The 241,160-nt window shown below is 48.0% G+C and overlaps 1 protein-coding gene across 9 annotated transcripts; it reads right to left on the bottom strand.

The window, feature by feature from the left end:
* Positions 1-35,255: 35,255 nt before the first annotated feature.
* ENOX2 (ecto-NOX disulfide-thiol exchanger 2) lies at positions 35,256-236,460 on the bottom strand. 9 transcript variants are annotated; one of them, XM_014598592.3, is made up of 16 exons: positions 236,387-236,460; positions 151,585-151,728; positions 143,096-143,230; positions 125,034-125,189; positions 92,561-92,767; positions 92,028-92,066; positions 91,210-91,443; positions 89,315-89,527; positions 86,807-86,913; positions 72,632-72,746; positions 60,657-60,838; positions 59,101-59,208; positions 55,539-55,595; positions 38,377-38,485; positions 37,087-37,172; positions 35,256-36,653 (listed from the first exon to the last, which is right to left on the bottom strand). In XM_014598592.3, exons 3-16 carry the CDS (start codon positions 143,190-143,192, stop codon positions 36,522-36,524), a joined length of 1,842 nt encoding a protein of 613 aa, XP_014454078.1. In that variant the 5' UTR covers positions 143,193-143,230; positions 151,585-151,728; positions 236,387-236,460; the 3' UTR covers positions 35,256-36,521. The 9 variants fall into 9 exon arrangements, with proteins under 9 accessions (XP_014454078.1, XP_019353680.1, XP_014454072.2 ...); XM_019498135.2 differs by lacking the exon at positions 236,387-236,460 and adding an exon at positions 236,101-236,347; XM_014598586.3 differs by lacking the exon at positions 236,387-236,460 and adding an exon at positions 236,101-236,347 and having other exon boundaries at positions 143,096-143,227.
* Positions 236,461-241,160: the final 4,700 nt, after the last annotated feature.

The raw sequence follows: 241,160 nt of genomic DNA, 5'->3' as shown, positions 1-241,160 counted from the left end.
AGGGCTTGACTCTGTGAATACAAACTTGCAGAGAGACGTTACAGCTGATGGGTAGACTGATGGTCAGGTCTGTTATCCTTCATCCCCATATTCTGCCGTCTGTTATCCTTCATCCCCATATACTGCTGTTAACAAGGATATTTTTTCTGGAGACACAAATCCACAGTTTGAGAACTGAAACTAAGCATCACATAGATGTTTAATGGGATCTTCTAGACTGAGCACTGAGCCCCATTGGGAAGAGTGGTTTTCTGTAATCTTTACTAATCTACAGAGGAGCATCTGGGAACCCCATAAGATTGGGCCCCTAAAATAGTCCATGGCCTGTTGTGACCTATTTATAAAACTTTTCTAAAAAGGTTACATGAATATATTGTCTCAAATAGTATATAATTAGAAGTTTTAATATCTATTCCATGATAATATCTTTGAGTTTTAACATATAGGTTTGGGTTAAAACATTTTAACAAAAAAATCAATATGATTAAATCAAAAAATATGATTTAAATAAAAAACCTGTTTTTTATTTTAAAAAATCATTGATTTTTACCCACCCTGTCTCTAACTGGGAATTCTGTCAAGTTCCCAAAAGTGTAGTTCTTACTCAATCTCTTTAGTTCAGAAACATATGGATCTATACTTCCTCCTGTTGGTTGTCAGCACATAAAAAGTCTGTGTTCCAAGTGTCTCATTCTTGACAGACAGTACTCAAATTGGAACAGCATTGCACTTAACTGCGTATTTTGGCCTTCTTCAAAGGCAAAGGTGTTTCAAACAGCCAAAGCTTCTTCCTCTACAATATTCAAGAAGACTGAGGATTGACTTTGTCATTTTTCTCTTCTGCCCCTATGACTGCTAGGTGCCACTCAAACGTTGTTTTAATGCCCTCCAATTTTGTGCTATATTGCCTGACATCAGAAGGGCAGGTGCAGGTTGCAAAACTTCAATGACTAATTGTCCTTTGACTTAGACCATAACTGGGCAGGCAGATCACTTAGAGTAGTGCTTGTCCTTCAACATGGCCATGTTGCTCTGCTTACTCTGTTTCCAACTTCTGTTGGAACTCAAATTCTTACAAGTTCTTTCTCATCTGCTACTTCTGAATGTAGTGATCTGATTTGCTCCTGATCAGCCAGGCAGCAGGGGATGTGAGATTGCTTCCTTGCCCCTGGGAGCTGCCTGCTGCCGAGATAGGCTCTGCCACCCCAGCCTGGATGGGGACAATGTCCCTCTGCCCCAGCAGCAGGGAGCTCCCAGACCTCGCTCAGTGATCATGAAGCAGAGGCTGGGAGCTCCCTGCTGCTGCGGCAACGGGACATTGTCCCTACTGAGGCTGTGGTGGCAGAGCTCATCCTGGCAGCAGGCAGCTCCCAGGGTCAGGGAGCAATCTCCTAGCCCCTGCTCCATGATCACAGATCTGGAGCCAGGAGCTCCCTGCACAGGGAGAGTTCCCTGCCCAGCCTGGAGCTGGCTAGGACCTGCCCCAAATTGGGACAGTTCCTGGCCAGCCCCAGGCTGCATGGGGAAGTCTGCACCTGCAACCCAGAGCTGGCTAAGGATTATCCCATTTCAGGCAGTTCCCAGCCAGCTCTAGGGTTCATGTGACCAGGGCTGGCCAGGAACTGTCCTGATCTGGAACAGGTCCCAGCCCCACAACCTCTTCCCAGCCTTGTGTCCCAATCGGGTGATCGAGGCACAGGGCTTGGAAACATCTGCAGGGGAGGGGCAGGTCCTAGCCTCCTGCCCTGATCCACTGGTGGGGCAGCTAGCCCCTGATTGTCTCCTGGCCACATGCTCCCTGCCAGCTCCTAGGCTAACACCCAGAGGGAGTCTAGATCTCCCTCGGCTGCTGGTGGGGTGGGGTTGGGGGGGGAGAGAGAGGACGTAGCAGCGGGGGGAGCCACTCTCTGAGCTGTTCCCATTGGGAGAAAAACCTTGAGCTAACTGAGTTAGTTCTAAGTGGCAGCAACTACCCAAACATGTACTTATGACTGCATGCTTCTGCCTCATCCATCCCCTGCTGCACTGCAGAGATATGACTGTTTTGCTTCAATCCTCCTATGCAGAGAGTAGGGAAGAAAAAGTCATCTTAGCTCTACCCTTCTGACAACCGTGCTAGCAATGTACCAACCCCAGACGAGCCTGCTCCATAATGAAAAGTGCTGTTGTGGTTGCCAGTTCTTTCTTCTTGTTAGGATCTTTTTTCCTTAAATGAGTTCTGACCTCTATGTATCTGTGCTAGCTTGCTCTCACTAAAATATCTTGCCCATCCACAATTCTTCTTGGCTCCAGCATAAAACATGAAATATTTTATTAAAGTCTCATTGCTTTAAGGAAAGAGGCATTAGGCTGCAATGAATTCAGAGACCTTGTTTAAAAATCACTAGCTAGCTGAATGTTTGGGGCTGCTGGTGGAATTTGCTTGCATGGATCATTTCCTGCAAAAATGTACAAAAAATTACACTCAGAAACAATCTTTAATGAGCACACTTCACAGGATAATCTGCTGTTTTGTCTGCTTTCCTTTTTCCCCATCCCACTTTCCAGCATGGGCAGATCTAAGATTTTGAAGAGGGGGATGTATATGGTGTATATCACATATAACATAACGCATGTTTTTTCTCCAGTTCAAAAGAAACTAAAAGCTTTACTAGTGGCCTAGGGCTATATTGCTCAGTTTTTAAGGTTGAAGCAAAAACAAATATAACATTATTGGAATGTGCATTAATTAGCTGTATTGTATATCAAATATAAAAAGCAAAATGAACTGGGCAAATAACTATCAAAAGGTGATACTTAATTAGCTCGGCAGTCATTAAAATTAAATGTACAGCTCTTATTTATATTTATAAAACAACATCTCACCTTCTCGAGTGTCTTGACAGTGCAGTCATCACTTCACTGCCACTTATTTCCACTCCTGAGTTATTAAACATAACCAGTCCATTGTTAGTTTGCCCTTTATTTTTCTATCTATTCCAGCCCAAACTATGGGACTCCATATTAAAGTGTCATGGAAATGCCAACAGTAAAACAATGCTGACCTTGTAATAACTCTCAGCTTTAAGAACAGTAAATAGCAACACAACTAAGTGAAATCTATAAGGTGTGGGGCTGCAACAAACATTTTCCCATGTGGAGCATAGTGGGCTGCAAAGAGACATGGTTCTGAGACACCTTAAATTTTAGGCTGCTGCCTTTGAAGGCAATCCAGAGCCCTGACTGCAGCTGCTTTTTCTTTGGGGGAGGGGGGACAAAAGGGAAAGGGAGAAAGGGGCCTGGCTGATTGGACACCTGGAAAAACTGTGCAAACAGAGCTTTGTAGATGATATCCAGTCTTCACCCCTCCTTCCCAGGAATATTCATAGCTATATCTATGTGGTAGCAATGGAGTGACACTGTAGCAGTGACAGTCCATGAAATATGAGAGGCAAGGATTTTTGTGGGTGGTATCTTTTATTGGACTAACTGCATGGTTGGGCTAGTTTTAGACAAATTTTTGAATGTGTGGCATTTTTTATCACGTCTGAGGAAGAAGCAGACGTCAGAGTAGCTAACAAACAGGAAAATTGCAGAATAAAGGATAGTTTGATTATAATCTGCTTGATTCCTGCTAATGTCTCTTCTCTCTATAGGCATTAATGACCCATCCCCTTTTTAACTGTCTTGATCTCCCACTAATCAAGCCATCCTTTCTTTGGGTAATGTCTCCAGTTTCAGAGCCCTGCAAGCTGTTTTTGGGATCAGCTGCATGGAGGGTTGGGGGTTAATTCTGATTGTGATAATTTGCCTGCTCTTCCCCCCCACCTGTCTGTTTCTTACCTATAACTAGATTAGCAGGAGAGGGAGTTTGGAGTGGAATAGGGAAAGGGTAGCAAGTGAAACATCACCAGAAATGGAATTAACCCTTTGCTGGGAGGAGAGCTAGGACTGGATTTAAAGGTGAAGAGCAGGAATGGCTCCTCCATTACGGCGGTGACACCAGTGGTATGAAGGGGAAAAGGGGCCCTGACAGCACCCTGGGATATTTTAAAGCACCCAAGGGACTCTTGCATCTCCTTCTCTCCCTGCCTGCTGGCCTGCAGAGGTTAGGGGCATATATACACCCTGAACTCCTGGGCACTATGCCTGGTATACCAATGGAGGGAAATTCCAATTTAAATCTCCCTGCCTGCCCCCACTTCCCAGTACTCCCTGTCACTAGCTCACTCCTTCCCCTCCAGCCTCTGCCTCCCCACATAAACAGGACTCCCAGCCTTGTCCCCAGTGCACTGACCTCCCTTAGTGCTGCCTGAATAGGAAAATTTCTGCCACGGCCTGGCAGCTGGTTTAAAACTTTAAGTGGAGCAGAAATCCCTTCAACTGCTTCACTATACCACCTTGGATCTGCCACAGCTTCCCAGCTGTATCTACAGACATCAGTGGGAGCAGCTTATTATACAAAAATTCTATGTGCAGGCCTTCCATGTACATTCTTTTAATAGTTGTACATTTTCTTCCCTAGCTCATCCTTAGTTACAATGTGTGTGCTCAGATGATGTTTTCTCTTGTTCCAGATTGTTCAGATATGGTTTAGGCATGCAGAGCTGTCTAATGAAATAATCCTAATCTAATGCAAAATCCTTCAGTTTATAAAACAGTAGGGAACTTGCCTATGAAACTAATTTGGCAATTTGAGGCCAACTCACACTGCAGGCTGACTTTCACAGGAATGTCTTGTTGCTTCCAAGGTCCTACAGTGCAGTTCATATAACATGCAGCAGCTATTTTGTGAGTGTAAAGTCTGTGTCCTTTATCCATACTCTCAGCCAGGCAATCCGACAACAGGGATAGTGCACCCTAAATACAAATACAAAGTGCTTTTCTATTTTATTCTTTTCATACATTAGAAGTGCTTACATACAATTTGATTAATGATCTTTATAATTACAACAATCCTACATACCTTTCCTATATAGCAGCGTGGACAATTATTCAGCTGGAGGGACAGTTTATGAGTTTTGGTGAGCTGTCGAGCACTGCATGGGTGGCCGCGTCCCTTGACAGATCCCCTACCCTTGGTCACCATCTCGGGACCAGAAGTCCCACCCCCTAGTCCCTGACCTTTGCCACCAGAACTCCCTCCCCTTGCCCTGGAACTACTCCTATCAGCAAAGGGGTTGCCACCTAGGAACCAGAAAAAAAACAAACTCTATTCTAAAAATCAAACATCTACTACAGGCTACATCAGGGGTGTCCAACCTTTTTGAATGTGGGGCCGAATCATGAACTTTTTATCACCCAGTGGACCGGCGAGCTACATTCAAAGACCTCACAGGAAGCGGTATCACATCAGGAAGTGATGTCACGTGACCTTTGACACCAGTGAAGTTGCAGGAAGTGACAATGAAATGGGTCTAACCAGTTCAAAACTCTCCCTCTATAGCATCCACCTCTGCCACTGTTCGGGACAGGATACTGAGCTAGATGGACCATTGGGCTGACCAAGCATGGCATTTTTTATGCTCTTATGTTCGTTAGCTGAGCTTCCAAACTATGGCTGAGATTTGCAAAAAGGGGTAGATAGGCATGTTACAAAGTTGTCATAAAAGATTTGGAGCCCTCTAAATCCCATTCATTTTAATAAAAGTTGGCCTTTTGACTCAGCTTTGAAAATCTCAGCCCAAATAAGTAAAAATATATTTTGCATTTCTATGCAGTGCATCTATGTGGAGCTCTCCAAGCATTTTACAAACATTAAATGAACCTCATGACATCCCTGCTTTTCAGAAGAAATGTGGTGGTGAGGACATTCTGGGAACATCTCTCACTCTCTGTGTGTGATCTGCTTCTACTGTCCTTGGACCACCCTAGAAGGGCCCTTAATACCTCATTTCCAGTTCAGAGCAGGTAAAGTGTAAGTGGGTAGGAAGGGCCTATTTTTTGGCAGCAGGTTTGAGTGGCTTGAAGCTAGTGAAGATGTACCCACAATTAGTACCTGACCAGAGTGGGAACACAGCGGTCCTCATTAACATGGCTCCAAGGTCCTACACTGTCTCTGCCTACATGTTGTTCTCATGTCCTCTTGCTTTCCTAAATCTCATGAGAGTAGAGGATTCCCATCATGCCTTCTGGACTGCTGTCACCAGATAGTTGTCCTGGTTCTAAGGTTGTGCTTCTGACTCTTTCATGGCCTCTTTTAGGGTGTACATGGCTACAACCTAAACCCCTGCACTTAGAACTCAGGCTTTTCCTTCCCGCCCATTTTGCTGAATTGTGATTATTCCCACGGGGCATGAATTTAGTTCAGTGGCTATGATTCTGCTTTCTCATACAGAGGCAATGACTCTCACAAAGTATGGCATATTTTAGTAGGATAAAAACATTTTGAAGGCCACTCAGAAAGCAATAAGCAGTCTTTACTCACATGAGCTTACCAGGTATCAACCACCTGCTACTTGGGTTCCAGGCAGGTATAGACACAAATTTATTAGCACGTTGTTCCAGAGTCTCTGTGCCATAGCCTACATCAGGTCTTAGATCTAGGGAGCCTGACCCCTCCCCAGCCAAAGGCTTGTCAAGTTATACCAATCTGCTGGCCAGTGCAGACCTGGCTGGGCTCCTCCCATCCCCAGCAGCACGTGGGAAGCCAGCTTCAGCTGCATGCCACTTTTCCTGGCCGGTGCTGACCCAGCTGGGTCCGTCCCATCTGGAGCAGCATGCAGCTGAAGCCAGCTTCCCATGAGCTGCTGGGGATGGGAGGAGGCTGGCCAGGTCAGCACTGGCCAGCAGAAGCAGTGGCAGAGCTGTGTGCCACTTGGGATGGGACAAGCCTGGCTGGAGCAGCAGGGGCTGAGCTGCATTTTCCCCCTGCCTGCCCTGGTGAGTCCTGAGCAGCACACGGCTCCACTGCCGCTTCTGCTGGCTGGTACCAATCTGGCCAGGCTCCTCCCATCCCCAGCAGCACATGAGAAGCCAGCTTCAGCTGCATACCGCTTTTCCTGGCCAGTGCTGACCCAGCTGGGTGTGTCCCATCCAGAGCAGCATGAGGCTGAAGCCGGCTTCCCACGAGCTACTGGGACGGGAGGAGCCCATCCAGGTCTGCACTGGCCAGCAGAAGCGGCGGTGGAGCCGTGTGCCACTCAGGACAGGATGAGCCCGGCCAGAGTGGCAGGGGCTCAGCTGCATTTTGCCCCTGCCTGTGCCAGTGAGTCCCAAGTGGCACATGGCTCTGCCACCACTTCTGCTGGCCAGTGCCGACCTGGCTGGGCTCCTCCCATCCCCAGCAACATGTAGGAATCCGGCTTCAGCTGCATGGTGCTCCAGATGGGACAGACCCGCCTGGGTCGGCACCAGCCAGCAGAAGTGCCTTGTGCCACTCAGGACTGACCTGCGCAGGTAGGGGGAAAGTGCAGCTGAGCCCCTGCTGCTCTGGCCGGGCTCATCCTGTCCCAAGAGGCACATGGCTACTCCTCTTCCCACACGCACCACATCGGCAACGTCAAGCTGACGCGGTGCGTGTGGGAACCTTGTCCCTTCCCCAGCCCTTCAGCAGCCATTAGGAAGCTGTTGAGGGGCTAGGGGAGGCACAAAGGGTGGGAATGAAAGTAAACTGCGTTTACTTTCATTTCCCGTCGCAGCACTGCAGGCCACAGAAAACGGTTTGGCAGGCTGCGTGACAGCCCGTGGGCCATATGTTGGACAAGTCTGGGCTACATCAATTTGATTTCAAAAATTATTTTTGCCCTGATTTACATGTGTTTGTGAAGTGTACATAAAGGTGATCTCATAAAAGCTTAAAATGAAGTCTTAATTTTGTATATTATTTTGTGGGGGGCTGTGTGTGTGTGGGTGTGTGGGTATATGTATATGTGGGATGTGCCAAGACTGCACATGGCCAGACCACTGATAGTGAGAGAGGGGAGCTGGCCTGGGTCCTTACAGCCCCTGCCAGCCTGGGCTCCACGCTCCTGCCACCCTGCCCTGGCCCCCCACTGGCTCTGCATTCCTGCCCACCCACTACTGCTTTTCCCCTACCCCACTGCCTGCTACCATTTTCCCCCTGCATCCACCCACCACTTTTCCCCCATGCCTGCCTGCTGCTTCTACCCCCTGCCACCCACCCACTGCTCCAGCACCACGTAGTTTCTGGCTGCATAGCCAAACCGCAGGATGCAGCAGCAGCTGGCCCAGCCCCCCAGCTGGCTCCTGCTGTAATGTGCGGTCCTGGCCATGCAGCTAAGATGTGCGTGGTGGTGGAACCAGCCCAGCCCAGCCAGCACTGCACAGAGCCAGCCATGAATCATGGAAGTTGAGCCAAACTCTGCTCCTGCTCTGCTACCAGGGAGAAGGGGGAGCTGGCCCATGTCCATAGAACCCCTGCCAGCCCAGGCTCTGCATTCCTGCCATCCCACCCTCGGCCCCCACTGGCCCTGGCCCCAGGGCACTCGTGTGGGCCCCACACTCCCACCACTACCATTTCCTCACCTTCCTTTCCGCTGCCACAGCTTCTCCCCCCTCTCCATCCCCCGTCCATCCTCCTGCTGTTCTGGCAGCACTCAGTTCCCGGCTGCATGGCTGGGATGGCAGAACGCAGCGGTAGCTAACCAGGACTGGGGAGATTGCCTGCAGTCTTCCCCTTCCGCCTGTTCTTATCTGACTTTGCACTCTTGGGAGAAGGGAGGAGGGGAACAGCCCCATGGTCACCAGGCCATAAGCCTCTGCTAGGCAGAAGCTTCCAGTTGGGGGCTGGGGGCAGGGCTGAGGCTGAGGCTGGGGTGGGGCCAGGCAGGCCTCGCTGCTGCTGCCCTGGGTCCTACTGCTGGCTCCTCCTGGGTTCTGCCACCACTGGCACCTTGTCAGCTTAGGCAACCACATACAGGTAAAAAATAATTTTCTAAAATGTTTTGGACCCACTGTGGGTTAGATAGAATAGCCTGGTGGGCCAGATCTGGCCTGCGGGCCTTATTTTGCCTTCCCCTGCTATATAGTGTACCAGTTTTGGCTGTACCATTCTACATGCTTTTGTAATCTATTATACCAGTTCATGCTGATTCTGTCCATCCCAGGATGTTCTTGAACAGATTCTAAATGCTCTGGTGTACTCTGATGTCCTCCACAGACCATCAAAATGTAGGCTTTTAACTCCTATTCCTTCAGAGTAAGAGTTACTACGCCTCTTACCCCTGCCCTGTAGCCCACAGAATGAATGTGGATGCAAATGCTTCTGAACATCATTTCCAATATAGGGGGAAATGTATGCATTTATATTGCAAAAGAGGCTGTTTTCAGTGTGTCATCCACCTTCAATAACTCCATTAGCAGATTCTGTTTTGGAACCCACAATGAAAAGAGGCTTTCTAGCTAATCTTCTGCTGTAAGAACTCCCATTAAATTAATGTGTGATATGAGCTCTACAAGTAATCGTGGTGTCTCTGCCCTGGCTTAAATGGGCCTGAGCTATGCAACATTGGTAAATTCACTTCTCAGCTGCAGTGCAGCAAAGTTGTCCGGGCAGTGAAATGAGGGTAGTGCCCCCAGGGTTACTTGTAGATTTCCTGCTAGTACTGTGAAAAAAGACCACAAAAAAAAAGATTGGTACAAGGCCAGCCAGGATGAAATGTTAAAAAAAAGAGAGTTATGTAAGCATACATGCTAAAAGGTTAGGCCTGCCTAAACTGAGCCATATGATTGGTCCCAAAAGGAGACAGTGAAGCAACATGCACTCATCCAACATGGGGAAACTTAGGTTTGAAAATCTGACCTCTGGGATATGTGAAAAATGCCTGGATAGTCAAGACAGTAGGTAGACTACTAACTTGCTTCGTATTTCAGGATGGCTAATAACTGTACCATCAGCTCAGGAGATATGCTTTTCAAATTCAGTCTGTGGATATTCCCTTTTAAGATGTGGCCCAGGTGAAACAATCTGTAGGAAACTGGTTAGTGAGCAATTAGTTCTGCCCAGGGGCAGAAACAATTATTGTAGCTATATGCTGTGGCACTTTCCAGAAAAAAGTAAGATGGGGTGTCATTGAAAACTATTTTGAGACCCACAATGTCAGGGACATCTTAGCTGAAAAATCTTTTGAATGGATTCCTGTGTATTTGTCAAAAAATTCTAAGCTGTAAATGCATGTGGTTAGTTTCAAGGGAGAAAGTGAGACCCTGGAGTTTCTATTAGACTTGTTCCAGTGTACTGACATGAAATTATATGAGAAGCAGCAGAATGGTCTAAGTTAGCAGTTGACAACCTTTTCACAGCATGGGCCAAAGGTGCCAGTAGCCATCCACTTCTGCTGTCACCCCTTCTTCCCACCATGGTGTGGGGAAAGCTCCTGCTGCAGCATGGTAGTAGCCCTCACTGCTGAATGCCACCAAAGCCCCACATCTGTGGGCCAGATCAAATGGCTCCACAAGCTGGATCCAGCTCACAGGCCATAGGTTGCAGCCCCTGCTCTAAGTGCTTTGTCATTAGGAATCATGAGTTCTCCTGATCCCACAGCAATCTAATATAATAAAGGGCTTAGTCTGCCTGTCTATACAACTGTCTGTGTGTCTGCCTGTCCATAACACTTTTGGGCAACTGCACGTACGCTGCTGAGAGGGCCAGTGGCAATTGGTTACAGCGGCCCCGCCTCCTCAGAGGCAGGAAGGGAGCCACCACCACCTCAGGCTGGGAGGTGGGAGCCCCTCTGCTCCGCGGGAGGAGGCGGAGGCAAAGGTGGAGGCAAGTGGGTGGGGGGGAGGGAGAAGGAGCCACCACCACCTCCTCAGGCGGAGGGAAGCCCCATTGCTCCATGGGAGAAGGCAGAAGCAGAGGTGGGCAGGGGGGAGGGAGGAGCTGCTGCCACCACCACCGCCTCCTCAGGGCTGCCAGAGCTGCTGGATGATGCCAAGGGTGGGGACCATGGCGGGATGGGCTCCTGGTGCCCCAAGGGGCCCTCCCCTGCTAATGCTTCCTCACCACTGCCAGGCCACAGTGGAGGCTCCAGCAGGTCACCCATGTTGGAATACATGGTGCAACTCCAGTCAGGGTCCTGGGTTGAGAGGATGTGGTCCAGCTGCCACATAAAGGCCATGCGCCTGTGGCAGCCCCTGACTGGCAGTTGTGGTCAGCGATGCTGACCCACTGTGCCCTCAGGCCCTTGACCTTTATGTGGCACTGGCACACTACCCAGCAAGTCAGGGCAAGCAATGAGCCACCCCAGAAAAACTCCAAGCCCCATGGCCCTGGGGCCAGCCTGAGGGTGGACCCCTAGTGGTGAGGCTGACCAGAAGCAAATTTGCTCCCGGTTGGCATCTACACATGCACTACTGTGCAGTAACTACAGCAATGCACAGTAGACTAATTGACTGCACAGTAAGTGTTTGCATATGTAGGCAGTGATGCTTTACTGCTCAGAAAATTAGTGTACTCCACAGTAAAGTGTCTCATGCAGATGTGTTCCTCAAGTGTCAGGAGAGTGGGCTGGTTCTATACAACTTCCATTTTCTTTTTGTCACTGCAACTTCCCTCAGGGAGTGTATACCTAAGGCAAAGATCCCCTTTTTTGACTGACTTGTATTTCTTTGGTTTCAGTGGGCAGACTTATGCTTATCACAGACCATTTGTTAATGTTTTAGTTTTTGTTAAAAAATTTTGGTGCATATCAAGTTATCATCCATGTAGAGAAAACAGGCCTAGAGGGGCATGTATTTCTCTGCAAAGCTTCTCTAGCATGGCTAGTATATTGCAGAAGCCAAAAACAATCATGTTAATTTGCCACAAGCAAATTAAGTTAGGTTCCGGCCTAAATCCCACCTGAAGCATAGTCCCAAGGGGGCAGGAGTATCCAGGGAATCAAAGAATCATAGAAAATTAGGGTTGGAAGGGACCCCAGGAGGTCATCTAGTCCAACCCCCTGCTCAAAGCAGGACCATCCCTGACTAGATTACCCCAGCCAAGAATGAAGTCTCCACCACCCCTCTAGGCAACCTGTTCCAGTGCTTTACTACCCTCCACGCAAGAAAGGTTTCCTAATAACCTAAACTTCCCTTGCTGCAACTTGAGATCATTGCACCTTGTTCTGTCACCTGCCACCACTGAGAACAGTCTAGCTGTATCCTCTTTGGAACCACCCTTCATGTAGTTGAAAGATGCTATTAAATCCCCTCTCAGTCTTCTCTCCAGACTAAATAAACCCAGTTCCTTAAGCCTCCCCTTAGAAGTCATGTGCCCCAGGCCCCTCTCCATTTTCGTTTCTCTCCATTGGATTCTCTCCAATTTGTCTACATCCTTTCTGTAGCAGGGGGCCGAAAACTGGACACATTACTCCAGATGTGGCCTCACCAGTGCCGAATGGAGGGGAATAATAATTTCCCTCAATCTAATGGCAACACTCCTACTAATCCAGCCCAGCATGCTGTTAGCCTTCTTGGCAACAAGGATGCAGTGTTGACTCTTATCAACTTATTGTCCTCTATAACCCCCAAATCCTTTTCTGCAGAGCTGCTGCTTAGCTATTTGGTCCCTAGCCTGTACCAGTGCATGGGATTGTTCTGTCCTAAATACAGGACTTTGCACTTCTCTTTATTGAACCTCAGGAGATTTATTTGTCCCAATCCTCCAATTTGTCACAGTCTTTCTGAATCCTAGCCCTACCCTCCAGCATTTCTACTACACCGCCAGCTTGGTGTCACCTGCAAACTTGCTGAGGCAGCACTCCATCCTATCTTCCAGACTGTTGATGAAAATACTGAAAAAAGCTGGGCCCAGGAAAAATCCCTGGTTCACTCCATTTGATACCAGTTGCCAGCTGGACATCAAGCTATTGATTACTACCCTTTGAGCCAAAGGATCCAGCCCAGTTTTCTTTCCCCCTTACAATCCATTCATCCAATCCATACTTCCTTATCTTGTTGGTGAGAATTGTTTGATAAAGTTGTGAGAGACCGTATCAAAAGCCTTGCTAAAGTCAAGGCAGTTCCCTTCTATTCATGGCCATCAAGTAGGAGATGTAGCAGCCAGATGGGACAGGTCAGCTCAGATGCACTTCCCTGTGGAGGACCTACTGACTATCCTGCCAACATTTCACCTGTTTCTCCCACTGTCAGTTGTCCCACCACACAAGGCTCCTTCATCCTACCACACAAGGCTATGGGGAATTTTGGGGTGGATATATCCCCCACCCCCCCCAGCCCTTCCCAGTGCCACCTTGACAATCATTCCACATGCTCCTGCTATCTTCTCCTTTAACCTCCCATTGTTTTTAACTGGGGCCAAGCTTCAGGAAGGAGGAGCACTGTACCTTCCTCAGCAGGGGGTGCTGGTCACGTGCAACCTGTAAAGGATCTAGGCATTTTTTTGGAGCTATGTGGACTGCAGAGGGCTAGCAAAATCTATTGTGGTCTTCTGGGGTGACAGGATTGTGGATTTTCAGGTTGATTGTGGGGTTAGCATCTTTCCCATGCATCCCATTTATGTTCAGTGGGGAGCTGAAAGGCAGTGTGTGCCGTGTTCTTTTGCAGTGAACAATGGGGAACACTCTGGAAATGTGCTCTGGGGGTGGCGGGTGGGAGGGGGACAGTTTAATTAGAGAGGCTCTGAGAGCCACTCTAGTTAAATCACTGCTACATCTTGTGTACCAGTGTCCCCGTGCTTAAAAATGATTTTTTTTTTTTTTTTGGGGGGGGGGGGGGGGGGGCACTTGAACTAAAGCGCAGGGATGCTGGCCACACAAGATGCAGGAGGCTACTGGAGTGTGGTAATTGCCTTGCTCCAGCAGACTCAATTGATCAAGTCTGCTCCGAGGCACATTGGAGCAGCCTCTGCACTCATGAATAGGCGCCCTATAATTTAGGGCTTCTTTATCAGTTGACAGCTCATTTGGTTAATGCAGCAATTAAACGCTCAGTTTTGCCTCTCTGTGCAAGAGTTCATATTGCCCATCCCCCTCCCCATTCCAGGCCCACAAAACAGCCCCTCCACCACTCCCCGTTTACCCTGGCCTCAAATGCTGTCTATCCCACCTTGGACCTCCCCTTTGTCTTCCAGGCACTGCTACTTGCCTCTCTCCACATATCTCTTGCCTACAGTCTATACCTTGCTCACCCACAGTGCTTTCATTTTCTCCTTCACAGCTCCCACTTGCAGGGTAAAAAGCCCATCGCCCCCACCCTCACTTATCTATCATCCCCTCACTGCTTCTCTCTAAGTAATGTCCCATTTCTGCTCCTTCCCCCACCATACCCCCTTGCACTGTAGCCTCCCATTCCCAGCCAGCCCTTCTTGCTCAGCTTGTGAATGCTTCATGTTACCCCACAGTTCTTAATCTGTTATTGAACATTGCACACCCATTTGGAGCTATGAAAGTGTGACAGGATCATCACCCCATCATCATCCCCACCCCCCTGTTCTCACCTGGAAAAACCTTCATGGCAGCACCGGGCACAGGATCATAGATGGAGAGCATTTTTGGCCAGAATTTTTTTCTATTTGCCAGTTTCATAGTAGCTAGGGTCAGGAGGGACCTGAACAGATCATCTAGCCTGACCCCCTGCCACAGGCAGGAATGAAAGCTGGGTTCACAAGACCCCAGACAGGTGATCATCCAACCTCCTCTTGAATTTGCCCAAGGTAGGGGCGAGGACCACTTCCCTGGGAAGTTGGTTACAGATTTTGGTCACCCTAACTGTAAAAATTGCCTTCTGATCTCTAACCTAAACCTATTCTCCATCAGCTTATGACCATTGTTCCTTGTCACCCCAGGTGGTGCTGGGGAGAAAAGGGCTCTGCCTATTTGCTGTTGATCCCCCCGATGAGCTTGTAGGCAGCCACCAGGTCCCCCCTCAGTCTCCTCTTGCTGAGGCTGAACAGGTTCAGGTCCTTCAGTCTCTCCTCGTAGGGCCTGTCCTGCTGCCCTCTCACTAAGCAGGTGGCCCTCCTCTGAACCCTCTCCAGGCTGGCCACATCCCTTTTGAAATGCAGCGCCCAGTACTGGATGCAGTACTCCAACTGCGGCCTGACCAAAGTCGCATAGAGTGAGAGTATCACCTCTGTGGACCAGCTTGAGATGCACATTTGGATGCATGACAAGGTATGGCTGGCCTTGCTGGCTGTGGTGGCTCATGTTCATCTTGGAGTCAATAATGACTCCAAGATCCCTTTCCGCCTCTGTGCTTTCAAGAAGGGAACTCCCCAGCCTGTATGTATGCTGTGGATTCCTTTTCCCAAGGTGCAGCACCCTCCATTTGTCTACGTTGAACCCCATCCTATTCTTGTCTGCCCACTTTTGTAGTCTGTCTAAATCTAGTTGCAGCATCTCTCTCCCTTCAAGTGTGTCCACCTCGCCCCACATCTTAGTGTCATCAGCAAACTTGGACAGCGTGCTTTCCACCCCCTCATCCAAGTCGCTGATGAAGATGTTAAACAGTGCGGGCCTAAGGACCGAGCCCTGGGTTACCCCACTGCTCACATCTCACCAGGTTGAGTACAACCCATCCACCACTACTCTCTGGGTGCGCCCCATCAGCCAATTTTTTACCCATCCAACTGTGCAGGCATCAATGCCGCAGTCGCTTAATTTATTGATGAGGATGGGGTGAGAGACAGTGTCAAAGGCCTTCTTAAAGTCTAGAAAGACTATGTCCACAGTGACACCATCATCCAAGGATTTAGTTACTTGGTCATAAAAGGCAATCAGGTTGGTCAGGCAGGACCTGCCTTTGATGAACCCATGCTGATTGCCCCTGAGCATGATCTCTCCTGCAGGCCCCCCACAGATGTGCTTCTTGATGATTCTCTCCAAGATCTTCCTGAGCACCGAGGTAAGGCTTGCAGGCCTATAATTACTTGGGTCCTCCTTACTCCCCTTCTTAAATATGCAAGACTCACTCAAGTGCAAATATGCAAAAGCAAAATCAACTCTGAACGACAGGCAAGTGTTCAGAAACAGCAGTGCTGACTCAAGAGCTGGTCCGATCAGAAACAGCAGTGCTCGCTCACTTCTGCACTGGTCCGGTCCTGTAGGGAGCAGACCAGGAAAGCCAAGGCTGCAACTGAACTCCAACTAGCTTTGAGCATCAAGGACAATAAAAAGTCCTTTTTCAGATATGTGGGGAACCGGAGGAAAAGCAGGGGCAACGCTGGACCCCTGCTGAACCAGATGGGGCAACTGACAACTGACGCCCAGGAAAAAGCCAACCTATTAATAGGTACTTTGCGTCAGTCATTCATCAGCCCCGTGGGACGCCTATGCCCGCTACAGGGCCAGGAAGTCCGGGTGAGGGTGATCCCCTGCCCTCCATTAATGCTGACCTCGTGAAGGAACATCTTGAGAAGCTGGATACCTTCAAGTCAGCCGGCCCTGACAATCTTCACCCCAGGGTACTCAAGGAGCTGGCGAGCATCATAGCCCAGCCTCTAGCACGGATCTTTGAAAACTCTTGGCACTCTGGTGTAGTGCCCAAAGACTAGAAGAAGGCCAATGTAGTGCCAATCTTCAAGAAAGGGAGGAAAGTGGATCCGGCAAACTATAGGCCCATCAGCCTGACTTCTATCCCGGGGAAGATCTTAGAAAAGTTTATTAAAGAGGCCATTCTTAATGGACTGGCCGATGCCAACATCTTAAGGGATAGCCAGCACGGGTTTGTTGCGGGTAGGTCTTGCTTGACCAATCTCATTTCCTTCTACGACCAGGTGACCTATCACCTGGACAAGGGAGAAGAGATTGATGTCATATATCTTGACTTCAAAAAAGCCTTCAATCTGGTATCCCATGATCGCCTCTTGGAGAAACTGGCCAATTGTTGCCTTGGGTCCTCCACGATCCACTGGCTGGAAAATTGGCTCCGGGGTCGGACCCAGAGGGTAGTAATTGATGGAAGTCACTCATCGTGGTGTCCTGTGACCAGTGGGGTCCCCCAAGGTTCTGTCCTTGGACCCATACTGTTCAACATCTTCATTAATGATGTGGACACTGGAGTCAGAAGCGGACTGGCCAAGTTTGCCGATGACACCAAACTTTGGGGCAAAGCATCCACACCAGAAGACAGGCCACGGTGATCCAGGCTGACCTGGACAGGCTCAGCAAGTGGGCAGACGAGAATCTGATGGTGTTCAACGCCGATAAATGCAAGTTTCTCCACCTGGGGAAAAAAAACCCGCAGCATCTTTATAGGCTCGGCAGTGCTATGTTGGCTAGCACTATGGAAGAAAGAGACTTGGGGGTCATCATTGACCACAAGATGAACATGAGCCTGCAATGCGATGCGGCGGCTAGTAAAGCGACCAAAATGCTGGCTTGCATCCATAGATGCTTCTCAAGCAAATCTCGGGATGTCATTCTCCCCCTGTACTCGGCCTTAGTGAGGCCGCAGCTGGAGTACTGTGTCCAGTTTTGAGCTCCACAATTCAAAAAGGATGTGGAGAAGCTTGAGAGAGTCCAGAGAAGAGCCATGCGCATGATCAGAGGTCAGGGAAGCAGACCCTACGATGACAGGCTGAGAGCCCTGGGGCTCTTTAGCCTGGAAAAGCGCAGGCTCAGGGGTGATCTGATGGCCACCTACAAGTTGATTAGGGGTGACCACCAGTATCTGGGGGAACGTTTGTTCACCAGAGCACCCCAAGGGATGACGACTAGGTTGAATGGTCATAAACTACTACAAGACCGTTTCAGGCTGGACATAAGGAAGAATTTCTTTACTGTCCGAGCCCCCAAGGTCTGGAACAGCCTGCCACCTGAGGTGGTTCAAGCGCCTTCATTGAACACCTTCAAGAGCAAACTGGATGCTTATCTTGCTGGGATCCTATGACCCCAGCTGACTTCTTGCCCTTTGGGCAGGGGGCTGGACTCAATGATCTTCCGAGGTCCCTTCCAGCCCTAATGTCTATGAAATCTATGAAATCTAAGAGTCCATATACAACTTCTTCCACCCCTGGCCTTCCACTTTCCATGAAGCTTCACCCTTTCCAGGATTGCCAACCATGACATAAATCACTAGCAGCCAAAGGAGAAGAACAGCAGAGAATGCACCAAGCCCTCCCAACTCAAAGATGGCTATATCTGTCAGGTGAATTGGTTGTCAATATGACGAAGTGATCAACAACGCTAACTGCACTTTATCATGCATTAGCAGATGCATGACAAATAGGTCCAGGGAGGTGATGCTTCACCTCTATGCGGCATTGGTCAGGTCACAGTTGGAGTACCGCATCCAGTTTTGGGCGCCGCACTTCAAGAGAGATGCAGAGAATCTTGAGAGGGTTCAGAGGAGGGCCACCAGTATTGTCAGAGGCTTGCAGGCAAGGCCCTACGAGGAGAGACTGAGGGAACTGGATCTCTTCAGCCTTCGCAAGAGAAGGCTGAGAGGTGATCTTGTGGCTGCCTATAAATTCATCAGGGAAGGGCAGTAGGGAATAGGAGATGCTCTATTTACTAGGGCACCCCCTGGAGTAACTAGGAACAATGGGCACAAATTAGCAGAGAGCAGATTTAGATTGGACATTAGAAAGAAGTTCTTCATGGTAAGGGTTACCAGAATCTGGAATGAGTTTCCAAGGGTGCTGGTGCTCTCCCCTACCTTGGGGGTCTTCAAGAGAAGACTGGACAAGCACCTGGCTGGGGTCATCTGACCCCAGTGCTCTTTCCTGCCCAGGGCAAGGGGTCAGACTCAATGATCTACTACTGAGATCCCTTCCAACCCTAACATCTATGAATCTTCAAAATGGCGGAACAGCAAGGGACTGGAGCACAGCATGTATTCATAACACAGGGCAGAATCTGATGGTCACCGAGTCCTTTGTTGGTCAGGTGCAACATGGACTGTAGTGCCCTGTCCTTGTCATGACTCTCTATGTCTGTACAATATATCAAGAAGCAGACAGTTAGTATCTGGGCTAAGATCAAGCATGATAGTAGGCAGCTGATGTAGGAAAAGACTCACTGAAGTTTATGAAGTACTGATGTGTCAATACTAGTGTTTGTACTACATCTTTAGGAATGAGGCTGAGCCCCAAGAAGCTATCTCCAAATGTTATTCAGTATTTCCCTGGCTCTCCTTTGTCACCTACATCCACAAGCTCGAGTGTGACTTGACACTTCTCATAAAGCCTGAAAATTCCGAAGTTGAATAGCAGATTACTAAAAGAGAAGCAAACGGGATGGAAGGTTCTGTGAGCAACTTCTTCTGGGATATTTTGATTCTGGAAGACTAGGAACATTGATGAGAAAACTGGGTCAAGACAGGGAGCATGTGTGGAATTAGGAAATAAATTGGTTGGGAAGTGCAAAAGGACCAAGATTTCATGAGTTAAGAATGGTAGTGTTAGAGTGATTTTGTAGCTGTGATGGTCCAAAGAATTCTTTGTTAGCTTTTGCATTCAAAAGCTTTTAAAACTGTATCCCAAACTTCAGTTGGTTCAATAGTTTCATAGTAGGTAGGGTCAGAAGGGACCTGAGCAGATCATCAAGTCCGAACCCCTGCCATGGGCAGGAAAGTATGCTGGGGTCAAACGACCCCAGCTAGGTGATTATCTAGCCTCCTTTTGAAAACCCCCAGGGTAGGAGTGAGCACCACTTCCCTTGGAAGCTGGTTCCAGATCCTAGCCGCCCCGACTGTGAAGTAGTGCCTCCTGATATCTAGCCTGAATCTACTCTCGGTCAACATATGGCTGTTATTCCTTGTTACTCCCGATAGTGCTCGGGGGAACAGGGACTCTCCCAATGCCTGCTGGTCCCCCTTGGCCAGTTTGTAGACGGCCACCAGATCGCCTCTCAGCCTTTTCTTGTGTAGGCTGAACAGGTTCAGGTCCTGTAGCCTCCGCTCATAGGGCCTGCCTTGCTGCCCCCTGATCATATGAGTGGCCCTCCTCTGGACCCTCTTGATGCTGTCCACATCCCTCCTGAAGTACGGTGCCCAGAACTGGACACAGTACACAACTGTGGCCTGACCAGTGTCGCATAGAGGGAGAGGATCACCACCTTGGACCTGCTCATGATGCGTCTGTGGATGTATGACAAGGTGCAGTTAGCTTTCCTGGCCGTGTCCATTGGTGCCCATTGGTGACCTATGTTCATTTTGGAATCAATAATGACACCAAGATCTTTTTCTGCCTCTGTGCTGACGAGAAGGGAGTTCCCCAGCCTGTAGGTATGTTGCTGGTTCTTCCTCCCCAGGTGCAGTACCTTGCACTTGTCAGTATTGAATCCCATCCTGTTCTCATCTGCCCAACCCTGTAACGTGTCTAGATCTAGTTGCAGCCTGTCCCTCTCCTCCAGCATGCCCACTTTTCCCCACATCTTAATGTCATCCGCAAATTTGAACAAGGTGCTTTTCACCCCCTCGTCCAAGTCGCTGATAAAGATGTTGAACTGGGGGACCCCACTGCCCACATCCCTCCAGGTCAAAAAAGACCCATCCACCACCACTCTCTGGGTGCGGCCCTCCAGCCAATTTGCGACCCATCTGTCTGTGTAGGCATCGACGCCAGTCACCTAATTTCTTAATGAGAATGAGGTGAGAGACAGTGTCGAAGGCCTTCCTAAAGTCCAGAAATACTACGTTCATTGCAACACCTGCGTCTAAGGATTTTGTGACCTGGTCATAGAAGGCCACCAGATTGGTCTGACAGGACCTGCCTTGAATGAACCCATGTTAGTTGCCCCCTAAGCATAATCTCCCCTGCTGGTCCCTCGCAGATGTGCTCCTGGATAATTTTCTCAGAGAGCTTCCCCAGGACTGAGGTAAGACTAATGGGCCTGTAGTTTCCTGGGTCCTCCTTCCTCCCTTTTTTGAAAATGGGGACCACATTGGCCCTTTTCCAGTCCTCCAGAACTTTGCCAGAGCACCATGAGTGCTCATAAAGCTGTGCCAGGGGTCCTGCAATAACCTCTGCTAATTCCCTCAGCACTCTGGGGTGGAGGTCGTCAGGACCTGCTGACTTGAACACATCTAGACCCACCAGAAGTTCTCTGACTAGGTCCTCACTGACCCTGGGCCTGGCAGTGCCTCCCCTGGATCCATCAGGTATCCTAGTGTGGGGGATGCCCTGGTCCCTGCTCAAAAAGACGAAGGCAAAGAAATTGTTAAAGAGGTTAGCTTTGTCATCTGGTGTAACCACCAGATTGCCTAGCATATCCTGCAGAGGCCCTACATTACCCGGTACCTTATTTTTACCCGCTGTGTATTTAAAAAAGGACTTCTTGTTGTCCTCGATCCGGGTCACTAGTCCCAGTTCCATCTCCGCCTTAGCCTTCCTAACAGCCCCCTTACAATCTTGGGCAAAGGAGGTATAATCATCCTTGGTGATGGCCCCTCCCTTCCATTGGGTGTACGTCTCCTTTTTAGCTTTGAGACTTTCCTGGATGCTTTTGGTGGGCCATGGGGGCTTTTGAGCACTCCTGCCCCCTTTGATCCACGAGGGGATTGTCACCCTTTGGCTTGGAGGATCATCTCCTTAAGGAACGATCACTCTTCCTGGACTCCCAACTCCCCTCCCCTCTGGGACCTCAGTGCCTCCCTGACTAGTCTCCTTACCTCATTGAAATCCGTCCTCCTGAAATCTAGGGCTGTTGCCTTGCAGCAGGCCTTTGACGCCCTGTGCTGGATGATGAATTCCAGTAGGCGATGATCGCTATCACCCAGGTGGTCGAGACCCCGCAGTCCACTCACCAGGTCGTTGCCCGTGGCCAGGACCAGGCCCAACAAGGCATTTCCCCTAGTGGGACTGTGCACCTCCTGAGTTAGATGGAGGTCCTGTAACTCAGCTAGGAACCTATATGAGCGGTCAGACCTGGCTGACTGCTCTTCCCAGCAGATGTCTGGATAGTTTAGGTCACCCATGATGACCACATCCCTTCACTTAACTGCCTTCTCGAGCTGGCGTGAGAATTCCTGTCCATATTTTGTTACCCCAAAAAATCTTTGATTATCACATAGATTAAAAATAGTGTTTCAGAGGAAATAGGTAGATCAGGGATGCTTGATGTCAGTAGGGAAAGATCTAATGGTCTGGAAGAAAAAGGAGATGAATTAAGGGCTAAGTATAAGTAGATTTATGTTGTGTGTGATTACTGGGATGTTAGAGCCTGAGACCACTGAAATACTGCTTATATCAGGGTTCAAAAGTAACATCAAAATATTTCTGCAGTCACAGCATTGGATCAGAGCAACTAATTGCTCAGTGGATAGTGAAAAACTGAAATAAAATGGATTGTTGTGTTGATAGGGGAGATTTCTTGAGATCAGCAAGGGGTGAGATTAATGAATGTCTTGTTTAAAGCTATGATAATACATAGTTAAGTGTGTGCTATGACTTTGCATATTTTTTATGTAACAACCGCTATAAAATATCTTTTGATATTTTATTAAACATAAGGAAACAATTAAAGTGTTTCAAACAAAGTCCAGCATCAGCCATTTATTTTTAAGGCTGTTTTTCAAGCTTCTTCTTTACTTGCATATTGGCATTTAAGAGGGCAACTGTCATTTGATAGTTGGTTTTACTGGTTTTAACTGTACCTTTGAAAAGTAAATAAAAAGCCTATTACAATGCTCTGAAACTGTTACTGGTGAACTCTGAAGCCCCCTCCATTTAAGGGAAACAAGCTGGACTCACATGAAGGGAACAAGTAAGGGTAAGGGAACATAGCAACAGCTTCTGTGTTTTTCTTGAAATTAGAACTGATCAAAAATTGAAGTTTTATAAAATTATTATGTATTTATTTGAGAGATTTTCCTTGTTCCTTAAATGTATTTCAGTAGAAAGGCAGAAGAAACAGGGGAAAAAAATCCCACTTGCTGGGTGCATCTACATGAGATGCTACCGTGCAATGGTTACTGCACATTTATTTAGTACTTGTATAAACTTGCCTAATACTACTACACAGTAGGATCACATCATGGCTTTTGCCACGCAATGCTACTGCACAGTAGTATCAGGCTACTATGCAGTCAGCGTCTCCTGTAGACGCAGACTCTTTTTACTTTTTCCTTTACCTTTCTTCTTGTCCCAAATATAGGACTCAAAAATGTTGTGGAAAAAGACTTTTTCAACATTCTAGTATTTTTCTTAACCTTTTTGCTTACAAATATCTGGTTTGGGTCATTCACACTTTCCATGCAGTAAAAAAATCACAGTCATTTCTCCTCAAATGTAAATTTATAGAAATTAGTTTTATAGAAATTAATCTTATAGAATTAGATTGGATTTACTCATTAACAGTTTTTTCTACTGTTTCCATCAATGGCGTACCAACCGGGGGGGGGGGGGGGGGGGGGGCCATTGCCCCTGGGCACAGAGCTGTGGGGGGGCACCAGCTGGCTGGGAAACAGAAAGCAGCAGCAACAGCGAGAAGAAGTGCTTCCGGTTTCCGGTTCCGCCTGCCCCCCCTGGGTGTGCGACCAGGCACTGGGGAACCCTCTCTCCCCGGTCTGCGATTGGCCACTGGGGATGGGGTGTGCAAATGTAAGCATTGGCCCCTGGGTGCCAGAGATCCTTGGTACACCACTGGTTTCCATTATATTTACATTTCACCATACTTGGAATCAATTTCATTTGCCACAACTTACAATGGTACTGAATTACCCAGTGACACTGAAATTGCATATGTGTACATGTGGAAATGGAATGTACCCTTACTGAGGACAGCTACTGTTCTCGTTTTACAATGAAACTGAAGCAATACCCTGCCTACAAGAAAGATGGCTATTTCAGGAAGACCTCTCAGTCTTCAACATTGCCAGTGTGTCAGAAAGAATTGAAATGCATGAAAAATATCTGATTATGGGCAGAGTTGTATTTTGTGCCTCAATTTACAGATTATAATGTTTTTTTCACTATAAATCATTTATGGATAGTCTCCCACCCCAGGAACTATTAAATAAACCCTTTCTAAGAAGGGGTTTACTAGTCTGAGTGTAAGATGAGTAGTAAACAGGGAGCAGTTGTTCTGGGATAAGCAGCTCAGGTGTGGGGACTCCCTTGGAGAGGCTTTTTCTCTGTGCTAGTGACTTGGAACAACAAACTGGTCCAACACAATGGAAGCAACAAGAATAGTAAGAGACCAATGTTGCTGCAAAGGAGCTTCTAAAATGCCTCAAATGTAAAAGAAAAGCATACAGGCAATGGAAGAATGGGCTGGTCACCAAGAAAACATCCCAGGAAATAGCAAGAACCTACAGGGACAAAATCAGAAAGGCAAAGATCATTGGTGATGCGTAGGGTGTGCATGCAGCTGCACGTGCATCCCCTGAGATTGGCCATGCCCTCCCTGAGAGAAGAGCCGGTGGCACTTCTGGGTTTGCTGCCAGGCAACCCAGCTGCAGGATGCTGCAGCAGGGGGAAGGGGCACACTGGGTTCGCAGCTGGCCCAGCACAGCACAGCACAGCACAGCACAGCACAGCACAGCACAGCAGACAGGTAGGTAAGGTTTCTTGAGTGGGGGGTACAGAGATTAAGATCCCCACAGTGCAGGAGGGAGTGGGGTGGGACAGAGGTGAATCATTCACCCCCACCTCCACCCTGCTCCCTGCTGCACTGTGGGGATTGTCCACTGGGCCGGGTCATGGGGTAATGGGAGCCCAAAAGCTCCTGCTGCTTCTCACACTGCAGGGGAGTTGTGGGAGAGGTGGAACATTCTCCCAACCCCTTGGCTCCAACGTGCGATGGACCTGGACAAGCTGCTGGGCTCCAATTGCCCCATGACCTGGCCCGGTCAGGACCCTATTCACAGTGAATGGAGCCCCAGCCAGCCTGGGTCATGGGACAAGTGGAGCCCAGTGGCTCCTGCAGTCGTGGTGCCGGGGAGCTGCGGGGGGGGGGGTACATCCCCCCCACCACCGCCATTTTTGCTTGGGGCAAGGGCAGGCTGCAGTTGCGAGGCAAGCTGAGCTCTGCCTGCTCTGTTCCTCACCGCAGTCTTTGAAAGCGGCGTGGCACAGCACCATGTGCCTTGCTGCCCAGCCTGTCGAGCAGCAGGACACACATGGCAATGTAATACTGATGAAGGCTGCAGCAAGGCGCAGAGCAGGTAGAGCCCAGCTCGCCTGACAGCTGCAGCCACCCTTGCCCCGTGCCCTCCCTTGGCTCCCCAGCACCGCAACTCTGCAGGAGCCGCCGGGAACGACTTAGGCGGGACAGGGCGGGGGTCCTGGGGCCTCCATCTCCTCCAGCCCAGTGGCGCAGCTGAGTCTAGCCCTGTTCCAGCTCTGGACCCACCCCCCCAGGCGGTATGGGGCTGGGGCCAAACGGAGCTTGGTGCAGGGAGGCAGCCAAGGCCAGTGCAGGGCTGGGGGGTGGCGGATGCTGGCACCGGGCAATGACCTTTGGCAGAGGGGGAAGAGGCAGCTGTACAGGTGCATCAGACCCTGGCCCCAAGCCCGAGCCCTGCCTGGTCCCAGCCCTAGCCTCACTCCGCCCCCACCCATGACCCTTTCCCCTCCCCCTCCCCTTCCCCCACACACTTTCGCATGGGGAGGGGGCATGCATGCGTGCACACTCAGACCTCCCCCAGTTTTTTGTCTGCCTCCATCCCCGGCCCCACAATTGATCAGCTCCTGGGGGACCCCGTCTCCTCTGGTCACCACTGGGGGACCCTCTCTCCTGTTCGGTGATCACTTGCTGGTGCTCCCCCTCCCCCCCGTATTAGGAGGCACTGGTCGCCCATGGCAAAGATAAAGAATGTGCTGCACTTGGAAATGGAGACTAAGGACAACAAATAGAGGTTCTGTAAGTATGTTGGCCAAAAAAAAGGACCAAGAAAGCTGTGGGTCTTCTGTTAACAAGCCATGGAGAACTAACTGAAGATGCAAAGAAAAGTGGAGCTACTCAACAGCTGCTTTGCCTCAGTCTTCACAAAATATTAAGCTGCAGTCTGACACCTACTAGGGAGAATCTGGATAAGGAAAGAGGTAATCTGAGGGAGGACATAACAAGAGATGGCCAGTGAGCTTCTGTTGGGTCTCATTATTTTCCCAGGATTTCTGTTTGTAAATGACAGGCTATTAATTGTTTTCCCCAAGGGCAAAGTGTGAGGTTTTCCTCAGTAACAGTTCTGTGCTGTCTTGTAATTGTAACCACCAGGAACCTGAACAGTGGAGGTGGAACTTCAGGGGCTTCCAGCTCAGTGAGCCTTCCACTGTGAAACATCGAAAAGAGCATGATGTCCTTTTCTTCTCAAACTTGGAGCCTGATTCTGGTGACATACTGTACCTATGGCAGCACTGTTAGCCACATGAGAGTGAAGCTACCATTAACCAAGTGTGCTTCAAAAATCACTCTAGGCCCAAAGTGCTAAGAGAGCCTTTTCAGTCCAGTATTGCCAATCCCAATGGTTCAAAAATAATGAATTCAGACCCTAAAGTCATAGATTCGTAGATGTTAGGATCGGAAGGGACCTCAACAGATCATCGAGTCCGACCCCCTTCATAGGCAGGAAAGAGTGCTGGGTCTAGATGACCCCAGCTAGATGCTTATCTAACCTCCTCTTGAAGACCCCCAGGGTAGGGGAGAGCACCACTTCCCTTGGGAGCCCATTCCAGACCTTGGCCACTGGAACTGTGAAGAAGTTCCTCCTAATGTCCAATCTAAATCTGCTCTCTGCTAGCTTGTGGCCATTATTTCTTGTAACCCCCGGGGGCGCCTTGGTGAATAAATACTCACCAATTCCCTTCTGTGCCCCCATGATGAACTTATAGGCAGCCACAAGGTCACTTCTCAACCTTCTCTTGCGGAGGCTGAAAAGGTCCAGTTTCTCTAGTCTCTCCTCGTAGGGCTTGGCCTGCAGGCCCTTAACCATACGAGTGGCCCTTCTCTGGACCCTCTCCAGGTTATCCGCATCCCTCTTGAATTGCGGCGCCCAGAATTGCACGCAGTACTCCAACTGCGGTCTGACCAGTGCCGTATAGAGGGGAAGTATCACCTCCTTGGACCTATTCGTCATGCATCTGCTGATGCACGATAAAGTGCCATTGGCTTTTCTGATGGCTTCGTCACACTGCCAGCTCATGTTCATCTTGGAGTCCACTAGGACTCCAAGATCCCTTTCCACTTCCATGCCACCCAGCAGGTCATTCCCTAGGCTGTAGGTGTGCTGGACATTTTTCCTCCCTAGGTGCAGCACTTTGCATTTCTCCTTGTTGAACTGCATCCTGTTGTTTTCTGCCCACTTGTCTAACCTGTCCAGGTCTGCTTGCAGCTGCTCCCTGCCCTCCGGCGTGTCCACTTCTCCCCATAGCTTTGTGTCATCTGCAAACTTGGACAGAGTACATTTCACTCCCTTGTCCAAGTTGCTGATGAAGACATTAAAGAGGACATCCAAGGACCGAGCCCTGTGGGACCCCACTGCCCACACCCTTCCAGGTCGATACCGACCCATCCACCACAACTCTCTGGGTGCGACCCTCCAGCCAATTTGCCACCCACTGGACTGTGTAGTCATCCAAGTCACAGCCTCTTAACTTGTTCATCAGTATGGGGTGTTATACCGTATCGAAGGCCTTCCTGAAGTCTAAGTATACGACACCCACCCCTCCTCCTGTGTCCAGGCGTTTCGTAACCTGGTCATAAAAAGAGACTAGATTGGTCAGGCACAATCTGCCTGCCACGAACCTGTGCTGGTTTTCCCTCAGCATAATTTGTCCTGCCGGGCTCTCGCATATGTGAGCCTTGATAATTTTTTCAAAGACTTTGCCAAGGATGGAGGTGAGACTGACTGGCCTATAGTTGCCCGGGTCCTCCTTCCTCCCCTTCTTGAAAATGGGGACCACATTGGCCCTTTTCCAGTCCTCCAGGACTTGGCCCGTGCGCCACGAGCGTTCGAATATTCCCACCAGTGGCTGTGCAATGACGTCGGACAGTGCCTTCAGTAACCTCGGATGGAGCTCATCCGGGCCTGCCGACTTAAAGGCATCCAGTTCCTCCAAGTGCCTCTGCACCATCTCAGGGTCTACGCATGGAAGTCTGGCGCCTTGCTGCTGCCTCTCTACAATCCCAGTGAGAGACTTGTCGTGCCCCTCACTTAGGAACACTGAGGCAAAGAACTCGTTGAGGAGTTCAGCCTTGTCCCCCCTGTCCATCACCAATTGTTTCTGCCCATTTAGCAGGGGTCCTATTCCTCCCTTTTTTGTTTTTTTTCCAAAAAAGATGTTATTGCTTCTTTTGTCTGTATCCTGGGGCTTGGGGGGTGTTTGTTTGACTCTTCACTTCCATCTCACAGTCCTGGGGCCATCTGTGGCAGACATCTCTTCCCTGTCTTCCACTCTTCACTTCTTCCCCCTTCTCAGTTGGAAGTAAGGGGAGGGAATGGAAGGGGCAGAGGATGCCATCTCTTTGCTAGAGGATGGGTGATAGAAGAAAAAAGAAGAGCTTCCCTGAGCTGCTGGGCTGTTTCTGCTCCCTTCTTCTCCTTCCGCTCCTGTGAGAAGAATGTCAGGCTGCTGAAAAAGGAAAGACGGCTCCACCTGCTTTTGCAGAGCCGATTTCCTGCTCTACCTCAACAGGGAAGGAAGTGAGCTCAGGCAATCAGCAATCTTCCCCCAGGCAGATTAATATGCACAAGCGAGTAGAGCTCCTTATATCCTCATCAGACAGGCTAAAGAAAAAAAAAACTTAAGATAGACCAGAGTGGCTATTGTTAAAATATGATCTCATTATCTTGAAGGCAAAATCTTGATAATTTTTTAACTTGGTATTAAAAAGAAAGAGGAAAGAAAGGCAAAAGCAGGAAATGAAGCTTCTGACTCTAGTCTCACTGGCAACATTACCATTGGAGAAATATGAGCACAGCAAATGGTTTTAGTAGTCACTTTGAGACATGACAAATTTATACTTATCTTAGTCTTCTTAAGGCATTGTTTTAACCTGCCTCCCTGTGCAAGGCTCAGAGATGTTGTAAAAGAAACAGCCTGGGGCAGCTAAGCAAAATTGTATTTATTAAAGAGAAGGCAAAATGAGAGAGAGAGGAAAGAGAGGAAAGAAGTGGGGTAGGAAAAGGCTACATATGAGAAAGATTGACAGCAGAAACCCATATTCCTGGTGGTGTTCATGGCTTATCTAAAGCCAGGCGTTGAAGTTACTGGTTCACCAATGTTCTTGGTTTCCTCTTTTTGAACTTGTTTGACTGTGATGGCTTTCAGAGCCAGCTCAGCAGTGTTATAACGGATCCCAAAGTCTCCAGAGATGCGCAAAGGTCACTCCTTTTGACCCACTTAAGCTGCTGGTATCACAATTACCTTCTCCAAAGTCTAGTTTTAATCCACATCACCTCAAAAGCAATGAGTAAAATAGCCCAGGGCTTATTATTATATCCAACAGACCTTATTTATTATCAATAGGCCCTTTTGTTTGGACTGATTCAGTCTTTTAGTTACTTTATGAACAACTTAACGTGACAGGCTGAGATGAACTTTTTAGCACTTTGGACATTCCAAAGCAGGGGTTTTCAACCTTTTTAGGTCAGTCTTCCCCTGGCAGCCAGCTGAGAAGGAAGGAGTCCCCTGGTGGCCGTTCAACAAGCGGGGTTGGAGAGGGGGTCCCCCAGTGGCTGGTCAGCGAGCGTGCCAGCAGCACAGTGGCAGCAGAACTGCTGGCAGCATGGCAGCAGCAAAAGTGTTGGTGGCAACACCTGCTGACAAGTACCCCGAGGCCTTCCCAAGTACCCCCAGGGGTATGCGTATATCCGGTTGAAAACCCCTGTTCTAGAGTCTAGGCCCCTGCCCAGCACTTGGTCACTTACTTAGCCAAATAAGTGACATTTTTTACACACAGATTTCAGATTCAACTTTCATCTGTGGCAGCAAAGGTTTGCTCAGTTATGCACATAATTGCCAAAAGAAAAATGAAAGAAGAGGAGTCCAATAGACTAGTGGTTAGGGCACTTGCCTAGGGGTCTGGCCCTGTACCTGTACCTAATAGCTTTTCTGAACCTTACATTTAATATTCATTGGATAAGCAGTAGAGAGGTAGATTCTGTACCACTGGAAGAGGACAAGGTCAAAAATCAGGCCTTCCTCCCTTCCAGGGTGGTATGTATTAGCGAGCTATACTGCCTCTGGCTTGTATTTCTCCTGGCCCCACATATCTCCCCATTTGGCTGTCCAATAGAGGTCGAGTGATGCTCTGCACAATTCCTAGCCTGATGGGTAGAGCACTTTATTTGCAAGTGAGAGATTCAGGTTCAATCCTGTTCTAAGGGGGCCTAGAACAAACGTTTTCCGCTTTCTGGATAAATGCCCTAACACTCAGACTATTGGGCTTTCCTCTGCCTCCTTTGTCAACCATTGCTTGTGGTTTTTCTCTGACCATAATTTCCAGGACTTACACACATACCTAGGCAATCCTATTCTACCACAAAGCCTATACAGACAGAGCAGAGCCTTCTAAGCTGCTCAGAAGGCAAGTGCAGTACAAGTAAACTAAGCAAATAGGAACAGAAACTAAAATCTGCATAAGTGCCAGGAATGTGACTGAAGTGTTGACTGTAGCCATGTTGATTTAAGGACATAGGCAGACAAGGTTCTTTGGGTAATTGTGATATCTTTTATTAGACTAAATAGACCAGGCATGTGACTGGGAAGCTTTCCAACTTTACCCCTTAAAAGTTCAATTCCACTACACCTTCTTTTCCCATCCAAAACCTAACAACACTAAATAAACAGCATTGATTTCATAGAATCATAGAAGTAGGGTTGGAAGGGACTTTGTAGATCTTCAAGTCCGACCCCCTGCCTGGGCAGGAGGAAAACTGGGCTCAAATGACCCCAGTTCAAGCCGCTTCTTAAACACCCCCAGGGTAGGAGCCAGCACCACTTCCCTTGGAAGTCGGTTCCAGATCCTAGCCGCCCTAACTGTGAATTAGTTCTTACGGATGTTCAATCTAAACCTACTCTCCACCAACTTTGTGGCCGTTATTCCTTGTTATCCCGGGGGGCGCTAGAGGTAACAAGGTCTCCCCCAAACCCTTCTGGTCCCCCCTAGTGAGTCACAAGGTCCCCCCTCAGCCTTCTCTTGTGAAGGCTGAACAGGTTCAGGTCCCATAGCCTCTCATTGTAGGGTCTGCCCTGCTGTCCCCGGATCATGCGGGTGGTCCTCCTCTGGACCCTCTCAATGTTGTCCAAATCCCTCTTGAAGTGGGGTGCCCAGAACTGGACACAGTACTCCAGCTGCGGCCTGACCAGTGTCGCATAGAGGGGGAGGGTCACCTCCTTGACCCTACTTGAGATGCACCTGTGGATGCATGATAGGGTCCAGTTGGCCCTGCCGACCGTGACCTCGCATTGTTGGCCCATGTTCATCTTGGAGTCAATAATGACTCCAAGATCCCTTTCTGCCTCCATGCTCTCAAGAAGGGAGTTTCCCATCTTATAAGTGTGCTGCTGGTTACTACTGCCCAAGTGCAGCACCCTGCACTTGTCAGTATTGAAACGCATCCTGTTTTTGTTAGCCCACCCCTGCAACCTATCCAGGTCTTTCTGCAGTCTTTCCCTCCATACTAGCGTGCCCACCTCACCCCAAATTTTGGTATCATCAGCAAATTTAAACAGGTTGCTTTCCACCATGTCGTCCAAATCGCTGATAAAGAAATTGAACAATGCGGGTCCAAGGACCGAGCCCTGGGGGACTCCTCTGCCCACTTCCCCCCAGGTCGAATATGACCCATTCACCACCACCCTCTGAGTACGACCCTTCAGCCAATTAGCAATCCATCTGACTGCGTAGGCATCGATGCCACAGTCGCCTAATTTTTTAATGAGGATGGGGTGGTCGACAGTGTCAAAGGCCTTGCTGAAGTCCAGAAAGACTACATCCACGGCGACACCTGCATCCAATGTTTTCGTGACCTGATCGTAAAAGGCAATCAAGTTGATCTGACATGACCTGCCCCTAATGAAACCGTACTGGTTGCCCTTGAGCATCATCCCTGATGCCAGCCTATCACAGATGTGCTCCTTGATGATCTTCTCAAAGAGTTTCCTCAGGATTGAGGTAAGACTGACAGGCCTATAGTTGCCCGGGTCCTCCTTCTTCCCTTTTTTAAAGATGGGGACCACATTGGCCATCTTCCAATCATCTAGAACCTGGCCTGAGTACCACGAGCGCTCGTAAAGCCGTGCCAAGGGCCCAGCAATGGCCCCTGCTAGCTCCCTCAACACCCTGGGATGGAGAGCATCTGTACCTGCTGATTTGAACACGTCCAGCCCCTCCAGAAACACTCTAACCCGGTCTTCCTCAGCCTTAGGTCTTGGGGCGTTCCCCTCGAGTCCATCTTGAATCACGGTGGGGGAGTCCTGGTCCCTGCACAAGAAAATGGAGGTGAAGAATTTGTTTGCCTTCTCCTCTGGCGCAACCACCAGATTGCCCAGTGTATCTTGCAGGGGCCCCACATTTCCCGGCGCCTTCTTCATCCTCCCTGTATATTTGAAAAAGGGCGTTTTATTAGCTTTGATCTTGGACGCTAGTCCTAGCTCTATGTGCGCCTTAGCTTTCCTAACAGCCCCCCTACTGGCCTGAGCAGTGGAGGTATACTCCTCTTTGGAGATAGCCCCCGCTTCCACCGAGTGTTTGCCACTTTTTTGGCAACCAGGCATTCCTGGATGTCCTTGGTGAGCCAGGGAGGCTTTGGGGCACTCTTGCCCCCCTTGCTTCTTGTTGGGATCGTCACCCCTTGGGCCCTGAGTATCATCTCCTTAAGGAATGACCACTCATCTTGGGCACTGAGTTCCCCTGCCCTCGAGAACCCCAGCGTCTCTCCCACCAATCTCAACTCGTTGAAGTTGGCCCTCTTGAAGTCTAAGGCTACCGCCTTGCTGCAGGCCCTTGTCACCCTGCGCTGGATGATGAATTCCAGCAAGCGATGATCGCTATCACCCAGGTAGTCAAGGACCTGGAACCCCCTTACCAGATCATCGCCTGTGGCCAGGACCAGGTCCAACAGGGCATTTCCTCTGATGGGACTGTGCACCTCCTGGGTTAAGTGGAGGTCCTGTATCTCTGCCAGGAACCTCCTGGAACAGTCCGACCTGGCTGACTGCTCCTCCCAGCAGATGTCCGGGTAATTTAGATCACCCATGACAACTACATCCCTTGCCTTAAGTGCCTCTGCAAGCTGGCCTGAAAACTCCCGGTCCAGCTCCTCCCCTTGGTTGGGGGATCTGTAGCAGACCCCCACCGTTAAATCCCTCTCCCCACGACCCCCTTGTATCTTGACCCAGAGCACTTCAGCTTGCCCCTCCTCTGACCCCATTTTGCTGGCAGAGGATGTATATTGCTCTTTGACATAGAGCGCCACACCCGCTCCCTTCCTTCCTTCTCTATCCCGCCTGTAGAGTCTATAGCCCCTAATGCTATCTGCCCAGTTGTGGGATGAATCCCACCACGTTTCTGTATGCCCTACTATGTCTGGGTTTGAACTGGCTATTCTGAGGGCAAGTTCCTCCTGTTTGTTCCCCATACTACGAGCATTGGTATATAGGCATTTAAGGCCTTGCATAGCTGCGCGTACCACCCCCCAATTAGGAAAACCATCTGGACCCCTGTTTCTTACCTGGGCACTCCTTGCATGTGTCACCTGTCTTGCTCAGGTGGTGTCTCCACGTCTTCCTGCAGCCCCCTCCCCCGGCGAGGCTAGTTTAAAGTTCGCCATACGAGATCAGCCAAGACACGCTTGCCTTTAGGAGAGAGGTGAAGCCCATATTTAATGCACAATTCCAAATACTTCTAACTACCTACTAGCAAAAATGACCAAAAGATTTTAGTTTGTCGTTGAGATGCCCTGCACTCTCATGTGAACTCACAGGTCTCTCTGATTTAGCAATACTAATGCTATAAAATTGCGTAAAGGTCCACCAAACGCTGACGGTGAAAGCACACCACTTTCTGTAGCTAACTGCACACAAAAGATTCTCTGCCTAGCAACACATCTGGCTACCTTTGATTCTTGAGCACAAACAACCAAGTATCCAACATATAGCTGGGATAAGAGGGGGCTATTCATGACACAATTCTAAAGCAAAACTCAAACTCAAACCTCTCATACTGTAGCAACCCACTTCTATCACTGCGTCACTATATCTTTACTACTGCTTTAAGATGGTACTGAAACCATCTGTTCTGGCAGTGGGACAGGAGTTCCCCTTGCTCCTGTGACAGCACAGACACAGGCAGCAGGGGAGGGAAGAATGGGAGGGGAGAGGATGAAAAAAGGAGGGGAGGGGATGTGCCTCTGAACATGGAGGGGAAGTGAAGGGAAAAATTCCTACCTTTTTGGGACTTAGTTCCTGGCTGCTGCTTCTGTGGTGCTGGTGGGAGGGAGAGTGGGGAGGAGGCTGGGAACAGGGGGTGCAGCCACCCCTGCAGCACCACGCACTGCAATCACACACCCCTTTGTAAAATCATGGATCTGTTTCTGTCCCTAGCTCGCTGCAATGCACAGGGAGAGTAAGGTGCCTAAAAATGGGATCCACAACTGCCAGCACGTTGGGCAAGGAGTCCCCTACAGCTAGTGAAAAGAAAATGCTAAGAAGCAGCAAGAGGACTGGGTGCCTCCTTCAATATAGAATTAGGAGCACAGGGCTGGACAAGGCCTCCTGAGATGCAGCCCAGTCCCCTGCATTCACAGGAAAGAAATCCCCCAAACCACCACTTCAAACCCCCAGAGATAACGACAAGACACAACACCCCAAAAGGCAAGGACACCATATAACGTGGTAGGTAAAAGAAGGGAAGCAAGGGCACCGCCAATGCCCTGCCACAGCAGGGACAGAGAAGTGGCTGGTTCACAGATGCTCAGAAGAAACAGACCATGCCTCATGCTAAAGGGGAGGTGAGGAGTTCATAGCTGTGAATCCTTTTCTTGGAGCTAATGTCCAAGCTGTCCCTTTCTTTCAAACCACAATTGCCAGTACCCACCCTTTATCCACCAACCCCAATAATTAGAGCCCTCACCTGAAATAGGAAATCCAGCTCAAAAACCCTCTTCTGCCTGAGGGAACTTGACCTCCTGCTCCCAGAAGAATGCCTTATGCACTAAGCTATAGACTACCTGGAACACGGCTCTGAATCCCTTGAAACTAGTCCACATGCAAATAAGGCATAACCTGGAGAGAAGAGGTATGGGTTCTAGCTCTCTGCCAATTAAGATTTTGTTAAACACTGATTGGAGCAAGGATTTCCAGGTACTACAGGAACATCCCAGAAGAGAGTGCTCTGAGATCCCAGACCTCCTGAAAGCAGAAACATGGCCCCACTCCAAGGAAGGACACAAGTGACACAGGGAAAAAAGATTCACAGTAACAAACATTTAGGTATAAAAATGTTTATTTTTAAAAATACAGCTTTTGATGACAGCAGCACAAGCATTTACAAATGCTAACCTGGAAGAGGTTCCACTCACTTCCAGTTTAATCTCCAGAAGTACCAAGATTTGTGACAGCGAGTGACATATTTGCCAAAGCACTACAGGCCAGGACAGCCTAAATTGCAGAGACAATGGTAACAGTTCCACTGGCTGTCTCAGCCGGCATTGGGGAGGATACTGTGTATGCCGCCATTCCAGGGTGTGCCCTCCTAGAGGCACAAGTTCCCTATGGCAGGTGGTGTTGGCATAACTCATGCTGGTTCTTGGTTTGAGGAGCCTGGATGCTGCCATTAATGCACAGATCAACTTTTTGGAAACATTCAGGAGAGAAACATGCTATTTATGACACTTACAGCAACTCAGCCCAAGGGTAGCAAGAGGTAACAGTACACAAATTTGATAGTAAACCTAAAGGAGAGGGTTACTAAAATACAGGGATTAACTTGGCCCCCTCCCCCTGCCCAGATTTATAGAAAATTAAATGCCCTTTCCCTTTAAAAGCATGTTAATTACAAAATGATTCTGCACAAGGTGGGCACATGGCAGTCACTGCATGGCTGCCATTTTACCTTTAATCTAGTTTTACTTTAACTTTGAAAAAGTCAGCTACCTAGTGTAGTAGAGAAAATAACTTTGAAAAGTAAGTAACATTTAGGCTCCTAGTTATTCAGCAAAGTCCCATAAGACTCTTTTTCTGTTTTAAAACACATAACATTTCTAACATATAAATATATAAAATACTGATTTTTTTTCTTTCAATAATGCTAGAAGCCTATTTAATATGCATATCAAATTCTATGGCTGTTCTCAGTAGTAGGAACACATACAGAATGAAAGATTTTTAGAGAAACAAAACACATAAATTATCAAAACTTTGTTTAGTTGGTATCTGTGCTTAAAAATATCAAAGACTCAACCAGTGGCATAGACTTTGTCTGTAGGACATATTAGACTGTCCTTAAGAATCAGCACTTGCTCATTAACAATAGACAACTGAACAAAAAGGTACAGCACTTGAGGTTTAATTCACATTTCTTCCACGTACTTTCTTCTAGGTTTGTCCTAAAATTGGTCATATGATATTCCAGAAAAAGTATCTCAGTTATGCATGATAACCATTGCAACTGGAATTACAGTAACATCCTAGTTCGCCTGATGCACAAATTTTAAGATTATTTTCAATGTTGAATTACAGTCAAGCTGAAAATTCAAGTCATTTTCAGTCCATCAAAGCCACAAAATTTCCATCTTTTTTCCAGGCTAGCCCCAACACCACTCAGCTCTTGCTTGAAAGTATGCTGGAGTCGAGTCATAAGAACTTCCACTTCAGTAGTAGAAATCTGTGGGGGAAACAAGTAAAACTTTCACTGAAAATTAAGTGGCTTCTGCATTGAAAATTACTGTTCACTAATTACATTATTGCACTTTTCTATAGGCAGACCCCAGGCTCAAAAACCAGTGTCTGAAATATCTAAGCTTTCCCTACAGTTAGGTAAAAGTTTTTCCCTCATGAAGAGTCCATAATGCCCATCATATATATATTTTACACTATCCTTTCAAACATCTGATCCTGGTCACTGTCAAACACAGGGTACTAGATGAGATGGACCATTTCTCAAGAAAAGTTGCAACTTGCAATGGTCAATTGCTCCCAAGTATGGAGTAATAAAGACCCCCCACTCTACCATAAGGTGAGACAACCACTTTCACAGGCTAGGCCCAAAAGATGGACCAGAATTCCCTTAACTGCCTGCATCTGCCCAGAATGCCTACCTTAGTGTCCAACCGCTGTAAATAGGAACAGATGTATTCTATGCTCGCTCCAAATGGGTGAACATGAAGAAATGTTGAAATTATACCTAAAGAAATAATATTATAAACATAATTCTTCTGAATCAACAGCCATCTGGGAACAGCAGCATTGTGATGGCCTTCATGCTGCAATATAAAAAGGAGCAAAACATTTCTTTGGGCAGAAAACAGTTACATCTCTAGGTGTCTATACTCATGCTCCAGGGTGGAGGGGGGCACTCTAATCAGAGTGGCTCTGACAGCTGTTCTAATTAAAGCTCCCGCAGCATCGTGTGTATTCAGTGTCCCATGCTTCAAAATGGCAGCAGGGGTGCTTTAAATAAAGCTTGTTCGATAAGCTTTAGTTAAATTGCCTCTGCTGCCATTTTGAAATGCAGGGATGCTGAATACACATGACACACAGGCTGCTGGAGTGAGCTAATTAGCATGCTCCAGCAGACTCAATTAACAGAGTCTGCTCCAATGCATGCTAACTAGTGCTCAGTGGAGCAGAGGTCTGTCACATGTATGGGTTCCCTTTGTGCTTAAAATATCTCTCACTTTACTGAGAAACGAGTCAAAAAAAGAGCCTAGAAAGTTCTTGCAATGTGCTCTACAATATACCATGTAATGGTTGAGCAATGTTGAGAAGTATGGCCTTCTTAGAGGCGAAAAGACATAAAGGCGAATGGGTGAGAAACGGAGATGATGGAGGAAATAGCAAGCATGCAACATTTCAGGATTTGCCCTACTCTTCCAGTTAGGTAACTGTGCTTTGAGAAAAAGAGATAATGTCAGGTTTTCCATATAGAAGCTGAACAAGATGATGGGCAGGCTACTAGTGATCCTAGACCTGTTTATGGTGGTACTTTCCTGCTCCAATCCAACTGATGTGCAGAGAACAGCTGAGCAATGTATTACAAACCTGTGTTGTTGGAATTTGGCTCCAGGCCACAAAACCAGGGTAAGATTTCAGGTAGGAAAAGGGTAAGGAGGGAGCGCTGGGGAAAAATGGTGGCTTTGATCTGTCCTCTACCCCTGGGTGAAACCCTTGAATGGTTTGAAATGACTATGGTCCTGTGACTGTGAAAGTCAGATACTTCTAGCTGTAATGATGGAATTTATCTTCCAAATCTGGCATAAAAAGTCTTCAATGAAGAACTACAAGTTCTCTCAGAATTTGGCAGTAACATTCTGTCATGCATTCAGTAGAAATTTTAAAACCTCTCCAATGTTAAAAACTCTCCAGACATACTCTGTCATGCATCTTACCAACTAATAAAGCTTCTCGTTCAGATTTGACAGGGCTACTGCTCAGGGTACTCTCGAGTGGGCACTCCTTCTCCTGACTAGAAGCACAGATCCTAGAAGTACTGCTTTCCTGCAGAAACAATGAAGTCCATTTCACACATTTACAATTAATGGCTGGGGTGATGCAGGCACTAAGATGCGCAGTTGACCGCCCAGACATTGTAAGTTCGAAGGCCGTAGCAGAAGCACTCACAGTGCAGCCCTGTCAGATTCCAACAAATCTGTGAATTCTGCTAAACACCTTGTCACACGGACACATTCACAACACTATACCAGGCACTCTAATTAACTAAATACCAGCTTAGCTTTTACCTTAAGGGCACTTTACATATTTGTAGGGTTTTTTCTTGTTATGTATGCTACCAAATAAATTGTATTATGTTACAAAATGCTTGCCATAGTACACATTATTCACGTTACTATTAGAAGTTCTGTTTTCAAATGTTTTGACTATATACAAATTTAATTGTACAATATTTACTCAGCATTTTGCTGTTTATTTTAAGCTAATAAATTATTTTGCTTAAAAATAAATGTTAGGTGGCAACCACAAGACTATTGTTAATTCAATATTTTGGTTTATTTCACATTGTATTAAACATCATGAACTCTTTTTTAATCCTTTTTTCTCTCTCGGTTAATGTATCTTAGGATTCACTTTGTACACTACATGTTTTTTTCATAACTTTCTTTTTAAATAGCCATTTATATTTTTAGGAAGTTTTAACACATTTACAAATTACTGACATACAAATATTGAAGCAAAACAGTAATGACTACAACAGAGATGTTATTTGGGGCTTAGAAAAGCTTTATGCAGAAATGAAAATCTCTAACAGTGTTGCCATTCTACAAAGCAAACCTCTTGAATAACATCTAGGACAAGCAGCTTCCAGTGAGGTCATTAAATCAAATAAAATTATTGACTCCATTCAGATTAATTCTAATCAGGTATGACCAGGAAATATTAATATTAAAAAAGAAGAGGGGATAGGTCTGCTGTTTGTAGGCAGGTTAAAGTATTTTGCCCTGCACTAATGTACAGCACTGTAAGAGTGTGTATCCCTGGATAGCAGTTGTGGGAAATCCCACTCTGACGGACTGCACTGGATAATACAGGAAAATCCACAGGGGACCATCTGTTCCTAGAACAAATAAAAACTCTTTTTCCAAACCAGGACTGCAAAAGCTCACTGTAAGCCTTGACAACCAACTGTCCTGAAGGAGGACCTCCAAACTAAAACAGGGACAAAAAAGATTAAGATGTCTGCTATCTTCTCTCTCTCATAAGACATAAGAAATGGAAGTGACAGACAAGGGACAAAAAATAAATAAAAACGATAATGTGATATTAGCTGGTGAGGGAGAGGGAGAGGGAGGAAGGAGGGATCTGGGGAACTATAGACTGGTCAAGCCTGACCTTAGTCCCTAGAAAAATCACGGAGCAGGTCCTCAAGGAAGCATTTCTAAGCACTTCAAAGAAAAGAAGGTGATCAGGAACAGTCAGCATTGATTCACCAAGGGGAAGTCATGCTTGAACAATCCAACTGCCTTCTATATGAGATGATTGGCTCTGTGGATGCAGGAAGAGCAGTAGACATGATATACCTTGAGTTTAGCAAGGCTTTTGATATCATCCTCCACAACATTCTTGCAAGAAAGCTAAGGAAGTATGGGTTGTATGAATGGACTGTTAGGTGGATAGCAAACTGGCTGGCTCATTGGCCTCAAGAGGGTAATAATCAATGGCTCAATGTCTAGTTGGCAGATGGAATCAAGTAGAGTGCCCAGGGCTCGGTCCTGGGGCCAGTTTTGTTCAATATCTTCATCAACAACCTGTAAGATGAGATGGAATGCACCCTCAGCCACTTTGTAGATGACACCAAGCTACAGTGGGGGGTAGCGGGTAGGGGGGTGGGGTGAGGAGGAAGATGTTGTAGATAAGCTGGAGGGTAAGGCTAGGATTCAGAGAGACCTAAACAAACTGCAGGATTGGTCCAAAAGAAATCCCATGAGGTTCAGCAGGGATAAATGCAAAGTCCTGTACTTAGGATGGAAGAATCCCATGCACCACTACAGGATTGGGACTAACTGGATGGAGCTACACTGTTCTCAGTGGTGGCAGATGACAGAACATAAAGCAATGGTCTCAAGTTGCAGCAGGGGAAGTTTAAGTTTAATATTAGGAAAACCTCTCATGAGGAGGGTAGTAAAGCACTGGAACATTACCCAGAAAGGATTTATAGATTTTATAGATTTATAGATATTAAGGGCTGGAAGGGACGTTGCAAGATCATCGGGTCCAGCCCCCTGCCCAAAGAGCAGGAAGTCAGCTGGGGTCAGATCACCCCAGCAAGAAAAGCATCCAAACATTTCTTAAAGGTATCCAGAGTAGGTGCTTGCACCATTTCTGGGAGGGGGGTCTATTCCAGACTCTGGAGACTCAGATGGTGTCGCAGAGCACTTAGGTGCGCTGCTCCTAAGAAGGGAGAAAACTGCTCCCAGGAACTACTTCACAGTTAGGGCGGCTAGGAATGGAACCAACTTCCAAGGGAAGTGGTGCTGGCTCCTACCCTGGGGGTCTTTAAGAAGTGGCTCGATGCCTACCTGGCTGGGGTCACTTGAGCCCAGTTTCCCTCCTGCCCAGCCAGGGGGTTGGACTTGAAGTTCTACAAGGTCCCTTCCGACCTTACTTTTATGATTCTATGATTCTATGCTAGGGGAAGAGTCCTAGCAGTGAGTAACAAGCCCAGCGGCTGGTTGCCAGGGCAACCAGAGGAATTCAGCTGACCAGAAGGGGCAGGGCCTGGCTCCCATATAAAGCCCAGGGGCTGAGCCCAGGATGGGAGTTCCCTGCCAGCAGCCAAGGGGGAATAAGCCCCCTCAGGGAAGCGGGGAAGCCTGACTGAAGGAGCAGCGTCTGACACGGCTGAGGGATGGAGTATTCTCCGGTAGGCTGGAATGTTGTTAGAGCTGGGCGGCTTCAGTTTAAGTTATAGCTGAGGGGCTTGCATTTTGTTTGCTGTTTGTTACCGGTGGTTTGGGTGAGGCTATTAGGGGTTGGAGGAGGCCTCATAGGGGACCTACAGCAGCGTGGGGACTCCAGTGCCAGCGAGGGAGCAGCATTTGGGGTGCACTGACCTCCAGCCCCAGAAAGGGGGGCAGCATTTTGAGAAGCCCCAGGAGAGGGGGCTGGCCCTCTGAGAAGACCCAAGAGAGGGGGGGCGGCCCTCTGACAAGCCCCAAGAGAGGAGGCGGCCCTCTGACAAGCCCCAGGAGAGGAGGCGGCCCTCTGACAAGCCCCAGGAGAGGGGACAGAGCAAGACAGGGCCGTGCAGGGCCCAGAGAGGAAAAGGGGGCCAGATTATAACAAGGCCCAGACCGAACAACATCAATTCCATCAGCGAGGCATGGGCTGCGGTGTAGGAAAGGAAACGGAGCTGCAGATAGCACCCCTTGGCATCGGGGCAGTAAAAGGGCAGCCTCATGCTAATTAGCATCAATTAACCAATTAACAACAAGGCGTGGCAGATGAGAAGGCGTGCGGTTGCCCCAGGAACAGTTGTGCAGGCCACATTTAGATCGGACCAGAGCAGACACCTGTTAGAATGGTGCATTGGCCGGGAAAGTTTCATACAGCAGTGTCGCAGAGCACTTAGGTGCACTGCTCCTAAGAAGGGAGAAAACTGCTAGGGAAAGAGCCCTAGCAGTGAGTAACGAGCCCAGCTGCTGGTTGCCAGGGCAGCCAGAGGAGGTCAGCTGACTAGAAGGGGCAGGGCCTGGCTCCCATATAAAGTCCAGGGGCTGAGGCCAGGCTAGCAGTTCCCTATCAGCAGCCAAATGGGGAAGGAGCTCCCTCAGGGAAGAGAGGGAAAGCCTGACTGAAGGAGCAGCGTCTGATACAGCTGAGGGATGGAGTATTCCCCGGTAGGCTGGAATGTTGTTATAGCTGGGCGGCTTCTGTATAAGATTGTACCCGCCTCCGTTCGATTAGGAGCTCGCGCGCCGCCTTAGCCTGGGCTCGGGATCTTGTGCCCCCGAGCTTCGTTGGTACGCCCCAGGGTTTACCCCGGCTGGTATTAAGGGGGACCCCAGAACTCGCCTGCCACGACTTTGATGACTCTCTCAGTGGGGGGTCTTCCCTTGGGGTATCCCCTGGTGCCGGCACACCTCTTCGCAGGTACTCTCGGGGCTCCGTCCTCCCCTACAACCCGGTCATACGCCACCTCAGGTCTTCCTGTCCTGGCCTCTCACCCGTCCTCGTCTCGTCCTCTCTCTCGGCTCGGGCACCCTAGCCCCTACAGGCTGTCTTCGGGCCGGGTATGCCTCACCCAGTTGGAGGGTGCTGCCCTGATCCCTCCTTCCTTGGGAGGCAGCCGTCCTCTCTGCCTCCCCCAATAGTCTCGGCCGCCGTTACCCACTCCGGCAGCTCCGCAATACCGGCCACAGCTGGCCCCGCTCTCAGGGTAGCTGCTACGCCTCACGCTGCCTCGGGTGTTGGGTTCCCCGCTGGCTGCTGCCCCGCCTCTGGGGGTGACTTCTCCCTCTGTCTCTTCCCTTCTGGGTTCTCCGCTGCGCTGCTCGCAGCCTGCTCCGCAACACCGGCTACAGCTGGCCCCACTCTCGGGGTAGCTGCTACGCCTCCCGCTGCCTCGGGTGGTGAGTTCCCCGCCGGCTGCTGCCCCGCCTCTGGGGCTGACTTCTCCCCCTGTCTCTGCCCCTCTGGGCTCTCCGCTGCACTGCTCACAGCCTGCTCCGCCTCTATCCGGCGGCGTCCCGCACGCCGCGGGTGGCGGCTGATCCCCTGCTCGCTGGAGCTCCGTGCTCCTGCTCTCTCCCTCCAGCCGCCCCGCTGCTTCGGCGGGGCCGCCTTTTGTTCCTCCCGGCCGGCGTGCCCCGCCCCTGCCGCTCAGCTGCAGCTGGATAAACGCCTGGCTGATGGCCCGCGCCGGCAGCGCCGGCGCGTGGAGTTTCTTCGGGTCTTCCGGCCCTGCGGGAGGTAAGCAGACCCCTTGGCCGCCGCGGGGGTCTCCCGGTGCCCCCGCTCCCCTGGGACAAAGATATAGCCAAGGGGCTTGTGTTTTGTTTGCTGTTTGTTACCGGTGGTTTGGGTGAGGCTATTAGGGGTTGGAGGCGGCCTCATAGGGGACCCACAGTAGCGTGGGGCGCAGCATTTGTGGTGCACTGATGCTAGCCCCAGAGAGGGGCAGTAGAGAAACCCCAGAGAGGGGCAGCAGAGAAACCCCAGAGAGGGGCAGCATTGTGAGAAGCCCCAGTGCGGGTGTGGAGAAGCCCCAGAGAAAGGGGCAGCACTTGAGAAGCCCCAGATAAGGGGGCAGCACTTGAGAAGCCCCAGTGCGGGTGTGGTGAACCCCTAGAAAAGGAGGGCAGCGCCTGAGAAGCCCTAGAGAAGGGGGCAGTGCCTGAGAAGCTCAGGAGAGGGGGCAGCATTGTGGAGAATTCCCGGAGAAGGGGGCAGCGCTGTGAGAAGCCCCAGAGAAGGGGGGCACAGAGTGAGACAGGGCCATGGAGAGCCCTAGCACCAGAGAGGGCGCAGATCAAAAGAGGCAGGGCCCGGAGAGGACAAGGGGGCCAGATTATAAACAAGGCCCAGACCGAACAATGTCTATTCCATCTGCAAGGCTTGGGGCGTGGTAAAGGGGTGGTTGGAGCCATGCATAGCCCATAAGGCTAGGGTGCCCCAAAACACCCACTATAGAACGGGGCCTACAAAGGGGTCCAGGAGCCCACGGGGCTTGGAGCACATCTAAACCGTGTCCAAGAAGACATGAAGGCAGCCTCGCTAATATAGTTGAACACCAAAGATGTGGCGGGCGAGAATTTGAGGGTGCCCTTGGGCCAACTTGGCACAGGGAAGGGGGCCTTGAGATCACGGCCCTCCTGCAGGACCCCGCGCCGTGACAGGCAGTATGCATCATAGGATGCTGGCTTGTCCATATGAGGAAAAGAATCCTTGGGTCCAGAGAGAGAGAGAAGTGGGAGCAGATGCTAAGCCTGGGTCCAGAGTCACAACCACAGGTTTTGGTTTGGCTACATCAAACGATACAAAGCCTACGGGAGCAAGTCGCTAGACAACAGGCTCTGTTAGCCAACATGATTGGAAGCATCCACACATGACCGGTGGTCCAGGCGGGGATGTGTGGCTATGGAGCTAAGAGTGACCCTTAGGCGGGAGACCAGCCACCCGCAGTTACAGTCGAAGTGACAATGGAGGGAAAAAAGGTACGAGCTATGCTGGACTCAGGCTCATTGCAGACAATGGTGCGGAGCAATGTGCTACTGACTAAAGAAAGGGAGATAGAGGATCACGTCAAGGTACAATGTTGGTGCGGGGACTCCCTCGGAGTCGACAGAGTAGGGGTCATACTTCAAGTTGGTGATAGGACCCGGCAGATGCTAGTTGGGGTCACTGAGCATTTACCCTACCCAGCAGTAGTGGGTTGTGACTGGCCTGAGCTGTTGGGGGAGATAGCCATGGTGAGGCCAAAGGAGAAGGTTGAGGAATTCGCAGTAGAGACAGAACAAGTGCCCCCTGAAGAAGAGGCTAGACAAAAGGTGGATGTCACCCCTTTGTGGGAAGATGAACATTTTCAGCTGGGGCAGAGTTGGGAGGCAGACTTTCGGTATGCGTTGCAAGAACACCTAGCTCAACAAGATGGCAAGGTCTTACGGCCAGAGCTGATGAAGACAACACCAAGTTTTGAGGTACGGAATGGTCTCCTGTACCGAACTGAGCAAGGGAAGCCTGGAGGGGACGAGGTCATACAGCTGCTAGTACCTCGGCGATATCGACGGGCTGTCTTGAAGGTGGCTCATGAACTCCTTATGGAGGGACATTTTGGCAGAGACAAAACCGAAGCCCACATTAGGGCAAGATTCTTTTGGCCCGAACTGTTCCGAGAAGTGGCAAGGTGTTGCGCCTCCTGTCCTGTATGCCAAAAAGCGAACCCTAGGTGCCCCCCAAAGGCCCCTTTAATTCCGATGCCTTTGATAGAGGTTCCCTTTGAGCGAGTGGCTGTGGACATCGTGGGGCCACTTCCCCGAAGTAGCGCTGGAAACCAGTATATACTAGTCCTACTAGATTATGCAACCAGGTACCCAGAGGCCGTGCCGATGAGAACCATATTCGCTCCAAAGGTGACAAACGAGCTATTGAAGATATTCTCTCGGGTAGGACTCCCTAGGGAACTAATGACAGACCAGGTGATGAATTTTACCTCACGCATCTTCGAGGGAGTGAGTAAAGCCCTAGGGATTAAACACCTGAAGACGGCAGTCTATCACCCTCAAACAGACCAACTCGTGGAACGTTTTAATCAGACCCTAAAACAGATGTTAAAGAAGTTTGTGGCTGACAGCCCTCAGGATCAGGATAAAATGATACCACCTCTGTTGTTTGCTGTAAGAGAGGCACCCCAGGCCTCAACCAGGTTTTCACCCTTTGAACTATTATACGGCCGGCAACCCTGGGGAATACTGGATCTGATTAAAGAAGGTTGAGAGGAACAACAGGGTAAAGACCAGAACTTGATCCAGTATGTGATACAACTGCGGGAACTCCTTGAAGCTGCTCAGAGTGAGGTCGTAGGAAATCTCAGAGGCCCAGCAATGTCAGGTGAGATATTACAACTAGGGGCCCGGGAAAGGAAGTTTGAAGTGGGAGACTGCATGTTGGTTCTATTACCTGACCGAGAGAAGTTGCTTGCCTGGTGGCAGGGACCCTATGAAGTTATACGCCAAGTGGGGCCCTTGGACTATGAGGTGTATTAGACAAACAAAAGAAGAAGCAAGTATACCACGTCAATCTGCTGAAGAAGTGGGAAGACTGAGAGTGTATGTATCTGGCCTCTCATCCTGACGAACTAGAATTAGGACACTCTTTGACAGAGGAAAGCGGACCGGGTAATGTAGAACTGGCCTTGCGACTAATCGGAGGAACAGAGGAGACAGGCTGCCAGACTAATCAGGGAGTTTGGAGACGTGTTCCAGGAAACACCTGGGGAAGCTCAAGGTATGGTACACTGGATAAAAACTCCTCCAGGCCAGGTGATCTGGGAGAGTTGGAGACGGACTCCCCAGCGACTACACAGACAGACTCTAATGGACAGAGTTTTGGCCCCCCATATGGGTTATGCTATGGCATATATAGATTATTTTATTATATATACTGAAGAATGGGCCGAACACCTCAAAGCGCTAAGGGCAGTGGTGCAAGACTTGAAAAGGAAAGGGCTTACAGCCAATCCAAAAAAATGTACCATGGGGAAAGAATGCCTGTACCATGGGGAAAGAAGAAATTCAATACCTGGGGTTCCTAGTAGGAAGTGGAAAAGTGAGACCGTTATTAAGCAAGGTGGAGGCTTTGCAGAGGTACCAAGCTCCCCAATCTAAAAAACAAGTGAGGGCTTTTATGGGGCTAGCCAACTATTATAGAAGGTTTGTACCCCACTTTGCAGATTTGGTTGTACCATTGACAGAGATGACAAAGGCAGGGGCTCCTGCCAAGATGAGATGGACGCTGGAGACGGAAAAGGTATTCCGAGCGATGAAGGAAGCACTGTGCTTGCAACCCCTGCTATATACCCCAGACTTTAATAAACCCTTCCTGGTGCAGACCAATGCATCAAAAGCAGCTGTTGGATCAGTGTTGATCCAGATAGAGGGGGAAGAAGAGCGCCCTATAGCATACATAAGTAGGAAGTTACACCCACCAGAGCGGAATTACGCCACGATAGAAAAAGAGTGTTTGGCGATTAAGTGGGCAGTGGAAACATTCTGCTACTATCTGCTAGGACGGCAGTTCACGCTGATTATGGACCACGCATCCCTACGCTGGTTGCAGAGCATGAAGACAGACAATGCTAGGCTGACGAGGTGGGCCCTTAGTCTGCAACCATATTGTTTTGAGGTAAAACATTGCCCTGGAACCAAAAACATAAGCGCTGATTTCTTCTCAAGGCAATACAAGGAAGAAGAGGGGCTAAGAGAAACAGAAAGACCATGGCCAAGAGAGAAGAGTGGGGGGGGAGGGGGGTGTAGCAGAGAACCCTAACCCTGTTGCTAAGAGGCAGAGCGGCTCCCCTAGGCGCAGAACCTTCCAGTTAGGGCCAGCAGGTCCAAGACAGACTGTCCCAGGGGAGCTGGGGTTGTAGGAGGGCCCCAAGCCAAAGGGAAGCCTCGCTTACCTTCCGCAGAGCCCGAAGAGCAGGAGGAGATGCGCGCGGCAAAACAATCATCACGGCTGGTCAGCCGCGCTTACATTCAGCTGGGGCCGGGCAGCGTGGGCGGGAGACACCGCCCAGAGGAAATAAAAAGCTGCCCCGAGGATACGGCAAGGTGGCAGACGAGCAGAGGCTCATAGAGAGAGCCCTCACCCAGAGGGACTCAGCTGCTGCGTCAGGCAGCGTGGGAAGTCGGGGGCGGAGCCAGGAGAGGCTCCGACAGCGGAGCTGAGAGAGTCAGCAGTGACGCCGACAACAAAGCCGGCAGGAAAGCCGGCAGCAACGCCAGCAGAGAAGCCGGCAGCAAGGCCAACAACAGAGCCAACGGAGTCAGCAGGGACGCCGGCAGCAGAGGCGGCAGCAAAGCTGGGAGCGACGCTGGCGGAGAAGCCAGCGGTGACACCTGCAGCAGGGCTCACAGCAAAGCTGGGAGAGAGACCGGCGGCGACGCCAGCAGAGGCTCCAGCAGCAGCACCCGCAGCAGAACCGGCAGCGGCACCAGCGGAGGAACCGGTCACAGATGCAGAGAAAGCAGCGTCAGGGCAAACCGGCACTGGAATCAAAGAGTGAGCCTGCAGTAAAGCCGTGGAGAGAAGGTAATAGGGGCGTGGCCAACGGGGCCCCATCGGATGTCGCCGGAGGGTGGCCGAAGACGCAAGGAGGGATGAAACAAGTGGCGGACGGAGCCCACTACAGCCCTAGGATAAAAGGCTGGGACTCAATACCCGAGTAGGGCGAGCCACCAGGGCTGTGGAACCGGGCACAGGGGATCCACGGGGCCTATAGGCCAGGGGCACCCTTCGTGGCCTCCTGGCCCAGTAGCCTAGTGCTTCAGCTATCGCGGTGGTGGGATTTGCACATCCAGTCACAGGGTGGTTGGTATAGGGCATTAGGAATTTGGATTGGGGGAGCCAGGTCGGAGGACTTCAAAGTCCGTGCATCAAGGCACGGCTCGAGGACACTGGCACATAGCTGGCAGGCCGCAGGAAGAGGTCAGGTAGAGCCAAGAACACCTAAGGGGCCCGAAGACCGGCAACCCAAGGTGGCGAGTGGCCGGGGTGTAGGGGAGGTCAGAGCCCTGCGAATGCCCACCGGGAGGCGCGATGACCCTAGAGGCTACCCCGAAGGGGAACCCCTCCACTGAGTTAACATTCAAAGTCATGGCAGGCGAGTCAAGGGGATCCCCTGACATCAGCTGGGGTAGTCTTTGGGGTCCACCCGCAAGCCCAGGACAGGCGCAATCAATAGTACGGGCTAAGGCCGCATGAGAGCGCCTAATCGAGCAGAGGCGGGCACAGAGACCTAGACCCAATCCCTACCAACCAGTCAAGTGGCAGGAGGAGGAGGGTCAACCCTTTGTAAATGGTGAGAGAAGAAGGACAGAGGGACGGCCGAGAGGTGGACTCCTAATGCTTACAGTACTGTGCCCACCACCTCAGTCAGAGAAGTACACCAGGCCTGGGGCCATCCTTCACAATTATTTAAAAGCTGTAGGGAAAAGACAGGCCTAAGCGACAACCTACCAAGGTTGGCTAGTGTGGGGGGACTGCCCGCAGCAGGGCAAATCCCATGAAATCCCACATGGTGCGTCTTGGGTAAAAGGCGGGTAGGAGGCACCTAAAAACCTCCGCCTCTGGGTGTCTAGATGGTCGAAGAAAAAGAGCCAGGACCTGAGAGAACGGAGACAGAATGTGCGACGGATAAGAATCAAGAACCGGCTCGGTGAGTCTGAATCTTGAGGGGGGAGGTGTGTCGCAGAGCACTTAGGTGCTCTGGTCCTAAGAAGGGAGAAAACTGCTAGGGGAAGAGCCCTAGCAGTGAGTAATGAGCCCAGCTGCTGATTGCCAGGGCAACCAGAGGAGGTCAGCTGACCAGAAAGGGCAGGGCCTGGCTCCCATATTAAGTCCAAGGGCTTAGGCCAGGCTGGGAGTTCCTTGCCAGCAGCCAAGGGGGAAGGAGCTCCCTCAGGGAAGAGAGGGGAAGCCTGACTGAAGGAGCAGCATCTGACACGGCTGAGGGATGGAGTATTCCCCGGTAGGCTGGAATGTTGTTATAGTCGGGCGGCTTCCGTTTAAGTTATAGCTGAGGGGCTTGCATTTTGTTTGCTGTTCATTACCGGTGGTTTGGGTGAGGCTATTAGGGGTTGAAGGAAGCCTCATAGGGGACCCACAGCAGTGTGGGGACCCCAGTGCCAGTGAGGGCGCAGCATTTGGGCTGCACTGACCCCAGCCCCAGAAAAGGGGGCAGCCTTCTGAGAAGCCCCATGAGAGGGGGCTGGCCCTCTGAGAAGCCCCAGGAGAGGGGACAGAGCAAGACAGGGCCTCACAGGGCCCAGAGAGGAAAAGGGGGCCAGATTATAACAAGGCCCAGACCAAGCAACTTCAATTCCATCGGCAAGGTGGGGCTGCGGTATAGGGGAGGAAACGGAGCCGCAGATAGCGCCCCCTGGCATTGGGGCAGTAAAAGGGCAGTCTCCTGCTAATTAACATCAATTATCCAATTAACAACAAGGCATGGCAGGCGAGAAGGCGGGCGGTTGCCCCAGGAAAAGGTGTGCGGGCCACGTTTAGATCGGCCCAGAGTAGATACCTGTTACAGATGGTAAAGAAGTTTTTCCTTATGTCCAGTCTAAAACAGTCTTCCAGCAGTTTGTGACTGCTAGACCTTGTCTTCCCTTGAGGTGCCCTGGCGAACAGACGTTCTCCCAGTTCCTGATGCACACCTCTTATATACTTAAAACCTGCCATCAAGTCACCCTTGAGCCTTCGCTTCTCCAGGATAAGTCCCATGCCTCTCAACCTCTCCTCATAAGGCCTGCTCTCTTGACCTGTAATCATGCATGTAGCTCTCCTCTGCACTTTCTCAAGCTTCTTCACATCCTTTCTAAAGTATGGAGCCCAGAATTGGATGCAGTACTCCAATTGTAGCCTCTCCACGGCCGAGTAAAGCGGGAGGATGACTTCTTGGATCTTGTTTGAGATGCGTCAATAGATGCAAGTCATAGTTTTATTTGCTTTGTCAGCTGTGGCATCACATTTGTGGCTCATGTTCATCTTGTGGTCAATCATAACTCTCAAGTCTCTTTTGGTCATGATGCTAGCGAGTGTAGCACTGGCAAGCCTATAAGTGTAATGTGAGTTTTTTCTCCCAAGGCGGAACACCTTACATTTCTCTGTTTTGAATATTATCAGGTGTTGATCCGCCCACCTTGCAAGCCTGTCCAGGTCAGCCTGAATTGCCAGCCTATCCCCTAACGTGAACGCACATCCCCATAATTTGGTGTCATCTGCAAACTTAGCCAGTCCACTTCTGAGCCCTGAATCCAGATCATTTATGAATACATTAAAGAGTACTGGTCTGAGTACTAAGCCCTGGGGGATGCCACTGGTCACCACGCACCATGTTGACTTGGTTCCACTGATTATCACTCTCTGGGTCCGACCACAGAACCATTTCCCCAGCCCTTGGATAGTAAGGTTGTTGAGGCCACAGTTCCCCAATTTGACCATGAGAACATCATGGGAGACCAAGTCAAAGACTTTTTTGAAATCCACATATATAACATAAACCTCTTCTTTGTCCAAGTGATGCATCACCTGGTCATAGAAGGAAATGAGGTTGGTCAGGCAAGGCCTACCCACAACAAAGCCATGTTGGCTATCTCTCAGAATGGTGCCTTCCATTAACCTGTTGTTGATGGTTTCTTTGATGATTTTTTCCAAGTTCTTAACGGGGATTGAGGGCAAACTGACTGGCCTGTAGTTCCCTGGATCTTCCTTTCTTGAAGATAGGCACCACATTGGCCCTCTTCCAATCTTCAGGGACCTCTCCCAAGTGCCACGAGTTTTCAAATATCCTCGCCACTGGTCATGCTATGATGTCAGCCAACTCTTTTAGCACTCTAGGGTGTATTCCCCATCTGGGCCAGCTGACTTGTAGATGTCCAGCCTCTCAAGCTGTTTCTTCACAAGATCTTCACCAATTATAGGCATATAATCACCCTTGCCCTGGTAGTCCTGCATCCTGTCAGGCATTGTGATCAATTTGGGCTTGTGGAAAACTGATGCAAAGTAATCACTGAGATTAGCTTTTTCCTGGCTGTCGGTTGTCAGCTGTCCCATTTGGTTCAGCAAGAGCCTGATGTTGCCTGTTTTGTTTTCTGGTTTCCCATGTATCTGATGAAGGACTTTTTATTGTCTTTGATTCCTGTAGCCAGTTTGAGTTCAGTTTCAGCCTTAGCATTTCTGGTCCACTCCCTACAGGTGCAGGCCAGTGCTGCCTAATCCTCCTTAGTGGTAGTTCCCAACTTCCATCCCTTATAAGCTTCCCTTTTCAGATTCAGGAAGCCCATGAGTTCCCTATTGAGCTAAAGGTCTCCCAGCCCTTTTGCTACCTTTCCTATGGGCTGGAATGGACTTCCCTTGTGCTTTTAGGATCACATCCTTAAGGAGTGACCACTCATCGTGGACTCCCCTCCCTGTCAGATCATGGTCTCTTAGGGTCTCAACAACCAACCTCCTGAGCTTGTGAAAGTCAGCTTTCCTAAACTCGAGGGTTTCTGCATTGCTGACTGATTTGCCAGCTTTGTGATGGACAGAGAAAGTGATCAACTCTTGATCACTGTCACCAAGCTTCCTTTCGATTCTCAGGTCACTGACTAGATCATCATCCCCTTTGGCCAGAACCAGATCCAGCATCACCTTACCTCTTATCAGCCCATAGACTTTTTGAGTCAAATAGAGCTTGTCAGTGCAAGTGAGGAAGCTTTGCGATTGATCAGATTTGGCTGAATACTCTTCCCATGAGATATCAGGGTGGTTAAGCTCACCAAAAATTGAAGAGAGGTGGGGACACCAAACATGCTTGCCTGATGTGGTTAGGGTGCAGTAAATGGGAGGTTGGAGCCCCATAAGATTAGGCTACAGCTACTGGAATTACCTTTGCTCCATTTCCTTCAGCTCCCAAGATATTATATGATAACATCAAGTCATGGGAGGAAAGGGGACTCCATCTGAGCTAATTGGAGTTTGGTGCTTCCAGAAAAATTAACAGCAGCATAGGCCTGCCATATCCTGGACAAGCAGGGTTTTAGCCTCTGAAAGGGAGCAAATGGACACCAAGTCGTTAGAGTGGTTTTATCTTTTATTTAATTTTTCTCACTCTATAAATCTAATTATAGAAGCAGAATAAGATCTTCAGAACAAATGGTCACCTGCAGTAAATTCCCCCCGCAACCCCTTGCCTCCGCCTCAAATACTGCTGTGATATCCCCAGGTCCTCTTTTTTAAAAGTGAGACAGAAAAGTCTAAAACAACTGTAGCTTGTGGCATTTAAGGACAAGTTCTTGATACTCCCAAGCTTTGTTTCATAATTAAAGCTTCTGCTGACAAAGATGAAGCATCAAGATCAGATTTACAGGTCTGATATGAGGCTTATATGCAGGGAAAAGTGCTCGTGGGGCTCCTTTCACCTTTTCCAGAAGGCTCAGATTTCACAGTTCTGCCAGTAAAGCTTTTATGAACCAGACTGAGTTTCCTTCTTCAGTGTTTTTGGCAAGCCATTCATTCTAATTTTGTTTCTCCTTGCTGCTTTTTCTATATTATCTAAATTAAGCTCCATCTCTGCCTCCCTCTCAGCTTCACCAGAGTCACAAAGGCAGAAGCAGTTCTAACTCTCTCGCTTGTTTTTCCTAGGCCAGTTTCTAGCACAGTGGTTCATTTCTAGGACCGTGGTTCAAGCTTCCAGGTCAGTAACATATTTCTAACTTTGTTCTTCACTGAAAGCATATGGGTGTCAGAACAGTTCTTAGGGTCTCAAATTAAAAACATCAAATCTCCAATGTCTGCATTGATGATCACTTAACTTTTTTTTCAGCCCCAGCATTCTTGTTTGTTCTGGCTGCTGTGTTGATGCATGAAGTCAGAGAGCCCCTCCACCCACCCTGAAATGCTCTTTTTAATGGTTGTGTTTCAGTTTTGTAAATGATTTTGGTTGTTTTGGAAAACACATCTTCTGCAGTTGTCTTTTTTCTTCAGGAATTTATTTAATGCAGAGATGGAGACAGATTGTTGTGTTTATAGAGGCAGGAAATCAGAGAGCAAAGGAACAACCTTAATAGCTCAAGTTTTAAGCAGCTGTTGTAGTCTAACACCCTACTGGTCTCCCTATACATTCATTTTTATAGTGGTCCATAATCTTTCAAAACCTTACACTTTAGGCTGTAGCTTTCCCTGCTAAGTTTCTCTGTGAAGATGATTTTTTTTAATTAATAAAGCCTTTAGCCATTATTGAGCGTGAAAATCTGAAAACACAAATCTTTCCATTGTTAAAAACTGTTCTATTCATCTTGTGGGAGGAATCACTCCACTGAGTAAGCTCTGACCCATAAGGTATCCAGCCTGGACTAGCTACCTGGCATAGTTTGTGCTTTTCCTATTTGAAAAAAGTTGGCTTTAAAATAGAAAAATGAATAGAGTAAAAATTGCATAAGAGAAGTAGAATTTCTGTCCTTTTTCTGAGACATAATACTGTTGCTAAGAAATTGTAAATTGTGAATCATTAAAATGAACTTGATTTTTTTCATGATTAAGTTTCAGATAGCTACTAAAAATACCAGAATGAGGCTTCCATGATAGCATCAGTAATTTGTGAATCTGATAAGAAGTAGAAGCCTTGGTTGAGAACTAAGAATTCAGTCCTTAAGTATTTCCACTCCAGTCCCCTCCCACTCACAGGGCCAGCTTCCTTTGTGTGATGTTATGGACAAGAAATGCAAAAGGATTATCTTATCCTCTGCATTAGCCAGGCTACAAATTTGCCTTTCAGAACAATCTGCAGAAATCTCCAGCTGTCTGCAATTAAAGAAGTTGGCTTCTCATTGACACAGAAATCTCAATATGTCTAAAGCTCACATATTAGATACTCAATAAAAGGAAACACATCAGTGCCTATGTCGTCTTTCTCTTGAGGAACCAATGGATATCAAGCAACATATGTTTTGGGGGTACTAGCATGAAAAATAATCCTCTGAGTGTGAGGCCTCTGGCAGAGGTTACATTTAAGACATGATTATCCAGTTGCTCATGTCTTATATATACAATCATTCGATTTCTGGTGTGATAAAGCAGGGAATAAACCACAAAGTTATTACACAAAAGAAGTGTAGTAACTTTGTGGCTGGTTTCCATCACACTGTAAATTGAACATGTGGCCAGTCACAAGGGCTTGGATGTACTTCTATGGCTGGAAGCCCAGTCAGCTGATCAGGGGTCCCAGCCATGGTAGGTCACTGGACCCAAGGGCTCCATGCACTCTCACAGCTGGGAGCCTCATTTAGACAACCGGCACTCTCAGCCAAAGGACAGCATGTGAGCTCAGCTTATTAGGCCTTCCAGCAGTGGGAAGGCATGGGAGCTCTTGGCTCCCATGCACTCCCACAACTGGGAGCCCATCAGGTGCTGGGCACCCAGGTTGCTGGTGTAGGGGAAGCTCAGGATCATGATCTCAGGCTTTGCACCAGCAATATGGCACTATAATGAACTGATCCCTGATCCCACAATCATGCCTCCTGACATGCACATGTAGCATGGTAGGAGGCGTAATTATTGAGACTGCAGTTCAGATCCCATTGTGCCAAGGGTCTGAGGGTGCATCATCTCATGCAGGGCAACCAGTTTCTTGCACCGCAAAGCTGAAGACATTTAATTTCCTTCCAACCTGAGGTTTTTCTGATGTTTAATGCAATGACCTTTTGTTTGCTAGCCTAGATGTGTCAGGCTAATATACTCAATAATAAATGAAGCTTCAGACAGTAGAACAGTTGGTTGCAACTTCCCCCAGCACTGTGATCTGAAAATTAGAGAGGGAAATATTTTGACTTACAGTTCCTTGATTATCAGCCGTGTTTCTCTCCTTGTCTTCTTCATTTGCCATCTCTTGCTATATACAGTTAAAGAAAAGGAAAAGGTTACAATACTTGGCACTGTATTCTCTTTGATCTCTGAAAATGAAGTTCTTGAATTCTAACTGGGATTCAAATACTTTTAATAACCAGAAAGGCAACTACTTGGAATGTGACCTTTCCTTTAATTGGCACTGGCCAACATGTGAGGTTAGGGCTGGGGTTGTCATGTGAGCTAGTATGGACTAGGTATGCAGCATCATCTATTAACTGGCAACTGGCTCTCCTGACTTCAGAGAACAGTGTTCTTATGAAACATCTCTAGCAAAGGTACAAAAAACTGGGGGAACAAAGTTATAGGGGACATGGACAGCAGGGTGCATTTTACAAAGCCAACAGACTGTCAAATCTATTTACTAATAAACAATTTCCATGGGGGGTCCAAACAGTCTGGTTGTAACACCCATGAACAGCTAGCATTTCCAAGACCTGTAGTTTTCCTTGGACCCAAAATGGACAAACAGATGTGACTAGGAAGTGCAGTCAATAGATAGAGAACATTCTTAAACCATAGTAGAATTTGTGACAGTATGAACAATCTCAGATACTTCTGCACTTACAGTCCAAGTTGCAGAAATGAGGCTGAAAGCCTCAGGGGTTTGGAGTCCTGTGTAAAGCAAAGTCCCAAAACCCAGACTGAAGTCTTTGAATCTAACTCATTAACTGAGTAGTGGATGCGAAGACATTCATCATGGCACTTACAAAAGCAGTACTGATGCAGATGGAGACTTTCTGGGTACCTTTGAACTCTGCTAGCCACCCCACAGCAGATGGCATTCCAACTCTTTAAGGGACTTAGTGTAGAATGTCGCAGAAAGAAAACCTTTTCACTTAGCAGAGGAGAATGGTCAAAGTCGAAGATGCTCCCAAGTCTACAGGCCCATACGCATGGCTAAGGCATGCCAGTTTCTACTGCTAATGGCACAAAAGGGGGTGATGTACCTAAAATCCCATATAGCCACTTTTGACTTTTCAGGGACCCATTTACAGCTGAGTGTGTGTGGGGAAGGGAGGGAAATCTTTTAGTACAAAGTTGGAACACGATTTGAACTCACATCTTTGGGACTAAAATGAAACATCTTAATTTAAACCAATGCATTACAAAAGCTCATCACTTGTCAAATTGTGGAGCTGTCTATTCTACTTTCATCTAATGGGCTAGCAAGGCATTTTTAATCCAGGGATTTACACGGAAGATAGATAGAACAATACAAAATTATCAGCTCTGAGCCAGATTTTCTGTAGGAATTCAGAGTATAACTCTCCCTGAATTTCAGTGGGATTTGGACATGCAATGCTTTATGCCCTTTTGTACATCCGAGCCTACTATTTTCATATTTCAGCAGAAATTATATGAATTTTCCACTGGTGTCATATTTAGGTAATCACTGAACAGACCCTCCCATATTCACAAGTTGTACATCTCTAAACTAAGAAACTTCTATGCTCCTGGCCTTCCAACCATTTCACAGTTTTACAGATTCCTAAAACAATGATCACAGAATGCAGCATCTTTCCTGTGTCTTTAATTTAGGTGACACGTTGCAGAATTGTTTATTTGACATGTATGTCAAAATAAAGGTAAAATAATATAAGAAACAGTACGTGTTTCTCTAATATCTCCACTTTATCGAGCCTTTGTGGTCACAAAAACCTATGAACAGAAATGCTACATGTATTTAAGCCATCACCAGAAAAACCGGCAAAAAATTTACTAACCAAACTGAATAAAATGTGCCACAGCAAAAGCTGTCATTCTAAAGAAATATGTGTTTCCCTGCACTGCACATGAAATAAGCACAAATATATTGGAACACCATTGTCATAAACATAAAATCTATCACAGTCTTTAGAGGTAACAGATCTGAATATAACTTTAACTACAAATCAAAGTTTTACTATGGATAATGTAGAACCCTTCTTTCCCTCTTTAAAATGTATGCATTATGTATTTCAAATTCTTGCATATAAACCCAACATGTCAGTTAAAATTATATTTCTAAAACATGAGAGCCAGGCTGACAATTTACATAAAAGTCCTGGGAAGCTTGCTTCACTGTTGTTTGGGGGAAACTGCGTTAACTTTGCTGCTAATACAAATCTTCTGGCTGAGCTGGCCCAGCACCCTGCTCCATTAATAACATTTCCTGTTCTTTCTGAGATTCAAGTGACATTGCAATTTGAAAAAGATAGGGAACAAAGAATAAACAGAAGCTTGGAAGAATTTTTTTTCCTGTTAAATCAAGTCTACAACATGTCTCTATATAAGGATATCCAAGAAACACTATATCATTTCCTTTCTAGGGAATCTTCCACCATCTGTGAATTTTAGAAGTTGCTCTCTGAAGTCTACTGTGAAGCCTAAAAGAAGGTTGAACTAATGAGATTCATCCCATATGTTTTGTATGGATTTTTGGACATAGGTATGGGATTTCCCTTCCAGAAGTCACAGTCAGCAGCCAGTTTGGAAGGACACAGTTTCAGGATGCTGTACTAAATACATTACATGGTACCTTCTATCTTGGTCAAGTAGACTGAGCCCTTCTCCTGCACAAGAGTTCTGAATGGCAATACTTTATTACACTTTTCCTTGATACTTAGAACAAAGCATGCCGGTGGTATCTGGTCAACTGACAGAAACCCTGACTTTAATGGCAAGCTTTCAGGCACAAACATCCTTCATCAGGCATTGGAGAAAAGACTGTAAAAGTTCTCCTGAGTAGAAATGAAAGTTCATATTTCACAGGATTTCACGGAGGAGTCAAGAGATGGAACACTCCTCTGGGCAGGCACTTCTTAGCTAGTTGGTCTAATACAAGATATGACCTCTACTATGAGTCCTGATTGCTTTCTCCTCTAGACCAATATGGCTACAACCTGGATACCTGACTTGAATAGGAATTCTGTGGACTAAGCAGGCAAATTTTGTCCCCTTGTTTACATCATGCTGTCCCTGATGGAGAGCCATTAGGAATGGAAAAGGTATTTAGCTTGCTTTCAAAAGTAATAGTATCCATATTTACTGCTCCAAGTTTCAAAAAAGATTTTATAAATGAGTCTGCATTTTGCAGATGATCCTCTAAAATGTGCTCTAAGAGTTTCATTCACTTTTCCTGCAGAAAGCAGAGATACATAACATATAAGAAATTAAATAAACAAACTTCAAAATAAAACACCACAAGAGATTAATGTTTGAACAGAAATTCTCGTGTTTACCATGGTGCGTACCTGGCTCCAAAGTAGTCGCAAAATTCATACTGCTAAGTGGGCTCAACTTTAGGAGCGTATTGGTCTCCAGACAAGGACCACATCTGCCATCACACCAAGCCTGTCCATCTCCTGCACCTGTACCTTGTGCTGCATTTACTGTGAGCTAAGAAGTCCAAGGGATCTAAGCCAAAACAAACCTGTAGGCATGAGAGCCAAAATTCCAATTGTTCTGTAGGTGCCTAGGTGGGATTTTGGCATAATGTACAGACATACCTGTTCCCTGAGGGTTTCTAATAATTTTTCCATTTGTAGTTTGTCTTCTTTCACTTTTTCTAGCTCAGTTTCTTTCTTTTTATATTCATCTTGCACTTTTAGAAGATGCTAGAAAAGAGATGGTACATTTATACCACAGCCTCATTTTTATACATCTTTATTTTAAAAAACATGGCATGAACAAATTCTTAGACTATGTCACATGGGTCATATTCACAACTTTTTAGAAGTTTATGTCTATAAAAGTATTAAATGGTCCCATAAAATCCTCCAGCATGTGACAAAAAGTATTATTATATTATTTATCCATTTTGAGAGCATGTTTTCCTCTAGCCAGCAGAACAGAAATTTGAGCAAGCTTTAATAAGTGTAAGATTTACTATAGTTTTCTACATTGTGGAACAATTACCCTATACTCATAGTAATACTAAGACAGGCAAAGCTTCTCCAAAGAATGGTTTAAAATAAGATTGCTTCATCTTTCTACAGGACATCATCATATTCTGAGAAATTCTGTCCAATGTATCCTAATCCTGGATTGTCCTCAGTTTAACCTACACAAATCACTTGGGAGATTTCAAATGCTGACTAATCCCTTATCCTTGGGTATATGACGTAGGGACTTTCCATTAGATCCTACAGACCAGCAAAAAGACTCCTTCCCAATAAGGATCTCCAGAGCCCTTTGGCTGTTTCTCCCCTAGCTCTCCCGTTTTTCTTGCAGCCAATTTAGAGCTTTACTTCTATAGCAAATGCTACCCTCTGGAGGCTAAGAGCTGAAGTAGAAAAGAGAGCTGAGAATCTGGCTTCCCCCTCCAAACAGGAAGGAGAATGGTTGAGGTAAGAAGGAAAAAAAACAAGTTGTGATTAAAATGTCCAGAATTTCTGAAAGTGCAAGTCAGTTACTGATCCTATTAACTCTCTGTGACTTTTACCATGTAAAATCAAGGTGACTAGCACAGACACTGAAAGGTGGGGGATCTTTGAGATGCTCTGGGTCTAATGCATAGCTGGACAGTTTGCTAAGTTCCTGTTGTGAAGCAGGTTGACTGGTACAGGCCCATGAGCTTTGTGTTAGAACAGTATTACAAAAAGACTTGTTTAAGCTGCTTGGCAATCCTAAGTGTCATAAGTCATGACTCAAGTCCTAAAAATCATGACACTGGCTTCAAAATCATGACAGCAAATTGTGCGAAGAAGTCAAAGGTATGTGGGTTCAAACCTCCTCTGGATAAGGAGGGCCTAGAACTCAGGTTGGTAAAATCCTGAACAAGTGCCCTACCCACTCAGTTATTGGGGTTAAAACATAGGAAGGCCTCCTCCTAGGCTTATGCTCAGGTATATGCATACATGCCCCAACCAGCAGGTAACAACACATGTCCACACGGCAGAGGCAGGGTCAAAATGGTGATACACAGCTAAAAAACTGCTGCTGCTGCTGCAGCAAATATATATATTTTGTTTATGCAACTGCTTCTCTTTTAGAGACACAGAGAGAACCTGAGGACACACTACATTTGAAGCATGAACATATTTCTGGGAAAGGAGAGCTCTACCTGCTGCACACCCTGCAAAGCTTGCTGAAGGAGTTTTAATTGTTGCTCTTTGGTTGTATCTTCTTCTCTGCTCACTTTCCCTTGCTCTTGCTTCAGCAGCTCTACCTCATTTCTATAGGCATCCAGTTGCCAGCGCAGACTGTCATTTTCTTCCTTCAGAGCTTCTACCTGTGAGATCAGTGCTAGAGAATTATGGAGAGAAGGGACAAAAGTTACAAAAATAGCAAGGAAAGCTGGTCTTGTGGTGAGAATACTGGATTCAGCTTGTGACTCTGCCCTAGTATACAATACTGGGCTGGTCATTTAATCTTTCTGAGCCTTCTGGAGATGGTAAGATTTATTTCTCCTACATGTCAGTGGTGTCTAGTTAGACTGCAAATTTCTTAGGGCAGAGGGAACCAACCTTTTTGGTAGGCATGCCATGAATTAGCCCTATGAATTAGCCCCACACCCACCTTGAGTACCATTCTAATCCCTTTCCCTTACCCAATCTGTTGCTCTGCTTTCTGCTCCCTGCCTGATCTGCTGTTCTGCTTTTTACTCCCTGCTTTATCTGCTGCTGTGCTGCCTGTTCCCTCCCCAGTCTGCCATGGGCCACACAAAGAGGTTGCCTATGTCACTTGAGGCCCCCATGCTACAGGCTGGCCATGGATACATGAGGGCAAGGACCATCTCCCATCAGCTACTTAAGAGATAATCAGTATGGGCTCAAACGAGCTATTAGTGAATTTAGGCTGGCAATTAAAGAAAGTTTGTAACCATCAAAACAGTGAGGTTCCAAGCCACCCTACCAAGAAGTGTAGTGGACGCAAAAAAAATAAATGGTTTTAAGGCAGACCTGACATAACTACGGAAGAGATTATGTGACAAGGTTCCCTTCAATAGTAAGGGTCTGAACGCAATTGCTCAGGAGGTTCCTTCAAGACTTCTTTTCCTATATTCCTACTGTCTGTTTGCTCAGTGCTTGTTCTCAATTGCAGTCCCCAAGCATGATAAATAGAGAGGCTAAGCTTGTAGTACCCACTATTATTAAGGTTCAAATGCCCTTTCCCCATTATAAGACCCTGTCTTAGTTGTTTTCAGCTTTATCAATTTTAATTGTGTGAGCTGAGATTTCCTATGCCAAATGTCAACCCTCAGGCTGCACTTTAAAAATGGCAGTCAAAATAGTTCAGCGTTCTCTAAGAATGAAGCTAGGAAAACAATTCTGGCATGCTTTTTTGTTTTTTTGTTCACATGCTGAATAGACGCTTTTAGACTTTAGTAGCTGAATTCACCAAAGTTCTGGCTTCACTGGGGATACTTCAGCCTCGGCCTGAGCTGAATTTCCCTGAAATTACAGTTCTGTGCTTCCACAGAACTACCTTTTCTAAGAAAGGAAGATGGCCTTTCTTCTGCTCATTGACAGTTGTGAAAAAAGCTGCCTGATTCAAATGTAGAGGGAACAAGGAAAGGAAGCCATAGGAAACAAGGAGAGGAGTGTGAAGAGGAAGAAGAAACAGATTGGGACAAAATCCAGAGTACTGCTGGGGACAAGATTTGGAGGCAAGCAAAAGAAAAAAGGAAAACTGGGACTAGACAATAGGGCTGTGCAAAATTTTGGCAGATGTTTCATTTTGGAGGTGTTTCAGACCATTTCAGCAGCCGAAACACTGAATTCAAAGCAAAATGGAAGGCTCCAAAACATCTCTGAAACGAAACAAAACCATGCAAAATGTTTCAGAATGTTTTGGAATGCTTCAGAGGCAGGCTTGAGGGAAACAGAGACTCAGAAGAGGGAGGGGGAAGAGAAGGGAAGAGAGAGGACTGCTATGATGGACATCTGTAGCTGGCCAGTGCCTGTGATCTATCCCTGAGGTCCCTTTCAATCCCAGTGCTCTGGGGAGGGATGGCAGCCTACTGTCATCCCATACGTAGATCTGGGGCCCGCACCCCCAGGGAGGAGTATGGCACAGCCCCAAAGCCCTCCTGGGGGGTGTGGGCCCTGGATCTGCATGCGGGATGACAGCATGCGGCTACTGCCGGCAAGTGATACGAGTTTTGCTTTGAACTGTTTGAGGTGCAGCTTCACAAAAACTCCTGCACCTATCTCCTTGAAATGTGGCAGGTTTCATGCCCTCAGAAGGGGCTACTATTCCTGCAATTTTCATCTGAATCAGGCAAGAAATGACAACATTATAGGCATTTTAGTGATTCCCCATTATAATCTATGGCCGAAACACTATCAAAACTCTAAAACAGATTCAAATCTGCCAAATCAAAATGGGATAGTGATCCGAAAGACTGAAACGAATCACTGTCCCTCTGAAATGCCAAAACCAAAACCAAAATAAAACACAGCTGTTTCACACAGCCCTACTGGACACTGCAATGGAAAGGAGATTGGGACTGGTTGGAAAGGAGCCTGGGGACAAAAAGTCAGAGAAGGTGACCTTAAAATTAGATGATAATCCCAGGGAGGGAGATTAAGATTGGTAGCCAGTGAGGATCAGAAACATAGCTGCATAGCTCCATGACTGAAGCCAAAGAAGAGAGAGAGAGATGGGGAAGAGACAGGAGGGGGACGGGGACAGATTGGATAGGAGAGAGCAGGGTAGGCTAGGCTTGGAGGCAGCAGGCAGAAGAGTCTGCAGTCATGACAGAACACTTCCTTCCAACCCTGGAATTGCACCCAATGTTCCAGTCTCACCATTCCTCTGCTGCCAGCAAACTTCTCTGAAGTCAACTGGCAGTCTCATCCCTCTTTAGTGCTGGTCCACATAGAGGATCATAACCTACTACTGCCATCAATTATTCAGCTAGGTGAAGGGCCAAAGGCCTGTGCACCAGAGATAAATTTTTCACCCTGCCGATTCATTAAATTTAAGGCCAAAAGGAATCACTGACCTACATGGAACAAGCCACTAAATTTAGTCTAGGTGTCCCTTTACTAAGACCAGTAATTTGTTTAATGATGACCTTTGTGGGTATCAGTATGATACTCATTGATGGACTGTCTTTTCTTCAATTTATTTTTTAAAACCTAGGAAATCGTGCACCAAACCAACTATATTGGAAAAGTATAGCTGGGATTGCAAAGTCAAAGACTTAAAAGTTTAGGGGTGATGTTGTAGTTATGATGGTCCAGGAAAAATATGAGGTAAGTATTTTTGTTGGTGATATCTTTTATTGAACCAAATATATAGTTGCAAGGAATATTGTTCTACCTGCTATTTAGGTTCCGCTGTGTCTGCTTTTTTCTCTGACCTCAGGAAGGGTACTTAGTATCAGAAAACTTGTCTAATCCCTCCCAACTATACAGTTGGTCCAATAAAAGATATCACCCGCAAAATCCTTGCCTCTCACATTAAAAGTTCATGAAATTCCAAAAATATTGTTGTCTATAAAACTTGAATTTACCCCTCCTGTACTAAGTATGCATTATGATCATATTCTGTTTGTTCCCACAAGACGCCAGACTGATTCAGAACAAAGGATGGGCCTCCTCTAGAAATAAATCAGGAGTGATGGAAGCTGTTGCCTACAGGATTCCTGCCTCATTTACTGCAGAAGTTGTGAGGAGTGCTGTGACTGAGGCAGGGGATTAAAGGAAAAAAACAGATGGTCTTTGTGATTAAGCAGGTTTCAACAGAATTAACCTACATGATGCTGGCTGGCTAAATCACTTAAACCAGACTTTTCACAGGCCACCATGTGTTCCTTATTTCCTGGGAAACTGACTTGAGGCACTAGTAAGAGCCACAGCTGCTTACTAGCAACATTTCACATGGGAATGTTTTCCCTGCTATGTATTCAAATAAAACCCCCTATTACAGCTGCTTATAAGTAACTTAGCAGAAGGGCAGTGATATGTTGTGGCTACCAGGTGTCACCACGCCTGTAATTCAGAAGGCCATAGGAAAGCCCATGAGAAAATGAATAATTTGGTCTTCAAAAGGGGGCTGGATCATGTGCAGTAAATAAGGCAGTGGACATACACTGAACAAGAAGGAGAGAACAAGATATTAAATGTTCATTAAGACTACATCATAACAAAAAACACACACACACAAGATGAAATAAGGTTCCATAGATAACCTTCATTCTGGAATTTCCTAACTGCAGTACTTGACTTTCCAGCTATACCATTCTTAAGTAGTATTTTCTGTATTTTGGGAAATATTTTATTTAAATTTTCTACATGTGTGCATCAGTCTCCTGTGGCAGGGATTTGGCTGCAAAGATCTGTGCAAAGGTGAAACACAGCAAAGCCAAACATGCTGGAGATTACTGAATAAAATTTGTCAGTCTGGGGAAAAGGATAGTTGTGGATGCTTTTTTTTATATATATATATAAATCCACAACTGGACTTTCAGTTAGAAGGAAATTATAAATGGTGAACACCAGATTTTACTCAAACAGCAACCCCCACTCCCTTTTGAAAGCGTTGCCACTTCATTCACAAGGAGCCCAAATTCTAAGGCTGAACACTGCAATCAAGTGGGAACAAATTGAACACAAAGCAAGGGAAGAAAAAATGCAAAATTCCTTGAATTATGAGTGGAAAGCTTCAAGAAGGAAGACTGTTTGGTAAGCTCCATTAAGTCTACATGAGATAGTTTTACCTCATAAAGTAGTATCCTGATGTATATAACAGTACGGGAAACAGCCAGATGGTCTGTCAGGGTGATTTCAGTCGCAGTTCTGTATGGAAGCCACTATGGCTTGTATTTCACCCCCCTCTCCCCCTCATTGACTTAAAGGGCTGCCCATCATGCAACCCCACCACTCTCCACCAATCAGCAGTGAGGAGCAGGGTCATATAGATTCATAGATGTTAGGGTCGGAAGGGACCTCAATAGATCATCGAGTCCGACCCCCTGCATAAGCAGGAAAAAGTGCTGGGTCTAGATGCCCCCAGCTAGATGCTTATCTAACCTCCTCTTGAAGACCCCCAGGGTAGGGGAGAGCACCACCTCCCTTGGAAGCCCGTTCCAGACCTTGGCCACTCTAACTGTGAAGAAGTTCTTCCTAATGTCCAATCTAAATCTGCTCTCTGCTAGCTTGTGGCCATTGTTTCTTGTAACCCCCGGGGGCGCCTTGGTGAATAAATACTCACCAATTCCCTTCTGTGCCCCCGTGATGAACTTAAAGGCAGCCACAAGGTCACTTCTCAACCTTCTCTTGCGGAGGCTGAAAAGGTCCAGTTTCTCTAGTCTCTTCTCGTAGGGCTTGGCCTGCAAGCCCTTAACCATACGAGTGGCCCTTCTCTGGACCCTCTCCAGGTTATCCTCATCCCTCTTGAAGTGCGGCGCCCAGAATTGCACGCAGTACTCCAACTGCGGTCTGACCAGCGCCCGATAGAGGGGAAGTATCACCTCCTTGGACCTATTCGTCATGCATCTGCTGATGCACGATAAAGTGCCATTGGCTTTTCTGATGGCTTCGTCACACTGCCGACTCATGTTCATCTTGGAGTCCATTAGGACTCCAAGATCCCTTTCCACTTCCGTGCCACCAAGCAGGTCATTTCCTAGGCTGTAGGTGTGCTGGACATTTTTCCTCCCTAGGTGCAGCACTTTGCATTTCTCCTTGTTGAACTGCATTCTGTTGTTTTCTGCCCACTTGTCCAACCCGTCCAGGTCTGCTTGCAGCTGCTCCCTGCCCTCCGGCATGTCCACTTCTCCCCATAGCTGTGTGTCATCTGCAAACTTGGACAGAGTACATTTCACTCCCTCATCCAAGTTGCTGATGAAGACATTAAAGAGTATTGGTCCAAGGACCAAGCCCTGCGGGACCCCACTGCCCACACCCTTCCAGGTCGAAACCGACCCATCCACCACAACTCTCTGGGTGCAACCCTCTAGCTAGTTCGCCACCCACTGGACTGTGTAGTCATCCAAGTCACAGCCTCTTAACTTGTTCACCAGTATGGGGTGGGATACCGTATCGAAGGCCTTCCTGAAGTCTAAGTATATGACATCCACCCCCCTCCTCTTGTGTCCAGGCGTTTCGTGACCTGGTCATAAAAAGAGACTAGATTAGTCAGGCACGATCTGCCTGCTACGAACCCGTGCTGGTTTCCCCTCAGCATAATTTGTCCTGCCGGGCTCTCGCAAATGTGAGCCTTGATAATTTTTTCAAAGATTTTGCCAAGGATGGAGGTGAGACTGACTGGCCTATAGTTGCCCGGGTCCTCTTTTCTCCCCTTCTTGAAGATGGGGACCACATTGGCCCTTTTCCAGTCCTCCGGGACCTGGCCCGTGCATCACAAGCGTTCAAATATTCCCGCCAGTGGCTGCGCAACAACGTCGGCCAGTGCCTTCAGCACCCTTGGATGGAGCTCATCCGGGCCTGCCGACGTAAACACATCCAGTTCTTCCAAGTGACTCTGCACCATCTCAGGGTCTACGCATGGTAGTCTGGCGCCTTGCTGCTGCCTCTCTACAACCCCAGTGAGAGACTTGTCGTGCCTCTCGCTTAGGAACACTGAGGCAAAGAACTCGTTGAGGAGTTCAGCCTTGTCCCCCCTGTCCGTCACCAATTGTTTCTGCCCATTTAGCAGGGGTCCTATTCCTCCCTGGGCCTTCCTTTTACTCCCTGTATATCTAAAAAACAATTTCTTGTTGTCCTTTACTTGGGATGCCATCCTCAGCTCCATGGTAGCTTTGGCCCGTCTAACTGCCTCCCTACAAGCGGGAGCAGAGGAGGTATACTCCTCTTTGGTGATCTCTCCCTGTTTCCACTTTTTATGTGCTCCCCTTTTGGCCCTTAATATGACAGCCCTCTCAGCCAATCAGCAGCAAGGGCCAGGGCCATATGACAGACAGCTCTCTCAGCCAATCAACCGCAAGGGGCAGGGCCACTGGGGACCCTCAGCTAATCAAAGGCATGCAGGGGAGGGCTGCTGCGATAAGCCCACAAAGAAGGCTGCTGTTCCTGCAATTGGCTGCCTGCCTCCTCGATTTCAGCAGGTAGGGACCTACCCATGGGTGCACAAGACCTGGTGAAACATGTGCTACTATAGCTACATTGTTACCAATACCTTAGCTAGCTAGTTTACAAATATCTTAGGTATGTCTCCATGATCTACAGGCACATCTTTATCTGCAATATAAACATACTCTTGCTGATGCTGCAGGTACTTGGCTCATGGAGTCAGAGGTCAAGAAGCAGGGGCTGGAGTGGCATAGGTGCATTGTTGACAGCCCAGCAGTTGCAAGTTTGAAGCCATTCTAATGAATCTACACATTCTGCTAAATACCTTGTCACAAGGAAGGAAAGATGCCAGAAATTGCCTTCAATCCAAACACGATTTGTAAAACATGCCATTTCAGGAAAAAGTTGATTCAACACCTTGAAACTAGAATTCAGCACTCATTTAGTATGTTTATTATATGCTTTAAAACAAACATGAAACTGTTACTTCCTTGCTCCCTAAACAATAAGGGCCAAATCCTATTTCACCTTTATAAACCTAAGTGCTACTTATACACAACTTAGATTCTATTTCTGCATATATGGCTGCAGTTGTACTATTCTTCTCTTCAGATCCCCGGTCAGAAGGCTGCCTGTGGTGGATTTAGGATCATGTGGATAGGCAGGTAGCTGCATGGCAAAGAGGGCCCTCTTATTTTATAGTCCAACAGTTCAGAGGTTAGGCCAGTTACTCAGGAAATGGTAAGACCGAGATGAATGCAGGTCACTCACCTGCATTAATAGGAAGTTTGAATCTGTATCGCCTACCTCCCAGAAAATGGCTCTAACCTCCAGCACTTCTCTTGGAGGTGGCTCACAGGGCACCTAAGAGACAATGTGTGGGCCCAGGAGGACAACAAGCCACAGGGATGGGCTCACTGAAATTAGCAGTGCCATGGAAGGGAAAGGGCCGGTGTTCTGTCCCTTGTTCTAAAGCAGGGGTGGACAACATGAGGCCCGTGGGCCAAATGCAGCCCACCAGGCCATTCTATCTGGCCCACGGAGCCCCTAAAAAATTTAGAAAATAAATATTTATCTGCTCCTGGCTGCCTGCCATGAGGCCCTCGATGGCTTGCCAAAACTCAGTAAGCGGCCCTCCACCCGAAATAATTGCCCGCCCCTGTTCTAAAAGCTTCTCTGCACGTTGCACTTTATATGTGTTGGATAAAATGGATGAACGGCATGATTGTAGTTTCTGCTCCATTGCCCTTCTTCCTAACAATGTAATGCCCATCTCACTGAAGCAGCAGGAAAGCCTCATAGTTTGTGGTCAGGCAAAATAGGTCTGAATGTCATGTGACCATTTCAGCCCCGACATGGTGCAAATTCAACTCACAAGACTCTGGCTTATCAACGGGCTTCCCTGTCTCACCTCTGTGTTTTGACAGCTCCTAAACTATCTTCTGAAGTGGACTGTAATGTTTCACCATCAAAATAACTACAGGCAAGGGAGTCACAGCCTCTTTTAGCAGCTGGTTTCACTATGAAATTGTCTTCTCACATCTTGCTACACTCATTTTCCTATTATTTGAGATTATGTAGTCAGAGGTCTGATCTTACCCCTGCTGCAAAGCCAATCCTTGCTCTCTCAGGTCCCCTCTACATATTACAGGTATCAGTATTCTGCAATAAACTGGTTAATTGTACAATTACCTGGAGACCAGCTACACATGCAAAGTACCTATCATGCCATTAAAAGCTCCAACCAGCTATAAAGTTAGATATAGAGGTGCACCGATACATTGGTCTGATATTGGATTGGTACCAATATAAAGAAAATTGGCTATATCAGAATTCAGCCTGATACAGCCGATAATTTGGCCACAAAATGTTTGTGCATGCACGCAGCCACAGCACAGTACTCAGGCAGTGAGGAGCACAGCCCAGTAGTGTGGAGAGTTGTGTGCAGCAGGTAAGTCTGTTATGGTGGAAAGGGAGTGGGGAGGGAAGGGCCGTGGGGTGGGGGCAGATCACCACCCCCCACAGTAAGGGAGAGGGAGGGGGCAGGCGCTGCCCAGCTGGGACAGAATGGAGCCATGGCTCATCGGAGGGGGGAAGGGAGGGTGCCTCATGCTACTGTGCACACCCTGGGAGGGCACGGGGTGGGGGGGTGCCCCCAGATCTGTGCAGGGCAGGGCAGGTGGGCTGCAGCTGTGGGCTGGAGCCAGGGCTGCACTGGGCTCTTCTCAGAGGGGACTGGGCTCAGGGCAGGGGCTATTGAGAGGCTGCAGCCACCTTGAATTTTGCTGTAGCCCTACTCCCAGCGCTGATGCTCATCCGGCACAGCCCTGGCTCAACACCCCCCACCTCCACCTCCACCCATGCACTGAGAAGAGCCGGGGCTGTGCTGGGCAGGCAGCAGCGCTGGGAGCAGGGCTATGGTGAAATTTGGGGTGGCTGCAGGCCCCTGCGTAGCCCCCGCCCTGAGCCCAAAATCTCTATTGGTGCACCCCTAGTTAGATCTCGAAAATATGTGCTAACTTTATAGCTGGTTGCTATTGAGCTTTAATTTGCACATGTAGCAGGGTCTCCCCTGCAGCTAGGAGCCCCATCAACTCACCCACCCACCTCCCAGTGCCAGGACCCAGTTGGCTCCCAGCAGCTGCAGGGTGCAGCTGTGAACTCCCAGCCTCAGGGGTGCATGAAGCCCCCAGGGCTGATACATCACAGCTCCTGCAATCTCCCAGTCTCGGATGTGCGTGAAACCTCTGGGTCTAGAACTCAGCAACTGCGATATCCCATCTATGGACGTTTCACACATACTCGAGACTAGAAGACTGCAGTTGCTGCGACCTCCCAGCCCCGGGGGCTTCACATGCCCCCAGTGCAGGGAGATCACAGCAGCTGCGACTCCCAGCTACAGGGGTGTGTGGAGCCCCCACACGGCTGGGAGCCCCTCAACTAACGAGTCTCTCAGCTGCAGGAGCTTGCTTCTTGCTGGTTTAGGAGAAGCCCAATATGGTGTAATGGCATCTAATGCATGATCCCACAACCACACCTCCTGCCATATATATATGTGACACGGCAGGAGGTGCAGTTCTGTGGATCATGCATTAGATGCCATTGCACCTATTTGTACGTGTAGAGGGGCCCTCAGACACCCACCTACATTCACAAGGAGTGAATCAAAATCAATTCATTATAACTGTTTCCCAGCTAAGTAGTTCCGGTTCACCAGGGCTGTGAACCATCACCTCATTCGAGGGAGTCCCGAGTGTCCCGGTTTTTAACTTGATCAAAACAGGAGTGATATAGCCCTTCTTTACACACATAGCCATTCCAAGCTGCATTGCTGCTCCTCTGCCAGTAGGTGGCCAGGGACAGCACACAGCCTAACAAGCTAATGAACCACAATGAAGTTAAATGAGCCGCAATTCACTTGCAGATGCACACAATGTCCCAGAAAAAAGTGTTAGCATATTTGATCTGACATACTTAACAGGTACTTAAAACAGGACAATGGACATGAAGGTCTGTAGGATCCCAGGAAAAAATACTTTCCTTAAAGAGAAATGCCACACCTATTTACAGCCTGCGTTTTGTTTGTTTTGCTTTTGTGTTTCAAACTCTTTAGGAGAAACCAAGCAACAACTGTGTACCAGAATGAATGCATACCAAAAATCTATCAAAGACAAAAATACCCAATTACCTGTGGGTGCACACTTCTCACAAAATAACCACTCTCTCTCCAATCTCTCAGTCCTAATCCTCAAAGGGAATTTACAAAAACACCTTTCAGAGATGAGCCTATGAACTTCACTTCATAAATCTACTGGATACAAGAAATCATGGACTAAATATAGACATTGATTTATGGCATATTATAACCTGCCTGCCGTCAGATAACCCCAGGTAACCTCTCTACATTTTACCAGCTACATTCTATCACCAGGTCAACATTCCCACTCTTTCCCTCCCCGCATTGACCTGTCTCCCACCTATCCTCTCCCATCCCCTCTGATCTTCCCTGCCATTCATTTACATTTTCACAGAACTGCATTTTGCATATTGGCCATGAGCACCCCAAGTGCCCACCATCTGGTGCAGCTGCCCATGGTGGGGGCTGTGCACCATGGGGAGGGAGTGTGTGGGGGGTTCCCACACACCCCCCTACTCTCCCTCACACCCCACAAACACCACACACTTACACCCTTCCCCCACAACCCTCCCACATATACACACCCCAACATACCCTACTGCCTCCCCACACACACAGCCACGCTCCCCCACAAACTCCCCCTACACCTCATACCCCACCATGCACACATCACCACCCCCAACCACACCCACACCCCCCACACACAATATACAAAAGTAAGACTTTATTTTTGAGTTATGCAATCACCTCTATACAGTATGCAACACAAATCAGGACAAAAATATCTTTGGAATAAATTAAAATATGTTATAGTAGGTGTTTGACTTTTAGTGTATGATTGAGGGGTTTTTTTCTGGTTCCAAGATGGCAACCCTCCCCTCCCAAAAGGAGTACTTGCGGGGGGGGCGGCAAAAGTTACGGGTTAGGGATGGGACTTCCAGTCCCAAGATGGTGACCAGGGGGTGGGGCACCTATCAAGGGGTGGGGCTACCCTTGTGGCCCTTGACAGCTCACCAAAACTCATTATGCAGGCCTTCAGCCACGCTTGCCTTAGAGCAACATAGCTATAACCAATACCCCTGAAACTAGCCACTCAAGCTTTTGGAAACGGCTGCTACTGGCTCTATATGAGACAGGAGACTGGACTAAGTGACTCATATTGATAATTTCTGTATTTTTGCTCTCCAGGAATTTAAATAAATGTGTGTAACCAAAGATTATCTATAGCTTAAGTCCATATCACACAGGTTTCATGCTTTTAAACCCAGTGCTGGAAAATTGCTTCTTAGCTCAACCTAGCTAGTATTTTCCTAGGTGTGGGCAAAGCCATATGCTACTGAGACTTTCTGGGGAAATGACAGATAAAAGTTCAGACAATAGGCAATGATTTATTCATAATGCATACCAACATGACTGTACCTGACTCTTCTGTTTCTTTTGTCTCTGCTGGATCTTCTATCTCATCATCAGACATTTCCATTTCCTCCTCTCTTCGAATACCCATGAGTTCATCATTATGAATGTTACGGATTTCCTAAAGTGTAAAAATACAGTTTTAAATGTCAGATTTCAAGATTTGTTTGCAAAGAATTGTCCTGAGGACTACATCTGCAAATATCCGTCTCTGCTCCAAGAAAAAGGGATGTGAGAAATCCTTGGCATAGACTTCACAGCCCCAGGAATAATTGAATGGGCAAATCAGATAAGGTAAATACCCCTAACATAAAATATTCCATTGTGCTTATCCAGCATGTGCTCACCAAGTGCTGTCTGACCACATGCTTCACACGTGACTGCCTCTGGCCAGTGCTGCCCTGCTGAACACTTTGCCAAACCTTTTGCCAGCAAGCTTCACATACAGCACACCCCATAATGCTCCTCACCTTTGGCACTTTGCGCACAGCTGCCCTGTCATGCACTTTATTCATCTATACCCTAAGACATCCCATTCAGCACTACTCACACACCCCTTAATTAGCACTGCCCTAGGCATGGCATCTTACTAGTGATACTTTCCAAATACCTAACTTAGAGCTACACACTTGCCTCACCCAGCAATTTTCCCTGGCACATGCTTCACACTCAGCACAGTCCCATACACATCCTACACAGCATTCTGCTGTGCTCCTCTTTGAATGTTGCCCTCTCCAAACAGCCTTTTCCCCGCACTGTCCCATCATCCAGCACTGCTGTGACAGACTCTTCACTCAGAGCTACTTTTCTCCCACTGCTGAGCAGCCATGCACCTTGCCTAGCACTACTTAGTAAATGCAGCTAGCTGAGCACTCTCTATGTTCCTCCTCCAGTTACATCTATGTAGCCTGACTTTGGTTAGGGCCATCTGCTCACACATTTCATCTTTCCCTAGTGCTATCTGGTCATTGCCTCACCCAATTCTGCCTTCACCCAGCCCTGGTCCCCCAAGATCCCACCTCACCACCTTTGTTCCACATTTTCCTGCTATGTATTCTCTCCTCCATCTGCTCAGTTTTCTAAGTGGTTCAAGTAGTTTTCTTGTTGCAGGCTGAGAGCAGGTGAGAAGGAGCAGCTTGCACATGTTCCTGATGTTCTGCAACACACAGTTCATCAGCAAAGAAGGCTAGAAAGAGCTTGGTTTGCTACCCTGTTACAATAGCACAAAGCTGATGCAATGAAACAATGATAAGCCACTACTGGAGGTATCTGGAGCATATAGTGGAGCAATTTCTCCAATTCCTCCCAGTAGTCAAATGGGAAAGCAACATCAGAAGGTGTGACAAGAGGACTGAAAGCTGGCGAGACAACAGGCTGGACAGGGCCTTTACTTCACTGTATGGGATGGCTGCACTAGAAGCAATAAAATCATCTCTACTTTACCTAAGCAAGTGAATATTTAGTCTTAGTGTCAGAAGGCCGGTTAAAGCCCACAGCTGAGTCCCTTGTACGACTGCACTGGTCCTGTTCAGTTTGGCTACATACTAAATTGTACCACAAATGCCTGTAATGACTTTCCCCAATCTGAACGTCAAGTAGCATCCCTCCCCCCCTTTCCTCCTGCAGAGATCATTCCTCCTCACCCTTTTCCACTGTCAAGTCAGTGACCTGCCTGTCAGCCTTCTACATTTAAGTTATGGAACTAAATGAGAAAAAAGAAAAGGGTAGCATAAACAGCCTCCAAACCAGGCTGTGTACCAAAGAGATTCCTGCTTTGCCTTGCCTGATCTTGCCAGTCCTCATATGACATCAAATCCAGCTTAGCTAACCAGCTCTTCAAAGAAGGACCTTTATGACCTACCTATTCTCTGTCATATACTCATTAACACCTAGAAAAAGGATCAGAATCGCAGCGATTCATATCCACTCTGTACAAGCAAAAATGACCACACTACATCCAAGACAGTCAAAAGTCTGGCCCTGCATCTTCACTCTCTCTCAGACATACATAGATGCTACCTATGCAGTATACTACCAGTGCAAAAACTTGTAAGAAATGACTGGTAAATGTAAATGTACTAAGATGTATGGATGCTACAATTACTTACCAGTGGCTGCCACAGGTTGCATAGTGTCCTTGCTAACAACTTACCAGACAGTAATTTGCTAAAAATCCATGTCCTATAGTGACTGCAAAAGTTTCAGGGCATGAACTGACGTAACATTTGAAGTTCTCCAAGTGCCTTTAAAATGTACCAGAAAGTGAAGGTGCAAATGGACTTGGCTGATGAAGTACTTAAAAAATGGCAGTTCTGCTTCAAAAATAGGCTAGCAAAAAACAACAAACTTTGAAGCACTTCAGTATTATGTTTGCCCCCTTCAGCAGACTGTGATAGGGAGCTAGTTGGCCCTCTGGCATCCCACAATGCTTTGCTTTCCTCACCACATACAGACTACTCTAAAGAGCTGTCTCTGGTACTCACGTTGAACTCCACTGCTCCACGGTCACAAGATCTGCCTGGTATGTGACTTCTGAGATTTCCTGACAGGTATGAAGACAAGCCACACCCTAATATCCCTGAACACCCACACCCACCCTGAGGAGTTGACTTCCATTGTAATGTAACAGTGTTCAGGCCCTTACAAAGCCTCTCCCTGGCAGCCTATACCCAGAATGTTTGTGCCAATTGCTTCTGTTACATCTGTAAGGTGGTCTACCACCAAGACCAGAGGTCAGGAACCTATGGCCTTCAGGCTGGGTCTGGACAGTGCAGCAGGGTCTTCAGAAGCTTTCAGTGGCAAGGGGCTTCACTTGTGCTGTGCCATAATGTGTGTGGCTGAGCAGTCAGGAGCTTCCCCATACTATGCCCTAGCTGGGCAGTAGGGACAAGTAGACCATGGCAGCCAGGTCCAAGCACTAGGCCTGTGCGAAGCAACAAGTATTCAATTCGGATTTGGATTCAGCCGACTCAGAAGGACAGCAATTCAATTTGGTGATTTGAGTCACTGTCCCGATTCAATTTGGCTGAATTGGATTCAGAGATTTGGCTGCTGAATCAGCCAATTTGGCCATAGACGATAATGGGGAATCACTAAAATACCTATAATGTTGTCATTTTTTTGCAGATTTGGATGAAAACAGCAGGGATGGTAGCCCCTTCTGAGGGCATGAAGCCTGCCAGGTTTCAAGGAGATAGGTGCAGGGGCTTCTGTGAAAATGTACCTCAAACTGTTGAAAGAAAAACCTGCGTCACTTGTATGTGTTAACTGGGTTTCTGGTTGTAGCCGTGCTGGTCTAAGGAACAGGCAGGCAAGGTTCTTTGAGTAGATGTGATATCTTTTATTAGACCAACTGAATAATTGGAAAATATCAATATATTCCAGGGAAATATAAATGGTTGTGAAAGCAACTAAAGAACGGAAATAGGTGTGGAGTGAGGAGAGTGGCATGTATTCTGTCTGCATGTGGAGTTTAGGGAATCCCAGCAGCAGGAGGATCACCATCAGGAACACCAGCTGCTCCACCAAACCAGGATCCATGGTGGGGATGTGACAATATCCCCACCAATGCTGAACACCCTCTCGCTTGGAACACTGGTTGGTGGACTGGACAGGTGTTCCCAGGCAACCGTGGCCAGATCTGGCTAGATCTGGCTGCGGGTTGCCCAATAGGCCAAGGGGTCACATTGCAGCGGCTCCACATCCTCAGCGAGATAGGTAGCCACCGAGGCCTCCACGCTACCTGCTGGATGGTCGGGTCTAGTGCCTCTGGACCCCAACATTGAAGCCATGCCCTTGGCCCACATTGGCAGCGGCTATGGTGGCGGAGACTGGCTGGTGCTTGGAGTGCTGGCATGGGACAGTGGATCCCCTTCTTCCATGTCCCCCTGCCTCTACCCTTCTGTTCACCAGCACCTCTGTCCAGTAATCCAGGGTTTTTCTGCTGCAGATGGTCCCCTTCACCCTTGGGTCACACATGCCTGCCAGCACGTGGACCGTACTGGACCGCAACGGATCCAGCTGTTTTTTGATGCCCTCCTTCAGCCACTTCACCAGTGCCTGAGCCTCGGGTGAAAGTGGCTTGCCCCATCCAGGAACATTGATCCCCTGGAATTTCTCCATTTCATTCTCGAGCTTCTTCATTTCTCACTATGGGGATCACCCGGCTAAGGAGGGCATCACCGGCACTAAAGATCTTGGTGGCCTCGAGAAATGGCTTGAGGACCACCAATATCTGGGAGATGGTATCCCAGTCAGTTTTGTTAAGGGGGCCGCTGATCCCAATTTCCCCAAGCGAGGCCATCTTATGGATGGCCTTCTGTTGCTTGACCAGCCTTTCGAGCATCAGGTATGTGGAGTTCCACCAAGTCTCCACATCCTGCATGATTTTGTGCTGTGGGATGCTCAGCTCTACCTGTTTCTCCCACAGCATGTAGCCCCACTTGATGCTCCAGTGGAAGTAGCCCACCACCTTCCTGCATTTCAAAATGAGCTGGCTGGTCACGGTAGTGATGGCGTCATCACCAGGAGTCCTGTCCCCTTCCAAGGTATCCCTGACTATGAGGTGAAACTTGTGTGCCACACAGCGGATACCAAGAAAGCTGGCATCACACACTGCCTTGACCATATTGGCCCCGTTGTCAGTGACTGTGAACCCATGGGTGAGCTCGGCCTACCCAAAGAGCCACCCCTGCACTGTGCGATTCATGGCCACCATGATCTCTCTTGCTGTGTGGGACTCATCTATCACCTCCTCTTGAAGAAGAGCCCACTGACACCCTGACTGATCGCACCAGTGTCCTGTGAGGGAGAGGTAGGCATGATCTCCATTCTGGCTGCTCCAGATGTCGGAGGTGAAGTGCAAAGCTACCTGCAGCCCTGCCTTCCGCAGCTCCTCCTTCAAGTACTCCCTGCGTGCCTCATACAGGGAGGGCACCACTGTCCTGCTGAAGGTGGTGCATGCGGGCACTTGGTAGGATGGGACCATGAGTGTCATGAGCCACCTGAACCCTGGAGGCTCAACAAAGGAGAAGGGCTGGTCACACAGAGCAAGCATGTCCCCAGTGACCTCGCCTTGGGAATGCACCCCGTTTGTCCCCACCTTTTCCCCACTGGTCCAGGTTGGCCTGCCTCTGCTTCTTGGGGATGGAGGCTTTGGAGTGAGAGGGGGACTTCTTTTGGGGCATGCTCCCACTGGTGCCAGGCTGAGGAGGAATGAGGGCAAGGGGATGTTGCCTCCTGAGATGCAGCAGCATCGCTGTGATGGTGACATGTTTCTTGTCTTTGCCCCAACTGATCTGCTTTTGGCAGTGCTTGCAAGTAGCATACCTGGGACCATCTGCCACCTCAAAATGATCCCACACTACACTACCCACCTACTTCTGGGTTGCGGGTGGGGATCCTGCTTTATTCCCCTCCTCACCAGGCAGAGGCACAACAACAGGAGGAGCTGAGCCACCTGCCCCCACAACCTTCTCTGAGGTGCCTTCCAGAGAAGGAAACCTGCCTCTAAGGAACTTTGGAGGGTGGGGAGTACAAACTCAGATTTCCCCCTCCTTCCCCAGAATTTCCTTGACTATGGCACTCAGCTCTGCTGCTTCCAAATCCAGCTCCTTCTCTGGCACTCAAAGGCTCACGCTGGCAACTGAAATTGGAGTGGAGAATGTCATGCAGCTGCTGGTTGCGGTTACTGGTGTTACTGGTGGTGCTGCAGGTGCAGACACAGATCCCACCTCCATGCTCCCCCTAGCAGCAGAAGGCTCCTCACAGTCAGGAAAGAGGGTGCGCCTATGTTTGGGGGAGGGGGAACTTGCAGCTCTCCCTCTGCTGCCTCTCCCTCCCCTGTCAGAAGACCTGGCACCTGCCTTTGCAGCATGCTTCATGATGTTTGGTGTGCTGCAAAATATGTGCATCTGTGAGTAATATAAGTAATATATGTTGTGCATTCCTGAACAGTGATGACACACTGTCAGGAAAAAACAGAGATTTCTTTTAGCAGGGGGGGAAGACAGGCTAACAAAAACAAATAGGATTTTGGGGGAAAAATAAGCTGAAAGGAATGGATAACAATAGGGATTGTAGGCAAGGGTAAATAGGAAAGGATTGGATAGAACTTGGTGGCAAAAGACTACCTACTACCAAGCCAAAACCCTTCAGACACTGCTGCTGCAACAGAGACAGACAGACAGACAGCTCACAAAAGACACGCAGATGAGTTCACACACAGCCTTATAAGTTGTCTCTACATCCCTCCCCCAGAGCAATGTGATTGGAAGGGAACTCAGAAAAAGATCACAGTCACTGGCCAGCTACAGATGTCAATATCAAAGTAGTCTTTCCAGGCCCTCCTTCCCCCTCCCTCTTTTCAGTTTCTGTTTCCTGCATGTCTGCCTTCCAAATCTCCGAATCTTTTTCGAATTGATTCAGAGACTTCGATTCAATTCGGAGCTTTTAATGGGTCTCTCAATTCGATTTGGATTCAGAGATTCAGCCACCAAATCTCCTCCAAATCGAATCAGCTACTGAAGCTTCACGCAGCCCTACCAAGCACCGTCCTGCCTTGACTGGAGCTGGACCATTCCAGTCCACTGCCAGAAAACATTGCCAATTGCTGAAATAGACAGGCAGGAGTAAGAGACCTTGCCAGCTGAGGTGACACAAATGCCCATCATTCCCTCTGGACAAGCCATTGCAACCAGGCTATCTATCAGTGCTTCACCTCCAACGTACTGATTAAAGACATAACCACCTTTGGCAGGGGTGCTGTGCCAAGGTCAAAGTGCTGAATGTGCAGTATAAGAAGGCCTAAGATGACAGCTAGGTTGTGGGCTCTGGAACTGTGACAGATTCTGACAGGGGATGAGTCAATAGAGCCCTGCTAAACTGCTTGCTCCAGGGCTAATCCTAAGGTCACCAAAGAGGCAGGCACAGGAAGAAAAGGATGACTATGAAGCCCTCCTTCTCTTTGGGAGCACTGATCTGGAGGCAATCCACCTATCTACACATAAGCATTACAATAAAACTGACCCTGATCAGCTTAGCCCAGCTGATCACCTACCCTGGAAATCTTCAAGAGGAGACTGAACAGTCACCTCGCTGGGGTCACCTGATCCCAGCTGTCTTTCCTGCCTAGTGCAGGGAGGTTGGACCTGACAATGTTGCTAGGTCCCGTCCAGCCCCTTACAATCTATGAATCTATGAATCCCCTTCACAGTACACCAGATTGGACCATCAACATCATGCCAACCATCCATCTGCTGCTACCAACAAAAAACCCAGCCTCCCATGACAAGCCACTCTCTTCCTCCCAGTGCTCAGGCCAGAGTTGACCAAAAGTACCACTAGGACAGATGCTACACAACCCCCTGGTAAGTTTCAGCATTCCAGCCCAGTAATAGTTTGGGACCCATTCCTGATGCTGGCCAGTGACTGCCAAAATGTACAGAGACTCCCCCAAGCTACCTCCCAGGCTGTCACTTTAAGCTGTACCTTGTCTAAAGAGTTGCACTGATACCTGGATCTACATTCTGCACCTGTAGGCTAAAAGACTAGGAGTACTGTTGGTAGCTCTGTTTAAAATAAGGGAAGGAATCCTATGGTCAGCACAGCAGGTATTCATTGACTGTAACATCAAGATGAATTGGTTTCATGCTCTCCCTGCATTAGGATAACTTATCTTGGGACAGTGCATGGCTTTAACAGGAAAAACTGTTAGAGACCTATCCTGAACTACTGTACTAACTTGTTGTTATGGAGACAGAAGTCAGGTCAGATGCCTTCAGGCAGAGGAGGAATTTGGACCTGGATTTCTAACCACTGACCTGTTTGGTACGGGGAGACGTAAGCTGCTCCTCTGGACACCAAAGAAAGGATTGACTCCTAGAGTTTTGAAAGAAAAGATTTGAGTGTCCAACTCAAAGAGATGTTCCCTAGCTGTGAAAGCTGCACAGATTGAACTCCCTGAGAGGAGCAGCACATGTACAACCAGTTGGCTCAGACATGCCCTACTTGGCATGTCCACCTCTATTAATTCCTTATCTAAGTACCTAACTCTCCCTATACATGGCATAAGCAGTATATTGTAACAGAGCACCTTTGATGGCTGTCACTTTATGGGCTTTGAGTGACAGCAGGGCAGCAGACAGATGCAGACCAGCCCTGATGAGGCAGTCACATGACCCAGTAAGGGCCATGTGATTGGAAGAGAGAGCAGAACAGACTCCATTTTAGATCAGGCTCTCAGGGCTGAGCCAGCAGTTGGCTGCTGGCAACTGGCAGAACGACATCTGGCTGAGTGGCTGCTGAGCAACACCTTGGAAGTAAGAGCAGGAGCTATGGGGATGGCAGATGGCTCCTGGTCCTGGGTATGACTGAAAACTGCACCCTGCTGGGGAAGGGTGGCCTGGTGGAGCTGTCCGTGGTGGGACAGTCCCCCAGAAATGCCAGGCCAGTTACCTCCCCAGGGATTGTGGGGGCTGGGTAGGGGTGCCTTATATTACCACTGGGTTGTGGGGGCTGGGGTTATAACAGTCAATGGGGCCAGGCATGCCAAAAGGCAGGCACCTGAGTCCCTGGGGTTGTAAGACCCCAAGCCCCAGAGAGGGGGCAGAGAGAGCAGCCCTAGAGAGGGGCAGAGAGTGAGTAAGAGCCAAGGGCCTGGAGAGGGACTAGTGGCCAGACTCAGCCTAGTGTTGAGCAAAAGGACTATTACTCGTAAAGTAGGCTGCATGAGGCACCCAAAGGCCTGCAGGAGGGATCGCCCAGAGTGTATGTAGGCAAGCCTGATAGCCTAAGGAGGGGCCACTCAATGGAGCAGGGTGGACTGGAAAAGGTCCAGTGAAGGGTAGTATGAAAGAGGCCCAGCAAGGGGCAGAGTTGGCCTGGCTTCTAGCTGGAGCAACTACAATCTTGGATGTCATCTGCGAGGCATGGGATACAGTAAGGGAAGGCTGGAGCCATGTGTAGACCCCATGGCATCAAGGCATTAAATGGGCAGCCTCCTGCTTATTTCAACTTGTATTATTGAACAGCAAGTCATGGCAGGTGAGACAGAGTGGACTGCCCTAGACAGTGGGGTGGGCCAGCACTGTGACTGGCCACGTGTTCCTCCTCCTGTCACATGTATGCATGGCATAGTCAGTGAATAATATAGGCACTTAAAATTTAGTTTTCAAAGGAGAACCCTGGAAGCCAGACACAGTCCCGCTTATGTCATCAGCACTCCACAGTGAATAAGTCAATCTACAAAGATCAGACTGCAAAGCAAAACATCTCCATGAGAACACTACTGAGATCTTAGTGTATAACGATGGTAGTTCAATTAACAGATAATAATACTGAAACCCTTGAATCAAATTTCCTGACACTGTAACAATACTGCTGGGCATGGTATTTTCCATTTTACAGCTCCTAAATAAGCACTACACCGAATAGCCTGAACAGGCCCTTCCTACACAGGACCAAACCTATGCTCACTGTGAATCAGTAGTACTGCTGATAGGGACACAAACAGTCAAGGTTGCTTGACATCTTCCATTATCCACCTGGGTTTCATTTGCTTGTAATTTTCAAACTAAAATTTTCAATATCACTTCACTACATTGGTTTGGAACATTTCTAAAAAAAATGGTTTTCCTAATGGGAAAACCATGTTTTCTTGTCCATGTTAAAAATTCTTAGAACCATTTCATTGTGAAGCTTAGCAGGAACCTGATGTCTGAAATGGAGCTGCTCTGAAGTCAGTGATAGACCTTTTGACTTCATTATGAAAATCCACCCATATTTAGCTGAAGTGCAAGAACTACAAAATGACCATTTGCCTATGCTTAGTAGAGTCATACTAAGTTTTCAGCATCAGAGTTCTACAAAGATAATGTCTGTCCATCTTAAAGCAACAGGGGCTGAGCAAGACTTACCCTGAAATTGTTTTCCCAGCTGCCAGAACCTGCAGTAGCAAGAATCACAGAATCCAAGGGCAGGAGTTCTGTGCTTTTAAAGTCCTGTCCTCCTGGTGTCCGAGAGAAAGAGGATTCCACCTGATTCAAGTGCAGAAGGATGGAGAGTGGACAATGGAATAGGAGCAGGCTGGGTTGATAGGAACAAGTGGGAATGAATGTGGAAGGGGGCAAGATGATGAAAAAGAATTATAGGGTTGGAAGGGACTTCAAGGGTCTTCTAGTCCAACCAACAGCATGAATGAAGGATACACTCCTGCTAACATGTTAGAGAAACAGATCTGCATTGATGCCTAACAAATTTAAGACTAGCCACAGGTACTGAATTACCATTTCAGAGACACCCATATTTCTGGTATTTCCCATCCTACAAGTGTTTGGCTTTGTAAACTGACGTTTTTTCAACTTGTCCTTTAATGTAATATGCACAAAAATAAATGTCAGCAATTTGATTTTTATAAAGCAGAATACATTATTATGAGAGATTAATTTTAACTTGGGGGTGCACCAATAAATATTTTCTTGGCTGATACCAATAGCTGATTATTTACCAGGTATATCAGCAGATCCCTATCCGATAACTGATTTACAGGAATGCAGCCAGGCAGCATGGAGAGCAGTGCCCTGCAGGTAAGTCTGTGAAGGGGAAGGGGTATGTGGGGAGGGGTGCAGACTGAGGTCCCCACAGTGAGGAAAGGAGTGGGGCAGGGGTTGAGGTCACTGCCCAGGCAGGGTGGTGAATGGGACTCCGAGGCCAGGGAAGGGAACAGGACAGAGCCACAGGCACCTCGTCCAGGGGATCAGCATCCCAGCACTTAAAAATGGCAGTGGGGATGCTTGAACTAAAGCTCATCGAATGAGCTTTAGTTCAAGCACTGCTGCCACCATTTTTAAGCACCAGTACACTTTTAACCGGAGCAGAGTCGAGTGGGGCAAGATCAGAGGCAGGCTGCCTGCTGAGGACTGGGGGCTCTCTGCCCTACTGCCTTTGCCCTGGGAACCCTGTGCCAGCCACACATCCCCTGCCCACCCTGCAGCAGGAGGCAAAACTTGCCACGGCCACTGCTACCAAACAGGCAGGGGATGCGTGGCCAACACAGAGCTCCCAGGGCAAAGGGAGCAGAGCAGAGAGCCCCAAACCCATAGCAGGCAGCTTGCCTTCACATTCGCCCTCACCCTGCTTGACTCCACCCTGGTTAAAAGCGTTCCAATATTTTAAAATGCAACGAGCTTTAAATCAAGTGCCTACGCCACCATTTTTAAGCACCAGGATACTGATTCCCTGGATGAGCTACCTGTGGCTGTCCCTCTCCCCAACCTGGTCCTGGGGTCCCATTCACCACACTGGCTGGGCAGCGCCCCAGCCCCAGCCCCTACTGCATTTCCTCCCTCCTTCACCATGAGGGCCTCAATCTGTCCCCCACCTGTAAGGCATTGCTCTCCATGCTGCCCAGCTACATTTCAGACCGCATGTATTCTGTAGCTGCACACACACGTGACATCCAGGAGCCCCGGTCAGAAGGCATATTATATGTACTGGTGACATTCTCAGTTACACCAGCCAAAAAAAAGCCAATAGCCAATAATGTTAATTTTCTTTTTATCAATGCTGATCCAATATGACACCAATATATCAATGCATCTCTAATTTTAACCCAGACCTGACTCAGTTGGTATTAAGCAGTACAAAGTGAAATATCTGAATCATATAAATTCTACATTTTTAAAGACAGAATAAGCCCTCCTAGGCTGGAACTGATCACATGGTGGGAAGATAGCTGTTGGAGTATGGGGATCCTTTTGCAGGGTCATAAGATGTGAAGATTTATGGGGAAAGGACTTTTATGTGAACATCCCATTACAGGTACTTTGTATGCAGTGACAGGAAAAACAAAGCCAAAAAGTATATATCCAAAATGGTAAAACCAGTGACCCTGGGGTGAGCCTGAGATTTAGAGAACAGACACTGCACATCAGACATTTGGGACATAGCTTTGGGGTAGAGAATGACGGTGCATGCATGCTTCCATCCAGAATGCTAAAAAGAGAAGGAAAGCAGCCTGCAATAAAAAGCAATTTGACAATTATAATAAGACTGCAATTTGAAGGTGAGAGGGAGGGTGAATTGAGTGACAACATGAGACCCTGAAAGCCAAAGGCAGTCCCTGACAGTCAGGCCAGTCAGAAGGCCTGGAAGGGAGAAAGATGATATGAGAAACCTGGAATTGGTCAGCCCTTGCAGAGTAGCTTGTATGGTATTTGGGTAGGTGCAGGATCAGCCCTTTAGGAGTCACCTTGTGTAGCATGGATGCACAAGCAAGACATACCCTTACACAGCAGCCTGTAGAGCACCAGTGTGTTGTAGGAACAGCCCCTAGGAGGTCACCTTATGCAGTTGGCAAGTATTTGCAGATCAGCCCACAGAGAGCCACTCACAAAGCATGGGGGTTTGTGCAAAATCAGCCATTGGGAAGATCTCACATGGCAGGGGGTGGGTTCTTGATTAGCCCTGGGAGACTCACTCACTCCACAAGGGGCAGGTGCAGAATCAGCAGTTTGGGAGCAGTATGAAAGTGAAGGGTAGTTACTGATCAAGTCAGCTCTCATGAAAAACTCTACTGAGAATGCTAGCGCTTCTCCCACCACATCACCTAGCAGTAATTGAGATGAGTGGGAACTGTTATTCAAAGGCAAAGCCCATAAACTGACTCTAAGCAGCAGGCAAGGGAAACCAGGTGGAGCTAACCTGGACCTTCTGAGACAGCTGCAAAACTTTTAATTTAAATTCTAAGCAAGATATATTTTTTCTGCTTCTGGGTTGGCACAGTCATTCTGCAGTCCCAGAGAGAACTCTGACATGTCACACTGCAGCCTGCTGCTCCAGCTGTCCATGCTTGAAAGCACAGCAAGCAACAGTGGCACAGAACTTGTCTTTCTAGAGCTGAAAACAGTTAATAATTAAAGACATGGTAGACACCTGTCAGAGTGCATTACCAATCAACATGCTGTCTTAGAAAAATGAAGAAATGACATGCTAAATAAGCCTCTGTGTACACTCTGCTCCAGCCAGGACACACTGCTTCAAGGAGACCCGAAGAGCAAAGTCACACAGAAAGTCCTCTCCAGGATACCTCCATGGTGAGGAACACAGGACTTGAAGGGACATCCTAGGCTATGAAGTCCCTCTGCTCCATTTGCCAATAATCATTTACCCAAGAAATCCCTAAAATCCCCACTTCAAACCCTCACACAGATCTATAATGCATAAAGCCCAAAACACCAGGAATGTGCAACAACAGTGGTTCACAACCTTTTTAGACCAGAGGCATCCCTCCTTAGATTTGAGGCACCCCTCCATAACTTTTGTGAACTGAGCGGTTCCCCATTTCAAAAATTAATTTGTTTATTACAGTGCTTACTTTCTTGCAGAGGGGCCAGGCAGTAGGGGCTTGGGAGCAGCCCAGCAGGGGCAGCCTGAGCCTGCCCTTATCTGCTTAGTTCCTCATACCTCACATTTCTTCTCACACCTCCTGCAACACCCTTCAAAGGATCTCGCAGCACTCCAGAGTGCCCTGGCTCCCTGGTTGAGAAGATTCTCAACCTATAGCATGCCATAGATAAAGGAGAAGAGATGGGAGCTCCACCAATTCCCTGCCACAGAAATACCAGGGAAATAGCTGTAGCAAAACTAGAGGTGGGTGACTGGGCCACCAGCCCCAGGCACTGATTTAGAGGGGGAACCAGAACAGAAGTCCTTGGGGAGCCCATATCACTGCCTATGCTGCATACATGTGTGAGAAAGTGCTTGGCACCCCCTCACTCCACCCAGGGCACCAAAATGCTTTGTTATGCATCTGCTAGGTGATCTTATGGCTTGTATTCATCCCTACATGCATAACTTTGTACTGCATATTGTTTAGACTTCATGCCGCTTCTAATTCCCCATTCCATAAGATTGTCTAAGTCTACCACAAGCTAATTTAATGTTACCATAGCTGCATTAGCATACCCATTAGCACAAAATTAGGGGTATTTTCCAGTCAGATTTATCACAAGCACCTTGATGCACATTGCTTTTCCTGAAGAAGATTATTGAGTACTGCCCATTTTACACTAGTCCATTAAAACCTTGGCGACCCATGGAACAATTGTACTAAACAGAAAATCAGTATATGGTTGAGAAAGGAACTGAACTACGGAATGTCTAACACAAGAAAAAATTACCAACCTCTGCTTGTTTGCACCACACGTTGATGTTCTTACGCTGAGCTTTCGTGAAATGGTCCCAAGCCTTTTGTTTGGAGGCGGAATGGTACACAGCCACTATCTGCTCGACTGTTGTGTCAAATCAGCAGTCAAATCGGGCCAGAATATCATCCAGAGAGGGCGAAGGAGAGGAGTAAAGGAGTAAAAGAATGGAATCAGGCAGATGGTTTGGCTAATCTTTTGCTATAACACTACTGTGTTGAGGCCATGCTCAGGAAACTGATGCAGAGCCAAAAAAGAAAAGAGAGGATTGATTCCAGCAGGCCAAGGGCCAAGTGTCTACAAAGCAACAATTGCCTAGAGAAACTGAATTCATTCTCAACAGGGGAAAGGGAGGCATCAGAAGAAGAGAAAGAGTGTTAAATGCACTAGGATACACCACAGATGTGGGGCCAACAAGTCAAACATGGCATTCCTGGGCACCCATGGGAATAGGATCTTACATTCTCTAGGAAAGAATGTTTAAATCATATGGTGAGACTTCGAATTGAGAACTGTCTTCTGTCCCATGGCTTCAGTACCAAAGCACAGTGTCATACCTGGAACATTGTAATACATCGCCTACCCATACACAAGGAAAGGTTCTTCACCTCAGGATGGAAAAATGAAAAGGCTACTTCCTTCCCCTAGGCACTGAGACTTAAAGCCATTTTAGCTTTCATTTATTTACAGAATGTTCTCCTGCATTTTTGGACTTGTTAAAAGAATTATGTGATGTCTCTACAAGGCACAGAATTTCCTAACAACAGGATGTACAGCCAATTGGGTTTGTATATCTGGCCTGCTAGAGTGGGCATAATCCTAACAAAATAAAGCTTATCTTCCCCTCTGTAAAACTGCACTGACCTGCCTCATAGGAATGTGTGACAATAAATCCATCACAGATTGTGGGGGGATTTGGAAAGTCCTGTGATAAGGACCATAGAAGTATCAAGGAGAGATAGATATCATTCTCTCAGATCCAATATTGAAGTGCAGCTATTTTCTAGGATCCTTGGATCAGATCTAATTCTTTCTATTAGATGCTTAAGTGTAATCCTCTTCCACTCTGCCTGTGTCCCTGAAGAAAGTTAACACAGAAGTTGGGTGGGTCTTCCTTCTCACTGTTTTTTATGACTGTTTTAAGGCAAAGATGACAGCATGTTAGAAAAATAGATTTAACATTTTTTCAGGGACTCAAGCAAGGTGGAATAGAATTGCACCTAGGGGTCCAAGCCCACTTAGGTATTTAATAGATGGAACAGGATCTGGTCTATCTCCAGCAAATGAAGAACACATCTAAAGTGTTAGAGACCTGCTCTCCTGAACTATTAATCCTGGAGTTGTGTGTCATAGCTAACACCAGTAAGGAGGTAATAATAATCCCTAATCAACACCAAATGCTTTTCATCAGTAGAACTCAAAATGTTTTACAAAGGAGGTCAGTATCATAACCATTTCACAGCTGCTGCTGTGAATATCATTATCCATTTCACAAATGGCAAAAGCACAAAATAGGGGATGGCCAAGTCCACCAAGTAAGGCAGCAGCAGATCTGAGAATAGAACCCAGCTGAGAATAGAACTCCTGTGCCCTAGTCTAGTTATTCCATTGTGTGCCAACGGAACACAATGGAGGTAACAAAAAAACAAAACTAAAAACAAAAGATAATTTAATACTTGTTTTTACAACCCCTTAAGAAGTTTCATGTTTATGGAGCATCTTTCAAAGGGACAGTACTTTGAAAGCATTTTGCTATATCCTACCTTTGTTGAATGAATCCTGGCCACTGCACCAGGCTGCTGGAAGCTTACCTGAACTTCACATAAATGTGCAGAATGTTGGCAAGACAACTGCTGCAATAAAATTATTTACATGCTACATTTGAGAAGTAACAAAAGTGGAATCCATCCCCCACAAAGTACTCCAGAAAAGACCAGAAGAAATTTATCAACGTTAATCACATACTGTTTACAAGTTAACTACAGTAAAAGCTCCAGTAACTGGCATCTTACAAGCTGGCATGCTCAATTAACCAGCATGCCAGCTTGTAAGATAAAGTGAAACCGGAAATGTCCACCTTGGCACTTCCAATTTCTCCAAGCCCCCATGGTCCGAGGCAAAGTAGCCTGAGCTGCCAAGACCCCACGGCCCGGGGGCATAACAGGCTGCACAGGGCTGTAGAGGGCCTGCCTCCCTGTCCCATGGCACCTGCAGGGCCCACAGGAGGGGTGGCGATGCCATGGGAGGGGCGACGGGAGAAGCAGCAGCCCAGGCCGCTCAATTAACCAGCATATTTTGTTATTCGGTATCCCCCATTCCCAGGGAATGCCAGATAACAGAGCTTTTACTGTAAATTGTTTTGCCATGGTCACTATCTTTCTGGGGTCTTGCTCGATTTCCTGCACCTCCTCAAAAACAAAGTAGTGTCCCCCTGGGAAATTAAGTGTTTCCATCTAGTAACAATGTTCAGTGCAGAAATACTACTCACACTGAACTAGAATCCCAGAAAATGCAACCTTAAACTTCTCCTTTGCTTCTTCCATCTCTTTCTCATGAACTGCTTTCTCATTCATCAGTCTGCGAATGTGGCTATTGGCTGACTGGATCATAGAGTAGAAGTTGTTTGCAGTCCGCCTGTTCACTTCTCCACGCTCTATCCAGGTCAGTAAGGTCTGCACTGCTTCCGAGAACTTGGAATCATCTGGACCAAAAAGAAATTCTTCAGAACAGTAAAAGCATGAGCCGCACTCCCTCCCTCACCACGGGGCCTTGATCTCTCCCCACCCCTCCCCCTCATGGCAGTGAGGAAGGGAGTGGGGCTAGGGATTGAACCCCCCACAGCGCAGGAGGGAATGGGGCATGGGCGGCTCATTCACCCCTGCCCCTGACCCACTCCCTCCTGCACTGTGGGGGCTGTCCCACAACCCAGCCTGGCGAGGGCCCCATTCACCATGAACAGGAGCCCAGCGACTTGTCCAGGGGCGCAGTGTGGAGAAGCCAAGAGGGGGGAGACACATGCCCTCCCTTGGCTCCCCACAGTGCACACAGCAGCAGAAGCCACCCGCACATGCCCCTGGATGAGCCACCAGGCTCTGACTGCCCCACGACCCAGCCCGGCTGGGGCCCCATTCATGATGAATAGAGCCCCAGGCAGGCTGCGTTGTGAGGCAATCCCCACAGTGCAGGAGGGAGTGAGGCAGGGGTGGGCGGGGAGGGGCTTGCACACAGCAGCAATACCACTTTTCCATGCTTAGAGAGAAGCCAACTCAGGGGACTGCTTTGCTAGAGAAGCTCTTTACCTCTGGGTCACAGAATCCAATCCAAGGCATGGATTTATTCCACAAACAAACTATTAATTCACATTTGTCATAAATACATCTTTTCATAACAAAGAATCTGCTAGTCAAAGTCATCGCTAGTAGGCCAGCTGTACTCACAGGACCATAAAAGCAGCTGAATTAAGGCAACGCAACAGACTAAGACCCAGCAGTGTAGGGTCTGGACATTTTGTTAGCAGGTAAAAACATGTCCTTTGGGATGGCAGCACAGCATTGAGTTTCAGGAGTCCTGCAATCTATCCTTGACCTTGGAAGTGAAGCATGATTGGGACTTACTGAGAAGGCACTGAGCACCCACAATTGGCAAATTCTTTTTTGACAGGTACAGATAAGGAGAGGATAAAAAGACAGATAAGTGGCACAAAGAGGGCTGTACTATATAAAAGTCCAGACTCCTGTTTTTACCTCTGACAGACATTGCCTTATCTGTAACATGGGGAAGTAATACCTACCAGTCTCCTAGGGATGGAAGGGAAGGGTCTAGCTCAATAATTAGGCTTGAAAAATGCAAATGCATTTGAGTTAAAAAACTGTCAAATTTGAACTCAACTAAGTGAACTTTCCTGTAGCCTAATGGGTACTTCACAGAGCTATATGTTGGTGACTGTCAAAATTGTAGCTAGGAAAGAAAAATCAGTTCTTCCTGTTCGTGTAATGAACGCAAGTGAGGGAAAATCAGCACAGCGATCTTCGGACACTGGCACTGGCCCAGGCACAGGAGGAAAGACTGGAGTAGGCTCTTTTAGACAGCATGAGCTGACTTTTCAATAGGGCCCAGTGAGCCACCTTCATAATAATGTGAAAACATCTTTTGCTGCATTTGCTATTTCTTTAAAAATAAACAGAAGTTAACCACAAATAATTATGAGTAACTTGTACGTTATGTTGACATTAATACATGTTGGGGCAGCACTGCACCTAAAGAAATATGGAAACTAAGTGGTATTATTATATCAGCCAACCTAAAGAAGTTACTGAAAATTGGGTGTGTTCCATGCCTCAGTATCTGCTACAAAAGACAACCAGAGCCTGAAGAGCTGCATACCTTTCAGCTTCTCAGCAACAATACTACACTCATGGTCCGAGTAGTGGACAACAGGAGGTGGGGAGGGAGGGTGAAATCTTTCTTCCTCCATTCTTCTGCGATGGCGCTCCTCTCTTGCCAACATCCTCTGTTTACATTCCCACTCATACAGATCATCTCGCGCTTGAGCAAAATCAACATGGAGGCGTCCAGTGTCTTTCTTGTCAGTGCTAGAGCCTAGTCTGATTCGATATCCTGTTGGTCACAACAAAAACACTGAAAGCCAGTTTATATGATAACTCAGCTATACAGTGGCAGTTCCTCCAACCCCAGCTACGTACTATAGAGCCTCCCTGATGGTTCTGTAAAATTAATGAACAAAAAAGTAGCAGTGCTTATAAGAGGGCACAGGGTATATGATGGATATGCAAATACTGCCTCCAAAGCAGTGAGTATTGTGGCTGCTTTTTGTGTACAGGACTGAATGAGCTTGGTTGCACACAGAAAAGCATCCAAAACCCACATCCTTCTAACATTCCATACAAACAAAAAACTCCAATGAAGTGTAAATGGAGGCTGAGATAGGAAGAATTTAGCACAGCCTCCCTGTCACTGGTAAGGAATCTCTCTCTTTCCTCCATGAACTTTTCCATTGATCTTCACTGTTAGAGAGACAGAGAGGTGAAAAAGATTGCAATACCACTGGTAATTTTAATCCTTGCAAAGTCAGTAGTGCCTTAAAAAAGTTACGTTGGCCTCAGCTGAAGAGAGTAATGCTCTAGAAATAATAAACTTCAAGGGCTGTAAAGGATTTATGTGAAAATGTCTTAAACTCCTACCTTCCCTACAACCATGTGAACCCAGTCTCATGCACTGACCTGTGAAATAACAAAAGCAATTACAGTTTAACCATATCCTAGTAAAAAGTTAGGAAATAAATTACAATCAGTTCAATGCATGCACTGGTGGTCACTACCATGAATGTGGTTCCAAGCTGGTTGCATTCAGGCTTTGTGCATCTCAGTTACACAGCTCTACACATTAAATATATTCAAAAGAGAACTTTCAGCCCCATAGAAACTGTAATAGGGAAGAGGCATAACAAGCAGTTTTTGCACCCCAGGCAACAGTAGCCACTGATCTTGCACCCTGCCTCTGAGTAAGCACCACAGGCTAGTGCCCCTTCTATCAATAAAGGCTGGGAAAGCCCTAATTAGACAAAATCTAGCAGATTAAAGGACTTTCCAGTGACTCTTTAAAATCAGGAAAGCTACTAAACATGATTAAAACAAATAACAAACAGAGGAGGAGACAGTGTCCCAAGGATGATAGAGTGCCTGTGCTCCATTACTCAAAGTAAAGAAATGCCTACCAGAGAGATAAAGTGCCTTGTCCACCATGAACTCTTCAGCAAAGCGGATGTGACAGAAATTCTTTTTACTCTTTCGAATTGCTATGATCTCTCCACACTGCTCAAAAACCTCAGTGATGATCTGTTCAGTTCCATTTTCTGGCAGGCCTCCAACAAACACTGTCTTGCACCCTGGGGGCCTTTCTCTTGTTGCAGGAGGAGGAAGATCTAAACAAAACAAGAGATAAGACACTGCAGGTTCCTAAGGTCCCTCAGCATATGCTTTCTATTCATTCACCCTTGAGCCCGGCGAGCCAACCACCCTTTCACTACCTTCTTTGAACATATGCTTAGCTGTAGTATATCTCAATTTATCAAGTACTGGCATCTACACATTTAACCAGACATTGCAAGCAGAACTTAGTCACAAGTGAGTCTCCATGCACAGAAACCCAGGGTCTAAAAAAACCTGAATTGTCTTCCCAATATTAGTAACTGTACATCTGGGATGTAAGACACACAAGTCCATATACATAGGGCAGATGCTGGCGGCAGAGTAGTGGTGATAGAGAAGGGCTCTCTAAGTACCAGAATTTTAAGAGCACCTGCCTAAAAAGCTAGAGACCAGGTTCGAGGTCATGCATTATTTAGCGCCATTCCCCACCACCACCCCCGCCATCTTTTGAAGCTGAGCTATTATTGCCCCTTGCATTTACTAGTCACTGGAATTAAAAGGATGGATGACAGTGCTAGGACAAGTTTAGCACCTCAGTGCTTTAGGCCAGCAGCAATTGCAGAGCCACACATCCTCTGACTTGCTGACTTCTTTCCTGTGAAGACCTGCCTGCCTCTCCCATGGCCAGTGGGTGAGCTGCCAGCAGCCCCTGAGCTGAGGGGGCTCTGGACCTTCCCTCCATGGTGGCGGTACCCCCCCAGGGCCACCCAGGTGGGCAGCTAGCGGGTAGGTGCTGCCTCAGCTCTCAGGCAAGGTAATTCTGGGCCATTCTAGCCCACCACCAGAAAATACTGCTGACCCCTCTGATTAGAAATAGAAGACATGTAGATTCAAACTCCCTCTATGGCTTGGGTGGAGGGGAGGGACACTAGAACCAGGATATTCTGCTTCCTTGGCAAGTGCCCTAGCTTAAAGGCCAACGATAATCAAACAGGGCGCCACAGCACTCTGCGGTGCCAGGACAGCTTTTGAAGGGTTCCGCTAAGAGTGAGGTGATAAATGAAATAAATGCAGGCTGATGAGGATATTATGTCTGATGAGGACATAAGCACAGGCTCTTCTCTTCCAGCTGCTCCTTCTCCCCCCATTCACTGCAATGCGGGCTCTTCCCTACTGACTGCTCCTCCTCCTTCCTGCCCCTCTACAAGCAGGTAAGGACTAGAATAAATACATTTTTTAAATGAGGTGCTGCTCAGTTAACAAAAGTCATAGAGGGGTGCCTCAAGTTTAAAAAGGTGAGAACCCCTGCTATAGGCTAAAACATTATGGTGGGGAGGTATCAACCTTTTTCTTCCTGTTTACTGCTGCACCAGAATTTCAGGTCTTATATTCCAGAACATGTACACAGGGCCGTGTACCTATGCAGCCAGAGCACAATCTACTGTGCATGCTCAGTAGTCATGGGGACTTATATGTTCACACTGCATGTGGAGTAGGATAGCATTCTGTGCATAGGTGCCACAAATGGCACTTACCCAGCTGAGTAAGTACCATTTAGGCATGTAAAATGAAATAGTATTCTGCCCAATATGACTCACTTTAGAAGTCTTGTCATATCTTACTGCTTTCTCATGAAGAAAGTCACACCTCAAGAGCACTGACAGCACAAGTCCAGACATTGTGAACACCCAAATGATTGCAACAGGCAAGAGCTGATAACCAGCCCAGAGCAATAGGGCAATTACACAGCTTGAAGTACAAGAATCATATTTTCCTAGTCCTACAAAACCAAGGAGCTATGTTATATATTCCTGACTGTTATTTAATGCTACCTTCTCTGTTAACTATAAATATCCAGAGGCATCTCTTCTATAGAGCAAGCTCTTCCTACAATAGAAACTAACGATAATGTCTTTGAAATAACTAGATGACTTCATTGCCCCTCTCCCTCATAAAAAATAAGGCGCGCTTGTCTGCCGGCGCATGAGCTAGCACGGAGTTTGCGCAAGAGGGTACGCGGGAGGGCCCAAGGCCCTGCCTGTGAGCCCCCAGGGTAGACAGTCCCAGCCGTAGCCAGCCTACCAGCAGCATGACCCTGATGGGCATGCGCCACACCCCTCGGGTCCCCTTGGGATCTGCAGCCCCCCCTCTGGCACTTCAGAGACGGCCACCCAGACGGAGCCCACGGTTCCGGGCTCCACACAGACGGAGCCCCTGGTTCTCGGCTGCGGGGGCTGCCTGTCCCTTTTTCAGGCTCTGGGGCCCGGGAGCATGGCTACTTCCCCTTGTGGGGTCTGCTCCCTTTTGGGGTCTCTGGCGTGCCACCTGGAGGAGCTCCAGGCCACAGTCCAGAGACTGTGTGCCATCAGGGACTGTGAGCAGGAGACTGACTCCTACTGCCAGGCCCTTCTCCCCTGGGAGGCGGAGGGTAGACCACGGTCTCCCTCCAGGACAAGGGAGGACTCCGGGACCTCCCATTCTGTCCAGTCAGGGGCCTGCTTCACCAAGGCCCCTGCCCTGCCAGAACTTAGCAACAGGTATGAACCTCTTGCAACCCCAGCAGAGCCTGCTGAGTTGCCAGCTCCCACAGGCAACACAGGCCCAACTGCAGCTACCGCCCTCGCTCTCCCCAAGACAAAAAGTAAAGTGTTTGTTGGGGGAGACTCCCTCCTGAGGGGGACTCAGAAGGTAATCTTCCGCCCCGACCCCTTAGCCTGGGAAGTTTGCTGCTTCCTGGGGGCCCGCATCCGAGACACTGCAGAGAAGATCCCTAAGCTCCTCCAGCCCACTGACCATTATCCCATGCTCCTTATTCATGTGGGCACCAATGACACGGCTCAGAGCGCTCCCAGCTGGGTCATGAGGCGCTACAGGGATCTGGGCTAAAGGGTCCGGGGGCACAGGTGGTGTTTTCTTCGATGCTCCCAGTCTCGGGGTACAGGCCGAGGAGGGAGAGGAGGATCCAGGTAGTGAACCAAAGGCTGTGGCGCTGGTGTCATCGGGAAGGCTTTGACGTCCATGACCACAGCCTGCTCTTTGGCAAGAGAGGCAGTGAGCTGCTGGGAAGAGATGGCCTCCACCTCTCTCCCCTGGGGAGAAGGCTCTTCTCAGCCAGACTGGCTGACCTGCTCCACCGGGCTTTAAACTAAGCCTGCTGGGGGTCGGGGGGACTACCGCCACTGCTGGCCCGCTGAGCAACCCTTGCAAAGCCAGCAGGCCAAGGCACTTAAGGGAACCCACCCCTGCCCCAGCCCTGGTACAATCTGTGAGCAAGACAAGAGCCCCCAAGGGGACACTTGCCTGCCTGTACACAGGAGTTTGGGGAATAAGCAGGAGGAACTCGTCCTCCTGATTAACACAAATAATTATGACATCATAAGGATAACGGAGACCTGGTGGGACCCCACCCATGGCTGGACCACGGGTATAGACGGCTATACCCTGTACAAGAGGGATCGAGTAGATAAAAGCGGCGGGGGTGTAGCTCTCTATGTTAAGGAAAGCTATGCGTCCCTACAAGCTGATGTTGGTGACCAGGGTGGATGACTGGAGACCCTCTGGGTTAAAATCCGTGGGGAACACAGCACAGGGGACACAATGGTGGGAGTCTATTACAAACCTCCCACCCAACGTCAGGAGCTTCACCAAGAGTTCACCTGGGAACTGGCTGAGGCCGCATGCTCCAGGACCATGGTTGTCATGGGTGACTTCAATTACCCAGACATCTCGTGGGAGGATCACTCAGCAAAATCCGAGCGGTTGCAAAGCTTCCTATCGTGCGTGGATGACCTCTACCTGACTCAAGAAGTCTACAGGCCAACGAGAGGTAATGCGCTGCTCGACCTGGTACTGGCTACTGGGGATGACCTAATCGGCAACCTAGTGATCGATGGAAAGCTGGGTGACAGCGACCATGAGCTGATCACCTTCACCTTCCACTGTAAAGCTGGCAAGTCAGTCAGCAACACTGAAGTCCTTGACTTCAGGAAAGCCAACTTTGACAAGTTCAGGAGGCTTGTCAGTTTGGCCCTAAGGGACCACGACCCCAGGGGGAAGGGAGTCCAAGAGGAGTGGTTGCTCCTCAAGGGAGCGATCCTCAATGCACAAGCTAATTCTATTCCATCTCGGAGGAAAGGCAGCAAGAGGGCACAGCAGCCCCCCTGGCTCTCCAGGGATCTAGCAGACCTCCTGAGGCTAAAAAGAAAGGCCTACAAAGGATGGAGGATGGGAGTCACCTCCAAGGAAGAATATTCTGCACTGGTCCAGTCTTGCAGGGAGCGAACCAGGAAAGCCAAGGCTACAACTGAACTCCAACTAGCTCCAAGCATCATGGACAATAAAAAGTCCTTTTTTCAGATATGTGGGGAGCTGGAGGAAAAGCAAGGGCAACATTGGACCCCTGCTGAACCAGATGGGACAACTAACAACTGACGCCCAGAAAAAAGCCAACCTATTAAATGGGTACTTTGTGTCGGTCTTTCATCAGTCCCATGGGACGCCCGTGCCCACTATGGGACAGGGAGGTCCGGGTGAGGGAGATCCCCTGCCCTCCATCAATGCTGACCTCGTAAAGGAACACCTTGGGAGGCTGGCTGGATATCTTCAAGTCAGCTGGCCCTGACAATCTACACCCCAGGGTACTCAAGGAGCTGGCGAGCATCTTAGCCCAGCCTCTGGCACAGATCTTTGAGAACTCTTGGCACTCTGTTGTAGTGCCCAAAGACTGGAAGAAAGCCAATGTGGTGCCTATCTTCAAGAAAGGGAGGAAATTGGATCCAGCAAACTATAGGCCCATCAGCCTGACTTCTATCCCGGGGAAGATCTTAGAAAAGTTTATTAAAGAGGCCATCCTTAATGGACTGGCCAAACCCAACATCCTGAGGGATAGGCAGCATGGGTTTGTTGTGGGTATGTCTTGCTTGACCAATCTCAGTTCCTTTTATGACCAGGTGACCTATTACCTGCACAAGGGATAGAAGAGATTGATGTCATATATCTTGACTTCAAAAAAGCCTTCGATCTGGTATCTCATGATCACCTCTTGGTGAAACTGGCCAATTATGGCCTTGGGTCCACCACAATCTGCTGGCTGGGAAATTGGCTCCATGGTTGGACCCAGAGGGTGGTAATTTACGGAAGTCAATTGTCATTTCTGTGACCAGTGGGGTTCCCTAAGGCTCTGTCCTTGGACCCATATTGTTCAACATCTTCATTAATGATGTGGACATTGGAGTCAGAAGTGGACTGGCCAAGTTCAACAATGACAGCAAACTTTGGGGCAAAGCATCCACACCTGAAGACAGGAGGGCAATCCAGGCTGACCTGGACAGGCTCAGGAAATGGGCAGATGAGAACCTGATGGTGTTTAACACTGAAAAATGCAAGGCTCTCCACCTTGGGAGGAAAAACCTGCAGCATCCTTATAGGCTCATCAGTGTTATACGGGCTAGCACTATGGAAGAAAGAGACTTGGGGGTCATCATTGACCACAAGATGAACATGAGTCTGCAATGCAATGCTGCAGCTAGTGCAGCAACAAAAATGCTGGCTTGCATCCATAGATGCTTCTCAAGCAAATCCCAGGATGTCGTTCTCCCATTGTACTCGGCCTTGGTGAGGCCGCAGCTGGAGTACTGCATCCAGTTTTGGGCCCCACAATTCAGAAAGGATGTGGAGAAGCTTGAGAGAGTCCAGAGAAGAGCCACGCGCATGATCAGAGGTCAGGAAAACAGACCTTATGACGACAGGCTGAGAGCTATGGAACTCTTCAGCCTGGAAAAGCGCAGGCTCAGGAGTGATCTGATGGCCATCTATAAGTTTATCAAGGGTGACCATGAGTATCTGGGGGAACATTTGTTCACCAGAGCGTCCCAAGGGATGATGAGGTCAAACGGTTATAAACTACTGCAAGACCGTTTCAGGCAGGACATAAGGAAGAATTTCTTTACTGTCTGAGCCCTCAAGGTCTGGAACAGCCTGCCATCAGAGGTGGTTCAAGCACCTACATTGAACACCTTCGAGAGTAAACTGGATGCTTATCTTGCTGGGATCCTATGACCCCCACTGACTTCCTGCCCCTGGGGCAGGGGGGTGGACTCGATGATCTTCCGAGGTCCCTTCCAGCCCTAATGTCTATGAAATCTATGAAGATTTCTGAGCTAGAATGGCAGACCTCCTGGATAGAGCTTTAAACTAAGATCACAGGAGGATGGACTGGTGATTACTGGTAGAAGCCCAGGAAATCACAACCATGAACCCAGCACACCAGGGAACAATAGGAAGTATATTCTGACACCAGCTGAAGGACAGGATTTTCCTCAGCACACCAAGAAGGCTAGGGCCTCAAATGGCAGGCTTAGTTGCCTGTACACAAATACCAGGAGCATGGGGAACAAGCAGGAGGAAATGGCCCTCATGCTGACCAATAAACATTACAATCTCATAGGGATAACAGAGACCTGGTGGGAGTCCAACTATGACTGGACCACAGGTATAGAGGGCTACACTACACCTTGGAGGGATCATGTTGGCAAGAAGGGTGGGGGAGTTGTTCTCTACATAAAGGAGCAGTACACCTCTCTGGAAATGGAGATTGGCACTAAACAAAGGCAAATTGAGACCCTCTGGGTCAAGATACAGAGTGAGCACGGAGAAGGGAATTTGATTATAGGAGTTTACTATAGACCTCCAAATCAAGAGGAAGAGTTTGATCAGGAATTCTCTAGAGAACTGGCAGAGGCTGCATGCTCTCAGAGCATGGGTGACTTCAACTACCCAGACATCTCGTGGGACGAGTGCTCAGCAAGATCTGATCATTTGCAAAGCTTCCTCACTTGCATTTTGCCCCCGTGCTGCAAATTGGCAACGCAGGGCATCTTTCAACATTCTGTGCATGCCGTCTGTGGAACCACAAACTGCACATGCCCGCATGTCTGGACACAGCTAATGAAGTGATTGTGATTTCAGAAAAACAGTTGAGATGGGGCAAAAGCCCCAAGAGTTGTTAGAAGCTGACAACTGATATTCAGAGACTGTTCATGGACTGCCTTCACTGCAGTCAACCTAGTGAAGGTGTCCTTCGCTCAAGGTTCTGCAGGACTTTTCCTTGTAATTTACAGAGGATAGAAGTTTGTGGAAACAGGTACATGGTTTGCCCTTGCACCACAATGCTCCTAACAATATCCCCAATTTTACAGGCCCCCATGATTAATGCTGACCTGACCCTCCTTCCTGACCTAAGAACCAACAGAAGATATACAAGGAATGACATTCTACTATTTCCTGGTCATCTAAGTGTCCAAATGTACTTGTCTAAGTGTCAAAATACCACTTAAATACCGGTTGGTATTTTCTTCCCTAGGCATGTAACTCTGTGCACATGGGCAACCACGCATGACTACGTACACTCCAGACTGGGTATATGTACTGTCAACAAAATAAGAGCAAAAACCTCCCAGCTTATCCCTTTAATAACTGAGCAGCTAGGGTACTCACCTATCCTAAAGAGATCTGAAACTGGAACCTCTCTAGCTTCCTAGCACAGCACTCTAACCACCAGAGCAAGCAGAGCACTTTAACCACCACAGCACAGGTCAACCATCATCATATCTCTTCTCCAGCGCTCTTTCTGAAGCTGATCTACTAAACCACTATGAACAGAGTTACTATGGGAGAAATGTGAGGCCAGGAGGATGACTGTGAAATAGAGAGTGTGTGCCTCTGTTTCTGGTCTGGAAGGAAGGGGCACTGGGTTCTAGCTGGAGCCCTCGCTCTCACTGAGGCAGAGGCTTCATCACTGTTCTGTCCTCCAGTCATTTTATCTTGTAGCTCAGCTTCATAAGGAGTGCTAGAGAAATACCTGGATAATGGCTGACTTGTGGTGTGGTGGTGGTTGGAGTGCTGGGCTGGGAAGCTAGGCACATGTAGATTCAAATGCCTTGTGGATGAAGTCCTATAACCAAAAACTGTAGAGTGCTTCATTTCTGTTCTTGAGTCTAAGTGTGATAATTGTGAGTTTTGGCCAACTCCATTTCTGTGCATCTAAGGCCACTGCGCATCCACAAGGGGTGCATCTATTAGGGCTGTGCAAAGCTTTGGGTGGTGTTTCGATTTGGTGGAGATTTGGCCCAATTCGGTGGCCAAATCTCCAAATCCAAATCAAATCAGGGGACCAATAAAAAGTTCCAAATCGATTTGAAGTTCTCTGAATCTTCAGACAAGATTCAGAGAGCTTTGATGATTCGGGCAGTCACTGCTGGCTGCAGCAGGGAGTTGCAGCCGGACTCAGAGCTGGTAATTAGGAGGCAGGGGAGGGAGGGCTGGAAGAAGGGGGAAGGGACCATGGGGAAACCCCTGCCAAGCCCCATCCCCTGCCCAGGGTCCCCTCAACCCCCGCCCGCTCCCCCAGCCCCGCCATGGCTGCCCCACCTGCCCCAGCTCCCAGTGCTTTAAAAAAAAGGCCGCACACACCGGATGCTGCTGGGTGGGGGGGCAATCCCCACTTCCGCCCACCACCCCCCAGCCCTCCCACAGCTGCCCTGCCTGCCTCAACTGACCCTTTAAGAAAAAAAAGAAAAAGAAAAAAATCCAAAGACTCACCAGCTCCTGCAGCCGCCTCAGGGCTTCGGGAGGCTCATGCAGAGCCCCCAGTGCAGTGCACGGCAGCAGGGATCACCCCCCTACTCAGCAGCACCTGGTGAGGTGGGGCTTTTTTTTTTTTCAAAGTGTCAGGAGCTGGGCAGGGCTGCCCAGAGGGTTTGTGAGGCCTGGGGCAGGTGTGATTTTGGGGGCCCCCCACTGCCCCCTACAAGGACTCGTGTGTGTGTGTACAAAGCTGAGGGACCACGTACGACAATTCTTGCACACACTCATTACATGTGAGAATTCTCACCTGCGGCTCCTCTTTCCCTTGCCCTGGGAAGTGGGAACAAGAGGGCTTTCCCCACTTGGTTGCTGTGGCAAGGAGAGCTAGGCAGAGAGAATTTACCTTGGAGACAGGTTACTAAAGCAAAATGACATTAACAGTTTGCAGGTGAAACATTTATTAAACTTATGCTACAAAGTTATAAACTTAAGAACAAAATGAGAAGAGGAAAGTTTAAGTGAAGTATTTCTTTCTCGCCTTCATGGATTCAAAGTCATCAATTACATCATCATAATTTATTTGCTTTGTACGTGCATTCTCCACTGAGAGCATGATCAAATGGTTCAGCCTATCCTCCCTGATTGCTGATTGCAGGTAGTTCTTAATAATCTTAAGCTTATTAAAAGTGTGTTCCCTGGATGCAACAGAGACTGGCAAGGCAACGAGCATTCTCAAGCAAATGCATATTTGAGGGAACACAGGTTCTACACCTTTGCCATAAATCCAGTTGAGAAGTTCAAGTGCAGTGCCCATGGCTTTTCCAGAGGTGCACAAATTTGAGTCTTTCCTGATTTTGTCGAACAGGCAAAGTTCTTCTTGCAACTCATCCTTGTTCACATCTCGTGGGTATGTGATGGACAGAGACTCCGCAAACTTCACAATTTCTTCATCCTCTGCAACAACTGGTGGGTCAAGTATGGGTGAGGACAAGCTTGAGAGTTTTCCTATGGTCTCAGCTAGGCTTCAGAGATCTGAGAGGAGCAGATCCATGGCTGTGGTGAACACTTCAACCCTGAATTTATCTTCAGGGGAAGAGACTGCGTGTTCTGTATTGGCTGGCTCATTCTGGAAATGCTTTGTCCTTCGGATTCTTCTGTGTCTTCTCTTGAATTTAGTGGTGATACCTAGCCCCTCAGCGATGACCTTAGCTTCCATGAGAAGACTTGGCCAGGAATCATTCAACTGTTAAGTTTCTTCCAGGAGGCTGTTGACATGTTGCACCCCTTCTTCTATTGTGAGCTTGGATCCTTGGACAAGCTTGCTTCGGATATTGATGGACAGCAATATCTTGTACCACACTGTAGTCAGAAGGATGAACTCAAAGGATTGCATCCACTCAATGAGACCTGAAACATCAGCCTGAGTTTCTGCTGTAAAGTCTAATTCTTCCTCAATTTTGAAGAGAAAATCCAGCATCCCTTTAGGATTTTTCACGAAGGGGTGAACAATATCAATTCTCGATCTCCATCTAGTTGTTGACACAGAGTGAAGAGAGAGTCCTGAAGTTTCCTGAAGAATTTTCCATCTTGCAGGACTGCATGAAAATACAGTGTACAGCTTCTGTACATTTCCAAAGTCTTTTTTCACTTCAGGGATCTTCTCCATGGTTGGGTACCACATAGGTTCAGAGAGTATGCACTGCAAGGTGAAAACAGTGCCTGAGGATTTTCATCCTGTATCCTAGTTTTCACACCTTGGTATTTCCCAGACATGTTTGAAGCACTGTCGTACCCTTGGCCTCTACAGTTCTGCAACTCTACCTTACACTCTGCCAGTACTTTCTTTATCTGCTCCGTGATGTCTACTCCTTTCTTTTTAATACAGTCCACCATTTTCAGAAATTGTTCCTGCACAGCCCATTTTCCATCTTTTTGAGAGAGTCCAGCGAAGAGCCACGCATATGATCAGAGGTCAGGAAAACAGATCTTACGATGACACACTGAGAGCTATGGGTCTCTTCAGCCTGGAAAAGCACAGGCTCAAGGGTGATCTGATGGCCACCTATAAGTTTATCAAAGGTGACCATCAGTATCCGGGGTAACGTTTGTTCACCAGAGCGCCCCAAGGGATGACGAGGTTGAACAGTTATAAACTCCTACAAGACCATTTCAGGCTGGATATAAGGAAGAATTTCTTTACTGTGCGAGCCCCCAAGGTCTGGATAGCCTGCCATCAGAGGTGGTTCAAGCACCTACATTGAACACCTTCAAGAGAAATTTGGATGCTTATCTTGCTGGGATCCTATGACCCCAGCTGACTTCCTGCCTTTGGGCGGGGGGCAGGACGCGATGATCTTCCGAGGTCCTTTCCAGCCCTAAAGTCTATGAAATCCATGACATTTTTCATATACATCATATGATAAATACCAACTGCTCAGTATGCAAGGCATCGGGCATCCCATCTACAATGATTCCATAGTAGCGAGCATTTCTCACCTCCTCAAGAATCGTATGTAGTACTTTCTTGGCACATACCTTCAAAAACTCATTCTGACTGTGCCAGGACATGTAGTGTGCTTGCCTTCTCTCGCCAGCCATTTGATGCTCCATAACAGTTTCAAGGTGGCAGTCTTCAGATCTTGACTGTATTTACTGATGAACTGTACAGTAGAAAGGAACAATCTGCAGCTGTCATGCTCTAGGGTAGAATGTGATCCTATATATAGATGCTTTGCATTTAAGCACTTTTTGAAGCACGGAAATACGTAAACCTGAATATGTGTTATGTCTAATGTTGTTATTTTCCTTGGCAAACATAAAGAAAACAATATATATCATTTCAATTATTATATTCTTGCAAATTCATTTATGACTTTGACCCTTAAGAACCTACAGAGCTTACATTCACTCACTGCTTGAACCCTATCCCCTGGAGGTCTTTCTGTGACAACAGGCTGGCTCTGCCACCGATCCCTCCTTAAACCTTCCCTGTTCCTTCTCTCCTCACAACAGACTCTGTAACCAGAGCTACTCGACCTAGGCTCTAGGCTAGACCAATCATAAGCCTGCCTGATCAATCTTGCCTCTACTGCTGCTCAGAGATAAAGAAAGATGTTACCTTACCATGATTGGTTTAGACTCCCCCTTGGACATCAATGTAACAATCAGTTAAGCCTCAAATTAGCATCTGTTTCACACACAACTATATATAATATTTACTTTACAGTTGGGGACGGGTCCCCTATGTCACAATTACATGTTGAGAATGATTCAGTGTCATCTTACACTCTAATACACCAATTTCCTTTTTTTATGAAAACAAAATACTAAGAATTCTGGTGAGCAATGTCACAGGGCAGGAGCCAATGGTACACACAGGAGCTGAGGCAGGGGGCCCTTGATTTTCAGGGGCTCAGGGCAAATTGCCCCAGTTGCTCCCCACCCTGGGCAGCCCCGGAGCCTTTGGGCAGGCAGGGCAACCATTGCCGGGCTGGGAAAGTGGGCGGGGGATGGGCCTGGGTGATGGGCAGCAGCCGAATCTCCGAATCAGATTCAGCCGAATCGATTCGGGACAGTGATATGAATCACCGAATTGAATCACTGTCTCCCAATTCAGCCAAATCCAAAGCGAATAGTAGCCGCTTCACACAGGCCTAGCATCTATCTGCCCTGGCTGCTATTGCACATGCCCAGTCTTCACAACAATGTAGGTGTGCACAGTCATCCAAGTGTGCAAGATCACATGTCCAAGAACAGAACGCCAGCTTGTGCAGAAGTGGCATCTTCAGCATTTAGATGACCAGAAAGGGAACAAAATGTCACCCAGGGTTTCTATTGGAAGTCCCATTGCCCATGCTGTCTCAATACTGAAGGAGATGATCCTGTTTCATGACTCTGCCTCTTGAAAGGGTCAAGCAAGTTACAGGCACTCCCACAAGAGAATAACTTTTAACAGAGAAAGGATGCATGATTATCTCTTGGGGAGGTTCAAGTACCTTTCACATGCAGACTGGATTATAAGGTGCTCACTGGCTCCTCCCTGCAATGCAGAGCTAGTCAGTGCCCTAGGACTGACTGAATAATTTTGACCCCTCACTACCATGAAGAATATCTCACTGTTTTCGAACAACTGCTTCCTTAAATAACCTGGATGTTCCTCCTACCTTCCTCAGCTGCAGTATCCCACTAGGGAAGTCTGCACTTTCAGCTGCTCTATGGAAAACCTTTGCTCTGGACCCTCTGCAAACATCATAGTAATGCCCATGTCAGAATCTGGGATCTCCCAGGCCGCTGTAAAGCTCCCAAAGATCTGCATCTCCTGCCCTCCATCCTGCTTGAGCTACAGCTGCCACACTTTCCTTGGGAATTTTAAAAGTGTAATATTAAGGACTCAGTGACTTTAGGGACAGACCACTGCCACACACTTAAAAACCTCCAGCCACACACTTTAAAACCTCATTGAGCCTCAGTCTATCACTGCACTCCTTCTCTACTGTGGGCTATCACTCTCGGGGGGAATCAGTCAAGAGGGCTGAGGAAGCATTCTGCACTGACCTACTCTTTCAAACCTGGCCTAAGGGTCCCCACTAAGCCATTTTGGTGAAGGGGATGTTGAGTGAGGCCATGATAATGTGGATACCCCAATACTCACCAGCGAGGTTAGCATCTGGCTATAAAGACAACATTCCTTCCAGGCAGCTGAGCCCTGGACAACAAGAATATGAAGGCAGGATGAGGGTATGGAATGATGACAGGTCATCCAATTGTAACAATGACAGGCTAGATGGGTGAGAGGCTGGCAGAATGGCTGGCTGGTACTTCCTGAGGTCCATGCCATCCAAGCTGTCCCACCCTGAGGGAGGGCATATTTCCTGCTTGACAATCCAAACAGGAAAAGGGTATCCTCCTGTTTCTCCTTTGGCTGCAACTGGATTGGGGCTTGAGCCAGACCCTTCTTATGGTCCCCTGCCCTATGTCATCATCAGGGATCCGGGTTTCCGTTTCCAACAGAAAAACAGAGAAAACCACAGATTTCCCATTTTTATCAAAGAAAACGCAGATTTTCCCTTTTAGAAGAGAAACCCATGGATTTCCCCCTTTTGCAAAGAGCTCTGCAGGCTGGCAGAGTTCCAGCCTACAAGAGCTGTTTGCAAAAGGGGCGGGAAACCTTCAACCTTGCCCAGAGGGGAAGGGAGAGGGGGAAGGGCAGGGCCCAACACTTGCACTTATTGGAGGCTGCTTCAGGCTCACTCTTCTTGCTGGAGGTAAGTGGGGCTTGGATGTTGCAGGGCAGGGCTGGGGGCGGTGGGAAGGGAAGCCGGCTATGGGCTGAGGGAGCAGGGAGGTTTGCAGCCAGGTGGGCACTCCGGCTGGGAGGGGGTTTGCAACCATCCCAGTCTTGGCTGGAGTGCTCAGCCGGCTGCAAACCCCCGCCACTCCTGGCCAGCTGCAAACTGAAGTGCCCATCCAGCTGCAAACCTCCCTGCTTCCTCAGCCGCTAGCCAGCTTGGGCACTCCAGCCAAGAGCACGGGACATTTGCAGCCTCCCTGCTCCCTCAGACCCCAGCCAGCTTGGGCACTCCAGCCAAGAGCACGGGACATTTGCAGCCTCCCTGCTCCCTCAGACCCCAGCCAGCTTGGGCACTCCCCGGCCAGGCAGTCCAACCAGGAGAGCTCAGCCTGCTGCAAACCCCCGCCACTCCCCACCAGCTGCAAACCCCACCTCCCAGCCAGAGCACCTGGCCAGGGAGTGCCCAAGCTGGCTGGGGTCTGAGGGAGCGGAGAGGTTTGCAGCTGGCTAGGCACTGCGGCCGGCGGGGGCATGGGTTGCAGCCTCCCCCGCTTCCTCAGCCCCCAGCCAGCTTGGGCACTCTCTGGCTGGGGTGGGGGAGTTTCCAGCCAGCCAGGCACTCTGGCCAGGAGCAGGGACTGCAAACCCCACCTGCCAAGGCCGGAGTGCCCGGCCAGCTGCAAACCCTGGGTTGCAAACACTGCGCTCCCCACCCTGATGCCCTCCCCCAGGCCCTCCGGAGTGCAGCGTGTGCGACTGGCATGGTAGGGTCACAGTGGGGCCACGCACGAAAGCTGCCTGCTGCTGCAAGCTCCGCACTGCCTTGGCCACACTTCCTATGGGCACAGAAGCAGCACACACCCATCCTGCCTCCAGCCCCCACACAGATCTGGGGGGCATGGGTCCTTCCTGCCCCCCGGGAGTGCACCCTGCCACTGGGAGCCAGCCCAGCCCGAACCTGCAGCAAGCAGACAGCAGGGGAGAAGCTGGCTCATGCTCCTGCTATAGCAGCTGCTGCCCCACAGTCCTAGCAGATGGGGGCCCCCTCCAGCAAGGGGCACAAGCAGGGTTGGGAGGCTGGGGGGGAGGGAAACTGAGGGACACCAGCACGGCTGTGGGAGGCATTAATTTTAAACATGGATTTGGGGATTTTTATCAAAGAATTTGTGATTTTTTTATCACGGAAAACGAGGATAAATTTCATAGACATTAGGGCTGAAAGGGACCTCGGAAGATCATCGAGTCCAGCCCCCTGCCCAAAGGGCAGGAAGTCAGCTGGGTTCATAGGATCCCAGCAAGATGAGCATCCAGTTTGCTCTTGAAGGTGTTCAATGTAGGCGCTTGAACCACCTCGGGTGGCAGGCTGTTCCAGACCTTGGGGGCTCGGACAGTAAAGAAATTCTTCCTTATGTCCAGCCTGAAACGGTCTTGTAGTAGTTTGTGACCATTTGACCTAGTCGTCATCCCTTGGGGCGCTCTGGTGAACAGACGTTCCCCCAGATACTGGTGGTCACCCCTGATAAACTTATAGGTGGCCATCAGATCACCCCTGAGCCTGCGCTTTTCCAGGCTAAAGAGCCCCAGGGCTCTTAGCCTGTCATCGTAGGGTCTGCTTCCCTGACCTCTGATCATGCACGTGGCTCTTCTCTGGACTCTCTCAAGCTTCTCCACATCCTTTTTGAATTGTGGAGCCCAAAACTGGATGCAGTACTCCAGCTGCGGCCTCACTAAGGCCGAGTACAACGGAAGAATGACGTCCCGGGATTTGCTTGAGAAGCATCTATGGATGCAAGCCAGCATTTTGGTCGTTTTACTAGCTGCAGCATCGCACTGCAGGCTCATGTTCATCTTGTGGTCAATGATGACCCCCAAGTCTCTTTCTTCTGCAGTGCTAGCTAACATAGCACTGCCGAGCCTATAAGGATGCTGCGGGTTTTTCTTCCCAAGGTAGCGAATCTTGCATTTATCGGCGTTGACCACCATCAGATTCTCCTCCGCCCACTTGTTGAGCCTGTCCAGGTCAGCCTGGATCACCTGCCTATCTTCTGGTGTGGATGCTTTTCCCCAAAGTTTGGTGTCATCGGTGAACTTGGCCAGTCCGCTTCTGACTCCAGTGTCCACATCATTAATGAAGATGTTGAACAGTATGGGTCCAAGGACAGAGCCTTGGGGGACCCCACTGGTCACAGGACACCACGATGAGTGACTTCCATCAATTACTACCCTCTGGGTCCGACCCTGGAGCCAGTTTTCCAGCCAGTGGATCATGGAGGACCCAAGGCGACAATTGGCCAGTTTCTCTAAGAGGTGATTATGGGAAACCAGGTCAAAGGCTTTTTTGAAGTCAAGATATATGACATCAATCTCTTCTCCCTTGTCCAGGTGATAGGTCACCTGGTCGTAGAAGGAAATGAGATTGGTCAAGCAAGACCTATCTGCAACAAACCCGTGCTGGCTATCCCTTAAGATGTTGGCGTCGGCCAGTCCATTAAGGATGGCCTCTTTAATAAACTTTTCTAAGATCTTCCCCGGGATAAAAGTCAGGCTAATGGGCCTATAGTTAGCCGGATCCGCTTTCCTCCCTTTCTTGAAGATAGGCACCACATTGGCCTTCTTCCAGTCTTCGGGCACTACACCAGAGCGCCAAGAGTTTTCAAAGCTCCGCGCTAGAGGCTGGGCTATGATGTTCGTCAGCTCCTTGAGTACCCTGGGGTGAAGTTTGTCAGGGCCGGCTGACTTGAAGGTATCCAGCTTCTCAAGAAGTTCCTTCACGAAGTCAGCATCAATGGAGGGCAGGGGATCACCCTCACCCGGACTTCCCTGTCCCGTAGCGGGCATGGGCATCCCATGGGACTGATGAAAGACTGACGCAAAGTACCTATTTAATAGGTTGGCTTTTTCCTGGGCGTCAGTTGTCAGTTGCCCCATCTGGTTCAGCAGGGGTCCAATGTTGCCCCTGCTTTTCCTCCGGCTCCCCACATATCTGAAAAAGGACTTTTTATTGTCCTTGATGCTCAAAGCTAGTTGGAGTTCAGTTGCAGCCTTGGCTTTCCTGGTCTTCTCCCTACAGGACCGGACCAGTGCAGAATAACCCTCCTTGGAGGTGACTCCCATCCTCCAGCCTTTGTAGGCCTTTCTTTTTAGCCTCAGGAGGTCTGCTAGGTCCCTGGGGAGCCAGGGGGGCTGCTGTGCCCTCTTGCTGCCTTTCCTCCGAGATGGAATAGACTTAGTTTGTGCATTGAGGATCGCTCCCTTAAAGAGCAACCACTCTTCTTGAACTCCCCTTTCTCCGTGGTCATGGTCCCTTAGGGCCTCACTGACAAGCCTCCTGAGCTTTTCAAAGTCGGCTTTCCTGAAGTCAAGGACTTCCGTGTTGCCGACTGACTTGCCAGCTTTTCGGCGGATGGTGAAGGTGATCAGCTCGTGGTCGCTGTCACCCAGCTTCCTATCGATCACTAGGTCGCCGACTAGGTCATCCCCAGTAGCCAGTACCAGGTCGAGCAGCACTTTGCCTCTCGTTGGCCCATAGACTTCTTGAGTCAGGTAGAGGTCATCCACGCACAAGAGGAAGCTTTGCGACTGCTCAGATTTTGCTGAGCGATCCTCCCACGAGATGTCCGGGTAATTGAAGTCACCCATGACAACCATGGTTCTGGAGCATGCTGCCTCAGCCAGTTCCCGGGCAAACTCCTGGTCAAGCTCAGGACTTTGGGTGGGAGGTCTATAGTAGACTCCCACCGTTGTGTCCCCTGTGCCGTGTTCCCCACGGATTTTAACCCGGAGGGTGCCAATATCGGCTTGCAGGGACGTGTAGCTTTCCTTAACAGAGAGCTACACCCCCGCCCCTTTTCTCTACACAATCCCTCCTGTACATGATCTCTGGTCATCATTGTGGTTGGATGAATCTGGCTTCACCCTAGAGTAGGTAACTGGGCTTGATGGAGTAGTCACCTGCAAAGACCTGTGAAAGCTCCTCAGAGTAAGGGCAGGTCACTGATCAGCAGGGATCCTCGTTTTCTCTGATTAAAAATCGCAAATTCTCTGATTAAAAACCCAAAATCTGTGATAAAAATTAAAGGTCCCCCACAGCCCCTCCCAGCGTTGCTGGTGCCCCGCACTCCCCCACCCACAGTCTCAACAGCCCTCTTGATGCCCCTTGCAACAGCCCCCCCAGACCCACAGACATGCAGAAACATACACTGACACCCACCCCAGCAGGTAAGTGTGTGTGGGGGGAAGGGGCGCAGCAGGGCGGGGGAAAGGGAAGGTGCTGGGGGGTAGATCAAGAAGGAGCAGGATGTGCCCCTGTGCCCGCTCCCAGGAGCAGGGCCAGGGGGTGGGGGCAGGGGTGCCACTCTGTGGGCCACACACATGCCAGCCAACCTGACAGGAGGTTCACACACGGAGGCCGCCACCGCAACTCTGCCACTGCACCAAACACTACCATCCCACAGCCACCTGCACGGCTTTGTGGGAAAGTGATGCAGGGCACGGCAGCAGCAGTGCAGTGGCAACCACTGTGTGCAGGCCACATTATGTGCCGCCCAGCCAGGGGGTGAAACAGGGGGCTTGTATGCAGCGGCATGCCCCGCAACCTGCTGCATGGCTCCACAGCAGTGTGGAGTGGTGGCGCCTGCATGCAGGGTAGGGGGGTTTTGCGGCCAAGCGCCATCATGGCGGAGCCATGCCCTTTGCCCCTGGATCCTAAAGGTAAGTGGGGCTTGAGGGCTGTGAGGCAGGCCTGGGGAAGATGGTTGGGGGCTGAGGGAGTGAGGGTGGGTACTGCCGGCCTCAGGCAGCACATTGCAGGTGGGAGCAGGGCCCGGGGGTGAAGGCAGGGGTGCCCCTCTGCAGGGGTCTTTGCAGGCAAGCGATGTGAGGTGTAGTGTGGTGGTGCCTGCCATGTGAGCGCCACACACATGCTGCCCAGCCGCCTGCCCAGGGGAGGGGGAGAGGGAGGATGGCATGCAGCCGGAGCACAGCTCTGTGGCCAACTCTGCAGCCACGGCAAGGGATGGGGTGCAGGGTGGGGCTTACCCACGGCAGCTGCTGTCGCTTACCTGGAGGCCTGTGACAGTGGTTACGGCTGCTGCCTACAAAACCTCCTGCTGCTGTCGCAGAGCTGTGCTCGGAGCTGTGTGGCCGGCAGCAGCAGTGCAGTACAGAGCAGGGAAGTGGTGCAACCATTCCCATCCCCACCACCACCCCGCGTTGCACCACTGCCGCTGTGCTCCGACCGCATGCCAGCCTCCTTCTCCCCCTCCCCTGGGCAGGTGGCTGGGTGGCATGTGTGCGGCCCGCACACGATGGGCACCACCACACTGCACCCTGCATTTCTCACCCGCAAAGCCCCCCTCAGAAGGGCATTCCTGCCCTCACCCCCTGGCCCTGCTCCCAGCTGCAATGTGCCACCTGGGGCCGGCAGCACCCCCCACTCCCTCAGCCTCCAACCATCTTCTCCAGTCCTGCCCCACAGCCCCACTTACCTCCATGCTCCAGGGGCGAAGGGCAAGTTTGAGCCTGAGCCCAGCCTTGGCTCTCTTAGAGGCTCAAGTCCCGCCCTCCCCCCTCTCCCTCCCCCTCCACAGCTGGGGGTTTCCCACCCTTTTTGCAATTGACTGTTGCAGGCTGGAGCCGTGCCAGCCTGCAAGAGCTCTTTGCAAAAGCGGAACATCCACGGATGTCTCTGCTAAAAAGAGAAATTTGTGTTTTCTCCGATAAAAACAGGGAAACCGTGGTTTTCCCTGTTTTTCCATGGGAAACGGAAAACCCGGATTCCTGCTGATCATATACCCAAAATACAGTTGGTGCCACGGGCTATCTTGAACCTGCAGTCAGGACCCCTTTCCCCCAAGATCTTGATCTTGCTATGCTCTTTGACTTCCTGGACTTCCTTGATAGCAGGAAATGCTGGTACTGTCTTTCATTGCTTTAGTCTTTCTAAAGTTGAACAGTACTCCAGAAGCCTTCTAAAACACATGGAGACTCCTGTAGCCTTTTACTTTTCTCATGCATTGTCACCAATACTCTGATGTTGAAAAAGAAAGATCAGATGGTATCTTACCCAGCTTTTCCTCCACTACACCGCAGGCTTCCACGCACAATATTTTGATTAATGAATCTACTAAAAACACTTCAAGCAGCAAGCTCAGTGGACCTGTCTAACCCCCACCTTCAAATCAACAAGCTTCTTACTTAGCCATTACTACTTGGGCACAAGCTAGTTGGGAAGTTAAATAAAACTATCAATCAACCTATAAAATCCTAGGGAGCTGCATAAGCAGAAAGGCTCGTCCACAGAAACTGACAGCCCACCCTTCCAAAAAAACTTGCTTTGCTAAAGAGAAAGACAATACCCTTTCCTATGGCTCTGTGCAATGACTTCAAAGATTTCCCAGAGATCTGATAATGCATCTGTTATTACATATGCTTTTCTTTGCCCCTGACTCTGTTAGGTGAATTAACTTGGGTGCCACTCTAGCCAGTCTCTTTAACAAGATTTTAGGCAGGATTTTGTAACCCATGTTCAAAAGCATCAGAGGGCACCAGTTATATAGTAATGTCTTGTCACCCCCTTTAGCTGTCAATATCAAAGCCCAAGTTGTACATGCACTGCACTTAAAAAATGAGAGACTTTTGTCAGGTCACCAAAAACAAGCTGTTCCTTGCAAATGATAAACTATCAGAAAAAATATAGTGTAACTGGACAAATTCAAAACATTAATGGAAACAGCAAAAGTCACCCCTTTGCCCCCAGAAATATCTCCCTACCAAATTTAAAATTCTTCTGTAAACCAAGAAATAATTATTTTTTCCAAAAAATGTTGCAAGCTCTTTTTTTAATGGAATATTGGGCAGCCATCACAATAAGGGAGTAACAGTGATAGTAATGTGATGGCTGCCCAATATTCCATTAAAAAAGGCTTGCAACACTTTTTATGGTTCTCAGATCATTCACACAAGATAGTTAGACCATACCGCCTGCTGTCCTTTTGAAGCACTCTAGAAGTCACAGCACATGATCACACTTGATCTGATTACTAACCTATGGAAGACAGTGTAGCAGGGATGATAAGTCATAGTCAGGGGGCTACAATAACTAGGCCAGTTTAAATCTTGCACAGATTCATTCCCTAAATAAAGTTAAGTTAAAACATAACTTTGAAAAGCTAGATTAATCCTGCTTATGAATTAGGGGACTCTTGTCTTGCGTACTCCAGTGCAGAGAAGCTAAAACATGCATGGAACTTGAAAAGGCCTGCACTAAGTGTCAGAGCAGGCTGGAGGAGAGAAAGAATCCTGCAAATGTCAGTTACAACCAAGAAAGATCTGGAATTAAACATTTCTAAGATCAGTAGGGCTGAACATTTCACAATTAAGAATCTTAGGAAAATTGTCTGAGAAGCTTACTGGGCTGTTACAATTCATTTTTTATTAATAGAATTCCTACCTGTATGGAACTGTCATAAATGCCATGTAGACCACCAAAGAAATTAATATTTAGATGACCAGGAAAGAACAGAATGTCCAGCTGGTTGTTAGGCTACTTGGTGATGAAGGTGACCCACAAGAAATACATGACCATGAAAACAAGACAGAGGGATATACCAACTAGTAGAGGAGAAAGAGTTGAGAAAAGGGTCTGTTGCACTATGGAGTGAGGAGGAGAAACAGGCAGAAACAGGCAGATGGGATTGCTTGGAAAGACGGAAAAGAGCCAAGGGAAAGTACCAAGGATCAGAACCTAATGTATAACGAGGATGATAATTCAGAAAACTGAGAGAGAAAACAAAGGTAGGATGATCTACAAGCAAAGGGAAGAACTGAAAGGAAAGGACCAGAGATTCACACCAATACTGAGAAGAGGCAGATCTATGGCATTAGGAACTCCTTGTTTTAAAGAACTGAGAATGTGGGCAGACATTCATGTGAAGTGTTTCAAATTCTGCTCCAATTTGAAATGCTTCAAATGGGGGCAGGAAGGATGGGTGGCCCTGCAGTGTTGTGCATATAAACAGCCCACTAGGGCTGTGCGAAATTTCGCCGCCCGTTTCGTTTCAACACTGTTTCGACTCATTTCGAGCTCGAAACAGTGAAATCGAAACGAAACACAGAGCTTCAAAACAGCCTCAAAACAAAACGAGGCAAGTTAAAACGTTTTGAAATGTTCGAAACGTTTCGAGTTTCGAAGCTCAAGCTGGGCTTGCCTGCACTAGGGAAACAGAAACTAAGTAAGGAGAGGGAGGGGGAAAAGGGGAGAAGGGGGGGAAGGAGTGCTTTCATTATTGACTGTGTAGCTGGCCAGTGACTGTCATCCTTCCCTGAGGTCCCTTCCAATCCCAATGCTCTGGGAAGGGATGGAAAAACTGCATAAAAGGCAGCATTGTTTGAACTGCCCTGCTTTCTGCATTGGTGTCAGTTAATGAGCTGTATGTTCCAGCAGCTCAGCATCAGACAACTATGGCTAGCAGTACCGATCTTCTAAAGGATTCCCTACTTGCTAGCAAGAGGGATTTCAGATTCAGAATACCTGTTTCTTTGAGGCTCTTTTATTTTATAATAATCATTGATTCACTCTTTTGAATTCTATAATTATATTGGATAAGATTACTGTAGGATTTAATTTATATAGGAAGCAAAATACATATATATTTTATTTCTACACATTTAAAGCTTTGCAACATACATTATAGAATGTATATAGGGACAAAGGCATATTTCTATTTTATACATTTCTTATTTGCACCACACACCTACCAAAGCTCTTGCAGCCACACTTATGAATTTATACAGGGACTAAGCCATATACTTGGCGTTTCATTTCACATTTCTTATTTGCCTCACACACACCCCTACTACTACCACCAGTGCTCTTGCCCCCATAGTTTTGAATTTATACAGGAGCTAAGCCATGTACTTGCCATTTAACATTTTTTATTTGCACCAGACATGAAGCACACCATGAAGCGTGGTGGAAAGGCAGGTGGCCACACTGGCCAGCCTTCAGGGAGGGGTGAAAGAGGGGGTAGAGGGAGAGCTGCAAGTTCCCCCAACTACCTGTGGGATGGTGCCTATCTGTCCCTCACAGGGCACTGGTGTGACCAGTCAGGCCGTCGGTGGGTTCTCCTTCAAGCCGAGGTGATGAATGAGTCCCACACAGCGACAGAGATAATGGGGACCATGAACCGCTTGGTGCAGGGATGGCTCACTGGGCTAGGCAAGCTCACCCACAGGTTCATGGTCACCAACAATAGGGCCAATGTGGTCAAGGCGGTCCGTGATGGCAACTTTGTTTGCATCTGCTGTGTGGCACACAAGTTCCACCTTGTTATCAGGGACACCTTGGAGGGGGACAGGGCTGCCGGTAATGACGCCAGCACCACCAGCAAGCTAATTTCAAAATGCAGGAAGATGACAGGCTACTTCCACAGGAGCATCAAGGGGGGCAAGATGCTGCAGGATAAACGAAAAAGCTGAACATCCCGCAGCACAAAATCATGCAGGATGTGGCTCCACATATCTGATGCTCGGGAGGCTGGTGGAGCAAAAGAAGGCCATCCATGAGATGGCCTTGCTCAGGGAGATCGGGATCAGTGGCCCCCTGAACAGAGCTGAGAAGGATACGATCTCCCAGATCTTGGTGGTCCTCAAGCCCTTCCTCAAGGCCACCGAAAGCCTCAGCGCTGCTGATGCCCTCCTTAGCCAGGTGATCCCCATAGTGAGGGAACTTCAGAGCCAAATGGAGAGCTTCCAGGGGATCAATGTTCCTGGCTGGGGCAAGCCACTGTCACCAGAAGTGCAGGCACTAGTAAGGCGGCTGAAGGAGGGCATCAGGAAATGGCTTGATCCCTTGTGGTCCAGTACACTCCACGTGCTGGCCGCCATGTGTGACCCAAGAGTGAAGGGCACCATATGCAGCAGCCAAACGCTGAATCAGTGGACGGAGTCACTGGTAAAGAAAGTCAGGGAGGCAGAACGGCAGAGGTGGGGGGACATGAAACAGGGGGATCCAATGTCCCATGCTAACACGCCATCCACCAGCCAGTCTTGTCTTCCATCACAAGTGCTGTCAATATGGGCTAAGGCTATGGTTTCTATGGTAGGGTCCAGAGCCACCAGACCCCATCATCAGGCAGGCAGCACTCATGCCTTGGTGGCTGCCTTCCTGCAAAGGACATAGAGCTGTTGCTGTGCAAACCCTTGGCCTACTGGGCAAGCTGCAGCCAGATGTGGCCGGATCTGGCCACAGTTGCCCATGAGCACCTGTCCTGTCCACCAACCAGTGTTCTGAGCGAGAAGGTGTTCAGCATAGCTGGGGATGTAGTGACACCCCACTGCACCTGCTTGGATCCTGGTTTGGTGGAGCAGCTGGAGTTCCTGAAGGTGAACCTCCCGCTACTGGGGTTCCCCAAGCTCCAGGTGCAGATGGACTGAATGCCACCCTCCTCACTCCATCCACACCTACTTCCTTTTTTCATTTTTTAAAAACCAGTTACTGCCCTGCTCTCAGGTGGAGGGGGCACTCACTGTATCACCAGCCAGAAAGGGAAGAATATGTCCCTGATGAGCTCACTCCCCTGCAAGGACAAACTTGGAGGTATGGACTGGGGTTATGGAGAAGGAGGAGACCCCAGGTCCTGGGCATGACCACTAAACTGCACCCTGCCAGGGTAGGGAGGCCTGGTGGGACTGCTGGCGGCACAGCAGTCCCGTAAATGCCAGGACCAACGATCCACTGGTGAAAGGTGGGTAGGAGGTGCCATAACCTCCAGCTAATGCACGCATGCACACAGTCCTGGCTGGGGAAAGCCCAGACCTGTCACGTCTTTGACAGGCCTGACACTTGCTGGTTGCAGTGCAGTTGTGAGGCTCCCAGTGTGCTCAGCTCAGCTGCCCAGGGTGCCAGCTTTTGCATTGAAAAACCCTTTGTGAGGCTGAGGAAGTACCTGCAGTTGGTGTGTCTTCTGGTCCTGGATGGAAGAAATAGTAAAGAAGCCAGAGGCTGGCCTGGCATGCAATGCAGGCAAGAAATCCAGTCAGTGAAAATGGAAATGAAGGCATCAGGGGGTGAGGGACAGACTGGGGTGGGTGTGGGGGGGAAAGGGGGATGTAGCAGCAGAGGTAAAAGTGCAGAGGTACCTGGGGAATCAGAGGTCCGGCAGGTTGCAGTGTGTCAGTATTCCACTGTCTAATCTATATTGAGTCCATGAGTTTCTGTACCTAGATTCATAGATTCATAGATGTTAGGGACGGAAGGGACCTCAATAGATCATCGAGTCCAACCCCCTGCATAGGCAGGAAAGAGTGCTGGGTTTAGATGACCCCAGCTAGATGCCTATCTAACCTCCTCTTGAAGACCCCCAGCATAGGGGAGAGCACCACCTCCCTTGGGAGCCCGTTCCAGACCTTGGCCACTGTAACTGTAAAGAAGTTCTTCCTAATGTCTAGTCTAAATCTGCTCTCTGCTAGATTATAGCCATTATTTCTTGTAACCCCCAGGGGCACCTTGGTGAGTAAAGCCTCACCAATTCCCTTCTGTGTCCCCATGATGAACTTATAGGCAGCCACAAGGTCGCCTCTCAACCTTCTCTTGCGGAGGCTGAAGAGGTCCAGGTGCCCTAGTCTCTCCTCATAGGGCTTGGCCTACAAGCCCTTAACCATACGAGTGGCCCTTCTCTGGACCCTCTCCAGGTTATCCACATCCCTCTTGAAGTGCGGCGCCCAAAATTGCACACAGTATTCCAGCTGTGATCTGACCAGCGCCCAATAGAGGGGAATTATCACCTCCTTGGTTCTGTTCATCATGCATCTGCTGATGCACGATAAAGTGCCATTAGCTTTCCTGATGACTTTGTCACACTGACGACTCATGTTCATCTTGGAGTCCACTAGGACATTTCTCATATATGCGTGCTTCAGTGTCCAGCTGGGAAAAGGTGCATACTGTATGGGAAAAAAATATGGTAAGAGCAAACATCAGTCTGTAGGAACCAATAAGATTAATGGGGAGAAACAACAGAAAGACAGTCCTAATGCAGATAGGAAACATAATATAGATAAATTCAGTGATGACCTCCTGTAGCAAGGCAAATAAACCACGGTGCCAGCACCCTCTGAATAACACAGCACCCCTCCCACACAGCTAAACCTGCTGTGGACTTGCCCAGGCTGAACTGGCTGGCAGAGGTAGTTGGTTGCCTGATTCTAGATGGTGATGGCCATACACTTCTCTGTGATGAGGAGTGCCCTCAGGCTGGCAGCTTGCCTCTGGAGCAAGGGTGCCAGCTCAATGCAGATCTCTGTGAGGGTGGTCCACTCATCCAGAAGTTCTGCTGCCACTGACTGTCATCCCAGGTGCCCAAAATTATGTGCTCTCACCAGTTGCTGCTCATCTCTCTGGCTCAAAGTGATGGTACATGGTCTGCATATAGTCCCATGGCAGGTTGGCCTCCATGGTGTCTTGAATACTGTCATCATCCTCAGGCATGTAAGAGTTTGTAGTGAGCAGGTAGCATGCTTCAAGCAGGTGCCTTCCCAGGGCCTTGGTCATGTTGCCTTGTGCTTGCATGCTACTGCATGCCACCTGGCTCACAAGATGGAAGAAGATGCTGAACAAGCAGATAGGCCTTTACTCTTTACCTTGAGCAGTATAGTGGGAACAGGACCTCCTCGTGCTGCACAGGTAGGGGAAGAGAGCTGGGTGGGTAGCCAGTGAATGCTCTTCTATGCAATCACCTGTTCTCAGGAACCTCTAGAGGCTGGAACCTGATGGACATGCTGGGATGCCTGGTCTCCAGCTTCCTTGCTGCAGAGCACCAGAATACCATGCTCTTGCAGCCATTTAGAAGCACTCCTGAATGAGGGTGGGCTGTAGGGCTGTGCAAAACGGCACTATTCCATTTCAACCTACGTTTCACTGGAACTGTCTTTCATTTCAAATTTCGTTTTAACTCGAAACTGTTGTTCCGTTTTGTTTCGTCGAATCAGTTTAGCTGTTTCAACCCTGTTTCGCCATTTCGCCCATAGACTATAATGGGGAAGCTCAAAACAGCCTATAACTATTATTTCTGGTCTGATTTGCAGGAATGGTAGCTCCTTCTGAGGGCATGAAGCCTGCCAAGTTTCAAGGAGATAGGTGCAGGGGGGTTGGGGAAACTGCACCTCAAAGTCTTGAAAGCAAAACTCATGTCATGTGTGTATGTTAAGCCACGGCATGGTCAAAACTGCAGGCATGCTAGCCTCTGTTGAGGCCATGAAGCCTGCTAAGTTTTAAGGAGATAGGTGCAGGGGTTTCAGGGAAACTGCACGGACAAGCAAAACTCGTGACATGGGTGACACTGTGTATATGTTCAGGTGCAGCAGGATGAAAGTTGCAGACATGCTATCCCCTGCTGAGGCCATGAAGCCTGCCAGCTGTCAAGGAGATAGGTGCAGGGGAAGTCTGGGTTCTGGGGCCCTGCACCTCTGATTATTAACAGGCAAAACTCGTGACATGGGTACATGTGCAACTGTCTCTCTCTTAGGGTGCAGGGGGGTGGAAAAAAACTATGCAGGCCTGCTAGGCCCTGCTCCAGCCATGAAGCCTGCCAGGTGTCAAGGAGATAGGTGTAGGGGGAGTTTGGGTTCTGGGTTCCTGCACCCCTAGCTGCTGACAGGCAAAACGTGTGTCATGGGTGCTTGTGCAACTGACTGTGTTTGTCTTAGAGCAGAGGGGAGTGAAAGCTGCAGGCCTGCTAGACCCTGCTGCAGCCATGAAGCCTGCCAGCTTTCAAGGAGATAGGTGTAGGGGGAGTCTGGGTTCTGGGGTCCTGCACCTCTAGCTGCTGACATGCAAAACTCATGTCATGGGTGCTTGTGCAACTGTGTCTGTCTTGGGGCACCGGGGGGGGACTACTGCAGGCCTGGCTGCTAGGCCCTGTTGTGGCCACAAAGCCTGCCAGCTGCCAAGGAGATAGGTGCAGGGAGAGTCTGGGTTCTGGGGTCCTGTACCCCTAGGTGCTGACAGGCAAAACTCGTGACATGGGTGCTTGTGCAACTGTCTCTCTCTTAGGGCGCAGGGGGTGAAAAAAACTAATGCAGGCCTGCTAGGCCCTGCTGTGGCTATGAAGCCTGCCAGCTGTCAAGGAGATAGGTGCAGAGGGGTTCTGGGGCCCTGCACCTCTGGTTGCAGGCAGGCAAAACTCGTGATATCGGTGGGTGACACTGTGTGTGTGTTCATAGATTCATAGATTCATAGATGTTAGGGTCAGAAGGGACCTCAATAGATCATCGAGTCCGACCCCCTGCCTAAGCAGGAAAGAACGCTGGGTCTAGACGACCCCAGCTAGATACTCATCTAACCTCCTCTTGAAAACCCCCAGGGTAGGGGAGAGCACCACCTCCCTTGGGAGCCCGTTCCAGACCTTGGCCACTCGAACTGTGAAGAAGTTCCTCCTAATGTCCAATCTAAATCTGCTCTCTGCTAGCTTGTGGCCATTGTTTCTTGTAACCCCCGGGGGCGCCTTGGTGAATAACTCCTCACCAATTCCCTTCTGTGCCCCTGTGATGAACTTATAGGCAGCCACAAGGTCGCCTCTCAACCTTCTCTTGCAGAGGCTGAAAAGGTCCAGTTTCTCTAGTCTCTCCTCATAGGGCTTGGTCTGCAGGCCCTTAACCATACGAGTGGCCCTTCTCTGGACCCTCTCCAGATTATCTGCATCCTTCTTGAAGTGCGGCGCCCAGAATTGCACGCAGTACTCCAACTGCGGTCTGACCAGCACCCGATAGAGGGGAAGTATCACCTCCTTGGACCTATTCGTCATGCATCTACTGATGCACGATAAAGTGCCATTGGCTTTTTTGATGGCTTCGTCACACTGCTGACTTATGTTCATCTTGGAGTCCACTAGGACTCCACTTCTCATCCTTTCCACTTCCGTGCCACCCAGCAGGTCATTCCCTAGGCTGTAGGTGTGCTGGACATTTTTCCTCCCTAGGTGCAGCACTTTGCATTTCTCCTTGTTGAACTGCATCCTGTTGTTTTCTGCCCACTTGTCCAACCTATCCAGGTCTGCCTGCAGCTGTTCCCTGCCCTCCAGCGTGTCCACTTCTCCCCATAGCTTTGTGTCATCTGCAAACTTGGACAGAGTACATTTCACTCCCTCGTCCAAGTCACTGATGAAGACATTAAAGAGTATCGGTCCAAGGACCGAGCCCTGTGGGACCCCACTGCCCACACCCTTCCAGGTCGAGACCAACCCATCCACCACGACTCTCTGGGTGCAACCCTCCAGCCAATTCGCCACCCACCGGACTGTGTAGTCATCCAAGTCACAGCCTCTTAACTTGTTCACCAGTATGGGGTGGGATACCGTATCGAAGGCCTGTTCAGGTGTGCCCTTCCTGGTGCTGGGGCTTCTGCACAACATGGCAGTGTGCCACACTGAGGTCTTCTCCTCCCCTACAGCCTCAGGCCGTTCCACCACTGTAAACGGCAGCAGGTAAAAATAATGTAGGTGACTCAGCACCAGCAGCGTCTAAGGTAGCCAAACTGAACTGTCACAGAGCCTTTCTTTTTATAAAGGAATTGACAGCAAGAAGTAAAGATGTTGTGTTGGATATATGTTACTCGTGGTGTGTGATGGTTTATCTTGTGTTTTTATGTTTATATGTTTATTATGAAACAAAACGGCATAGTTAGAGAAATATATCTTAGGAAGCTTTCAGGTTGAAAAACCCTTTGTGAGGCTGAGGAAGTACCTGCAGTTGGTGTGTCTTCTGGTCCTGGATGGAAGGAATAGTAAAGAAGCCAGAGGCTGGCCTGGCATGCAATGCAAGCAAGAAAGCCAGTCAGTGAAAATGGAAATGGAGGGGTCATGGGGTGAGGGACAGGCTGGGGTGTGTGTGGGGGGGGGTGGAATGTAACAGCGCAGGTAAAAGTGCAGAGGTACCTGGGGAGTCAGATGTCCGGCAGGTTGCAGGGAGTCAGAATTCTGCTGTGTATATTGAGTCCATGAGTTTCTGTAGCTAAGAGGCTGATGAAGTACAGTCCATAGGCCCAGCTCTGAAAAGTGGTTTGTACTTTCAAACAAGCACCAAACCTCATCACCAGAACTGAAGCCAACTTCCTACAGCTCAAAACACAAAACCTGCCAACAATCTCCAGTACCCCCACAAACTGCACACCAGAATCTATCAAAGACAACAATACCCAACTACCTATGGGGGCACATTCCTCACCAAAAAACACTCTGCCTCCAGTCTCTCAGGCCTGATCCTGAGAGGGAAAAAATTAAGACGTCGACTGGGTAAGGTAACTAGTAGGGTGAAAGTGCTAGACTTTAGGAAAGCTGATTTCAATGAACTCAGGCGTTTAGTCAAGGACGCACTGCAAAGTAAGAGTTTTGAAGAAATGGGAGCCCAAGAAGGGTGGCTGTGCCTTAAGGAAATGATCCTTCGGGCACAGAGGGAAACGATCCCGATGCGGGGAAAAGGGGGGAAAGGGGCCAAAAGGCTTTCTTGGCTGACCAGAGAAATCCAGAGCAGCCTATGGGCAAAAAGGGGGGCATATAAAAAGTGGAAACGGGGAGAGATTACTAAAGAGGAGTATACCTCCTCTGCTCGCGCTTGTAGGGAAGCAGTTAGACAGGCCAAAGCTACCTTGGAGCTGAGGATGGCATCCCAAGTTAAGGATAACAAAAAATTGTTTTTTAGATATATAGGGAGTAAAAGGAAGGCCCAGGGTGGAATAGGACCTCTACTAAATGGGCATAAGCAATTGGTGAGGGACAGGGGGGACCAGGCTGAACTTCTCAATGAGTTCTTTGCCTCAGTGTTCCTAAACAAGGGGCAAGACAAGTCTCTCACTGGGATTGTAGAGAGGCAGCAGCAAGGCGCCAGACTACCAAGCATAGACCCTGAGATGGTGCAGAGTCACTTGGAGGAACTGGATGCCTTTAAGTCGGCAGGCCCAGATGAGCTCCATCCAAGGGTGCTGAAGGCACTGGTTGACGTCATTGCACAGCCACTGGCGGGAATATTTGAAAGCTCGTGGCGCACAGGCCAAGTCCCGGAGGACTGGAAAAGGGCCAATGTGGTCTCCATTTTCAAGAAGGGGAGGAAGGAGGACCCAGGCAACTATAGGCCAGTCAGTCTCACCTCCATCCTTGGCAAAGTCTTTGAAAAAATTATCAAGGCTCACATTTGCGAGAGCCCGGCAGGACAAATTATGCTGAGGGGAAACCAGCACAGGTTCATAGCAGGTAGATCATGCCTGACTAATCTAGTCTCTTTTTATGACCAGGTTACAAAACGCCTGGAGTAGGGGTTCATGTCGTTTACTTAGACTTCAAGAAGGCCTTTGATACGGTATCCCACCCCATACTGGTGAACAAGTTAAGAGGCTGTGACTTGGATGACTGCACGGTCCAGTGGGTGGCGAATTGGCTAGAGGGTCGTACCCAGAGAGTCGTAGTGGACGGGTCGGTATCGACCTGGAAGGGTGTGGGCAGTGGGGTCCCGCAGGGCTCGGTCCTTGGACCGATACTCTTCAATGTCTTCATCAGCGACTTGGACAAGGGAGTGAAGTGTACTCTGTCCAAGTTTGCGGATGACACAAAACTGTGGGGAGAATGGACACACCGGAGGGCAGGGAACAACTACAAGCAGATCTGGACAGGTTGGACATATGGGCAGAAAACAACAGAATGCAGTTCAACAAGGAGAAATGCAAAGTGCTGCACCTAGGGAGGAAAAATGTCCAGCATACCTACTGCCTAGGAAATGACCTGCTTGATGGCACGGAAGCGGAAAGGGATCAGAAGAGTGCCCAGAAGAGGCACTGCATTAGTTTGACCTGGCTCACCCAATGTCCGTATAAATCAGGCACTTCAGCAGGGCTACATGTGTTATACCAATGGTTGGCTCCATTACTGTGTTTACACACTGAGCGCACACCTACAGAGTTCACCACAAAACAGATACAGTCACTAGCTAGCCTTTCAGCCTGCCACAAGCAAGCATCAAAGATGTGAACTTGGCCCTGATTGCCTTTCTGTCTACCTTTACACCAGGATCTTCTCATGCTTGTGATCCAAATTCTACATACAGGAAACCACACCATAAAGTTTAGAGACAGATCATTTCAAAACAGGACTACTCTCTGCTCCCTCTCAGGTGCCAGTTTTCTTATTGTATAAGCTCTAACACCTTTTGATTGTAATGAGCTTGTGAAATGACAAACATTCAGAGACAAAATATCAAGAACAATCTTTCTTATAGGCATATAACCTGTGCATTGTCAACAGGGCTTTTGTATACACATCCAGAAAGGCCTCTAGATAGCTGTACATGTTCTAAATAAAACATTGTGGTTCTAACTCTGTATTTAGGAAAAGGGGTGAAGAGAAGGTTCCTCCTTACCATCAAATATGCAAGGAGGATGGGGCAGAACATTAGCAAAGTCTTACTTGGGTTGGGTGGGAAGAGGGTACAAGTTTTGCAATGAATAATCTCCTTCACCGCTGGCATGTCTGGAGGAATGGGAGGTGGAACAATCCCCAAGCCTGGCATCATGGGGTTAATGGGTGGAATTCCCGTCATCATTCCAAGAGCAGGATCAAAGTCTAAAAATGAAGGAAAAGAAGAAAGATTGTTACTATTTGTGACTTCTAGTGCCAGTGTCTAAGGACTGCAAAAACGTATTCTTCTCCATATAGTCTTTACCCCCACAAAAATGAACAGATTTTCATCCAACTTCCCCACAGACCTCAGTGCTGAAAGCAGCTTCAATTTAATCAAGTTTTAAAAATAAGGAAACCGCTAGCTCCCTGCCCATGATGAGACACTCAGCCAACTTTTGTAAACTAATAGTCACACTTTATTCTTTTAATTCTTCACTGCGTCAATTGTGGACCTATGGACAACATTTTTATAGGTTTATCTGATTTATTTGTATATTTGTATTTGATTATGTTAATTTTAGGAGTAGGAAGAATGCTTTTATAATGGTTGGCTCTATTTTATTGTTATATTTGTATTTCTGTTATTTTTGCTTACATTTATATTATGTTTTTTTGTCTATTATGTTGTTTTGGGGAGCACAGCTTTTAGCCAGACCCTGCAGCAGAAAATTCTGCCTGAAGTCTCAGGATCTGTGTGACCTGCTAAATACACTGCCAAAGCAGACACAGAAAGACCCAGTGGCCATGTCAATGGAGCCTTCCTCTCTATCTGGAGACTGCTGCTGACAAAATAAAACCTACTCACCCTGTCCCACAGAGATGAGCCACAGCATCTAGCTCAGAAGGGCCTTGAGTATCCCCCAGTGCTGTATACAGGCTCTCCCAATGCATGTTCTTAGGACTGCACCTGAGCCATTTACCATGCCTAATCTGGTCTGTTGTGCCTGAACTGGAGAGAGTGGGCAGGGTTTATTTTATTGGTAGTGGTCCCGTGGCTGGGTGTGCACTGAAATAAATGTGACCAATAGTAAAGTTTACTGATTTGCTATTAATATTATTATTGAAGATGTGCTATAAAAGAGAGCAATTTAATTAGTAAGGGTGGGTTCAGCTTCACTATCAAGCCACATTATTCCTACTTTACTTGCTTTCTTCCTACTCCAGGTCCTCTCAAGATGGATGCAGGGTCAGTCAGAACAAGATGTTCAAAGCTAATCACAGCCAATATAAGTGGCTAGAGCAACAGGCACTGGCGGGAGACAGGACCGAATGTACACAACATGGACAGGGGAACATTTTGCAGCAATCTATTGCAAAGACACCATCCAGCTGCTGGAAGTGTTTTATTCTGTCTTGAACATCTAGGAAAACTTTCCCCTCCTACTAATCATCACGATCTGTGTGCATGTAACACAAACCCCTTCCTTCCTTCCTTCCTTCAGCATTCAGTTAAAAACAAGAAGAGAATTTGTGTCAGGAAGTTATTACAGTTTTTAACTAAAACTTGGGCAATAGTTACAGACCTGCTTTTCACTGACTGCTGACAAGAAAAGAGCCCAAAGAAAGCTAAAGAAGAATTCTTGAGGTGATGGTCCCTTTTGCTGCACAGTATATAAAAGCAATCTGGGGATCACAGCATAAAAGTACATTTATGCCTTATTATAGGAACCAGCTTCAAATCCTGTTCTGCCAAATGAGCTAGCTAGACACCTGTCAGAGCACTGAGGTGCCCTGCTCCCAAAGAGGGGAAACTTTTAGGGAGGAAGCCCTAGCAGGGAATAAGGAGCCCAGCTGTGGGTTGCCAGGGCAACCAGAGAAGGTCAGCTGACCAGAAGGGGCAGGGCCTGGCTCCCTTATAAACCCTAGGGGCTGGGGCCAGAGGCAGTTCCCTGCCAGCAACCATGGAAGAAAGAGCTTTCTCATGGAAGGGATGGAGTATTTCCCGGTAGGCTTGAGCGTTATTATGGCCGGGCGGCTTCTGTTTAAGTTATAGCCGATGGGCTTGTATTTTGTGTTGCTGTTTATCACCAGGGGTTTGGGTGAGGCTATTAGGGGTTGGAGGAGGCCTCATAGGGGACTCACACTAGTGTGAGGACCTGAGCGCCAGTGAGGGCGCAGAATTCGGGGTACATAGACCCCAGCCCCAGAGAGGGGCAGTGGAGAAGCCCCAGAGAAGGGGGCATTGCTGAGAAGCCCCATTGCAGGCATGGTGAGCCCCAGAGAAGGGGGGTAGCATTGCGGTGAGCCCCGGAGAAGGGGGGTAGCATTGTGGTGAGCCCCGGAGGAGGGCAGCGCTACTGAGAAGGCCCCAGAGGAGGGCAGTGCTACTGAGAAGGCCCCAGAGAAGGGGGGCAGCGCTACTGAGGAGCCTCAGAGAAGGGGGGCAGCAGTACTGAGGAGCGCCCTGAGAGGGGGCGGAAGCCCCAGAGAAGGGGGCAGTTACTGAGATGCCCCAGTGCAGGCGCAGGGAGCCCTGGAGAGGAGGCTGCACTACTGAAGAACCCCGGAGAGGGGGGGCACTGCTGAGAAGCCCAGTGCGGGCATGGTGAGCCCCAGGGAGGGGGCAGTTGCCGAGAAGCCCCAGGGAGGGGGCAGTTGCTGGGAAACCCCAGAGAAGGGGGCATTATTGGGGAGCCCCAGAGAGGGGGCAGCGTGACTGAGGAGGCCTAGAGAAGACAAAAAGGGGCCAGATCGTAACTAGGATGGGACATAACATCTATTCCATCGGCGAGGTGTGGACTGTGGTGTAGGGGAGGAAACGGAGCCACAGATAGCACCCCCTGGCAGCGGGGCAGTACAAGGGCAGCCTCCTGCTAATTAACATCAATTAATCAATTAACAGCAAGGCATGGCAGGCGAGAAGGCGGGCGGTTGCCCCAGGAACAGGTATTCGGGCCACGTTTGGATCGGCCCAGAGCAGATACCTCTTACAGTGGTGCATTGGCCAGGAATGTAAGGCTGTGCACGGGTAAGGAACCTGTGTCCCCGAGGAGGGGGAGACGAACCTTAGGGCTAAAACAAGAACCGAGAGAGAGAGATAGGAAGTCAACGGCAACACAGACCTGAAAGGGGGACGGAGTAGGAAGGCACCGCCCCTGAGACCATACAAGGGGAAGCGACATTAAAGAAGATGCAGACGGAGATGGCAACATGGAAAGCAAGGTCAACTGAAACCTGCACAATCCGGGCAGGTGAACAGAAGGAGGTGCAACAAAAGTGGGAGATGTCAAGAGGCCTAATAGGTGCCCTATAGAAAGAGGTCTGCAGCCAGGAGGGCCACATAGAGGAATTGCAGGATGAGGTGGAGGACTGGCGGCAGAAATATATGCGTGCAGAACAACTATCTCAAGAGTTGCGGGATAAACTGTGTGAAAATCATGCTCAGACTGAAGAAAATGGGAAGGTGATCGCCCAGGAGATGGAAAAGGTAAAAGCGTACGTGGCCAATTACGAGGCGCTGTGCGAGCAAAACCTGTCCCTTGAAAGGGAGTTAGAAGATGGAACGAGAGAGCACGATAGGTTACGGTCCCAGTTACAGAGTGCGGAGACAGAAAAAGACCACCTGGGAGAACAGGTACAGTGCCTTAAAGCCCTCTTAGAAGATAGCTCAGCTAAAGAGGCAGTGACTAACGCAGAGAGGGAGCAGTCACAGCAGCAAATGCAAATTTTAAGGCAGCGGATTCAGGCCTTGGAGGAAGAAAATAAAGTGCTACAGGAACAGAAGCAGTCCCTCAAAATGGAGGCAAGAGCCAGCACAGAGAAGTGTGTAGAGTTGCGGGCTCGATGGCAAGAGGTAGAAAAGGAAAAGGACCAGTTAGGGGAAGAGACATAGTGTCTGAAGACCCTATTAAAAGAAAGCACGGCCAGGGAGAGGGCATGGCGAGGAGAGATCAAGCAACAACTGGTAAAGGCCACTCAAATACAGAGTGAGAGACTGACCGTAATAAGCAAGCAGTTGGAAAACCATGCGTCCAAGGCTAAGGTAGGATGCGAGGAGCACCTTCAGAACTTGAAAGCTTGAAAGAGGTGTTATTAGACACAGAAAAACTAATAGAGACTGCACAGCCCACGCTCCTAAAGGTCCTGAGATATCAGGAGCAACCCAGCACAGTGGGTGTGGGAACTCCTAGAGAAGAAGAAGAAACAAGGCAGCATGAAAAGAATACAAGGAGGGGGGCACTCTCAGGGGTAGACCCCACGATGATACAGGAAGAGATCATCTCAACAGTCATGGAATGCCTAGCGGCTGGTATGATGCTGGAAGAGGGGCAATACCAAAACAGGGACAACAGATGGAAGGAGATACGGGGGATATGGCATTTGCGCAAGAGAGCGAGCAGGTCAGTGGGAGAAACAACAGTGACCTGAGCTATCATAGCCACATTCAAAAGGAGCAACATCCAAAACAAAAAGGCCGGAGACCAAAGACGGCCCCGGCTCTGGTATATGGTAAACAGATACAATTTCCAAGGGGGAGAGAGCATCAGAAACTCGAAGTAAAAGAGAGGCCCAAAGGCCTGAGATGGGCAGGAGGGGCCAAACCCCCAGGGAAATTAAGGGGGGAGGAGAAGTATGTCCCAAGCTCTACCCTAAGGATGAGATACCCAGCCCTGCACTGAAGCAGAGACCGTGCCAAACCCAGACTGCAGGCCAAGCTAAGGAGGCAGAAGGTCCCTCAACAACAAAGGTAATTCAGCTGGAGAAAGAACAAAGTGGAGGAAGGTGGCCATGTGTTTATATTAATAACCTCCCAGGGCGAGTCCAATGGTGGACCCTGAGAAAAGTAATTGAGGCGAGAGTGGGAGGTGTAGCCTATGTAAAGATCTATAAAGGACCGAGGGGAACACCTACCAGCCAGGCGAAGGTAGAATTTTGGAGGGAAGAATATACGCAGAAGGCACTGGAGAGACAGTGGGAGATTTGGGGAAGGCTTCACGGGCTCCAGAGAGCCATAGAAAAGCAAGAGACCACACAACCTGCACAGAGAAAGAGACCAGGGTATGTAGGGGTGGAAGATAGACGGGCCAGAAGTGAGAGGGAGAGGAAACCCCAAAAGGTAGGCGGGAGCTTGACCGACAGGGACTGCAACCTACCAAGGTCGGCTAGTGTGGGGGGACTGCCTGCGGCGGGGCAACTCCCGTAAAATCCCACATGGTGCACCTTGGGTAAAAGGCGAGTAGGAGGCGCCTGAAAACCTCCGCCTCCCATATCTGAGTTGCCGGGTGCCTGAAGAAAGGCCGAGAAAAACCCCAAATTGGTGCAACACCTAACAAGAATGAAGATCCGCCTTGGTGAGTTGGGATCTTAAGGGGGGAGGTGTGTCACAGAGCACTGAGGTGCCCTGCTCCCAAAGAGGGGAAAGTGCTAGGGAGGAAGCCCTAGCAGGGAATAAGGAGCCCAGCTGTGGGTTGCCAGGGCAACCAGAGAAGGTCAGCTGACCAGAAGGGGCAGGGCCTGGCTCCCTTATAAACCCTAGGGGCTGGGGCCAGAGGCAGTTCCCTGCCAGCAACCATGGAAGAAGGAGCTTTCTCATGGAAGGGATGGAGTATTTCCCGGTAGGCTTGAGCACTGTTATGGCCGGGCAGCTTCTGTTTAAGTTATAGCCGATGGGCTTGCATTTTGTGTTGCTGTTTATCACCAGGGGTTTGGGTGAGGCTATTAGGGGTTGGAGGAGGCCTCATAGGGGACTCACACTAGTGTGGGGACCTGAGCACCAGTGAGGGCACAGAATTTGGGGTACATAGACCCCAGCCCCAGAGAGGGGCAGTGGAGAAGCCCCAGAGAAGGGGGCATTGTTGAGAAGCCCCAGTGCAGGCGTGGTGAGCCCTGGAGAAGGGGGGTAGCATTGCAGTGAGCCCCGGAGGGGGGTAGCACTACCAAGAAGGCCCCAGAGAAGGGGAGCAGCGCTACTGAGGAGCCCCAGAGAGAGGGAGGCAGTATTGAGGAGCGCCCTGAGAGGAGGCAGAAGCCCCAGAGAAGGGGGCAGTTACTGAGAAGCCCCAGTGCAGGCGCGGGGAGCCCTGGAGAGGGGGCGGCACTACTGAAGAGCCCCGGAGAGGGGGCAGTTGCTGGGAAGCCCCAGACAGGGGGCAGTTGCTGGGAAGCCCCAGAGAGGGGGACATTATTGGGGAGCCCCAGAGAGGGGCCAGCGAGACTGACGAGGCCCAAAGAGGACAAAAAGGGGCCAGATCGTAACTAGGATGGGACATAACATTTATTCCATCGGCGAGGTGTAGACTGCGGTGTAGGGGAAGAAACGGAGCCGCAAATAGCGCCCCCTGGCAGCGGAGCAGTACAAGGGCAGCCTCCTGCTAATTAACATCAATTAATCAATTAACAGCAAGGCATGGCAGGCGAGAAGGCAGGTGGTTGCCCCAGGAACAGGTGTTCGGGCCATGTTTGGATCGGCCCAGAGCGGATACCTGTTACAACACCCCAGATGAAATAACCGAATAGATGTGGTTCAGGGCTGAGGTGCATTGTTAGAGCGCTGTGAGGAGTGACATCTCACATGAATAGTATTGGCCCCTCATTACACAAACATTAATGGCCAAAGTTACCTTGTAACTTGTACCAGTATAATATAGTGCAAAGTCTAAATCAGGATGGTGTATTTCTCATGCATTTTTCCTGATACAGAAAAGCTATACATGGAGTAGGGCAACAACAAACCAGTTTCTAAATTCATCCCCATATATTTTATAAGGCAAGAGTTGGAGGATAAAATGAAAAGGCCTGTATATCCCACAGCTCTGCAACCATGGAATCCACCTCTGGCTGTGGACACAAATTGAGGCTCATTTTTTAAATAATGCATCTTAAGCACCCCGAGAGGCAATGAAAACGTGAAAACATGGCCACGGATAATCAATGCACTGTGGTCTTCCCAAGTCTGCTCCCAGCTTGAAACAGAAGTTCTTAGGCAGGGAACCAGACAACTCAACATAAAGCACAGATAAAAGTGTAGCTCCCCGATCTAACTCATAGCACTTACAGAAAGCGCCATGAGTTAAACTGACCCAACCAATGTTGGCGGTTGGGTCAGAAGGGTGGGTGATTGGTTCCAATTTGGAGCCAAATGATCAACAGAGGCTGAGGGTCTGCAGCCTCGTTCCCTAGTTTTGCCCCTCCCCCACATCCCAGCTCTGGTGCTGTCTCTGGATGGTGGGGGGGTGGGGAGGCAGGGGAGTGAGGTCTGTTCTGGGGTTTCCCCAGCCTGCACTAGTGGCGGGGGGGGGGGGGGGGGGGGCCAGGTAAATTTGAGTCTCCCATCTCAGGGGGCTCCAATCCACCTGCACCCCCCCCCCCTCCCCCAGCATGATTGGGCAAACACCAGAACAGACTACCCTCCCCTGCCTTCCCCCACCCATCCCAAGACAGTACTGGGGACAGGGCTGGGCTGCAGCAGCCCAGCCGCTAGAGAAGACGGAAGTTAATGAAGGTGCTCCGTTTTGGAATGCCTTCATTTCAACTTTCATATAGTCAGGGTTAATTTGTTGCACGATCAGAGCACTCGGCAGCCATGCTCTTCTCTTAGGGCCCAACCATACAGCACTTTCAAGCAGCCAATGGCATGACAAATGTAATTTCTATCTGTGCCTTCAAAGGAACTCTACACCTGAAACCAAAGCATAACAACTCAAATATCTTTGATGTTAATTATTTTGCTGGTGATGCTTTTAATAAAGAATCCACTGGCTGGTTTTCCTATGCCTCAACCCAAGCTATTCCCCACACCTTCAAAGATACCAAAAGCTGCAACTGCCCACTATTCAACTTACAAAATTGCTGGATTCTGCCACAGCAAGTACTAACTTATCAATATAAAAAACAGTGGCACAATGAAACAGGGTGAAATAAATTAAATAGCTAAATAAAGGACTTGGGGCCTGCTGACATGGATATAGTATCCATACTCATAGCTGATTCATTATAATCTTACATTTTTAACTGTAAGGAAGATGCCCCAGAATGTACAGCCTGAAAACTGCAGAATCTTCATCAAATGTAGGCCCAGTTGACTGCATGGCCCTTGGAATTTTGGATACAGATGGCTAAAATCAATAAAACATGTTACAGAGGATGGATATGTACCAGTTAGGTCTCCTCAAGGTTATGTGTGTTACTTCAACCTGCCTAGGTACTTCCAACCTTCTGAAAGATGGAATTGAAAGCAACAAGCTGTGCCCACAATGTGGGGGGTTTTGGCCACAAGATGGCAGCATCTCACATGGCAGCATTTCACATTCAGCCCCCAAACCTCAGAGCAGGGGTTGTCAACCAGGGATACGCATACCCCTGGGGGTACTTGGATCGCTCCTAGCAGTACGCATGGGCGGGCGGGGACGGAGCACTGCCACCTCACAGGAGCAGGGCCAGGGCAAGGTGAGGGTAGTGGCGCCCCTCTAAGGGGCGGGGAAGCTCGCACACAGCAGCTGCTGCCACCACACACCAGCCCAGTGAGCTTCCCCACCCCGTAGAGGGGTGCCACTGGCTTCACCCCGGCCTGGTGAGCTTCTACGTTCTGCCCTAGACCTACTCCTGGGAGGTGGCAGCACTCCATCCCAACCTGCTCGCCCATGCATCATTCCAGCCTCCCTGCTCCGTGACCAGCTGTCCACTACACATCCCCCTCCCCCCCCAGTGTTCAGCTGCTTGTTAATATCCCCCCTCCCCCCCACCATCCAGCCACACACTTCCCCTCTCTCCCCACTTGGCATACAGCCACTGGAGGTACTTGGACTACAAAATATTGAAAACCCCTGCCTTAGAGCAGTAAAGTGCATATTCATTTCCTTGCTAGAGTCTTCACAGGCTGCTCACAACAGCCAGCCCCCAGACCAGAGATTGTAGCCCAAGCACTGACTGGGTTTAGATGCCATGGCTTGGTTCAACTGGCAGTTATATTCAGTAACTGAGATTTATTTTCCTCTCTTTACCCTGGGGTTGTATTTCAGCAACCTGCCCAGGCATGCCATGGCTTTGCCAGCATTCAGTTAATTTTTCCATTTATTTTACACAGTGCTGGGCAATGGTGAGGAGAAGGGGCCACTTCTCCCCATGCCAAGCACACTTCTGCCCCACTGGCACTGCCCCTGTTGTAGCTGTTCAGCATGAGCAGGCGAGTCTGCAGTAGGCACGGGTGGTACACAGGTCCTTGCCAGTACTGCAGGGCTGGGGCCAGCAGCAGCTGGAAGGAACTGCTGCTGCCTGGGCTGCCTAGAAAGGCAGTCCAGCTATGGAGCCACCCAAGTCCTGCTGTGTGCCCAGGCGACAGCAGGGCGCACCATGGCCAGGTGGTGCGAAGTAGGCACAGGGCAGGCCACGTGGGGCTGTACATGCATCTGACTGATCCAATCCAGCAGGGGTGAGTCCAGAGAGGGTGCAAGCTGCACTCAGACTGTGCGCAAGCTCCAGGCTGTTGTGGGTGGGGACAGAGGCAGGTGCTGACTGGGTCAGGGGGACGTGCACAGGGGGGCTCCCATGCACACCCCACCATACCCACAAACATAGGTAACACATGGGGGGGGGCACAGGGTGGTATGTGCCCCCCCCCCGAGATTGGCCACCACTGAAGCCACCACCAGCTTCTGCAGACAGTCACTGCCCTCCCTCCTTGCCATCGACACAGCTGTCAGAGGCTGCAGGCAGTCCCCGCTCACCACTTGCTGCTGCCACACCCCCACCACTGCCACCTGTGGGCAGTTGCCATGCCCCCCCAGTCTCCACGGGCATGCACCTTTCATGCCCACAAACCCCACAACCACACCCTCCCCCACATACAATCACACACCCCACAAACACTGCACCCACCCACAACCCTCCTCACACACACACACCCCCCACACGTACCCGCATGCCTCGGGGGGGAGCCCGGCTCACTGCTACCCACACATGCACCCACCCTCACACACCCCACAAAAAAGCCCATACCCACCTACACATCCCCACAAACACCCACCCCCATACGCACCCACATCCACACACATCCTCACACCCTCCCCCACACCCCACATACAGACACATGCACACACACCCCCACAGGTCCCCCACAAACCCGTACCCACCCACCCATACCCCCACACCCCCGCAATATACAAGAGTAAGACTTCATTTTGAGCTATTATGCAATCACCTCTATATACACAATGCAAACACACACAAATCAGGACAAGAATATCTTTTTAAAATAAAATTAAAATATTTTATTGTGTATGTATAATTTTTAGTGTATAATTTGGGGGGGTTTCAGTTTCAAGATGGCAAACCCCCTTCCCAAAAGGAGTACTTCTGAGGCAAGGGGAGGCACTTCCAGTGGCAAAGGTCAGGGGTTATGGGACAGGACTTCTGGTCCCAAGATGGCAACCAGGGGTCAGAGCACCTGTCAAGGGGTGGGGCTACCCTTGAGGCCCTCAACAGCTCACCAAAACTCATTAAGCAGCCCTCCAGTGGAAACAATTGCCCGCCCCTGACATATCTTCACCACAGTTTCTGTTCCCGTATAACTCAACTCAAACTGAAATTACAGTATGCACTTGCAAATATTAATCTAGACACTCAAAAATGTATGTCCCAGACAAAGATCTTTGCAGCTTCCTTTACCTTAAAGTAAGATGTGTGTTTGGGATATAGATGATATTCTTATGGATCCTGTACATTAAAGAAAGGTACAGCCAGGGACGTGCATCATGAAAAGAAACATGGCTCAGAAGATAGTATTGATGACAAGGCTTTGAAGTCTTCAACCTAAGGCTGATCTTCTAGGAAAAAAGGACTGCTGTCCAGAGATCAGATACTTTTAGCAGGGCAGTCTGCAAAAATATCTTCAGATAAATAGAGAGATAGATATGTATCTTCATTTATACACACACACACACACACACACACACACACACACACACACACATATATATATGATAAAGATATTTTTAGCAGGGCAACCGGGCAGTCTGCAAAGTATCTTCATATATGCATGTGTGTATGTATGTATGTATGCATGTATGTATGTATGTACATTTACCATACTTGCTTGAATATAAGATGAGGTCTTTTCCACAATCAGCATGGGGGGAAAATTACCTCGTCTTACATTTGTGTACAAGGAAACTTCACTAAATACACTGTCTATTATTAAACTGATGCATGTGCTCAGTGATGGAAACCAGCTATGAAGTTGATTAAATGCAGACTTCCAAGGAAACTGTGGGTACCCTGCTGAAATGATGCAAGAAGGCACAGCTGCTCAATGACTATTTTGCTTCTGCCTTCTCAAAATAAACAAACAAATACACACTGTGGCATAGCACCATTAAGGTTCTCACCACTTAGTAGGCTAATGCAGGCTGCAGAGAAGCCTGCATGTGAAGCAGCAGAGAGATACTGCTCATGGTAGCCATTTTAAGGGTGGAGGTGTGTGGCAGGCGCCTTTGGTGCCTGCAACTTTAAAGGCCTGAGCAGGCTGTGAAGCAGCCTGCAGGGCTAGGGACAGACATTCAAAAAGCCTAAGCCTAAATTGATTCAATCTTTGCAGGTTAGTCTAACCTGGCTAGGCTGAACTGGTTTGTAACTGTAACTGTATCCCCTCTGGATTGAAGACAATTGGCTCAGGCTAAAGGCTGGAGGACACTAGAGCAGTCCTCCCTTCCCTTCCACAATGCTGAGCTCAGGGTGAGGTGGCCAGGCAATGGCAGGATGCTCTGATTAGGGAGGGGTCTCCAACCCACTCCCTGCTCCTATGACCAGCGAGAAAGCCAGCAGGAAGTTACACAGCATTTACTTATGCAGCAGGGAGTTACACAGTGTTTGTCAGCCCATCAGCAAAACAAAAGCCTCTCTCATTAGTTCAAGTTCTTCTTAAACAACTTTTTCCAAGGAAGGAATGGAGGAACCAGGTGACCTGTTGATTAGCTCCAAAAAGCCCTAAGCAGACACTCACCTGTCTGCCTTACACAGACACCTCTCAGTCTTCACCTGCTGGCTACAGTCCGTGCTGTGGGAGAGGGAAGGGAGGGATCCCTGCTTGAGCAGAGTGGGGGGGGGGGAGAAGGGGAAGATGAGGCAGGGGGAAGCCAGGCAGATGCTGCTGTGCCTGCAAATCTCTGCTGGAGCTACAGCCAGGGAACAGAGGGATGGGGCCAGCCCAGCTCTCTGAAGCAGAGAGCCCTCCCCAGGGCCACAAAGCATCTGAGATGCTGGGGGACTTTGGTTTAAGTTAAAGCAGGAAGGGGTCTGGGACAGACATTCCACAAATCAGTTTGATCTAAATCAGTTAAGTCTGATACTACATTCAGCCAGGTTTATCTCAAACCAGTTTCAGCCATTTTCAAATTGGTTTACGTGTACTGAATGTCTGCTCTGTTACACGCTTAAACCAGTTTCTGATCACTTAAACCAGTTTATGTGTAAAGTCTGTCCCTAGCCCAGGTGATGGCAGAGCCAATCAGGTGGTCACATGACAGCCAGCAGTCTGTACAGCATCCCTGTAACAACTGCCGATTTTGCCTCTCAAGGCCTCCTCTTATGTTGAGGCTCTGCAGCCCAGCTCCAATCAGGTGGCCTGCTGGCTGTCATGTGACCGCCTGATTGGCTCTGCCATCACCTGCAGGCTGCCTCACATCCTGCTCAGGCCCTTAAAGTGGCAGGTACCAAAAGTGTCCTGCCACACACACTAACCATGTAACCACACACACTAACCACATAGGCCAATGTGGTTCCTATCTTCAAGAAAGGGAGGAAAGTGGATCCAACAAACTACAGGACCATCAGCCTGACCTCTATCCCAGGGAAAGTCTTAGAAAAGATTATCAAAGATGCCATTCTTAATGGACTGGCCGATGGCAACATCCTGAGGGATAGCCAGCATGGGTTTGTTGCGGGTAGGTCTTGCTTGACTGATCTCATTTCCTTCTACGACCAGGTGACCTATCACCTGCACAAGGGAGAAGAGATTGATATCGTACATCTTGACTTCAAAAAAGCCTTCTATCTGGTGTCCCATGATCACCCCTTGGCAAAGCTGGCCAACTGCAACCTCGGGTCCACCATGATCCGCTGGCTGGGGAATTGGCTCCATGGTCGGACCCAGAGGGTGGTGGTTAACAGAAGTCAATCGTCATGGTGCCCTGTCACCAGTGGGGTCCCTCACGGATCTGTCCTTGGACCTATATTGTTCAATACCTTCATTAATGATGTGGACATGGGAGTCAGAAGCAGACTGGCCAAGTTCGCCAATGATACCAAACTTTGGGGTAAAACATCCACACCTGAAGACAGGAGGGCAATCCAGGCTGACCTGGACAGGCTCAGGAAATGGGCAGATGAGAATATGATGGTGCTTAACACTAAAAAATGCAAGGTTCTCCTCCTTGGGAAGAAAAACCTGCAGCATCCCTATAGGCTCGGCAGTGCTACGCTGGCTAGCACTACGGATGAAAGGGACTTGGGGTCATGATTGATCACAAGATGAATATGATCCTTCAATGTGATGATGCTGCTAGTAAAACAAGCAAAACACTGGCTTGCATCCATAGATACTTCTCAAGCAATCCCAGGACATCATTCTCCCATTGTACTAGGCCTTGGTGAGGCCGCAGCTGGAGTACTGCGTTCAGTTTTGGGCTCCACTTCAAAAAGGATACGGAGAAGCTTGAGAGAGTTCAGAGAAGAGCCACGTGCATGATCAGAAGTCAGGAAAACAGACCTTACAATGACAGGCTGAGAGCTATGGGACTCTTCAGCTTGGAAAAGTGCAGGCTCAGGGGCAATCTGATGGCTACCTATAAGTTTATAAGGGGTGTCCACCAGGATCTGGGGGAACATTTGTTCACCAGAGCATCCCAAGGAATGACAAGGTCGAACGGTTATAAACTGCTGCAGGACCGTTTCAGGCAGGATATAAGGAAGAATTTCTTTACTTTCTGAGTTCCCAAGGTCTGGAATAGCCTGCCACCGGAGGTGGTTCAAGCACCTACTTTGAATGCCTTCGAGAGAAATCTGGATGTCTATCTTGCTGGGATCCTATGACCCCAGCTAATTTTCTGCCCCTTGGGCAGGGGGCTGGACTCGATGATCTTCTGAGGTCCCTTTCAGGGACTATGAAATATATGAATTAATAAAATTATTATGAGCAAGAAAATGGAAGGGCTGCAGAACATCACACATAAAAAGCATGTCAGGGAGCTTTTAAAAAATTTGAATCGTTTTGAGTCAGCAGGCCAGAAAACATGCATCCTAGGCTGCTGAAGGAAATGGCTAAAGAAACCTCAGAGCCATTGCTAATAATGTTTGCCAAATTATGGATGGCATGTTAGATCCCAAAGGACTGGAGAGGGACAAGCATAACATCCATCTGTAAGAAGGGGGAAAAGAAGGATCCAGAGAATTACAGGCCATGAAGCCTGACTTGCAATTTTTTTTTAAAGTTCATTTGTAAACATCTGACAGACGATGGAGTGAACATTAAAATCCAACATGGATTTATTCAGAACAAATCCTGCCAACATGGATATATTCAGAACAAATCCTGCCAAGCAAAGTTGAATTTCTTCTCTGACAGGGTAACTAGTTTGATGAATGAAGAAAACACAGTGAAGGTAACACATGTGGACTTTAGAAAAACTTTTGATACAGTCCCACAAGATAACCACATAAGTAAACTGGAAAAATGTGGACTACATAGAATCATTGTTAGGTGAACATGTAAGAGGCTGAATAACTGCAAGCAAATAGTAATTATAAATGGTCAAAATGACAAGAGGTCTCAAGTAGGGTTCCACATGTCTCATCTAGGTCCAGCACTGTAACGTTTTATTAATGTCTTGGATGCAGAAACATAGGATGTGGCAGCACCACATTACTCAGAGCTCATTAAGCCTTGCCTAAAGTATGGTGTCTATTTCTGGGCACAAGGTGTAGAGAAAACTGGAATAGGTCTAAAAGTGACCAACAAAGATGAGAAAGAGGTTGGAATACAAAACCATATAAGGAAAGACTGAAAGAACTAATTATGTTTAGTTTAAAGAGAGATGAAAGGGTGTGAAATAATAGCAGTCTCCAAACATGTGAGAGGCTGCCATAAAGAACAAGGGGAGCAACTGTTCTCCTCAGCCACAGAGAATAGGACACAAGAATGTAGGTTTAAGCTACAGACAAGAAGATTTAGTTTAAATGATAATGAAATATGCTGTCCAGGGAAGCTGTTGAACCCCCTTCACTGGGGGTTTTTAAGAGGCTGAATAGATATCTCTCTGAGGTAGTTTAGAAAGTGTATGCTGTCTATGATTGTAAACATTCATGCTGAGGTAGGTGGTTGTTGTATCATGCACTGAGGTTGCTGATGCAGCAGTTCTAGTGCTATGAATAGAAATGGTGTACAGGGGGTTATCTTGAGCAATTAGGGATATCAAGTGTCCAAAAACATAAATTGAAGACTTCCATCGGTTTTTAAGTTGGAATGAAATAGCTAGAGAACAAGCCTGACCAGCTTCCCTAAGCCAAGTTGTCATTCCTCTCCTTCTCCAGAATCAGGGAAGGGATTTTTTAGGATCCCCCGCTGTCCAGTCAGGCCTAGATGTCACACTGCACACATCCTAAGATGCAGCTGGTAGCTTGCTTATGCTGTCTCAAGAAACAGCTGCAGGGGTATCCTACTGTTGAGGAGGGCACCATCTCTTCCGTCACTGCAGGGACATTGTCACTTCCTGTGCTGAGTTTCCAAGGCTTAGAGTCAGATAAGAAACAGTACTCCAACCATGCAAGAATTTTGTGAAGTGAAAAGCTTCCTGAACTATATCTTGGCAAAACCAAGACCTTTTTTGAAAAATAAAAGTATGAGAGAGAGAGCGAGATAAACTGTTATGCCAGCAGCCCAATGGTTATGGTTCTTACCTACAACATGGGAAATCCAAGTTCAAATTCTCTTTTCTAAGGTTTCTTTAATTTTTTTTATACTAAGTGGAACAGTTCCAATAGATTGAAATCCACCTCCCTAATTCCTAATAGGCTTTGTTTTGGTCAGGGTATTCATGTGATTTAAGGGTGATCTGGGTTCAAGCCCCTGCTCTGATTCAGATGCAAGAAGGGCCTAAAACTTTATACTCTCAGTTGTCAGACTTCCCAGGTGAGCACCTAAACACCACACTATTATGGTGTTGGCACACTCACTGAGCTTCGGTGTTGGCACACTCACTATAGCTTCCATCACTACAGCAGGAATTCCATCGGGGACATAGAGGAGGTTCCTGCTAAAAATTGCCCTGTTTAGCAGGAAAAGTTAAATTTTCCAATTTAAAAAATCCTCTTTCTTTGAAAAATTCCCAGCCAGCTCAACCAAGAGCACAATATAGGAACACGTTTTGGCTATCCTGATGCTTTAGAATGATCTAAACTGCAGCAAAAGTAGTGCTGGAGCTTTAAAGGGTGGGAACTCCTTCATCCTTCATATAAAAGGGAGAGAATAGAGACTCCTTGCACCTCCCTCACATTAGCTGAGTTAGGCGTGGGAGGTGGGAGGATTTAGAGTGGACCCAGGGAGCAGAGAGCAGGAAAAGATGCTTCCTAGCCCTTCCAAAGTCACCACATCTAGAATTAGACCCGAACTCTGGAGACCTAGAGTAGGGCTCATGGCCAACACCATAACTAGGAGTCCATGAATCCTTCCACGTTCCTCCTGCTAATAAGGGTTACAGATAGACTGCCAACCAAACTGTAGCTCTGAGGCCCATCATCTATACTGGGTGACACAGAGAACAGCTGACAGAAAGCGAGAAAGAAAAGAAGAGGCAGACACTGAAAAAACAACAGATCACTGACAGGAAGGAAAACTGAGAAGATGGGCATAGCCAAGAAATAAAAGGAGGTCTGGCAAAACTGAGAGAGAGAAGAAAAAAACGTTTACGTATTACATAGGAAGCTGAATGAGAATGTTACAATTGAACACAATACCAACGACATAGTAAACCATTGCTTTGTTCTGTAAAGTGCAGGAGGCATCATTAAGAGAGGTAGTGTTTCTGCATCTATTTTATACCATACTATATTCAGAACTCTGTTCTCTCCTATTCATTTCTGCTTTGTATCTAACCAGTTGCAAGCTTGCCCAGTGTAGAATTAACTTAGCTTAATACCATTACTGGAACAGTTCCAGCGCGATAGGATGAAGCAAGCAACATAAACAGCTCTGTCACAGCGTGAAAGGCCCATGGCAGATGTTTGGTTAAAGGTGCAACGGGCTCTGATCCCTGATCCCAACAATCAAGCTTCCTGCCTTGCCATACATGCTTGACAGAAAGCATGATTTTGAGATTGAGGCTCAGATCCCAACTGCACCCTTCCTACCTACCAGTGCAAGGGGAGCCCAGGATCATCACCCTGCATTGGCAAGTTGAAAGCTGGGTGCCAGCAAGTCCAGGGCCAGTTTGAGGCCCTGGTGTGGTCCCAGGCCAGAATTGACAGTCAGCTGATTGTTGGCCCCAGCCCCAGATTTGCCACATATTCAACATAAGATGCCACACAAACCAGCCATAAAATGCTCTATGTTATATGTAGATCATTTTTATGGAAGGTTTCCCATTTTATGGTGCCTTAAATTGCATGCACACGTATTAGTATTACCATTTATGATGCAATTAATATGTTAATCGCTGCATAAATGTAACCCATCGAGGAAAGATAGCTGCTGCAGCCTTAGGATCCCCACACTCAGCAATGTTAATGCCTCTCAATCCTGATCCACAACAGCCCTTGCTGAACTTATAATGAATACTGACTGGTATCTGTTCTGAAGCATGGATGGGTGGGGAGGCTGAGGAAGTTCAAATATCATTCAATGTCTATCAATCTACATTTATGGCAACTTCTTTTGAAACCAGCAAGTTTAAAGACTGATTTTTAAATAAGCCAATAATAAATAAATAATGAACTCAAACTATGTGTAAATTTTATAAATTTACCCTCTCTGAGCATTTTAAGATGGAAATAAATGTTCACTGAGATAAACTCTAAATATGTCCTTACTGCAAAGAAATATTTAGAATATTAAAGACAGGCATGACATCAGTAAAATCACATACCAGGCAATAGTGGCTGTCCTGTCATTCCCATTGGTGCCATCCCTAGATTGTTCATTGCAGTGGCCCATGCAGCTGGATCTGACATAGGTAAGCCCATTGGCGTAGAGTCCAAGTTTAGATTTCTAACACCATCTGCTGAAAGAACAGCTTGATTAATTCTTACAATCAGGTGCTCTGCGCTCAGTTCATTCTTTTCTGACACATGCATTTCCTAGGCTGATTCTGCAGTATCTGCACTAAAAATGGCCTCACCAACTCTTACTGCTTCAACCTCTACTTGTGCAGTGAGTATCACAACATGGCTGGTGAACAATTAATCCCCTTTCCCTGCTTCCAGTCATATCCCAGTCTGCCTCTCTAACACCTCCTCTTAAAAGTCTTAACCTCAGTTTAAACATAGGAAGGCCAAAATCCAAACCATCACTACCAAATTCCTGCCTTTCTCTATTAATGGCAACAGCACCACAACTGCAGCACATACAAACAAGAGAAATACAATCTTTGTGCTTATGTAAGCCAAGCTCTGTGTGTTAACCCACTTTTCATATTACATATTAGTCCTTAAACTACCTACTTGTAAAATATTTTGCAGAAAGGACTTTTTTCATGTTTGTTTCCACCAAAATCCACCAGATTTTGATGTCTAAGAAATTTCTTGAATTACTCACATGCTATGACATTTGGCCAGCTGGCAGAGCCAGTGCTTCAGGAGGTGAAAGCAAACTTGCATTCAGACTCCTTACCCGAGCCAGCAGTAGGGAAGTTTCTGCCTCACTGGGAGCGAGATTCCACAAGATCTGCTCCCTTTCAAAGGGATAGCATCTGACTGAGCCACACACTCTCTAGCCTGTCCTTTTCTTCCTGACCCTGCATATTTTCCTCTCTTTGCTGTCCAGGAGGGCAGTTTCAAAAGGTGCACTGAAAAAGAGCCTGAAAAGTGCTTAACTAGCATGTTGGCACACTGTGCTGGGATATCAGTGACATGCAAGATTCAAATCCTCTCTGGGAGAAAGGGTCCTAGAACATGGGTCTGTTGCTTCCTGTGTGAGTGCTCTAACAACTCAGTTGTGGAGGGCTAAACATGGGAGGGGCCTCTTTCTCCAGTAATGTTCATGAGTCAGGGATTTTTTTTGTTTGGCTACAATTTCATGACTTACACTTACATGTACACTGGGTGTGCATATGCAACCATGTACTGGCCTGGTCAATGTGTAACTTACTGCACATATCCAATATATGTACATGTGCTTACAGATTCACACTACATGGATAATAGAGTGTAAAAAAATCACAAGCTGTGTGGAAGTCACTTATACAACTAGCCTAAACTGCCATCTAGGCGCACAAAGGGAAACAAAATTCTACCCAAAATGGCTTTTCAACTGTATTTTCTAATCCCTCAAATGTGAATTTGAGAAAACAGGTACAGGATCACATAAGTAGCAGGGTTACAATGCTGTTGTAGCTGTGATGGTCCAGGAAATGTGAGAGGCAAGCATTTTTTATTATAACTTTTATTGGACCAACTGTATTGGTCCAAAAGAGAATTCTGACCTCTAGTAACTCAGGCGAAAAAAAGAGAGTGACATGGCTAATGAAGATTGCTGAGCTGCTGGATTCCAGCAATTCTGAAAGCATGTGGCAACAGTGCCATTGATTGGGGGGGGGGAAGCAAACCAACAACAGCTACTCCTATTCAAACCCTACTTCCAGCTCTCTCCACATCTTGAAAGGAATTTTTTTGAGGCTAAAATTCCTTGTGCTTAGTTTCTATCCAAAACGGCTTTTCAAATAATCTAACAAAACCATAAAAAATTGACTTACAGGAGAACTCTATTCTAAAACAGACTCTAGTCAGACACATGACAGAATTCCAGTCTTTTTGGACACTTCAATAACTCAGAAATGTCTCTTCTTTGTCTTTTGTGACCTCTGCACTGCATTGCAGTGTGAAATACGAAATTAGGAAAGCCTAAAAAGAAACATGATGATACAATAAAATCAGAAGCAGCTAAAAATACACTGAACTGATCCACATAACTCCATTTTTCATAAAGAGAAGTAAGAACCCGACAGAAATACTGCAGTTCCCTAGAAATACACACGCTGGAAATAAGTTAATATGGACAAAGCGGGCTTTGCTGTACAACCCGTCTCTAAGATGGGAAGAAGAGTGGTGTTCAGACGTGTATGTGGAAAACACCTCAAAGAACTCCAGTTACCAGTAGTAAGCTTCCCTTTCTCCTTCCAGTGCTTGTCCACACAGATTCTTATGCAGGTGTCTCCAAAGCACTGCCAACAAAACCTGCAGGAGGGACTTGGACTCTTATCAGCAAGGATACGAATTTTCCAGTTCCCATGGAAAAAAGGAAAAAAACGCAGATTTTTCATTTTAATGGAGAAATACATGAATTTTCCACTCTTGCAAAGAGCTCCCTGCAGCCTGGCAGAGTTCCAGCCTGCAAGGAGCTGGGGGGAGCAGGCTGGGGGCCCCATGTGCAGGTGCACACTCACAATATGGCCGCCAGGCAGTCTGGAGAGCAACTCCCCACAGGTAAAGGCAGGGGTTAGGGGGCTTCAGACTTGGGTCCCTGGCCCCATAGCCCTAGCACCTGGGGGCCCCCCCTGGCAGGGATGGGGGTGGGAGTCTGTGGGTAGGGAATGAGGGGCATCAGCACTCCCAGGGGGCTGTGGGTGGGAAGTGAAGGGCCTGGACTTGTGTCCTGGTGAGCAAAGAGGGCAGGGGGAGCTCTGATTTTCCATGATAAAAAAACCCAAATCAAATACCAAAATTTACAGGTACTTAGAGTTTATTTTTTTATAGTGATTTTGGCACTGGTAGGCTTCCAAATTATTTTAAATTTGTAAATATATCAATAAAATTTTGTGTTCAATTGGTGTGTGTGTGTGTGTGTGTGCGTGCGCACGCGCAGTTGCCCAGTGAGGGGTGTGGGGCAGAATTAGCCCAGGGTCCAGCACAAGGCTGGACCACATGGATTAAGGGAACTTGTGGGAACCGAAGGGACTGCGTGGCGAGGCCAGCATGTGAGCAGGAAAGCCTGATGGCCCAGAGGGGTCGCATAAGTAGGAGCAGGATAGTGGAGTGTGGCCCAGTAATGGCCAGCATGCCAGAGGACCCAGTGAGAGAGAGGCAGTGGAAGAGGCCTCCTGTGAGAGGGGAGGTGGTATGAGTGTGCGTGGAGCCTAACTTTGGACTCAGTTTGCTCTGGTCTCAGGTTGGGAGTAATTATGTCACCTGAATGCCATCTGCGAGGTTTGGGCTGCGGCGTAAGGGAGGAATGGAGCCGCAGATAGCGCCCCCTGGCATCGGGGCAAGAATGGGCAGCCTCCCACCTAATTAACACCATAATTATGTATCAACAAGGTGTGGCTGGTAAGGAGGTGGGTGGCTGGCCCAGAACAGGCAGGTGGGCCAATGACCAATCGGCCCCGAGAAAGCTCCCTGTTACACAGACAAAGAGGTCACCTTTATCAGTTCATGGAGTTTAATACAAATGGAAATCCAGCTGATCAGTCTTTGACCCTTACATGACCCTTTGGATCCCTATGTCCACAAACAGGTATAGCGAACTTCTACAGAGTTTGTCCTGTGTAGCTAATAAACCAGAGTTCTCTTTATATCCAAGTTACATAAGACTAGAGATGCACCAATACATCAGTACATTTTGTATTGGCACTGATAAAAGGAAAATTCACACTGTCAGCAATCAGCTTTTTTTTGTCTGATGTGGCCAATAATGTTGCCAATAAATGCTGTGTGTATGGGCGCAGCCACAGCATGCACACGGACAGCCCAGCAGCTTGGAGAGCAGCATCCAGCTGCTAAGTCTGTTGTGGGGGGAAGGAGAGCGGGGAGGGCATATTGAGGCCCCTGCAGTAAGGGAGGGGCCAGGCTTGGGGCTGGGGCAGGCGCTGCCCAGTTGGGGCAGGGCAGGGCACAGGACACAGCTGTGAGCAGCTCATGCGGGGGGTGGCTCCTGTCGCTGCGCGCACCCCTGGGGGAGGCACGTGTGGGACAAGGGCAGGCTGCCACTGTAGGCTGAGGTCGGGGTCAGCACTAGGCTCTTCCAATGGAAAGACTGGGCTGAGGCTGCACTTAGGGCGAGCGGCGGCAGCACTGAGAGGGCAAGCTATGGGAGGGCTGCAGCTGCCCCAAAATTTGCTGTAGCCGCCCCCCCGAACCTCTCCTCCTAGCACCACTACCACCCACCCCAAGCGCAGCCTTAGCCCAACCCCCCTGCCAGGAACAGCCTAGCCCCATTCCCAGCCCCAGCACACCCTTGGCTCACACACAGATCTCGGGGGCACAAGTCCCCCATGCCTCCCCCAGGGGTGCACACAGTGGCAGGAGCTGTGGCCCCTGAATGAGCTGCTCACGGATCCATCCTGCACCCCTGCCCCAGCCCCAGTTCATCCCTCATCCCTCCATGCCACTTACCTGCTGGGCTTGCATATCAGCAATCAGATTGCTATCAGCCAATATGACTCATTAATAATGGCCAAAAAATTCTTTATCGGTGTACCCCTACATAAGGCAACCACAGATTTTGAATTGGGCAGCTTGGAAAAAAGACTAATTTTACTGGCCAAGGTTGACTTGGGAACAACTCCAGGCCTTTGGGTAGGACACCTGTATGGACAAAAGGTCACATACAGAGTATTCACCGTTAGAGTTAGAATCTCACTAAGTCATCTGGCAGAGGTGACCTCAACAGGGGTATCATCTTCATGGGAAGATTGCATAGACATTAGGGCTGGAAGGGACCTCGCAATATCATCAGGTCCAGCCCCCTGCCCAAGGGGCAGGAAGTCAGCTGGGGTAAGATCACCCCAGCAAAATAAGCATCCAGGCATTTCTTAAAAGAATCCAGAGTAGGTGCTTGCACCACTTCTGGGGGGAGTCTATTCCAGACTCTGAAGACTTGGACAGTAAAGAAGTTTTTCCTTTTGTCCAGTCTAAAATGGTCTTCCAATTGTTTGTGACTGCTAGACCTTGTCATCCCTTGGGGTGCCCTGGTGAACAGACATTCTCCCAGTACCTGACGCACACCCCTTATATACTTGTAGGCTGCCACCAAGTCCCCACTGAGTCCTCTCTTCTCCAGGCTGAAAAGTTCCATGCCTCTCAGCCTCTCCTCATAAGGCCTGCTCTCTTGACCTCTAATCATGCATATGGCTCTCCTTTGGACTCTCTCAAGCTTCTCCACATCCTTTCTAAAGTGTGGAGCCCAGAATTGGATGCAGTACTCCACGTGCAGCCTCGCCAAGATGGAGTAAAGTGGGAAGATGATTTCTTGGGTCTTGCTTGAGATGCGTCGGTAGATGCAAGCCAGAATGTTATTTGCTTTGCTGGCTGCAGCATCGCATTGGTAGCTCATGTTCATCTTGGGGTCAATCATGACCCCCAAGTCTCTTTTGGTCATGGTGCTAGTAAGTGTAACACTGCCAAGCCTGTAAGTATGATGTGGGTTCTGTCACCTCAGGTGGAGAACCTTGCATGTCATTGTGTTAAATGTCATCAGGTTTTGCCTGAGTGATTGTTGTGGGATTGCTGCCTGGGCCTGACACAAGCCCTAACAAAGGGGCTGAGTCAGCCCAGGCCAAGAAGGGTATAAAAGGAGACTCCCCAGGCAACCAGGGAGCCTGGGACCAGGGAGCCAGCCAACAGGGACTGCTGCAGACAGGGGAAGCAGTTTGCAGGCAGCTCCTAGGCCAGTTCTTGGGTAGTAGCATAGCCTATTACCATACAATGGTGGGGACACATCGTACCCTGTGGCTTCCTGCCTCCGGGCGGGATGTACTTGAGGGTGCTGAAGGATGAGATTGCAGAGCCATCAGCCATCACCTTTGAAAACTCAGAGCAATCAGGAGAGGTCCCAGATAATAGGAAAAGGACAAACATAATGCCCATATTTAAGAAAGGGGGATCCACAGAACTACAGACCAGTCAACCTCCCCTCAGTCCCCAGAAAAATCATGGAGCAGATCCTCAAGAAATCCATTTCTAAGCACTTGGAGGAAAAGGTGGTGATTAAGAACAGTCAGTATGGATTTACCAAGGGCAAGTCATGCCTGACCAAGCAGATTGCCTTCTATAACAAGGTGATTGGCTCTGTGGATGTGGGGAGAGCAGTAGATGTGATGTACCTTGATTTTTAGCAAGGCTTTTGATATGGTCTCCCATAACATTCTCACAGACAAGCTAAGGAAGTACAGGCTGGTGGAATGGACTATAAGGTGAATAGAAAACTGGCTGGAGCTTCAGGCTCAGAGGGTAGTAATCAATGGCTCAATATCTAGTTGGCAGCGGGTATCAAGTGGAGAGCCTCAGGGTTGGTCCTGGACCCAGTTTTGTTCAATGTCTTCATCAACCACCAAGGCATAGAGCACACCTTCAGCAAGTTCCAAATCGCACTGATGGCTCATGTTCATACTATGGTCTATTATTACCCCTAGGTCCCTTTCAGCAGTGGTGCTAGTCAGTTTGGTGCCACCAAGCCTGTAAGTATGTTGGGGGTTGTTCATCCTCAGATGGAGCCCACCGACATCAGGCTTTGGCAGCAGGGGGCTACAGCTGCAGACACTGTCCCCCATGCTGTTGCAGGAGACAGTTAAAAGGAAATGCCTGTTAAAGTAGTCTGGTGAAGGGAGGGGCCAGAATTCAGGAGAAAGAGATGGATGGGAAGTTTATACAACAGGAACGTGCAATTTATGGAAGGGAGCGAACTACAGAATGGAAAGTGCATTGCAGGCAAATTTCCTCTGGTTAAGTGCAAAAGGAATCAAATGAGAAGTGATAAAAATAAAGGAGAAGGAAGTGAAGTGAAGAAGGATAAAAGATCTGATAGGATGGGGCTGCAGAATTAGAGGGAGATAGTTCAGTCTTCACTCAAGAGATTATTACGTCTCAAACTTTCAGCACATTTTGTATTATTCCATGCTATATTCCAGAATTTCAAAACAATCTGAAAACATCTTTTTACTACTGTCTCAGATTCAAATTTCTTTTGAAGTCTTTTTTAAATGATTCCACTAATTCACAAAGGTAGCATTCTATTTCTTCTCTGTTCGTTATTATATTTCCAGTTCCTGTCTCTGAAATAATTCTGAAAAAAAAGCTGTTTCCTCATTTACACCTCCTGCTTATGAAGCTCAAATTTTTGACAGTGGAACAACATCTACTGCAATGCTGTACTCGTTCTTTCCTTAATCCCCAATAGGCTTACATGTTTTCATGATTGTCCCACTTATCTCTTTGTACCTTGCTCTCCTCTACATATAAACATTTTATACAGAAAAATTACACAGTAATATATCAATTTATATTATTTCAGACTGAGATTTAGTCATCTTCAGTGATAGATGCTAGGATCTGTCAATCGCTTTGATGGGATTATAATGTTTTAATCACAACATTCTCATAACAACTTCCTTTTTCAATCATTCTTTGAAAATAATTTCTCAAATATATGCTTCCATAAAATTGACACTATATCAATTATAATAATTTAATAGATTATTATTCTGGCTTTAGATCATTATGATACATTTAACAATTTGACATTATTATGTTTTCCAAAATACAAGAGCAACCACTTATTCGAAGTCTTTCTGTGATAAAGCTATTAAAGACACTACATCATTTTGATTAAAGCAGTGGTGCTCAACCTCTGGCCTGTGGGGCCATGTCATCCAGCCCATGGGGCTCCACAGTACATCTGGAAATTTGACAGTGGGGGAGAGGGTGGCAGCACTAATTCCTGCAGCTACAATACTGTGAAATTTCTGGACCCAGAGGAAGCCCCATGGACCAAATGATAAAGCCCCATATGCCAGATAACAGAGTTGTGGCACTGGGCCAGCACGCAGGGTTGGGCCACAGCTGAATTCAGCACGTGGGGCCAGGCCAGCACATGGGGTCAGGCTGTACCCAGATCCTGTGGATGGGGTCAGGCTGCAGCCATATCTGGTGCACAGGGCTGGGCTGTCGATTGGGTCAGGCTGCAGCTGGATCTGGTGCACAGGGCTGGGCTGGTGCACTGGACCACACACACAGTTTGACCCTGCACATCAACCTCATGCTAGATTTAACCCGCAGGGCTAGAAAGTTAAGCATCACTGGATTACAGGAGAGGACCACTGTTATGAATGCAATGACTCCATAATAAGCCTCTGCAAACAAAGGTAATACACAGATAGCCAGGGGCTATAGACTTTACATACCAGTCGAATCATAAACAGAAATTAGCACTTGAGCAAACTAATCCAGCTGTGAGCATGTACCAGACAGGGACTGTTATTTCTAGCTATCCAGTGACAAATGATGGAAACTGATCTCCCAGCTCTCGGAATGTCTGGCACAGCAGGGACTAAAAGGAATGTTACTTTGACATTTTAAGGAGAAGTACCAGATGATTCCTTTAGTTCCTCTTCCACAGATAAACACGCTGTTTTTCTATCTGCCTTACCTGGTGGGATGGCTGTCCTCTTCCTCTTCTTGCTTGACTCACTTCCATTCTCAATCACACTTTCAGAAAGCAGTGGGCCAGTCGTGTTAGTAAACTGAAGAGGTTCGTTGTTATTGGCAGGATCAAAAGGCAGCTGGTTTAATCCTGAAAAAGAGAGAAAAATAACTGGATTAGGGAGACATGAAGATCAAATAAATCTGAAAAAGGCAGCATCACAGTAACTGGAGATGAGAAAGACACATTAATTCCCATATTCCACATGTCCCTTTCACATCACTGTAGGACTCTCTCCTTCTATTGGTCCTCCAGAACTGCATCTGACAGAGCTTACCATTACATTGATAATAAGTCTCAAATTTCCTTTGCTCATTTATATTCCATTAGTACTAATAATACCCTGAAGGCCCACGGTAAACATGTCCTCTCACTCTCTGAGGACAGTGTGTCTCTTCTCTCCATTTTGCACCTCCTTTCAACTTAGAAACACAGAAGCCAAAAATGAAGTTTCATCAAGCCTTTATATAAATACAGGACTGTCCTTTATATAGTTTATTGTGTATGATCTAGTTGTACCCAATTTGACATTATTTGCAACTCTACTGGGACTTACCAGTAGCAGAACTGATAATGCAAGATGGAAATCCTAATGGAGTACCATGTTGTTGAACATAAAATTTGTTTGGAGTCTCACAAAAAATCATTTCCTCTGGCAGCTGAGACACTGGAGCAATTCAATGGTAGATACTGTATTTTTAGAACGGGAAAACTGATATACAATGGCTTGACCAAACCCCTCATTTGTTTATGGGTAGCACTGGACTACAAGGAATACCTGGAACACTGAGTCCAGTCCTCTACAAATGCCTAAGTGGTTAGGCATCCATATACATTTTTGGCTATGGTTCTGTGGGTGTAAACAAAGATATAAGCTGTATAAATATCAGTGATACTGATAAAACCTGATATGATGCAACTGTTATACCAGCACCTGTCTATAGTGATACAAGTGTAGTAAAAACTATTGCAGCTTTAACCCTACTTTATTTAGCAAGCAAAAACATTAGAGAGCTTGAGACATGAAACTCAGCATCTTTCCAGATTGCCCCATCAATTGTGCTGCTTTTATATCTCAGTGTGATTGATAGGTAGACAAAATATTCAGAATGAATGCTTCTAGCCGACTATGTCAGCAAGAGCAGTTTCTGAACTGCATAGAGAGTGGCATTAACTCCCTATGTGGCAACCTACCATAGTGTATCTTTTGCAATGCTAAAAAAATAACACTGGTAATTCTCAGCTACTGGATAGCTAAGTAATAACTTTACACACCAGTAAACTCAGGTGACAGGTGCTTTATTCTTACATGTGAATCCCTGGGTTCCAAGGCCAGTACTTTTCTCTACTGACATACAGAATTAACTAAAAGCTTATAATAACCATGAGCTGAAAAATACACAGACCTGAAATGGATTCTTTGCTACCTCCAAAGTTGGAGGGATTGATGCTGGTGTAAGGAATCATTCCCAAATGACAAGCAAGGCAGCTCCAGTTGGGCTTGGAGCTTAGAGTCACCAGGGGCCAGGAGGATTCCCAGGGCAGGACACAGGCAAAAGCAGATTGAGAATGTTGCAAAGGAGGGAGTGGAAGCAGTAACTGGCACTGCAGAAGTGGCTACACCATCCACTCCCAGCCTCTCCCACCTCCCACCAGGGTGGGCAGACCATGCCATAGAAGCAATAGCCAGATAGTTTTTAAGTCACTGTGACAGGGGAAGTAAAAGCCCCTCTAGGGTGTCCCAGACCGCCCCCCCCCCCCCAATGGACCCCAAAACTTACTGCAGGGGTCCAAAGGAGTGGCTGCTGGGAAGAAACGCCAATGCAGGATCTGCAATTCTGGAGCTGCCTGAGCCTGCGTATTTGCAATCGACGGGGGTGGGGCTTTGGAGAGGTGTGGGCTGCTCAAAAAGCAGCCGGGAACACTGCTGGCCAGCAGGCGGGGAAAGAGCGGGACGCCAGCCGGGAGATGCCGGCTGCGGAGTCGGGAAGCACAAGGCCCAAGTGCAGGGGAGCAGAGCTGAGCATCTGCCAGAGGACTCCAGCAGACAGGATAAGAAGCGCAAGCCTCAGGGACCAAGGAACGCCTGGGAATGACGCCAACGCCCCATTAGGGAACCCAGGTACGGTGGCTGGGGATGGCAGCAAGGAGCTGCTAGCCATCTCAGGCAGCTCAGGAAGGAAAAAGGCACAGCCCTGCGTGAGAATTACAAGCCCCACCAGCTCACGAAGAACAGATTGGCTACAGGTTAGCCGGGACCTGGGGGCGATCATACTAGGAAGCCTGAGCAGGGTGGGGCATGGGGACGCTGCCCGTCCACACAACTAGTAGGGGGGAAGGAATGGACGAGTTCCCCTTCTTCTTCTTCTCCCCTGAGTGACCACTGGGAGACGAGATCCCAGGGGCCTGCCGGTGGAGGCCAGACACTTTCTGTTGGGGTCATTTTTAGTTACAATCAGCCCCAAGCTGGGGCAGGTTTAGTTGCCCAAGCCAGCCCAAAGTTGAGGGACCAGCCGCTGGGAAGATTGTGTTGCCTGGGAAGACCCGACCCATTCCGAGGCAGGTGGTGTGGATGAGACGAGATCATCCAGGGGAAGACCTGCAGGGTACAGCATTTGCCCAAGGCCATGGATGTGGTACGGGTAGGGTAAAGGGGAGGTTTGGAGCCCCACGAAGAAAGACCAGGGTCGAGACCTCTTCGCTTTGGAGGGCCACCTGCAGGGAACTGCCTCCCCAGTAAAGAACATCAAAGACGTGGCAGACGAGTAGAAGCAGCGCCTGAACCATCTAGGTGGCACCAGAACCCGATCTCACCCTGACATCGCTTGGGGGCAAGGTACCTACCAAGAAGGGGCCGAAGCCCTACAACACCTACAAGCGACAGTCACCAGAGCAAGTAAGAATTTCTCCTCTTCCCCTCACTGCTCAGAAGTATGTCCCCTCCCCTCCTCTCTCCCACCTACTGCTGCCACTGTGTCCAGGGCAAGGGGAGCTCCAGAGCCACTCCATCTAGGCTGTGCAGGGGCAGTGGCAGCGAGCAGACAGGTTCCACCTGTTCACACCTGCTTCCAGGCTGGTAGGGAACACCCAGAGGGACCAGGTAGGGAGGAGGAACCTGCCCACCCACCACTACTACTGCTGGCACTTTCCCTAGCTAAGCCTAGGGCATGTGCAGCCTGGCTGGAACAGGCCAGAAACTCCCCTTGTCCTCAGGACACAGGGAACAGCAGCAGTAGCAGCAGGTAGCAAAGGTAGGGAGGGGAGGGGATGTGCCTGAGTACAGAGGAAGGAATGGGGAAAATTCTTACCTGCTTTAGGGATTTTAAAAGGTCCCTAGGATGCTGCTTCTGCCATGTGGTCTGAAAGAGGGGTGTAGCTGCACCACTGCCCCTTCTCTAGATCTGCCCCGGACAAATGCTAGTGTAAGGTAGAATCCAAGTTGTGATCTAGTTTATAAGAGCTAGTACATACAAAAACTCTAAGAAACACCCTCAGTATACAACTAGATGTAATGCCATACTACAGGGATGACCCTATTATTCTACTGATTCACCAGGATCCAGACATTTCTGAACTACTTATGTGCAGCAAAGTCACCAGAGCCAAAAACTTTGCACTTGGCTGATCTGGATAGATTAGTACACAGTGGTTCTGAGGTAAATGTGCTTCACCCTTGACATTAGAAGAATCTTGAACCTGTGATGCTGCTTATGTCAAAAACAGAAAAACAAACTGGTCTAGTGGCCTTGGCACCACATATGTCCACCACCAGAATCACTTCAAAGTGATTCTCTCCAAAGGTAACTATGCAAGTGCCTCAACACAGAACCCTGGCAACCAAGAGGGCTCCAGTGACTTCTATACTCAACACACAAAGCACTGAAGTCTTGTAATTGGATTTGGTCATCCCAGCAGATCCAAGGCTCTTAATGACATTCATGTTGGCAACATAAATATTTAATGAACAGTTCTGTAAGAACAGTAGCCAAATCCTTAGTACTGGACTAGATCAACATACAGGTTTCCCTTGCTTTATGCTGTACATGCGTTCCTGGAAAACAGCGCATAACTCGAATTTGCATAAAGGGAACCCACTTTACAATGGAACAAATAGGAATACGTTCCAAAACCTTGACTGTGCTGACCCCCAGACTCATTTCTGCTACTTTCACAAGACAATTTTGGTCCTCACCATCAGCAGACAGTACACAGAAGCACAGGGCACTATCATAATGGGGATGGCAACTACAGAAACACGTGTCACAGACAACGAGCAAGGAGCACAGATCCACACAGGAGACTATATTTTGGTGCACAGCACTCCAACAATGCACCGCACCAAGCAGCTGACTGCGGCCTTCCACCACACTGATCGCATAAGAGTGAATTTTCCTTGCTTATAACAAATTTTTTATATAAAAAGGGTCACTGCATAAGAGTGAATTTGCACATACAGAACCCGCATAATGTAAGGGAAACCTGTAGGTGTATTCAGGAGACTCTGTGCTGCTCTTTCTGAGCACAAAACCACTTTAGCCAGTGGTGAGGTGGAAAAGGGGGGGCAAAGGGATAGAGTAGAATAGAACCCGCTAGGAACAGGATGAGAGACTGCTCAGAAGCACAGTATGGTGCATTTCATCTTCCCTCACAGCTTTCTGCTGGCTGTATCGCATGTTCTTCATTTGCAAGTGTTTACATCTGACTGGAATTTTGGCGATGATCCCAAGTTAAATCTTGGTTACACAGTCTGGACAGGTGGGCGGTTGTTATTTCAGCCCTTAGTGACTATAAAGCCAGTCTGATTTCAAAACATGCTTGAAGGCTGAGCTCTGACATTCCTACTTTAAGGGTTCAACATGATACAAAAGTGTGAGGCCTCATCATCCTGACTGGGCATGAAATTCATAAGGAGGATTTGATATACAAATGCAGATGATTTGTAAAATGTAAGCTAATGCACACACCGTCTTTTTCACATGCAAAAGAAAGATGAGCATAATTTGATTTAGTGCAGAAAACTTATAAAAAGTAACAGTTATTATCGGTTAAAAGCCAAATTAGTTTGGCGTGGAAGTGAAGATTGCTCTAAAATATGAGAGTTATATAAAACAAGAAAGGAGAAGCTGAAAGTAATAAATATAAACGAGAAGCTAAGAATTGAAGAAAACTGGTAAGGAAGACAAAAAAAAAAGACAAGGATAAACCTATAACCAGCAGACAAAAAGGAGGAATTTTTAAGGCATTAGGAAAAAAAAAAGGAATCCTTATAAAGACATTGGTCACTTACTACATGGAGATGGTAGAATTGTCAACAATAATGCAGGAATGCAGAAGTGTTTAATAAATCTCTCTGGGTATGGACAGAAGTAACATGTGAAGTCCTGCAGGTACCTTTAAATTATTCCAAAATGTGAGGGTACAAGCATATGCAGCTAATGAAGTGCTGCCTCCATTCAGCCTCAAGAACGAGCCTGGAAAAAATATGAACTTTAAAATGCTTCACTTTACATTCACACTCTCCAGCAAAGAGCAATAGGAAGTTGGTCAGTCCTCCAGCACTGTACAGTGCGTTTTTCATGCTACCTCATTGCTCTGAGGAGCTGTCTCCATTCACACTGAACTCCATTGCTCCAGGTTTACAAGACACGACTGGAATATGAACTTGCCCACCTGCAGCCATCCAACCTAAGGAATCGACCTCTCCAGATGAGTTCTGAGGACCCTTTGATGCATGTCAATAAGCCTGAACCAGGAATGTCAGTCTCACCATCCTCTGCTGCATCCATGAGATAGTCAACTATAAAAGACAGGCAGGGGTAATGGACCTCCTTGCCATCGGAGGGGGATCCAGATGGATGTGGGGGGAGGGGCCCAAGGAGTCTGTGCACTTTGTGGCCTGACGTGGCCCCGGCTGTGGCAGAGCGGAGTGGAGCAGCATAGAGTGCAACCCTACCTCTTCAGGCTCCTGGAGGTGGCCGTAGGGCTAGACAGGATCAACTGGCAAGCCAGATATGGCCTGCAGGCTGTATTTTGTTCACCCCTGTTCTAGAAGGACACAAACATTCAAGGCCACTGGCAACAGGCCCATAAAACCACATCCCAATCTAACAGCTACCCTCAAAAGGGCCTTAGATCACCACCCACAGAGCCAAAGCTTCCCATCAGACCACTCGACAATCCCCCCAGGCCCAGAGTTTTCCCCAGAAGTACCACTGATTTCCTAACCAAAATCAGACCTTCACTCCATGGATTTGGCCCACAACATCCTGATTATGTTTCAATTTCCCAACCTCTCACACTTAGAAATTCACCCTGCCCTCATGGCAGGTCCAAGACCAGGGGGCTGTAGGTCTATGCTGTGCTGAAGCACAGCAAATTTGAAGAACTTCATATTGGAGTCTGTTTTGCATACAGGAAAAAAGCATACGATGTAATCATAATATGGGACAATGCCAAAGCATATTCCATTCCTACAGTAGCTAGGAAAAATATTAAATATAAGATACTAAAATAAGATTTTTAAGATCAGTAAGTCACAGAATCATAAAAGATTAGCATTAGCAGGAGGTCATCTAGTCCAACCACCTGATAAAAGCAGGACCATCCCCAACTAATTTACTACCCTCCTCGTGAGAATGTTTTTCCTAACACCCAACATAAACTTTCCTTGCCACAATTTGAGACTTAGCTCCTTGATCTCGTATCCGCTACCGCTGAGAAGAGTCTAGCTCCATCCCTTTGGAACCATCTTCAAGGCTGATATTAAATCCCCACTCGGTCTTCTCTTCTCTAGACTAAATAAGCCAGTTCTCTCAGCCATAGGGGACACGCCGGGGGGACCAGGGGGAGCACATGCCCTCCCTGTGACTGGCCACTGCCGAAGCCGCTGCCAGTTTCTACAGGGGGTTGCCGCTCACCACCCCGCTCCCCCCTCACCTTCGACACCGCTGCCAGCGTCTGCAGGCGGTCCCCACTCACCGCTCGCCACCCCCACCACCGCCAACATCTGTGGGCGGTCCCCGCTTGCCATTCACTGCCACGTAGAAATGGTGCCCCCCCAGTCTTGGGAGACACAAGTCGTTCACACTCTCAGCAGTCATGTATCCCAGCCCCCTAACCACTTTTGTTGCCCTCTGCTGGACTTTCTCCAATTTGTCTACATTTTGTAGTGAGGCGCCCAAAACTACACACAGTACTCCAGATGTGGCCTCACCAGTGCAGAATAGAAGGGAAGAATCACTTCCCTGGATCTGCTGGCAACGTTCCTACGGGAAGCCCCGTATACCATTAGCCTTCGCAACAAGGGTGCACTATTGACTTATATACAGCTTATTGTTCACTGTAACTCCCAGGTCCTTTTCTGCAGGTCCTAACTGCCGCTTAGTCAGTTAGTCTCCAGCCTGTACCAGTGCATGGGATTGTTCTATCCTTAGTACAGTACTTTGCACTTCTCCTTATTGAACCTCAGGAGATTTCTTTTGGTCCAATCCTCCAATTTGTTGAGGTCTCTCTGAATCCTAGCCCTACCCTCCAGTGTATCTACTACTCCCACAAACTTGGTGTTATCTGCAAACTTACTGAGGGTGCATTTCATTCCATCTTCCAGGTCACTGATGAAGATATTGAACAAAACCAGCCCCAGGACTGACCCCTGGAGCACTCCACTTGATATTGGCTGCCAACTAGACAGCAAACCATTGATTACTACCCTTTAGAGCCTGATGATCCAGCCAATTTTCTATCCCTCCTACACTCCATTCATCCAACCTGTATTTCTTTTGCTTGTTGGCAAGAATGTTGTGGAAGACAATACCAAAAGCCTTGCTAATGTCAAGATATATCATGTCTACTGCTCTCCCCACATCCATAGAGCCAGTCATCTCATCATAGAAGGAAATCAGTTTGGTCAGGCATGACTGTTCCTAATCACCTTTTTCTCCTCCAAGTACTTAGAAATAGATTCCTTGAGGACCTGTGTCATGATTTTTCCAGGAATTGAAGTGAGGCTAATCAGTCTGTAGTTCCCTGGAACCTCCTTCTTCCCTTTCTTAAAGATAGGCAGGTCCAGATTATGTGCCTCCAAGAGCTTTCAAGGAGCAGGCTAAGGAGATCTCTGGACTTTGAAGGATGATTTTCAATAAATGTAGGAACAGTGGGAAACTTTGACTGTAAGAACATTAATGTTCTGTTGCATTTAAAAAGAGTAAATAGATAGTTATAGACTTGTCAATCTAATGTAAAACCTACAAAGAATAATGGAGCAATTAATCTGGGGCTTAACTAATAAAGAATAAAGAATAAAGAGAGAGAAATATAATCAATACCAATCAACCTGGGATTATGCAAAATATATCCTGCAAAACTAATTAGACCGTTTGTGATAGTAAACATTTGATTGATAAATACATTAGTGTTGGTATAATATAATGAAGGGCGTACTCTGTCTGTCTGTGTGCCTGTCTGTATGTCTGTCTGTCCGTAATGCTTTTAGCCAGCTGTGCATGCGCCACCGAGAGAACAGGCAGCAATTGGCTGCACGGGCCCAGGCTGTGAAGGCCCAAGTTTGAGCTGCTGCTGGCAAAGTTTGTGGTAGTGGCGAACACACCCCAGCCACTGAAGCAGTGGGGCTTCCCCACACCTCCCTGCCTGAGGGAGAAGAGGGGTGGGGGGGTCACGGTGGCAGCGCCCTCCCACTGCCCATCCCCAACGCTCCCAGAACAGCCAGCAGGGAGGGAGAGGCAGCAAGCAGGGACAGAGGGGAGCAGGGGGTTCACAGTGTCAGGGAGGGAGAGAGAGAAGGGAGCAGAAAGGGGGCCCCAACAACAGCTGGCAGTGAGGGGGAGGCGGCGGGGAGGGGAGGGAGGCTGTGCACGCCCAGGCAGGCACAGGGCAGGGGGAGGCAAAGGGGGAGGGGGGTCATGGTGGCAGCTGTTGTCAGGGCCAGGAGGCAAGGAAGGAAGGAAAGGAGGGAAGAAAGCAGGGAGGGGAGGGGAGGGGGGTCACAGTGGCGGCGCCCGCCACCTGGCCCCGACAACAGCCGGCAGGGAAGGGGAGGTGGCGGGGAGGGAGGGAAGGGAGCAGGGAGAGGAGGGGCGGCGGGGGGAAGCCCTGCTGGGAAGAGATGGCAGGCTGGGGGAGGTAGCTCCTGTGCTGGAGGAGAAGATGGCAGTGGAGTTAGTCTTTACATGGCCGGCCCCGAAGGATGAGCAGGGGCCAAGGGGGGCCATGTATACACTCCTTGAAATCCATCATTCTTGACGGGCAATTAGATAGTATATTTATACTTTTTTAAGAAGTCTGCTTATTTCTTCCAGTTAATAATCCCCTGACACTCCAATAGCAGTCCTGATAGAGATAGATGCATCCTAGCAACAGCTTTCGACTTGCTGCTGGTTCTCTGGCAAATTTTCTTTGCTTTTCAGCTATGCACTTCAAGGTAACATCATCCAAGAACATAGCTACTTGCAATAGGCATGGATGATACTGGACCTGACCTGTTATCAATTGGGGAGTCCCCTGCACTCCTCAAACTAAGCTCACAATGCCAACAACTACAGGTCACTTGCTTACTATCTGGTTTTTCTCTTCCTGATTGTAGACAAATTAAAACAACATTTGAAAATGGTGAAAAGGGTTACTTGTTCCACCCCTTTATTTCATGGTCTATATGAAGGGTTTCCATAGTGACTGATTATTCCATGAGTTGCTATGGTTACTGACTTACCTAATTTTTCTGTGTCTGCAACTGAAATGGCAAAACAGCCAGGAAGCCAGCTCACAAAGAAGCAGCTGGCTTATATGAAGGCCAAGCCTCTAAAAGGTATTTCTTGAACTCATGGTGGAGCTAAGGGACTGGGGTAGAATATAATCTTGGGCAAAGGGAAACCTACAAGCCAGTGGAGAAAGAACTGAGCTTTGCTTTCAAGAGACAGGAGAGGGCAAAAGAGAAGGAGGGAGAATGATGAACATATTGCATAGCCAAAGCTGAAACACACCAGAGACAGGAACAGGAAGGAGAGAGTATGTTCAATTAGGGCAGATCACAACAGAAAATTGTGTAGGTTGCATAGGTGCCCACAGGTCCAAAATTTGGCAATGGAGAAGTGGTGCAGCAGTATTTACTGCTGCAACTCAGGCAGAAATTAATGCTCCTACCACCCCCCCCACTGCCAAATTTCCAGACCTGTGGGGAGCCTAATGGGCTGAATGACATGGCTCCACAGGCCAGATCCAGCTCACAGGCTAGAGGCTGAGCATCACTGCTCTGCACCACTGCTCTAAAGAGTAGATCTATCTTGCAATAACATAGCTGGAGATACTCAAGCTAGCTGTAGTACGAGAAACAGTTTAACTGAAGCAATATGAAGCTCTTCAAAAGATAATTTACACTGATTCTCAGCAAACCTTTTACTTAGCTATTCAAAAATGTCTTGGGTTTCATAGATCTACTCCTTCATTAGAAAATAATCCCCCACCGATTCATATATATTTTGCAAGATGAAACAATGAGAGAAAGTAAAAAAGAGAGTGCCCAGCTTGCAGTCAGTGCTTGTCAGTATGCATCTCCACCTTCAGCTTGTTGAAGGTGAATTAGACTGATATCCAACAACTGCTCAGGATGTGGCTGGCTAATGCACCTTACCTCCCAGTATGTCTTCAGCATAAGGTTTCAAAGACAGGGAAGGAGCAATGAGGTTGCATCACCATAACTGCATTGAAACAGTCAGTCTCATTTTTAGCCAGATTCAAAAAGAGTTTGGACAAATTATTGGAGGAAAGGGGCATCCGTAGTTATCGAGGATAGGAGTTAGGGATACCTTTACATTTCATTAAATGCCTACAGTCTTATGAGAGGGAGAAGAGAATTTCACTATCTAGCTTCTAGATCATTATTTTATAGACTATTACATTTGTTAGATGCAGAGGGCGTTAGCTCATTTTGATTTAAGCAAATGATTCCCATCAATCACTCTGGTGTGTTCTTGGAAACATAAGAACTGCAATTATGTCTGGCATATCAACCACCAGCACCATGCCTGCCAGTAGCTCATGGTGAACAACTTTACAGGTCAATACCAGAACAGATACCCGAAGTATACTAAGGGCCCTCCTACATGTTCAAATTAAAGCTGGAAAGAAAGCAGCTATAGAGTTGTTACACAATTTCAAGCACTAACTTCATAGCTGGTTGGCTGTTTTTATAGCTGAATAGTCATTTTTATCATGTGATAATTACTTTGCACTTGTGACTGCTCTAAATTTACTGTGTGATTAACCAGCTATTTGTGTAATAATTACTTTGCAGATGCAGCCAGTCTAAATTTATTACACAATTAACTAGCTAACTGCATAATATATGTAAACTGTAGCAGGGGGCTAACTGACTCCAAAGTGATTCCTAACTGACCAACAGTAATCTGTATTTTACTTTTTATTTTGTATTTTCCTTTGTAGAACTCATTTTCCCAATCATTTAAAAGTTCATTCCTTAATCTAGATCTACTGGGACAACCCTGTTGGTTTGTTTTCAAATTCTTTTTCTTTCTCTTTTGATCTGCATTATTAACTCTTTCATAAGGCTTCTTAATTGTCCTGCAATATGTTTAGCAGGCTACGGTTAGGGTGTGAAGATGACCCCCAGAGATGTCATGGAGTAGGAAAAATAATGCATAGGCCCAATGTGTTGTGGCAGAGGCTCTCCCATGCCCTTTCTAACACTGTAGTTTCCTCTGGCAACTCTAGCTTTACACCCAACACAAAGCAGTGCTTCCCGCTCTATGCAGCAGTGGGAGAGTCTGCTGGGACCCCACCGTGACTAAGTTATGGAAGATCCATCGATAGGACACTTCCCTCTTCTAGGGGAAGAACATAGAGGCTCCTACCTCAAGTTATATCGGTTAAGAGTCTTATTGCTCTCCAAAGGCACTAAGCTGTGTCAGGTAAAAAAGACTGCCTTCTCTATTGGGGGGGAGGGGGATAAATCCACAATAGTGCCAATTTCAGAAGTTTGAGCTAAAAATTGGAGCTTGGGCACAGCCAGAAAGCTGCTAGCTTGTCCTGCTACTTAGAGGCACATGTAACTCATTCATTGGAGTATGTTCCACCTCCAGGGAGGCTGACAGTTTCTTACAGGCCTAGCTACAAATTTGCCTTTTTGTTAGTAGATGCTCACACTTCCTACTTAAGAGGCTCCTGTTCAATGCGAAGTGGGGAGGGGTTGTTATACACACAGCCCTCTATCTGAAAACAGCCTCTCAGCCAGAAGCTGTGGTTATGCATGGGCAGATCTAGGATCACAATAATAGGGCTGCAGCCACACACCCTTTACTACACAAGCCAAACATCTGAAGGGGGGTAGGGCTAAAACCACCTGGTGTGATCCTACATGCCAGTGAGCTTTTAGAGCTCACTGGCATGTCAGCACAGCTCTTGTTGGGAGCTCCTCATGTGCTCACCAGCTGCTAGGTACAGGGTCAGCCTGGAGTTCTAAATCCTGCTGCCATTCCTTCTTCCCATCCCTCCTAGAGGATAAGTAGTGATGACACAGAGCCTCCAGAGCTGCGTGTATGCAGGGGCTGAGTGCCAATACTGCTTATCCCCTTTCCTCCTTTCCCCTGCTGCTGAATTCAAGTGGGGAGGAAGGTGGGAAAGAGCAAACAGCAGCAGGCTCAGGGTTTGCCTGAAAGCAGGGACTCTTGGCAGATGCCACACCAACCTCTGACAACAGTGAACTCTGAAAGCTCCCAGATCATGCTCTGACATGCTGGTGAGCTCTGAGAGCTGAAGGGGCATGTGGCACACAGCCAAAGGAGAAAGTGACTATGCCACTACATCCCCTCTGGATCCCACCCACATTCAGAGGATTCCTTATAAATAAAGAGTGTGTGGTGGGTTGTCTTGTAGGCTTGGCCAGTTTTAAACTCGGCCCAAACTGCATATGTCAGATCACTAAAGAAAAGGGGGAAAATACATAGAAAAAAATATTCTCAAATGTTTGCTTCACTGGGCTTTAAATTGGGTTTACAAAGCACTAACTGCACTAAATATACACCAAAGATTATGCAATCTCTGTCCAACAACCCTTCAGAGGGTGATAGTCTCAAGTTAAAAGAGAATGATGAGACAGGATAGGATAGGATAGGATAGGGACAGAGACAATCCACTGTAAGGGTATCCAGGAAAGTGAACTTGACAGCATAACCATTCTTCATCATACACACTACATTGCCAACAGCTACTAAAAATCACTAGAGAAGTTTCATGCATGACCTTTCCTGTATGCCCTTGAAAGTGCTTGTCACCAGATATCAGTTCATTCATAGCAAAAAGACAGTACAAGCCAATGTAATACCTTGTCAAACAAAATGCTGACTTTACTAATATGATAGCTTTCTCCCTTGACTAACAGCCCCATAAGTACTCCATGCAAAGGCTAAACTAAAAGCTCTGCACTCTACACCGCAGGTTTCCTGCATTTTTCTAATCCATTTTATTATTATTGAAATGCTTCAAACTGGGGTGGGACTTGAAGTGTTTCAAGAGAATGTCTCTACTTCACAATGAAGTGCTTCCAAGTTGTTCCTGTTTGGTTTTTTTTCTTCCAGGGACCTTTTGGAGATGGAACAATCCTTTCTGAATCCCTTTAGACACATACATTTGTACTCTCAGTTTTTGGAGCACATTAAAGGCACTTGGAGTACTTCAAATATCTATCTATGCCCAACCATTCAGTACTACATTGACTCAAGCTGGCGATTCATTTTTTCAATAGGATTAATCATTCTTGTTAATGACTAATAATGGGGTTACTTGTTTGTCACGAGGGGTGCACAAAGTACTGCAATGGAGTTTTCTACAGAACAGTTATAAGTACTCCTCTCCAACTTGAAAGCAAATTCATCTCAGTAGAACTGTAAGAGGTCACTGGCATGCTGCCTGTAGCCAAGTCATCTCTCTGCTGGGACTGTAGTGTTCTGTCATTCAGAAAATCACCTGCCATGCCTTTGATGTTTGAGAGAGAGGTGGCAAAACACGCTTGGGAGATAATGTAGCAGAAAGCCCCCTTTTCCTCTTGCCTGCAGTTGCTCTCCCCTCCTTGGATATGTTTTTCCTCTTCTACCTTTTCTTCCTTCCTCTTTCTTTCACTTTAAGAAATTGTGTTTTAAACTTTGTATGTGTGCATTTTGTATATCCCCGTGTATTTTGGTATTTTTATCTATTTGTGTGCCATGGCATTACTTTTGTAGCTTATATTTTATACTCCTCACCTTTCAACTTTCAATTGTAAATATGTTTAGTAACAATGTTAACAAGGGCCAGATTCAAACTGCCGCTTCCCTGTCTCAGGCCGGCCCCTGAAAGAGCCAGTGAATCAGTGATTGAATGCGTAACACAGTAGCAGACAGCTGTTAACACCTAGGGAAACCGCAAATCAACCAGTGGAAGAAATCAATAGAAAACAACGTAGCAACCAGGACATCTCTAAACGTCACTGATCAAGGGCTAGAAACCCTGGTCTGACTTAATCAACACCGGGGATCAACTTTTGGGCTGAATATCTCCAGATCAACCACTCCCAGAGCCCTATTCAAAATTCATCAACGGACTCCCAAACCTGCAAGTACATGCGGACGACCCCTGGGGCTGACAGATGCCATCCAGTAGCCACCGAGGGGGAAGTCCCATGAGGGTCAACGACCACTGGATTGGGCAAACCTGAAAACTGGGGAGTCACCAAAGCCTGCCAAGAACAGATAAAAAGCAGTGAAAAGTGACCCTCAGTGGTGCCCTCTTGATCTCCAACTTGACCAGCACCCGACCTGTCCAGCCAGGACCAGCCGGCGACCCTCTTCTGGAAGATAACACCATGCTGAAAGAAGCCTCAACAGCAGACTCCAGCACCTGTGGGATAGGTATACCTGACCTCTTGTAGCTTGCTACTGTGTGTGTGCATGTGTGTGTGTGTGGGGGGGGACCAGCCCCAAGGTTTATGATTTAACTTCATTACAGTGCTTCAATCCGCCTAATAAACCAGAATTTTAAGGATCCCGAGTTGGACATTTGTAGCCAACAACAAAAGGGTTGGTTATAGGCTCAAGAAGTTGGCTTTTCTTCACAGGACTCCACTATCCCCATACCCTGCACTAACCACACTTTTAATCCTGCCCTTATCTTCAGGGTCAGGACAGACTTGTAATCTCATCCATGTCTTTGTTGTCCTCCAGGTTCCCAAAGTGGTTACCTTCACCCCCTGGGACTGGACTCACGAACGGAGCAGTCTCCTCTGTTTCTGCACTGGCTCTCACCAAAAGAGCAGCCTCTTCTGCCTCTTCACTGGTTCTCACCAAGTAAGTTGGGGGACCGGAGGTTTCCTCTAAGCTCTGGGGTCAGTTTTCTCTCTCTTTGGTCTCCACCATCTTCTTTCTTCTTGCCTTGTCTCCCCATTTTTCCATCTGACCTCCGACACTCACTCGGCGTCCCTTTAAATTTCTTTTCTGTCCAGCTGGGTTCACCATGGCAGCGTCCAATTCGCTGCCTTCCTGACCCAGCTGTTTCCTCTTCAACTTTTCAGCACAGCTTTTTCTCTCTTCTTTGGCTGTGCCGTTCTCCCTATCTCGGGCTCAAAACCTGGCAGCTGGGTTTGCCCAGCCTTTGATCTGCCGCAGCCACTGCTAGTTCCCTTAATTAGTCGGGATGCAGCGTCTTTCCCGACCTGGCTCACTGCGGTTTCCTCGCCATCTCTCGGTAAATTTATTTCCTTTGTTTTATTCTTCATGTTCTCATGGCACGGTGCTTCAGCTGCCCTGTCACAAGAACACTGTGATGTAGCAGACATTGCAAATCAAGTACCTGCCTGACAAAAATTTAGGAGATTACATTATGAAGCTTGACACAAGAGAACTACAAGACAAATAAGGGACTTCAAGGAGAAATGCAAAACTCTAGAACTCTTGGTTCAGAGAGGATACCTCTTATTAGATCAACTAAGAAAATCATCAAAAAATTATGTTTTTCTGCAAGCTTTCAGGTACGCATGCCCTTCCTCAGGCTCAGGGAAAATTAAAGATGGTAAAAAGTCCCTGTCGCAGGGCACCTCGGTGCTCTGCTCCTAGAGAGGAGAAACTGCCAGGGAGAGAGCCCTGGCAGGACATTAACGAGCACAGCTGAGGGTTGCCAGGGCAACTAAGGAGAGTCAGCTGGCCTGTAGGAGGCAGGGCCTGGCCCTTATAAAGTCCAGGGCTGAAGCCAGGCTAGCAGTTCCCTGCCAGCAACCAGAGGGGTAGGAGTTCCTGCAGTTAGGATGTGGAGAGAAGCCTAACAGCAAGTACTGCTGTGACATGGAGCAATGTTGTTATAGCCATAGGGCGGGTGTTGTGTTATAGCCAGGAGGCTTGAGTTTATGTTTGATTGTGAGACTACACTGGTGGTTTGGGTGAGGCTATAGGGGTTGGAGGCCTCATAGGGACCCACAGGGGGTGGGACCCTGGCGCCAGTGAGGGCACAGCATTCTAAGGGGGAACCCCGGTGGTATGGGAACCCCAGCGCCAGTGAGGGCGCAACTTATGGGGTGTGTAGACCCCAGCCCCAGAGAGGGGCAGCTTTGAGAAGCCCCAGCACGGGCATGATGAGCCCCAGAGAGGGGGCAGTGTTATTAGGAAGCCCAGGACAAGCACAGCAAGCCCCAGAGAGGGGGCAATATTATTAGGAAGCCCAGTGCGGGCGCGGTGAGCCTCTGAAGAAGGGCTAGTGCTGCGACAAACCCCGGAGCAGGGTAGAGTGCTGTGGTTGCCCCAGCAAGAGGGGGTAGTGGCACGGTGAGCCCTGGGAGAAGGGGGTAGCAGTGCGGTGGGCCTGAGAATCAGGTGGCGTTACCAAGAAGTCCCCAGAGTGGGCGCAGAGCGCCCCAGACGGGGGGGCTGTATTTTAGAACCCTGAGTTCGGGTGACATTGTAGGAAAAGCCCCAGGAGGGGGCACTATTGTAAAGGCCCCAGACAGGGGGCGACACTATAGAGAAGGCCCCAGAAGGGGCAACATCACAGGGAGGCCCCGAGTGGGCTCGGAGAGCCCAACAGAGGGCAACACAACAGAGGAGGCCCCAGAGAGGGGGCGAGAGTATGTAGAGGAGGCCCGAGAGACAGGCAGTATATATATATAGAGAGACATACCAGCGTCTATCCCATCAGCAAGGCTTGGGGCGTGGTATTAGGGGTTGGTAGGAGCCACGCGTAACCCATAAGGCTAGGGTGCCTGGGGGAGCACCCATCATACCGGGAGACCCCCAGGGGGTCCGGGAACACACGGGGACAGAGGTCCCAGCTAACCATGCCCAGGGAGTCGTAAGGCAGCCTCCCAACTTTATCTAACCATCAAAGACGTGGCAGACGAGAATTTGAGGGTGCCCTTGGGCCGACTTGACATGGTGAGGGGGCCATAAGGAGATCACAGCCCTCCTGGCGGACCCTGCCGTGACAGTCCCCATAGATAAAAAATAAACTTCATTTTTGCACAGAGGAAGCTGAAGGTGGAAGTGTTTTCCTCTGGGTCCATGAGAGTGTTTTTGTGAGTTGCTCTTTGATGTGCAGATAAGGCAAGGAGGTGCAGAAATCAGAATTCAATATCAATGAAACGTCAAGTCTCCATTAATTTCTACAAATACATTTTTAAAACACTTATAAAGTCTTATTGTGATAGGGAAAAATGCTCCTTCATGTACTTGACATAGCACCTCACAGCTTGCTGAGAAATTAATGAAGCAAAAACCAGTGACTTGTTGCATGTAGTAACATAGATATTAGGGCTAGGTGAAGCTTCAGTGGCTGATTTGATTTGGCAGAGATTCAGCCTGACTCGGTGGCCAAATCTCCTAAACCAAATCGAATCGGGAGACCCTTTAATCTCTCCAAATCTAACAGAAACCCTCTGAATCAATTTGGAGAGATTCAGAAAGATTCAACAATTTGGGCATAGACTGTCCCAGCCGCCTGCGGAGGGTTCGGGATTGAGAGTATGGTCAGGGGTAGAAAGGTAAGAAAGGTTTATTGACTTAACAAAAAACACAACTACGCATAGTAACAAGACAAACAATGACAGACAAGAACAATTCGCATCAGCAACTTATCGGCAGTCCCCTCTGATGCCTGTTGTACAGCAAGTTTCTCTTTCCACAAAGTTCAGTGAAGTCAGGCGTCCCCAGTCAGTGCTGTCTGAGAGGTACCAGGAAGGACCCTGGAATGCAGTTCTTGGACTCCTCGAGGTCCACGGGCCAACTGATCCAGGCAACAGCTAACTAATCCTTTTCACAGAGCTGTATCTTCCTTCTGAACGGTTTCCAGATATTCCAGCTAATTTATAGCTTCTGAATGGTTCTGATAACATACAACCACTCAAATTCTTTTTATTTTAACTGTCCTTAGACTGACCAATAGCAGTACAAGCCTTGCATTCCTTTGATAAGGTAATTTTAACTATGCTACAGGGCCTTACTACTTCAAGGCTTTCCTAAATTTACTAGGCCTTACTTTATACAAGGCTTCACTACATTTTAAACTTTAATTAGGCTTTTAGCAACAACATATAACTTAATATCTAAACAAATGCAGAAAAACACTTGGTCTAATCTTCATAGAGCCTTCAGCAACCAGCTTTATCACACAGGTATACTTTTCAGCTGTCACACTCCACCCCTTGCTTGCTGAAGCACTATGATAGCTACAATTGAAATATCAAAACTATATGCGCTACATTAGGGAATGGGGAGGGACCTTAACCTGTGGCCTCCACCAGGGTGTGGAGTTATAAACAGGCGGTGTTGGGGCCTCCCGTGGGGGAACAGCCAGAGACCATAGTGAATGCTCTGTTCTCTTCCAGATTACATTTATTCTTCCCTTTTTGGGACCTTGTAACTATGCTTTACCTCCCAGAGAGCAAAATAGTTCCCACTGTCACTTATGGGGACGATGCTGTATCAGGTTAATGAAACAGCACTGCTTTGGCAGAATTATACTAGTAATTTGCTTTAGGAACTCCGCTGATATAAAAGGATGAGGATAAGTGGTGGAGACTTGCGGATACAGCCTCCTATTGGTTGTATTAAAGTGGGTACCGTTTCACCACGCTTCTGTATAGGTATGATTCACAAACCATGTAGTAACTTTGTTTTAACCTGTAATGCGCTCTCCTACCTGGCGGGCCTTACACCAATTGTTGGAGAGTGTTGTCAGCCATAGGGATGGGAGGGAGCAGATTCTCCCATAAACGCAGTGGCTTGAGAGGCTGAACAGATGCAGAATGCACTATTGGGGACACAAACTCAGGGGTGTTGAGCTCAACAGGGTTCCCCTCAGGAAGTATGTAACAACAAATTCCCAAACGAGCAGAGCTACAATAATTACTTCCCCTCCCACAGTTAGCCATTCCAGCCTTTAGGTAGGGAATATACCCAAGATAATAACTGGTACCACAGGTGCACTGACAGTTACCACCCTGCCAGTTAATTATTTTGTTTTTTTTACTCAGAGACCAGGACTTCACTTGCCCTGGGGTGGCAGGTTTCTTCTAGTATGGATACTGCAGCTGGACCATGTGAAGGTCATTTGAACGCATTTCTGGGGGATGCTCTTCAGGGTCAGGCCACTCCTTGAGGTCTTCAGGAGCAAGTTCATTAATATCTGGGTAATAAAAAGGATAGTAGACACGCCCTACCCAGGAAACACAATAAGGCATTAATAAAGAGTACATTTATAATAGTCCACTACTTTATGGTGCCAATTGATTCAGACCGGTGACAGAGCAGGACTAGTTTTTAACGGAAGGCTTAATTACGAATGGTTATGGCTGCACTTGTGGACAGATTTAATCTGTAGGAACAAGACAAGAAGCTTAGCTCCCGTTAGATAAATTTGACTTAAATACCCACCATGTATTATGCATACCTTTTGATAATAATGTCTCCTCCTATTTATTTCCTTGAGGATGCTTTACTACTACCCAATCTCCTGCCTGGAGCTTTCCCAAGTCACCACCCCTAGGTCACTCTACTGCCAGCTCGCAGGGACCACTTAATTTAAAGGCCTGTTGCATAGGGCTACTTCCCAGATGGGGTTGGTTATTGGCCTAATTGATAGCTTGGTCCAGGTGCAAGTTCCAGTCTTTAAGAGCCGGGCCAGCGGCCAACCGCAAATTGCATTTGAGGATGATATTGGCTCACTTTACTAATTTGTTAAACTGTGGATGGTATGGGATGTGATATGTTTATAAGATGCTATGCTTTGCAGTTGAGTTATATACAAGATGATTGCAGAAGTGAGGGCCATTATTCCTCTGTAGTTCTATAGGTGATGGATACACAGCTAGCAGACTTTTTAGTGCTACACAAGTGTCCTGGGCTGTGGATTTTGCTGAGGTACAGGTGAACATTATTCTTGTGATAACTTCTGCGGCTACGAATATGTACTGATATTAAAGGATTCTATCCGTGCAGGCTTATAACACTGGATGCTTTTTGTCAAGGCTGGTAGTGATGGGACAACAGTTGTTAAGGGGTCAGTATTAGCATTTAAAGCTCGAAAGTTAATAGTCAACTGCCACCCTCCATTTGGCTTGCATACTGGCCACACTGGATTGTTATATGGAGAGTGGGTTCGGATAATAGTCCCGTCTTTTAACTGCTGACTTATGATACACCGGATAGGTTGGGTGGCCTCAGGGGGAGTTTGATACTGGGGTTCGTGTACTCCTTTCATGGGAGGCAGGGTTAGTGGGATTATGCTACACTGAGTTACAGCTGTTATAGCTGTTTCTACTGTTTCTCAGTGAGGCACTGTGCACTAAAACTGCCAATTCTCTTGTTCAAGGGCAAACCGCTGTCGTCTTAGTACATTAAATCCCAGTAAGCTTGGTTCCCCTTTAAGTATCACTGCGGCCGCTGTTACCTTAGAGTTATTAGGTAACGCAAAGGTTGCTCGGACTAGATGTTTTGGTTATTTGGTGCCTTTGACTCTAATTACTTGAAAAGGGGTTCCTTTCTCCCCCTTCTAATCTCCAGAATCTAAAATGCAAATCTGGGCACCCATGTTTAATAGCATATTAACTGACTTTTTACTCTTACTTAATTGAATCTGTACAGGTATTTGAATTAAGAGGCCAGTATTAACTTTAGATACCGGTCCCAGGCCCACCACTGCCCCCATTGTGGCTCCTTTCTTTGGAGGTTGGGCTGGCCAGACTCCTTAGGCCACATGATCAGGTGGGGTAAAGGCTGGCAGCCCTGCATGTGCCTGGGAAAATGTTGACAGTTTTGCTCTCAGGGCAGAGAATCTCAGGGCCAGGGGGTTTATTTTTCGCTGAGGCCACTGCCATGGCCTTGGCAGTATTCATCGGCTTGGTAAGCCTTGCCTTCTGCAAAATGGGTAAAAGCTGCACTAATCACCAGATCGCATTTCTTACTGGGTGATCTACCACCTCTGGCTCCAAGGCCAACAAGGCTGAGGTGCACTCTGTTGGTGCTTGTTGGCAAAACTTCCACCACAACGGTGCTGTCACGACTTCTGCATCTGGCATGCGAGTCCAAACTGCTGCGTGAATGATTTCAGTTAGTGATAACAGCTACAAGCAGCGGACAGCCTCCTCTAAATTGGCCCATGCCCGAGGGGTAGGGTTAAGTTCTTCTTCCATATGACCATAACTGGCTGCAGTGGCTTGGAGCGCAGCAGAAAACAAAGGAACATTTTCATCACCTCCTGTAAACTGATTTAACTGGAGCTCAGGGCACAGAACCATTTTTGCGGCTTCGGCTCTATTCGCTGACATTGCAAATGCCCCTTCATTATACAGTTGAACTAGCCAGTCTATTACTGGCTCTTGCGGCTTGGACTTCTGCTGCTTTTGAATATTTTTAATCTCTGCATGGGTAAAGGAATATAGCTCTGTTTGGAGATTCTCTCCTTGTGGCCTTGAATGAGTTATCACCATGGGAAAAACTAGGCTGAGTTTCTCCCTTGGGGCGGGGAAGGCCTGGCTAGGTTCCTCCCTCTAGGCAGGAACATACAGGGGTGTTTCAACACCAGGCTCATCATCAATTTCCTCCTCTTCATCAATCTTATGCCTTTGATCTTCCCAGAACTCAACTTCTGGTTTATCTCTATACAGACACTTGTGGAAGGATGGCTCTACAGCCTGTTGGAATGTCTCACGTCTGGTTCTTCGCACGCCACGCTGTTGGAATCTCACACATCTTCTAACTCCTTACGCAGCCAGGTGACCTCTTCATAGAGCTGGGCATTCTCTTTGGCCCCTAACCGCAGACATGTGGCCAGCAGCCACAACAGGTACTCCTTCCCGGGCTTACCCCAGGCAGCAGTAGTAAACCCAGCCCAATGATTGGGTACAGTTCCCAGGTCACTCCAGGCAGGTCTCAACCTATCCTTATCCTACCCGGGATACTCCATCCCTATCACTTCCTTAAGTAAAGCCACTAACGGGGCCCACACAACTCCCTTCATTCTGTCCTTTCTCTCTGGACCAGAGCCTCTCAATCCTGTTCGTGATGCCAATTTATGTCCCAGCCGCCTGCAGAGGGTTCGGGATTGAGAGTATGGTCGGTAAGAAAGTTTTATTGACTTAACAAAAACACAGCTACGCATAGTAACAAGACAAACAATGACAGACAAAAGCAATTGGCGTCGGCAACTTATTGGCAGTCCCCTCTGATGCCTGATACATAGCAAGCTTCTCTTTCCACAAAGTTCAGCAAAGTCAGGCGTCCCCAGTCAGCACTATCTGAGAGGTACCGGGAAGGACCCTGGAATGCAGTTCTTGGACTCCTCGAGGTCCACGGGCCCACTGATCCAGGCAACAGCTAACTAATCCTTTTCACAGAGCTGTATCTTCCTTCCGAATGGTTTCCAGATATTTCAGCTAATTTATAGCTTCTGAATGGTTCTGATAGCATACAACCACTCAGATTCTTTTTACTTCAACTGTCCTTAGACTGACCAATAGCAGTACAAGCCTTGCATTCCTTTGATAAGGTAATTTTAACTATGCCACAGGGCCTTACTACTTCAAGGCTTTCCTAAATTTACTAGGCCTTACTTTATACAAGGCCTCACTGCATTTTAAACTTTAATTAGGCTTTTAGCAACAACATTTAGCTTAATATCTAAACAAATGCAGAAAAACACTTGGTCTAATCTTCATAGAGCCTTCAGCAAGCACCTTTATCACACAGGCATACTTTTCAGTTGTCACATAGACACAGCTTTAAATGTTTTTTCTACATACCTCTAGGTACCAGGCAGCTCGTGAATGCTGCGATGGTGGGGCGAATGGAGCATCCCTCAGGAGTGGGGGGAAGGTTCCCAGAGCACTCAGCAGCAGACCTGGAAGTGGACCAGAAGGACTCTGGTCCAATTCCAGGTCTGCTGGAAAGCACGCAGGGGGGCCCCTTGGTTCCCCCCAGTTCAGCGACTGGTGCCTCCTGGGTCTGGAGGGATTCCTGGGATCCCCTCATAGCCAATTGCCAAGCCAGAGGAATGCGGGGGTGGCCCCCAGCACACGCAGCAGTGGACCCAGAAGTGGACCATAAGTACTTCCTTACCACCAGTCCACTTCCGGGTTCGCTGCCAAGCACACAGGGGGCCCCCCCACACTCCTGTGGGATGCTCCATCTGCCCCACCATCACAGTGTTCACAAGCTGCGCCTGGTACCTCAAGGTACGTAGAAAAAACATTTAAAGCTGTGTCTATGGCTGAATCGCTGATTCTCTGAATCAGCATCGAATCTTCAGATTTGGATTCAGCTAAATCAAATCGGGGACAGTGATATGAATCAAAGAACCAAATCACTGTCCCTGATTCAGGCCAAATCCGAATCAAATACGGTCCATTTCACACACCCCCTAATACATATGTATCTACAGTAACATTTCCAAAGGTGACAACTGAAGCTGCACACAGTGCTGACAGATTTTCAAATGCTTAATTCTAGTCATCACCCATGTCACACATGGAGAGAGTCTGATAAATGTCATCTTGCTCCCCATTACCAGTCTTTTCCCTCAGGATTATTAGCTGCCAAGAAATAGATTTTCCTTCGCAGTTTCTAAATCTTAAAAATCAACTATTGACCTGAACTCCATAAAATGGTCTTCACTCAGAGCTGGTATTAGGGATAGGCAAGCAGCCACGGTGCCATGGTCAGTGGGATGCCACACACACAGAAAGCAGCACCCAGCCCCACCCCACCCCCATCGCTGCCCCCCACCCCAAGTCAGTGGCGCTGCTGCAGGGAGATGCAGGTGGGCAGGGGCCTGGGGCACAGCCCAGGAGGCAGAGCCACCTGCACTGCCCAGCCTGCCCCCCACCCCCCCCCAGCCATTGCTCAGAAAGTGCTGGGCCAGGCAATGAAGGGACTCTACCTTCCTGCTGGACTGTGCCCTGTGCTCCTGCCCACCTGCTTCTGCCTATAGCAGTGCCATTGACCGAGGAGGGGAGGGGGCCACCAAATACAATTTTGGCCAAGGCAACATTTTCCCCAAGGCCAGCTCTGTCTCTGCTACAGACTATATTTAAACCGCACTAGTGCAAAACCAGCTTATTCAAAAAGTTAATACCATAACAAGAAGCTTCCAGTTTTTCTACGGGAAAAACAAGCCTTCCAGAAGCACTAGGTTAAAAACTGAACCACTAAAGTAACATCAAATGGAAAGAAAGGGCTTTACTGGAAATAATTACAGAGCAACAAAACAAAGGTTTTGGATAGTGGATTTAGAAGTGCACCGATACACCTGTCCCATATCAGATCAGCACCAATATAGGGAGAATTGCCAGCATCAGAAATCGGCTTTTTTGGCCTGATGTGGCCAATAATGTGGCTGATAAATGCCCTGTACATGTGCACAGCCATAGCATACATGCAGCCAGGAGCGCAGCCCAGCAACTTGGAGAGCAGTATTGGCTGGTAAGTCTTATGGGGGAAGGGATGGGGGGCAAGAAGTGCTGGGGGGCAGGGGGATGCGGGGAGGGAGGGAGGGGGTACTAGCAGAGCTGGGGGGACAGGGGTTTAGGAGTAAGGGGCAGAGGCAGGGCACGGGCATACCACTGCCCTCCCCACCCCCGCATCTGCACCCCAAATCAGACTTGCCTTAACAATAAATGCTTAGCCTGTCAGTATATCTCTACTGCTATTACAATCAACACCCCCATTCCCCACCAAGAACCCATCAGAGTCCATGGATCCTACATATGCCTTTCCCAAAACGTGATATATCTCAGTGGTTCCCAACCTTTTTTATACCGCAGACCAGCAAACTCACACAAAGAATGTTGGCGGACCAGGTATAGAAACAATCTAATTTACATATTTAAATTTACTTTTTCCATAGGGGGTGGGTTGTGAGGGTCAGATCGGGTTGGAGCACCACAGCCGCAGGCACCGGAGGACCCTGCAAGGGAGGGGACTAAGCAGGCAGTGGCCCAGGGAGACTTTTTTCCTGGGGTGCCTGGAAAAAAGGGGTTCTGTTGCCTTCCCTAAGAGCAAGGAGCAGAGCTGCCTCCCCCCGCCCTCCACCCTGGTCATTTCCCCACCCATACCCCCCTGCTCCCAGCTGCGGGCGGGGCTGGGGGGTCCTGCCCGGTCCGGTACAGGCCCCAGTACCTGCTGCGCAGGCAGTGCTTTGCTAGGCGTGGCCATGGCAGCAGGAGCGAAGCAGGGCACACGGAGCAGGCTGCCTCACCACCCAGCTTTAACCCAGTGGACAGACAACCTGGCAGTCCATCCTTCGTGCCCGCAGCTCAGTGGTTGGGAACATCTGATATATCTGATCCAATGCACCAAATGTCCTCATAGCAACTACATGGGTGAAACTAAACAGCAACTATGCACCAGAATGAACTCTCACAGAGAAAAATTATAAGCTAAAACCCAGGAACCAAGGACTGAACATCAATATTGATTTTATGATATGTTATAATCTGATTCCTAAAATTCTTCCTATGTAGTACAGTGACAATGATCTTCCTCCCTTTTGATAGATCCTGACCTCCCAGTAATTAGGCTTCTTTTCTTCTGCTAATTGTTGGTCTGCTATTCCTGGTAATTTCTCAGTTGTAAACACTGTTCTTAAACAAAATCACTGCGCCCGCTTTCCTCCTCAGACTTGAAGAAAAATGCTTTGCATTCAAAAGCTTACCTCACTTTATCCCAATTATGCAGTTGGTCCAATAAAAGAGATCAACCAAAAAAAGTATTTGCCTCTCACTTCACTTTTGGACCATCATGGCTACAACTTAATTCTTAATACTGTATGTAGGTCAGATTAGATGGTCATAATAATGCTACTTTATGGCCTAATGCCGTGATTGTAATCTAATACTAAAATTATGCCTGATTTTAGGAATAAAGAAATTAATAGCATGACTGTATAGATACTAAGTACATTTGTTTCATACTTGAAATTATTGTGTACAAATCTCAAACAAATGTAAGAAAAATCTGCCATTAAAACACAACGAAGTACTTTGAATACGTGTGACAGACAACACAAACAGCATCCACAGATATTTCAAATATAACCTTCATTATTATTTGCACTAAGTATTCAGAAGGAGAAAAAATAACACAATGCCACCTAATTTCCTTCAATTCTTTTTGTCTGGCCTCTGAGTACTATTTAAAAGTTAATGCATATAAATCTACCAAATACTAGTTTCAATCCTCTTTTAACAAGTTAATGAATCTCTGGAAGCTTACCTAATCATCTTGCATATCTTTTTAGGGGAAAAAAAACTAGAGAATGTCTTTTCATGCTCTCCCTTAATAGCTCTCTCCCTTTTCAGGGATATGTCTTTATACCTCCTTAACAGTATAATCCTGACATTTAATGGCACATTAATCACTTGATGAAAAGGCTTTTGCTTTGCCTCCACTTTTCCTGGGGACAAGCAGCTTGGATGCTTAGGGCTAGGAGCAGTGGGCAAGGTGATTGGCTGTCAGGGATCACATGCTCCACGTGCAGGCCCTGGCACATGCGCGTGTGTGCACACACACACACGTGTGCAAGAGTGACATGGGAAGCAGGGCTGGGGGGACAGGGGCTTTGGGCTGGGAGACAGGTGCACTGGCAGGGCTGTGGGGCAGGGTGCTGCAGGTCAGTAGTGAGCAGCACCAGCAGGCCAGGGGGAGGAGCGGGGACTTAGAAGTAAGGGGCAGAGGCAAGGTACAGGCATATCACCGCCCAACCACCACCACCACAATATATACTCCCCCATGCCCCACTGACTCCATACTCGCTCCCAGCCCCATCTCCACCACAGGTGTCCTCTTTTTTGATCCTGGAAAAATGGTAACCCTAGTGTTGGCTGCAGCCAAGCCTGGGGATTGTGCATGGGATGTGCCAGTGCTCCTGCTGGGACTTAAAGCTGGAGGCTCCTGGTTAGAGTGTCTCTCCCTTCTGCTCAGTGTCAGACAGATCACCATAAATGAGGTGAGGAAAGAATTTTACCTCCAGTCAGGTTTGTATGGATTGTGGGGATTTTTGCCTTTCTCTGTAGTGGGGGGTATTGCCCATTTCCTGAGATCTCTTGGGCATATATTAACAACTTTTACAGAAGCCAGTGACGACATGTAGGGGATGCACAAGGGTGCACAGGAGTGCATGTGCACCCCTTAAGAGCGCTGGTGCACTCCTTGTCAGACCTCGCTCCCTGTTTAGGTGAAGGGCAGGGTGCGGGCAGGCAGGAGTGTCGGTGCCCCCCCTGAGAGTGCTGACAGGGGAGCGGGGCCACCAACAAAAGCAGCCATGCCGCTTTTTGGTGAGTGATATCAGCCCCCCCAATCAGTGAAATCAGTTACCGGGCCCCCCCACCCAGTCGCTGACTGGTGTCAGGGTGGCATGTGCCCCCCCTGACTCAAGAGGCACCAGTCACCCATGACAGAAGCAGCATGTTGGCTGCTGTGGTCCCCCTGCCTTACCTCTGGAAGGTTAGAGTGTCATGTCTTGTGTTGTGTCAGGGTTGACTGTGTCGTTTTGCTAAAACATTAGAGCAGAAGCACTCAACTTCCAGCCTGCGGGCCAAATGCAACCTATGGAGCCTTGGAATCTGGCCTGCAGCGGTCCCAAAGAATCAGGAAATTTGGTGGTGGTGGAGCAGTGATAGTTAATACTGCACCCCTCCCCACTGCCAAAATCCCAAGCCCCACATGGTGGGTTGGAGCTGGGCCATGACCCCTCCCGCTGCACAGCTGGATTGAGGCTGGACTATACTCCCTACCTCCCACAGGTCCAGGCCAGGCCCCCTTCCTTCTCCTTGACCAGGAAGCTAGGCCATATTCCCTCCCCCTACATGCTGGTTCAGGGCTAGGCCATGCCCCTCCCCTTCCCTCACAGGGCTGGGGCACTCGCCTTCCCACACAGAGCTGGATTGGGGCTGAGTCATGCCCCCTCCACCACTCCTTTAGGCCAGGCTGGGGTCAGACCGTGTCCCCTTCCCCTGCACAGCTGTATTGGAGCCAGGTTGCCCTCTTTTGCATGGCCAAATGAGTCCCTGCTGCTCTTGCCCCAGTGCCAGATTGGAGCCACCAGATGGATATGGCCTGCAGAGGAATTAGGTACTGTCCATCCAGCTGGCTGGACAAAACGCTTGAGCAACACTGGGTCAGGCAATGGATTTGTTTGGGATGATTTGGATAGGGATGATTTGGATAGGGATGATCCTGCTTCAGGCAGGCGGTTGGATTCAATAACCTGTGGAGGTCTCTTCCAGCCCTACATTTCTATGATTCTATGACTTTCAGCATGCCCTGAAAGGTGCCCAGCTCAGGGTGGATCGCAGACTACATATGAATCTGCTGTGTGAGGAGGCAGTGGAGGGAGCTATGGTCTGCAGCATGTGGCCCCCAGTGGTATAGCCCTTGGGGAATGCAACCAATTCCTGGACGCTAAGAAATTGGACAGACCTAGTGTAGGTAGGTTAGGTGAGCCCATATAGACCATTTGCCTGTCTGCACTGGATTGCTCAGTGATTCTAGCACTGTATTTTCTGATTTTCTATCTTTTTATGCCCACCACCATGGTATCCAAGTTATTAGTTTCTAATTACCTAGTAATAAAAGACACCTCATAGGGTTATTAATAAAAGGTACCATATAGCCCAGAATAAAAAATATTAATTTCCACGTGATAAAACTCTGAACAAGTATCTCACAGCTCTTCAGTGTTAAAGGAATATACTCGTCCTCAACATGCTCTTCCTTTCTTCCCACCTATGCATAAATCCTGATTTCGAAGTTTTCAAGAGAGAAAGGTTACAATGCACAGAAAGCTATTCTATCTAACCTGTAATGCCCTTTTAGCCTAAAATGCATTTGTTCCTTCTTGTAGATCAACAGAAAATAACAGAACGGTTGCTAAGAGCGTAAGTGACGAAACAGCACTGGCAAGTTTTCCTTCGTTTGTTAACAAAGATGTATTGTTTCCATCAGCTGAAGATACCAAAAGAGGCCAAGTGCTTCATTCTGTTGTGACAGTGGCACTAGTTATTCTATTACAAAGCAGGAGTGATTTACAAGGTTGTTGATGAAAACACAGTAAATCAAGCTTTCAACAATCACTAGTGCTGGCAGACTCTGCAAATATCTACTATATTGTCATAAAACATTACCACTGAGTGCCTTGGACTCATGATTGTGACTGCATATTCACCAGGGCTTCTGCTAATACTGCATCTTACAGCTCACAAAAGCATAGAAGAGTGCATAAACTTGCACACAAAAGTTTGACAGCTCTCCAAATTGGGTCTTCTGAGCTGGCAGAGTACTGCACAGCACCTCATACCCCCACAGCATTGCCATAATTTTGGTCAAGGAAACTAAATTAGTTGTGTTTGCCTGAGAAGAGCAAAGAGGATTTTTATTAGTTCAAAAAATTCTGTTCTAGAAATATTAAGCCCACAAAGTTGTGTATTTCTATGAGCAAAAAGTATCTCTATCAGTAACTTAAACACACCCAATGTCACAGGATATGCCTGCTTTTCATTCAGCTAAGCTGCCCACTTCATTACCCCAGTAGAAGGCATACCCATACTGCTGTGACTACACCAGGGGTCTCAACCATTATATGGCCTGCAGGCCAGATCTAACGCACTGAGCCCCACCATCTGGCCTGCAGTGCTGCCACTCAGTTTGATCAAACCCACGGGAGACATGGTGCACACCCAGTCTGCATACCAGCTCCCACCCACAGCCTCACTCTCCCTTCCCTGTTTAGCTGTTACTAAACATGGCCTTGCTAATGCTACTGTGGAAGAAGGACAGCAAGTAAGCAAGAAAACCTACTTAGCTAAAGAGTGACCTGTTTAATTACTTGAAATATTAAAACATCTCTTTTTTAAAAGAAAATTAGGCCATATTATTAAGGATGAATATACAAAGATTAGGTTCAAGAGCTATTATAAAGAAAATTATGGCTTAATTAGTACTACATCAAATTTATAAGACAAGTCTCGTTCCTGGAATACCAACATTAAGGAGTATACTCTGTTTTGTAAGGAGGGATTTGGGAAAAAGGTGGTGGTACTGCACTATATGTCAAAATACAGATCACAGGATCATAGGAAAATAGGGCTGGAAGGAACCTCTCAAGATCTTCTAAGCCAGACCCCTGCTCAAGTCAGGATCACCCCTGATTAAACTTTCTCAGACAAGCATGCCTGTCCAACCTGTTCTTAAAAGTTTCCAGAGATGGAGAATCCACGACTTCTCCAAGTAGCCTGTTCCGATGTTTGAACACCCTCATAATCAAAGTTTGTCCTTATCTCCAATCTAAATTTCCCCTACTGAAGCTTGAGGCCATTGCTCCTAGTCCTGTCTCCTATGGCCACAGAGTACAGCACCTAGCCCTGAGCTCGCAGTAGGCAGCCTGCCCTCACCTTGTGCACAAATTCAGGGGGCACATGCCCCCCATGCCTCTCCCGGGGGTGCATACAAGAATCATGGGGACAAAAGAAAAGCAAACAAGAGGAAGTCTAACTCTGTAACCTATTAAGGAGGGTGTTAGATGCCAGAAAAGGAGGAGAGCCCTCCCATGTTTTAGCCCAATAACACAGTGGTGAGGGCATGGCACATGGTGTCTTGCGCAGCTCTGGAGGCAGCAGGGCACAGAGCCCAGTGTGCAGCAGGCAGCCCACCTTTGCCCCACACACAAATTCAGGGGGCACATGCCCCCCATGCATCTCCCAGGGTATGTGCAATGGCAAGGAGCTCCTCCCCTCCCCCCGCCCCAATGTCCCTGGACGAGCCTCCCATGGCTCCATCCCACGACCCACCCCAACCCCAGGGTCACATTCACCCCATCCCCTCCCCCTGTCCCACTCCCTCCTCCCCACTATGGAGACCCCCCACCCCTTCCCTCTCCCCCAACCCCTCCACAGACTTACCTGCTGGGTTCTGTGTGTGTCTGTCTGTCTGTCTGTCATTCCCAAGCCACAGCCACCTCCAGCCCTGCAGCTGCCCCTCACTCCTGACCCACAGTACCCCACATCCTGCCAGGGTATGTGGGGACCCTCCCTCCCTGGTATCCAAACCCCACACACCCACAGCCCCTCAACCAGACATTCAAATACTGTGCTCTGTCAAGCAAGCTCACCCCTCCCACTAAAGACATCCCCAAAAGCATCTTTGGACAGGTAAGTTTATACTTTTTTTCCAATTTACAATTGATTTATGTGGCTACCATAACTGATAAAACAATGTTTTATGATTACCAAAGGTGTTGATTTTTTAATACATAATCAGTTACCTATGTGTATGAAAAATTTGCAGGTGGTACTTAAGGCTGTATTGTTTTACGTTGGTAGCATGCATTCTGTCAGTTTGGGAAGCACTACACTACTGCATTTTGTGAAGCCCGCCCAAGGGTGTATGCTGTAAGAAATAACCAAAATAGAGAAACCAGGAGCTCTATATTCTGGATATTTGTTACATGTTCTGACTGTTTCTGTCACACATTAAGAGGACTGAAGATTAAGTGTGAGCCGTGTGTGTGTTGACAAGTAAACTGGATTCATGTACAAGCTGAAGTGCTCGACTTTCCCTTTTATTCATTTTGTGAAAATAAACTCAACGGTTTTGATGTATATTTCCATGTATAAAAAAGAAGGGTTATTTTCCTTGCTTTCAGAGCAACTATATACATTCACTCAGGCTAATGCTGTTTCAGACAAAAGATGTAGTGTAAAGCCTTGATGCATTACACTGCACAATGTCAGGGGCATGATGGGAAAATAGGCAATTGGAGCTCTGCGCTAAAGTGTTACATGCCTGGAAGTCAGGAACAGGCAAGGTCAGGAAGCAAAGGGCCACAAACCAGGATTGAGAGTTGGGGGCCACAAGCAAGACCCAGAGCTAGGAACCAGGGACTAGGAACTGGAAACCAGGACCAGGGACTCCAAGCTGGCTGGTAGCAGCAACCCAGCTGGGAATAAGGAGCCAGCAAGCAGCTGGAACCAGATCAGGAAAAGAAACAAGGAGCCAAGAACTTAAAAAAACTAAAAGCCAGGGCCCTGGAGCAAACCAGATATGAAATCCTGCCAGCTGCTGAAGACTGAAAGGACTGCTGCTGATGATGCTATAGGATCTTCTTCCATACACTAAGAAAGCTCGTCAAAATTGCTATCATGTGTAATGCACTAAGTTTCTAGGCATTTTGATCATGTATCTAAGAGCTCCAACTCAACATAAGAATGTATTTATTAGACATTTGAAGCAAAGTTTAGAATGATTCCAAGCAAGGCAAAAAGACTTGTAACAGAATCAGACCTCAGGCAATGCCTACTGGATTTTAATTCACACATGTGACTATAAGGAACAGCCTCTCTGAAAACACAAATATTAAAATGGAAAATAAGTTGGAACTACATATTCTTCTGCAAGCTACTGATTTGTCAGGAATAAATTCAGAGTCCCGTGTCATGAATTCTAAGAAACAGTCTGGCCTTTTAAGGGAAGCAGACAGCCCTGGGGTAGGAGTCAAGCTGTCAATGATTAGCAGGCAGCTAAAAGCCCAAGGGGGGAAAAAGTAAGCCTCTTGAGCTAGGAAGGAGCAGTTTGCTAGAGAGAAGCAGACAAACCCAAAGGAGCTTGCTCTGAGGAAGAGTCAGAGCCAAAGAGTCTGTCCTGCCAGAGCCTTAACTTTTTAAGGCTAAAAAGTTTGCTTATTCATTTATTTGGACCAAGGGCTATTGTTTTGGATTGTAAGGACTGGCTGACAGGCTCCTAAGGGAATGAAGCCAGACAGCGAGGCTGCAAGCACTCAAGCCTGTATACAAACTGTTGTTTGGGCTGCCTTGAAGGACTCTTAAGGGGCAAAGCCTACCTGCACAGCAACAGGTGCACCACACATCTGTTTACAGCATATAACAATTTAAGATCCATTCCAAAAAATCATCATTCAATCTCTGCAAGAAGTTCTGAAGGAATGTCAGATATTCACTCTAACCGGCACAAAATCTCTGACTCACTCACTCACTCAAGTAAATTCTAGTTGCAGTTTAATGGGTCTTGTAGTGTTATTGAACCAACCTAATAAATAAAAATTATAGTAACACTTTTACTACTGTGGTCTAGCTGCACGCAACTGAGCCATGCAGAGCATGAAAAATAAAACAATATAAAATAAAATGGAAAATGAGAGGAAGCATGTGTTCCATGAAACATCAGAAGAAAAAACATAAAAATTGCTGAATAATAGTAGCATTTAACTTCCAACCCCAATGTGCCCCTAAACCGAACCAGGAAGGGCTGGCATAATTAGCTCTATAATACATATGGGTTCTACTTACCAGGCAAACCACCAGAGATTTAACTAAGCCAGTTTCCTACCTGATTTACACAGATAGCATGATGCAATGTACGTGGTATTGAAATCAGAATCTCACCAACGGTTTAATTACATAGTCACATATTATACAAATAATATGACAACATGGTTTTTTTCTGTAGCCTCTTAAGGAACACGTATGGTATGAAAGTCAACAGATACCCTGCTTCAACTGTCACTTAATCTTATGTATAAATTACTTCCATCAACTCCAGTATATGTACTGTTGTGTGCACCACTGACAACAAACTGATTACCTAAGGAGGTTGTATTAAGACACTGTATGCTAACATACTTATTTTTATATTTTTATTTTTTTAATGCAACATAAACAATCAGAAATACATATATATCAGCTGTTCGTGCCAACCTGAACTATGGATATGTATGTCACAAACAATAATCTATAAAGAGGATAAGTGATAAAAAGGAAAAGAAAAAGAGGTGGGAAGAAGACAAAAAGAAAGAAAAAAGTGTGCAAAGAGTAATAATTTAGTTATCAAAATATTGTAAGAATACTTTCCAAATTACATCAAACTTTTTGAAGCAGTGAAGCCTGCTAAATATGACTCTCTCCACAGATTTCAGCTGTGCCATTTCATTGCACCAGATTTCACCCTTTAGAGATATTCTATATTTCCAATGCTGCAATATAATCCTGCATGTCACTAATGAGGCCTGCTCTAGGAATACAACCTGGGAAGGATTCAGTTTGAATTTCTTAGGGATATACCCAAGAACACACACTTTGCCAACGGTATCACTCCTGTGTTCAAAATCATGTTAACTCTAGTTATAATTTCTTTTCCAAAAAAACTGATAATAGGGTATGACTAAAACATGTGACCAAGCATTGCCTGCAATACATCACATCCCCAGCAAGTATCTGCTGGCAGTATAGTTAACTTTTTACATTTAGAGGGTGCCCAGTGCAGACAAAAATGATCTTCTGTTGTATAAAACAAAGTCTAAATTCAATTGTCCATGTTTGAATATTGAAAATTGTTGCTTTTTATTGGGATTCTGTCATCTGGATACTTAGGTCTTCATTCCACGTCAGTCATTAATAGTCTGTATCAGGTCTGTTATGTGATATTATGTATTCACAGGGTGATGGCACAGAATGGGGAAAAGTAGCAGCTCTCCAGGCAAAAAAATAATATAATCTGGAATATTTACCACACCTAAAGCCTCAGATTCAAACTGATTTTCTAATACTTGATGCAACCACATATATTCAACTGTTTTCAGAAGGTCAAATTCATCACATAATTCATATAAAGATTTAATACAATTTCCTGCTAAAAGCTATTCTAAATGCACAATAACCTTATCCACCCACTTTCTCCATATAATTTTGTGAGATCCATACTTCAAAAAGGGGTTGCCCCAAATAGAGCTCTTCTGACCTAACAAAAAATGAAACTTGGTAACTTTGTCAATTTTTTCCAGTTTGTCAAGCTGTAAAAATTGTATGGCTTGGAGAGTTACACACCATGGGGGTTTACTTCAGTTTAATTCTCCCTAAATTGAAGCAGTGGATTTTCAAAAACACCACTTCAATTTAGGGAGAATTAAACTGTAGTAAATCCCTGTGGTATGTACAAAAGGATCAGGTCCAATCCTTACTTGCCCCTCTGGCAGGGGGGGGAAGAGACCTGCCAGCAGGCTGAGCAGTCCCTGAGCTGCAAGAGGGCCAGTGCTTCTCTCTGCGGCGGTAGCAGCACCCCCCCATATGGCACCCGCCTGCAGACATCCAGCCCAGGCAGTCCCCCCATGCAGCTCAGGCAGGCTCTGGGGAGGAAAAAAAAAAAAAAAGAGATCAGGCTCACCGCTTTTTTTTTTCCTTCAGTGGAGCCTGCCTGCATGGGCTGCCACCGGGTGGCCTGCGCAGCTCCTGAGCTGCATGGGGCCCACTGCTTCTCTCCGCAGCTGTACAGTAGTAAACTAAATAACCTCGAAAGTGTTTTATTTTGCTATGCCCCAAGTCATTTAACATGCAATACGCTGCCGCAGTGTAAACAGCCGTGCCATTAAAGCGCAATACGCTGCCAACAATGTAAATAGCCACACCATTAAAGCAGTGCAAAAGGGCATTTAAGCTGCTTTAAAGGAAATTTTGTGGCATGTACAAAGGCCCAAAAAGACTGTGATAAGTAAACCTTATGATGGTTGATAATGGAAGCAAAATCATAAGTGCCTTTCAATTTCCACCCATACAGGAGAACTATCAGTTATATCTGTCATCTAGTATGTAGACTGACTTGCAAAAAAGGCTTTGTGATATTATCAAAGATTTGGAAGATGAAGTCACTCACTTCAATCAGTAGTTGCATCTTTTTTTAATGTAGTGTAAGAGTGATGTTATAGCTGTGATGGTCCATAAATTATGTGAGAAATATGTCTCATTGGACCAACTATGTAGCTGGAATAAAGTTAGACAAGCTTTCAAATGCAAGACATTCTTCCCCAGGTAGAAGAATGCCTTGCACGTGAAAACTTGTCTAATTTTATCCCAACTACATAGTTGGTCCAATAAAAGATATCACCCTAAGAAATCCTTGCCTCGCACATCTTTCATAATTAAAGTTGAGCCCTTCTATCATCTCCCCACAGAACCCTGTTAAACATTCAATTTATTTTAACAAAATAGGATCATGGGATTAAAACTAGTCAGTTACATAACAGACAAATTAGGTGAGGTAAAATGTTCATTTTTAAAGTATTAACACCCTCCCACAGATATTACTGAACTGCTCCATTTGTTAAGATCCTGTAATATAACACTGAGAATCTTCTGAAAATTTTGGCCAACAATAGCATCAATATTCTTGGTATTTTAATACCCTAATAAATTATGTGTTCTGTTTGCCACAGAAACTGCCGTTTGCTGAATACATCCTTTAGTCCAAGTAACTCAGATTTAGTCCAATTAATTCTACAACCAGACAGATTGCTAAAAGTGTTGATTAATGGTAAGAAGGCAGAAACTGATCTTTCATGCTGGGACAGAAGTGTTAATGCATCATTTGCATACAACAGGGTCTTGTGTGCACTAACTCCTACCTCAATGTCTTTTATATCACCCTAATTATTCCTTATAGCTGCAGCCATTGGTTCCAATGCTAAGTCAAATACAGTAGAAGGGTGGATATTAGGGAACCTTACTGAGTTCCCCTTTGCAAGGGAAATGGATCAGGTAACATATTATTGGTTACAACTCCTGAAGTGAGATTTGTATATAACAACTCTATCCACCTTCTGAATTCTTTACCATCTTCTGGAGCATACAAAAAGGTTACCTACAAGGAACACAATCGAAGGCTTTCTCTGCATCAAGAGCTAAAAGAGCCATAAGAACTCTGGAATATTGTACTGCTGCTACTATATCAATAACCTGACACATTATCTAACCATGCTTTTTAGATAAATACTACTTGATTTTTGTAAATTAACTTTGGGAGGACCTGTTCCAATCTGTGCCAAGTTTTGGCTAGGATTTTGCATATATGCTAACATGCTTCACTATTACTTAAAGAACAGTATGTGATCACATAATTACAGACTATGTAATTAGTGCAGTATGTAATCTAGTAATTAGAGGCTCTGTAATTAGTAATACAGCACAATGAGGCAATGTTTAGATTTTAAAGACATTTCCTAACATAAATTCTAAATCAGGAAATCTTAACATTTTCTTAGCACAGCATTCATGAGAAGGCCTTTATAACAGGTCTCCAAGAGATCTGCCCAGCAAACCATGGAAAGTTTTATAAACTAGAGGTGCACCGATAAAGATTTTTGGCCTGATACCGATTATTAACGACCCATATCAGCCGATACTGATCCGATTGCCAATATGTAGCCCAACAGCTTGGAAAGCAGCGTCTGGCTGGTAAGTCTGTTGCGGGGGGAAGGGGAGGGAAGGGATATGGGAGGGCAGATCATAGCCCCTGTGGTGAGGGAGGGAGTGGGGCTAGGGCAGAGGCAGGGGCAGGCGCTGCCCAGCCAGGGCAGGACAGAGCACCAGACAGAGCCACAAGCTGCTCATCCAGGAGTGCCCGGGGGGGGGGGGGGGGAGTGGCTCTCACTGCTGCCTGCACCCCAAGGGGAGGTGCGGGGGATGTGTGCCCCCCAGATCTGTGCACAGGACAAGGGCAGGCTGCCGCTGCGGACTGGGGCCAGGGGTGGTGCTGGGCTTTTTCTGGCACAGAGTGGGGGCCTGGGCCGGGTCTGCAATCAGAGTGGGCATGGCCCACAGCCCCCTCCCAGTACTGCCACCACCTGGCCCATGTACAACCCCGGTGCCACTCCCAACCCCAGCCTGCAGTTGTAGCCCGCCCTCGCCCCATGCACATATCTGGGGAGAACATGCCCCCCATGCCTCCCTTGGGGGTACAGGCAGTGGCAGGAGATGCCCCTCCCCACCCCCATGTCCCCCAGACAAGCCTGCCCCAGCCCCACTCCCTCCCTCACCACAGGGGCCTCGATCTCCCCGCCCATGCACCTTCCCTTCCCCTGCCCCTTCCCTGCCAGCAGATTTTACCAGCTGAAACCCTGACTTTCCCCACTTCCCAAGATGTGTCCTGGAAATCCCAGGGACATGTTTTGGTAAGCAGGGACATGCCAAGTTTCCCCACTGGGAAAAATCCACTGGGTTAAAAGAGACAGTGAAATTGTGGGACAGGGCTAGACAGAGCTCCAACATCAACAGGATTTGAATAACTATGTTGACACACCAAAAAATGTGGAATGACCAGCAACAACCAAGAGGCTCCAGAGAAGCTGAAGAAAATAATCATGACAATGATCCAAACAGACAGGACAAGGATGGTGTCAGCTCCTGGCTGAGGCAGTCCTAGAAAGATGATGAACCAAGCATTTTGCGGGCTCAGGAGCTGGGTAAACTGGAGTAAGAACAGCTGACTTGACTTTGGCATGGTCAGGGCCATGGAGGCTGAACTGGGGAGAGAGGGATTGGTTAACCCTCTAGATATTTATAGCATCTGTCTGTGGCAGAGCACTTTTGGGGTGCTCACCACGTGGAAGGGGCTGCAGCAGGCTGGGACAAAGCCAGCAGAGAAGGCAGCCAAGCGAAGCCCCCAAATGTCATTCTATGGGGGGAGGTGTGTGGCGGAGCACCTTTGGTGGTACTCGCCACTTGAGGGCTTTCACAGGCTCTGAGGGGAGCCTGCTTTGGAGGAGCAGCTGGGGAAACCTCCACCAAGAACTATTTTAAAGGGGGGAGGTGCGTGGCAGGGCACTGCTGGTGCCTGCCACTTTAAGAGCGGAGCCAAGCAGCCAAGAGGTACTTGATTGCAGCAGCCATTTTAGATCTCTGGCCACCTATATAAACAGGGCAGTTTGCTGCTGGCAGACTGGCAGTAACATCGCCTGGCTGCAAGGCTCCATGTAACATCCTGGAGGTAAGGGCAGGAGCTGTAGGGGATGGTTTGGAGGCTCCTGGTCCTGGGCATGACCTAAAACTGCACCCTGCTGGGAGTGGGTAGCCTGGGGGCGTGGGAGCCCCCAGGAAATGCCAGGCCAATTATCACCCCGGTGAAAGGCAGGTAGGGGTGCCTTAACCCTAGCTCTCACCTTCGGGTGGATTACATTAACATCAGAGATAGTGGGGCCAGGCATGGCTGCGGCCACCTGAGCCTTGTGGGGTGCAAGACCCTGAGGAGGAAGAGTGGGGCCAGGCACAGCTGCGGCCACCTGAGCCCACCGGGGAGGGAAGCCTTGTGGCCCCAGTGAGGGGGGGCAGTGTGAGGTGTGGAGCCCCAGTGAAGGGGGGAAAAACCAGAGGGCTGGGAGCCCAGTATGTTGGAATGTATAGAGTTGCCCCAGAAGGGGCGAGAGCAAGCTTAGACCCGGTCGGGTAATTGGCTGGCCACTACCCAAGTGAGGGTTGCAGGTGAGGCCCAAAAGATGGTATGTCTGCCACCCAAGGTACATACTAGGTAAAGCCTATGGCCTAAGGGGCCTGCTCCAAGAGGGAGCAAGGCAGTATGAGTTGTCAATACATGAAAGACACCCTGTGAGAGGGGGTGGAGTGTGTGAGGCCCTAGTGAGAGGAGGACAGTATGAGTGTGTGTGACTGAGGCCTGACAATGAGGCCTAACCTTGGTCCGGCTGTAGGGCAGAAGCACTGTCTCATCTGGATGCCATCCTCAAGGCTTGGGCTGCGGTGTAGGGGAGGAACGGAGTTGCAGATAGCACCCCCTGGCATCAGGGCAAGAATGGGCAGCCTCCCGCCTTAATATCCTAATTAACTAACAAGAAGGCATGGCAGGAAAGTCAGATGGGTGGTGTGCGCAAAGGCAAGTAGGTAAACTAGAACTGTGGCTGGTCAGGGAGACCCACTTTGCCACACTGTCCCAATAAATGATTTTATTGAAGAGGAGCTGTCTGTTTTGCTGCTTGGAACTTTGGGTTGCACCTAGTTTACCCAACAAGAGCTAAAGTCCTTCTCTCGGGGCTGAAGCTGGAAGGTAGAACAGCCAGGAAGGGTCAGGGACCAAAAGACCAGGGTCTCAGAGTGGAAAAGAGCCAGGGCTTCATGGATGACAGCACAGAAAATACCAAGGACAATAAAATCAATAACTCCTTCCAAGAGGACATGCCAGGTGAAAAAAGAAGCTCTTTCTCTTCAGGAGGCCTGCCAAGACACCATACAAATCATGCCAGACACTCAGGATTCCAGCACACAGTTTATATTTGTCCTTATTAATGCATTGCAAGGTAAACAATTAGCCTTAGTTTTTATTTTATTATTTGTTTTATTTTAGTGCTGGATGCCACTATCTTGGAAAGAAATTAGTAGGCATCATTGCCAGTTCTACCATTCCTCATTCTGAGCTACAATCTGGCCTTCCTATGTAGGCTCAAAATCACCGCCACCATTAGTAAAAATCCTCCCACTCTTTCCCAGTACCCTTTTCTGTAGTTCTTCTGGTCCAGCGAAGCCCAGCCCCTGTGCAGTATGCTGTCTAGCTGGATACCCCTAAGGGTTCTATTCCCCACCCCAACTCACTAAATTGAGTGCTTGGCTCCCAACCATACCCAAAAATGAATTCATAGTTTCTAGGATCGGAAGGGACCTGAACAGATCATCAAGTCCGACCCACTGCCCTGGGCAGGAACGAGTGCTGGGATCATAATACCCTAGCCAAATATCTATCCAACCTCCTCCTGAAGACCCCCAAAGTAAGGGAGAGCACCACCTCCCCTGGGAGCCCATTCCAGAGCCTGGGAACCCTAACCGTAAAGTAATGCCTCCTGATATCAAGCCTGAACCTGCTCTCAATCTACTTGTGGCCATTATTCCTTGTTATCCCAGGTGGTGCCCAGAGGAACAAAGCCTCACCTATTTCCCACTGGTTCCCCCTGGTGAGTTTATAGACAGCCACAGGATCCCCTCTCAGTCTTATCTTGTGGAGGCTAAATAGATTCAGGCCCTTTAGTCTATCTTCATAGGGCCTGGCCTGCTGCCCCCTGACCATGTAAGTGGCCCTCTTCTGGACCCTCTCAAGGTTAGCCAGATCCCTCTTGAAGTGTGGCGCCCAGAAGTGGACGCAATACTCCAACTGCGGCCTGACCAGTGCTGCATAGAGAGGAGGAATCGCCTCCCTGGACCTGCTTGTGATGCATCTGTAGATGCACAACAAGGTGCAGTTAGCCTTACTGACCGCTTCCTTGCATTGGCAGCTCATGTCCATCCTGGGGTCAACAATAACTCCAAGATCCCTTTCAGCCACTGTGTTGACAAGAAGGGTGTTCCCCAGCCTATTGGTATGTTACAGGTTCCTTCTCCCTAGATGCAGCACCTTGCACTTGTCTGTGTTGAATTCCATTTTATTCTCATCTGCCCACCTCTGTAACTTGTCTAGATCTAGTTGGATTCTGTCCCCCAACTCCAGTACAATTCCTTGACACGGAAACATGTTCACTAAATATCAAGCTTTATAGGGTTCTATACAGGAAATTACAGGAAAAAAATCAGTGCAAGTTCATTGCATTTACAACCTCATTATTAACATCTCCTTGTGGCTGTTTCCTCCCACCCTGTAAAACCTCTGAAAGGTTTTTTGGTTTTTTTTATAATAAACCAGAGAGCACTTTTTCTTGTCCCTGCATATCTGAAAAAGGTTTGTTTGTTTGTTTGGTTTTTTAACATCAACATAATTTTGAACCCTTTCTTAATAGTAAACTTCTATCAGCTTGTTTTTTTTTAAATTTATTATGAGCCATATAACCATAATACCCAGAGCACAAAAGACAGTACTCTGCAAACTAAAAATTGCAAGGCACAAACACTGTCACCCACCCCCATGCAAAAATGCCTGAATTCACTGAAAAACAGTATTAAAAGCACAATGTACTTTGAACATGTCTGCAGGGGAAATAAAATGGAACTTTAACTACAAACCATGCTTATCAGAGCTCTAATAATGTAAGGCAGGGCCACCTTCTTCCAGGTTCCTCAATAAGTGGCTATGACTTTCCAGCTATTAGAAAAGTTAGGAGACACTACTGTATTAAACAACAGAAAAGCCCATCTTGTGGCATGCCCCTTTGCCTTCAAAAATATGCATTGCTTTGCTGCTGCTTCACCCAATTCAGGAATACCTCCTTGAACAGTAATAACTACAAATGCAAATCACAACCCTGGCCACATCAGGAATGCGCCCCCTTCCCTTCCGTCCCCAGCCATGCCCCACCAATGTCATTAATTAGATTCCTGGCCCCAAGGCTTCTGACATCATGGACCATGTGCAAACACAAATCAAGTAGTACAGCAGCAACTTGGCTACTAGATGCCAACCTTGTGAGTAAGGGAAGTTTAATGAGTCAACATACCAAATAGCACAGACAACAGCTATAAAAGGACTTAACCATCCCAAGGGTTTCCAACGTTTTAAAGAAACTATAGCAATGTCACTGTAACACTGTGAGGCAAAAACTTTTTTTGCTACCACAGAAGTCAGACAATTAACAGTAACCACTTGTTACTTTTCTCATCTCACAAAGTTTGCACCTGCAACATCCAGAACCTCAGGGACACCAGAATTAATCACCACCCATCACTGGCTAATAGGAGGTGAAAGGAAAAGAAAAAGATGTGGGAGCTCATGAAGGCTATTGGAAAGCCAATGAACAACTCAGGAATGCAGGGAGTTTCCAAGATAAGGGGAAAAAGAGCAGAGAGGAGAAGGAAAAGGGGTGGAGGGATAAGAGTAATGGTACTGTGGTCACTAAGGAAATGCTGGAGAAGAATGTTGTGATGGCTGAGCAAGCCTAGCTGTTAGGGTGTAACAGATGTTGCCAAACAAAGCAAATCTGCTTCACTAGGAGAAATGGATGTTGCCCACTGTCCTGCATGGTCAAGTCCCTGTGCTCCCACAGGATGCAGGGGCCTGATCCTGTGCGACAACACTTGGGGCATGCCTCTTCAAACAGGGGAAACCCTGGGTTTCACTGCTTGCAGATGGATGCCCAGGGAATCCCTGAGCTGCTTGCCGCCCACCAGGCCTGTGTGCCATGCCGAGACCTGTACCACCTTGTGCCGCCACACCACCCCATGACTCCACACTGTGCCAGGACCCATGCTGCTCTGTTCCACCACAACATGCTGTGCTAGGACCCGCACCATCCTGTGCCAGGTCCCACACCACAACAGGTCTCAGGCCACATGTTCAGGCACCATAAGACTCTTCTCCACCAGCGACTTGGTAATTGCAATACCATTACTCTTGGCTTCCCAACTCCTTTTCCTTCTCCTCTCTCCTTTTTTTTCCCCCATATTTCAGAAACTCGCTCCATTCCTGGTAACATCATAGGCTTGCCAGAAGCCTTCATAAGCTCTTGGAACCTCTGGGCATGCTTCTACAAAAAAGGAAAGCCCTGGGAGCACCTGCCTAGGTTCAGAAGCTGGATCCTGGCAGGGAATTCCTGGGACATGCAGGATCAGGCCCCTGAAGCGCCTGCCTGAGGCAGCAAGAGAGCACAGGCAGTTCTGGGCTGCCCACACACTCCCACCATAAACCAAGCAGACCCCCACCAAAACAAAAGTGGCATAAAAGTATCACGTACGTCACAGACACAAATTTTGGCATTTGTGGTACAGCAAGGGGCACAGACGTCTGTTTGCTTGGCCTTTATGTCACCATACATGTTTTTATGATGGCACAAAGGCAACATCTGTTCCCAGCCTTATAAAGAAGAAAACAACAGCACACAGAGGTACAGCTGCAGCTCACGGACATTGTGAGCACACAAACTATCTTTCGAAAGTATGCTCAAAAGCTGCTATTCATCTTCCAACTCATCACCCTGAGCATTTCATAGTGTGCACAACAAGCACTTGAAAAAATTTCTCCTACTAGACAGACAAGGTTCCTTGGGTGAATTTGATATCTTTTATTAGACCAACCCAAATAGTTGGAGAAAAGTTATTAAGTAAGCTTTCGGGTTCAAAAACCCTTCATCAGGCTAAGGAAGTTTCAGCAGTTGGTGTGTGCTCTTCCTGGATCTTACTAGGAGCAGGCATTTACCAAGAGGATGATGGTCAACCATAGCAACTTTCAGCCCAGAAGGGGCAACAGTTCCCTGGGAGAAATGAATCCATTCAAAGCCTCACATCAAGACAACTAAGCAGCTCCAAAAAGAAAAGCCTACTCACCAGGGCCAGATCCGATTCCATCTATTAGGCACTCAAGTGGACTTAGGTGCTTAAGTGCCTTTCCATTTGATCCTGCAAATCCCTGAAAAATCCATCAATGCATCTACCTTCATAACACATCTGACTCTTAAGAGACTTGAGCAGATTAAAAATAGGATCACATTCCAGCACCAAATTCCCATTTCAAGCCTAAAAAGTGAAATAGCATCTGACCTGAAGGGCCTTTTCTAGGGAGAGGCATATTCTGCTTCCTCACATTTTCATGTACATGTAGGAATTAAATCTGACTTTTTTATACTTCATCAAAAAAATTTGTGCTTCCTGTAAATGATATAAACATTAAATATTTCTTATCTGACATTAAAAGCTTTCACACATCCTGACAACTGCATTCGTAACTGTGGCAAAGTGGGCCTCCCCACTTAGCCATAGTACTGGTCTCCCCACTTGCCTTTGGGCATGCCACCCACCTCACTCTCCTGCCACGCCTTGTTCTTAATTAATTATGATGTTAATTAAAGCGGGAAGCTGCCCATTCTTGCCCTGATGCCAGGGGATGCTATCTGCGGCTCCGTACCTCCCCTACACTGCAGCCCATGCCTCGCAGATGGCATCCAGCTGTTGATCTCACCAGCCCCACACTGGGCCCCAGAATCCTCCAATCAGGACCCCTCTAAGATCCCTCTATTCTGGCAGCCAATCCCGCCTTCATTCAGGCTATCTAGCTCCCTGAAACCATTTCCCCTCTCAGGTGTGGTCCCCCCAGGACCTTTGGCCACACAGATCCTGGCCTGACCTCCAAGGCCAGTTGGGACCCCAGGCCCTCAGCTCTGGGCATCCTGGCCCCTGGCCCTTTTGACTGTTCTGGTTCTGGGCCCAGCATTGACCTGTTGAGGGTATTTTACCTCAGGCCTCTGAGCCTCTAACCCCACTCTCTCCCTGGGGTCTGCCTTCTGGCCCGTACTAGGGGCTACCCACCCAGTTGTGGGAGCTGGGGTAACGTACAACAACTGGTGCTCCAGGGTCTCACGGGGACTCTCACTCCCCCCCGGAGCAGAATGTCATTGTGCTTACTATAGATCTTGCCTTTGACCCACACTCAGCCTCCCAGCAGTGGAGGACTTACCGGAGTCAGGACTCGCCCCTCTCTCTTGGGCTGAGCACACTTTACTTGGCCTCTGACCCAAACTTTAGCCTCACGCATCTAGAGACATACCTTGGCCTACTTCCCTCACTGGGGCTCCACATCTCCGCCCCCTCACTTGGGGCCACGGGGCTTCCCTCCCCCGTGGGCTCAGGTAGCTGTAGCTGTGCCTGGCCCCACCACTCTCCCTGTTCAGGGTCTCTCAGGGTCTTGCACCCCACAGGGATCAGGTGGCCGCAGCCGTGCCTGGCCCCCACTCTCCCTCCTCAGGGTCTTGCACCCCACAGGGCTCAGGTGGCCACAGCGGCTTTTCCCCCACACTCAGCACCAGCTTGTAACCCGGCCCTGCGCAGCTCCAAGCTCACCCATCAGGACTGCGCCATGGTGGCAACAGCTGCCCCCTGCTTGCCGCACTGGACAGTGTTTGCTGCTGTTGCCCGCCCACAGCCCCGACGGGCAAGCCCAGAACCGGCATGGGGCCCAGGCTGGCAGGGGGTTGGGTTACAAGCTGGTGCTGAGCACGGGGAAAGAGGCCCCTCCCGCACCCTGTGGCCATTGCCCTGTGCTGGAGCCGCTCACAGCCCACATGGGGCTGCTTGTGCCTGCTCAGAACAGCCCCATGCAGGCTGCAAGCAGCTGCAGTGCGAGACGCCAGCCGTGGGGCAGGGGAGGGGCCACCTTTCCCCATGCTCCGCACCAGCTCCTTCCCTGCCGGCAAGCAGGGGGTCAGGGCTGTGCACTGTCCCCCACCTGCACCACGGGGTTGGGGGGCACTGGGAGTGACCAAGCGTGGGAGCACAGGGCCTGCACCGGTGTCCCAGGGCCAGCACCAGCAGAGCCCAGAGCAGGGTGGCAGGGGTACAGGGTCCCGGCTGGCAGGGGCTCTATGAAGCCATGCCAGCTCACTCCTCTCCCTGCTGGTGCACCCCAACCTGGCTCTACAGACCCCTGCCATCCTGCGCCCTGCTCTGGGCCCTACCAGTGCTGGCCCTGGGACATTGGTACCAAGACATTGGGACACTGGTCCCAAAATGGTGACCAGGGGGTGGAGCACCTGTTAAGGGGTGGGGCTACCCATGCAGCCCTCAACAGCTTGACAAAACTGGGTAGCGGCCCTCCGCCTGAAATAATTGCCCTCCCCTGGTTTAAAGTGTGTTAACCGTGAGAGAATATATGATTCAGCAGGACATGGTACTGAAAAAGGGCCAAAATCAGAAATGTACAAAACTATCAATTTTATGTGCTCAATAAGAGAGCAGCTGCCTCATAGTTAAGAGTCAACATGTCCATATGCCCCACCAGGAGGGGATCCATTACACAACAGCAATCCTTTGGTATAGAGAAAGACTCAGGCTGGACTCTGAAGTAAACTTCTGCTGAAATAGTGGCAAAGCCCAGCCCTGAACGGATTTCACACAGAGCACTCCACAGTCTGAGGTGCTGGTTTTCTAATGGTGAGTAACTTGCCAAAGAATACTTTTAAGCCAATTTTAGGTCAAGAGTCAAGACAAGATCAGTAGGGCTGTGCAAAGCTTTGGGCGCTGATTAGATTCAGAGGAGATTCGGCCTGATTCAGTGGCCGCATCTCCGAATCCGAATCGAATCAGGGGACCAATTAAAAGGTCTGAATCAATTTGGAGAGCTTCAGTGATTTGGGCAGTCCCCGCCAGCTGCAGCAGGGAGCTGGACCCAGACTCTGAACTGGTAAGTAAGGGGTGGGAGAAGGGGGGCTGGAGGAGTGGGGGAGGGGACCATGGGGGGCTCCCTGCCAGGCCCCAGCCCCTGCCCACTCCTCCCCACCCCATGACTGCCCCGCCTGGCCCCAGCTCCCGGCCCTTTAAAAAAAAAAGCCCCTACTCACCAGCTGCTGCCCAGTGGGGGGCTGATCCCTGCTGCCCACCACTGCCCCATGCTGCATGGGGGTCTCTGCCATGAGCCCCCCAACCCCTGCCCACCCTCCCAGCCCCCACAAGGCTGCCTCGCCTACCCCAGCTCTGACCCTTTAAGGAAAAAAAAAACCCAAACTCACCAGCTCCTGCAGCGGCCTTGGGGCTTCTGGGTGCTCATGCAGGGCCCCCTATTCAGCATGGGGCAGTGGGAATCACCCCCCACCAGGCAGGAACTACAGTATTAGCTTCCCCTCAGCACTACTGCTGCTGTTCTACTACTACAAATCAGTAACACTTTTCAAAACTGAAAAAGCTGATTAGGAGCCAATGAAGCTAAAAGCTGTCCATAATGCACCCCACCTTGAGCTAAGCTGAATGGCACATGTGAATGGAATGATTCTTATCATAATTTATTAATGAATTAATCCTTTGCTACCTGTGTGGGAAGAGGAAGCTGTTGGCAAAAGACAGTGGAAAGCAGAATTATCTGTACTTCTGGGAATTTAGGCAATACAAGCTTTTGTGTGTGCTAATGTTTTAGAAAGTACCAGCACAAGATAAAAATGTTTTGATCTAGCTGTCATGAAAATCAGCTACCTATAATTATGATTAAGTTGATCAATCTCAAATCTAGTACTTTATTCTATCAATTTTCATCAAATCCTTAGCGTTTCAGATGATGTACTTCTACGCGCAGTGTAAAGCTAGTTTTCTAGGGGTGCACTGATAAAGATTTTTTGGGTCAATTCCGATGGCCAATTATTAATAAGCCATATCACCCAATACTGATCCGACTGCCAACATGCAGCCCGGCAGCTTGGAGAGCAGTGCCTGGCTGGCAAGTCTTTTGCAGGGGGAAAGGGCAGGGGGAGGGCATGGGTGTGAGGGAGCAGATCGAAGCCCCTGCGATGAGGGAGGGAGTAGAGCTGGGACAGGTGCACACACTGCCTAGCTAGGGCAGGGTGAAGCGCTGGACAGAGCTGTGAGCTGCTTGTCCAGGGGACACAAGAGGGGGGGACCGTTCCCGCCACTGCCCACACCCCTGGGGGAAGCATGGCGGGTATGTGCCCCCTGGATCTGTGCACAGGGCAAGGGCAGGCTGCCACTGTGGACAGCACTGGGTTTTTCCCTGCGAGGGGGGTCGGGGCCTGGGCCTGGGCCAGGACTGTGCTCAGAGCAGACACAGCCTCTAGCCCCCACCACCCAGCACCACTGCAGCCCAGCCAAAGTGCAGCCCCGGCCCAGCCCTCCCCACCCCCGCCCCCCGATAAAGTCCGGCACCACCCCTGGCCCCAGCCCACAGCAGCAGCTCGCCCCGCGCACAAATCCAGGGGACTTATGCCCCCCACACTTCCCCTGGGGGGGTGGGCAGCAGCAGGAGTCACCCCCTCTCCCCATGCCCCCCACACAAGCCACTCACAGCTCCGTCCAGTGCCCTGACCTGTCCCAGCTGGGCAGCCCCTGCCCCAGCCCCACAGGGCCTCAATCTGCCCGCCTCTCCATGCCCCTTCCCTCTCCTGCCCCTTCCTCCCCAACAGATTTACCAGCCAGACACTGCTCTCCCAGCTGCCAGGCTGGCCACATGCATGCTGCAGCTGTGCACATGCACACAGCATTTATCAGTGACGTTATAGGCCACATCAGCCAAAAAAAGCCAATTGCCGACAACGGCAGTTTTCCATTTATCAGTGCTGATACGATATGGACTGATGTATCAGTACAACTCTATAGTTTTCATTAATTGCCTCTTGAAAAATCAAAAACAAACCAAAAAGTCTGGAAAGAAATATCAGCTCTCTCAAGATGTAGCAGGATCTGAACTAATATAGCTGATGTTAACATAGAGTGTAATAGTAGTGAAATGTAACCATGTTAGTTTTGTCCTATAAGTAACTTGAAAACTAAATTTTTGTATTCTTTGCTTGACATAAGTGAATGAACTCTGTATGCCCTTTCTGAATGAGTGGATGTGAAAGAGTGAATGGTGAGAGAATGGAGTAGAGACGGGAGAAGAAGATTTAACTGTTTATGTAAGCAACAAGGCGCCAAATGTAAGTTATCAGTCAGTAAACTAATTAATGGATGGCTGAAGAATCCCTTTGAGGCCTAAGACACAACAGGAGATAACTAAGAGGAGAGAGGCACACATCCTGCCAGATGGGCAGCAAGAATACTCCAAGGCTGAAATAACAACTTTAACAACCAAACTGACCTCGGGCTGAGGTAAGCTGAAGATGAATGAAGAACAACCGCAAAAACAGAAGCTGGGTACGGAAACACCCCAAAGTGCTGAGACAAAGGATGCCAATCCCTATAAAAGAAGACTTCAAAAATACCAAGTTGAGTCTCTCTCTCAACTGCTGTTTCGTCAGAGCACAGACACATCTGTTTCACCCTGCTCCAAGCTGTTATCTACAGGATCTTTCTCTCATAATAACCACCCTACCTACTATCTGCATCTTCTCTCAGTAAGGTCTGGGCCAGCCACACAGTGCTATTGTTGAACAACTGCTGCTGGTAACTATAATGTCTGAATGGAATGGTTGTTTTGTGTTTGTATGTGCCTGTGTATAAGTTTTGTGCATGATGATTTGTGTGTGTCTATATGAGTGGTGTGTCCGAATCTCTAATTTATGTAATCAATAAATGCTGCATTTTGCCTTATCCCCCTTTATAAGGTCTTGCTCATGATTTGAGCAATTGGCAATTTTAAGTAACAAAGAGAAATGACACAATGAAGCATCTTTGCAGGAGAAAAAATGGTTTGTTTGCTTTGGCATTTTATTTTGCTACAAACAATATCTGATCTAAAGAATTGCTTGACATTGGGACTGTGAAAAGTGATGCCTATAAGAGGGAGAAACCCACTCCGAACATTAAGTCTCATCAAGTGTTCATCCACTTTTAACCATAGAAACAGCTTGCCAAGGGTTAAGATGAATTCTCCATGAATCAATCAATCAATCTTAAATTAAAATGGAAGTATTTCTAAAATGAAATATACTCTAGATCAAACACAAGTTGGGCTTGATACAGGACAGTGAAATCAACAGCCTGTCTCATGCAAGAAGCAGAATGGGATTGATTTAAATCAAATTGATTTAAATCATAATTTAAATCACTAGTCAGGAAGCCATGACTTCATCATTTTCTACAAAAAGTGCATTCTTGTTGTTTGATATCCTTTACTCATTTAACTTCTTGAAATTTTGCACTTTTAAAGAAAGATGAGGGCTTGACTCCATCTACACAAACTTTCAAAGAGACAAGAGGGCTGATGGGTAGGTAAATCAGGTCTGTTCTCTCTCATCTCCATATACTGTTGTTAACAAGGATACTATCTCTGGAGACACAAATCCACAGTTTGAGAACTGAAACGAAGCATCACAGAGATGGGGATCTTCTAGACTGAGCACTGAGTCCCATTGGGTAGAGTAGCTGTCTTTAATCTTTACTGTTCTATAGAGGAGCCTCTGGGAATCCCATAAGATTTGCCACCTAATATGGCCTATTGTGATCTATTTATAAAAATTTTCTAAAAAGATTACATTAATATATTGTCTCAAATAGTATATAATTAGAAGTTATAATCTCTATTCCATGATATCTTTGAGCTTTAACATAACCTGAATTAAAACTATCTTTATACAGGTGGGGGGGGGGGGGTTAAAGCAGCTTAACAAAAAATGAAAAAAAAATGTTTAAATCAAAAAAATCTTTTTTTTTTTTATTTTTTGAAAAGGATTGTTGATTTTTTTCCACCCTGGCAAGAAGTCAAACAGACTAGAACGGGGTAGGCAAAATAAGGCCCATGGGTAGGACTCAGCCCGCCAAGGGATTCTATCCAGCCCACGGCAGGTCCCTCAGCCCTGCCTAGCCCAGGTGCAGGGGACAGCACAGGCCATGGTATGTTCACCCAGTCTTGCTACCCCCAGGCACACAGCAGAGTGGAGGCAGTGCAGCAGCCAGATTCCTCTTTTTGGAAGCCCCCGCAATGGTAGTTCTTAATGGCTGATGCCACTAGCATCTCCACCACCACCAGACCTGGCCTCGCTGCCCGGGCACCCAGGCCTGTCCACCCCACACCCTCTGATGGGGTGCCAGATGAAGTGGGCAACCAGGCAGGCAGGATCTCCTTGGAGGCCAACCAGGACCCCCACAGGCAGGGTGTGCTCAGCCAGGCAGATGGGATGGGGCTGTGGGTGAGCAGAAACCAGGGCAAGGGCTGGGGCCAGGATTACAGGGTGGTGACAGCACAAGGCCGGGGCCTAAGGCAGAACCACAATCCACTTTCTATACAGCCCTGCAATGGGCACTGGTTCCATGGGCAGGGAGTAGATTTCAGCTCTGCTCCAGCCCTAGCCACGTGCTATCACTGTCCCACTATCCAGGCCCCACCCCAGCTCTGCCTGCCCATCCTGCTTCCAGATGCTGCCTGCCGACGACCCCAATCCATCCCATCCACCTGGCCAAGCTCACCCTGTCCATGGGGGTCCTGGCTGGTCTAGATGGAGACCATGTCCACCTGCACCATCCAGCATCCTCAGCAGTGGGTATGGGGCAGACAGGCTGAGGCCAGATAGAATCAATTAACCACCTCATCTGCTATACTAGGCCAGGTCAGCACAACCCCCCACAGCCCACAATAGCTCCCCAAAATTTCTAAAGTGGCCTTCCCTCCAAAATAATTGCCCATCCCTGGACTAGAGGTACATAACAATCCTTTCTAACCTCAAGCATCCAAGAATCAAACCAACTTCATTTCAGAATTTTTTGTCCTCAAATAAAATACTAAAATATGTCACTGTTCTTCAGCAGTGGGAGTCTCAAATAGCTTTTCATCACTCAGATGCAGTGAGAGATTTGAAACCACATGGAAAGAAATCAAGCTTCAAAGAGGATCTTCCTTTTCAAACACTTTAATTTTTTATTACATTCATATCAGTGTATTAATAACAATATCAGACTGCACATAAAATTAGGTTACCACAAATATGAATACTGTTAATACTGCTGCAGAATCCATGGCCCTTAGGGCTCCACAGGACATAGTGATGAGCAGGGATCCTGGTTTTCCCTGACCAAAAAAAAAAAAAAATCACAAAGTCTCTAATAAAAACCTCATAAACTGTTATTAAAATTAAAGCCCCCTCACATTTCCCCCAACCCTGCTGGTGCCCCCACTCCCCCCCAAAAAAATGATTAGAGGCCTAGGAGACGAGACTTAGGAGGAAAAGCTGCGAGAACTAGAGTTATTTAATCTGAAGAAGAGAAGACTAAAGGGGAACTTAATAATAGCCTCCAAATACCTGAAGGGCAATTAAAGAGAGGATGGAAACAGGCTTTGTTCTGTGACCATACGGGACAGGATTAGGAGCAATGACCTCAAACTGCAGCAGGAAAAAAAATCAGGTTGGAGACTAGGAGGAACTTTCTGACTATAAGGGCAGAATTGTGGAATCTCCATCCTTGGAAGTTTTCAAGAGCAGGTTAGACAGCCACTTGGCTGGGATAGTTTAATTGGGGATGATCCTGCATTAAGCAGTGGGTTGGGTTGGATTGGATAATCTCAAGAGGTTCCCTGCAGTCCTACTTTCATATGATCCTCTGACAGCCTGGAATCAAAGGTTCAAATGGAGTGACTATGGAGAAAAACCTCCCAACAGTCTTCACAAAGCAGACTTGATGAACTGACAGTACTTACAGATGTCTCTAATAAGTTAATCAGTGAGACAGCCTAGGACCAATAGCTCTTGACAAATATAAAGAAGCTTTTTCCTGAGAAAAGAAAATCAGAGGAGGGAAGGGGGGGGAAGCAGAGGAGGGGTAGGAGACAGCAAGAGAGAAGGGCCAACCAGCCCCAGATGACCAAAGTCCTGTAGGAGGGCAGGGAGAGAACAGCTAGTAGCATACAGAGCAGTTTTCCCCCTGGCCCATTAGCACTGAAAACAGAGTTCTAATTCCACTAGCTGAATTTTCTGCCCCAGAGCTTCCAGGTAAGCTTTTTCCTCAGAAGAATCCAAAACACATTTAACAGATGTTAAGCACTTGTTTTTTCCAATATGGAGTAAATCTACCATAATAGTTAATTGGATTTTTGTTCAATGTTCATTTTTTAATCTGTATTCAGCAGAACCTGGAGAGAATGTCTAGGGCATGAGATCATCAGAGCTCTTCTATGAAGGTATATGGGAAGGAGAGCTGGTGGGAGGAGGAGTCCATTAATGGCAGCTGCACTGCATTGATGGCCATTAATCTGAGTATTTCTTTCCCCTCACACTGTCCTTAACACAGAAGCAGGCAAAATACAGCCTGCAGGCCAGATCCGGCCCACCAGGCCATTCTATCCAGCCCAGGCCAAGGGCCCTAAAAAATTTAGAAAATTAATTATTATCTGCCTCTGGCTGCCTGTCAAAGATGACAAGGCACCGGTGGCAGCAGGACCCAGAGGGAGCCAGTGGCAGGACCTAGGGGCGACAGGACCCAGCAGCCACAGCAGCAAGGCCCACCTGGCCCTGCCCCACCCCCAGCCCCAGGGCTGTTCCCACCTCCCTCCGCCTGAGAGAGAAACTCAGCTAAGAATGGGGGGGAAGAGAGGCAGGGGAGGACCACAAGTGATTGCCCTAGTCCTCGTGGCCAGACCATGCCAACTCCTGCTGCGTCCTGCGGTACAGCGATACAGCTGGGAACCACATGGTGCCAGGGTAGCTAGCAAGCAAGCAGGGGGTGGGGAGAAGCGGCAGCAGCAGGCAGCAAAGTAGGGAAATGGCAGCGGCAGACAGGGGTGGCAAATGGCAGCGAGCGGGCAGGTGGGCAGAAGCACAGCAACACCTGGGCAGGAGCATGGGGCAGGGCAGGGCAGGGCCCCGGGGCCAGGGCCAGCAGGATCCCAGGGCAGGGCAACAGGAGCATGGAACCCGGGCTGGAAGGGGCTCTATGGAGCTGGGCTGGCTCCCACCTCTCCCTGCTGGCACAGCGCAGCCCAGCCTGGTTCCATAAAGCCCCTGCCAGCCCAGGCCCACACTCCTGCTGCCCCACCCTGGGCCCCTGCCAGCCACAGCCCCAAGGCACTGATGCAGGTCCCATGCTCCCGCCCAGCTGTCACTGCACTCCCAGCTGCCCGCTTGCTGGCATTCGCCCTCCCCGTCCCCTTCCCTGCCACCACCAGTTCCCTGCTTTCCTGCCCATCACTGCCGCTTCTGCCCACCCCCTGCCCACCCACCGACTGCTCAGGTGCCACATGGTTTCCGGTTGCAGTCAGAACGCAGGACTAAGCAGGAGCCGACCCGGCCCCTGAGATTCTCAGCTGGCTTCATGCACTGCCAGCTGGGCCAGGCGGGCTCCTACTATGTCCTGCGGTCTCAGCCATGCAGCTGGGATGCAGTGCTGGAGTGGCAAGCTGGTGGGGTGTGGGGGAAGAATGGTGGCAGTGGGTGGGAGGGTAGGGAAGCAACAAAAGAAGGGCAGCAGTGGCAGACAGAGGGGAAACGGTGGTGAGCAGGAGCACGGGGCCTGTGCCAGTGCCCCAGGGCCAGAAGCAGCAGGAGTACAGAGCCTGGGCTTGGAGAAGCACTGGCGGGAGCTCTACCTGCTGCGGTGGGGGCTGTAGGCAATGAGGGAGGGGGGCAGTGTGTGTGTGTGTGCGCTATGAACTGGCTGCCCAGAGGAGTTTTCCATCTATTTTCCACATGAACTTTCATTTCTACTTCGGAGAACTTTTACAATCTTTTCTCTGATGCCTGATGAAGGGTATTTGCGCCCAAAAGCTTGCAATTAAAGAAAATCCTATTGCAAAAATCTTGTTGGTCGAATAAAATATATCGTCTCTACTATGAGTCCTGAGTGCTTTTTCCTCTAGACCAATACAGCTACAACCTGGATATCTTTTACTACAATTTGTACCTTTTGTTTACTTTTCTGTTCATTTCTGTTATCCCACTATAGACAGTACAACTTCAACCATCATGACCAGAAAAAAAATCAACAGCTTTTTATTTAGAGATGGATTTTTGCATTAGAATGAATCCTTAATGCACTGAAACCTCAGGCAAGCAGATGTATTTAGGGTTCATCTATACTAGAATGGGATAACTATATCCATAAACACTTGTAGTGAAGACCTGGTTTACACTGGCATGAGTTTGTTGCCAACACAAGCCTCTACAGTACGGCTTTTACCAGGATAGCTATACTGGGTTTGGGTGTGAGTTTTTGCACACTCATAATGCACATCTAAGCTTTTAAGTGTATATCAGGTATTATTGAAACCAGGCAACAAAGACAGAAAAACAGGACGGAAGGCTGCCCTATAAATTTTAAATCATCTGAGTACTTAGATACTGTACACAAACTTACTGTTGCTTTAAACATACACAGTTCAATTCAGCTGCTGCTAGATGAGACAGCCGATGTATTACTACATGCTCTGTAAAAGTATCCTTGGAATACTATCATTCATATCCCTGTCCATCTTCAGCTCCCAAGTATTCAATTAGCGGGTAGACAAAAAAAAGTATATACACTTGAGTCCCAATACTTTCTGACTGTCATTCCATGAAAACCAGAAATGAGTCTAAACCCACACTAACTCTACAACTTAATTTATGTAAAACAAAGTCAAAAACAAAATATCCTGCAAAAGTCACAAAGTTCACATCAAAGCATTACTTATTTGGTAAGGTCAGAGGAAGTAAAGGGAAAACACAAAAACAAATAAAAAGCCTACAACATCAAACCTGTCCAACTTGCCCAGAAGAAAAACATAAATATTTTTCACTTTTTGCCAAAATTCACCAATCCTTACCTTCAATAATCACCAGCCTGAATTATAAGCTTTCTAGGTCCTTTTATCCAGGCCTACTATTTGTTTCTAAAAATGTAACACTGCAGAAGTTTAGAAAACTCAAGGAAACCTTAAATAGTTATGGTATCACACCCAAATTATATTTTGCTGGTATTTTTAATTGGTTTCTCTTAAATCCTCATATGACAAAACTTGATGCCACAAGACATTGTGCTCCTCTGTAACCATTTTGCTGATGGTTTGTGTTCCTTTTTCTATAGCCACTGGTAGAAATAAAAAAATAAGTGACAGTGATATTTATCTGCTAAAATGCCATTCATTTAAAAATCCAACAGATAAGACCATGCTTTGGAGTTGTTATTGTGAATTTACTTCAGGTCCCCATTCTGACACATCCTCCAAATCTATAGCAATAGATTAGAAAATGCAGAATGAAAAATGAAAAGGGAAAGGGAGAACAGAAAAAAATGCCAAAGACTTGAAAACTGCTTTTTTATACAAAGCATTGTGTCTGCTGAGCAAGCTCCCCAGGATAAAACCTAATAGCAGTTACAGACTTCACATTCGCTCAATTTAAGGCAGGAATGCAAGAGAAAAGTATGTGTAATTAGGACACCGAGATTAGCATTTCAACAGCAAAATACACAGATTTTATACAATAATCTACTACAAACACTATAGATAGTGGCAGTCATTTTACCAAGGCAATATATAACTCTGTCTAGCTTCTAACAATGCTCTTCTGGAGAATATCATAAGGAAATAAAAAATAGATAATTAGACCAAAAGTGCATACTGTACCTGCATACTGTACCAAAAACATTGCAAGATACTGCTGACAATACTCTTCAAAAGATCCCAGTCAATTATTCTGCCACTCCCTAATCCACCATAAAAGAAAAAAGATCACAACTGTTCAGCTCAGGATTCTTTTGTTTGGCTCTATGCAAGCAACGGAGCTTCAGGACCAGAGCAAAGCAGAGGAGGATCCTAATGCTAATACAACTACCACTAGACTTGCACAAAAGCAGACAGTGAAAAACCCACGAATCTTGGGTGAGGGATGAAATTGGCTTTTATGAATTGCTGCGTTGCTGCATGTGTCACCATCAGTCTCCAATGACAGACACTTATAGGCAGACTCTGGGATGTGGGGGAAGAAGGCTGAGGAGCAGGTGGAGAAGCAATTAGCAGCATGTTCATCTGTGAATTCATACGGGATTTCATACTTCAGTGCCTTCAGAAAAAGCATGCAACCACATAAATCCAAACTTCACAATTTGCATGCCTCACAAGCCATCACCTTAGCACGTAGAGAGGAGCCATATAGTTGCAATGCCTGGACACAATTACAGGTAGCAAAGGACACCTCTCCTTTGTTCTGAAAATTCAGTCAAAAGGAACACTGCATTTCCCCAAAAGTAATAATTTCTAAAAGCCTCTAATAGAAGCATTGAAAAAAATAACGGCAAAAAGGAAGGGGCAGAAATTAATCTTCATATCAAAAGATTTGAATAAAGAGAAAAGTAATAAAAAGAGAACAAGTGACTTAAGGAAATTCAACTATCTAATATGACAGTATGACTACATATATGTAAAATGATGGCAAAGCTTCACAATTCTTAGTATAGCTATAAACAAAAACTAATTTTAAAAGAAATTTAGTTTGGTTAAGTGTGACACATTCACCCTCAATGCAAACACTTAAAACAAGAAAATGTCAAGTTTTGGGACACTGTTTAACTGTAATTTAATGTCCACATAATGTGGGATATCCAGTGCAAAGAAGCTCCACAAGACTTTTCCAATTCCTTTGCCTAAAAATGGAAACAGGAGCTGAAGACAACAAAAAAAAACCTACTCATCTATAAATCTCCATGGTCTTAGGGGCTTATAAAGGAGTTGAGAGATGGCGCCAGAAATGGTAGCAAAACTCTATAAACCAGCATTTCTCAACCTGTGGTGCGCAAACCCCTAGGAAGTCCATGAAAGGTGGCTGTAAAGATGGTGGCCCTGCATGAAGGGGAAGCATTGAAAGTGCTACTACTGCTGCTCCTCCCCCCGTGGCCAGAGGCCATCCGAGCACCAGCAGCAAGCAGCCCAGTGCCAGCTGGCAGAGTGCAGCCATCTTATCCTGACACCACTGCTGCTTCACATGGGACCAGGCAACTCTGAAGCCCTGCAGCCCCTCCACTTGCCCAGTAATATCAATCTACAAACTGGAATGGGGGGTGGGAGGCAGGTGTACACATGCACACAAGAATAAAAACAAAATAAGGAAACAAATTAGATGTTGAAGATCTAGGACTGAAACTGACACCTATCTTTCCAAAGTTTCACATGCCAAGGAGCAAGCTCAACCATCACATTAGAACTAATGACAAAATGATGAGTTCACAACATTGTATTATTGCTATTATTGTTGTTGATATTACTTTTATTTTTAAGACAACGGTTTGAAAAACATAGAAAAACTATACTGGAGGGGACTGCAGGAGGTCACTTAGTCCAACCCCCTTCTCTAGCCAGAATCATCCCTATCCAGAACATCCCATGCAAGTGCTTGTCTAACCTAGTCCTAACACTGCACAATAACCCTGTCATACAACTACAGGGCACACTGCCCAAAACACAAAGAAGTCAGCGTTAACCAAAGTGCCAAAGCAACACATACAGTTCTGGGTGACTTACAGCAAACATACTCCAGTTAAAAAGAAAAGAAAAAAACCGTACAATATATTGTGCTGTATAAACATAGGACAAATATTCCATATAGTGGCACTGGTATTTGTATATAGCCTTATAGCTGCACATTACATAATGTATAAAATTTAAAAAAGTAGAACTTTTTTCTAAAAAACTGCAGGTGATACATTAAAGAGCTACTTTTTGCTTTGGAGATGTCATCTGAGCATCATTAATGGTGACATGAAATACACTTAGACTGCATATTTAGCTGTATGAATGTTTAGGCATTCAGGCATGGATCTTCAAAAACATTTCAAGTCCTCCAGGGACATGTATGAAGGTGACAGGAGCCACCTGTCCCTGCAATCCCTCCCACTTAGCTCAGTGGTTCCCAACCTTGGGATAGCAACCCCATTTGAGATCACAACGATAAAATATGGGGTTGCAAAGACAGTGACTGCAGGCAGCAGCCAGGGCTTGAGCGCTGCTGGGGTGGGGGGAGGGACAGGGGGCTGTGGGCCCTGGCCCAGGTCCTGTAGCCTTGACAGCTGGGGGCCCCCTCAGGCAGGACGGGGGTGGGAGTGGGGGATACAGGGCCCCAGTGAATGGCACCAGCAGGGCTGGGGAGGTGGGGGGCTGTGGGTGTGGATTAAGGGACACTGGTAGGGCCAGGAGGCTGTGGCTGGGGAGTGAAGGGCCCCAGCAGTGCCAGGAAGCTGTGGGTCAGAAGTGAGGGGCACCAGCAGAGCCCAGGAGGCTGTGGATCAGACATGAGGGGCACTGGCAAGGGGGCCGGGGGCTGCGGGTAGGGAGTTAGAGGCCATGCTGAGGAAATGGGGTCATAAATGGGGTCATGCTAAGGAAAAGGTTGGGAAGCACTGACTTACCCTACAAGCATAGCAGGATCAGGAGAATAAGTCAGGATGAAAAATATGTCCCCACATCCCCCACCTGCCCATGGCAGAGTGCACTGCTTGGAGTGCAGGGGCCAGTGGTGGAAAGTGGCTTCGGGAGAACAGTGAAGCAGGAGCAGAAGTCCCCAGAAGAGCCGCCATGGGTGCTGCTTATCTGCAGAACACTGGGGTGGACATGGGGTGCCAGACCAGGGTAGGAGCTAGCATTTACCTCTTCACATAGAGGCCAAGCACTGCAATACCTTAAAAGGATCTCACGGCACTCCAGTTGAGAATCACTGCCCTAAAACCTTCCTGATAACACCAGTACCTGGACCATCCATTTATCTTTATCATCTTATCCCATCTTCACAGGATAGAAAAAATACAACCAAGGATCACCTGACCTTCTCATTCTTTAACAGTCTTCCCCACCTAACATAGTTACCTTTTATCCGTGCCAGCAGTACCTGTCTGTATTACCTGTTCCCACACAAATAATTATTAACAGACTCTCCCCTGCTCTCATCAGAATCTTCTTTAGCGTCAGGTCAGTCCTGCCTACCAGGAGTGAAGATACAGAACACCTAACTTTTTCCTAGGTCATGCTGTGTGACTGGTCTGCTTATTTTCCTTAGAAGCAAACCCCTAATCATACAGATCTGTATGCCTCTGGGGGGACAGGATCAAAGTTGCATTGGGCGGGACTTCACTTGTGGCACAACTGCTAAAAAGGTTGGCCACAACTGCTGTTCAAGAAGGGCCTCACTGGGAGAGGTACACAGTCATGGGAAGAATTTTAACAAGATAGCAGATGGATTGAGGTAGATATCTGACACCATCTTTGGAAGGAACACAAGATGCCTCCCTAGCAAGACCTTATCTTTGAAAATATTTGGCATAAAATGAATCCGTCACATGAGACTGAAGTTCACTCATATTTTGAACTGAATCACTGATGTTAAAACAGTGACTTTAAATTAAGAAACCTAAACAAATGGCTCAAAAGGAGTATTCAGAAGCTTAGCCAGAACCACATTAACATCCACAACACATGGGGCTTTTTAATTGTAAAATTAAATATAGGTCCCTAATCCCCTGTTGATGGGAACAGAAAAAAAACTAGGAAACTTTCAGGCAGTTAGAGGAAAGGGTGAAACAGTATGGGATGTGATCAGTTATATAAACCTGCTATTCTGGGAGGTGGTAGGAGTACAAGATGGAAGACAGAATTTTTTTCCCCTTCTTTTAAGTTTGATTAGCTTTTAAAAAGCCTTGATAAACCAATGATAGTAAAATATCTGTTAAATGCTTCATCACTTTTAACAAAAATTTAAAGATACAACAGACATAAAAGAATTGCATTAATTAGAATGTTTTAACTCCCCCTGTCCTTTTCCTTTCTATATAATTTCTTTCAGCCAATCCATTCCTAGCATCTGATGAAGTAGGTTTTTGCCTACAAAAGTTCATGCTTCTCTGAACTAGTTAAGTTTTGAAGGTACCATCCTGCCCTACCTTCCATCTAACACCAAAATAACACTAGCTCAACCTGAACATCAGAAACTGCCAAGAGAGTTGCATCTGCACTGGATGTTTCACTGGCAGGGCTACATCAGCTATGAAGTATGATCTTTCCACACACCTATCCAACATAGCCATGCAGCCAGGCTTAGTGGGGAGATCAAAACAATAGCAGAACAACTGAATCCTAAAATACCTCTGAAATGTCAGACAATAACATTGGAATTGCTGAGAAGAAAAAAAAAATCATTCCATTTCTAACCTAGTCTCTCCTGTTCTCTTTTTCCTCCCTCTCCCCACGTATCTGTTGAACAATTTCTGTCTAAAGACAGAACTCTCTTATCAATTTTGGAATAAACTGATTTCTATTATACCACTGCATAACTAACAAAACAAGCTGAGAATAGAGAATAAGCTACCTTATTCCAACAGAGAGAAATACTAGGGGACAGTATAATATGCCAAGCAGATGTCAGCTAAGGATTCAGGAAAGTTCAGAGACTAATACATACCTGTGGTGACTGCCTCGTTAGGTTACATCCTGCCTACAGCATTCAGTATCAGTTATCCATCCTTTCTCCCTCCCCAAAGAATAACAATAAATTTTCATCATGGTTGAGCCGGGTAATCTTGTTGCATTTTTGTCTCCCTCCCCTGAAGACTTCTGGTCTAAGAAAGAGGCTTTCAAACAACATATTTTCCTCCCAAGGAATTTTTATGTGAAACAATGGGGAGAAGTGGAAATTCCCTAAATGAGCTGCTTTGGAATTCCAGTACTCTAGTTGTCTCCACTCTAGGTTTGTTGAATGGGTGAAAGTGTGACAAGATTTCTTTAGTGAGATCACTATGGTAAAAGTAGGCCCAAGTACCTTAACACTAAGCCCGAGAACCAAAACTATGCATCAATGTTAAGTTGCAGCTTGTAACAACAGCTTAAAACCTCACAACCTTAAAGCACTTCATTACAACAAGCATGCCACCGAAAATCTAGAAAATAAAGCAGTTTTTGTATACAATAGGGGTGCACCAATAGAGATTTTTTGGGTCGATACCAACGGCCGATATTTAACGAGCCATATTGGCTGATACCAATCCAATTGCAGATAGGCAGCCCGTCAGCTTAGAAAGCAGTGGCTGGTACTTCTGTTGTGGGGGAAGGAGGGAGGGAAGGGTCATGGGGGGGCAGATCGAGGCCCCCGTAGTGAGGGAGGGAGTGGGGCTGGGGCAAGGGCTGCATGGGCAGGGTGGGGCACAAAACAGAGCCATGGCTTGTCCGGGGAGTGGGAGGCGGGGGGCAGCTCCCACTGTTACACGCACCCCAGGAGGCCATGGAGACCATGTGCCCCCCAGTTCTGTGTGCAGGGCACGGGCAGGCTGCCCCTGTGGGCTGGGGCTGGAGCTGCGCCAAGCTCTTCCTGGAGGGGCCGGGGTTGCACTTGGGGTGGGTGGTGGTGGCACTGGGAGGGAGGTTGGGAGGGGTGGGCCTGCAGTCACCCCAAAGTTCACCATAGCCCCTGCTCCCAGCCAAACACAGCCCCAACCCAGCCTCCCTGCCGGGAAAAGCTCAGCACAGCCCCATCCCCAGCCTGCAGCAGCAGCCCCCCCTCACCCAGGGGGCACATGGAACCCATGCCCTTCTGGTGTGTGTGTGTAGCAGTGGGAGCCACCTCCTCCATCCCCCACCCCGCAGACAAACCATTCGTGGCTCCGTCCCATGCCCCACCCCGCCCCAGCAGGGCAGCGCCTACCCCTCCCCTAGCCCCTGCCCCAGCTCCACTCCCTCCCTCCCTCACCGCCTCAATCTGCCCCACCCCATGCCCCTTCCCTCCCACCATCCCCCCGCAACAAACTTACCAGCCAGGCACTGCTTTCCACACTGCCAGGCTGCGCCTCTGGCGGCCTGTGTGCTGCATTGCAGCTGTACACATGCACGGGGCATTTATCAACAACATTATAGGCCACATCAACCAAAAACAAAGCCAGTTGTTGATACTGTCAATTTTCCTTATAGTTTCATTGTTTCATAGTAGCTAGGGTCAGGAGGGACCTGAACAGATCATCTAGCCTGACTCCCTGCCACAGGCAGGAATGAATGCTGGGTTCACAAGACCCCAGACAGGTGACTGTCCAACCTCCTCTTGAATTTGCCCAAGGTAGGGGTGAGGACCACTTCCCTGGGAAGTTGGTTCCAGATTTTGGCCACCCTAAATGTAAAATATTGCCTTCTGATCTCTAACCTAAACCTATTCTCCATTAGCTTATTACCATTGTTCCTTGTCACCCCTTATATCAGTGCCAATCCAATATGGGACCAATGTGTTGGTGTACCTCTAGTACACAAGGCTTCTTTTTGCAAACCAACCTCTGGCTTCTTTACAATTCATTCCACTCAGGAAGAGCACACACCAACTGCAGATGCTTCCTCAGCCTGACGAAGAGTATTTATACCCAAAAGCTTGCAAAGAAGAATTTTTCCAGCTGTTTGAGTTGGTCTAATTTTTCCAGCTTTTCCAGCTATTTGAGTTGGTCTAATAAAAGGTATCAGAATTACCCAAAGAACCTTATCTGCCTATGTCCTTAGACCAACACAGCTACAACCTATACCCCTGCAGTTTTTGTATAGCATATAGAAACTACTTTTCACATTCCTTTCGTCCTATCTGTTATGAGGCCTGGACATCTACTTTGCCTAGGGAGTAGAAGACCCAGATTCAGGCATTCCCTTAGCCCAGGGCGAGCAAAATATGGCCTGAGGGCCAGATATGGCCCACCAAGTGATTCTATCTAACTCACAGGTGCCTCTGAAGGAGAATTATTTCCAGCCATGGCTGTCCCCCTGAAAGCTGAAGCCTCTCTGCCCTCCATGCAGTAAGAATCACAGCAGCAACAGCAGCTCTGGCTCATTTGCTAGGCATCCAATCCCCCTTCCCAGCCTGGCCTGACCCACCTGCCCCTCAGTGCCAAGGCAGGGGGCACCAGAGACAGGAAGCTTCCATCTGGCAAGGCTTCTGCCTGGAGACCCTGTGACTGTTTGCAGAGGATACAGCCCAGCCCCCTAGTGAATCAAATTGTAGGTCTGGGTCTGAACCAGCCACACGTCAGGGACTGACATTCAGGGGAAGGGGGCTGGGAGCTGCACGTGATCCAGGCTAGGCTGAGTGAGACCAGGCGCCACAGTACACTACCATGTGTGGCTGGCACAACAACCCAGCTGCACACCTGGGACTTGGGCAATCCAGGCCAGGCCCCATTTTTCACCTCCATGTGCAGCTGGCATGGCAACCCAGCCACACACTTGGGACTCGGGCCAGAAGCCACAGGCTAGGCCCTGCTGTGTGCCACCAAATGCAGCCATGTGTAGCTGGTACAACAACCCAGCCACATGCCCAGGACTCAGGCTGGGAACTGTGGGCGATCTGGGCCAGACTGGGCCTTGGTAAGGATGCAGGTAATTGCCATGCTGTGTCCCCACGAGAGGTGCACCACTCCTGCTGCAGCTACTGACCCACATGCGCCTGCCCTTTGTACTACCTGCTGGCACATGCAGCGTGCAAGCCGCTGGTGATGTGCTGCCTGCCCTGCCCATGACTTCCAAGCCATCCACTACAACTGGTACAACCACGAGCCCCACCTGGCTATCTGGCCAAGTTCCGTGAGCACCTCAGCAACAGCTACAGCAAGGACATCTATGCAACTGGTAAGAAGCAGGGGCAGGAGCACCCTGAGACATATGGAGAGCCCCATGCACTTTGACCCTGGCCACACCAGCAGCCCCAGGGCAGGGAAGCAAGAGGCACCTGGGCAACTTCCTGCTGCCAAATTGCAGGGGGAAGCTATTCCTTAATGCCCAGAATGATGGATGAGCCACAACTGGGTGGGCTGGGCTGTGAGCGAGAAGAGGGAGAAACCAGGGAGGAGGAGAGGGAGGACAGAAATTGAGAGAGGGACTCGGAGTCTGGCTGTGAGTCTGGGTGAGACTGGGATGAAACTGAGGGATTGACTTTGAGCTCAGCAGAGAGAGGCTAATTAAGATAGAAAGGCACCAGCATGACCCAGCTTTGCAGTTATAAGCCAGCACCACACTACACTGCACCTGAAACCTGTAGTCCTGAATAGTGGGCTCAAAGTTAAGAGGCACAGCTAGAGCAAAAGTGGATAGGGGTTGAGAGGACCACATCCAGACAAGGGCTGAGTAACTGAGAGCCAATTCCTCTAATGAGCTGACCTTCTAGTCAGCTTATTCCATCAAGTCATGGAAGATGACACCAGTGGCAGGAACAAGTCAGGAGAAGAACGGGGTGACCAAGTGGAAGATGTTTAAGAGGTCTAGTGCACATCACCTACACTTCAGGCGGTGTACAATATACAAAAGTAAGATCTTATTTTGAGCTATTAGGCAACCGCCTCTATGTACACTACTCAAAAAAAAATATAAACCATGACAAAAATTATTTTTTCAATAAAATTTTAATCTTTTAGGAGTAGATGTTTGATTTTTAGTATATGATTTGTTTTTTATCTATACTTTGTTAAAATGATTTCTACTGAAAGATTGTGTGGGGGGCCCTTGACTCAATTGGTTCAGTACTGTTCTCAAAGAGGTCCCACAGCCCTAAAACTCCCACCAATTGGTCAAAGGCAACGAGGCAAGTCTCTACACCACATTTGTTCTCGTTTATTGTATTTTGCAAGACCTTTCATTGTACATATGCCTTCAAGCAGCAGGCACTGCAGCAAGTTCTGCATAGTATGAGGCTCTGTGACGCAGTCACAAGTGGTTGAACCAATGATATAGCCTCAGTTCTTCATTAGTTCCTTGGAACATCCGACTCCAGTACATAGCTAGTTAAGAAATCACCACCTTTGCCATGGTTCATCAACCCCTGATGGTAAGGACTCAGCCACTGGAACATCCATTTTTTTTGCTCTCAGGTATTTTCTTCAGGCTTTCATTCCACATCTGTAGTCACATCTCCCTGGGTGTGGCATCAAGCAGTTGGGTGCTGGTGAGGAAGATTTGTCTCACATCTTCAGTTTGTCTCAATCATTCTATCCTGCTGGCCACTGTTCTTCTGGTGTCAGAAGAAACAATGCCAACCAGCAGGTACACACTGCTCAGGCTGGTAAGCTTCAGACATCCTGTGATGCACTGGCAGCTATCACTCAGGATGGGGTCAAGGCACTTAACATGTACAGATCTCTCCCATACAGGGAATGCATACTCAGCAGAAGGGAAGCTGAGAGTCAGGCAGATGGTTGAGGGGTTTGCTCCCCATTTTGTTGGTGAACTTATATAAAATGTTACAAGTGCTCACCTTTTCTTTTGTCTTCATGTGTTCTTTGTATGACAGGATTTGATCAAGGGTGAGTCCGGGATAAACTGGGTTTGGACAGTAAGATAATAGAGTTCCAGACTATGTAATGCTGAGCTGGCAGTTAGCCTCATGGTTGGGGCAGGTTGTTAGAGGCGCTACCTGACAGGTTGTGCCTATGACTCATGGCCTAGGGGACAGAACTTCTAGGGACCCAGTGGCAGACTGTGCACCATGAGGGCGGGCCCTCTAAAGGGGCAGTGTTTCCCAGGCAAGGGGTGGACCTTCTGATGTCAGGGACCATGTGATGAGGGCAGGGGATCCTGGGACCAACTGGCAGCAAGGGGGATGGGTTTTGATGTTGGGTGGGCCAACCTTATCTCATGGACCATGCAACAGGGCAGGACTTCTGGTTCCAAGACTGTACCCCCCACTTCCAAAAGGAATACTTCCGGATTACAGGGGAGGGACTTCCGGTAGTAAAGGTTAGGGGTTAGGGGCAGGACTTCTGATCACAAAATGGCAGCCAGGAGGCAGGGCATCTGTCAAGGGGTGGAGCTTACCGGTTTGACAAACAGCATACTACTGTGACCCTCAACAGCTCACCAAAACTCATTAAGTGGCCCTTCAGCCGAAATATTTGCCCACCCCTGACTTATGCAGAGGAGGTTCAAATCTACATCTTTCACTTCACAGAAATGTGCCTTAAAGACCCAGGCAGGACCAAGAGACCCTTCTGTTGAAGCTGGCCCACCAAGTAGTCAAGAGTGGAAGACACAGGATCAAAAGAACAAAATACTGTATCAGGAATGTGATTCTGTAGCCCAGAGCGGGGCACTGTCCTGGAAAGAAGAATGTCCTTCCCTCCATTCTGTCCCTTAGCCCTGCTCCTACTCCCAATGCAGTTTCTACATTTTGCATTAAGCAGGCACTGAAAGACTGGATACATAAATCAAACTGGGATAGTTCTATATTCTGTAAAACTTATTCCCATCTGCTTTCTCCTCCAGGGAAAATGTGATGGCCTTCAGAAGATTTTCCACCTTCTCTGTTTGTCTGTTTTGTTCCTTGCCTCTAACAGACCTTGAAGACTTATGCTTTGGGAAGGCAAGTCAAACTTGAGGTTAATGAACTCAAACCTGTGGCAGACAACCTTAGTATTGACATTCAATGCCAGCTCCAAATGTTTCAGAGTAGTTAAGATATGAGTCTCAACTCAAACACCCTTGCATTGCACCTAAGTTCCAAATACTGTCTGAATACTGCATCAACCTACCAGGGTCAGCATTAATACTTAATGCAAGCAAAGCAATCTGGATAAATTAAAACATCACACTGATGAGAAGCAACTACAGAACAAGTTCAAAGACCTGCTCCACCAGCTCACTGACAAATGGGGCCTGGGAAATAGAAGATGTCAGATGGTTGTTGCCAGAAGCAGAGGATAGTCAGTTACAGCACCAAAATCAAATGGGAGGCTCTTCTCTTTAGACCATAAATAAACTGACATTTTATTTAGTGAAGAATTGGAGCCAAGAAAAAAAATTGCAATGTGAAGGTGATCTGCAAAGCTTTGGAAGCTGTGAGGAATATTCTGCAACTGTTTTGAAGTCTTAATAATTTTTTAAAATTTAAATTTCCCTTGAAGCTTGCCTTTTAGATATGCCCCACTAGCCTCAGCAGATTGTGCAGCTTCCTTAACAGTGAAATGATGAGTTTAAAGCCCACACACAGGACAACTTCAGACTAATCAGAGCGGTTCCTAAATTGAGTATTTCCCCTCCATGATTTCTATCCCAAGTAAGAGTGACCTATAGCTTGAACCTAAATAATAAAGCAACTTTAAACAAATAATATAACAATGAACACAGAGAATAAAGAAAGGAGAAACCTATGTGCAGCTGCTCATTAGTGTCAGCAGGTTATGGAGTTTAAATCCCTTTTCACTTGCCTGCTGGGAGGAGGGAGATCAGAGCCAATATTTCACTTACAACTTAGACAACATGGAATCTGACAAAAATAGATAGAAACAATCAAGGGATCTTCATGGACCACTAGAAATTGTCAGAGAGAACGAATTTGTGAAAGGTTTTCAGGTTATTTTGAGACAGGATGTCAAACTTGTCTGGCACAGCAGGCCAAATGAATGGTGCAGGATCAGTCCACAGGCCAGATGACTGGTCTGGGACTGGCCCCACAAGTGAGATGGATCCACAGACCATTCTGTTCTGGTCCATGGGAATAAACTGTGGCACAATCAGCCTTCTTCCTGTGGTGCTGCTGGGGCTCTAGCACAGCAGCTCTCACCCAAGCACTTTGCTGGTGGCATGGGAGCAAGTCACAGTGCCAGGCTCTTTCACACAGTGTTACTAGGACTCCAGTACCCTGGCACTTGGCTACAGCCGCAGGAAAATCCGCCCATTGAGACCGTGGCCTTGAGTTGGCCTACAGGCCATATGTTTGACACCTCCGTTTTAAGGCAAAACGTACACAGAAAATTCAAATACTGGTGACACCAAGACATTGGATTTCCATAACTACTCAGGCAGAAGGCAAGGCAGGCTGCGCACCTTAGAGTCTCTGGTTAGTGTCCAAAGTGCCACCCTGCCATGTGTCCTGCCTGACTTCAGACTAACTTATGTTGTTACCTCTCAGGTCCGTGTTCTTGGGGAACCCTGGCACAGGACGCAGCCTGTCTGACTCACAAAGAATTTTCCCCTCCTCTACCTGAACAAGAACTGATTACGAAAGACAATGAAGATGCAGTGGGAGACACGCCTAAAGCCCTCCAGATAAGGGAGCAACTCCCCTGGTCTCATTTGCATCCAAGGTGGAACCAGATGACAACTCATTTAAATGGGAGATGGGACAGGAATGCACCTTCATTATTAGTATTCAGGATGGAGAACAGAGATTCCAAGGCAAGGACCGCACTGAATTCTGGGATCAGAAAAGCAGGGGAGCACTGCATGATGGGGAATCTGTGCTCCAAATGCTAATCAACCCAAATTTACACACACCCAGATCAGCATTTATCAGACCAATTCTAATCTGGATTTACAAAGGACTCCCCCCCACCTCATCTAACCAAAACCAAGCAGAAGTAAAATTTAATAGGCATCTCGCGCCATACATTCCCCGGTCCCACTATGGGAGGCCTATTTAAACTTGAGTGACTAAAACTCGGTTGCCGGGTTAGGGAATGTGGAGGCAAAGAGACTGAGTCAGAGGGGGTATGGGCAACATTTGAGCAATGGTTAAGCGTTCATCACAGCGTCCAGCCCATTGGAGCCCTGACCACAAATGCTGTCATACTTTTCTCGGGATGACTGGTGGAAGTCCTCCCCACGAAGTTTATGAATACTCCAATAATCCCCTTAAGTCTATTAAAAGACTACAGTAAGATCTGGAAAAGTCATGCTAAGCTGAGGCTTATTCGCAACAGGTAAAAATACAAAACCCTGATGCTGCAAGCTATCTATTGTTTCTGGAGAAACCATGAGGTATCTCATCCAGTATACCCGGTATCTATAAGAATTTCAAGCTAGCTCCTAAGTGTCTGGTTATTCCTTAACCTTATGTTTTTCCTGGTTATTGATCAGTTTCTTGAGATGTTCCAAACCAGATAACCCTTTGTCAATAGAAAAGACAATTATTTACACAATTAAAAGAATGCTTTGAAGAAACTGAACTGAGGGTATAAAAATCTGTAAAAGCAGCAACCTGTGTGCTTCAAGAGAAGAAATCTCTCTGACACCATCCACTGTTGTTCCCAAGAAGCTGGAAGAAACAGACAGTCTCTCTTCAAGGATTATGCTAAGAACTTTACCTGTCAACACTGGAACCTGAATGCCTTGGACTGGTGAAACCCCAGCTCTCTCTCTCTCTTTTCTCTTTAGGCATAGATTTCTGAACCTGAACTGTATTAGTTAAGCTGAGCTAAGTTTCCCCAAATACTTAGTGAACCCAGGGTAGTATTGTAATTGTTTTGATTGTTTTCCTTTGCATGTCTATTATTACTAGTACCATCATACATTTCATATACTCAGCAATAAATAACTTTTATAGTCAAACTGATAGTAACTGGGTTCATGTTTCCTCCTTTACTTTTCCTTCCCCATTTGCTCTGCAGCAACGCTTCTTTTACCTAAGCTAAAGATCCCTGTGAAGCCCAGAAATACTGTGGGGTCTGCTCATCAAGAGGCTAGCGCTACTAGGACAGATAGGGCAAAAGATTGGGACGTACTGAGTTTGAAACACATAAGAGGATCAGCTTGTACAGGCTGATTGACCCAGTTTGGCTCAGACATGCCCTAATGAACTGAATGCTGGCCCATAAGGGTGTCAGCTGGACACCCAGCTGGATTCAGAGGTATTCTGTTTACCTGTGTGCTTGTGTCTGACTGCATTTTATTGTTACCTTAATGAACTGATTCCTGGCATATGAGGGTGTCAGCCTGTCCATGCTGATCATCAACCCAGCCAGGTCAGGCGTGTCACGTTAATCTGTGTGTATGACTGATTTGGTGGCTGGAGGAACCCAGCCCCACTGAAACTGTGTCCTGCAAGATGGCTCCATTGCAGGTGAGGACTTGCAGAAGGGAGATATACAGCTCCGTATAGAAACACAAGTAACACAAGCAGCACATTGATAGAATTACAAAGACAGTAGAAACATATCCCTAATAAATAAGCACACCCCAAAGTGATGGGCAAATCTGGTAACACTGTAGAGTTTAGATTATGGGTTGTATGGGATGGTTTGGACAGGGATGATCCTGCCTCAGACAGGGGGTTGGACTAGATGACCTCTGGAGATCCCTTCCAGCCCTACTTCTCTAGGAGTCTAACATAGCTAACTACCTCAACAACTGCTCTTCAAAGCTGAGGCCTCTGACCACAATTAATTTAAGGTCCAAAGTCTTTAAGGATTTTCTCATCTGCTTTCTAAATCAGCTTACAAAAATCAAGAGAAGCAGCTAAAAGAACTTTTAGGCACTCCATCAATGACCTGACAGCTCACACTGCCATGCAAGATGTAATCTAACAGTCAAACTAATCCCACTTTATTCCAAGGCACAGAATACAACAGCCATGCTTCCATGAGAGACTCAATCCTCCCAAACAAAACATTACATTAAGTCACTCACCCATTCTCTATATGAAACAAATAACATGAGTCAGCCATGCAAGCTGAAGTAGAGGCCTAACATTTCAACAAACACAAATGGTGCCAAACAACTAAAAAAGAATTGGCAAGCCAACAGAAATAAAAGACTTCTCAAGGCATAAGATTTCCAAAGCATGCCTCAGGATCTACCAGCTGCTAACACTGCTGATTTTCCTGTCTTAAATTAGACTGGGATCTAAAGAACATGCGGGTTAAAGTAAAGCCTGTGGAAGAACTAATGAGGTGTTAAGAGTCAACAAGTACCAAAACCTGAAGTAGCAAGCATAGGACTAAAGAGTACTTTCACTTACCATGGAGTGAAAGAAACTGGCCCCCAGAAGAAATCGAAAATGCCAGTGTTTCCTTCTAGGAGATGGTCTAAAAGACATCCTGAAGGAAACAGTAACGTCAGAAGGTTGAACAGATGGAGGTCTCGCATAGGAGAGACCCAAACATGAAAATCTACAGTGATAGATCTGTTATGCTGAATTAGCAGTCAATTTTGGTGCTGCTGTTGTTTTTACATTAATCCACATTTCAGAGATTGTGACCTCTCTTTCTGAATGCAAAAACTGCCAGTCATCCATTGCTTTGTCACCTCCAAGTTACAATGCTGTGATGTCCTCTACTTACAGGAAGCTGAAGACCATCTGGAAAGTTCAGCTGGTACAGAACACAGCTGTTCACTCCCTTAGAGTCAGTCATTTTCAACACCAGCAACAATATCTAAGCGGTGCTTCAGAGATTGCCAAACAAAATACACAAGTTTTTCTGAAAGATATTAATGCGTTTGATTTGTATTTCAACCCCTACATAGCTTGCATCTTAGCTATCTCTAGACCTGATTCTGTATCAATAAAATCCAAGGAAGTTCTATAGAATCACAGAAAATTAGGGTTGGAAAGGACCTCAGGAGGTCACCTACAGCTCAAAGCAGAATCAGCTCCAATTAGATCATCCCACCTAAGGCTTTGTTTAGCCAGGTCTTAAAAAACTTCCAAGGATAAAGATTCCACAGCCTCTCTGGTTGGGGTAACAAGTGGGTGTCCCAGGGCCGGTCAAATCGTTGGCCCGCCCACCTGTGCCTATGCAAAACACCCGCCTACTTCACCCATCACGTCTTCAATAATAACAAGGCAGGAGGCTACCCATTTACTTGTCTTGATGCCAAGGGTTTATATACCCGGCTCCAACCTTCCCTATACCGTGTCCCATGCCTCACAGATGGCATCCATGGGCTAACACCTGGCCTTAGCTTGTTTGGCCTAACCCTCGGCCTATAGGTCCATGTCCTCTCACTGCAACCTGTGCTCCAGAGTCTTATGTGGGACACACACTCTCCACTGGAAATTGCAATGTCTGTGCCCTTATACTCCTTCAAACAATCAGGGCTCCCAGCCCCTACCAACTCAGGCACCGTGCCCAGCTTGGTTCCATCTCGGTCCCCTCACACCCCCACACTGGGGCCTCATCTCCTGCCCTACACTGGGCTTCACAAACCCTGTTATCCCAGGGTGGGCAATTATTTTGGGCAGAGGACTGCTTACTGAGTTTTGGCAAGCTGTCGAGGGCTGCATCTTGGGACCGTAAGTCCCGCCCCTACCCTTCTATCTTTGTCACCGGAAGTCCCTCCCCTTGCCCCTGGAAGTACTCTTTTAGGGAAGAGGGCAGGGAACAAACTGCTGGTCACTGTGGGAAAAAAGCATCCCTCCCCCTCCCACTGCCACGCTGAGCAGCAGTTTGTTCCCCGCCGCTGCTGCTCAGCCTGGACGGGCAAGCCCGGAGCCAGTGCAGGGCCCAGGCTCAGCAGCGGCAGCGGGGAACAAACTGGTGCTCAGCGCAGACAAAGAGTGGCTACTCCCTCTCCTGCTGCCAGTGCCCTTGCCCCACGGGGTGGCGGTGACACGGCAGAGACACAGGACAGCCCTGCACAGGCCGAGAGTGGCTGCACTAGGAAGCGCCCGCCACAGGGTGGGGGAGGGGCCACTTTTCTCCCATGCTGAGCAGCAGTGCGTTTCCCGTCGCTGCTGCTCAGCCCAGATAAGCAGCACGGAGCACGTGGGGTCAGGGCTGTACCGTGGGGCTGGGGGTAGGGACACTGGGAGTGAGTGGGTACACGGGAACCACCAGCAGCTGGGTGGGAGTGCGGGGGCCATGCTAGTGTCCTGGGGCAAGCACCAGCACAGCCCAGAGCAGGGCGGCACTAGCATGGGGTCCCGGCCAGCTGGGGCTCTATGGAGCTGGGCCAGCTCCCCCCTCTCCCTGCTGGCGCAGCCCAGCCTAACTCCACAGACCCCTGCCAGCCCACACCCAGCACTCCTACTGCCCCACTCTGGGCCCCACCAGCACTGGCCCCTGGACATGGGTGCAGGCCTTGCACTCCTGCACACCGCTCACTTCCACTCCCCCCACTGCTTTCCACATTTTCCTTTTTCTCTTCACCACATGGCTCCCAGCTGCATGGCCAGACCATAAGGCTCAGTAGAAGCTGGCTGAGCTTCGAGGACTGGGGCAATCCCCGCGGTCCTCCCCTGCCCCCCAACCCCCACTTCTTACCTGAATTTCTCATGCCAACGCAGGCACAAACAGCCTCATGGTCCCAGGCCAGAAGCCTCTGCTAGGCAGGGGCTTCTGGCTGGGGCAGGGTAAGCCAGGCAGACCCTGCTGTTCAGGGTCCAGCCATGGCTTCCCCTGGGTCCTACTGCCCCTGACTCATGTCATCTTTGACAGGAGCCAGGGGCAGATAAATATTAATTTTCTAAAATGTTTATGGGCCCCATGGGCCAGATAGAATGGGCTGGTGGGCCAGATGTGGCTCGCGGGCCTCATTTTGCCCATCCCTGCCTTATACCCTTGCCTGAGGAGCCTCACATCTACCTCCCTCAAGTTAGGACCCCCCTTCCCTGCAGCCTCACACCCAGCTCATTAATGCAACTCAGGTCTTACCATGACCCTGGAAGCTGCCTCAGGTTCCTTCCTAACCTGGGCCCTGCCTCAGGACTCACTGTGAGCCTGGGCTTCTGCTTTGACTCCAGGGTGTGCTCCCCTAGCCTTTCCCCTGCACAGGGTCACCCACAAGACAGCGGGACTGAGGCTTTCTGGTGCCCCATACTCATCCTTCACTGGGGAGGCCCCAGGTATAGCATTTCCTGGAGATTGCCCAGCCATCAGCTGTCCCACCACACCATCCAGTCCCAGCAGGGTGTAGTTTTTAGGTCATGACCCAGGACCAGGAGCCTCCAGCCATCCCCATAGCTCCTGCCCTTACCTCCAAGATGGTATGAGCAGCAACTCCAGCTGGGTGGTGTTCTCCCAGCTGCTAGCAGCAAACTGCTGGCTACACTACTCAGGGCTCTGCTCCCAATCAGGTAATTGGGCCTGACTGGCAATGCAGCCACCTGCAGCCTGCTTTGCTGGCTGCTCATGCCCCTGTAACAGAGCACATCCTGTGCTCTGTTACAGTAACCTGTTCCACTTCTTTACTATCCTCCTTGTGAGAAAGTTCTTCCTAATATCTAACCTAAACTTCCCTTGCTACAATTTGAGACTTTTGTTCCTTGTTCTGTCACCTGCCACCGGTAAGAACAGTCTAGCTCCATCCTCTTTGGAACCTGCCTCCAGGTAGTTGAAGGCTGGTATTAAAGCTCCCCTCAGTCTTATCTTCTCCAGACTAAATAAACCCAGTTCCCTCAGCAGTCATGTGCCCCAGTCCCCTAACCATTTTTGTTGCTCCCTGCTGGACTCTCTCCAATTTGTCCACATCCTTTCTGTAGGGGGGGGGCGCAAAACTGGATACAGTACTGCAGATGTGGCCCCACCGGTGCCAAATAGAGGGGTAGAATAACTTTCCTTGATCTGCTGGCAATATTCCCACTAATGCAGCCCAGTATGCCATTAGCCTTCGTCACAACAAGGGCACGCTGTTGGCACATATTCAGCTTATTATCCACTATAACCCCCAGGTCCTTTTTTACAGAGCTGCTGCTTAGCCAGTTGGTCCCCAGGCTGTACTGGTGCATGGGATTGTTCTGTCCTAAATGCAGGACTTTGCACTTCTCTTCTCCTTACCGAATTTTGAGATTTCTCTTGGTCCAATCCTGCAAATTGTCTGGTTCTTTCTGAATCCTAGCCCTACCCTCCAGCATATCTTCTACTCCCCCCAGCCTGGTGTCATGTACAGATTTGCTGAGGGTGCACTCCATCCCACCTTCCAGTTCGCTGATATATCACTGAGCATATCATGAACAAATGAGCAGTCCTAGAAGCTGTATATATTTCAGGAGTAGGAGGAGATGAATACCTTATATGGAACTGTTAATGATGATAATTAATCAATAATTAATATGATATGGAGTTTTTAAACTTCCCACAAGGCCCACCTAATATGCAGGTATTTATCTGATGAGCTATTTGAGACTCTTCTGAAACCTGAAATAAAGAGAGTCCTTCATGATAATCTAGGCTGCTAATGCAGAACTTCTTCTTGTATCCTTGTTATAAGCTAGATGATTTTCCAGAATAGTGCATAAGCAATGGCTCTTGTCATTGCTGCAGCAAGCTCATTCTTTGTGCAGGTCTCACTGAAGAGTTGGCAAATGAGCTTCTATTCCACAGTCTGCACTTCACCACACTTGCACATATTTGTGTCATTAGAGTAGCCCCATTTGATCAGGTTAGTTTTTGATCTTTCAGTTTGCGTGTACAGGCAATTCAGGCATCGCCATGTTGGTCAGTCTAGATCCACCCCACTTGGAAGGTCCTCCTGGGGTTCCAGGTCCACTTCAGAACACCTGATTGCACATAATCTTCCTTTCCATAACCTCAGTCATGCCGTCAACTGTCATGTCCAATGGTGCAACAACAGTCACAAAACTCTTTTGCATTTTATTTAGTTACTTGTGTGTGACCACAGAGTAGATGCCTGGCGTATTCCTGTAATAGTAAGGGCTTTGCTTAACGTTCATAGCAAGAGCTTTGTATGCTGATTCCATAGTAGGCCAGTGAAATAGCACGTAGCTTTTTGCTCTGGGAGCGTGACCAAACCATGAACCTAGATAGTAGACTGTTGTAATACAGTGGAATGTCATAAATATCACGTGTGTTGGATCACAACTCATCCCCAAATTCTTAGCTTGAGATAACCAAATCCCAACTTAAAGATAACGTTATTTACTTCAGATTATATAAGCTGTACATTCTTAAGTTACAGGGAGTTCCTCCACTCTGGCAAGAGCTCTTGCGTGGAGCCCGGTGCAGGCTATCACGTCCCCGGGATCAGGACACTCCGGGGCCAGGGGAACTATGCGGGGTGGCGGCTGCTGCCTAGAGCCGATGTGAAGTGATCATCCTCTCTGCTCTGTCCTATTGCCTGTCTCTGCAAGTATCCTTAAATAAAGCTTTGCAAAGGTGAGAACCGTAAGTACGTCCTTTGTTCAAGCGCGGGGAATCTTCTGAACCCAGTAGTTCACTCTAAGACAATTCCATTTGCCATCAATGTTCTTTTTGGCTTGCTGCCTTTCTTCTGATATTAGGTGGTGCAATGCCAGCCAGTAAGTACAGGCTATCCTTTGGTGCTGGCTTTAGACATCCTGTTATTGCCCGACAGCTGTCATATAGCAGAGCTTACCCGGGCAGTGCAGTGCAGTGCAGTTCACACCCACCCCCAAATCCAGTCTGTGGCTGTCCCCACAATGCTCTATGTGGGGCCAAGCCCCACCTGCTTCTGCCCAAGACAACCTGCACCATGCTCCCAATGCAGGTTGTTCACATAGCTGGAAACTCCCTCTAAATGACAGGGGCCTAGAAGCTGAGTATTCTTGGCTACAAACAGATGTCATATTTGTCCCAGGATAAACCATTTTACCCCTGGACAAAGTGTAATCATTCAGATAGTCATGTTCATTGTCCTGGGATAAATCCTAAAAAGATGCACAGAATAAGTACTAACCGTTAATTCCAGGATATCATAAAGTGCTTCCAAAAATTGTTATCCCAAGACTACATCAATGACTCAATGGCAGAAAAGCAACAGTGCGTGCTTTTCTGCACGCTATGCTCCTGGCCACCCTCTACCCACTCGGCTGCCTGCAAGCAACTGCTCACCACACTGGGTAGGCAGAGTGGATGGAAGGACGCTGGGAGCTGGAGCCCCATGCACTGGGGAAGGAGCTGCCCAGCTGCAGCTTTCCCCCACCTGGCTGGGCATCTGCTGCCTGGCACACATCCCCACAGTCGCTGTCACTTCCCTTCCCTTCCCTTCCCTTCCCCACCTGAAGCAGTACAGAACAGGAAGGAGAAGGAAGAGGAGGAGGGAATGCTGGAGTCAGGGAGAGTCAAACAGTACCCAGGTGGCTGCAGCTGCACCAGGAGCAATCCCACTGAGAAGCTGTGTGACTCACTCAGGCCAGGGCAGGCAGAAGCATGGCACAGGCTGCCCCGAGATGGGCTCAGCCCTACGTGGAGCACCCCACGCCAGATAAAATCAATTGGCGGACACCCACCTGCAGGTCAGATCTGGCCAGCAAGCTGTATTTTGCCCGCCCCTGATCTAACACCTGCAAGTTGTATTTTTTCCGTGACCAAAAGGTTGGGACTTATCCAGCATCGTGTTCATGCTTAGAGGTCCTATTTCACTGCCTGGGCCAGAGTGTAGCCTACCGAACTTGCTCAGCGGGCATGTGCATGCTTGCACACCCAAAGTGAATTGCAAACAGTGAGCAAATACCAAAAACTGCCATTAAGCTGATACATGCATGCCATTAGGCACATAAAGGGAAATGGAATTTAGCCTTTGGATACTCACTCAGCATATAAACGAGGAACGAGATTTTTTGTTGATATGACTCCTTCTATAAAAAAAATACTTTAAATTACCTGCATCAAACATGCAGGACAGGAAGGGATGTCTATCCTAATAATAAGAGAAATCCAAGCTGTGAATTTTGATTCAAGTTCTTCGTTGCTTAATAGTTAAATAAATTCTAGCGGTAGTATTATTTACAAGTAAATAAAATTAAAATTAAAATTAAAAAAGGGTAAAAGCATCTTGCTCAGAACTAACTTATTAAAGAAATTCTCACTCTAATGGAGTACTGAAATTGCTTCAGAAAGTTACAACAGCATAATAATGACAGATTAAATGTTTCACTGCACTAAATGGTACATTATAGGATTTCCTGCTTTCAAAAGGATTTCCTTCATAAAATGCATCTATACTTCAGTTACTGAATCATACAGAGATGATAATTCTTTATATACATGATCATATGAATATCACACACCATATTTTGTAAACATGATTAAGGATTAAATTCCAGTGAAGCTTTTCTAAGACAAGTGTCTGGCACAGATATCCATTATTAATCATTTGGATTAGTGGAGGCCAACCTTTTTGTCAGGTTTGCCACAAATTAGCCCCACAACCTTCCCAAGCACCACTCCCATCCCCTTTCCCTCCCCGACTGGCTGCTCTGCTTTCTGATCCCTGCCTTACCTGCATCTGTGTTGCCTGCCTCCTCCCCAACCTCCCACATGCCATACACACACTGCCTGTACCACTTGAATCATGCAAGCCACAGGTTATTGCCCCCGATTTGGACTATAAGATTTGAGTACATACTTAGCAAACTTGCAGATAAAAAATCATATCAAGTGGAGTTGCAGACACTCTAGAAAGAACTGCAAAGTTCCCAAGTACAGAAGCCGGGAACCCTGGAAAATGACTCCAATAAACCAAGTGCTATGAAACCGTCTACTTTTCAATGTTATTATTTATTCCCTAAATTTATTTAAATTATAGTAGTCTGGAATGAAATTACTACTAACGAAAAAAATTGTTTATGCACACTTAAGTTTACCCTAACTCAGGGGTGGGCAATTATTGTGGGAGGAGGACTGCTTACCCAGTTTTGACAAGCTGTCGAGGGCTGCATGGGTAGCCCCGCCCCTTGACAGGTGCCCCGCCCCCTGGTCACCATTTTGGGACCAATGTCTCAGGACCAATGTCTCAGGGCCAGCACCGGTGGGGCCCAGAGTAGGGCGCAGGCTGGCAGGGGTCTGTGGACCCAGGCTGGGTTGCACCACCAGGGAGAGGAACTGGCCCGGCTCCATAGAGCCCCTGCTGGCCTGGACCCTGTACTCCTGCCACCCTACTCTGGGCCCTGCTGGCCCTGGGACACCGGTGCGGGCCCTGTGCTCCTGCGCCCACTCACTACCAGTGCCCTTCAGCCCCACAGTACAGGTGGGGGGCAGCACACAGTCCCGACCCCCTGCTCACCAGCAGGGAAGGAGCTGAGGCGGAGCATGGGGAAAAGCAGCCCCTTGCCCGCCCCATGGTCGGCACTCCCTGCTGCAGCCACTTGCAGACCACAAGGGGCTATCCTGAGCAGGCACAGGCAGCCCCATACGGGCTGTGAGTGGCTGCAGTGTGGGGCGCCAGCCATGGGGCAGAGGAGGAGCCACTTTTTCCCTTGTGCACCAGCTTGTAACCTGCCCCTGCAGCCAGCCTGGGCCCCGCGTCGGCTCCAGGCTCACCCATCAGGGCTGCGCACGGCGGCGGCAGCTGCAGCCCCCCAACTTGCCGTGCCGAGCAGTGTTTGCTGCTGCTGACCACCTGGAGCTCCCGTGCTGGGCAGCACAGGGGCAGTGGTGGCAGCCTCACCGCAGCCTACCGCGGCACGAGCTCCAGGCAGGCAGCAGCAAACGCTGCCTAGCATGACAAGCGGGGGGGCTGCACCTGCTGCCACCATGGCACAGCCCCAACAGGCAAGCCTGGAGCCGGCGCGGAGCCAGGTTACAAGCTGGTACTCAGTGCAGGGGAAAAGCGGCCCCTCCCTTGCCCTGTTGCCAGCGCAACGCGCTGCAGCCGCTCGCAGCCCACGTGGGACTGCCTGTGCCTGCTCAGGACAACCCCACACAGGCTGAGAGCGGCTGCAGCAGGGAGCGACGGCCACGGGGCAGGCGAGGAGCTGCTTTTCCCTGCACTTCACACCAGCTCCTTCTCTGCCCTTCCCTGCCCCCTTACCTGAGCTTCCCGTGCCAGGGTAGCCACGTGGTCCCAGGCCAGAAGCCCCTACTAGGGTTTTCAGCTGTTGGGGCAAGGCTGGGCAGGCCCTCCTGTTGCAGGAGCCCGCCAAGGATTCCCCTGTCCTACTGCCCCTGGCTCCTGTCATTTTTGACAGGAACCAAGGACAGAAAAATTTTAATTTTCAAAAAAATTTTAGGGGCCCTGTGGCCCAGACAGAATGGCCTTGTGGGCCAGATCTTGCCCGCAGGCCATATTTTGCCCACCCCTGCCCTAACTCTTCCTCTGGAAACAAGTCTAACCTGGCAGCCTCCCAATGACTCCTCTCTACCTTCGAGAAATTCAGTAAGAACTCTGGAACAGAAAGAAAAAGATTACTGTAGCTCTGCAAAGACAGCACCATTTGGAGGCCTTATGCCATCTGAAGCAAATTTTTATTTTTTTTAATCAAACTGACCATGCAGATCCTTACCATAGAAGACCAGAAAGCAGGGACAATCCTCAGCAAAGGAAGACTGAGAATCAAATTAAAAAGTGACCCAAAATAACACCTTGCTATATCAAGCATCCGTTTTCACAATACAACACACACCTTGCCCTAGAAAATCACCCCCCAAACCGAGTTGCATGTCTTAAGCAGGGAAGCTGTTTTCTTCATTGAAAAAGAAGCACACTTGCAAACACTGTGCATGCCATTCAGCTGCCAAGATGGCTCCCGCTTGTTTGATTCAACAGCTGAAGGGGAATCTTATGTTAATCCTCTCACAGCCATAGCTATTGGCTGAGTGCTGTAGCTTGTGCCCAAGCCGCAAAGTGAGCTGGTGGTAGTATCTCAATGAGGTTTACGATGTGGAAGGAATATTTTATTTACAGGAACTTCTATAAAACTACTACTGACAGTTTTGCTACTGCTCTTGCAAGGGCCTAACCTTTTGTGACAAAGTCCTCCTGGGCACACGATGTGTCCAAGAAGTGTGGTACCTCAGGTGACAGTCTGGATGAGGTGGCAGGAAGTTCCTGGTGTGGCAAGATGTTTCTGCTACCTCCAGACTGCCTCCTGGGATGCCACATTTCCTGGACACTATGTGCTCCCAGGAGGACTTACTCTGTCACATAAGCTTAGACCCCAGGCTCTTGCAAGAGCAGATTGGAAAGCTCTAGACCCACACAGGGATCCAGGCTCTCTGAACCTTGCTGCTAGGGCCCCCTTTCCCCCAAGAAGTGGCATAGATGTGAAAAGACACCCGGGATTCATAGATTCATAGATGTTAGGGGCGGAAGGGACCTCAATAGATCATCGAGTCCAACCCCCCGCACAGGCAGGAAAGAGTGCTGGGTTTAGATGACCCCAGCTAGATGCCTATCTAACCTCCTCTTGAAGACCCCCAGCATAGGGGAGAGCACCACCTCCCTTGGGAGCCCGTTCCAGACCTTGGCTACTCTAACTGTGAAGAAGTTCTTCACAATGTCCAGTCTAAATCTGCTCTCTGCTAGCTTATAGCCATTATTTCTTGTAACCCCCAGGGGCGCCTTGGTGAGCCTCACCAATTCCCTTCTGTGCCCCATGATGAATTTATAGGCAGCCACAAGGTTACCTCTCAACCTTCTCTTGCGGAGGCTGAAGAGGTCCAGGTGCCCTAGTCTCTCCTCATAGGGCTTGGCCTGCAAGCCCTTAACCATACATGTGGCCCTTCTCTGGACCCTCCCCAGGTTATCCACATCCCTCTTGAAGTGCGGCACCCAGAATTGCACGCAGTACTCCAACTGCGGTCTGACCAGCGCCCAATAGAGGGGAAGTATCACCTCCTTGGTTCTGTTAGTCATGCATCTGCTGATGCACAATAAAGTGCCATTAGTTTTTCTGATGGCTTTGTCACACTGCCGACTCATGTTCATCTTGGAGTCCACTAGGACTCCAAGATCCCTTTCCGCTTCCGTGCCTCCAAGCAGGTCATTTCCTAGGCAGTAGGTATGCTGGACATTTTTCCTCCCTAGGTGCAGCACTTTGCATTTCTCCTTGTTGAACTGCATTCTGCTGTTTTCTGCCCACTTGTCCAACCTGTCCAGGTCTGCTTGTAGTTGTTCCCTGCCCTCCAATGTGTCCACTTCTCCCCATGGTTTTGTGTCATCCGCAAACTTGGACAGAGTACACTTCACTCCCTCATCCAAGTCGCTGATGAAGACATTGAAGAGTATCAGTCCAAGGACCGAGCCCTGCGGGACCCCACTGCCCACACCCTTCCAGGTCGATACCGACCCATCCACCACGACTCTCTGGGTGCGACCCTCTAGCCAATTCGCCACCCACCGAACTGTGCAGTCATCCAAGTCACAGCCTCTTAACTTGTTCACCAGTATGGGGTGGGATACCGTATCGAAGGCCTTCCTGAAGTCTAAGTAAATGACGTCAACCCCTACTCCTGCATCCAGATGTTTTGTAACCTGGTCATAAAAAGAGACTAGATTAGTCAGGCATGATTTACCTGCTATGAACCCGTGCTGGTTTCCCCTCAGCATAATTTTTCCTGCTGGACTCTCGCAAATGTGAGCCTTGATAATTTTTTCAAAGACTTTGCCTAGGATGGAGGTAAGACTGACTGGCCTATAGTTGCCTGGGTCCTCCTTCCTCCCCTTCTTGAAAATGGGGATCACACTGGCCCTTTTCCAGTCCTCCGGGACCTGGCCCGTGCACCCAAGTGTTCAAATATTCCCGCCAGTGACTCATTTCAACTGGAGATGCATCTCTGCCGGTTTCTGTACACTCCCCTGCCAACTCTCTCTGTCTCGGCCTCGGCCTGCTCAGGCACTTGATCTGACCCCCTGCAATAGTTTTCATGGGAACCCATAGAGCTTACCTAGACTGGAAGCCTTGTGCTGCTGTAGCTACGTTGGCAGAGCCCCTTAGCAGAGCCACAATGCATGCCAAGAGCAGCTTTCCTGCTGGCAATAGATGCCTCCCTGAAAGCTGACTCGGCAAGGAGAAGCAATTTCTTCCACCGTCCGAGGCACCCTAAGGCAGGCAAGACCCAGTCGCAGCCTATTTCCCTTTCCTCGCACCCTGACGCCGCTCCCGCCCAGCACGTCCGAGGGGGAAGAGCAGGGTAACCGCTGCTCGAGGCCCGCCGCGCTCCCGGGCCAGAAGCAGGAGCCGAGCGGCGGGGGCGGGGGCCGCGGGCAGGGCCGAGGCAGCAGGGATGCTCCGGCCCGTAGCCGGGCTGTGGCTACCCCTGCCCCTCCCGAGGGGCGCTCGAGTCCCCACCCCGCCAGAGTGGGGAAGCGGGTGCGCGCCAGCCCCAGCGCTGCTCCCACGGCGCTCCCGTGACATCACTGGCTCCCCGGCAGCGCGCGCCCCCCGAGCAGGGCGGAGGCGCAGCAGCGGCGCCGCCAAGTCCGGTCCGATCCGGTCCGGCCCAGCCCGAGTCCCCCGCCGGGCGCAGCCCCGATCCAGTTCGCGCCTCACCTGCCGCCCCACGGGCCGCGCTGCGCCGGAGCCCTTTGTACATCCGCAGCGACTGCCCTGGCCCGCGCAGACCGCCCACAACGGCGCCGCCGCCCATTGGCCCGGTCCGGGGACGTGCCCCGCCGCAGGGGCCGCCGGGCGCTGTAGTTCCTCCGAGCGCCGCCTTGGCCGCGGGGAGAGGGGGCTGCTCGGTGATGCAGGCAGCCGCGAAGGAAAAAAAACAAAAAAAATCCTTTTTGTTTTCTCCCGGTTCAAAATGAATTGGTTTTCCCGAACTGCCTCCTACCGTTCCCCAAGTCACTGACTCCCGGAGTCCCCCGAGGCGCGGGCGACTGCAGCCAAGCCACGATCCGGAGCGGAACTAGTCCGCTGCAACAGGCTCGGCTCCGCTCCGCTCCGCCCCGTTGCCGCCGAGCTCAACCGCAGTGTTCCCGGAGTTTCGTCTTGAAAGCCACAAGGGACCATCCGGCCTGACCATCTCCACGATGCAGGCCAGTTCTTGTAGAAGAGGGAATTATTCCTCCCTTTTACATAATTAAATACCATTGACCTAGATAACACAAGATTAAAATCCAGAATATCTTTTTTTTGACAAATATCTGACCTGAACTAAAAGACCAAGTCCTGGACAATTCACCATGTACTTTGGTAAACCCTTGCAGGAACTAATTATACTGACTCTCATGAATCTGTATCTTGTTTCAGTTTGGATTCTTCTGCTGTATTAAATTGGCCTGTAGTGTCAAACTTTGTGTAGGCTCTATTAAATTAACAGTACCCTTTAACCTTCTAGTTGATAATCTGAAGAAACCAAGTTCTTCCATCATTATGATGACCAAGTTTTTCAGACCACAAGTCATTTTAAAGGTCTTCTCTGAACGCTTTTCAATTTTTTAGCATTCTTTTTTAAATCTAGATACCAAACTGGGCACAGTATCTAGTGATAGTCTCATTAATGTTGTATACTGAAGTAACATACCATATTTTCCCGCATGCAGCACACCCCCTGTATAGTACACACCTTGTTTTTGAAGGGCGATAGTATTGTTTGACTTATATACAGGAATCCTGGTTTTCACTGTCTAAAAATCCTAAATTCCCTTATAAAACCCCCAATTCTCCGATTAAAAATCCAAAATCCACGTTCTTCTGTGATTAAAATGAAATGTTGCTATATATATAGAGATATCAGTTGAACACAACATTTTATTGATATATTTACAATTTTAAAGCAATATGTGTCCCAGCCACCTGCGGAGGGTTCAGGATTGAAAGTATGGTCAGGGGTAGAAAGGTAAGAAAGGTTTATTGACTTAACAAAAAACACAACTAGGCGTAGTAACAAGACAAACAATGACAGACAAAAGCAATTTGCATCAGCAACTTATCAGCAGTCCCCTCTGACGCCTGATTCACAGCAAGCGTCTCTTCCCACAAAGTTCAGCAAAGTCAGGCGTCCCCTATCAGCGCCGTCTGAGAGGTACCAGGAAGAACCCTAGAATGCATTTCTGGGGTTCCTCGAGATCCACGGGCCCACTGATCCAGGCAACAGCTAACTAATCCTTTTCACAGAGCTGTATCTTCCTTCTGAATGGTTTCTAGATATTTCAGCTAATTTATAACTTCTGAATGGTTCTGATAACGTACAACTACTCAGATTCTTTTTACTTCAACTGTCCTTAGACTGACTAATAGCAGTACAAGCTTCGCATTCTTTTGATAAGGTAATTTTAACTACGCCACAGGGCTTTACTACTTCAAGGCTTTGCTAAATTTACTAGCTTTACTTTATACAAGGCTTCACTACATCTTGAACTTTAATTAGGCAACAACATATAGCTTAATCGCTAAATAAATGCAGAAAAACACTTAGTCTAATCTTCATAGAGCCTTCAGCAAGCACCTGTATAGGTTCTACTAAGTCAGGCTGCTATTAATGCCTTCCCTGGGAGTGTTTCTCCATTCAGTGATAGCCTGCCATCAAATTTTGTAAGGAATCTTAGCAATTTAAATTGCTGATTCAGTTAAGGCATTCAACTGTCTGTGGTGTGCTAATGACAAAATAAACAGTGAACAAAACAGGAAGTGTCATTCTCCCCTTTACATCCATTTCCACACCTCAGATACTCTGTGCAGTTTTGGTCCCCACACCTCAAAAGGATATAAAACTAGAAAAGGTACAAAAGAAGGCAGCATGGATGATCATCAGGATTATGGAGGCACTTCCATATGAAAAGGGCCTAAATAAGCTATAACTTTTCAGATTAGAAATATGCTTGAGGGGTGGCATGCTAGAGGTGTACAAAATATTCAGTGGGGCAGAAAAAGTAAATATGTACTTATTCTTTACTGATTCTCACAATACTAGAACTAAGGGACATAAAATTAACCTAGTGGGTAGTGTTGATGGTGAATACAACAACAGCTCAGCCAGGGCTACACATAAAATCTTTATGATCAAATTAAAATAACAGTGCATCCTGCACAAAATGCAAAGTGGCAACTGGGACCATACAAAATAGAGCAACCCCAATTGGATTTATTCTCTATGCTATTATGTCAAATGAAGAAAATGGTCAACAGATAACTGACACGCTCATCACATAGGTGTGTGTCTCAGAAGCAACTAAAGGCAAGGAAGCTACATATGCATGTCAATTGACCTAACAGCTAAAGAAAATAAAAGACTAAATATGCATCTCAAGATAAACTTGGAGAAGACACAGAAAAGATGCCCTGTACGTGACAAACACTTCTCCCAACAAACATCCTAATGTATAGGATGTTCAAAATGTCTGAACCATTCAATGTATGTCTGGAGTTTGAAAAATAAACCATCACCTGTGCAAGCTACTGTAAATGTGCCCCATTGATATACAAATACCCCAAGACAGGTTTGGTGCCACCTCTAAGTATCCTGTCTGACTGCTCAGGCCCATCACCTGTAAATTGGCCTACAATTGCAGGGTCTGCAGGAATGTACAAGTCTTGACACCTGAACAATCCAGAACAGGAGCCGGGCAATTAACAGTTATGATATGATAATCAACCTTCTCCTCCCTGTTTGTTTAGAATCTAATGGGCCAACTCTCAAGGAAAAATGCTTTGAAGTTACACAAAGAGTGTAAGAACTAACAGAATTTGCCAGCAAAGCGTGCATTCTAGGAGAAGGAGAAAGAGATCACTGCTACATCAAACCTAACTTAACCAGTAAGGGATCCTGCTTGATGAAAGCTGCAAAACTGGACCCACTTCCTTCACTGGCATTGGTGAGAGAACACTATTGCTGCTAAATGTGTACTAGGACTTTATGGAGTAGCTCATTCTGTTTTGGGAAGGAATCTTTTTTCTGTCATTTGGTTTTATAAGCTCACTTGTGGTACTGTTATTAAAGCTTTTCTACTATTGATCAGCTGGGTGTTGTGTCAATTCTTGGGGTTAGGTTTAAAAACCCACTTTCTAAGTGCAACAGGTAGTAGGTTTAAAACTAACCAAAAGAAGTTCTTTTGACACATCAAGAGATTAACTTGTGGAACTTATTGTCACATGATTTTGTGGAGGCTGATAGCCTAACCCAGCTCAGAAGGGGATTGAACCAATTCTTGGAAGAAAGGCCCATCAGTAGGTTATGAATACAGTATGAGGGTAGTGGGCCAGGAGTCAGCCTTCTCCCCTTTTCTACCTCAAGCTAAACAGAATAAACAAAATATGAACAACCTCCCCCACCCCCCACCACACTCCTATCTCGGGCAATGTCTTCACCTCAGTACTTCAGTGTTGCCTTTCCTCTCAGCTTCCTCCCTTCCCAGCATCACCTCTCTGGGAGCTTTTAACTTTCTCCAGGGCCAGCCTGTCATCCCCATCAGTTGGCTCAGCACTCCCTCTAACCCCCTGCATGCTCCAGCCCCTGAGCCCTGCACTTTATTACAGGAACCTTCAAGGAGATAATGAGATGGTACTCTTGGGGGATTTTAACTTCTCTGACACGCACAGGAAGATAGTATAACCAACTTAAAATGTCCACCATAACCTAATATGTAGAGGACAACTTTTTGGTCTACAAAGTTGAGGCTATGACCAGGGGATCATTTATTTCAGATGTTGTTCTGACCAATAAGGAAGAATTTCCTAAGAACATGAAGGCAATTAGAAACAATTCAGCAATGTGGAGTAGAGGAAGGTAATCACGTCCCTTGACCTGCTGGCACCACTCTTACCGATGAAGCCCAGTATGCCGGTAGCCTTCTTGGCAACAAAGATACACTGTTGGCTCATATTCAGCTTATTGTCCACTGTACCTCCATCGTGGGAGAAAACTCCCTGGAGCTCGTTGTCTAGCCGCATAGGAACCAGGCAACACGGGTAAAGGCTTTGTTGCAGTTTATTTGCTCGAGCAAATGACCATAAGCCAGCAAAGAGGCAAAACGGCCCCGACTGAAGGGTGGGGCGTTCTTTTATACTTTTACAACAAGGCAAGATGACAGGGTTAACAAATAAGCAATATTTGTGGCGATCATTTCTTTATCAGCATTTTTCTGTTTTAGCTGAATTAGTACTTTCTCAAAAGCAAAAGTTAAGCAACGGTTACATTATGATACGTTAGCAAAAACTGCACAGCAACAGACATTTCCTGAGTACGCGATCACTGTACTTCAGAACAATGGCTTCTTTGTCTTATGTGAACTATTTTATTTCAGGGTAATAGCTTCTTTGCCCATCACACCTCCAGGTCCTTTTCTGCAGAGTTCCTGCCCAGTCAGTCAGCCCCCTGACTGTATTATACACATGGGATTGTTCTGTCCTAAGTGCAGGACTTTGTGCACTTCACCTTGTTGAACCTCATAAGATTTCTTTTGGCCCAATCCTCCCATTTATCTAGGTCATGCTGAATCCTATCCCTACCCTCCAGTGTATCTACTGCTCCCCACAGCTTGGTGTCATGTGCAAACTGGCTGAGGGTGCACTCTACACCATCTTCCAGGTCATTGATGAAGACATTGAACAAAATTGGCCCCAAAACGTACCCATGGGGCACTCTACTTGATACCAGCTGCCAACTA

Source organism: Alligator mississippiensis, chromosome 8 (genome assembly GCF_030867095.1).
Source record: "Alligator mississippiensis isolate rAllMis1 chromosome 8, rAllMis1, whole genome shotgun sequence".
NCBI lineage: Eukaryota > Metazoa > Chordata > Crocodylia > Alligatoridae > Alligator > Alligator mississippiensis.
Note: the sequence above shows the minus strand (reverse complement) of the source record. Positions and strands in the feature narration are given on the sequence as shown.

Excerpts from the sequence above, each read along its gene's own strand:
- ENOX2 (XM_019498135.2), bottom strand. The coding sequence starts at position 236,197 with ATGGGCGGCGGCGCCGTTGTGGGCGGTCTGCGCGGGCCAGGGCAGTCG. Across the intron at positions 38,486-55,538 it reads CGGCTGATAATCAAGGAACT|GAAAGCAGTACTTCTAGGAT; the intron begins GTAAGTCAAAAT and ends TTGTTTCTGCAG. Across the intron at positions 37,173-38,376 it reads ACGAGAAGCTTTATTAGTTG|GTATAATTTCAACATTTCTT; the intron begins GTAAGATGCATG and ends TTATTTCTTTAG.